General features: G+C 45.3%; 7 protein-coding genes across 11 annotated transcripts in view; 4 read left to right on the top strand and 3 right to left on the bottom strand.

Moving 5' to 3' along the window:
• IL22RA1 (interleukin 22 receptor subunit alpha 1) overlaps nucleotides 1-13,795 on the bottom strand; it is a 16,680-nt gene extending 2,885 nt beyond the window's left edge. Inside the window, exons 1-6 of the mRNA XM_035120142.2 lie at nucleotides 13,468-13,795; nucleotides 9,916-10,048; nucleotides 4,480-4,658; nucleotides 3,104-3,291; nucleotides 1,399-1,534; nucleotides 1-97 (exon numbers count right to left, since the gene is read on the bottom strand). The exon at nucleotides 1-97 is cut by the window's left edge and continues 37 nt beyond it. Of these exons, the coding sequence (XP_034976033.2) occupies nucleotides 1-97; nucleotides 1,399-1,534; nucleotides 3,104-3,291; nucleotides 4,480-4,658; nucleotides 9,916-10,048; nucleotides 13,468-13,510 (776 nt within the window). The 5' untranslated portion in view covers nucleotides 13,511-13,795. The remainder of the gene's footprint in view (nucleotides 98-1,398; nucleotides 1,535-3,103; nucleotides 3,292-4,479; nucleotides 4,659-9,915; nucleotides 10,049-13,467) is intronic.
• A 2,713-nt stretch (nucleotides 13,796-16,508) lies between these two features.
• Nucleotides 16,509-33,840, bottom strand: IFNLR1 (interferon lambda receptor 1). Of its 2 annotated transcripts, XM_035120724.2 has the most exons (7): nucleotides 33,715-33,840; nucleotides 29,964-30,087; nucleotides 28,308-28,501; nucleotides 26,798-26,946; nucleotides 23,909-24,056; nucleotides 23,348-23,463; nucleotides 16,509-20,542 (listed from the first exon to the last, which is right to left on the bottom strand). In XM_035120724.2, the coding sequence occupies exons 1-7, from the start codon at nucleotides 33,773-33,775 to the stop codon at nucleotides 19,673-19,675; spliced, it is 1,662 nt and encodes a 553-aa protein (XP_034976615.1). In that variant the 5' UTR covers nucleotides 33,776-33,840; the 3' UTR covers nucleotides 16,509-19,672. The 2 variants fall into 2 exon arrangements, with proteins under 2 accessions (XP_034976615.1, XP_060131791.1); XM_060275808.1 differs by lacking the exons at nucleotides 28,308-28,501; nucleotides 29,964-30,087; nucleotides 33,715-33,840 and having other exon boundaries at nucleotides 26,798-28,274.
• Nucleotides 33,841-123,864: 90,024 nt separating this feature from the next.
• On the top strand, nucleotides 123,865-185,529 carry GRHL3 (grainyhead like transcription factor 3). Its single transcript, XM_035120306.2, has 16 exons — nucleotides 123,865-124,053; nucleotides 142,093-142,279; nucleotides 143,633-143,694; nucleotides 144,912-145,248; nucleotides 146,693-146,772; nucleotides 153,262-153,415; nucleotides 154,033-154,144; nucleotides 154,702-154,796; nucleotides 156,834-156,992; nucleotides 160,756-160,834; nucleotides 169,164-169,297; nucleotides 171,311-171,348; nucleotides 172,182-172,270; nucleotides 173,283-173,368; nucleotides 174,743-174,807; nucleotides 184,398-185,529. The coding sequence occupies exons 1-16, from the start codon at nucleotides 124,037-124,039 to the stop codon at nucleotides 184,510-184,512; spliced, it is 1,809 nt and encodes a 602-aa protein (XP_034976197.2). The 5' UTR covers nucleotides 123,865-124,036; the 3' UTR covers nucleotides 184,513-185,529.
• Nucleotides 185,530-188,026: 2,497 nt separating this feature from the next.
• Nucleotides 188,027-214,509, bottom strand: STPG1 (sperm tail PG-rich repeat containing 1). Of its 2 annotated transcripts, XM_060275806.1 has the most exons (10): nucleotides 214,440-214,509; nucleotides 213,431-213,565; nucleotides 212,415-212,518; nucleotides 206,925-207,026; nucleotides 205,278-205,367; nucleotides 204,109-204,282; nucleotides 202,383-202,494; nucleotides 199,415-199,586; nucleotides 195,653-195,843; nucleotides 188,027-188,414 (listed from the first exon to the last, which is right to left on the bottom strand). In XM_060275806.1, exons 2-10 carry the CDS (start codon nucleotides 213,504-213,506, stop codon nucleotides 188,338-188,340), a joined length of 1,098 nt encoding a protein of 365 aa, XP_060131789.1. In that variant the 5' UTR covers nucleotides 213,507-213,565; nucleotides 214,440-214,509; the 3' UTR covers nucleotides 188,027-188,337. The 2 variants fall into 2 exon arrangements, with proteins under 2 accessions (XP_060131789.1, XP_034976196.1); XM_035120305.2 differs by lacking the exon at nucleotides 205,278-205,367 and having other exon boundaries at nucleotides 214,440-214,506.
• Nucleotides 214,510-215,985: 1,476 nt separating this feature from the next.
• Nucleotides 215,986-242,168, top strand: NIPAL3 (NIPA like domain containing 3). 2 transcript variants are annotated; one of them, XM_035119587.2, is made up of 12 exons: nucleotides 215,986-216,105; nucleotides 218,534-218,801; nucleotides 226,133-226,201; nucleotides 226,301-226,472; nucleotides 227,368-227,427; nucleotides 229,269-229,390; nucleotides 230,730-230,826; nucleotides 232,426-232,561; nucleotides 236,582-236,670; nucleotides 237,597-237,660; nucleotides 238,715-238,809; nucleotides 240,216-242,168. In XM_035119587.2, the coding sequence occupies exons 2-12, from the start codon at nucleotides 218,709-218,711 to the stop codon at nucleotides 240,413-240,415; spliced, it is 1,197 nt and encodes a 398-aa protein (XP_034975478.2). In that variant the 5' UTR covers nucleotides 215,986-216,105; nucleotides 218,534-218,708; the 3' UTR covers nucleotides 240,416-242,168. The 2 variants fall into 2 exon arrangements, with proteins under 2 accessions (XP_034975478.2, XP_034975477.2); XM_035119586.2 differs by having other exon boundaries at nucleotides 229,245-229,390.
• Nucleotides 242,169-251,462: 9,294 nt separating this feature from the next.
• RCAN3 (RCAN family member 3) lies at nucleotides 251,463-275,729 on the top strand. 2 transcript variants are annotated; one of them, XM_035120343.2, is made up of 5 exons: nucleotides 251,463-251,646; nucleotides 258,341-258,588; nucleotides 268,005-268,178; nucleotides 270,720-270,891; nucleotides 271,513-275,729. In XM_035120343.2, exons 2-5 carry the CDS (start codon nucleotides 258,394-258,396, stop codon nucleotides 271,719-271,721), a joined length of 750 nt encoding a protein of 249 aa, XP_034976234.1. In that variant the 5' UTR covers nucleotides 251,463-251,646; nucleotides 258,341-258,393; the 3' UTR covers nucleotides 271,722-275,729. The 2 variants fall into 2 exon arrangements, with proteins under 2 accessions (XP_034976234.1, XP_034976233.1); XM_035120342.2 differs by having other exon boundaries at nucleotides 258,337-258,588.
• Nucleotides 275,730-286,313: 10,584 nt separating this feature from the next.
• The window catches only part of NCMAP (non-compact myelin associated protein), a 20,722-nt gene continuing 18,677 nt past the window's right edge, over nucleotides 286,314-288,358 (top strand). Inside the window, exon 1 of the mRNA XM_035120525.2 lies at nucleotides 286,314-286,516. The gene's annotated coding sequence lies outside the window, so the exon portion shown is untranslated. The remainder of the gene's footprint in view (nucleotides 286,517-288,358) is intronic.

Here is a 288,358-nt window from a genome sequence, read left to right as displayed (position 1 = left end):
TACTTGTAAATGAAGTAATATATTGTTCCAAATATCAATACTGCCGCAATTAGAGCTACTGCGAACAAATAGAACAAGTATGCAAACCAGGTGGTGTCTGGAGAGAGAAAACAAACCGTTAAAGATAGCAAGACCAGGAGAGTTGAGAGGGCAGGAACAGATGGCATACATTGTCTAGTCAAAACAAAATTAAAAAAATCCTTCCAGTAGCACCTTAGAGACCAACAAAGTTTGTCATAGGTATGAGCTTTCGTGTGCATGCACACTTCTTGTGCATGCACACGGAAGCTCATACCTATGACAAACTTAGTTGGTCTCTAAGGTGCTACTGGAAGGATTTTTTAAATTTTGTTTTGACTGCGTCAGACCAACACGGCTACCTACCAGTAACATCGTCTAGTCATTCTGGCTCAAGAGTTCATAGGACTGGTCTGAGCTTTTATAAAGGATCATCATCTTTCCAGCCGAAGTAAAGGGAAGTGATGAATGTCCATAGGGACAAAGGAAGCTGCCTTAGTAAGAACATTGGCCCATCTATCTTAGATTTGTCTACAGTGGCTGGTAGCGCCTCTCCAGAGCTTCGGACTGGGGTCTTTCACAGCCTTACTAGGAGATGCTGGGGGTGAAACATGAGACCTTCTGCATTCAAAGAAGGTGCTCTACCACCGAGCTATGTGGCCCTTTACTTTTTGAACTAGCAAAATGCCCTTATTGTGGAGAGCAGAAAGAAAGGCCATGAATGGCAAAGGTACCCAGAGGGAGGGCACTGTGCCTCTGTGCACACTCAAAGAACCTGGAGCACCAGGGGCAGGAATGGAGGGGGAGCAGTTTTATAGTCGTGTCCACAAGGGTAACACTTTCCCACAGGAATGAAGGATAACTCTTTATTTATATGAGGGCAGGTAACAGGTCTCAACATTTGTGAGACGGAACCTGCTCCCTGCTCCTGGTGTCCCCAGTATGTTGTGGTGGAACAAGGGTTGTCTCCTGCAGGATTTCAGCCCGGTGTAATTTAATCACCCTGCTGTGAAGGGTGCCTCTTGGTTAATGCCTCTTGGTTAGCCCTTGCGACATCCCCAACCCATTCCAAATCCCTCAAACAGTGTTTCATTGTTTGCAAAATATTTGTGGCTTTCTTGTTGTTATGATAAGGGCTTGACTCACACCCATGGAAAGGTATATGTACCTGTGTAAAATAAATAAATACACTGAGATGGGGGGGAAAGACAAAGAGCCCCATAGACTCATTTGTGGCAGGCAAGACTGGGGATTGGTACATTCATTTGTGAGGGAAGTTGTACCACTAGGTTCACAATGGGAAAATTGCCTGTGGTGACTGCTTCGTCTCTAATGTTTTAAGTATTTAAGATCTGGCAGCATTTCATAACAATGTCTCACCTGATAATGTTTTTGCCCAAAAAACATAAGGCTTGCTGGTTTTGTCTGAATATCTTATGTGTATTGTTCCATTGTATTCGGTGTTGGGATACAAGTCAGAGATTTCAAATTCATTGTTGTTGTTAACTTTGACCCACTAGAGAGAGAGAGAGATTTTATTTTAAGGAGGGAAAGTGGTACTTTATGTTATCTACTTTCAAAGCTCGACCAAGAGCCAAACTGTATGTTATGCTTAATGTGCAGTATATAGTTGCGTCTTCTGTTTTCCCATAATTAACGAGAGTTGCAGTGGGCCCTGATTGGTACCCAACTATGACATACCAGATCAGAACCCTACATGGCTACAATCCCCTGATTTCCACTCCTGGTGGCAGCTGGGGATAAACCTGCCCTCTCCAGACCATCAGGGATCCTTGCACCTCTGATTCACTTGGGAAAAACAGAAGATGTAGCTGCATGCTGTGAACTAGCATAACATGAAACTTAGTCCTGACACTTCATAAAACAAGGGTGTTTCCACGTGAATATGTATAGCAACACACACACACAGAGAGCTAAAGACTGAAGCTGAAACTTTTGATTACACTCAGTTTCTCATTTCTCCAATCTGAAGTTCAGTTCTCCATGTTTCCACATAAGTTTGCAATTCTTAAAAAAATGCCCTTGTGAAAATTCATGAATGTTTTAGTACAAATTACTCCTAATCCACACATTTTTATGCGTTTTGCCTAATCCACACATTTTGGCAAAACAATTTCCCCTTTCAACGGTTGTTCCCCCTCCATTTAGAACGCTGTCTAGCTCCGCCTCCCAGGGAACACCTGCCTATCATGGGAGTGAATCATCATCAGGCACTATTCCGCCACAGAGGGAACCCTACACAAATCCAGAGTGGAGTCCCTAAGACAGTCGGATGGTGCCTTGTACACCTCCTTCCAGCAACTCCTGCAGACGAGCTGGTGCCAGACATATTGCTCTGCTTTCCTTTGGACCACATCAGTAATGCAGAGAGAGGGGTCTTGTCATCTGGGCACACTGTCCAGGCTTGTACCTTGGAGAGGTCACTTCAGTGTTGCTAATGCAGCAGATTGACTTCACCCCCAGAAGTGCATTCCATTGTCTCTTGAGACTGACAACAATGGTCAAAAAGAAATAAGAATTGGGTTCCTTCCCCCAAGTGATGCGGGTGGTGCTGTGGGTTAAACCACAGAGCCTAGGCCTTGCCGATCAGAAGGTCGGCAGATCAAATCCCTGCGACGGGGTTCGGTGGTTCGAATCCTCGCAATGGGGTGAGCTCCCGTTGCTCAGTCCCAGCTCCTGCCAACCTAGTGTTGGGGGGCGTGCATTACATCATCATGTGGAGTCTCTCCCCCCCCCCCCGAATTAATTCAATTCAACTTTTCTCTATTGCTGCGTGGTGAAGTTTCCTTCAGCCTGGGAGTCCCATTCTGGGCTGCTACATTAGCAGTTCGAAAGCATGTCAAAGCGGGAAGGTAAACGGCGTTTCCGTGTGCTGCTCTGGTTTGCCAGAAGTGGCTTTGTCATGCTGGCCACATGACCTGGAAGCTGTACGCCGGGTCCCTCGGCCAATAACACGAGATGAGCGCTGCAACCCCAGAGCCGGTCACGACTGGACCTAGTGGTCAGAGGTCCTTTCTCCAAAGTTACCATTTTCTCTCATACACCTGTTCCCCCCCCCACTTACCTCCTTCTTTGTCTTTTGGCAATGTATCGTTAATTCGTATTCAACTGTCATTCCAATTTGACTGAAAATGTCTACGACAGTGAGGGTCTGATTATCCTTGTCTCTCAGAGGGGTAGCAGGAGGTTGTACATAGAACTTTATCGAATTAACACTGGGTGTGTATTTCACATCAGGACTCCCAATAATGGCTTGGAGAGAGCGAGAGAGCAAGAGAGCAAGAGTGAGAAAACAAAAGGGATTTGTTTTAAGTTTAGTGATAGTAGTTTTGAGAACTGGATAACTGAGGCATTTTTAAAAAAATGGCTCAGTTTCTTTAATACTGACTTCTCATGGTTAGCACCCTTGGCCCTCTCATGATGTCTACACCATGTATTTAAAACATTCATACGTATATACATAATTTTATTTGTATCCCACCTTTCCACAGTTCAAACCATGATCAAGGCGGCTCACAACATGAAAAAATACATAATTACAGCACAACAAAAGCAGCCATAAAGAAAACATCAAAAAATACACAACCAAATTGAAAAAAATGCACACAAATCATAGTAAGATCTAAAATAAAGTTAAGATAAAATAAATTAAAAATTAATATCAAGAACAGCAACAACACCCCCCCCAAACAATTCCCCAACCCAAGAGTACCATTTAAATACTCATGGCTTCTCCCCAAGAATCCTGGGGTGTGCAGTTTGCTAAAGGTGTTGGGAATTGGCCCAGCACCATTAACAAACTATAGTTCTCAGATTCTTTGGGGAAAGCAATGAGTGTCAGAACAGTGTGAAGAGGACCAAAACACAGGAGTGGATAACCTTTGGCCCTCCAGTTGTTGCTGAACTACAATTCCCATCAGCCCCGGCAAGCACGGCCAATGGCCACAGGTGATGAGAACTGTAGTTCAGCAACATCCACACAACCTGCAATAGCTGCACCTGCTGAATGAGGCAGCTTTCTTAAAGAAGCATGAGGCCTGTCTTTGGGGAACATGTTTACCTTACTCCTGCAGCTTTCCACTACTGTATGGAAGGGAGAATTTCAACAAACGCATCTTACCCCATCATAGTGGCATAGTGGTGAGACATCCTACAACTGTTGGAGTTTATTTTCTTGTTTACTTTTTAACAATGTGTCCCACTTTCCCACTAAAGTAGAACTCAAGGCAACTCAAGAAGAGGGTGTGTGGCTTGGAAAGAATTTTGAGGGACAGGTGCTTTGGTAGCATAGCTGCCAAGTTTTCCCTTTTCTCGCGAGGAAGCCTATTCAGCATAAGGGAATTTCCCTTAAAAAAGGGAGAACTTGGCAGCTATGTTTGGTAGACATTTGACTGCTGGACCAGAAGTTCCCCACCCTGGTTTACAATATTAGCCACTTACTGTTTTCCCGGGGATAGAATCTTGAAGACTCGACCCATTTGGAGACGCAACAGTTCGGGACAGTGGCTCTCACTCTGGCATAGTAGCACTCGGTGAAGTTTTCCGTTTCAAGCGTGAGATTGCAGGAGCGCCGTGTGATGTTTTGGCACTCACTCTTGTTCTGCCATGCATCCCCGTACCTATGAACAAAGGTAGCTGAGTCAGTCCAAAAGCCCATTTAGCTCAGTATTATCCAAGCTGACTGGCAATAGCTCTCCAAGATTTCAGGCTAGTGTTTTTCCCAGCCTCACCTGGAGATGCCACCCGGAGATTGAACCTGGGACCTTCTGCATGCAAAGCAGATGCTCTATCTCTGAGTTACACCGCTTCCCCCACAATCACTGCTTTAGGCAATGTGTGGGTGGAGAACAGCAGGCAGCGGCAAAGACAGCACACGTCACTGTTAAACCACAGGGAAGGTAATTGAGGTCTGAGATAGACATCAGTGAAAAAGAGACACGTGCCTGGATCTGCCTTGGAGCAGTGTGTTGCAAGCTGCGATGCTACCAGACACTTGGCTGGCTGTGCTATTGTTGCCAGGATTCCAGCTTAAACAAATAAGATGAGAAGGTTTTGGAGCAGTTGGGCCTATTTGGAAGTGAGCTCTCTGCATTCAGCCCAGCATTCACTCCAGGGTTGAGTTCAGGAACCTATTTGGTTCGGCAAGCAGCAGAACTGAGCACTGCACAGCACCAATTGGCCAGCGCCTTTAACATCACCAAGGCAGCTCCCACCTCCAATCTCTAGGACAATTTTGCTTTTTAAAAAGCTTCCTTTTTAAACAATGCTAAGGTGGCATGTGACAGATACTTTAGGGGTCAAACAAGTTGCCACCTGGGACACAGTGGAGTTAGTGCAGATCACATCACACAATGTGGGTTACTAAGGTCAGAAGGCAGGTTTCACCCTCAGCCCAATGGTGTCCTTAAGAAAACTCAAAGAGCAGAGGGTGTCATGTTACACTGAATCAGACCTTGGGTCCATCTAGTTCAGTATCGTCTACACTCACTGGCATCAGCTCTCCTGGATTTCAGACCGAGGTCTCTCTAGGCGCAGTCTGGAGATGTCAGGGATTGTACCTGTTTCTGCATACATTGAGCCACTGCCTTACTTTCAGACGGCTGGTTGCCATCCATTGCTGCCCTGGGCTCCTTTGGGAGGAAGCGTTGGCTATAAACTGAATAAAGGTAAAGGGACCCCTGACCATTAGGTCCAGTCGTGACCGACTCTGGGGTTGCGCGCTCATCTCACATTATTGGCCGAGGGAGCCGGCGTATAGCTTCCAGGTCATGTGGCCAGCATGACAAAGCCGCTTCTGGCAAACCAGAGCAGCACATGGAAACGCCGCTTACCTTCCCGCTGTAGCGGTTCCTATTTATCTACTTGCATTTTGACGTGCTTTCGAACTGCTAGGTTGGCAGGAGCTGGGACCGAGCAACGGGAGCTCACCCGTCACAGGGATTCGAACCGCCGACCTTCTGATCAGCAAGCCCTAGGCTCAGTGGTTTAACCACAGCGCCACCTGGGTCCCATAAACTGAATAAATAATGACAATAACATGAGGAAGAAGAGCATACTTCCCCACCACTCTGGTAGCTGGTGGCCTTTGTCAATAGGAATCTCATGGATGGGGTGCAATGCAAGATGTTTGTTTCATCATCCTTGGCACAGGAGGAGTGGCTCCTCTCATATGCCTCCCTTGAATGAGGCATGCAAAATATGTAGAACGGGGGAGGCTCTCTCTTGGGGTGCCAGCTTGTCACCATTTTAGTTATGCTGCTATCTAATTTCCGAGCTGCAGAGTCCCAGGCTGGGTTGCAGCAGCACAAAAACAAAACAAAACCCAATGACATTAAAACCGGTTAAAAGAATTTACATTGAAGATAATGCCAGAAAAGTATAGGGGGGAAATAGAAAGGGAAATTGAGTAGGTCCTAAAATATATAGGTCAGAAGGCTAGGATAGAGTGGTTTGTCTTCAGTGCACAGTGAAAACAATGCTGTGATGGCACCAGATGCATTTCTTTACCGTCGCAGCAAGCACAAGGCCTGGGCAAAGGGGTGGGTGTTTCACTAAGGCAGAGGTAGCCAACAGGTTCTTTGGATTACAACTCCCATTACACCTGGCTATTAGGCATGCTGGCTGCAACATCTGGAGGGCACCATATTGGCTACACTGACACTAAGTTGCCATGTATTAGACCTTGCCCGCCATATTTGACCTGATGGTAGGGATGGATGGATGGAACTCAGTTTCTAATTTTCCCAGTCTTTGATTCAGTTCTCTGCATCGCTTCAGCGATTTACAATTTTTCACCATGAAAAGTTGTCAGGATTTTAGTGCAAATTTCTCCCAATGAACACGTTTGTGTGCGGTTTTGATTAATGGACCCATTTCTGTGAGCAATTCCCCCCAATATAACACACATTTATATGTTCTTTTCATGAATATATGTGTTTTTATGCACACTTTCCCCTAACATAATGCATTTTTGCGAAACATTGTTGCAAATTTGGGAGAAATGCGGATTTCAGTGGATGGGTTTTGGTTCTCATATTGTTTTTTGAAAGTGAAAATTGGGTAGTTTCCCTTTAAAATGAGAAGTGAATCGAATTCCTCCTCCTCCCAACTTTCTAAAAGCCCCTGAGAGCAAAACAAAGCTGCAGTTAAGAGGAGACCAGGTGTCCTTATAGGTCGGAGATTGACCGTAACCTCCTCCCAACTTTCCAAAAGCCTTTGTGAGCAAACAAGGTTTCAGGTGAGGAGTTTTTTTTAAAAAGTCACCACCTTACAGTGCAATCTTAATCATGTCTGCTTACAATTGAGTCCTACTGGGTTCAGTGTTTACTTCCGTGTAATTAGGATTTGGATTGCAGCTTTAGCAAAGCAGCAACAGCAGGATTAGAGGAATAACCCTCCTCCTCCTCCAGACTTTCTGGCGGCAATCTCATAGGTTTACAGAACAGAAAGATGACAAGACTTAACTGTCTGCTACCAACTTTGCGAAAGGGTTTGTGGGTAAATATGCTTGTGGAAGAGGAGGGCAAGTTTTTAAAGAGATGGTGTCACTTACTGCGAAAGCCATAAATATGTTTTCATCATTGCCAAACTCTTCATCAGTCCTGCATTCATTATGTTTTGGTGGGTGCTCCCTGAAAGGGTGTGTGTGTGTGTGTGTGTGTGTGTGTGTGTGTAGCTCTCAAGCTATCTGGTGCCCTTCAAATCAAATCCAGGTATCTCTTTTCCTCCCTCTTTTGCATCTTGAAAGCAGGCAGTGGTGTAATTTATCTGCATGTCCCACCCAGCTTAATTGCTGCAATGAATATTCAATTTAGATATTAAGGTTTAATGAGAATTTCATAGCCCATCCTTGGCTTGCATCCAAAGGGTTATGTTTACTGGAAAGATCAAAGGAAAAAAGTTTCCGGGTGCCATGTTCTTCAGCTTGTGCAACAGAGGGAGATCTAAAGTACGGTGCACTTCAGGGGAGACATCAGCTATCTCAGCAATGTGATGGAAGCAAACTGGGTGAAAGCTGTCATCAAGAGGATTTGTTTACACGCCACCCCTACCCCAGTCATCTGAGTTAGACATGTCTTTGCTCATTTTACATTTCTTGGAAAACATTCAGGTTGTGCAACAGCATGAAGTCCACTGTAACATGGGCCTGCATGATGAAAAGAGGGCTCTTTTTTATCTGTTCTGCCAGAATAGGAATAATTCCTGCATATTTTATGCATTATTATAATATGTGTTTTATGCACATATATGTATACCCCAAGTTTCCTAAAGTTACCAGCAGATAAACAGATACCTACAGCAATGTGCATAAAAGGGTACTTTGCATTAATACTTACACAGTTATGTTGCAGAAATATAGTACGGAATATATATATTGCAGAAATATAGTGTAGAATTAGTTGGGTTTTAACAAACCAACAAAACGGATAATGCCCAAGTGCTCTATGCAAGAGCACTTGACTGGGGCTGAATCTACACACAGGGGGAAATGCTATAAATAAGCCATGAATTCAATCGTTATAACGAAAGAAAAAAACTCTATGTAAAATCGCATAGACAAAGTTTTTTGCTCTACAGCACCATCTGGTGTTGCATGTTTATAACACATTTAAAACACTGTTTGTTTGTTCTCTAATGTAGCTGAGTCCTTTGTAAGAACCCTCAAATACTTTGCATAAATCCACAGAAAACAGATGGGTGAATGTGTTTGTTTACACGCATGCATGCTGAGCAAGGAGAAACAAGCAAGCCTTGAAAGCGGCATCAGTTCCTCCCACAGCTACAGTGGCATTGCAGCTCCTCAAGGCTGCCTTTCATTTGCCAGTTGCATTCCAAATGGTAAAACTATTTCTGCACCCTGCCACGTAGGCGTGACCTGAATTCCTTGCACTGGGAGTATTCACATTGCGATACTGGTACAAGGCAAGCAGTGTGGTGCAGTGGTTGGAGTGCTGGAGACAGGGGTCCAAACCCATACTCAGTTATCAAGCTTTCTGTGTGATCTTGGGCAAATTACAGCCTTTCAGCCTAACGTGCCTATTTTGCAGATAAAATGGATAGGAGGATCAATTTATACCACATTGAGCTCCTTATAAATGTAATAATTGGGACTGTCAGCGCCCATTAGTGAGAACCTAAAGCTACACAACAGCCTCAAAATATGGCCATATCCGGAGCCGCCTCAACCATTAGGCAGGATAAGTTTATAATAATAATAATAATTTATTATTTGTACCCTGCCCATCTGGCTGAGTCTCCCCAGCCACTCTGGGTGGCTCCCAATTGAATATTAAAACAATACAGCATTAAATATTAAAAACTTCCCTAAAAAGGACTGCCTTCAGATGTCTTTTAAAAATAGGATGGTGTTCCACAGGGTGGTGCCACTACCAAGAAGGCCCTCTGTCTGGTTCTCTGTAACCTCACCTCTCGCAATGAAGAAACCGTCAGAAGGCCCTCGGCGCTGGATCTCAGTGCCTGGGCTGAACGATGGGGGTGGAGACGCTTATCATTTCAGATGGTAGATACTGGGGGCGGGCCAACAATGGCAGTCCCCTTCTAAGCCCGCCCCCCAACTGTCCCCTTCTCTTACAGGACAGAGCTGTGTTTGTCCATATGTACTTGCTGCCATCAAATGTGGCATAGGACACTGTCCCATTGACAGTACTGAAAAGTCCAATTGGCTTCTGTTTCTAGAATGGGAAGGACACATCATCTTGCCCATTGCCTCAGGCAGCAAAATGTCTGTTTCTTCCCTGGACCTGACACATGCTGTTCCCACAGCAAAGTATTTTTCTCCCTATCTGAGATATCTGGGGGTTCAAAGAATAACAGTCACCAGTCACACCAAATAAGGAGAAGGAATAGTCCTCTTACTTCTTATACTGCACATCGTACACAGTGCCTGGAAGTGGCTCCCCCCAGCTCTTCCAAGTGAAGATATTTTCAAAGTTTGTGGACGAAAAGATTGGTTGTTGAATGAGTGGTGGTCTCTCTGCTAGCAAATTCCCTACAATGAAGAAAAAAATGATTATTAGAGGTTAACAGAAAGTGCAGTCTCTGTACTTGGGCTGTGTATATCTTACCAACTTAAAAGGAAGCTAGGGCCATCCTTTTTCTCAATTCGGACTAAAGGTGGTTGCTGGTGGCGGGGGGGACAATGGCACATTGAAACAAGGGATGGACGGATCCATCCATTTTGGCTCTCTCAGTTTCTCATTTCTCAAAATTTAAATACAGTTCACTACATTTTTTCAACAACTGGTGGATTTTTTTGGGGGGTCAAAAATCCGCATGAAAATTCTCCAGCCTGTTTGTGTGTAATTCTGCAAATAAATATATTTTTGCATGCAGTTTTGACTAACGGACACATTTCTGCAAGCAATTCCTCACAATATAATGCATCTAGTATATTATTTTAACTAATATATTGATTTTTTGGGCAAAGTTTCCCTTAATATATGCATTTTTATAAACCATCTGTGGTTGGAGAACTGTATTGCAAAATTCTGATATTTGCGAATTTCCATGAACTACCCTGTTTTAGTTCTCATATTGTTTTAGGGAAATGCGAAATTGATAGAATCAGCTCTTAATGTGAACTGAATCAAATTTATCCCCCATCTCTATTTTCCCCCCATACAGTATTTCATAAGAAATGACAGGGTAGATATGGATAATGATAACATTTATTACCCACCTTAATGTTTGTGGCTAATGTCATGTGTGCACCGCTTCCCAAACCAGCAGTGGGAGCACAGAACGAATGCAGAGTGTGAACCCAAACGAAATTCCCCTCATACCAAAGTTTGAGAACCCCTGTTTTAGAGAATTTTATTTGCTGCTTTTTGTTGCAATGTTGCTCTACATTACTCTGGGATTCTGTAGGTGGAAGGGTGGTGTAGAAATGCAATAAAACTCAGGCTGGTGGGGACTCCATACCTCTTTACCTGGCCCTAAGGTGGGCCACCCACCCTCCCAGGCCCCCACTTTGCCCCCTCCTTGAGGGTTTTTGCCTCACTGGAAAGTTTCCTTGGACTCTGATAATGTTTCTTGCCTGTGTAGGTGGAGGATAGAGAGAGAGATGTGCATAGAAACTAGCTTGCTGTACAAAGGTAACATTTACACTCATTGCTTTGCTCACTTTTTGCCTCTAGCCCCACCCACCACTTGCACATTGCCCTTCAAAAGGCTGCCTTGGGCTGAAATGGGCTCTCCGCCCCACAAACAAACAAACAACAGTTTCAGGTGGAGAGTCAGCTATTGCCTTAAACCTGTCAAGCATTCTCAGCTGAGCGGTGTTTTGGCAACAGTGATCAGGAAATACAGCATTGTTTAAAAGTTTTACAGTTGCTTTTTAGAATTGTAGAAGTAAAAAACATGCAGCTGGGATTTCCCCCACCTCACTACCCTCGCCTCATGGCAGCGATGCAAACTGCCATGTTGGGTGTTGACTATAGGAGGAGGGGAGTAGCAAGGGGTGCGTTGGGGGCGGTCTGCCCCAGGTGCCACCCTGGAGGGGGGTGACACTCAGCACCCCCCCGCGACTCCCAAGCTGAGCCCCGCCACCCAGTAAAAAGCCTTGCTTGGCATGGCAGTGGCTGGCTTGCTCACTCACCTGCTTGGCCGGCATGCGCTTTGCTTCTTCCTTCCTGCTGGGCGGTCCATACGGTGTGCCGCTTGCGCGGCAGCCTATACAGCCGTGCGCGAGCAGTAGTTATAAGGACGGTGCACGCCAGCGGCACCCCGTGCAGAGTGCACACTCACGGATACCGCACATGCATAGTCTGTACGGGGTGGCGCTTGTGCGGCAGCCTATACAGCCGCCATGCGCGAGCAGCAGCCCGTAAGGCCACCGTGTGTGAGTGGCAGCCTGTAAGGTGCAGTCCGTACAGGGTGCTGCTCGCGTGGCAGCCTATACGTCCCCCATGCACGAGCGGCAGCCCGTAAGGCCGCCGCACGCCAGCAGTGGCCCATACTGACTGCACACGTGTGGCACCCCATACAGAGTGCGCACGCGCGGGATGCCACACATGCGCAGTCCTTATGGGGTGCTACACAGGCGCCGCACTGGGTACCATCTGGACTTGCTATGCCACTGTGTAGGAGTCAACTCCTAGGGGTCTGGGGACCCCAAAGTTGATGGGCATTGCCATTCTAATGCTGTGTGTGTACCGTGTCTTGTGATCGATTATGTGGGGCAGGGCTTACCCCCAATATTTTGTTCAAGTTGGCATCCCTGATGTTGGCTCCAGGTTTCGCAGTTCCCATGGGCAAAAGGACCTCCTCGGAGCCCACTCTCTCAATGAGTCCAGCTTCTATTCCCGGGATTCTTGGTTGTGTGTGTGCTTTAAAAGTGTGTTGTGTACACTGTCAGAGTCTCACAAGCAGCAAATTGCATTAAGGATGAGAATTAGAGTCTAGCCCACATCCCTCCCTATTCAAAGGGCAAAACCACCCATGGAGGGTAAAGGAAAAACAACTATTCGCAACTCCCAGCTTGGACTCTCCTGCTTTGACCTAAGAAATACTTTGATTTCATTTCAGCTTTCTGTTTTGCTCTCCACCCACCCCAGCCCCAGATAGGTTGGAGACCACTTATCTATTGAGAGGAAGACTGAAATCCTAGGCTTAGTACATACCATACCTTCAGACCCTTATACAGTTAAGATTAGTCAGATTTTCTTTATTTTTAAAATTTCCATAATACGATAAAATTAGGACTAGAAAAGAAGAGAAAAGGACAATAGAAATAAAGGAGAGAGAGAGAGAGAGAGAGAGAGAAATAAGATAAACAAGACAAAACAAAAACATTAGCAAAAGCAAACCCCTATACATTTAAAGCACATTTCCCCCCCTTAAAGAATTATGGGCATTGTAGTTTGTAAAGGGTTGCTGTGAATGGCAGCTCTATTAAGGATTTATAGGAATTTATAGGAAATGTAACTCTGTGAAGGTGTAAACTACAGTACCAGGGTTGTTGGGGGGAAAGAATGTGTTTTGAAGGTTTAGACATGTGTGGGCAGCCCTAGCCAGAGGCAGATAGAGGGGAGTGTGACTTGCTTGGTCGCAGAGCCTCGAGAGCGCAGCAGGGGATGCTGCAACTATGCTGTAGAATGGAAGGCAAGAGGTAGGGGGTGCTTAATTTTGGCACCACACAAGGCATTGCTGGATTTTGAGACCCCCGGTCTGCCACTGGCCCCAGTTGCCATAGATGAATGCTGTTGCTACCTGCTTGACCGTTGGAACAACCAAAGCTATGGGAACAATGCCACTCCAGGGCGTAAGCTCGTAACAAAGCTAATGGGAGCAAGAACCAACCATGGAGATCACATTTGCCCGCTTGGTAAAATCTCGCTACAGCTTAAAGAGATTCAGAGATCATGAAGAGAGGCTTTAATAAAGAGGAGTCAAAGGTTGGTTACTCACCCACTAGGGAGCACAGAGCCCAGAAGACGAGAAGTTCCTTCATTAATAGCACGGCACAAATAGTCGTGGTATGGGGCTAGCTGTCCTCAACACTGGCTGAATAAATTTGGGAAGGCTCCAAATTCTGGGAGCTGGGCTGGTGAAGAGGCTGAAGAGATAATGCAGTAACTCTGCCCCCACTGCAACACATCAAGCGATCTTCATTGGAGACTTCTTCCTTGCTCACGTGCCAGAGAGGCATCCAACATTCTGAAGCCAAGCCAAGCATATTTCTTGATAAGCGACTTCCTGCTGACATTCCTCGCGAGAATTCAGGAACTGGTTTTTCTGGTCTAGTGGCCTTTTCCTTTTCCACTTACTATTACCTCAACCGGCAGAAACAGGGCTCCGCACCTCAGCCTGTGGCTACGGAACTTCTGCAATTCTTGTCGCGCAAGCTGCTGTCGCACTGGTGAAAATAAAAAAAAACCCTTTTGAAAAGCCAGCACAAGGGAAGACAGTGTCAGGATGGCATTTTGAAACAGCCTTTTACTTTGGTTTGCTTTTTTAAAAAGCAACAATCATGCATTCCTAAGCCTGAGGTGAGCTGAGTTATAAAGTAAAATAAATAATAATCTCTATATATAAAAATGTAAAGGGTCCAGGTTTGTGTTTTATGACCTTTCTCCAAAACCACTTGACCGATTTACTTCGAATTTGGACACAACGTTCCACTCCAATACCCGAGTGTCTCCATAAACTTAAAACACACAAAGGTGGCACCTGTCACAGGTAAAAACATGAATTTGTGGGGAAGAAATGGCTCCCTCCAGTGGACGCCAAAGGAACAGACGCCATTTGTGTACTGGCGCCTCACACACCCCTCCCCCTCCTCCTACCTCACCAGGCCGGTCCAGAGCCAGGCCGGGCCCACCACCACTCCCGCCCCCCCCCACTTGCAGAGCCAGGCCTGGCCCCGATCCAAACCCCTTCTCAACAAGAGCGAAACTACAGACTGACCTGAGTGGAGGTGGGGGCTCCCCTGGGTGGGTGGTGGGTGGGGGGAGGAAAGGGTCGGGACGGGTCATGGGTCAGGACAGGGTGGGGTGGGGGGAGTCACAGGGATTAGCCACAGCAACACGTGGCTGGGTACAGCTAGTATTAAATAAAATGTGAGTTCTTGTTTGAAAGCTACATCCTCTGAATACTTAACATTATCTTAAAACAACTTGCATCTGGTCCACACCATACATTTGAAGCACTTCCAAGACACACTTAGAGCACATGACTTCCCAGAGAATCCTGGGAACTGTAGTTTGCTCCTCGCAGAGCTACAATTCCCAAGGATATTTTTTTTGGGGGGGGGGAGTCATGCACTTTATATGTGCATTGGATATTATTTAAAAGGTGGGGTGTGTCTCTAGACTTTGTTCCCTCCAGATATTGTTGGGCTACAATGGGGTGGAGAAGTGAATGCAGGCAACAGGCTGAATCTTGGCCTCTCCAATGACCATGGGCCATATTGGCAGGTGGGTGGGGCCACCCCGTCAATTAACTGATGCCACCGTATCAGGTGAAGCATTTTCCTTTGCCTTTATCATTTGAATTCAGGCAAAGGAATAGAGCTTTGCTTATCAGCAGTGCCTGCAAACCCTTCTTTGGGCAGGGAGCGGTGGCTGTACCTGCCTTGCACCTGATAACATCAGGTGTAGGGCAGGTGGACATGACTCTGGGAAAACAGCCTCAAATTAGGTCTGTGGGGGTCAGAGGTTCCTCACCACTGGGCTACAACTCCCACCATCCCTGATCATTGATGCTGATGCTTGTGGAGGCTGATGGGAGTCTAGCAATATCTGTAGGGCCACACGTTCCCCATCCCAGTTCTGGAGGGCGCCTTGCCTTCTGCATGGCAAAGAAGAGCAAATGGAAAAGGGCTCAGTTTGGTTTGGATGCAAAAAAGGTTGTTAAGTGGTTTGCAGGGAGAGGGGAGGTTGCTTAGAGGGACAGAACTGACATTGCCGTGAATCTGTCACAAAGTGGGATTTAGATGGGCTCACAGTGATGGAAGTGCAAGTGAGAACCCCTGTTTTATGGCAAATGGGATTTCAAGGAAGGGCCATAGCCCAGTGGTAGAGCATCTGCTTTGCACAGTGAAGGTGTGATTCAGCTGACCCTAGTCTTCTCCACTATTTCTGCTTATAGTAATTGTTTCTGATTTGCATCTATGCATATAAATTACCATGTACAATTTTCGTGCAAATCTGTGTCCTCTTTTGCCTTTGTTTCCTCGGTGCATTTTCTTGTTTTTGCCCCCAAACAGACCCTGCACCAGGGGTAGGGAACCTCCAGTCTGAAGGTCTGATCAGGCCCACCAAACTTCCAGATCTGGCCATCTTATCCACACCACACCCACTTGCCCGACAACTGATGACATATCTGACTTCTGGTGTGATGCAGGTAAAGACCTGGTTCAGCCAAAAGGGGATTGCAGGCACTACTGATCAGCTGATTGGTGGTGCCAACAAAGACCCGAGTAAAGCACTCCAGAAGACCCCACTAAGTGCCGATTGTCAGGTCAAGTGGAGCACTTTCCAACAGGCTTCACAAGACTGGAGAGTCAGCTGACAGTTATGTCTTGCAAAACCCCTTGCACAGAGCTCTGCAAGACCCGAGAGTCAGCTAGCACTGGGGTTGATGGGAATTGTAGTTCCAAACATCTAGAGGTTACTAGCTTGCTGAAGGCAACTCTACAGACATTACAGTGGTGAGTAACCTGCTTGTCTGTGTGTGATATACGTATAGAATCATAGAATCATAGAATCATAGAGTTGGAAGAGACCACAAGGGCCATCCAGTCCAACCCCCTGCCAAACAGGAAACACCATCAAAGCATTCCTGACAGATGGCTGTCAAGCCTCTGCTTAAAGACCTCCAAAGAAGGAGACTCCACCACACTCCTTGGCAGCAAATTCCATATATAGCAAATTGGCAGCAAATTCCATATATTCCATATATAGAGAGGTTATCACTCATTTGTACTTCCTAGAGCAAAGAGCAGCCACATCCACCTCCTTGACAAATGAAGCTACCCAACAGGTCTGTTACTTAATATATACAGCTGCTCATCATCAATGGCCTCTTTTTGGACTTGTCATTAGAAGGCAGTCACTGTGTCAACAGCTGTCTGTCTCTGTTCAAAGGTGTACCTGCCCTTCAACTCACTTGGAATAATTTTGCCAGCACTTAGAAAATTTCAGAGGGCACGGTCAGTTCACAAACCCTTTCCGCTTTCAGGTTCTACACGCGTGAGAATGTGGTGGAAACTCATTTTACACTTCTGCTTTGTCTGAACACTATCATTATGCGGCTTATGGGCTCATTTCCCCTTTCTTGCACTTTGGCCCGGCAAACAGCTAACCTTTTTCTAAGGCCCAGAGAATAAGGAACTATGGCAGCCACAGAATTGGATAGCAATTCTCCTTTTCTGTCTGATTTCAGATGATTTCAGATGGGAATATTGAGAAAGTGGTGTGGCCAAAATGGCTGCCTGGCCGGTGGGGAGGGAGAGGACATGGCCCAGCACTGCAGAGCTAAAGCGAAAAATGTATTTGTTTCCTCCATCCCCTAGACAGACTCGTAGAAAGGCAGCCATCAAGTTTTTGTTGCAGTTGCACAAGTAAGAGCATAATAAGAGCCATACTGCTGGATCAATGGCCCAACTAGTCCAGCACCCTGTTCACATAGTGGCCTAGCACAGACATTGTTGCAAACCAGTGTTCCCTGATCTAATGCATATTTGTATGTTAATGGATTTTTATGCACTCATTACCTATTACAACTTGTGCAACTGGAAAATATAAGGAAGCTCCAATATGCAAATCAGATTCCTTTTCTCACAGGGATGCATCTTAAGTCCTCTTGGAATGCTGATTCAATACCAGTCTTCACTATTAGGTTGCGGCAGATTACATTTGTCTGAAACAGTGGTTCCCAAAGTGGACGTTACTGCCCCCTGGGGGATGGTGGGATTACCAAGAGGGCACTAAGAGGCAAGAGGGTGGCAGGGGATGCTGGAGGGGCACACCAGCCTCTGAAAAGCATGCGCCAGAGGTTCAAGTTCATCAGTTTTGTTGAATCAATTGAACTAAATGGTTTTAACTGGGTTTTGAATAAATGTGCAATTAATTGTTACTGTTCTGGATTTTATTGTGTTATTTATCTTCCTTAGGGGGTTGTCACTCCTGCATTCCACAGAAACATGTTCGAGTACCTCCCCTTTTGACCGATTGAAAAACACACAAAAAGTTTTGATTTTTTTCCCCTGTAAAAGTTTATTTGTAGCCCATTTATGGCTATAAAAACATACATTATTTAGCAATGTAAATAACAATACAATTCAACATTATACACATACAGTGACACACTTCCCATTTTACTGATAAGGTTGCCGTTGTTATTATTATTTATTGAATACGGCCCTATACCTGGAGGTCTCAGTTTCCAGCCTGGTGGTTCCTCAACCGTATTTTTCATTCGAAGGAGAAATACCACCAGTCAATATGCATGGAAAGGAACCACTTCTCCCACCCGAAGAAATCAAGCGAGAAGAGCATGCAAGGTTACACTTCAAATGTGTGCATGTGTCAAACTCTGTCACAGTAAAACTTCCTTTAGAAAATACTGTTTGAATTACCCAAAGTGTTACCAAGGGTGGGTGCGGATGATGGTTTCTAGCAAGGATAAAAGGGAAGGTGGGAAGCAGCTTTGGGCGAGGTAGGTATGTTTTCTCTGGAGGAATCATAGAATCATTGCAAAGAACTAGCTGATGTCCTTGAACATGTCTCGAAAAGTGGGAGGCACAACACAGTTATGGAAACGTCTCTGGCTTAACGGATCTTAATCTGGGGCTCAAGGAGAACGGTGACACTCGTTTTTCCTAACCCTTATCTGAGCACGTGAGCCCCAACACTGTATAAACATGTCAAAACAACTGCACATCAGAAGCGAAAAGGCTGTAACAAGGCACGAGGAAAGGAAGGAACAGGGAAGGCAGCAGAAGGCTGTATTGCTTTTATTATAATACTGTGAAAACCCAAATAAAACTTTCTATCTGTCCAAAGTGGGATGAACACCAGGAAGACTCCAGATCAAACCTGCCCATTTGAGGGCTGCTATCTTAACCTTCATTTGCCAACCTCCTGTCTCCCTCTGCCTCCTTTTAAAGAGCTGGGGCTTCAGGGAGAAAGACACAAGGTAAACGAGCCTTCCCTCCAGGTACCGTGCCTGCCACACATTATCCTCATCCCAATAGCTAACCTGCTTCAGGTAATGTGGAAGAGGATAGGAGACGAGGTTGTCAGAGAGAACAATGGCTGGATTTGTTGGTTTGGACAGTCATACCTTCAGAGCAAAGCTTCTTGGCAAAGCTAGCTGCCTGTCTCAAGGCAAGGTTCACAAGATTCAGCAGCCTGTAGGGCTGGCTGTCATCACCAGAGTGAGACAGTGCATGGTAAACGCTGCACAAGAGTCTTTGCCAACCTGTTGCCTTGCAAATGTTTTGGTTCACAACTGCCAGTGGCCCCGCTAACACAACCCTGCCTGGGGCTGATGGGAATAGTAGCCTAAATGGGAACTGTCCAAAATATCTGGGGCACCGGATTGATAAATATATGAGGTATGTACGTATATCTAACAATATATTAACAATATAAATTAACAAACGCATTTAGAACACTTACAACAGCTTGGGACTTCAGAAGGCCTCTTGTGCTCAGCAGAGAGGATTTTTTTAGTTCCAACAATGGAAGTTAGATGTAGATCTATTTATTGAATTGCCACCCTGTGCCACCCTGTGCCCATGACATACTTCTGCTTCCAAGTGAGCATACATAGGATTGCACTGTAAATTGAGATATTTCTTCTCCTGGCTTTCTTTGTGACTGCTGAACTGGCCCCTGGAGCCAATGTAGAAGTTTTTGCTACAGAATGGGGCTAAAACTCTGAAGCGGGAGGCACCTTTCTCTTCCCACATCTTGTTCATTAGGGGATGGGGACGAGGATTAAAGAAAACAGCATGAGCTTGGACTGAATTGGATTCTGTATAATGGTTAACTTCCCTATTGTAGAATTCAGATCTTTCAGTGCAAAGTTCACCACCCTGGTACTGGTGAAATGGCTATGATCCTAAGATTCTATGGCTAGGGAAATCCATTTCAGGGCATCCAAATCAGGTTCTTGCAATATAATGTGTGTGCCTCGGCCGATACCCATGGAATTTGGGTTCTGGGATACGGCCTGATTCCAAGTCTCTGTTTTCTCCAAGCAGCCCAGGTTCTAAGGCTCCCCTACAAGGCACCCCCAGAAGAGGTATTTCATCCACAAGACTTCCACAACCACTGCAGTCCTTTTCAGAACCTCTTTTATCTACAAACTGCTCCTCAAAATGGAGCCCACAGGAGTCCTGGTTGCCTAGCATCCCAAAGAGAGGTATCTTCAAGTCCTCCAGGCTTGTACAGTTTTCTTCAGAATGACTTCTCACAGGCATGAATTGCTTCCCAGTGGGAAGGTTAATGCCACGACCTTCTATCAATACTGACGAGAAGTCTATATCCTCATCCCATTCCTTTCCTCTAGCAGTTGGAAAGCCAACTGGAAACTCAAGGGATTCCTCCACAGAGGAACTCTCAGAACTTGAGGTCCCCTCGTTCTCTTGGAACCCAGAAGAAGACTCCCCTGTCACCCACTCTGTTGAAACAGGGACCCCTGGCACCATTAAATCTGGCAAACCTGACTGAGAACTTCCATAGCCGGAAGATGGCAGAGGTGCTTCCAGGCACATGCTGGCCATTTGGCAGTTCACGCTTTTCTTCTGGAATCGAAGCACTTCCATGTAGGCTATGGGGCTTCCGCTATCGTCATCCTCATCTTCCTCATTTTCTTCTGACAGGACAGAAGGACTCAGTGTTGAGTGTATCTGGGGGCCAGTCCTATTCCTCCTTCCTGATTCCACAAGTGCTCCTGTACACGTGAAGGAATCCAACTTGATTGATTCCCTTTCGCCAATCAACAGCAACTTTGTTGGGCCTTTGGAAAAATCCTAATTAGGGAGATAGAATGTGGTTGACCATTTTAGAGGCATATGGCTAGATATTTTAAATTCTGGCTATAACATTTATTTATTTCCTTAGTTAATTATACACTCCTTGACTGCAAAAAAAACCCCTCTAGCAGTTAACAGGAAGAATTTAAATTATCAGTAAAAACAGTTAAACAGAATTAAAAACCTTTAAAAAATAATTAAAATGAACAGCAAAATAGATTAAAATATGTCAGCATTTCATCTCGAAGTCACCATGACATAGTTTTAAACTAGGACTGATTATGCGAATGGTCAATAGTTAAGGAGGTTTTCGGGATGGGGGAGAAATTAGGTTCTGTTCACATTTTAATGCAAACCTACCTGGTTTGCACTTCCTAAAACAATATGCAAATAAAATTTAAATTCATACTTCTCTGCATTTTGAAATGCCATTCTCCGACCCAAAAAAGTAATGTGTTGGGGGGGAGTGTGAGTAAAATGGCAATTATTAGTGAAAGTAACAAACAAAACTTCTTTATACAATATGGAAAATTGCTGTCAAAAATGTGTGTGTTAAGGCAGCATTGCATTGAAAAAGGCATATGCTAGAAGAAATGCACACTAAAATGCAGAAGAATTTTCATAACGCCTTTCCCCCCCCATAATGCCTATTAATGATTTCTTGGTTTACAAAAGTATGTGCAATGTCCCCTTTTTCAAGTTGCGTTTTCTATAGATCAGTTTCATTTGTTGTGAGACATTAGTGTTACACTAGGAAGAAAAGGGGGGAAGAGGTGGACGGGGGGAGTGGTGAGTGGGGTGGGGTCGGGTGGCAATGCTTCTGTTCTACTTAGTGTATGTGTGGGGTCATAACACCTCTTTTTTTTAATGCAAACTGATGTAGAAATGTGGCAAGCTGAACTTAAGGTTGAAAAAACGAGAACCGGAGAGAAAGTAAAATCGACAGATTCACCCATCCCTAAGAAACGGTGCGATCAATTGCAAAGCAGAGCAGAAATTCGTGCTTGCAAATATTTAAAATGCAGCAAAATTTCCAGCTCTACTATCCTTGCATCCCTTCCTGTCTACTGAGCACCATAGGCAGTAGCAACACTGTGTCACATAGAGCAAAAGTGTGTCTGGCTTAGTACAGCGGTACCTTGGTTCTCAAACTTAATCCGTTCCGGAAGTCCGTTCCAAAACCAAAGCGTTCCAAAACCAAGGCTCGCTTTCCCATAGAAAATAATGCAAAATGGATCAATCTGTTCCAGACTTTTAAAAACAACCCCTAAAGCAGCAATTCAACATGAATTTTACTATCTAACGAGACCATTGGTCCGTAAAATGAAAGCAATAAACAATGTACAGTACTGCAGTCACACAATCAGTCAGTCAGTCAGTCAGTCACAAAAACAAACAAAAAAGCCGCAAAAACAAAAACGCAAAATAAATAGCAAAAATGGACATACCTCAGCGTAACACTCAAAATGGAAGTGTGGCACTCAAATCGGAAATGCAACACTCAAAACGGAGCACGTTAGGCTTCCGAAAAAAGTTTGCAAACCAGAACACTTAATTCTGGGTTTGCAGCGTTTGGGTTCCAAGTTGTTCAAGTACCAAGGCATTTGATAACCAAGGTACCACTGTATAAAGCAGCATTATCTGTTCCGTATACAAGGTGTTTCAGACCTTTGTTTCAAATGCAGAAGTTCAGTCAGGTTCAAGTCTCTGACAAGGGGAAAGTACCTTGTCATTTGACAAAAACCACAGAACAGGGAAGTAATCTACCTTCCTCCTCCTCCTCCTCCCGTTCTTCAACATCTACACAAAACCCCCAACTGAGGTCATCCAAGATTTTGGAGTGTGGTGTGAGCAAAATGTGGGTGGTACACAGCTCTGCTTCTCTTTTACATCTGCGGGTGTGGCAGTGGATGTGCAAGATTGATGTGTTGTCTTGCTAAATGTTTGGATGAGAGCCAATCAATGGAAGCTTAATCCTGACAAGGCCGAGGCACTGTTGGTGTGGGGGGCCCTAGATCAAATGGATGGGATGCAGCCTGCTTTGAGTGGAGTTATGTAGCTTGGGGGTACTTCTGGATCCATTACAGTTGCTTGAGACTCAATTGGCCTTGGTGACATGTAGCACCTTCCATCAGCTTCAACTGATGGCCTAGTTGCACCCCTATCTGGACGGGGGCAGCCTAGCTTCTGTTGTCTACAATCTGGTCATCTCTAGGTTGGGTTACTTCAATGCGTTATTTGTAGGGCTGCCTCCACAGATGGGAAACTGCAGCTGGTGCAGAATTCAGAGTCCAGATAGTGAATCAATTCTGGTATGTCTGCAGTCACTACCACTTAAGTCTCTAAGCTCAATTCAAAGTGCTAGATTTGACCTATAAAGCCTTATGCCGCTCAGGACCCCAATATCTCAAGGACTGCCCTCTCCCCACGTGAACCAATCCAGAACCTGACAGTCATCATCAATGGTAGGTCCAGAGGGTAGCAGTACAGGAATGGGCCTTTTCCATGGTGGCTCCCCACTTCTGGAATGCTTGGTGCCATCTTTATCCATTTTTAAGCGCCAGGCAAAAACGTCCCAATTCCCCGTGGCTTTTGAAGGGTTTCAGGTATTTGTGCCCTTTTAGTGGGGTGGGATCTGGAAGACTTTTTTTTAAAAAAATAATTATATAGCTCTGCTTTTAGATTTTTATCAGCAGTTTGTTATACTTGGGTTTAGTGTTTCGTTTTTGTAATTTGCTTTGCATCAATTTTGTGGGGAAAGTCATCATCATCATCATCATCATCATCATCATCTTCCCATACCAAAGCTTGAGGCATCTTGATTTGATTATTCATGTTTCTGTACCAGCAGAAGACAACAAAGGCACCAGCAGGGAGCATGAGTAGCAATGGAACAGCAACAAAGGCCCAGTTTTCTGCTGCAGAAGAAAGCAAACAAACGAAGCAGTTAATACTGTATTTGGGGTATGTTGTTCCCCTTTCTCCACTTCAATCTGTTTTATTGTTCCGTTCTTCCTGGTCTCTTAATTTAAAGTGGTGTGTTGTTGTTTTTTAGCACAGACAGAATGAAATTTTCACTGTGATAAAAAAAGAAGAAGCTTACTTGGCACATAGTGTCTCTGGATATATTCCTGGAATGTGGGGCTCATTAATATGAGGCCACAGGGATCTGTTCCCATCTACATAGAGGCAAAGCTATCTACAGTACTTTAGCTGTGTGATCACAATGCAGCTTCAAACATCCATTTGCACCCATCTAAACTGCATGTGCGCAAGCCTGTCCTGCACATGCTGGATCAGGGCACGTATACAAAACGGACAGTAAAGTCTTTGTACAGGCGCCCGTTTCCTCCTTCCTTGTACCTTTTTCATGCAAGAGAGTGCAAACTGGTTTCGAGTAGTTGCTCCATTTTTCACTCACGAAGGCACGGGCACGGAAGCAATATCTGCCACTGCTCCAGTGTGTCGTGTCGAAGCCCAGAACATTCTTCTTCGTCTCAGTGAAGTTCCTCTGGCAGATAAGAAAAGCAAAGGGGGTTGAAATCGACAGTGTCAGGGACCGTGCTGAGGAAGGCTGCACTGAGGAGGAATGGTGGGAGCCTTCCCCTCCCCCTGCTCCTGATCAGGATCCTGAATCTTCCCAGGAGCATGAGGACAGCATCGATTCGGAACAGTAGTTTGCAGAGGAGCATAGCTCAGAAGGCAGAAGCTAGGAAGTACTGGAAGGCGAACAGCTAGGGCACGGGTGTCAAACTCAAGGCCCGCAGGCCAATTCCGGCCCGCCAGACCTCGTCATGTGGCCCGCTAGACCTCGTCATGTGGCCTAGAGTGCCAGAATGCAGGGGGCGCTGAGCAGCCCGCCTGCTGCCGGCCGGCCGCTGCCGCCACTGCCACCGCCGCTGCCCTGTGCTGCCTGGGGCCGCCTCCCGCGTCTGCAGGGGGGCTTAGTTGGCCCCCTGCACCAGCCCCTTCCCGCTGCCGCATCATACCCTCTGCCAGCCAATAGGGCTCAGGGGGGCGGAGTCCAGCTGCAGCGGGAGAATTTCTCTTTGCTGGGCTTCCGGCGAGGCATCATGGCGCGCGCCACAGAGCTCCTGAGGGCAGCCAGCATGTTTGCGCTGCCCGAAGGGCTCCTGAGCCACTGAGACCGCTGCCGCGTGAGTGCCGGGGGTGCCTGCTGGACCCCCCCCCCTCAGCTGAACAGAGAGAGAGAGAGAGAGATCGACCCTACTGCGCAAGCGCCATTCATTTCCATGGGAGTTCGCCCTGCAAAGCCCCCTGAAATGAATGGCGGCGGCAAGAGTCCTGCCTGGTGGATCGTTTCCTGAGCCACTGAGCAAGGTTAGTGGCCGCTGGAGACGCAGGGAGGGAGGGAGGGAGGGAGGCTCTCAGAAGCAGCCGGAGCCCACCCGGGCAGATTAACCCTTGGACTGCTGGGTACCACCAGCTCATTCACCCGCTGCCTTTCTTCCGCTGCTTTCGAGAGAAGTCCGGCTAGGCGGCAAGGCTGGAGTTGCAGGCTGATGCAAAGGAAGGGGCTTGAGGAGCTGGGGACGGGGAAAGAGATCTCTTAGAGATCTCTGCTGGCACCAGAGAGGGATGGCTGGTCGAGCAGGCAGCCTCCCCAGCTTTCTGGGGTTAGCTCCTCCCCGCAGTTTCAGCTCACGGAGGATTGTTTTCTGTTTGAGAAGCGGGGAGGCTATTGACAGGGAAGCGAGCGCTCACTTTCCCTCTGGAGAGCTCAACAGCTGCTCTCGGGCTGGCAGCGCCTTGAAATCAATTTTCTCTCTTACCAAAAATCATTTTTCAATAAATTGTACAATAATTGTACATTTGAATATCTACTTGCCATTATTCTGACTATGTTTTTGCTTTCAGAGCTAGTTATTACTTACATTATTACAAAAAACAGCAATAATTGAATGCAGTGACAATAATTTATGATAATAAAGAGTGGACACGTAGTCCTACAGATACAACCGGCCCTTTGAGGGTGACCAAACTGCTGATGCGAGCCCCGATGAATTTCAGTTTGACACCCCTGAGCTAGGGGGAGAAGCACTGGGAAAGAAAGAGTTAACAGACTCACGTGCTGGAAATCCTTTCACTGCTCAGCCCAAGGTCAAGAAGAGCAGATAAGGTGGCAGCACAGAAAGCACAATGGTTGCGAACTCAGGTTGTAAGACGCAGTAGTGACTGGCTGACTAGGGAGGTAGTGGGTGGAACCCTTAATTGGGAGCACCTTCATTCCGAGGTATGTATTCTTTGTTCTCTCACAGTGATCATTAAAGTTTCTAACTGGTAAAAGACTCCTTTGTCTTTGTTCTGCTTATCTACTGCCAAAGGGGGGAAGGAAGCTGATTCCCTGAACAAACAGGGATATCAGCAAACATAAACTTTGGCTGAGACTAGGGTTGGAGAGGGGAGATGCTCAATTTTTATTTTACATTTTAGAAACGTGCATTTCATTGGGAAACCGGGGACAAATTCACACTTTTTATACATATTTAAAAAAACCTGAAACACAGTGAGCGTTTGAAAATTTGAGCTTTCCAAATTTCACCATGCACTTCTCCAGCCAAATGATGTGTACAAAAATGCATACATTGTGGAAGTTGAAAATAACAAACAAAAATGCATTATAAGAGGGGAAATGGGGTTGCAAAAATGTGTAAAATAGCCAAAGCGGCATGCAAAATGTGGTTAACATGAGAAATGTGCACTAAAATACTGACAAATTCTCACAAGAATTTAAAAACAATGGGGGGGGGGGATAAATTGCTTCAGAAATGCAGAGAACTGAACTTAAGGTTGGGAAAATGAGCAACTGAGTGAAACCGAAATGGACAGACTTGCCCGTTTCTTGTCCACCAAGAGGCATTATTACCACGTGCTTCAAGAACGATTTCAAGCCAGGGTCAAAAAACAGCTGGGGTGCAAGGCAGGGCCAGTGAGGGTGTGTGGCCAAGGGCCAGACAGAGAGGCTTGGAGGGCCACATTCAGCCCCGAGGCCTGAGGATCCCCGCCCCTAGTTTAAAGTATACACCAGCACTCCCTGCTGCAGCTGCACTTTGAACTGTACCACACTGTACCACACACAGGAGGCTTTTCAATGGAAGGAAGGGTGGGATACAAGTTTAATAAGCACTCCCTAAGCAAGCCCTGAAATGAGGAAGAATTGTCAAATGGCAATGACTTTCAAGAAGGAAGTCTGCAGATGATTTTGAAGTTGCATATTCACTGCCTACTTACTGGTTTCCCTGCTCCATCGATGCCATACTCCAAGTCATAGGTCAGGTCTTGAAATGTGGCCTTTGCACAGGATGGGTAGGAGAAAGCAATGCTCACATCAAGAGCATTTTCAGTCTTTTTCAGTTGCAGAATTGGGGGAGCAAGTTCCACTGGAAATGATGGGACAGGTGTTAGGGCAATATTGAGAGAGACAGAGAGGAGTAAATACCCCCTACCCCCAAATGCTTGGTTTTTGCCAATTTTCCCCCAAACTGGAATTAAGATTGCCGGGAGAAATATCAACAACCTCAGATAGGCAGGTGACACAACCTTGATGGCAGAAAGTGAGGAGGAATTAAAGAACCTTTTAATGAGGGTGAAAGAGGAGAGCGCAAAATATGGTCTGAAGCTCAACATCAAAAAAACCAAGATCATGGCCACTGGTCCCATCACCTCCTGGCAAATAGAAGGGGAAGAAATGGAGGCAGTGAGAGATTTTACTTTCTTGGGTTCCATTATCACTGCAGATGGTGACAGCTGAAGAATTGATGCTTTTGAATTATGTTGGGAGGAGACTCCCATGGACTGCAAGAAGTTCAAACCTAAACATTCTGAATGAAATCAGCCCTGAGTGTGCACTGGAAGGACAGATCCTGAAGCTGAGGCTCCAATACTTAGGCCACATCATGAGAAGAGAAGACTCCCTGGAAAAGACGCTGATGCTTGGAAAAATTGAGGGCACAAGGAGAAGGGGACGACAAGGTTGGACAGTGTTCTTGAAGCTACTAACATGAGTTTGACCAAACTGTGGGAGGCAGTGGAAGACAGGAGTGCCTGGCGTGCTATGGTCCATGGGGTCACAAAGAGTCGGGCACGACTAAACGACTAAACAACAACAACAACAACAACAGAACTCTTGAGCTACAGAGTAACAAAACTCTGGGACCCAGAACATTTGTGGTATAAAAAGTTACAGGATTTCAGCAGGAAGCTACAGGGCATGTGCTGACTGGAAATGAAGGCAATATGCTTGCTCTGAAATTTGCAGGTACAAGCAGTATTTGGAAGAGAGATTGCATATGGACACCTCAATGCCATCCTGAGCACAAATCATCATGAGTGCACAATTTTAATAATATGTCTGGAAGTGCCCTAAATTCCTGCTCATTTATGGGCCTGTCAGGTAAGCTACCTGGGCCTTTCTAAACCACAGCATTTGCTCAATCTTAACTTCCCTAACCTGTTGCCCTCCAGATATTTCGGGCACAGTTCTGTCTTTCTGCTTCACTGCCAATGAGTGCCAGGTTGGGGAAGGTGAATCCCATCAGGTATTAGTGTTTTATCCCTATCTGCCAGGCTGTCTGGAGAGAAAGGAACCTCTGGCCTTGTAAGAAGTTCCCCTCCTCTCTTTCACTTGTTAGGTCTTCTGGGACAGAATTGTGAGCAGAACCTCCCATTTCACAAATTAACAATTGGCAGCATTAGTACAACTGCCCTCTGCACCTTGATCACAGGGCCCTGCCAGCCATACCATTAACAGTGTAGTCAATATTATTCAATTCCACCCATTTGGAAGATGCCATCCCAGTGCTATTCTTCATCTGAGCTTTCACTTGGACTGAGTATCTGTTGTCCAGTTCTGGAGACATGCAAGTTACATTGCAGACTGTTTCAGAGACGTCCCTACAGTGCAAGACGTCGTGCCATTGAAGTCCATAAGGCTCCCTGCATGAGGAAGCCACAAAGGTGGAAGGTGGTTAGTATTCAGATTCACATGAGGATGTGACGGTTTCAATTCTGAAGAACGGTCAGCAGCCAATTGCAGCCAGGGGTGGGGATTAGATGGGGCTTTGCCAACACTCAGTCCCTAAAGGATCTTCTTTGTTTTTAAATGACAGGCTCAGACTTAGAAACAAAATATCCAAGAAAGTGTACCATTCTTTACAGAGGTATGGTTTAGAAGAGCTGTCATGAAACAAAAAAAACCTTGCCTGCATAGGATTTTTTTTTACAGAATATAAATATGGTTTATATGGAATATAAACATACATAAACACACACATATAGGCCACATTCACACTATACATTTAAAGGGCTATGTTGTCGTTTTAAACAAAGAATTCTGGGAAGTGCAGTTTGTGGAGGTGCTGAGAGTTGTTAGGAGACCTCTGTTTCCCCTCACAGAACTACAGTTCCCAGAGTTCCCTGTGAAGAGGGATTGATTGTACCGAGAACTGTAGCTCTGTGAGGGGAATAGGGGCCCCCTAACCACTCTCAATACTATTAACCAACTACAGCTCCCATAATTCATTGAGAGAAGCCATGACCATTTAAAGTGGTACAACAGTGCTTTAGATGTATGGTGTGAATGTGGCCGTACTTGTTTCCTGTTTTGTTTAATGTGTGCATGTAACTATGCCCTTCACCCCAGAAATATATTGTCAAAAGATAAAAATTGAACGCCCAACCCAATAGCACTGTCAGTTTCCCAACCAGTCTGAGCCTGACCTATGGACTAGACTGTTCTGACCAGCGACTGATGTTACACAACGTATTCAGTCAAAGGCCACTTCAGGCCACAGCTATTTTTGAAGGTGGGATTCAATTGCAAACCAGCAAATACAAGTCATGCAATTAATGAGGATTCGGCATTCTTGGACAGCACACACACACACACACACACTTACTTCAGTAAGGAAAGTGATGAGGAAATGCTCTGGAAAGTGTGGGGTGACAATTACTTCATGTGACATTGGATAAGCCCCCTGCAATGAATGCTCAATAAATGGTGGACATCACAGCACCTCCCTGTAAACTTTGTGCAAACAAATCAGGTGTGAATGCTCAATAAACAGGGCATCTGGGAGACTGTCCTCCCCACATTTCCTTTGAGAAGTGTGTGAACCTAGCTCATCCTGCATGAGAAAACTAGAAGAGGATTTTTAATTGGGAGACACAAACACACCCACTGCCTCCAATTTCTGATGGGCTAGTAATATCCCAGAAAAATCCAGTGGAAATTATAGTCCAACCTTTCCCAATCTGGTGTCCCCCAGATGTTTTGAACTACAACTCCCAGCAGCCACAGCAGCCAGAAAGTTAGTGGGAATTGTAATCCAAAACATCTGGAGGGCTACCAAGCTGGGGGAAGGCTGTTTTAGGCATTGCTCTTTTCTTTGATGCTCACATCCATTGAACAGTGTAGGTTACTCCAGGAAGGTCACCGGAAGCTGGCAGCCATGTCAAGAACAGCTGGAAATCATGCGACACGAGCATCAGATTTCGAGGAGGTGATAGTAGGAATTCTTGGCCTGTTGGAAAGGAAGACTTCCTTAAGTGCCCTAGGGTTCATTTCATCTTCACAAGGCTAGCCCAAGACTTTTTGGTGGCTCAGGCAGAAGATTCAAAGGACAACCACCCTACTATTAATTCAGATAAGGCAAAGCCCACAGGAAACATCTGTGAGGAAACCTTGTAATCTGGATGAGAATCCCACCCGTTGGGCCTCATTTATTCATTACCTGAGTTGGTACTATTCTTATTACCGTAATATGAATTAGTTGCATTCTTGCACTCAAGTGCCTCAAAGCAAATCACACGGTTAAAAAAAGACAACATAACAAAAACATTAAAATCAGTTTTAAAACAGCAATGAACAAAAATTAAAACACTCCCCCAATAACCTATTTAAAAGGACCTTTCCTACCACCTCCCTTAAATGCATTTCAAGCTCGGACAAAGGCTGGAACTGTGGAGTCTCTTTAGTACATCTGATATGGGCCTGCCTAATGGTTACCCCTCTCTGGTCCGAGGTCCTCACACATGTTAATCTAATTCTAGAGAAATATTTGACATTAGTGGATGTTGAACTGTATCTCGGTGTAACAGGACCTCACTGAGGGGCAGTGAAACTGGATTATGTGGGCGCTGATGCTGCAGTACAGTGGTACCTCTGGTTACAAATGCCTCTGGTTAAGAATGCCTCTTGCCCCCAATTGTACAGCCGTCAAACGTTCTATTATCATTGGCAGAGTACAAGCGGGCAGCTTTTCACAGGCGGCGGCAGGATAATAACTTCTCTGACACTTGGCCTGTGTATAAAGGCTTATTTGCCTGAACTGGAGTTGAGCAACGGGCTACTTCATCTAAGGTGGTTTGTTGAATTTGGGGGCTAGAGCAATAACCCTTGGCTTTCTCTGCGTATGCGTGTGGATAAATGGATGGTACACACGAGTGCCTGTCTTTTGATACTGAGGCAGTGACTCTCCTTCTCTGTTCCATAAATGTGTCGTTTTGGTACCGAATAAAAACTATAAGCAATAATTATTTTTATAGTGCTGCAGGGGAGAGAGAAAGGATGGTCGCGACAAAGACAACCGACCTGTGTAAACCTGTGTCTGCTCAGCACAGTGAAGGTTGTTTCTGGCTGAGGCAATAAATCTATACTGTACAGTATTTGGGCTAAACCGCGTCAGACTGCAGGGTGGCAGAGAGGAGTCGAGTGTCCTGTGACTGAATACTCCTCCATAAAAATACAGTAAAAATAAAATCACTTGGAGAAAGGTTGTAGCCCAGTGGCAGATCATCTACTTTCCAATCAGATGGTCCCTGGTTCATTTCCTGGCATCTCCAGGTAGAGTTGGTAGACAGACTCCCAGTCTGAAACCCTGGAGAGCGGCTGCCTGTCAGTGTGGACGATATGGAGCTAGGATTCAGGATAAGGCAACTTCCCCCATTCTCTGAGCCCTTTCACACAAATATGCCCTTTCACACAATTTGTCCTCACAACAACTCTGTGAGGGAGAGGGATTGGCCCAAGGGCCGCTAACCACTATCTATTTTAAGGCTTTTCCTAAGGATGCCCAGGGAATGTGTCATGGTTACATATGCATACATAGCGATAATAATAATAATAATAATAATAATAATAATAATAATAATAATAATATATTATTTATACCCTGCCCATCTGGCTGGGTTTCCCCAGCCACTCTGGGCAGCTTCCAACAGAAGAATAAAATAATCGATTAAAGATTAAAAGCCTCTCTAAACAGGGCTGCCTTCAGATGTCTTCTAAAAATCTGGTAGCTGTTTTTCTCTTTGACATCTGATGGGAGGGTATTCATAGAATCATAGAGTTGAAAGAGACCACAAGGGCCATCCAGTCCAACCCGCTGCCGTTCCACAGGGCGGGTGCCACTACCGAGAAGGCCCTCTGCCTGGTTCCCTGTAACTTGGCTTCTTGCAACAAGGGAACCGCCAGAAGGCCGTCGGCACTGGACCTCAGTGTCCGGGCAGAACGATGGGGGTGGAGACGCTCCTTCAGGTATACTGGACCGAGGCCATTTAGGGCTTTAAAGGTCAGCACCTTAGATAATGATCCCAAGCTATGAACTCCTGCAATACAACAATTTTGCCTTTTAAAAGGGGAAATGTGATTGCAGCTGCAATTATCACAAACGGCAGCACTATTGACTCCCATTATGCAACTGCAAATAAAACGTTTTTAAATGTGCTTTAAGTGCAATGTACAATGTGACAGTAGACAGTGATGGTGAGCCCTATGGAAAATTCAAAGTATGCTTTAAAACACTTTTTTTTCTATAAAAGCATTTTCAGAACGGTTTTTATATGTGTGTAGATTCCACCTATTGTACTACGTCAATATCCATCTTTGGTCAGGTGTTTGTCTGCTCCACATTGATGCTGCTGAGCAATTTGGATAAGGAAGTGGGGGAGAATACAAACTTATTCGCAAAACAATATTTTACTAAACTTCCCTATAGGGCAAATATATGTAATTGGAAAACGCCCAAACCACCCAGCAGGAAATGATAGTCTAGTATTAAAAAAAGGGAAGTGAAGATTATGCAAAAATGATCAGATCAAAAGAGAAGCGGTGAAGGTTAGAACCAATCTTGCACAGCTGCCTGGCATTATCCCATTTCATACGTTGAAACACCCAGTTGATAAGTCAGGTTATAACTTTAGGGTCATATCTGGAATTCTGTGACTGAAACACTACAAGGCTTCTTTTGGAACGAGTGCCTCTTTACCTGTTAGGGAAAGTCCATAGGTGCCTGTAAGTTTCCCCTAACGGGGTGTATAGCAGCCAAAGTTAGTACTGTATGTCCCGTTTCAGTGCACCACACCCACCAAAGCATCCCTTCCCTAGGTTACGTAGTGACACAAAGCAGCAACGGTGACAGCAGGTACCGACAAGATCTTGCAATCACCAAATGCTGTGGCATTTGTTAAAGGAGCTGAGAGTTGTTGGGTGACCCCTATTTTCTTCAGAGAGCTACAATTCCTACAGTTCCCCGGGAAGAAGGATTGGTTGTTAGCCACCCTGGAAGTTGTCTGAATAGGCCAATGTGGTGAATAGGGGCAGCCAATGTGTTGCCCTCCATTTGTTGCTTGGAATACAACTCCCATCACCCCAGGTCACAGGCCATGCTGGCAGGGGCTGATGGGAGTTGGAGTCCAACAACATTTAGAGGTCACCCCATTTGAATAGGCCCCTGAGGAGGGTTTCTTCCACTGTGCAGAAGCTCAAAACGTTCAACACTGCACATGGCAGCCTTGACAACCCTCCTGCCCTCCTGATGCTTTTGACTGAAACTTCCACCAGCCCTAGCCAGCGTGTGAGAAAAAGGAAATCGTTTTACATCCCATTTTCAGCCAGACATTCATTCCCACATCTCCTTTCGCCCTGCTGCCTTTTCCCATCTGAGGGTTCTCCTTCCACACTGATAGACCGACAACCTTGCTCCTTGCCCTAAATCGTCGCTCCCCGTCAAATCTGGCCAGCAGCAGAGAGACTTGGACAAAGGAAACCCAACAGCAGGCTCTCCTTTTTTAGACTTTGCACCCTTTGCAGGATAACCCAGCAAAACGTATGAGTAGAAACGAAAAAGCCAGAGGGAATTTGGGCTTACCGACTGTCCCTGAAACCTGTCCGAAGGACACCAGAAGACAAAAGACTCTCGGAAGAGACATCCTGGAAAGCTGCACAGCAGCTCATGTCTGGGCCAGGAACGTCTGTTTCTTACTTTCACTTTGAGGTTTCCTGGCATGAAACAGCACCTGTGGCACACATGCCAAAGCACAGCAGCCCCCTAGAGGACAGGAAGCACATTTACCTGCTGAATTTCCTGGATGCACATAAAAAGGCACCTTTGGCTGTTGTACTTAAGAGCCGCCTCCTGCACTATCCGTCCTTGAAGTGTCTCTGTATCCCAAGCCCTGCAGGCTTATTCGCTTGCTGCTGTTAGTATTGTTGCTCATGACATTTATATCCTGCCCTTCCTCCAAAGGATCCCAGGGCAGCAAACACATCACGACTAAAACTGCAACTCAGACTTCTAAAAACAGTTTAGAACTCCTAAAAGCAATCAGGATCCCCAAGGATGTGCTGTACGCAGCGCCGTATTTACGTATAAGCTAAATAAGCTATATTTAGCTCTCTTGGGGGGCCCAAAAAAATTAAAGGAAAAAAAACCTGGGTGTACATTCCCAAAATATGGTAAAAATAAAAATAAAACCTATATACAGCAACAGTGTTTTGTGTTGTGTAGGCTCCTATGATGTAAGTAATGGGCCCCGCCCGCTGGCCTGCTCCCTAAAATATCACTGGTTTGCTCATTTCTATATCAATTACTTTGATAAAATACATATTTTGTGATGTGCAAATGGTTTTAGATACCTATTAGGTCCATAAAATTGTGGACGCGGGTGGCACTGTGGGTTAAACCACAGAGCCTAGGGCTTGCCGAAGGTCGGCGGTTCGAATCCCCGCGACGGGGTGAGCTCCCGTTGTTCGGTCCCAGCTCTTGCCAATCTAGCAGTTCGAAAGCACGTCAAAGTGCAAGTAGATAAATAGGTACCGCTCCAGCGGGAAGGTAAACCGTGTTTCCATGTTTCTGCTCTGGTTTGCCAGAAGCGGCTTTGTCATGCTGGCCACATGACCTGGAAGCTGTACGCCAGCTCCCTCAGCCAATAAAGCAAGATGAGTGCCGCAACCCCAGAGTCGTCCACGACTAGACCTAATGGTCAGGGGTCCCTTTACCTTTACCCTTAGGTCCATAAATTACCATATAGCGCAGGCATCCCCAAACTGCGGCCCTCCAGATGTTTTGGCCTACAACTCCCATGATCCCTAGCTAACACGTCCAGTGGTCGGGAAGATGGGAATTGTAGTCCAAAACATCTGGAGGGCCGAAGTTTGGGGATGCCTGATATAGCATATATTCAACACAAAAAAACAGTGACAATTTGTTGTTGACAAAGGTCAGCTGGACATATAAAGGGCCCCATTACCTTTAGTAGCTTAAGGCGTCATCAAACCTAAATCCAGCCCTGGCTGTACGGGGAGCTGGCTTCCGGCACCAGACCAACTCTGTGTTACAAAGATGTCTGCAAACGTGATATGAAGGCTGGCCACATCAACCCTGCCATGTGGGAATCTCTTGCAGACAACTGCAGTGCCTGGATACAGGCAGTTGAGTCGTGTATCCATAACGGTGGTCAGAGGATAAATGACCACTGGGGAGGAGCACAGAGAGAAGAAATGCCATGGTGCATCTGCAGCAGCGCAGACGCCTTCATCTGCCCCAGCTGCAACAAAGCATGTCTCTCCTGCATTGGTCTCTACAGCCACAGCAGGTGCTGCAACTGTCCAACAGCTTGACCCAAAGGCACACTCCTCCATTGCATCCCGAGACAGGTGGATGCCAACAACTCTCAAAACTAGTAATTCAAGGTGGCCAGAGATAGATCTTTCTGCCATCAAATGCCTGGGTAAATTTCTTTCACAATCTCATCAATATCTTGAAGACTGTACACCCCCAAACTCGGCCCTCCAGATGTTTTGGGACTACAACACCCACCATCCCTATCTAACAGGACCAGTGATCAGGGATGGTGGGAATTGTAGTCCCAAAACTTCTGGAGGGTCGAGTTTGGGGATGCCTGCTGTACACTGTATCTCAACAATTGCTCTCTTTAGTGCTCTGCCTCCTTGTGGTGGAATGTGTGAATTTCCTCAAACATTCCCTTTGGCTGCTAGCCAGAGACAGCTGCAAAGGACACAACCCACATAAAGCACTCTTATACCACTTTAGCAGTTATGGGCCCTAGAGGTGGGGGAGAAATTCTGTGCAGTTCTCATTTTAAAGGAGGATCCATCCAATCTGCACTGTAGTTTTCCAAAACAATATGTGAACCGAAACGCTGCCATCCTTCCAAATTCACACTTATCCAAATTTTGTGATGCTGTTCTCTACCCAATGTTTACAAAAATGCATATATTAGGGCAGGCATGTCCAACAGGTAGATTGTGATCTACCGGTAGATCACTGGACGTCTGCGGTAGATCACTGGTAGATCATTAGCTCCCCCCAAAGAAGCTGAACAACTGTGGCTCCCCTAAAAAAAAAGCACAACATATTACCTCCTCCCTAAAAAAGCTCAACAACTTTGACCTGAACCCCCAAAAAGGGGGTAGATCACTGCCATTTTTTAACTGTGAGTAGATTGCAGTCTCTTGGGAGTTGGCCACCCCTGTATTAGGGGATAGGGTACAGTGGTACCTCGACTTACGAAGACAATCCGTTCTGCGGCACTCTTCGTAAGTCGAGGTTTCCGGATGTCAAAGCGCCCGTTCTGCGCATGCGCGAAGCGCGATTTTGTACTTCTGCGCAGGCACAGAACACGCACGCAACGAAAAGACTTCCGGGGTTGTCGGCTTCGTAAGTCGAAACCTTCGGAAGCAGAAGCACTCATATGTTGAGGTACCACTGTATATACAAATGAGTATTTTTTTTAATAAAAATGTGTTATTTAACAAACTTTATATGCCGCTTGACTGTAACAAATCCTTTAAGCAGTTTTCAATAAATATTTAAACCCATGTGTCAGAGGGCCTGGTATGGCTACTCTAGAGTAACGACTCCATCATGGTCTTTTAAGGCTTTTATTAAGTGCTGATTATTTACAGTGTTCAGAGCAGTAAAAATGCATCCTTAAGGTGAGGTGTCAGAACTCCCGAATGGCGATTGGCGTGTTTTCTTCCAGCACCACAGCTTTGGCAGACCCAACCTCTTCCCCCTACGTTTGCGTCGCAATTCGGGAGTTGGGGGGATTGGCCTCCCCCCCCCGTGCGTCCAACTTCCTGTCCCACCTGCTGCCTGGGCTCCACAACCTTGCCTGAGCCTCGGACACCACTTCCTGACTCTCCGCTGGAGGCAGAGCTCTCCTTACTCTCTCCAGCGCTTGGGGATGGGCTGGAACTTAAGATGGGAGGGACTTCCCTGTATCCCTTGTCCCTCACATCCACCCCCCTCCCAGGCTCCTCTCCCCCCCTCCCTAGTGGCTCTTTGCTTGCTGGGGACGAGTGAAACCCCAAGAAGTCTGTGGCATCCGAGCCTGTGGGTGTAAAAATTTCCCCCCAATCCTGCGATCTTTCTCCTTCCCCCTGAGAAGACTGGAATCCCAAGAAGTCAGTGGCGTCAGAGCTGGTGGGAGTAAAAATGTTCTGCCAGTCCTCTCCTGCCTCTGACGTCGTCGACCTCGGTGAAACCCACACCTCTTCTTCCGTGTCCTCAAATTCCGCTTCCCATCTCCATGGAGAGCTGCTGCCTGCTATCCCTTCCTCCTGCCCCTCCCCCTCTCCCTCCCTTTCCATGTGCCAGGGCTTGGGCCTGTGGGGGAACAGGGCGTGGAACTCTTCCACTAAATATTCCTCAGGTACTTCCGTGGCCGGTATCCACTCATTGTGGGACGGCGGAGTGTCCTCCCATGCTATCAGGTACTCCAGCCCTCTCACCCCTCTCCTTGAGTCTAAAATCTCAGTTGCCTCATTGAGCTGTCGGGCGTCTCCTGTCTCCCCCCCTCCCTCTGGAGGCTGATCGCTGTCCCTGAACCTGGTACTTTCCCTGTACGGCGACAGCAGTGATCTATGAAACACTGGGTGCACTCTCATGTCCTCCGGCAGTGCTAGCCTGAAGGCTACCGGGTTGACCTGTTGCGTGACCGTGAAGGGGCCCAGCCTTCTGGGTGCTAACTTTTTGCATCGCCCCCTGGTGGGAAGACCTTCCGAGGATAACCAAACCTTGTCCCCCACCCTGATGACCTCTCCCGGTCGCCTGTGGCGATCTGCCCCCTTCTTGTACGCTTCCTTGGCCCTCTCCAAGTGTTCTCTGAGCTGCTGGTGCACCGTCTCCAGGTCCTCTGCCCAATCCTCTGCCTGTGGGCCCTCTTCCTCCTCCTCCCCCTCCCTCTCCGGGAAAGATCTGAGGTCGCGCCCGTAGTTGGCCTTAAAGGGCGACACCCCTGTGGAGACGTGCACCGCATTGTTGTAGGCAAATTCTGCCAGTGGCAGGCGATCCACCCAGTCCGTTTGCCTCTGGCTGACGTAACATCTCAGGTACTGCTGCAGAATGGCGTTGACCCGCTCCGCCTGTCCATTGGTCTGCGGGTGCCGAGCCGTAGACAAACTGACCTCCACCTGCAGGAGGTTCATTAGCCGCCGCCAGAAACTGGAAACAAATTGGCGGCCACGATCCGAAATAACTCTTAAAGGCAATCCATGCAGTCTGAATACGTGGTCAACAAACAGTTTGGCCGTCTCTTCTGCCGAGACCGCCCTGGCACATGGTATAAAGTGGCACATTTTGGACATGAGGTCCACCACCACCAACACTGCGGTCTTGCCCCTGGACGACGGCAGGTCTGTGATGAAGTCCATGGACACTACTTCCCACGGCCTGTGCGGTGTGGCTAATGGCTCCAGCAAACCTGCTGGTGGCGCTCTGACCACCTTTGCTCGCTGGCAGGTGTCACATCCCCTTACATAATCCCGAACATCCTCCCACACCCCTGGCCACCAGAAGTGTCTCATGACTAGGTGAGTGGTCTTGTCCCTTCCGAAATGACCCGCCGTTGGGTTGTCGTGCATCTGCTTGAGGGCCTTACCTCTCAGCTGTTTGGTTGGCAGGTACAGGGCTCCCCTGTAAAAAAGCAAACCCCTCCTTTCCTCAAAGTCTTTAGCCTGCTCCCTCCCCCCTCTCAGTTCTCTGAAGATGCGGGTGGCAAATTCATCAGCTGCTGTCAGTGCTGTGAGTTCTGCCTCACTCACCACTGCTGCTCCGCATGACCATGCTGATGGGGGGAAAATGTGCCTGGGTGCTGGTGGCAACTCCTCCTCCATGTACTCTGGCTTGCGGGAGAGGGCATCCGCCCTGACATTCTGCTCCCCCGGGATGTAGTGGATGGAGAAGTTGAAGTTTGAGAAGAACTCTGCCCACCGTATCTGCGGCTGGTTGAGCACCCTGGCAGTTCTCCAGAACTCCAGGTTCTTGTGGTCTGTGCACACCTGGATGGGGTGCTTGGCGCCCATCAGGAAGTGTCGCCAGTGCTGGAACGCAGCGTGGATCGCGAGAAGTTCCCTATCAAACACTGTGTAGTTGCGTTCTGGCTGGGTCAGCTTCCTGGAGAAGAAGGCACAGGGTCTCCACTCTCTGTTGGCGTCCAGTTGCAACAGAATCGCTCCCAGAGCCTTGTCTGAAGCATCTGTCTCCAGGCGTAGGGGCGCATCCTGCACCACGTGGAACAGGTGCTGGTCTGAAGCGAATACCCTCTTGAGGCTTTCGAACGCTGCTTGCGCCTCTGGTGTCCACTGGAACTTCTGCTTGCCTCTCAGGCAGTCGGTGATAGGAGCCGTGACACGAGAGAAGTTCTTGATGAACTTCCTGTAGAAGTTAGCGAAGCCTAGTAGGCGTTGGGCATCTTTGCGCGTCCTGGGGCTGTGCCAGTCCAGGATGGCCTGCACCTTGTCCTTGTCCATCGCCAGCCCCTTGTCTGACAGCTTGTAGCCCAGGAAGTCCACCTCTTTGGTGTGAAACTTGCACCTCTCCAGCTTCACATACAGGTGGTTGTCCTTCAGGCGCTGCAACACCTCCCTGACATCCTTCACATGCTGCACTGGGTCATTGGAATAGATAAGGATGTCATCTAGGAAGACCAAGCAGTTCTTGAAGAGGAGGGACCCCAGGACGTGGTGCATGAAGGCCTGGAAGCATGCTGAGCCCCCTTGCAACCCGAAGGGCATCACCAGATATTCAAAAGAGCCCAGAGGCGTGAACATCGTGGTTTTCCATTCATCGCCTTCCCGGATCCTGATCAAGTTGTACGCCCCTCTTAGGTCTAGCTTGGTGAAAATCTTGCCCCTGCGTGCCGCTGTCAGGAGATCATCCACTCTGGGCATGGGGAAAGCCACTGGCTCTGTCACTGAATTCAGTCGTCTAAAATCCACCACAAGACGGCGCTGTTGCGTGTCTTTCTTGTCCACCCAGAAGACCGGGCTGCCCCCTGCTGCCTTGCTTTCTCTGATGAACCCCCGCTTGAGGTTCTTGTCGATGAAAGCGCGCAGATCCTCCAGTTCCTGATCTGACATGGCGTACAGCTTGGCTGGGGGTATCGTTGCCCCTGGCACCAGGTTGATCTGGCAGTCAAAAGGCCTGTGTGGGGGTAGGTGGTCGGACTCCGCTTCGCTGAAGACCTCCTGCAGGTCCCAGTACGGCTTGGGTATCGCCTCACCCCCTTTGACATGCATGGTGGCCACCATGGCTATCGGAGGCCCCTCCCCTGGTTGGTGCTGCATGCAATGTTCCAGACAAAAGTCCGACCCAAACGTGATGCATCTCTGGTGCCAACTTATGGAGGGGTCGTGGCGCGCCAGCCAGCTCATTCCCAAAACGATGGGGGGGTCTGAGATGGTTGTGACGTTGAAAGCCAGTGTCTCTGAGTGCCTTCCCACCGTCATTCTCATGGGGGGGGGGGTTTGATGAGTGATGGCCCCTCCCAGCAACTCTCTGCCGTCAATGGTGGCTACGTGCAGGGGAAAATCCAGCTGCAGAAGTTGGATCTGGTGCTCTTCTGCAAAGTTTCTCGAGAAGAAGTTGGCTGAGGCACCACTGTCAATTAAGGCGAGGACTGTCAGGGGATAGCCATTTGGGAGCGTTAGCGTGACTTCTAGAACCACTCCTGCTCTGGGAGGGGTGGGCTGGCTCTGCTCCTCTCTGTGCGGGTGGGCGGGCTGGGGCTGTTGTCTGCTGACTGTGCCTGGCTGCTGCCCCTTGTCTCCTGCAGCCAGGCTGTCTCGTTTCCCTGCTGTGGTGCTGCGTCAGTGGGGGAAGGTACAACCGTTCCCGCCTTTCCTTGCCACTCTCTGCGATGAGGGCAGTCTCTGACGCGATGCCGAGGGGAGTTGCAGAGAAAGCAATTCCCGCCTCTTCCCTCCTTGCGTCTTGGCGCCGCCGGGGTTTGAAAAGCCCGCGCGCGCGCTCCCCCGATCTCCATCGGTTCCGGCTCTGGGCTTGGTCTGGGCGGGTCTGGGGGCGGGCCCTGGGGTGGGGTTTGGTGATGTGGTCTGTCCTGGGAGCGTGGGAACCAAGGTTTTGCTGCGCGCGTCGCTTGTTTGTCATACCATCTGGATTCCTGTCTCACCCCCACCGCTAGCGCCGCTTTGCTTAACTGATCCATAGTCTGCGGTCTAGGACCTCTTGCCAGCTCATCCTTAACGTCTGCGTGCAAACCCAGGTAGAAGGCTGATTTCACTGGCTCACTTTGCAGATCCCACCCCAGTTTGTGCACCAGCATGGTGAATCTCGCCCAGTAGTCCCTAACTGTCGATTTTCCTTGTGTTAAGTTATGAAGCTCCTGTTTAGTGGCCTCCATTTCACTGTCGCTAGCGTACATTATTTTTAAGGCTTCTAGAAATAATTTTGCGTTCTTCATGCAAGGATTTTTTTGCGCGATGAGCGGTCTTACCCATTCCCGGGCGGCCCCCGTCAAATGCTCTATGATAAAGGAGACTCTGTGCGCGTCATCTGGGAATTCTGCTGCATGCAATTCCAGCGCATAATTTATTTCTGTCTCGAATCCTAGGTACTCCCTAGGGTCGCCGCTGAACTTGGTGACTAGGCTCTGTCCCCTTCTCACTTGGACTAGCTGCGGCTGGGGCGCCCCCCCACCTCTAGCGGCTTTCTCCTCTTCCAACTTTTTCTGCAGGTCCAATACCATCACCCTTAGCTGTTTCTCAGTCTCCTCTTTTGTCCTCACCTGGTCCACCAGCTTGTTCAGCTCCTCCTGCGCCCCTCGCGCTTCCTCCCGAGCGGCATGCAATTGCTGCTGTGCCTGCGCTGTGAGGTTCTGCAGCTCCTGCTTCGCTGCTTCGGCCTCCAGCCTCCAATGCTCAGCCTCTTGAGCGCTCATCGCTGCACTCCAAAGTAGCCAAAAAATGATTCGGGAGTTGCTGTCAGAGGGCCTGGTATGGCTACTCTAGAGTAACGACTCCAGCATGGTCTTTTAAGGCTTTTATTAAGTGCTGATTATTTACAGTGTTCAGAGCAGTAAAAATGCATCCTTAAGGTGAGGTGTCAGAACTCCCGAATGGCGATTGGCGCGTTTTCTTCCAGCACCACAGCTTTGGCAGACCCAACCTCTTCCCCCTACGTTTGCGTCGCAATTCGGGAGTTGGGGGGATTGGCCTCCCCCCCGTGCGTCCAACTTCCTGTCCCACCTGCTGCCTGGGCTCCACAACCTTGCCTGAGCCTCGGACACCACTTCCTGACTCTCCGCTGGAGGCAGAGCTCTCCTTACTCTCTCCAGCGCTTGGGGATGGGCTGGAACTTAAGATGGGAGGGACTTCCCTGTATCCCTTGTCCCTCACACCATGTGTGTTAAATTGCGATTGAAATGTATGATGCAGATGTGACCAAGAGAGAAATTCCCCCCACAAACGCGCACACAATTTGTTTCAACTTGGATATGAACATATTATTTATTTACTGTACAAAAGTATTTGTCTACAGCGCTGTCATTTTTTTTAAAAAAAATCAAAGCGGTTTGCAGCAATAAAAACTTAAAACCACAAAATGGAGAGGAAAAAAAGGGTGAGTTAAAAACCTATAGCAATGTGTTGCCCGCCCCCTTCTCAAATACTAGAAACCTCCCCAGGGTTATATGTTCAAGCTGGGAGTGGCAGCCTTGAATCCCTGCCAGGTTTCATCCACCGTTGCTTGAACATCTGGAATGAAGGTGCCACCAGAGTCCCCCCTCTGCACAAACAGTAGCAAGTGAAAATGAAACGAGGCCGCTTGGTTTGTCGACTTTGCACATTCCTTTATCAAACCAGACTGCAACACCCCCCAGGCTAGGAGGGCAGAGCCCGAATGACGTGGGGATTTGGGTGCCGCCTGCTTCGCTGAACAAGCACAGAGAAATGGGTGGCTGGGCCAAAGCAGTGGACTTTTAACCTTTCCTACTATTGAATGTGTACAAGTATATTTCGATCACACCTTGTGGAAAACAGACCAGATCAGGGTAGTCAGCGCAGTTGACACCAAGCACCACAGGGTTCATGGGACTAGGCAGGGGGTGATTAAAAACCTAGGGGTTGAAAGGGGGTTGAAAAGGGCCTAAGGGTGGAAAAGAAGATTGCGTGGCATCGTGTGAAAAAATTAATTAGGTACTCTGAGCCTTAGAAATAAGGGACAGGGGCATGTACAGAGTACACCTCCCTTGCCAGTGAGGAGCTTCTGTGTGGTATTATTATTTTCACTTGATTTACATCCTTACTTTTTACATGTTATTATTTCTAGTAATAGGGATTGATGATGAATAAATGTCAATTATATATGTTGCTCTTTCTTGACTATTTTATTTACATTCCTGAGAATTCGGGTTGGGATCAATGACGACTTTGTAAGCCAGGGGCGGCCCGTCCTGTTTTTGCCACCTGAGGTGAAATGGGAATATGCCACCCCATGCCTCCGCTGTGCTGTGCCCACCTACTTCCTCTGCTTCCAGAACTGCCCCCCCCCCCACCAAAATCAATGAGAGCCAGGGAATTCCCTAAGACGTTCCCACTTGCAAGAGCACAGCCCTTTTGCTGGCAAGAGGGTGGCAGGAAAGATGGCGCGAGCTGGATGCCACCTCTTGCAGTTCTGCTACCTGCCTCATGGGTGGGCCAGCTCTGTTTTAAGCTGAGAAATCGGGGAATCCCTGAACTAGATGTGAATGAGATGCCTGTAGCTTTGTTCCTTTGTAATGCCACTGAGCTAAAACCTAGAAATTTAGTGCTGGAGTCCCTAAACATTTGGAGAAGGCTTTACCTTGCTGCTGTGTTTCAGATATCAAGTGCCATTTCCACAGAAACACCAGCTGGCTAGACAGGCACCTGGGCAGCTACAGACTCTTGTGGTGTGAGCCTGGTTTTCTCCTACCTGCCTCCTACTGAGCCAGACCGCTGGCTCGTCCTGCTCCATATTGTCTACACTGACTGGCAGCAGCTCTCCAGGGATTCAGACAGGGGTCGTTCCCAGCCTTACCTGGGTGTCCCACTGGGAACTGAATCGGGGACCTTCTGCATGCAAAACTACAGACCCATCTCCATGCCCTCGTGTCATTTGGGCTCTGGCCTGGGATGGGTAATTTGGCAGCTCATCTTTCAACCTGTTAAAACAAACAAACAAATTCGGATAAGTTTTGGAAAGAGCTGCAGCAGCTGTAGGGAGAGAAAGGTGTCTTAGCAACCTCAGAGGCAGCAGCCAATCATCATTGTACACAGCTAGTTTCTGTTGTTGCAAACCGCACCCAGCTTTTGACCCTGGAGAGAAATGCATGCTTGTCCCCATTGCAGGGAAGACACTTTCAAAGCAGGCTGCACACACACCATACATTTAATGCACGTTTAATGAAGCCTGTCAACGCCCCCCAGAGGATCCTGGGAATGTGGTTTCCCCCTCACAGAGCTGCAATTCGCAGAACACTACAGTGCTCAGAATATGTGTGTGTCTGCAGCCTCAGTCTGGTGGGAAAGAGTCATAGCTCGGTGGAAGAGCATCTTCTTTGCATGCTGAGGGTCCCAGGTTCAATCCCCAACATCTCCAATTAGAGCTGGGGGAGGGAATTTTGTGTGAAACCCTGGAGATCTGCTGCTAGGTAGACGAATGCTCCTATTGTTCTCCAATGACGTGGGGACCTTAATCATGTGTTTTGTTGGACAGCTCTCAAGGTCGAACCACTCAGCGACTCATTCAGAATGATAAACCGGGCCTATTTATTATGTGGGTGTGCCAGAGTCACAAATCCCTCAGTTCTAAAAACCAAACAAACCAGCCAAGACCTAAATTCAACCCGTCCAATATTTTTAAAGTCATTATTCAGTTGTTTGAACAATGCTTCATTCATTTGTTAGTTTTTAATTTATTGAATAATTTGAATCAGACAACCTTTAATCAGAATGCAATTAAGGGCGCTTCCGGGCCGTTGCTATTGTCGGATGAGATTCAGATTCAGCCACATCCCGTCAGATCCAGGTTGTGCAATCAAACTAATTTGGAGCTGTTCTGCAAATAAACCCACTTCCCTCAAAAGCAGACTTTTGTGGTTGTAATGAAAGTTACGGTATGGGGAAACACACTAGAAAGTGTAAGCTAGCAATTGCTTTGAGGCAATGCTGTCTAGTTTCCCCACGAGCAAATCAGAGTGAAGACTTACTAAATAGCCAACATCATCTCATCTCCCTAAAAAGAAATCCAGGTAAATGCTCAATAAACAGGCCAACCAGAAGCACTTTAAGAATAAGCATCAAAGATCTTGAATGGATTCACTAGTCACTGGGTAGCTGGATGGAACAGAATAGCACCTGGGTTTTTTTTTCACTATATACCTCCATTGGTTAAATAAGGGATTTCCTTCCTTCCTTTCTCTTTGTTTAAAAAGTAAGTTTAAAAAACCAACAGAAGGATTCTGGAGTGTTACTGAAAGATGCAGAAATGGTTGATCTGTGTAGATGCTCCTTTAGTTTAATTGGAATAGGTCAGAGATTATGAAGCACAATTAAAGGATGTTAAAATGGTGTGTGTGAGAAAGAGAAAGAGAATTAATTTTTATCCACACTTTGGTACACACCTCCGAATTTGTTTGAAGGGCTGTTACCAAATATTTTAAATATTTGTTATACAGTATATTATACAGGGTGATTCTTTTAAAAGAGGCCCCGTGGAACATGTGTACTCTGTATCCACGGGGCCTCTTTTAAAGGACTCACCTTGTATATAAAATAAAAAAATTCATTCAGTAGCACCTTAAAGACCAACTAAGTTTTTATTTTGGTATGAGCTTTCGTGTGCATGCACACTTCTTCAGATACCTTAAAGACACCTGTCTTTAAGGTGCTACTGAAGGAATTTTTTTATTTTACTTCGACCCAGACCAACACGGCTACCTACCTGTCACCTTGTATATGTTATATACCGGTAGTACAGTATATGTTATATTCATTCATTCTCTCTCTCTAATTTGGCATTGCAGTGGAAAGCAATTTCCACTAGATGTCACTGCTTGCCACCCCAAATGCCATTTGGGAGCAAGACAAGAAAGTGAAAACTACTTCAGCCTTGAAACATCTTTTAGAAACTTGGAATGTGTGTAACCTTATTCTCTCCCAGGTCAGTCTCATAAGCAGTTTGGGTTTACATGTTATGGTACTCTTCACTGTTAATTCTCCCTATTTTATTTATTTATGTTGCCATATGGATTCTTGAAAAGCACCAAACATACCAGTTTTAGAGTTCTCATAGCATTCCAATACACTGTCTAAAGCAGGCATCCCCAAACTGCGGCCCTCCAGATGTTTTGGCCTACAGTTCCCATGATCCCTAGCTAACAGGACCAGTGGTTGGGGAAGATGGGAATTGTAGTCCAAAACATCTGGAGGGCCGAAGTTTGGGGATGCCTGGTCTAAAGGTATGTTCACAATAGTGGTTTAAAATGCACCAAAGTCATCCCCACTCACCCCGCTGCATTTCAAGCCACATTTCCATGGTCTTGTTCACATCAGTGAAGAGGCCAGAGATTATCTTTCCCTGTCCCTGAAACCGCCACCCCACAGGAATTCCTATTCATCTGTCCTCTACACATGTGTCCTGATTTGCACATGCACAAACAGCTGTCACAAATGAAATCTTGGAATTTTCTATATCGCAAATGTCATGGGCTTGTGGGGTTCTTTTTGTCCTGCTTTTGTTGCACCATAGCCTCTCCGGATGACTGTGGTAGCAGCGCAGAACATCGCAGAACCAACTGAAGGAGACTAAAGCCACCACTAATACAATATTGGAGCATGTTGCTGAATACCCACAAAATAAAACATGTCTGGGGTAGTGGGGGGGGGTCCCTCTCTTTATAAGTGCTTTTAATTTCCAAAGTGCTTTAAAATTGTATGGCTCTCATCCTCACAAAATCCCTGCAGCGTAGGTCATTATAATTCCCTTGTATCAATGGAGAAATGAAGCCAAGGCAGGCTGATGTGAACACAGTCCTCCTCTTTGGGTGAGGCATTTTCTTTTCTTTTTTCATGATGCAAAAGTGACCACCCGATTCCTAAACGTTTTAGCCAAAGGGTAGCCAACATCTCCTTCCAGATGTTGCTAACCTCCAAGAGAAAAAAAAAACTTTCTTGAAGGTTTTCCCCACCCGCTTCTGGTTTCTGTCTTTAGGGAATGATGAGGCCCACCCATTCCTTGTCTCTCCAGAACCCTGAAACAGAGAGGCTTAAAATTCCTCGGCATTCTGCAACTCCCATCAACCAACATGGCCAGTGGTCAAGATGGAAGGGAACTGTAGTTTAGAAACATCTGGAATGCACCAGGTAAGCAACTCTCCCTTGCTGATGCGTGAACGTCAACTCTTGGGTTGTATTCTTATTCAGGCTTGCAGCAGAGTTTCTTTTTACAGAGAATCTTTATTATTTACCTCAAAAAATTACACTGGTCAAATAAAACAACATAATTCCTTCTCCTCTAGCCATCCGCCTCTGAGACTCAATTGCTGACTCATTTACAACTCTGTTCATTAACACACTGACTGACCTTTATTGACCTACATGCCCTGTTGCTGGGGTGATTTTACTGTTGCCTAGCAACCTGTTCAAGACCAATTCTCAAGTTCTTTCTAGAATATTCCAACATCCCGACCCTAGCCTTTCTTTAGGGAAGTTACTGCAATGCCCAATACATTTGGGATGTCCATTTTAGTGCCTTTTTCCAGCTCTGCAATATTCTTTTTAAAAAAATAACAACAGAAAATAGTGTTCTCTGTCCCAAATTTGGGTTTCCTTGTCTCAAAACCTGGATTTCAGCAGTGCGGAAAATCAACTCTGTTGCATGTATAATTTTAGCAGAAAGGTTTACTTCAAAACAAAAACAAAAATAGAAGTTATGTCTCTACACCACCAGCATCACCCATTTGTGTTCACAGTAAGGCAGCGAGTGACAGACAGGACACATTGAAATAGAAACCCTGGCAAAAAAAAAACACCCAACAGCAATAGAAAAACCCCATTCAAACCCATTTTCTGATTTAATGGAGGCATTTTTGCTTATGAAAAATGTGTGGGATTATAGTCTGGTCTTGAAGAACCAAGGATGACATTCCTTCCAGAGCTGCCTCTCAAAGGTGCTTTAAATGCTAATTACCTGGAAACAAAAGCCAGGTCAAGCAGCCTAACATGGGAAGAGTCCACAGGCCATGCCAAATAATTAAAAAATAAAATCTCTTAGTGCTACGCCCACAGTAGCCGGGAAGCAATTTGAATGTGTTGTTTGATTTTATTTTATTTTAAAAAAAGAGAAGTATCTTTTTTATCAATTTCCATTCACAAAACAATTTCAAGCAATAAGAAAAAACAAAGTAACAAAATTTAAATGCACCCCTTAGAACACTTTAATCTGAAGACTGATTGACATTAATGCAAATTAACTTGGGGGGATATTCCAATGCTTTTGTTTTCTATTTTGTTTTGGTGGGTGGTTTTTTAAACTTTTTTTATTTCAGGCGTTATATAAACTGGGTGGGCTAGAGCAGGAAGGGAGGGTCAGGTTCGTGGTTTTCCTGTTTTTATATATATTTTAAAGAGCAGAGCACAACTATCAACTAGATCCCTTCCTTCTTGTTTAATTAAGCACTTCATTTGGTTTTGAAGTTTGCAGTGTTGTTTAAATGCTTTGGGTTTGATCCAGTGAAAGATACTAGCTCCTAACAAGCTCTTAGGGATAGTTGCTCAAATTCAGTTTACCTCAACCTGATTTAAGGATACTGTATGGTGCAAGAGTTTGTGATGAAACAGATTAAACATTTTAAGTGCAGTGCGATGTTCCTGCCGCTGCAATCCAAGGTCACTTGAAAATGACCTTGAGCATTCCGCCTGAATTCTTTGCAGAGAGGTTAGATTACATCGTCTTGAGCCAATGTTATCCCACACTTTCCAATGCATTTTCCTTCTCACAAAAAAAAGTTTGATTTTTTTGTGGGGGGAGGGGATGTGGGTTTGTTGCGCAAAAGCTCCAAATCAACTTTAATTGTGCAACCTGAATTTGCAGATAGGTGACTGAATCCCATATGAAAATAGCAGGGTGTAAGCATCCATATATATATACTGTGTTTCTCCGGAAATAAGACACCATCTTATATTTATTTTTCCTCAAAAAAAACCCCCAAAAAACCCCACTGTGGCTTATTTTCAGGGGATGTCTTATTTTTTTCCCTCCTCCTCCTCCTCCTTCTCCTGCCGCAGCCGGCATTGCTGCTGCGCCTATCACTATATCTCATTATCGGGGTATGGCTTATATTCCTTGAATGCTTAAAAATCCTGCTAAGGCTTATTTTATGGCTACATCTTATTTTCGGAGAAACAGGGTAATACACATTATGCTGCAAACTTGGGGAAAGGCAGTTTATAAGTTTTCAGTGAGGCTCAGTTTGGAGTGGGAGCAAGCCAGCTATAGTTGATGTCGAGTGTGTGGGCTAGCACCCATTACCTCACCGACACACCTCGTCTCCCTTTCTTCTCCAAACAGGGGTGCCAACTTGCCCCCCTCATTGAGTGGGTGTGGTCACATGACACGTCATGTGACACCGCCTGGCATGCAAAGGGTGATCTTTGCTGGGCTGCAGCTGGGACGAGTGAAGCAAAGGTTGTCTGTGTTTGGTCCTGGCTCCCGGGCCGAGGCTGGGGCACATGAAGGGTGCCCAGCGGCAGCATGGGGTGCTGACCCTCTCAATATTGGGGGGCGCTGCCCCCTGCCCAAAAAAATTCAGGGAGTTGAAGCCCCCTCTGCCCTATATACCTGGCTCCGCTGGCTCCAAATATCAAGTTGCAATTTGCAACTTTAGAATATAAGTACATTTTATTTGTTGGAACACTGAAGGACGATTCCAAGTACACACAGAAATGCAGACGCATCACTGCATTACCCCATCTGCATTATAAAGCAGTACCATATTACTTTTATCAGTTGTGACTCCTTCGCCCAAATAATTATAGAAACCTAGTTTGCTGGTTTCCGATAGGGCTTGCCGATCAGAAGGTCGGCGGTTCGAATCCCCGCAATGGGGTGAGCTCCTGTTGCTTGGTCCCTGCTCCTGCCCACCTAGCAGTTCGAAAGCATGTCAAAATGCAAGTAGATAAATAGGTACTGCTCTGGCAGGAAGGTAAGCGGCATTTCTGTGCACTGCTCTGGTTTGCCAGAAGCGGCTTAGTCATGCTGGCCACATGACCCGGAAGCTGTACGCCTGCTCCCTCGGCCAGTAAAGCGAGATGAGCACCGCAACCCCAGAGTCGTTCGCGGCTGGACCTAACAGTCAGGGGTCCCTTTACCTTTTAGTTTGCAATGGGTGCTGAGTGGCCCTTATTCCCTTCACGGAGCTACAATTCCCAGAATGGTTTGAACAGTTGACTGCTCTTCGCAGAGAATTCTGGGAATTGTAGAACTGAGAGGGGAACAAGTCCCCCTTAACAGCTCTCAACACCTTTAACACACAACACTTTCCAGGATGCTTTGGGGAGAGGGAAGCCATGACAGTCCAAAGTCGTAGGATACTGTTTTAAATGTTTAATGCAGATGGAGCTTAAAAGAGGGACAGCCTACTTGATGTCCAGCAAGCGAAGGAATACTGAGAACCAGCTCTTCTTCCTATGAGAAGCAATTTACAAAGTCAGTGTTCCCCCACCCCAGAATGCATGTCTCTCAAACAAATGGCAAAGGTGAGTTCGCATCATGTGTGAGGAATGTGCTGTGGCTGCTCTAAGCAGACAGTACATCGTCACCTACCTTCTTATATAGGGTGCTTTCGACACTAGGTGCCGATTGAATGTAGAATTACCACCCTTTGTTTACTCACTTTTTATGGAGCATCTACATGGCACTGGCATCAAATTGCTGTTCTCCTGTGTTTTCCCTCTGCTTCTTACAACTTCCTTCAAGCCTTGTGACAATTTGAAGAGCACCATTCCTGCCGGCGTAGATTTCTTTCTCGGAAGAGATTGCTCTTCCTTTTGAAAAGGAGACAAATTTTTAACGTGTGTGCACCAATGTGTCAGGCAGGTGAGCCAATTGTCATACTTTATTTGCTTTATTTGTTTGTTTGACAAGGGTTTACATCCCATCATCAGCACAGATACCAAGGCAGGGCAGAGCATAAAACAGAATAAACAATCAACATATCTAGACAAACAATAAAAGGATGGAAGAAACTAGAAGAGAAAAAAAGCAGAGACAGCTAAAACAACACATCAGGGGAAAACAATCACCCTGTTAAGAACACTTAAAATTCCTACGCAAACAGGCAAGTTTTTAACTTGATGCTGAAACCATCACACACAGCTATGTCATAGGAACACAGGAAACTGCTTGTGGTGTGAGACAGGCCCTGCTTCTAGCTAACTCAGGGTATGTCTACACTGAGAATAGGGAACCTTTTTGGCCCAATGGACTAGATCTTTATCTCTCTCACCTCTGTGGGCTATATTTGGTAGGCGGACAAGACCACCCACCTGTCCATCATCTGATATCATAAAAATGCCAGGTAGTTGACACCTGTCAATGTTTGGACCATGGGGGTAGAAGAAGATAGTTTTCTGCAACATTCCCCAAAGGCTTGGCAAGCAGCAGGTTGTTGGGTTTTGCAAAAGTGTTGTGCGTAGGCTTTGCAAAACAGGTTGCTCAGTGCTTCAGTGATATCAGGGGTGATATTCAGGGGTATCTGAAGAAGTGTCCATGCACATGAAAGCTCATACCAATGACAAACTTAGTTGGTCTCTAAGGTGCTACTGGAAGGATTTTTTTTGTTTGTTTCGCCTGCGTCAGACCAACACGGCTACCTGCCTGTAAGGGATAAGGCAAGTGGATGTTCCTTCCTCAAAATGGCCTCATGGGCCAAATGGGGAGGACTTGTGGGCTAATTTTGGCCTCTGGACTGGAGGGTCTCCACCCTTGGTCTACACAGATGGGAAGTGGCTCTCTGCTGTTTTCAAGAAGGGGTCTCTCCCAGCCCTGCCAGGGATTGATCCGGGGACCAACACTGAGCTACATCCCAATAGTGTGGGCAGAACATATAGAGACAGCCTCCACATGTTGTTGGACTACAACTCTCATCACCCCATACCATTGGCCACGCTCACTGGGACTGATAGGAGTTGGAGTCCAAACCATCTGAAGGGCACCAGGTTGGGGAAGAATGGTCTAGGTAGCTCTGGGCCAGGTGGATGGGGGACAGTAGCCACGGCTGAACAAACCCTTCCAGCTTAGTCAGCAGAAGATGACTACCTGCACTGGAAAAGGAAAAGGAAAAGCGATGAAATCTGTTCACAATTTTGCTTCCATGAAACAGGAAATCCACTACGGTGCATAGCTGGACCTATAGGTCTATAAAGCTCTCAACAGCTTGTGACCACTTGACTTGGTCTCCTTACCCCATAAAGTGCCCATTTTGTCACTTCAGTCTGAGGACCTGGCACTGCTGCATGTGCCACATAACATTTGCTCTGCATTGGTAGCAAATCCTTTTCATTGTGGGAACAACTATTACCTGGAGCACCCCCCCCCCGCCAACCTAATAATATGAGGGAGGCGCCTTTGAGGTGTTATTTTTGATGTGTTTAAAAGATATTTTTATTTATCTAGGCAGCAAGCCTTCCCAGCATGTTATTTTAAAATGTCTTGATTTTAAAAGTCTGTTGATTTTATCAGTATTGCCTTGTGAATATTTTATGTAAAACACTTACAGGTTGTCAGGTGGTTGTTGGGTTTCAAGTAAGTGGGTGTAACTTCAGCTTGTTGAATGAATGAATGAATAAAACTACAACCAGCATTGTGTTTGTTTTTTGTGGGGGGGGGGGAACCTAGTAGGTTGTATCCAACCATGTTTTCCCCACTGAAATGAATGGACTTAACTTAGTCATGGTCATTCATCTCAATGGGACTGTTCTGAGCAGGGCTACTAGCATTGCTTTGCTGGTTCTCAGTTGGTTCTCTGGGTTTTAATTCTCTCAGTTTTGTCCAAGGCCTTGATCCCCTCAGGTCTGGATTCAGGTTCCCGGCTCCTAGCCTCAGCTCAGCAACACTGCTCCTTGCAAGAAAGCACCAGGAATATGGGGCGAGGGTATGGTGGCCTGCCACATAACAGCATCAAATAGGGACAAGGGTAGAAATTTTGGTTGGTTCATATCGTTAAGGTGAACCAAAACTCAGCTATCCTTCAAAATGTACACTTCTCTGCATTTTGCGATATAGTTTTCACTAGGAAGAAAAAGGTGTACAAAAGGTGCGTCTCAAAATACATTAGAAAAAAATCGCTTGCAAATACACACACACACACACACACACACAAACGGCAAAATTGCAGTGAAGATGCTTAGATTTGGAGAAATTCACAATAATATGCTGAAACATTTTGTGAAATTTTTTTTTTAATTGCAAACAGATGTGGAAATGTGGCGAAGGGACTTAAGACTGGAGGAGGGAACAAGAAACTGAGTGAAGTGGACTTTATCAGATTCACCAATCCATAGCATCAATCCACAAGTTCAGTATACGTATTTTGTGAGTACCTCTAACACCTACATATTATAGACAGCCCTGGGATGATTTGGCTTGCAGGGGTGCAGTTTGCGACATCTCCTCATGGCAACCCTAAAGCGTGTTCCTTCTGCTCATAAAACTGAACATCTTTAGCAAGCATAATTCCTCTTGTTCTACTGACGCTGGAATGACATCATGCTTTAGGGCATCACGGAAGTTCTGGTGGCAGTCGTTGGGTAGAGCTGCTGTTGACAAGCACATTTCAGAGGGAAAGTGCTCCAGAAAAAACCCCTATGTCCTTTTACACAATGTTAAGTGAATGATTAACTTTGGTTATTCAAATCTGAAAAGCTTTTAAAAGCACCATTAGTCTTTTAACATGTGTACAGTATGTATTTTGTATGCTTGGAGGCAAGTTGGTAGTGGTGCTGTCGGAGCAGGACTCTGGGGCAGAGGTCCACGGTCCCATTCAGCAGGAGGGCCCTAAACACCGCAGGGCTGGCTTCCCACTAAAGCTGCCTTGGTCCAACCACTGGTCAGATCATTGGTCTAACTAGCTCAGTATTGTCAGCACGGACTAGCAGCAGCTGCCCAGGATTCCAAGCAGGGGATCTCTCCCACCCCACCTGGAGAAGCCAGGGATTGAACCTCAGCCCTTCTGCATGCACAGCACCTGTTCTAGCATGGAGCTACAAGCCTATTGGACATACTTTACAAATGAAAGACACCTCCCCTTTCTTATGTCCAGAGTCTAAAGTTACAGAACTGTACCACTGCAGGCTGATGTTGGCCGTGTGCCCATCAACATTTCCAGAGCTCCACTTTAAAATCAAGGGCAACATGAACATAACCTCCAACATTTCTTAGATGAAAATAGGGATGTGCTATTCCATCATCATCAGGTTATTATTTATCCCTCCCCATCTGACTGGGTTGCCTCAGACACTCTGGGCAGCTTCCAGCAAAAACACAATACAATATTAAAGATTAAAAAACTTCCCTATACAGAACTGCATTCAGATGTATTCCAAAGGTTGTATAGTTACTTATCTCATTGGCTCAGGTGGTTGCATAACCCCATACCCTCCAACATTTCTCCAATGAAAATAGGGACGTCCTAAGGAAAAGTGGGACATTCCGGGATCAAATCAGAAACAGGGACGGCTTCTCTAAATCCAGGACTGTCCCTGGAAAATAGGGACACTTGGAGGGTCTGCATGGAATCTGCTCGTTATTTTATTTTAAAAATATTATAAACTAATTTTATTTTCACCACAACTATCTAGGTCTGCCTTTCTCTCTCACCATTCATTCCCTTGCTGGACCAGACCAAAGGGACATTAAAGTCCAGCTGCACCATCCCTAGAATAACAGCAAGTTGCCTTATAGTGAGTCAGACCATTAGTCAGGGCCGTGCTGTCTGGGGCTGATGGGAGTTGTAGTCCCAAACAGCTGGAACTGGAAGGCACCAGGAATGGCCAGCTTTTCATAATGCAAAGAGAGGGGGAAAGAGTGGAATTTCTTCTCAAAAGCTGACTCTGGTCTGGTCTGCTTTGTATTGGTCTCTGGGCAAGGGGACCCTGTAGCAACAGAAAATTATAGACCAGGCATCCCCAAGCTGCAGCTCTCCAGATGTTTTGGCCTACAACTCCCATGATCCCTAGCTAACAGGACCAGTGGTCGGGGAAGATGGGAAATGTAGTCCAATAATAATAATAATTTATAATTTATACCCCGCCCATCTGGCCGGGTTCCCCCAGCCACTCTGGGCGGCTTCCAACAAAATATTAAAATACAGAAATCCATCAAACATTAAAAGCTTCCCTAAACAGGGCTGCCCTGAGATGCCTTCTAAATGTCTGGTAACTGTTGTTCTCTTTGACCTCTGGTGGGAGGGCATTCCACAGGGTAGGTGCCACTACCGAGAAGGCCCTCTGCCTGGTTCCCTGTAACTTGGCTTCTCGTAGTGAGGGAACCGCCAGAAGGCCCTCGGAGCTGGACCTCAGTGTCCGGGCAGAATGATGGGGGAGGAGACGCACCTTCAGGTATACTGGACCGAGGCCATTTAGGGCTTTAAAGGTCAGCACCAACACTTTGAATTGTGCTCAGAAACGTACTGGGAACCAATGTAGGTCTTTCAGGACCGGTGTTATGTGGTCTCGGTGGCCGCTCCCAGTCACCAGTCTAGCTGCTGCATTCTGGGTTAGTTTCCGGGTCACCTTCAAAGGTAGCCCCACATAGAGCATATTGCAGTAGTCCAGGCGAGAGATAACTAGAGCATGCACCACTCTGGCGAGACAGTCCTCAGGCAGGTAGGGTCTCAGCCTGCGTACCAGATGGAGCTGATAAACAGCTGCCCTGGACACAGAATTGACCTGCGCCTCCATGGACAGCTGTGAGTCCAAAATGACTCCCAGGCTGCGCACCTGGTCCTTCAGGGACACACTCACCCCATTCAGGACCAGGGAATCCTCCACACCTGCCCGCCTCCTGTCCCCCACAAACAGTACTTCTGTTTTGTCGGGATTCAATCTCAATCTGTTAGCCGCCATCCATCCTCCAACCGCCTCCAGGCACTCACATAGGACCTTCACCGCCTTCACTGGTTCTGATTTGAAAGAGAGGTAGAGCTGGGTATCATCCGCATACTGATGAACACCAAGCCCAACCCCCCTGATGATCTCTCCCAGCGGCTGCATGTAGATGTTAAAAAGCATGGGGGAGAGGACAGAACCCTGAGGCACCCCACAGGGGTCTGAACACTCACCCCCCCCACCACTTTCTGAACACGGCCCAGGAGGAAGGAGCGGAACCACTGTATGACAGTGCCCCCAGCTCCCAACCCCTCTAGACGGTCCAGAAGGATGTTATGGTCGATGGTGTCAAAAGCCGCTGAGAGATCCAGCAGAACTAGGAAACAGCTCTCACCTTTGTCCCTCGCCCGCCAGAGATCATCGACCAGTGCGACCAAGGCAGTTTCAGTCCCATGATGAGGCCTGAATCCCGACTGGAAGGGATCCAAATGGTCCGCTTCTTCCAGGCGTGCCACCACTCGCTCAATCACCTTGCCCAGGAATGGAAGATTTGAGACTGGGCGATAGTTGGCCATGTTGGCCGCATCTAAATATGTTTTTTAAGAAGCGGTCCAAGACACCTGGAGGGCTGAAGTTTGGAGATGCTTGTTATAGACAGTACTGGTATGAAGCATGTATTTTTATTTTCCTAGCAGCAAATTTTAGAAATGCAGAAAGTAGGCAAGGTCTCTCTGAATCAGCCCATGAGCAAGCACTCTCCTCCTCCGACAGCTCATCACCACTTTGTCATCCTCTCCCAGAGACAGTTTCGCAGGGCAAAGGCTTGTGTCAGGAATATGCCCCGACTGGCCCTATTCACCAGGGACAGTCCCTCTTTTCTGACACTTTCCTGACAAATGGTGCTATAAGGTCACATTCGTGGCATACATTTAGGGCACATGGCTTCCTCCCAAAGAATCTTGGGAACTGTCGCTTTCCCCTCACTGAGCTACAATTCCCGGCACCCACAACAAACTACAGCTCCCAGGATTCGTTAGGAAAAGCTATGTGCTTTCAATGTACTAAAACAGGTCAGCAAACTTTTTCAGCAGGGGGCCGGTCCACTGTCCCTCAGATATTGTGGGGGGCCGGACTATATGGGGGGGGAGACGGACAAATTCCTTTTGCCCCACAAATAACCCAGAGATGCATATTAAATAAAAAGGCACATTCTACTCATGTAAAAACACGCTGATTATCAGACCGTCTGCGGGCCAGATTTAGAAGGCGATTGGGCCAGATCTGGCCCCTGGGCCTTAGTTTGCCTACCCATGTACTAAAAGGTAGGGATGCCATATTTCGATCAGGAAAGTTTTTGAGCTATTTTTTAGAAAAATCGGCCAAAACGACACTGCCGACATGGGCTGCCCTACCAGATTTTCCCAGACATTTGAGCGATTTCCACCCGGACACTACTTCCAACTGCAGTATTCCGGACATATGGCAATCCTATAGGTCTCCTGCCTGGATTAGAGGTGCGTTGGTACATCCAGCCTTTCTGAAGAAAGTAATGCTCCTGGAAGTGTCTACTTTAAAAAATAAAGAAAATGAAAAAGTAGAGAGAATCTTTCCATTGTGCCTATTAAGATCTTTGTATTCCCTCTAGAATGGCAAAAGCAGGAAGATGGGGCCTAGCAAGCACCATAGCTGCCAAGTTATCCCTTTTTTACAGGGATTTTCCCTTATGCTGAATAGGCTTCCTCGTGAGAAAAGGGAAAACTTGGCAGCTATGGCAAGCACTCAGTGCTCTGTGGTAGTCTTATAGATGGCTGTTTGGAGGAGTGTCTTGTGACTCGGTGCCTCTGCAAAAGAGATATAGTACTGGCTGGCTGAACGTCTGTGTCCTCTTCATCTCCGAATCTGCAGACGCTGGCCATATCTGCACCTTGCACTTATAGTGCTATTATATCTCTATAGCAATTATAGCTTCCCTCCCAGTAATCCTGGGTCCTGTAGTGTGATAACAAAGGAGTGGTTTAACAAAGGAATTCCCTAAACTGCTCCATGAACTTCAAATCGTACCACATTAGAATTGCTACAACAAACGGGGGGGAGGGGGGGGTAAATTGTCTGCCAAGACCGTCAGCGATTTGCAGCTGGTCTTTGATTTGCAGCATTCCCAATGAATGCTGGAAATTTTGGTTCTAATAGTTCTCAGAACCTGTAACAAACTACAGTTCCCAGGATGCTTTGGGGGAAGCCATGGCTGTTAAAAGTAGGATCAGAGTGCTTTGAATGTAAGGTGCAGGTGTCACCTTTGCAAATTTCAAAATAAGCAGATAGAGGTGAATTTGTTTATTGATCTAAAAGCTCACACCTTCAACCTGCAGCCCTTGGAAGGCTGCATAGAGAGGAATGCAGCCCTCAGCCTGAAAAATATTCTGCACCCCTTATCTGGATAATTATCCTATATCATATACAGTGGTACCTCGGTTTAAGTACACAATTGGTTCCGGAAGTCTGTACTTAACCTAAAGCGTACTTAACCTGAAGCGAACTTTCCCATTGAAAGTAATGTAAAGTAGATTAATCCGTTCCAGACGGGTCCGCGGAGTACTTAAACCGAAAGTACTCAAACCGAAGCGTACTTAAACCGAGGTATGACTGTATAATGGAGAGAACCTCTTGCCGATACCATGGACATGGGAAAATCGGGAGAGGTAAAACTTCCTGCAATAGACAAATTCACTGGGTGGTCACTCCCTTAGGCCTAAGGGCCTAAGCTATATGGATGTGTTGGAGAAACCCCTCCTTCCACCACAGCTGCAGGTCTTTGAAGTCAAACCTCAAGCCTTATTTATTGCCAAGGAAAGAGAAGCAGATAAATCTTCCTCCCGCTCTGCCCTCCCTGTTTACAGTAAAGCACGACTATTCAGGCTTGATGGGTGTTTGCAAAACACATCTTGAATTGGGCTTGTTCACACTTGTGGTTTATTGACGCCTAATCCCACTAATTTGCACACTTTAATGAGGTGTGAATTAACCCTTGCTGCTACTCCCTCCCTTGAATTCCTCAGAGATCTTGACATCAGTGTTTCACTTCCACGCCTTCTCTGCATCATCAGAGCTGGCAGCTTAGAAAGGAGAGGCGGGTCAGGATGTAAAAACTGGGAACGGTCTCACTTACATGCAGGGGCGTAGCAAGGGGGCAATGGGGACGGGCCACCGCGTGCCACCTTGGAGGGGGGTGACACGCGGCGTGCCCCTCCCTGGCCCACTCCTCACCTCCGCGTGCACCAAGCAGGTGAGCGAGCAAGCTGCGGAGCAGGGCCGCCTCAAGCAGGTCGGGCGCCCTGGCGCTGAGGCGCGGAGATCGCTCCAGCGCCCCCGCCCTCACAGCGCGCAGCATGGCTTCCGCATGGCTTTGCCGCGCAGCGCCCCCCTGCCGGCCCGGCGCCCTGGCGCCCCACACCACCGGGACTGCACCTAGAGCCATGCTTGCTGCGGAGCAAGGCTTTTTACCGGGTGGCCGGGGAACGGCGTCTCCCAAGCCACCTGGTAAAAAACCTTGCTCTGCGGCTTGCTTCCGATTTGCCAGCAGCGCAGCTCCAGCAGAGGATCATGGCGCTGGAGCACCGCCGCCGGCAAACCTGCGAGAAAGCGTGCATGCGCAGCGTCACACATAGTGCACATGTGCAGTGTCGCTATGTAGCGCACATGCACAGCATTGCTACATAGCGACGCTGCGCATGCGTGGTTGCTTGCGGGTTGCCGTTCCGGGTGCTGGAGCAGCTTCCGACACCACTGCTTATATGGTACAGCACCATGGGGTGCCCTCCATAGGTTTGCTAAACTACAACTTCCATCAGCCCCTGCCAGCATGGCCAATGGCCAAGGTTGAGGGGAACTGAAGTCCGACAATATCTGGAGGTCACCACATTGGCTACCCCTGTGCTAGACAGCCATTAAAGGGACACGGGTGGCACTGTGGTCTAAACCACTGAGCCACTTGGGCTTGTCGATCAGAAGATCGGCAGTGCAAATTCCTGCGACAGGGTGAGCTCCTGTTTCTCTGTCCCAGCTCCTGCCAACCTAGCAGTTCAAAAGCACACCAGTGCAAGTAGATAAATAGGTACCGCTGCGGCGGGAAGGTAAATGTCTCGTTTCCGTGCGCTCTGGTTTCCGTCACGGTGTTCCGTTGTGCCAGAAACAGTTTAGTCATGCTGGCCACATGACCTGGAAAGCTGTCTATGGAGAAATGCTGGCTCCCTCGACCTGAAAAGCAAGATGAGTGCCGCAACCCCATAGTAGCCTTTGACTGAACTTAACATCTTCCCTATTCCTCTGTAAAACACCTCACATCCACATTCCACATTCCACACTGCTTCACACATTAAACACTCGCTTCTGTCTGAGACTCAGGAAACACTGGGAAAGGAAATGAGGCCGCCATCGGGGGTAGCAACAGAACTGACAATTCACCATGCTACAGAAGAAACTAAAAAATTTTTTTAGTTTCTTCTCCTGTTAGAGTCACAAAATGTTTAGGGGTATGCGTACCCCTGTGTCCCCCCAGAAGAAGCACTGGATACCAGCGTGAGCCAGAAGGTCATGAAACAGCCCAAGGTCAATATCACACAGCACAACACAGCAAGGAGCCTCAGGCAGCTGAACAACTTGAGCCAACATTGTCCACAGACCAGGATCCTCCTTGCCCTGGTAATCAGGTGGTCCTGGAGAACCAGTCCTATTCTACCGCCTGCTATAAAGTGCTGAGGCCTGCTGCACTCTCAGTCTGGGCAACTTTTTAAGGGAAGTCATCCTCACCTTCTGTGTTGCCTTGCTAGCTAGCTAGCTTGCTTCCATCCATGATGCAATCCATCTGGCTGCCTCAGTGGGAAGAGATGAGAAGCAGGGCTCCTTCCATCATGGCCAGCTCTATCAGGCACTTCCTACCTTTGAACTATTTCTATGCCAGATGATGATTATAAGAACTACTATTGTCACTGGAGGCTAGGAGTCTGGTTCACTGGCAACAGCCATTCCTGGACAGGGATAGCCTGACTACTGTACTCCATGCATTGAGAACCTTGAGGCTGGACTACTGCAATGTCCTCTGTGCTTGGACTTGGTTCAGAAGCTGCCATGGGTGCAGAATGGGGCAGCCAGAGTGCATCAGGCCAACAACAGGTACTTGAATTAATTTACAAAGCCCTGAACAACTTAAGTCCAGGGTATCTAAAGCACAGAATGAACTCAGGCTCGCCAGAGAGGTTAAAAGCAACAAAAAGGGCTTTTATGGGTATGTCCGTAGCAAAAGGAAAAACAAGGAAACAGTGGGGTCACTCAGAGGAGAAGATGGTGAAATGCAAACAGGGGACAGAGAAAGGGCAGAACTCCTCAATGCCTTCTTTGCCTCAGTCTTCTCCAAGAAAGAAAACAACGCCCGACCTGAAGAATATGGAGCAGATGATTCAGCAGGGGAAACACAGCCCAGAATAAGTAAGGAGGTAGTACAAGAATACTTGGCTAGTTTAGATGTATTCAAGTCTCCAGGGCCAGATGAACTACATCCAAGAGTATTAAAAGAACTGGCAGAGGTGATTTCAGAACCACTGGCAATAATCTTTGAAAATTCCTGGAGAACAGGCGAAGTTCCAGCAGACTGGAGGAGGGCAAATGTTGTCCCTATTTTCAAAAAGGGGAAAAGAGAGGACCCAAACAATTACCGCCCAGTCAGCCTGACATCAATACCAGGAAAGATTCTAGAGCAGATCATTAAGCAAACAGTCTGTGAGCACCTAGAAAGAAACTCTGTGATCACTAAAAGTCAGCATGGGTTCCTGAAAAATAAGTCATGTCAGACTAATCTGATCTCATTTTTTGACAGAATTACAAGCCTGGTAGATGAAGGGAACGCTGTGGATGTAGCCTATCTTGATTTCAGCAAGGCCTTTGACAAGGTGCCCCATGATATTCTTGTAAAGAAGCTGGTAAAATGTGGGCTAGACAATGCTACCATTCAGTGGATTTGTAGCTGGATTACTGACCGAACCCAAAGGGTGCTCATCAATGGCTCCTCCTCATCCTGGAGAGTAGTGACTAGTGGGGTGCCACAGGGTTCTGTCTTGGGCCCAGTCTTGTTCAACATCTTTATCAATGACTTGGATGATGGGCTTGAGGGAATCCTGAGCAAGTTTGCAGATGACACCAAGTTGGGAGGGGTGGCTAACACCCCAGAGGACAGGATCACACTTCAGAATGACCTTAACAGATTAGACAACTGGGCCAAAGCAAACAAGATGAATTTTAACAAGGAGAAATGTAAAGTACTACACTTGGGCAAAAAAAATGAAAGGCACAAATACAGGATGGGAGACACCTGGCTTGAGAGCAGTACATGTGAAAAGGATCTAGGAGTTTTGGTTGACCACAAACTTGACATGAGTCAGCAGTGTGATGCAGCAGCTAAAAAAGCCAATGCAATTCTGGGCTGCATCAATAGGAGTATAGCATCTAGATCAAGGGAAGTAATAGTACCACTGTATTCTGCTCTGGTCAGACCTCACCTGGAGTATTGTGTCCAGTTCTGGGCACCACAGTTCAAGAAGGATACTGATAAGCTGGAACGTGTCCAGAAGAGGGCAACCAAAATGGTCAAAGGCCTGGAAACGATGCCTTATGAGGAACGGCTTAGGGAGCTGGGTATGTTTAGCCTGGAGAAGAGAAGGTTAAGGGGTGATATGATAACCATGTTCAAATATATAAAAGGATGTCATATAAAGGAGGGAGAAAGGTTGTTTTCTGCTGCTCCAGAGAAGCGGACACGGAGCAACGGATTCAAACTACAAGAAAGAAAATTCCACCTAAACATTAGGAAGAACTTCCTGACAGTAAGAGCTGTTCGGCAGTGGAATTTGCTGCCAAGGAGTGTGGTGGAGTCTCCTTCTTTGGAGGTCTTTAAGCAGAGGCTTGACAGCCATCTGTCAGGAATGCTTTGATGGTGTTTCCTGCTTGGCAGGGGGTTGGACTGGATGGCCCTTGTGGTCTCTTCCAACTCTATGATTCTATGATTCTATCTCATGGACTTCCAGCTTGATCACTGAGGTCATCTGCAGGTGAGAGAAAATACACAACGAATTAAAGAGGATTTTCAAATATACCTTTAAGAAAAGACCTGAACCCTTTTTGTTGGGTAGCTGAGGATGTAAAGAAGAACGATTTTAAAAAATGTATTTACGCCACCACAGGTGCAAGATTGTTATTAGCATGGATAATATGGAAGCAACCCCATGTACCTTCAGTAGAAGATTGGCGGCAAAAGGTTATGGAATACGCGGGAATAGCTAAACTAACAGGGAAAATTAGACAACAAGATGACAAAATATTTGACAAGGAATGGGAACAATTTTTGAGTTACATAGAGAAAACAGTTTGAACCTCTAAAAGGATGGACCAGTAGAGTGGAAACAAGTATTCAATGTTGGTAAATGATAAGTACTAAAAATGTATTGAGTCAAGTAGGGGAAAATGTAAATATGACAATAACCATGTACCGTATATGCTGGCGTATAAGGCGACTGGGCGTATAAGATGACCCCTTACTTTTCAAGTTAAAATATAGAATTTGGGATGTACTCCAGCCCTTTTTTGGCGGGGAGGGGAGGGGAGGGGAGGCTGTCTTCTCCAGCACTCAAGTCTGCAGCCGGGGAAGTTGTGGTTTGTTTGTTTGTTTGTTTGCTTAGTTATTGAGAGGGGAAAAGAAGCCAGAGAGAGGAGAGATAGAGAGGCAGAGACGTCGAGCAAAAGGGGGAAAGAAACCATAGAGAGAAGAGAGATAGAGAGGCAGAGACATCGAGCAAAAGGGGGAAAGAAACCATAGAGAGGAGAGAGATAGAGAGGCAGAGACATCGGAGGCTCACACAGCCAGCGAAAGACGCTGAGCAGAGCAGTGAAAGAGAGAGCGGAGAGAGAGAGAGACGGAGAGATCCCTTTGCTTTGCACTGACAAAAAGAGAAGAGGCAGCAGCTTGACACCAATGAAATACACAAAACTGTACAGTATCTCTGCGCTGATTCGGGTCGCAAAGCCATGAGGGAGCCATTCTCCCTGGCGGGGAGCAGCCCCCTCCCGAGCGCACTTCTTTGCGTTCATATGGTCACTGCATACAGTGGGGATGCGGCCGCGACCGTTTTTGAGCTCCCCCCACCGTATGCGGTGACCGCAGATTCTTGTACCCGGCGTATAAGACGGCCCCCCAACTTTTGAAAAGATTTTCCTGGGTTCAAAACCCGTCTTATACGCCAGAATATACGGTACATATACTCTGTGGAATAATTTCTTACAAATCAATATTAGGTTAAGCAATGGTTACAGGTAGGTAGCCGTGTTGGTCTGGGTCGAAGTAAAATAAAAAAATTCCTTCAGTAGCACCTTAAAGACCAACTAAGTTTTTATTTTGGTATGAGCTTTCGTGCATGCACACGAAAGCTCATACCAAAATAAAAAGTTAGTTGGTCTTTAAGGTGCTACTGAAGGAATTTTTTTAGGTTAAGCAATGCACAAAGTAATTTGGAATATAAGAAGACAGTAAGGAAGAAGGGAAGTCAATCAAACAAAAATGTATGGAAATACAAATGTTAATTTTGACAAATGGTGAATGTAAATGTGAGTTCAAATATGTATAAAACAGGTGTTGGTGTATATTTTAATTTGTAAAGGGTAAGGGGGAAACAGCAGAAAATCAATAAAAATGATATTAAAAAAAAGAAGAGATCAACTGCAGGAGCATCACTGGCCATTTTCCAACAATGAGAAACCAAGCTTTTTGTGTCATCAGCCCAGTCTTGTGGAATACTCTGCCTTCTCTTGGAATTTTTAAGTAAACTTTTGTTTGTTCGTTTACCCCGTCAGGCTATACAGGCAATTAAGAACACATCTTTCCATAATAGCTGATTTCTGGTTGGGGCTTTTTTATTTGGTTTTTATTGTATGGTTTTGTGTACAATTGTTGTAAACCACTCTGATTTTTTAAATTTCTTTTTCACAAGTAACAAAAATAAAATGGGGTCTGAGTTTGCTTTTCCCCTCTCTCCTCTCCCCCCCTTTCACCTTGTGTTCCACTTTCCTTCGCTTGTAAGCCTGTTTGAATTGATTGTGCCTAACCTGGTCTGGGAGCCTTTGGGGCTGATGGGGAAATAAATAAAATGCTCCCCTGCAACTGGGTGGGGTGCAGTGGGCTGGATCTCAGTAGTAGCTCTTGGATATCAGTGCCCCACATATTCTAACTGCAGGATCTGGGTGTGTCTGCCTGACCTCAGATGTATCTAGTGGAGGAATCCATCTGGGCTTTGCCTCAGACAGCCCTCTGCGTGGCACAGCCAACCCTTTCCCTCCAGGCAGAGCCATGTTTTCTGGTGCACACCGGAGGTGTAATTTTTGGGGGCGAAATTCCTTGTCGCTACAGCAAAAGCAGGAGAATTGCCAAACGCTTCTCTGATGGAGCCTGGAGAGATAGGTGCAAACAGCATCTCCTAATTAATTCTCCTTCTTCGTTAGGCAGAAAGGGAGGTCACCGGCGTTTTCTGCAAGTGTAGGTGTGTAGGATGGGTGAGGAATATAATCTCTGTTTCAAGAATGATAAACCGATTTGCTAGTGTTGACTGTTTGTTGCACTAACTCTGTGTGTGCTCAGGCAAACAGACCCACCCAGGGGCTGGGAGGAGGAGGGGGGGTATGGTTTTGATTGCATTTTTTTAATCGCATTGGGCGAAACTTGCTTCATCTGCATAAAGCCAGCGTTACTGGAGGCTTTTCCAGGGCTGGGAAGGGAGGAGTGTAAAATCCAACATCCAGGCATTTCTGTTTGCTGCAGCCTCTTTACTGGAGAAAATCCACACGCTGCACCTCCTCCCTAACCAAAGCCAGGCTGGATTTTTTTTTTCTGATGGGAAGCAAACTCTTCTTTTCACCACTTCTTCCTTCCTCTGGGGAGCATGGGCAGCACCAGAGTGGGGCAGCGGATCAAGTGTACCCCAAAGAAGGAGCTCACCCCCACTTGCTGGACTCTCTTTCTCCCTTGGGAGAGATTGCACTTTTCAGACTACATATATGAAGAAAGACAGTAGGTTATACAAAATTGTCACCCTCCTGAATTGGTCCAGGTTAGCTCTCCTCCCTCCAACATGGTCACTGCATTTCTCAACCCCCCCTCAGCAAAGCAGCGAGGACTCTTTTAGCTTAGTTCTTAGTGGGAGATAAGAAGAGCTTGCTGGATCAGGCCAATGGCCCATTAAGTCCAGCATCCTCTTTGCACAAATGGCCAGCATAGCTGCCAAGTCTCCTGTTTTTCCCAGGAAACCCCCGTTTTTACTTACCTTTTCCCGGTGGTCCGCCATATCACTTCGTCTCCCGTTTTTCTCCGTTATTTTCTCCTGCTGGCGGCCATTTTTTTTCCTGATTTGCCCTTCTATGGGCACAAAAAATGGCCGCCGGCGGCTTCAAAAGTAGCATCTACGCATGACCGGAAGTGCGTAGATGAGAATTCCGGTGTCGGCGGCGGCCATTTTGGTGTCCATAGATGGGCGGGGCGATACCGGAAGTTGCGTCGACGCACTTCCGGTCACACGTAGAAGCTACTTTTGAAGCCGCCGGTGGCCATTTTTGGTGCCCATAGAAGGGCAAAGCGACACCGGAAGTTATGTTGATGCAACTTCCAGTGTGACACGGCTGCCAGTCCCGGATTCTGCAGTCCGGGACTTGGAAGGTAAGATGGCCAGCCAGACACCCATTGACAGCTGGATTCCCAGCATTTGACATTCAGAAGCAGAACACAGCTACAGTACTGAGCATAGCTGCCAAGTCTCCTGTTTTTCGCGGGAACCCCCCGGATTTTAATCTGTTTCCCACTGTTATCCCGAATAGAAAAAAATCCCGGAAATCCCTCGGATTTCCTACTTGCAGGGAGGCTCCATTTCGGGTGCCGCTCTGCCCATGTCTGGGCACTGGAAATTGGGCAGTGCCGGCACCGGAAGTTGCTTCTACGCATGTCCAGACATGCATAGAAGCGACTTCCGGTGCTGCGCCGCTGCTGATCCTGCATTTTTCAGCAGGAGACTTGGCAGCTATGGTACTGAGGGCGGTATCCATTGATAGCCTCCCCTCTATGAATTTGCCCAACCCTTTTGTAAAGTCATCCAAGTTAGTGGCCATTACTACCTCTTACAGGAGCAAATTCTGCAGTTCAGCTATGCGCTGTGTGAAGAATGTACACACGGCTTGTACATTGGTGGCGTGTGGCTTTGGGAAACTGAAAATGCTGAGTGCTCACACCTTGCGGAAGGAGTGGGTGAGGAACACCCATACGACAAGGCTGGGAAGCATGAATGTTACCAGAATGTTACCTTTGATGCTGATAGTACTTGGATGTGTGTCAGGAGCCCTGAGTGATGGTTGTTTTTTCCAACTGCAGCTCTACCCTTTTAAGTAGAGAACATTGCATTCTGAAGTCATACGCGCTGTACCAATGCGGAAGGAGATCAGATGTTTAACTAGCCTGCGGGCTTCAGAGGCCCAGCGTTGTGAAACAGCATTCTTAGCATGCAATGCCGGCATTAAGCAATGATGCCAAGCTAAGACAGGTGCTGCTGAGATCTTTATATATAGAGCAGAGAGGGTGTCCTAACCTATGGGGAGCAGTTATTGTAATTACAGTGTGCTAATAATTACTAGCAACACAGCTAACTGTGCTCTTCAATCCACCCCGGCCTCTTCAAAGGCCTGCTCAATTAATAACGCCTTCCGTTGTTTTGCAAATTTAAATTGTGTGCTGCTTAGGCAGGGCGAATGAATGGGAAGCACTGTTGAGAGGGGTGGCATGCGCCACAGAAACTGTACCATTGTCATGACAAGCCAGCTGGCAAGGCTGTGGATGGTGTGGTGGCAGGAGGATGTTTTGGCAGGTGGTTTTTGTCCTCATTTGAGGGTGACAAAAGCACACATGACTTTCATGGGTGCTGGCTTCTGGGGAAATGTATGTACAAGCACTGGGTGAAATTTCTCACAACATAATCGACATTCTTGGCTAATTTGTGAAAGGATCTTGGGATTTTTCATGCCGTGACTCACTGTACTCAGGAAAGGTTCCCCATGCCCCTTCCCCACAGCACATGAGCTTGGGTTCCCCCCTTGCTTCCAGTGTCTACGGCAGGCAGATCCAAGGCACAGCTTTGACTCCAGCTTGCAACAGTGAACCACATAGCTTTTTATGGGGTATGCTCCTCTTTTTCTCCCTCCCCCATTCTCCCTCCACCCATCATCTTTCTACTTCTCTTTTTAAAAAGTGCTGACCAAAAAACAACGTGATACAGCTGTTGCAACCCATTTTAGTTTGGAGTGGAAACCACTTGTGGGTCTCAGACAACCAAGCTTAGTGGTAAAGCACCTGCTGTCAAGCATCAGAAGGCCCAGGTTCCATCTTCAGTGTCTCCAGGTAAGGCCATGACAGACTCCTGTCTGAAATCCTGGAAAGCCACTGCCAGTCGAGGTACAGAGTCCTGACCTAGGAGGGCCAGAATTTACACCTGATATGAGATACAGTACTGTGTTCCTGTGATGAATGCATTGCATGCACCAGTAGCCAGGAAAGGTCGGGCATTTGCTGGAGCCAGTGAGATGTGATCCTGCTAAGCCAAGGAGGTTTCTCGAGTAGGTTGCCCAAGGATGCAGGCACACCATACCTTCAAAGCACATTCTGCTCCCGGTGGCGGAGCTTCATGCTCCAGCACCAGGGGCGGAGAGCAGGTGGGGGTGTGGCTGGCGCGCATCCCGGAGGCGTGGCGTGTGTCCTGGGGGCGTGGTGCCCAGCACGGGGGGGGGGGGGAGAGCCACGATGGCACCCCACCAGAATCGTGGTGCCGGGGGCAGTGCGCTCCCCCTGCCCCCTTCTTCCTCCACCAGTGTCTGCACCCACTCCCAGGAAAGAATCCTGGGAGGTGTAGTAGCTTCTCAAAGGTGCTGGGAATGGTAGCTCTATAGTTCCTGGGATTATTGTGTGAATGTGTCCTTGAAATGTAACTCATTGCACCACTGGTTCTGTTAGGTTACCAGCATTAGGGTTGGAAAGTCATAAAGCCAAGTTTCTATCCTACCTCTGCTCCTTAATTTATGAGATTCTGACCTGGCTTTACCTGTCCTAGTTCTGCCTCCAGACACCTCCCCAGCCTTCCAGAAGACATTATTTTTTAACTCAAAAGTTGAAATGTCTGCTAGGCTGACATTTAGCACCTGGCTCATCATTCCTGCTATATTTTTGTATTTTTAAAAGTTACGGATAACCTGTATTTCTTTTTAGCACTGCGAACCTGTGAGGCATAGCAGGCAAGTGCCAGACTCAGGGTCAGTTTCCAACTAAGTTACGGAACTCAGTGGGTGACTTTAGGCCATCCCCTCCTAGCCTAACCTACATCGCAAGATATTTGTGAAGATAAAATGAGAGAGACAGGTAAGAACATACAAAAACGTAAGAAAAGCTATGCGGGGTCAGGCCAAAGCCAGGGGTCTTGTCCAGCATCCTGGTCTCACAGTGGTCAACCAGATGCCTATGAGAAGCGCCCAAGCACAACAGCAGCTACCGGTATTCCCCCTTGCAGTTCCCAGCACCTAGAATTCAGAGGCCTGCTGCCTTCAACAGTGGAGGTGGAACAGAGCCATTGTGGCTAGAAGCCATAAAACATATGCTGCCCTGATCTCCTTGGTGAGCTATAAATGCTATTAGTTGTCCATATTCCCTGAGAGAAAATTAGAAACCAACACTCATTCAGCTATTTGGGCAAAAAGAAAGATTTCCCAAACAAAACTGCATGTGGATTTTTGCTCCGGTTTGGGTGAAGTTAAGTGGGGAAAACAAAACACCTGCAACATGCAGATATTAAATTCCCTCTTCGGACCACCAGAGCCTAACCCAAGCCTGTCCCTCCTACTTCTCCTTCCCTGCCTCTCTGATGCATTACGGTTGACAGCAGTAATTTTTAATGACAGATACAGAATTCACCTAAGGCTAAAGACAACAGTAATGGAAGTTTCCTGTGGGAAAAAAGGCTTTTTAAAATCGCTTAGAGTTTTTTTTCCACCCCCATCTGGTTTCTGTCTTTAGGGCCTGATTTCATGAGGCCCAACCACCCCTCGACTCTCAGAAACCCTGAAACTGAGGCTGAAAATTCTTCAGCATTCTATGGGATGAGGGCCCCCAATCCAGAAGTGAATAAAATTTGCAAATTATATGCAAATGGGTGCCCTCCTTTGGGGTACTTGCCTAAGCAGCCACGCTAGTGAAGAATCTGCAGCTCTCCAGATATTGCTGGAGTCCAGCTCCCATCAGCCCCCGCCAGCATGGCCTGAGGTTGGGGTGATGGGAACTGTAGCTCAACAACATCTGGAGAGCCACAAGTTCCCCACCCTTGGAATACATATTCCATCAGACTTGGTTGTTTTAATTAATACAGTGGTACCTTGCTAGACGAATGCCTCACAAGACGAATTTTTCGCAAGACGAATGTGTTTTGCGATTCCAATGGAGACTCGCAAGAGGAAGTTTCCTATGGCGTGCTTCACAAGAGGAATTTTTTTCGTCCCATAGGGTGCCTCGCAAGACAAAAAATTTTTATTCGTCTTGCAAGGCACCCTATGGGAAACCGCACTTCAATGCGTTCCTATGGGAGCCGCTTCGCAAAACGAATTTTTCGCTATACAAAGCGACTCACGGGATGAATTAAATTCGTTTTGCGAGGCACCACTGTATTTTGTTTTTTGGAAAATACATAGAACATATTAACCAAAACAGAAGAAGAAAGAGGCACCACCACACATGTAGGATTGTTCCTGTAGTTATAACGGCCCCATATTATTCAACAATAGCATAATATTCACTATGGTAATACCGTAGTTTTAAAGCTCATGCCATTGTGTCTTGCCATCAAAGTCCATGCATTGATTGTTGTTGTTGTTTAGTCGTTTAGTCATGTCCAACTCTTCGTAACCCCATGGACCATAGCACGCCAGGCACTCCTGTCTTCCACTGCCTCCCGACTAAAGTGTGGCAGCTCCTTATCAGAGATATGTTGATTGCAGATACCACAGCCTTGATAGCGCACTTCAAGGAAGCTCTACAGAGACTCATCAACTGTTTTGACCAAGCCTGCAGGGAGTTCGGCCTCAGATTCAGACCAATATCTTGGGTCTGGACTTCGCCAACACTCCACGCATCAGCTTTGGTGACCACATGCTTGAGGTGGTAGACAATTTTGTCTGTCTGGGTTCTAGCATAACCAGCAGCAGGGTTCAATTTAGGTTTGACGAAGCCCTAAGCTACTGAAGGTAATGGGACCCTTTATATGTCCAGCTGTCCTTTGTCAACAACAAATTGTCGCTGTTTTTTGTGTTGAATATGTGCTATATGGTAATTTATAGACCTAATAGGTATCTAAAGCCATTTGCACATAACAAAATATGTATTTTATCGAAGTAATTGTTGAACTGAAATCCAATTAAGAAGAAGTATATTAACAGTGAAATACAACCCTATACTGTATATAGAAATGAGCAAACCAGTGATATTTTAGGGAGCAGGCTAGCAGGCAAGGCCCATTATTTACATCATAGGAGCCTACACAACACAAAACACTGTTGCTGTATGTAGGTTTTATTTTATTTGTTTTTATCTTATATTTTGGAAATGTACATCCAGGTTTTTTTCCTTTCATTTTTTTTTTGGGGGGGGGGCCCAGGAGAGTGGGACAGGGATGCGTGTGGCACTGTGGTCTAAACCACTGAGCCTAGGGCTTGCTGATCGGAAGGTTGGCGGTTCGAATCCCCACGACGGGGTGAGCTCCCGTTGCTCAGTCCCCAGCTCCTGCCCACCTAGCAGTTTGAAAGCACGTCAAAGTGCAAGTAGAAAAATAGGTACCGCTCTGGTGGGAAGGTAAACGGCATTTCCGTGCACTGCTTTGGTTCACCAGAAGCGGCTTTGTCATGCTGGCCACATGACCTGGAAGTTGTCTGCGGACAAATGCCGGCTCCCTCAGCCTATAGAGCTAGATGAGCACCGCAACCCCAGAGTCGTCCGCGACTGAACCTAACGGTCAGGGGTACCTTTCCCTTTAAGAGAGTGGGGCCCTAAGCTATAGCTTGTATAACATATACGTAAATCTGGCACTGACTGGCAGCCTCTCCATCAATGCAGAGCAGGACAAGTGTATTGGCAAGGCAGCTACAGCAATGGCTTGCCTCTCCAAAAGGGTATGAGAGAATTGGATGCTAATGTCCAATACCAAGATGAATGTCTACCAGGCTTGTGCGTTGAGTATGCTGCTTTATGAGAGTGAGTCATGGGCAACTTACAACCTTCAGGAGCAGCGCCTCAACGCCTTCCACAAGCAGTGCATCAGGATATTTTTGGACATGGCAGGACAGAGTTTCAAACAAAGATGTGCTCTCCCAGGCCCAAGTTCCCAGCATGTTCAGATTGTTCCAATTGCAGCCAATTGAAAGAGGACGGTTTGTCTGCAGCAGCTATGGGGGAGAAATCCAATTCGCCTCACATTTAAAGGCAAAGCTACCTAATTCATACTTTACAAAACAATACACAAACTGAAACACCGCAATCCTTCAAAATTCACATTTCTTCAAATTTTGCAATGCAGTTCTCCAGCCGAGTAATATGTACAAAAATGCATGTGCTGCAGTAAAGTTTGCAAAAAATAAATAAATGCATATATTGGTGAAAATAACATGCAAATGCATTATATAACGTGAAACTGCTTTGCAAAAGTGTGTGTATTAGGGAAAATCACATACAGAAATGTACATTAGGAGAAATTTGCACTACAATGCTGACAAGCTTTCATGGTTCCTTTTTTTTAAGCAGGGGAGAATTGCAAACTGATGTTGGAATGGGAAGAACTGAAGAATGGAAAAATGAGAAACGGAGAGACATCAAAACAGACATTCACCCTGGTCCGCGGAATAATGGATTGAATCACAGGAACCTAGGAAGCTGCCTTGTACCGAGTCAGGCTATTGGTCCATCTAGCTCAGTACAATCTGCATTTATTTGCAGCAGCTCAGTATTTCAGATTGGGGTCCTCTCTGAGCCCTGCCTGGAGGTGCCATGGATTGAACCTGGGACCTTCTGCGTGCAGAGGACTGTTATCTCCACGGCCGCACCTTGATATGAAACATCATCTTTTGCACAGTGGCTGAAATTGTGAGCTAAAACTGGAGTTGAGCAACCTGCCACCTCTAATCGTGAATGGGAAGATAACTTGTGAGTCACAGCCAAATTGCTCGTATCTTGATTGGCAGAGGGCTGTTTTGGCAATCATGAGTCTGTGTGGAGTGGGAGGGGGATTGATATCAGAGCTTATTTGCATGCATGCAATAACTGTGAGCCAGATGCTTACTCACTCAGATCTTCATTTGGGTTGCGGTGTTGAGTAAGGAGGACATAACATACTGGGGACAAACAAGGAGCATATGAGCTTTACACATCATCATTTCCCTATATTCCAATTCCAGTTCCATTCTCTGACAGCCCCTCCAGACTGTTGGGGATGTTTTCATGCCAGTGTGATTCTGCAACACGCCATCGACACAATCATAGTGCATCCATGGTGCAGGCCCGGCCCTACGTGCAGGCTGGGTGGCGCAGGGCACCATGGCGCCGGCCCGCCAGGAGGGCGCTGCGAGCTGCGCCCACCCGCTGGCTGACCGGTCCGCCGCGCAGCTGCGCCTGCCCGCCCGGCTTCCGCGCAGCAGCGCCTGTTGCACCCGCGCTGCGCGCGGCACCCACCCACCCACCGCGCTGGGAAACGGGGTGGGAGGGCGCCGGAACAGGGCGGGAGGGCCCCGAAGGGATCCGGCGGGCGCCGGAGGATCCGGCACACCACGGCGCCGGGAGCGCTTAAGACGGCGCTGCCATGGTGGGTTTATTCTGGGCCACCTGCACGTCATTTCCCTTTATCACTTGCTCTGCAGTGCTTCCCCAATGTTCCTGCATTGTTGACCAGGGTGTATGGGGAGGCTCTCTTGCAACACAGTGCAACAAAAGTAGGACCTGGAGCTGTTCCTGCTCTCAACCTATAAAGCAAGCGTGGTAAATCTGAGGTCCTCCAGATGTTGTTGGATGGACTCCGACTCCCATTAGCCCCAATCAGCATGGCCATGGGTCAAGAATGATGGGAGTTGTAGTCTAGCAACATCTGGAGGACTAGACTTCAGTCACCCTTGCTTTATGGGTTGGGAGAAGTGGGTGCAGGGCCAGCTCCATGGGCACCCTCCATGCCCTCAACTACTAATTGAGCCTACCTCCTCACTGCCATGATTGCCAGCTCCCCCTCCTCCTCCTCTGTCCCATCATTGCATCCACCTGCTTGCTGGCCAGGAAGAGAACCAATGAACAAGCAGGCAGCAGCATCTCCTGGTCCTCCTCCTCACCTGCACTGCCATCTGGACCAGAGTGGAGGGACATGTTGTGAACAAGCAAGCAGATTGCAGTGGTGAAGAAGAGGAGCAGGAGCAGGGGGCTCTTGTCAATGAGATCCTTGCAGAGATGTGGGTCCCTGGCACATGCCCGACCAGGCTGACTTTTGACGCCTGCCTGGGTGCATGATCATAGTAAATATATGTTTTGCTATTCTTTCTCTAAATCTCTGCCAGAGTTCCTACTGGGTGTTTTCATCTGACCAAAATGGCTGCACAGCCAGCAAATATTGAAGTTTTTGCTGTTGCTGCTAAATTAAAGCCGTGAGATAAGGACCATTATCTGTATTGAGTGCTGCAAAGATTGTAAATTGTGAATAACAAACTAATAGACTCAAAAAGTGGGTGGGCGGTTTTAATGTGTGCTTCAGGTGGCCTGTTCTTACGAATTTGTTTCAATAACTTCAGTAGATTTAATGAAGTAATGGGCAGATCAACCTGTCCTCTAATACGCTCTGTGTCAAGGAATGGAAATATCTCACATCTACATTCACTGCCATATCCCAGGAGGGCAGGGCTGGATTTAGATGAAGAGAGGCTACTCCACTTGTGAGGCCCCTCCACATCCGCCACCCTCACAACTAAAAGAAAATGGAAGAGTGTTATAAACAAAATTGAGTGAAGCCAAGGATGATGACGAGTATTTAAAATTATGCAATTCACAATTTCTCCTCTAACGGGCATAAGATATTGTTAAATACCATGGTGATTTTTTAAAAAATGCATAAAATTAACACCGAAAAACTTTTGCAATAACTGAACTTTGTAAACATTTTGGGCGGGCCTGCAGGCCTGGGCCTGGGTGGGGTGGGTCTTCCTGTTATATACCTGCTTGGATTGACAAGGCATCTGACCCTCACCTGAATCTCATAGCTCTCCTAACAAGTGCTTTGGTCTGACCACCAGATACCAGGCACTCTACTATTCAAATTAGGTCCCAGAGTTTTTATTACAATCCCCTTCTCAATTAAGTACCATATTTTTCAGTGTATAAGACGAGCTTTTTTGACCCAAAAATGAGGTTCAAATTTTAGGCTTGTCTTATACACGGGTAGTGCTGAGGGGGGCATCTCCCCCCCTAACAATCAAGCAGCCATTTGCCACATAAAAACTCAGGCTCGCGTCTCGTTCTGGTGGGTGAGCAATTTTCAGCATTGGCCACTTGTTTTTTTTGGGGGGGGGTCCCCAAAAATCACTCACCCGCCAGAACATAGCACAAAGTCGCTTGCGCTGCAGCTGCCTGATCCCCACCATTAATCACACTGGGGGCGATCAGGGAGCTGATAGGTGGTTTTTGTGAGGCAAGTGGAACCAAAAGGTTGTTGTGGGGAGAGATTGATTGACTGGTTTCCCGCGTCCCTCAAAAGAGACCCCCGGTAATTTGCAAGCGCCCCCACACCAGGGCAATCTAGATAGATTTTATTTATATCTGTAAGATTTTGCAGACTTTGGCTGTGAACTGGGGCCCTACAAAAAAAAAAATTCAAGTTGCACCCCACTGCTTGAAATTGGGCCCCACTGGCTAGCCCTGAGTCTCATAGTATCTGGGCCTGAATTGCCCTGCACTTGCATGAAGTCTTGGGTTTACAATTTTGGGAGAGGGGAGACTGCGGCACTGGGGAGAGGGCAGGCTGTGAGGCCCCCTAGATTTAGAGGCCCTGGGCTTCAGCCTACCTAGCCTATACATAAATCCGGCACTGCATGAGGGCCCCCAGACTGAGTTCTCTACCCTGCAACAGGTCATTGATGCAATAAGTGGTGAATTTATACTGGACCACCCACATACCATTCCTCTTTATTAGTTCTCTGTGATGCTTTCCCAATGTTATTGCATTATCCAATGTTATTGCATTATTGCCCTCTGGAGGGGAACTCTTGCAATAAAACAAGCAGGACAACAAGAAGAAAGAAAACCGGGATATTTGTGGTATAAAAAGTTACAGGATTTCAGCAGGAAGCAATGAGAGATGCACAGATTGGAAAGGAAGCAATATCTCTCCCCCCCCCCCCCCGCACCCAGCACTTTTGCAGATGCAAACAGTATTGAAAACAGGACTGTGTATGACCACCCTGACACCATCACGGGCACAAATCATCATAAATGCAAAATATAAAGGACATCTAGAGAGCCCCTATATGTACACAACCCAGCAGAAGAAACATGCAACTCTAATAAAGCCCTAAAGGTAAAGGTAAAGGGACCCCTGACCATTAGGTCCAGTCGTGACCGACTCTGGGGTTGCGCGCTCATCTCGCATTATTGGCCGAAGGAGCCGGCGTATAGCTTCCAGGTCATGTGGCCAGCATGACAAAGCCACTTCTGGCAAACCAGAGCAGCACATGGAAACGCCGTTTACCTTCCCGCTGTAGCGGTTCCTATTTATCTACTTGCATTTTGACGTGCTTTCGAACTGCTAGGTTGGCAGGAGCTGGGACCAAGCAACGGGAGCTCACCCCGTCACAGGGATTCGAACCGCCGACCTTCTGATCAGCAAGCTCTAGGCTCAGTGGTTTAACCACAGCGCCACCTGGATAGTGTAAAAGGGGCAGGAATGACCGCAGTACCCTTTAAAATGCCACTAGAAGTCCCCCAGTCATAGCCAGTGTGGATCAGCTGACATGATGACGTTGGGGAGACTTGTAAGACATTGTGGGAATGATGCAAATATGCCCTGTGTCAGGTTGACTTGGGAAGAGCCAAACCATTCCACGCCTGCGGACAGGGAGGTGCCCTTGTTAGGTCCTCCGACTCCCGCTCCCCACCACCCCACCCCTCTGCTGCACACACAACACATAACCTGCTCAGATGTAATTAGGCAACAGAGCAGCCCCATGTGTGAGTCACTTTGGCACAAGCAGGAAGGTGCCGGCAACTAAGCCTCGGGCATCTTTGTGCAGAGAAGTCCAGTTCCCTTTATACCACCTACTGCAGGCATCAGCAAACTTCGGCCCTCCATATGTTTTGGCCTACAACTCCCATGATCCCTAGCTAACAGGACCAGTGGTCGGTGAAGATGGGAACTGTAGTCCAAAACATCTGGAGGGCCAGATTTGGGAACGCCTGACCTACTGTGTTTATGATCACAGCAGCAACCAGCTTCAAGAGCCAGTCATATAGGCTGGAGGTCTCCACACTGGTTCATAGTCAGGCCTTGTAGATCTCTCATGCCACTTGCGAGGAACAAACGTTTTCTTATGTTTCATGGAAACAGCTTAGAGCTTCTTTTAATTAAGTGATATATAAATATTGTTAAATAAATAAATAAAAATAAAAGGTGAGAAGCAGCTCCTATTAGGGAAGAAGCGGTTATCAGCGGTTAAACCCATTCAAACGCTGCCTGTATCAGACTTTCCTCTTACACTAAGTGGCCACTTATGTCCTAGCTACTCATGGAATGTCAGGTTGCTGTTTCTCTTTCTGAGAAAAAGAAAATTATGCAAAATTATACAGGAGGGGGAAATTGCATATGTTACATATAAAAGAGCCGCCCCATGTGTTAATATAGTTCTGCAGTGTAATTTTATAATACGTAAGTATTTTAAGAGTTAGATGTTGTATGGATCTGTTCATATGTGCATTCCTTTAGGAAACTTGGTGTCTATATGTGCATAATAGGATACATATCCTTTTTAGCAGAACCAGCAAAACCTCATGGACATCAAGGAGTAAGACAGGAATTAGGGAAAAGAGCCATGTGGATATTTTCAGAAAATGCCACCCTCAGGCCCAGTTTAGCCAGTCATGAACCAATAATGGACTTCTCAATGGGGGAAACTTCTCATTTGGTTCATCCTCCCACAAGAGTCTCTGCTTCCCCATTCTCAGTGGCCCTTTTCAACACCCTTTCCTTGTGGGAAAATAATTCATTGGAAAATATAATTCCTCGGCAATCTTTTCTCCCTCCTTCTCTGGCTCTTTTTTTTCTTTCTCCCCACAGCAAGTTAGTGTAGCTCTTAATTCCAGCAATGACAATTTAATCCTTTTTATCTGATGTAATCCACTCCCATCCCATCTCTAGGGCCTCCTTTCAACATTAAGGTAGGAGAACAACAACAATAAAATCTCAACCAGCCACCCAAAATCCCACCCCTAGTAAAAGCAGAGAGAGAGAATGAACTAGACCAACGAGAAGAGTGACTGTCACAGGAAGAGCCCTGGGAGGAGAAATTAGTAAGCAATGCTGCTAAAATATAAAACAAATCTACTGATCCCCTAAGGTGTGCCCTGACCAGAATTATGCTGGCATTAATTAATTAATTCAGGCATGAGAGCAGCGCAGAGTGAGGACTCGAGAGTCGTTGGGGCTTGGAAACTGCTGTAGCTGCAGAAGAACCTCCAACTAATTATCTTAAAACTACAAAAGTCTGCAGCAGCATAAGATATCATCACACTGTGATATTGTCCTGTGAGCCCAAGGCACAAGGAGATGCCATTTTCCAACTATATGCCACTGAAAAAGACTTTGCAAACTGAAATGCATCTGACATGTTTTCTGAAAGACATCTCTTATAAACAGCCTTCATTTTCAGGATTTCAAAGTTTGGGGCAAACGTATCTTTGCAATTCAAAGTGTTGGTGTTGACTTTAAAGCCCTAAACAGCCTCGGCCCAGTATACCTGAAGGAGCGTCTCCACCCCCATCGTTCAGCCCGGACACTGAGGTCCAGTGCCGAGGGCCTTCTGGCAGTTCCCTCACTGCAAGAAGCCAAGCTACAGGGAACTAGGCCTTCTCGGTAGTGGCACCCACCCTGTGAAATGCCCTCCCACCAGATGTCAAAGAGAAAAACAACTACCAGACTTCTAGAAGACATCTGAAGGCAGCCCTGTTTGGGGAAGCTTTTAATGTTTGAAGACTATATTTTAATATTTTGTTGGAAAACGCCCAGGGTGGCTGGGGAAAACCAGCCAGATGGGCAGTGTATAAATAACAAATTGTTGTTGTTGTTATTTCATCACTATGACGCAGTCACCATTATATGTATATGTATATATATATATATATATATATATATATATATATATATATATATGTGTGTGTGTGTGTGTGTGTGTGTGTGTGTGTGTGTGTGTGTGTGTGTGTGTTTTAGAAATACATTACATTTATTTCTTACCTGGACTTTATTAGCTGTTTCACAAGAATTAATCTCCTCCTCACCTCATCTTTGCATAATTCCATTATAGGTGCTTCCCAATCCCTGGCCTGCAGTTTTGCACCTTACTTCCCCCCTCTTACACTGCTCCACTTCTTCCTAGTTCCAGATCCCGTCTTCTGGTGCGTATCCCTGTATCCCCAACACCACTTTGCCTCTTGGAAATTTAGGAAGTTGCCTTTTAAGGGGGGCAGTTTCGGTTGCCCCCCCCCCCCCCGCCACCAGAGGTTTGGTGAGCACAGTCCCTCCAAGTGTCCCTATTTTCCAGGGACATCCATGATTTAGAGAAGCTGTCCCTATTTTCATTGGAGGAATGTTGGAGGGTGTGGAGTTATCCAAACCCTGAGCCATCTGAAGGCAATCCCGTATAGGGAAGTTGTTTTTTAAATGTTTAATGCTTTGTTATTATATATGTTGGAAGCTGTCCAGAGTGGCTGGGGCAACCCATTAAAATGTGTGGGGTATAAAAAGTAAAATTATCATTATGGAATGGGACGTCCCTATTTCCATCGGATAAATGTTGGAGGGTATGTGAGCAGCTTCTGGCCCTGTCCACTTTCCCTTCTTCCTGCTCCCGAGCTGCTAGGAAGCGCTCTGCTCCCACGCGGTGCAATTTCCCACTGTACGTCTACAGGCACACGGTCTAATTTAGGTTGATTGTTTTATTTCTTTAATCAATCCACGCCGCCTCAAGCGCAATGGGGAATTGGAATGCAAAGGGTTTTTTTTTAATAAATGGATTACAATTATGCTGTGTTTGCTTCATAATTGGCCTCTTTTCTTTCCTTTTTAAAAATAAATTTGCAACAGCCTCTAAGAGCACCCGGGAAGGTATGGGTGTTGTCCTTGATGATGCCCCACAGCCAATATCCTGCAGTCACCTCCAAGACAGGGTAATAATCCCAGTGCAATGTACATAATATACTGTCATGCCAAACTGCCGCAGCAGCAGCAACAACAACAGTATTAACATTTTATGCAATGAAACTCCTGCTTCCTCCTCTATGCAGATTACTTTTGAAAAAAAGAAAGAAAGGTGGCTGCAAAGACAAACAACTTGTCCTCGTTTTAATTACTAGATTGGTTTTAATTAAGTTGTTTGTTAATCTCTGTACTTTCCTTGGGCTCCATCGAGTGGCCTGATTGGGCAGCAACTGGATAGCCTCAGGTCTGCCTTGGTCCTATTTACTGATTATTACTACCTAATAACAGGTTGGGAGCAGAGTTTGTCCCACTCTCCTTTGACCTCATTTACAGGCCTTCCATTGAATGCTAAAGAACGGCTGCTCTCTTGGTCGCCGCTGGTGGGACTGGCAGGGCACTGGGCTTGGTCTTGCAGGAAGCAGAGCGGCGTATAGCTAAAATACGGACTTGGCTTCCAGAAGATGTGGTGGCAGCCAAAAACTTGAATGGCTTCGAAAGAGGATTTGGCAGATTCATGGAGGATAAGGTTGCCATCGGATACTACACTGCTGGCTGGAGGGAGCTCATAGTGTGCAGGGTCTTCAATGAAGAACACCTTCCTTACCCATACAGTCATTTCCTTAAGGGACCCTCCCCCTTTTTTTACACACACCCTGCAGTGTCCAGAGTCACAGGAGCTAAAAGGGGGCTTGTCCAAAGCCCACTTAAATGGAAGGGTGATAGTGATCTATCTGGGTGAACTGTGGCCTCTTCTCCTGGGCTGCTACTGCTGAGCAAATGTGACTCATGATTGGAGGACTCAGGTAGCATTAGGATCGGTATCATACAAATTGGGTAGGAGTGTAAGGAGGCAACAACTTCTGTCCTACCCTGGATTCAGCCCTCTTTCATTTTTTTTCTAAATAATTTTGTTGTTTATTTTGAAGAAAAGGCAGTATCAAAAACATTTTGATTTACATGCGGAAATATAGCATCTTTGGGGGGAAATATTCAAAAATAAGGTTTAAAAAGGAAATAAATAAACCATATGTTTATTAGAAATAGATAAACTAACAGATACCAATGGATAGCCTATTTGCACAATAAAATATGTAGCGTTTTTATACAGTGGGCGGAAGATAGTGGTATACAGTAGCTGAAAGGAGAAGGGAGAAGGGAGGGGAAGACACAGCATCATTAAGTTTATCTTATGGAAATAACCAAATTCTGTTAAACGCTGAATGCGGGATTAAGTTGTATGAATTGTCACTAATCAGCACTGTTTCTGTTCCACTACAGTTCGGGTTCTACCTCACTATCCACTATGGAAAAAACTAATGAATTATGGAGTTAAATAGACTGTATTCTGAGACCCTTATTCTAACCCCTGGATCCAGCAAGTATTAAAATATCAGCCTGGTGAGGTGGTTGCTTGGTGGTTGGGCCATTAAGGGGGAAACGGCTCTGTGTGAGATGGCAAATGGGGGAGATGGCTCCCCCAAGATTTGGAGTCGGACTCCCTCAACTAGCGAATGGTTAGAAGGACAAAGCGAGAGTTGAGAGCAGAGTTGGCAGTGATGTGGGCCAAAGGAAAAGCAGCAAGCTGGTGGAAGACAGAGAGACAAAGCAATGCTTGACTCCTGTTTGAATCCAAGGCTGAAGTTCTAGGGTGTGAATGTTGTGAAATCCTCATTCATAGGCTCAGACTGTACATATGTGTAAATAAACCATATATCCCAAAGACGTCATGTTCTCCACTGTGCCTCATTCCGAAGAAAACACAAAGCCTGGGTAAATGCCCGGAGCCCTTGAAATCTTGTACTGCTTGGAGATTGGGGTGGGGTGTAACACCATGATTGGATCCCCAAATTAACACCTCTCATGCCCCTGAAGAGAGGCCCTTGGTGGATTCCTTGCTACCCAACGTTTGGGTTGCAACATCAGCCAAAGCAACACCAGAGATGTTAGTGAAGAAGCTTAAATCCCATCAGGATCAAGTGAGGCAGTTGAGTAATGGCCGGGCACGAGTGAAGCATTCCTTCTTTGTGCCTGTAGGCTGCCAGCACATGCCCCATGGCAGCAGCTTAGGTTGCCTCCTTCAGCTCTTAACCTCGCCTTTGATCTCTCTTATACACTGGTTGTTTTGCGGTTGTAAAAAACTTTCCAGCCCAGTTTTGTAAAACTTGAGACATGTTTGTTGCTTCTCACGGCGGCGTGATCCTCCTGCGGCTGCGGATTCCACAGGGTGTCACGGACGAACTCCACGTGTGCCCGTAATTTCACCCCTTCCACTGTGACCCCCCCTCCCCTTTGGCTGGGTCCCTTTCGGGCACTATTGTGCAAAAAAGCCAAGAGTCCCTCCAGTGCCTCAGTGACGCAGGTGGAAGATAATGGGTACTTCTACTCCTTGCAAAACAAAGGACATTTGCTAGGGGAAAGGACAGCCCTAAGAAAACTGTGGCTTGTCGCACTTCTCCAGTACAGAGAGTTTAGACCAACTAGGAACCAAGGTTGTGGTTTGTTCACCATATGGGTGCCTTCCCCGCCTCAAAAATATTGACACCCCACCTGTGCTCATCCAGGGCAAGCAGAGTTTATCATTGCACCAAAGTCTCATGACCTGCTCTAGCAGAGCTCTTATGTTATGTAAGATGGGGTGGCACATGACAGGTCCTGGAGGGAGAAGCTAGAGCAGGCATGTCAAACCTGCAGCCCTCCAGATATCTTGGACTACAATTCCCATCTTCCCCAACCACTGGTCCTGCTAGCTAGGGATCATGGGATTTGTAGGCCAAAACATCTGGAGGGCTGCAGGTTTGACATGCCTGAGCTAGAGGTACAGGAGGAGGGGTCCAAGGCATGGTAGCAGGCAGTGCCAGGCCACAGGCACCGAAAATACTTACAGGGTTGAAAGCTTTTTATTTTAGTCATTTATAGCATCCAAGCTGCCATCCTGTACACACTTGCCTGGCAGTAGTCTCATTGATCTCAGTGGGACTTACTTTTGAGAAGGCATACATAGGATTGCTGTGTTACACCTGGCCTTTTGCTACAAATGACCTCAAGGCAGCTTAAGACAATTAAAAGCAATAAAGCACAATAAAACTTAGCCAACATAATCACAGAAATAAAAAGCAGCAGAACCAGAAGATTATGTGATCATATTTAACTGACTGCCATGGAAAGCGTCACTTGCTCATTTCTGCAGATTGCGAGCAGATCCGCACCATATTTTTAAAGCATATGCAATGTACAAACATGACCCCCTTCCCCCCAATCTCGGGAGCTGCAGTTTCCCCCTCATGTAGGTGTCATTCCCAGCATTCTTAACAAACTACAGTTCCCATGATTCTTTGATGGAAATCATGTTTGTGCTTTAAATGAGCATTGGATGTGCATTAAATCTATGGCAACATCCACGATAATGGATGTATACATTGTCACACACACAAACACACACACCATACATTTAAAGCACATAGCTTCCCCCAAGGAACCCTGGGAACTGCAGTTTGTTAAGCATGCTAAGAATTGTAGCTGTGTGCGTGGGTAAACTATAGTTCCCAGGATTCTTTGGGAGAGGAAGCCATGAGCTTCAAATGTACAGTATACTACTAGTGACGGAATGTATACTACTCTTTCCTTTTATCTTTCTTTCCCTGGCCCCTCTCAGCCTTATTGGTCTCGGTTTTGACATGCTGTGATGACGTTCAGGCAGCTCTAAAAGGAGAGGTGGAAGGAGCCCCACCCAGGACAACAAGCTCCAGCCTGCCTGGCTACCTGAGGAAGTCCACCTGTCATCAGTTGATAGCAGGCCCTGTGATGTGTCATGTTTGGGCCAATGTTTCAGGATTGGTCACAGATCGGGAGGCCTGGGCGAGGGAGGTTATTTAAAGCAATCTAATTTCAAATGGAACCAAATCCATTAAGACACACCTCTTCTGCTTCTTTCATAGGAGGAGATCCTCCTTGTCTTCTGTTTGACAACAGCTCTTAGAAACACAGGGAAACAAATCCTCCCTTTTTTTCTAAAGAGAAGAACCAACCTGCCCCCCACTCCAGAGTGCCAGAAGGGTCGTAGCTCAGTGGTAGAGCATCTGCTTTGCATGCAGAAGGTCCCAGGTTCAATCCCCAGCATCTCCAAGTAGGCTTGGGAATGTCCCCCTTCCGAAATCCTAATGTGTTGCTGCCAGTCAAATACTGAGCTTGATGGACCAATGGACTGAGGTTATTGCATCTCTAGGATATTCTTTGAACTTCCAACTTTCACTAATATGTAATTTGTACAAAGGAGGGGGGTGCTGGAATAGGCCTGGAAACCTTGATCCCAAATCTGTGGAGAATGTTGGGGTTACTCATTATTGAATGAAATACACTCTGCATATTCTCAGGGGTGCTTTATTTGATATTATTTCAAATGTCTCTGGAATTTGGGACTGGGTCCCAGCTCAGTTAACCAGTGGCAACAACTTCTCCAAAAAAACGGAGGAAATGTGGGAATGTTTTTTGAATGTTCAAGGGGGATGTATTAATATAACACTGAATTCATGGGCCATGGCAACCAGTATGCTTCCTTGTACAATCGCATGCTTATTGATTACATTTTAAGCCGACCTGTCTTCCAATGTATCCAGGACTGTGTACAAGGGGACCCCTCCATTCTGTCCTCACAACAACCCTGTGAGGTGGCACATTAGGCTGGCAGTTAGTGACTGACTGAAGCTCACCCAGGGCGCTTCCAGACAGTTGCCTTTTTTCTTTTTTGCTGAGATCAAAATTGCATACAGGCAAATTCAGCTTGCACAGCTTGCGCAAAAGACCCACTTCCCCAAAAGATCAGACTTTTCGCAATGAGGGAAGTGATGGGAAAACGCACTGGCAAGTGTGGAATAGCACTGGCTTGGATGCAACATCATCTAACCTCCCTGCAAACAAATCAGAATGGATGCCCATTAAATAGATGCCATCTGATCTCTTTGCAAACAGTTCATATGGAAGCCAGCGAGTTCCATGGCTGAGCAGGGATTTGAATCCCGTGGAAGATTTCCCTGGTGCAAATCCAACACGCTATCATGTTCTGTGGCTCTAAATATGTGAATGCCATGTTCTGAGATTTCACCCATTTGTGTTCCCCCACACTTTAGCTGCTTGAATTACAGTCATACCTCGGTGTAAGTACGCCTCGGTTTGAGTACTTTCAGTTTAAGTACTCCGCGGTCCCGTCTGGAATGGATTAATCCACTTTCCATTACTTTCAATGGGAAAGTTCACTTCAGGTTAAGTACGCTTCAGGTTAAGTACAGACTTCCTGAACCAATTGTGTACTTAAACCGAGGTATCACTGTATTATCAAATTGCAAATTATTGTAGAGCAAGGCCACGCACACATTAGCAGCTTTGAATGCAGTGAGGTCATTCCTTTTTTTATTTGTTTCAAAGCGCATTTGCATGCCATTGTACATGTTATCGTGGTTTTGATGTGCATCTGAGTCGCTGCTGTATGTGTCCACAGCAGTGGGTGGAGATGGGGCAGGGATGTCTTCACCCACGAGCTTTGCCTGGCTGGTTTCTCCACCCTTCCAACCACCAGATGTCATCTTCATCCAGGTGTCCTCTGCAGATGCACAGCCAATTGTTTACCTGTGCATGCCCACCTGTATGTATATTTTTATGTGTCCACACTGCAAGTGGGACACTCATCTACAGTGCATGCCTATGCTGATGACATCCTTGTAGAACCACCCACTGCAGGAAAGGTGTATTTCAAAGCAGTATATACGTGGGTTGAAGCACCAAGTTTTCAGGTCGGATCAAAGCTGGTTTGGGGAGGAAATGTAGTATTGCATAAGAAAGAGGAGGATAGAGGTGGATTGTGGCAAATGTTGTATGTACCCCACTTCCCAAACGGGCAGTGGGAGCACACTGGTTACACAGTAAACAGGAGTGTGTACACACAGCCCAAACATGATGTAGTAGAATTGGTGTGGAAGAATTGATGCTTTTGAATTGTGGTGCTGGAGGAGACTCTTGAGAGTCCCATTGGCTGCAAGAAGATCAAACCTATCCATTCTTAAGGAAATAAGCCCTGAGTGCTCCCTGGAAGGACAGATCGTGAAGCTGAGGCTCCAATACTTTGGCCACCTCATGAGAAGAGAAGAATCCTTGGAAAAGACCCTGATGTTGGGAAAGATTGAGGGCACTAGGAGAAGGGGACGTCAGAGGACAAGATGGTTGGACAGTGTTCTCGAGGCTACGAACATGAGTTTGACCAAACTGCGGGAGGCAGTGCAAGACAGGAGTGCCTGGCGTGCTATGGTCCATGGGGTCACGAAGAGTCGGACACGACTAAACGACTAAACAACAACAACTGGTTAGAGTGCTGGACTAGGACTGCTGAGACTCAGGTTCAAATGACCACACAGTTCATTGGGGTGACCTTGGTCTGGAGACCATCTCTTTCAACCTACCCTACTCCATTGGGAGGATAAAAACGTGGCAGGTGCTACCTTCAGCTCGTTGGAGGAAAGGCAGGATATAAATGCAACAAGCAAATAAATAATAAAAAGGTGGGGTGTACCGGTACATTGTTTGGAAGAAATTATTATATAAGTACCTACATACATGCCATTACAGTGGTCCCTCGACTTACGAATTTAATCCGTTCCAAATGCACATTTGTAGGTCGAAAAGTTTGTAAGGTGGTGGTGTAACAAGATATTGCTTCTGCTGATTGCCCATGATGTAAATGGTTTGTGGTGGTGGTTAAGCTCTCTGGATCATTCAAGGGGAAAAAAATATTGCATAGTACATAGTCAAAAATGGCAAAAGAGATGGAAAGCGGAAGCAGAAAGAATGCCACCCCCCTCTCTCTGTGTGTGTGGCTTTGAGAAAAAAATGACAAAACTATATGCATCCCATGCATATAAATCCTTCCTGTCTCGCCTTGGAGGTTTGTAATGTTCCCAACCCTTATTTCCATGATGAGATTGGGGCAGAGGAGGACGTTTAGCAGCGGAGAAGAAGAAGGGTGTCGCCAGGTGCCCTACATACAGTCTCCATGATCAACAGATTCATGCAGGTGCCTGAGGCAATACAGGCATATTTTCATCTCAGAAAAGCTACAAGGATGTGGTTTAGCGATAAATAAGGGTTGTTGTTTATTGCCCCTTCTTACTCCATCCTCCTGGGAACTGTAGATGACGGGGAAAGATGTTCAAAAGATACACAAGATGCTTTAGGCACCTGCCTACAAGCCAAGCGAGAGGGGATTGCATTCAGAAACTGATCTCTCATTTTTTGTGTCTTTTAAAAAATTTCCCTTTCTGGTATAGGTTTATCATATGATTCTATGTCCCTTGGGGTCTTAGCTCCATCCAGGCCTTTAAAAATGTGCTACGTATGTACATGTGAAGGAATTACCCTGTTAATATTTTTTTTCCCTTATTGGCAGTAAAACTGTTTACAGAACTATCTGCTTTGGCTTTGGGGGGGAACTACAGTGGTACCTCTACTTACGAATGTTTCTACTTATGAATGGAGCTCCGTCCGCCATCTTGGATGCGGTTTAGATAGGATTTTTTCTACTTACGAATTTTTTCTCCCAATGCATTCCTATGGGATTCGACTTACAAATTTTTTCGACTTACAAATGTGTGTTCGGAACACATTGAATTCGTAAGCTCAAAAGAATATCCACAAATATTTGAAATGTTCCACAATTTCCTGTTTTACCACTCACGTTCTCATTGTGAAATAATACCTCAGAATGTGAGTGAATGTTGTTTTATTTTACCTGAGCATTCACGCTTGCACACAAACCAGGTTGATTATTTTAAAAATGATCCAGCTACGGTTTCATTTCCAGCTACGGTTTGGAGCACATGACATATGAGGAAATGCTGGTGGGCACATGTCACATGCAGAGAAGATTGGTTCCCCGGGGGGCTGGTGGGGAGAAGGTGACAGCAGTTGAAATATATCTTAAGAGGCGAAGAACTGCTGTTTACCAGAACCATGCAGGGAAGGACAATAGGGTAATTGGGTTCAAGTTGCAACAGTTTGGTTGACAGTCAGGAAATGCTTTGTCACACTCCAAGGATGGTTGGAATGGAGTCGTGATGGGGGAAATAGTTGTCCACGGGGGGGGGGGGGCTGTAGGACAACATCCTCTGAGTTTTCCTGGGGGCCTGTTCACATGAGACAGTTCAGGGCCTGTTGGTAGGACAGAACAACAAGTGTAGCTTCCCTGGGGCACAGCTCTCTAGCTATGCCTCTGATTAAGAAGCAGAATTATAACATTGAAGAAGGTCTAGTAGGCCATATATCCTTGTTGGCATCTGTCTGTCTCGAAGGACAATGGAAGAGTGTGCCATCGGGGTAAAGTCAATCCATTGAAGAGTTACAGAGCCTGCCCTGTTGTGGCTGTAGAGACCAATGCAGGAGATGAAGGCGTCAGGTTTCCCAGTTACAGGTGCATCATGGCGGTTCTTTTCTCTGCGCTCTACCCTAGAGGAAGGTAGGTGGTTATTCCAGGGCCTCAAGACCTCTATTGATACTCCTGCCATGCAGGAGAGAGTAAATAATGGCTGCAAAATCACTAGAGGGAACCCTCCCAGCTCTGTGGAACAGCAACCTGTCTTTGGCACGATGCCTCCCGCCCTAACTACAGCTTCACATTGTGGTTTGTTGTCAGAAAGTGAACCATGGTTAGTCTGCAGCTCTGGTTTGGGACATTCAAAGCCCGTGACTTTAAGTAAAGTGCCTTCAGTCACATACTGGAGCATAGGAATTTACATTTACATACCCACCAAGTGTCCTGGGAAAAACCCAGGACATCCCGGTTTTTTGTGAGAGATCGCGGCAGACATTTTGGGTGCCATAATTGTGCGTTGCGCTCTCACCCCCCCCAAAAAAACCCCTTTTGGGGGGGGAGCGACATCATGGCACTGGTCATGTGACTTGCCCAGGAGTTTGTCCCAGAAGCCGCGCATCCTGGTTTTTGACCTTAAAAAGTTGGATGTTATGCATTTGGAATCATCGCCATCATGTTTATTTATTTGCTACTTTTCTACAATATTGGTCAAAGTGGCTCACAACATACCAAATGAACAATAATAAATACAACAATTTTGTAAAAACGTATGAGGAGCAATTAGAAATAATCATAACGTGTTCAAGGGTTGCATAAAATAAACTGAGCACGGAGCAGCTCCTTCTTATGCTTGCCTTTGTGCTGAGTCTTTTGGAAGCAGAACAATCCCGTAGTTAGTACATGATGCACGTTAAGACCGCCAAAAGCAGCGTCAGGACTTTCTGTTGCTATAGATTTTTGTATTCCTAAGGACATCCATGTAAAACTTGGTGGGTTTTAAGGAGCTGAAGATTTAGTACACAGATTTCAGCGCCTGTAATTTACATCAAAAGACACGGTTGTGCTGAGAGGTGGCCACACCTCAGTTTGGAGGTATTATACTTTGCCCCATCCTGCTTTGAGGTTCTTCCTTCAACGCTATGATAATTGATTTGTGTGGGTTTTTTTAAGCACATGAGAATAGTTCCTTCTTCTGAGGTCCCACCCCCCCACCCCCCGATGTGTTTTGACCCTTCAACTCATTGTATTTCACATGCCTATGCAGCCACCTTTCTTTTAGGAACCAAAGCATCACAAGACATTTCAAATGTTCAAAACACCTTGTCATGTGTTACCTAATTTGTTCTCGACAAATTACGTGAGCTAGCATAGAGGAGATCTATAGATCCACTGGCCCAGTTTACATAATGCAGTAAACTAGGGACATCCAGGGATATCCCTTCAGATGTTGCTGGACTACAACTCCCATCATCTCTGGCCATTGGCCATACTGGATAGGGATGATAGGAGTTGTAGTCCCAAAACATCCTAGGGGCTATTGGCTATTCATGCAATGGTTTACCATGAATGCACCTATCTTGCCCACTTTGCTCCTAGTGGCTAGCACATGGGAGGAAATAAATCAGTGGTCAACTAGGATTGGGAAGGCCTAGAAGTTCACTAAGTTAAAATAGGTCAATCGCACACTCTCTCAACCTAAGCTATCTCACGGGTTTGTTGTACAGATAAAATGGGAATCACGCAAACCTGAATTTTTTGAAGCAAAAGTAGGATTTATTTTTTTAAAAAATGAAATGATAAATAAATATATTTAGAATGTTTGTGGCAGGATTACAGAGAGGCCCAAGGTGGATCTAAAGTGGACTTTGGACTGAGGACACTTCCGGACTGTTGATTTTTTTTATATACCAGCAAGCTCAGGTTTCACAATTAGAGCTGATTTGGATCTCTTCTGCAGCTAGCAGCTTCCCCAAAAGATTGGACTTCTTGTGATAAGGAAAATTATGGTGAAATGCCCCGGAAAGTGTGGGATCAGATTTACATTGATGCAACATCATCTAATCTCCCTGCAAACATATCAGGATGGATGCTCAAGAAACAAGTTGTCTGGAAGCACCCTTGGTTCAAAAACTTAAAACTCACAAAGGGATACTGAGCTACTATGTCTCAGTCTAGCCTGACATCCCTCATTGGGTTGTTGTGGAGGGACCTCAAAGCTGGCTTGGAGGAAGGATGGAATACAAAAGTCATAAATCCATGAGTATTTTGGTGATGGGGACGTTGTAAGTCTTTCCAAACCAGGAAAAACCTAAACATACACTGATATGCTTGAAGTCATTCATGCATTAAATACTTTTGATTTTAATAAAATAATACTACATTTTGCTACATTTAAAAATGCCAAGTGTTCTTCATTCAACCCGGTTTCTTTGCATTCCTTTGCCTGAATGAGAAATGGACACATCAGTTTGGTTCCAGCTCATGGCAGTTTCACCTGCGTTCATTCAAAGTCCCTTCCATCCCATTTCTCCATTATTCTGCTAATTGTTTTTAAACCACATGAAAATTTGCATTTTGTTCACATAATACAGTATGTATTTATATATATATTTGCACAGAATCATACACATTTTGGTACACTTCTTGAGCCATGAACTGTCTCGTAAAATTTGGAGAAATGTGAAAACTAAAGGATAACTGCATTCCGAATCTGCACACTCATCCCCAAAAGTGAAAATCCATTTTCACAGAATAATAATAATAATAATAATAATTTATTATTTATACCCCGCCCATCTGGCTGGGATTCCCCAGCCACTCTGGGCTTGTAAAGTGTCTGCATATGTATATTTCTTTTATATAGATGAATATTGATGGGCTTCCCATGCCCATGGGGTGACCGGACTCAGTCCTGTAGGCTTCAACAAGTGCTGATTAGATGGTGGCAGCATGTGCCTTCAAACCATAGCCTTGAAATTAGTCAAGACTGGTCCAGTGGGGCAAACCGGGCACTGCCCGCCATCTTCAGTCTTGATTCATCCAAGCTTGCCTGTCTTCTTACTTAACAACCAGTCCAAAGGAAGGACCTGGTTGTCTGCTTCCTCCTAAGACCCAGCTTTGCCCTTGTTTGCAAGCAGAAAGATGGAGACAGAAGCAGGATTAGTGGACTGTGCTTGTCACTGGCTCTGATTTCATCTGCTGTTGGTCTCCCTGCCTCCACCCCACCTGTCCTGCAGGGTACCTGCCACCGCTGTTGAAGCACCTGTCCTCCAGAGTCACCTGCTGACCCCTCCCCTCCATTCAAAGGACACAGCTACACTTCCTATGCATGTTTACTATGGACTTATCCTCCCCAACCCCCTCAAGAAAATACTCTTTAGCACTCAATCAGAACAAAGAGCAATTTAGAGTTTCCCCGGATTGCCATTTGTTCCAATCAATCTCTAAAGAGCAGGTTTTCCCTTGGAAAGTAATGGGGCACGGTTATAACTGCTTGGACCCAGGCGTAAAAAGTGCAGAAAACAACTAGGTCCTGTGCTTTTTCGGGACGCCACAAGCAAACGTGTGGGTGAGCCCTTAGGAAGAGTTCAGTAAAAATTTATTCCGAAGTGTCTATAGGAGTGCTGCAGCCTTAAGATGATTTAAAGGTCATTTCTTTACCCTCAAAGGGCCCTGGGAATTGTAGTCTTGAGAGGAGGGAGAAGAGAGAGGTAGCTGAACGGAACATTTTCGGCATCCTCACCAAATTATAATGTGTCAGACATTGGACTCTCAAATTTCAGCAGCCCCCTGTGAGATGCTAAAATTAGTCGTGCCCCCGCCTCTCGCTCTGTTCTACAGCATTGTTCTCATGCAGTGTGGCGCCCAGTGCCATTGCGCTGGTTGCGCCAATCTTAAAACCGCCTCTGCTACAATTCCCAGGAATAAGCCTTGTGAAACTGATAGAAACTCAGTAAACCTTTTGTAGTATAAAGAGGGCTTTTGAGTCCCAATGTTAATCACCAGTCTCAGAAGAACGTGGAAAATGCGCTATGGGAGGCATGCTAAGAAAACTTGGATTTCCCAACAAGAGAGTTTAAAAGGCAGCATCGCTTTTGGGCTATTTCCCATTGCAAGCCCACACATGGATTGTCGCCTTTGGACAAGCACTGCTTTAGGTTTGCGCTGATACAGTAGAGCAAGTTCCACTCAGAGTGCTGGGAGCTTCTCTGGTGGCGATGTTGAATCATTGTCAGCCCTTCCAGAGAGGAAATTCTGCTTAATGTACGGTAACTCAGTGGAGGCAATTTGTAGGTCTTGCCAAAAAAAGACGCCTTAATTGCGCTGGTGAGTTCAGAGCAACCCTGTGATGCAGTATGCCGGATGTTCACACACCCTTTTACCATTAGCAATTTCAAAATAGCCCAAGAGGTTTACTCGCTGTGGTCAATAACATGTTTATGTTTTCCCCTCTAAAACAAACAAACAAACAAACAAACCCCTTCCTCTTGCTGCAAGCCAAGCAAGAGAGAGATAAAGGTATGTAAGGAAACAGAAGTTGCCCTGTATTTAATTCTCCTCTATATCTATTTAGCACCACCGCTTTCCTGGGAGTGAGGCTGAAACTCTTTCTTTAAAAATGGATATGAAGTGCTAGCACACAGTAGATACTTCTGAGCATGTGCAGAGTGTGCCAAGCTATTGCATCCTGCCTTGCACACTGAGGTGTAGGAAGAGCATAGCTGCCAAGTTATCCCTTTTTTAAAGGGATTTTCCCTTATGCTGAATAGGCTTCCTCGCGAGAAAAGGGAAAACTTGGCAGCTATGAGGAAGAGCAGGGCTTCTCCCTATTTATTTCTCTATAATTGCTTGAACTTATATCCCATCCAGTGCTGGGTTAACCAACAAGCACGCTTACTTTAGGCAGCAGCAAAGCAAGGGGTGCACAAAAAAATGAGAAATTGTTTTTGGAAAGTATTCGGCATTTCATACTTCAAAAAACACAAGCCTCAGAGTAGTTGTCTGGGGAAAAAGCAGAACTTTGTTAGACTTTGTTACACTCCACTCCATATGAATATAGTTTTAGTATAGTTTTTATTTTAAATTACATTGGGGGGGGGGAAGCACCATCATATTTTCAGTGTTTAGGGCCTATAAAGGTCCTAATCTGGCCCTGATCTCACCTCTCCACATTAGCACCTGTGTTGGTTTGCAAGAAGTTTTACAAGAAAAGTGTAATAACATTAAAATCAAAGAAATTTGTAAAATAAAAGAGCACAGAAAATCACTCCAGTCCAGAGCAACAGCCAGTTAAGCCTGGGTTACTAAGGCAAGTTGCAAGGCTCCACCCAGAGCTGAGCTCTGGCACCTCTTTTGATTTTATTTAGCACATTTCTATCATGCCTTCTACCAAGGAGCTCAAGTTGGGACACCTGCTTCTTCACTCCTTGCATTTTACCCTCACAACAGGTTGTGTATCCGCAGCAGTGACCAGAGGAGGAATGACTATTGGGAGGAGCACAGAGAGAAGAAACGCCATGGCGCATCTGCAGCAGCACAACCAGGTGCCTTCTTCTGCTCCAGCTGCAACAAAACATGTCTCTCCTGTATCAGTCTCTACACCCACAGCAAGCAATGCAACTCTCTAATGGTTTGACTTCACCGCCCAAAGGAGCACTCCTCCATTTTCTCCCAAGACAGCTGGATGCCAACAACAACAACAACAACAACAACAATTCTGGATGCCTCCTAGTGACCTGTTTACTGAGCATTCATTCTTTGGCTTTGTACGCATTACTGTAGCAGCTTCAGACACAGTGAGGTCATCCCTCCAGCCTCTGGCTGTACCTCAACTCACTTTTGAATGTTGCTGTTTGGACCACTTGAAGATTGCTGAGGGTCTTGGACGTACTACTTAAAGATTTTCCAGCTTGTTGTAGCAATTGCCGTGCGCTGTGCTAGATGCTGTGCAGTTTCTTAATTGCTTCTTTTATTTCTTATATGCCATCCTTATAGAAATCAAATTGCAATAAAATGCAATTTAAGAAATAAACAGAGCAATAAGAATACAGTTAAAGACCCAAAGGGAAACTTGTTGCGGTGGGTCTGTTGTCTCTCGCCTTCAACCACAAGTCCACAGACACAACCGAATGAAGCTCTCAGGCCACATTTTGGTAACCCCTCGACCTAGACTTTCTGACTCTAGCTGTCTCCTTTCCCCACTGCTGTAGGCCGCTACAATTGTGTGGCCTCTGGAGCAGGGAGTTTTCAGGTGCTAGATTGGAATATCCTGTAGTTTTTAAAAGCACTTTGTCCCTTAGTCTGCATTTCCAGTGATGCTTGCTCTCTCTATCTCTCAACTTCCAGGCTGCCTTTCAGCAAAAAACTGCAAGGCAAGTGTATACATCTGATAGCAAAATTGCAATGAAATGAGTGGTAAATTGTGATAATCATACTGAAACTCGGGAAGATAAACACTGCAATGAGCAGTAGGTGGCCTTGCACCTGTTTTGAAGAATCATCATCTCAGCAGGTGAAAAAAGGTTTCCACAGCTGCTTTAAGTAGCTACATTTTTTTTTACTCCCATGACAATAGTTTACTTTTGTCCACGTTGAACACCCACCCAAAAATAACAACTGTCCAACAGGCCCATCTTTGGGTTTGGCCTAGCTGCTCATTGCTTCTGTTCTGATTATTTCCCTCCCCGGACCTCCAAAAGACCTCCCATCAGGGTTAAATTAAGTGACCTCACATTAGTGCTAATTTAGGGGGCTAACCTTTCTATTCTGTATGTAACAAAAGCAGCCAGAGACACGACCACACGCAACCTCAGCGCAGGAACATTCCGGACATCTGCAAACCTTTCTTTAGTTCCTTTCACACATCTTTTTCCAAAAGAGGTGGGGGGGGGGGAGGTTGACCGTAGACTTTAATTGCTGTGATTTGAGTTAGGAGGGGGTGACGTTTAATCTACGAAATTTTGGGTTGTATTTGTGGCTTACCTCCCTCGATCACTATAAAACTTAAGTGAAGCCTATAATTGTATTGCCATTCTCTTAGCCTTTGCCCTAAGGATGCCAACTGGCCAGAATAGAAATATGACCTAGATTTCTCCTCTGCCCCTTGCTTTGCACTGAAGCATCCAATGAAGTGAAAGCAAACCGCTCCATTAGCATAAAGGTTTCTGCTTGTGGAATGGAACTTCCCCCCTTCTCCCCTGCACACCCGCTAAATTTGTTTTGGGGTTTTCCCCAAACCTCTGGAGCAGATTTGAGGGTATCATTGGGAAGAGAGGGGAAATGGATCCTGGCCATTGCATTTAGGCTCACCCACCTTGTTTTATTGACAATTTAGCAAATGGAATGGGTGGCAGACACAGATTGAACAGGTGAGAAAGCTTTACCTGTCATGCAGATGGATTGCTACGAGCTGCACCTGCTGAACATCTGCCTGCTATGCTACATGGAAAAACATGGGAGTCCTGCCAGGGGGGAAAAAACGTTGGCAATCTCATTAGAATATAAGGGATATCCTTCACCCTATCTTTTCCCCCCTTCTGTCTCATACATTGAGCATTTTTATAACACACTGCAGATATCTGCAGTCTGATTCATTTTCCTTCAAGCCAATCCTGTATTATAACTAGGGTTGGGTGATAGGGGCTTGTGCCTCAGGCGCAGCCTGGAAAAGGGCACAGAACTGGCCACAAACGTCATGCAATACTCTTCGTGTGTCTGGCATTCATTTTAACAGTGCTGTGATGCTTTTGTTTTTAGCTTGATGTTGTTTCAAAGTAGCAGATAAAAAGGCAGACTGTCTCGCCAGAGTGGTGCATGCTCTAGTTAGCTCTCGCTTGGACTACTGCAATGCGCTCTACGTGGGGCTACCTTTGAAGGTGACCCGGAAACTACAACTAATCCAGAATGCAGCAGCTAGACTGGTGACTGGGAGCAGCCGCCGAGACCACATAACACCGGTCTTGAAAGACCTGTATTGGCTCCCAGTACGTTTCCGAGCACAATTCAAAGTGTTGGTGCTGACCTTTAAAGCCCTAAATGGCCTCGGTCCAGTATACCTGAAGGAGCGTCTCCACCTCCATCGGTCTGCCCAGACACTGAGGTCCAGTGCCGAGGGCCTTCTGGCAGTTCGCTCGTTGCGAGAAGCCAAGTAGCAGGGAACCAGGCAGAGGACCTTCTCAGTAGTGGCGCCCGCCCTGTGGAACGCCCTCCCATCAGATGTCAAAGAGAAAAACAGCTACCAGATTTTTAGAAGGCATCTGAAGGCAGCCCTGTTTAGGGAGACTTTTAATCTTTAATTGATTATTTTATTCTTCTGTTGGAAGCCGCCCAGAGTGGCTGGGGAAACTCAGCCAGATGGGCGGGGTATAAATAATAAATTATTATTATTATTATTATTATTATTATTATTATTATTATTATTATTATATAAGGTAGATTATTGGGGGTCATCAACAGCACAGCATTTTCTCACCGGCTCTGTCCCCACAGTCAAGCACATTTGACCACTGAAGGAGACACCTGCCAGAAATATTGCTGAGGGGATGCTGTCTAGCGAAAATGTAGGGTTTCCACAGGAATGTCGCTTAAATGTCTGCAGACATTCTGAACTCACCCTGACTTATTCTTCAGTTGCTCTCACAGTCCAAGGGGTAACAAGCAGTATCTCATTACAAGGTCTGCTTTGTTTGGTCCGGTGGTACCGTATAACCTTTGGAACTCCCGCCTGTTAGAAGTGCTTTCTCTCTTGTCTTTGTAGAGGTAAAAGTAAAGGGACCCCTGACTGTTATGTCCAGTCGCGAACGACTCTGGGGTTGTGGCGCTCATCTCGCTTTAGTGCCCAAGGGAGTCGGCGAACAGCTTCCAGGTCATGTGGCCAGCATGACAAAGCTGCTTCTGGCGAACCAGAGCAGCACACGGAAACGCCGCTTACCTTCCCACCGGAGCGGTACCTATTTATCTACTTGCACTTTGACGTGCTTTCGAACTGCTAGGTTGGCAGGAGCAGGGACCGAGCAACGGGAGCTCACCCTGTTGCAGGGATTCAAACCGCCGACCTTCTGATCGGCAAGCCCTAGTCTCTGTGGTTTAGACCACAGCGCCACCCGCGTCTTTGTAATGGATGTCTTTGTAGCATCCATTAAAGACCTCCCTTTCCCAACAAGTCATTTAAGTGGAGACCCTTGTCCCAGCCCATATCTGAAGTGGAATTGAAATAGTTTTTTTTTATATGTTTCCATTCTTGGTGTTTTTATACAGTTTTTATTGCTAATTGCTTCAGGATGCTGCTGGGAAACAAAGCATAAATGAAATTAATGCAAGAGATAAAATGATGTTGAGGAGCAGGAGCGAGTCTAGGGGGCTCTTGTCATTAGGGCCTCTGATGTCGGGTGGGGTTTTGCCAGATGCCTGATCATGCCAGCCCTCAGTGCTCTATGCCCCGCATAAAGTATGGCAAGCTCACAGTGCTTTTACACATGTAAAAAAAGGAGTTTTAACAAACTGAAGGACATCGTCTTCTTTCTATGCTCCTCCCAATGGAAACATGCAGATGGGGACAGAAATACCCCTGCTTTAAGTTGTTTACATACCGTCTTCTCTTGTATATTATTTACTACAAAGCTCAATGACTAAGCTCTTTAGCGATGAAACGTTGGATTACCAGAACGACATTCGAGCACTGAACCACTGGTATATCACAAGTGGACTCTTTATTACAGTGTCTGCAATTGTTCAAGATAAAATCTATTTTGGAAAGAGAAGAAATGAGCACTGAATCACTGGTATATTACAGGTGGACTCTTTATTTACTGTGCTTGCTATTGTTTAAGATGAAACCTATTTGGGAAAGAAACTACTTTTGCCATTTTTATGGACATTTATTGTTTGCTTACAGATAGTTGCCTTGGTGATATTATTTTGTGTTGACTGCATAAAGTATGGCAAGCAGTGCTTTTACGCATGTGCATCTCTCTGCTTTGAAACGACCTCATCGTACTGCCAAATACAGAGGCAGTATATAGAATCACAGAATTGTAGGGCGGCAGGGGATCCCGAGGGTCATCTATTCCAACCCCCTGCAATGCAGGAATCTCAACTACCTCTGCTTAGATGGTACTTCAGAATACCAGGTGCTGTGGACAAATCACACCTCCTGTTGCAGCACCAGATGGTGTGCTGGGGCACCTGGCTACTGAGTCACTGCTGCTTATCGGGGTGGGGTGGGGGTGACAGCAGCAGGGAGGTCACCTTGGTGCAAACACATCAACTGAATGGTAGAAGTGGCAGATTGGTTCCGCCAGTGCATTTGCACTGCACCAGCCTCCCGGCCACCCCTCCCCTCTCCCTCCCAGTATGCAACAGCAACTACTGTCAGGAGGTCAGGTAAGCACCATCTCCCTGCCATACAATCCACTACAGCTCGCTTGTGAACGTCTAGCAGACTGGCTGCATTTGAAAGTAGGATTCCACACTCAGTGGAGTCCTTTGTGTAGCCTAGCAGAGTAATATGTAGCTTTGCCTAGTTTCTGAGCTTTCACACAAAATGACCCATACCACTCCCAAACTGCTACAGAGGAAGCCGCCTTATGCCCACTCAGACCAAAGTCTGTATTGTCTATCCCAGTTGCTGGCAGCTTTCCAGGGTTTTCAGAGAGGAGTCTTTTTAATAGAATCATAGTTGGAAGAGACCACAAGGGCCATCCAGTCCAACCCCCTGCCAAGCAGGAAACACCATCAAAGCATTCTTGACATATGGCTGTCAAGCCTCTGCTTAAAGACCTCCAAAGAAGGAGACTCCACCACTGTCAGGAAGTTCTTCCTAATGTTTAGGTGGAATCTGCTTTCTTGTAGCTTGAATCCATTGCTCCGTGTCCGCTTCTCTGGAGCAGCAGAAAACAATCTTTCCCCCTCCTCCATATGACATCCTTTCATATATTTGAACATGGCTATCATATCACCCCTTAACCTTCTCTTCTCCAGGCTAAACATACCCAGCTCCCTAAGCCGTTCCTCATAAGGCATCGTTTCCAGGCCTTTGACCATTTTCGTTGCCCTCTTCTGGACACGTTCCAGCTTGTCAGTATCCTTCTTGAACTGTGGTGCCCAGAACTGGACACAGTACTCCAGGTGAGGTCTGACCAGAGCAGAATACAGTGGTACTATTACTTCCCTAGATCTAGATGCTATACTCCTATTGATGCAGCCCAGAATTGCATTGGCTTTTTTAGCTGCTGCATCACACTGCTGACTCATGTCAAGTTTGTGGTCTACCAAGACTCCTAGGTCCTTTTCACATGTACTGCTCTCAAGCCAGATATCTGTAACATGATATCTTCCTCAGTGGTCAGGTGCTACAGTACACAGTTAACTCTTTGGTTACTTGTTACTCCTCACAGTGTCACCCATCCTGTATTTGTGCCTTTCATTTTTTTTCCCCCAAGTGTAGTACCTTACATTTCTCCTTGTTAAAATTCATCTTGTTTGCTTTGGCCCAGTTGTCTAAACAAATCCTACCTGGAAGTGCAGAGGATTGCGCCCGTGACCCATCGCTTGCAAAGCATGCACTGAATTACTGCCCTTCCCCAAGGTGTTCTCTGACACCATTAAAGCTAGATAATTGCTTGTGTGACATTGAAAAATGGGAACTCCATGCAGGGTGTAGGTGGGGAAGCAGACAAAAATAGCCGCTATGCTGCATTAATTAGCCCGTCTGAAGGCACTCTGCCGAAGACCGAAACTTTCAGCTTTCAGTTGTTGATAAGCATCAACAGATGTGATGGAACTTAGCAACTTCCTTGCGATAGTACAGCTGTGTCGCCCAAACACTTGTTTATACTGAGCCATCCTCTTAAACACTGTCGCAGCCTGAACTTGCTTATTACATCACCTGTTCACCTCCTAAGTTAAGGAGAGGCAGGCTGGGATGGGGTAAGAAGGAATGAAGTGCGATGGGGAAGGCGTGATAAAATGGTTTCACATTTTTAGCATCATGCGATAGCTGCAGGGCATCGAGCAAAGGACTATAAGCTTCATTCCTTCATCATAATCGTGTCGTTTCACGTTTAGCTTCCTTCAGTGTTGTGATTTTGCCATCCTGTCTGCTTTAAGAATCCATGAATGAAATTATTCGCATGTGGTGGGAATGTGTCAAGAGTAAGGCACTTCTGGTTTGGGCATCTCTAGTATAACTAGCCAGATTCTGGTTCCAGACCCTGGGATGATGGCCTTTGTCTTGGCTGAAAATGAACAGAACACCTTGGTGTGCCATAAAGAGCAAGTGTCCCTATTGTCAGCTACACGGAGGGAGGGGGCTGCGTGGAATTCAAGTGGGGCCAAACTGTGAGAAGGGGGTCCCTTGGGACACTGGCTGATCATCACAGTAGAATAGGAAGAGGTGTAAACATGAGGCAGCTTAAAATAAAAGTTTTTTTATTAATGTAAAATCGAAAGTGTGAAAAATACATAATCAAAATTGCAAATGGGAAGATCTCTTCATGCTACCACAGCCAGACCCTTTGTGGTGTTATCGCCTTTATTAACAGAAATAACACCTCATGATGCTGTGGGGGGATATCTCATGGCAAGAAAATTATAGTATTTATTCAAGAATTGTATATTTAGTAATTTTCCTTTGTTGTCTTGATAAGATTGCCCTGTCTGTGAGTTGCCATCAGTCATGGCATGTTTCTATTAATGGCTTTCTCAACATTATGGAAAATTTAACAAAACTTGATTTAAAAACCACAACACATGCATTATGTTGCTGGATCAGTCCTGATTCCATCATTTAGGTGCCCCTCAGAAGTGCCCAAAGGCGATGCATTTATTTATTTATTTATTTACTACACATCTGCACCCCTTGATAACCAAAGTTCTCTGGGCAGTTTTGAGAAAAGGTGAAGAACATTTAGAGCCCAACTAAAATGGAACAAAAAAGCAGCACGATACGAAAACTGTATCATCAGCTGTGATTCCTACATTGCAGGGGGTTGGACTAGATGACTCTTGGGACCCCTTCCAACTCTACAATTTACAATTCGATGGTTCTGTGAATAACAGCAGTTTGCAAAGCTAAGGAACACTGGAGAAACACTCTCAAAAACCTCAAAAACTTCTATCACCATCTAGCCCAAAGTGTACTAAAAACCAACACCCATCAGCAATTCCAAAAAAAAAACCAGTTCAAGAAAAAGCTGGTGAAAACAAATAGGCCTTTAGGGCTGCCATAGAAGCTGGCAGTAATTTCTATATGTATGGGGCCACCACGAAAAGGGCCCTCTCCATCAGAGTTTCCAGACTGACTGCTCTCAGAGGTGGGCCTACGTGGAGGGGCTCTGCTGCCAATCTTATGCGACAGGCTGTTATGGCTGAAGGAGTTCTGTCATTGTAAATCTCAGTTCAGCTGGTACTCTGGACATGCCTTGGAACTGTGTGGCAACTTTGGCTTTGCACTGTGCAATTCCAAGCACAGTCTCTCCTACCTCGGCAGATGTTAAAGATAGTTTGATTTATTTATTCATACAACAAGATTTATTTACTGCTTGATTGTAATTAGAACCTCTGAGCGGTATACACATAAAACAAATATTAAAACTGTCAATAATAACTGATGTTAAAAACAGGCATCCTCATCAACAGTTAGGCTAAAAACTGATAAAAATCCAAGCCAGCTTCTACATTTCCGGATAGATTTGCCTGAACAAAAATGTTTTTAGCTGGCGAAAAGAGTACAGTACAGTACAGTAAAGGCACCTGCCTGATGGAGTTCCAAAGTAAGGATGCATTGAGACATTTCTTTCTTACAGGTGCAGAAGAAGTATTATGTGGCACCCATCATTATTCTCAAATCCTATACGGAAGACCAGATCTAAAGCAAGCCCAGACACATATGTGGGCCAGAAATTGATTGACGCAGTCTCACTTATGGCCATGATATCCTGAGCTGCTCCTGGCAAAGTGACCTCAGTGTGACTTTTAGAGAATATTAAGCTTCTCCAAGATCACCAGACTTGGGGGCCTGAACACCAACATTTGAGACCACTAGGACGTCTGGGGTACCTAAATCCCAGTCTTGTTTTAGGATCCCAGCACCAGGTACACACTTCAAAACTGGCCAGCTACCAGAAATCCTAACTAACCTTTCTCCCGGAATGACTCACATATGCTCCCAATATGTTCTCTGCCACCATGAGAACTAGATACTTGCCTTTTCACTTGAGGGGGTGGGGAATGAAAGTGTAGAACGTGTGCCTGATCATAGATCGAACTGTGCATGTGTGGAACATACATAGCCCTGCCTTTTGCCATATCACTAATAACTTAGCTACAAAGGTTTCCTAGACAGACTTTAATTAAAAATATTATTAACCTGATAGCTAATGCTTTAATGACTTCCGACACTGAATGAACAACACTGATTATTAATCCTGACTCTGAATGAGTAAAGTGAGCTGAAATTTCGGTCTTCCTGGAACCTGGATTGATTCCTTGTTTCACAGTTAAGAAATACCCACCTGCCAGCTACTCAGAAGGGCTGGAACCTCCCTTGCCACTGGAGAAGGATTTCACATCCATACCGAGTCCAGGAGATGAAACTTGTAGTCACCAGGTTAAGTTAATTCTTTGTAATTTCGAATTCCTATCAGGGTTGGATTTCCAAAATGAAAGATGACAAGGAATCACATTCCTTCCTACAGAGCCTCTCCCCTGAGGACACTGCCCCACCGCTTCACTAGGAAGGGGGTGAGCACTTTGCACATCCTCAGAGGTCCTCTTGTCTCACTTATTTTACATGAGGTGGCTAAGCTATTTTTGGCCTGCAGGCTGCTTTGTCCTGTTGCATCTCCTGCGAGGAATGCATTCCGAAATGGCCCCTGAAGTAGGTGTGGACAAAAAGTGGAGGCAGAAATGGACACACCCACCCATGTATCACTAATGTGTGGGAAGGCGAGAGGAGATGCCCCATGTCACGGCAGAGCTGAAGGTGCCACCCTGCAGTCCCTTTCAACATGCTTTAGCCCTTCATGTGAGGCATACACCTTTCCCCATCTTTTTCTTTACCTCTGCTCTCTGCCTTTCAAAGTACTTAACGTGTTCCAATAAGACTTCGTAGCAGATCAAGATGACTGCCTTTTAAATTTGTTTCGAAGGAACAAGCTTTGTCTGTGAAGAACACTTACAGGAACAGCTTTTTTAGGAGGGGGGGAACAGCAACTTTGAAGACTGATAACTTCTTTATTGATTTATTTTCAGTTTTGCTGTACGGATTTATAAATCTCTTCACAGCCAAGGCTATGAAAGATGTGCACAGTAAGATGGAAGTCACTGGCAGAGGAATGGGAGTGCGGAGGGAGCGGACCACCCCTGGCACCACTATTCCAGTAGGGTGCCATTGTGGCGCCCCCCCAGACATGCGCCGAGCACCCTCACACACACATGCCAGATGCCACGCCCCCACTGGTAGCATGCCACGCCCCCAGAACGCACGCCATGCCCCTGTGGGTGGTATGTCATGCCCTCGCGGGCAGCGTACCACACCCCTGGGGTGCGCGCCATGCTCCCGGGGCGCATGTCACACACCCGGAGGGTGCCAGCCATGCCCCCGCCTGCTCTCCGCCCCCAGTAGTGGAGCATGCAGCTTCGTCACTGATTGGAGTGGGGAAAAATTCAAACCATTACTACAACTGTACATTTAACATTCCATAAAATGAGTGTGTCACACTTAAGGGAAAGCCTTCCTGTACAAAAATCTCTTCAGTATGTACACAACTAAACCTCCCTTAACATTGGGAAAGGATATCTAATCTGCACCAACTCCAGACACCAGGTTAAGCCTATCGAATTTAGGCTGGCAACTGATTCCAGAGGGCTGGAGCGGCAATACAGTACTAAAAGCTCAGCTTCTAGTAAAAACTAAGTGCATCTTGGGGGCATGTTGTAGTCTCAGCTCTGCCCTGGGTGGTAGGAGCAGCATCAGGAGGGCCAGAGTTCCCCACTCTTGTCTTCAACTGCAATCAGCCCCAGCCAGCATGGCAAAGCCCCAACCAGCATGATAGGAGTTGTAGTCCAGTAGGGTTGCCATATTTCAAGAGGTGAAAATTAGGACACAAAAGTTGCTGCAACTTCTGGAGAGCACCCTAATGACTAGAGCAGGCATCCCCAAACTTCAGTCCTCCAGATGTTTTGGACTACAATTCCCATCTTCCCTGATCACTGGTCCTATTAGCTAGGAATCATGGGAGTTGTAGGCCAAAACATCTGGAGGGCCGCAGTTTGGGGATGCCTGGACTAGAGGGAAAGGCAGCTGTATCCTTAACAAGGAATTTCAGCAGTGTGCAGGTTTCCAATCCCTGTGATATGATGGCCATATTGTTTTCTATTCTAGGCCGGGACAGAAGGTATATTGGGATCATCTACTAGTAGATCTCAGGGCAATGCAAAGTAGATCAGCAAAAGTTTCTGACTCCAAGTTATTAAACAATGTTTAACTATTATGCCTCTGAAACTAAGAAAGCCCGGGTGGTATATAGAGTAGATTTTTACGTGGAAGGATTGTGAGCTCAGTTCAGCCTTGATACTCAGAACAAACACCCAGGCTAAACATTTTTTAATTCCAAGAGAACTTCAGCACTATTTTGCAGGTGCAATCCAAGCGCATACTGGCCAATTCAGGTTGCTCAGTTGATGTGGATGTGGTGCTCTAGTGCAACAGACCTGTTTTGTTTTGTTTTGAATCAGACTTTTTTTTTGCAGCAGGATAAAACGACAGAAAATGCACTAGAAAGTGTGTGGGGTAAAAGTTGCTTGGCATGAAGTCATCAACATCAACCCTTCCTGCAAGCAAATCAGGATGAAGGTTCAACAATCAGGACTTCTGGAGATGACTGTCTTTTACACTTGGCTCCAGTGGATCTCCAGACCCCCTGTAAAAAACAAAGTGGGTCCCTTCAGCCTAAAGTATGCCCCCCTTCACTGCTCTAATATCTCTTTCTATCCATCAGTTGCATCCTTGACTTTCTGTGACCTTTGGAAGTTCTCTGAGGACCAGGAAGGTTGATTGCTCTGGATTACGGTAATCCTATCTGCATCTGAGTGCAATAGTGGTGTTGTGTCCTTAAGGCACAAAGTGCCCTGTCCCTTTTACCATTGCCCTTTTGCTGAACCAATGCAAGTGAGACATGAATCACAGATAAGGGCAGTAGGGGTGGGTGAGGCAGACTATGTGTGCCTTTTCTGTCTCCTGATGAGAGATCAAACAGTCTGAACACCGTCATCATCACTGGACCCTAATTTGCTGTCTGGGGATTTGCAGTCTGCAAACCTCTGGTGTTGGTTGGTCCTGGGGTCCACCTTATGCCTGGAGGCTGCGAATATCCAAGGGACTTTTCTGTGACTTAAGCATTCTCTCTGTCTAGCCCTTGCAAGCTGGCTGGTACCCCCTTGGCTGTATAGCTGAAATAGTCAACAGAATGAGACAGATGAAGTGCAGTATATAAATTTAAATAATAATAAACAATTCACTCTCTGTTAAGAGAACTGAAAAGATTAAGGTGTTAGGGCTTTGTAGAGGGCTGCCTAAAAAGTAAGATTTAGGTTGCAAAAAGTAACCCACTTACCTGGGAGTAAACCCCAATTGAATTTGGTAGGGCTTACCTCAGAGTAGACATGATTAGAATTGTGCTGTATGTCCTTTATTCCTGGCATTGTGGAGTGGAACTGAAAGGATGTCTCTGATCTAGCTGAATATATTTTTGATTGCAAGCAATGAGACTTTTAGGGACACCCCTGGGTTTTCATTTATTTTAAAACATTCACATACTGTCTTCCTCATCAATCCCAAGGAGTCTTGCCATGTCTTAGAAGACAATCCACCAAACATAAATGGAAACCAATATAGCGAGAATGGTTCTCAAAACCAGGTAATCAGTACCATCACTACCCTGCCAGGAAAAATAAATGCCTGGGTGAATAAATGTGAGTTCGGGTGTGCTGAAAACTCAACCAGGTTTGGTTCCATAAACTGGGTGGAAAAACAGAGAAGGACCTACTTGCCACTAAATGTGTTTCCACAGGCTGCAGAAAAGCCAAGAGCTTTTCTGTAGCTGGGATGGTGTATATGAGCACAGGTGTTCCTTGTGGTTTGAAGGGGCATTGGGTAAGATGGTCTCTACATATCCCCACCTCAGCACCAGCCTGGTGGACTCAGATTCCCCAAAGATTCTTTCCATGCGAATGCTAATAATCCCTGTGTTCCTACACCTGCTGCTGTTCTGAGCTGGCACTCAAGAATAATAAAATAAATGCACAAAGATTATGAGTGTGAGAATGGGCTAGAAGTAATGTATTCTTGGCACTTAATAATCTTTTATTTTGGTTTGTTACCATTTTTAAATTCTGCATCATTGATAATATTTTATAAACATAGGTGGGTTTTTTTAATTAAAAAAACAGTTAAAGCAGGTTAAAGAGTAAGATATTACAAATATCAAGTATCAGATATCAGCTGTGCAGTTCAAGCTTTTACATCAGAGTTGGGGAACCTATGGCACTTCAGAATGTTAAACTGCATCACCCATTAGACCCACCTGACATGGTAAATAGCCATAGACTATGGGATCTGTAGTCCAACATCCTATGGAGAGCTTCACAGTTTGCCATCCCTGCTGTACATGTATCATTGGACATTATGACTAAGGCCCCATCTGCACTACAGTGATACCTCGGTTTAAGTACACAATTGGTTCCGGAAGTCTGTACTTAACCAGAAGTGAACTTTCCCATTGAAAGTAATGGAAAGTGGATTAATCCATTCCAGACGGGTCCGCAGAGTACTTAAACTGAAAGTACTCAAACTGAAGCGTACTTAAACCGAGGTATGACTGTATACATTTAAAGCAGTATCATGCCACTTTAGACAGTTATAGCTTCCCCCCAAAGAATCCTTGGAAATGTAGTTTCTTAACAGTGCTGAGAATTGCTAGGCGACCCTTATTCCCCCTGCAGAGCTACAATTCCCAGAGTTCCCTGTGAAGAGTGGATTGGTTGTTAAACTACTCTGGGAATTGCAACTTTCTGCCCCCTCGGTCTGGATTTTTTTCAGGGTGGAGATGAAAACAGGAAAAGGAAATCTCCACCCTCATAATTCAGCCGGGACACTGAGGTCCAGCTCCGAGGGCCTTCTGGCAGTTCCCTCACTGCGAGAAGTGAAGTTACAGGAACCAGGCAGAGGGCCTTCTCGGCAGTGGCACCCTCCCTGTGGAACGCCCTCCCATCAGATGCCAAGGAGATAAATAACTATGCAACCTTTAGAAGATATCTGAAGGCAGCCCTGTATCAGGAAGTGTCTAATGTTTGATGTTTTAGTATGCTTTTTTAATCTGTTGGAAGCCGCCCAGAGTGGCTGGGGTATATACAGTAAATGATAACAGCAATGGCAACAACAACAACAACTCAAAATATTCCATGATATGAAACAATCTGGACTGAAAGAGAAAGAAACCTTCCACCAGACATTCAATGACTTTCACCCCACCATCAACCTAACAATGAACCAATCTATGCAAGAAATACATTTTTTGGACACTACTATAAAAATACAGGATGGACGTATAGACACCACCTTATACAGAAAACCAACTGACCGACAAACATATCTACATGCTTCTAGCTACCATCCCAAACATACCAAACAATCCATCGTATACAGCCAGGCCTTACGTTACAACCGCATCTGTTCCAACTCTACAGACAGAGAATCTCACCTAAGAGATCTACAGCAAACCTTTTTAGAACTAAAATATCCACCTGATGAAGTTAAACAACAGATCAACAGAGCCAGACAGATACCTAGAGAGAACCTGCTGCAAGACAGACCCAAAAAAGAAAATAACAGAACACCACTAGTCATCACATACAGCTCCCAAGCTAAAACAGTACAACGCATCATCAGAGATCTACAGCCTCTCCTGGACAATGACCGCTCCCTTTCTCAAGCTCTGGGAGGAAGACCTTTCATTGCCTACAGACAGCCACCCAATCTTAAACAACTCCTCACCCACAATAATACAACCACCAGACTTAACATGGACACTGGTACCAGAGCCTGCAATAAACCCAGATGCCAACTTTGCTGCCACATACACCCAGACAACACCATTACTGGCCCCAACAACATCCAACATACCATCTCAGGACTATTTAATTGCTCATCCTCTAACATTGTGTATGCCATCAAATGCCAACAGTGCCCTTCAGCTCTCTATATTGGACAAACAGGCCAAACCCTACGCCAAAGGATAAATGGACATAAATCTGACATCAGGAACCAGAAGACAGAAAAACCAGTAGGAGAACACTTCAATCTCCCAGGACATTCTATACAAGATCTCAAAGTAGCTGTCTTACTACAAAAGAATTTCAGAAATAGACTGGAAAGAGAAGTTGCTGAATTGCAACTTATCACCAAGCTCAAAACCATGGAGGGACCTGGTTTGAACAGAGATATCGGGTTCTTATCTCATTATACATGATAAGCGATCTTCAGCCATCTCAACCCTTGCTTTTTCATGCAAAACCATTTGCAGTCGTTTGCGGTCATCAACAGCTATCAGTCAGTCAATCACCCATTTCCACCACCCTTCTGAGTGATCCCCCCTCCCCATCCCCACCCCTCCTCACCCCTTCTCTACATAAGTGCCTGGAAACTTCCATTTCACTGTATCTGAAGAAGTGTGCATGCACACGAAAGCTCATACCAAAATAAAAACTTAGTTGGTCTTTAAGGTGCTACTGAAGGAATTTTTTTATTTGGACTGAAAGAGGGGAGACTATGAGAAAGCAATGATCTGGAGGGGAAGTCGTATAGAATTAATGGAGGAACATTAAACAACAGTATGGATGAGCCCTGACTGTCATCAGTTGTCCAGGGTTTCAGACTGGGTACATTCCCAGGTCTACCTGGAGATGCTGGGGATTGAACCTAGGACCTTCTGCATGCAGAGCAGATACTCTGCCACTGAGCTACAGCTCTTCCCTGAGTTGTATTAGATATGACACAAGGGGAGGGTAGACTCAAGAAAAGAGGACTGTTGACTTTGGTGACAGCCACATGCTTACGAAAAGTATAGCTTTGGCTTTTAAAAAGGGCGGTTCCGGTGTGGGGGTGGAGACACAACGAAAGAAAGAAAGAAAGAAAGAAAGAAAGAAAGAAAGAAAGAAAGAAAGAAAGAAAGAAAGAAAGGGGCATCGGAAGCATCCCTGCGTTAAGTTCACACCAAAATACCTGTTTGTTCTACAGATTAAAAAAGGAGAAGAAAATAAAGCATTCCTTTTGCAACATTTGGCTGAAGAATAGGGCACTAAAAACATCAGAGATGGCAGTTAGTAAATGTTACTGCTGGCCCCTAAGGGTGTGGGGATTTTCCCTCCTGGTGGAAAATGCCGAATGCCGCCCCACAACAAAACAAATATGCTGCTGCTATAGCATTGAGAAGAAGGCAATGTGTTATTCATGCCACTCCACTCTCCCTCTGCCCCCTGAAAGCATCCCATCCTATTGAGGAGCAACATATTTGGTAGAGATGGGAAAGATTCAGAAAAGGGCAAGCAAAATGATCAAGGGGCCAGAGGGACTTCCCTTTGGTCTGACTCAGTTATAAAGCAGATTCCTGTGTTCCTAGATTCCCTCAACCCCACCCCCAACAGGGTTTCTGCTCCCGTGTCTAACCCACTTTTAAAGGCCACCCAAGCCAGTGGCCACCACTGGATTTGTGGGAGCCCTCTGTCTGTCTGTCTGTCTGTCTGTCTGTCTATCTATATATCTAATCTAGAGCATTTATACCCTGCCCAGGTGGCGCTGTGGTTAAACCACTGAGCCTAGGGCTTGCTGATCAGAAGGTCGGCGGTTTGAATCCCTGTGATGGGGTGAGCTCCCGTTGCTTGGTCCCAGCTCCTGCCCACCTAGCAGTTCGAAAGCACGTCAAAATGCAAGTAGATAAATAGGAACCGCTACAGCGGGAAGGTAAACGACGTTTCCATGTGCTGCTCTGGTTCTCCAGAAACAGCTTTGTCATGCTGGCCACATGACCTGGAAGCTATACGCCGGCTCCCTCGGCCAATAATGCGAGATGAGCGCGCAACCCCAGAGTCGGTCACGACTGGACCTAATGGTCAGGGGCCCCTTTACCTTTACCTTTACCTGCAGCAAAAAAGGCTCCCCGGGTGGCTTGTGTGAAATCAAAACAAGACACTTCATACCTGCAGGCTTACATTCTAAAAAATAAAATTTAACAATAACAACACACAAGGAACAAGGAACTGGGAGGGAAGAGGAAAATATAGCTACAAATTCAGGCACCAGTTGTTCGTAGACAGTTGTTCCTATATTGACCAACTGGGGTAGTTCAATTCCATAGTTTAACTATGTGTTGTACCGGTAGGGGAGGGGGAAATACTTTGTAGGGGAGGGGGAAATACTTTGTAGGGGAGGGGGAAATACTTTTAGACTCCTGCCTAAAACACTGGAGAGCTGCTGCCAGTCAGTGTAGATCATACTGAGCTAGATGGACCAATGGTCTGACTCAGTATGAGGCAGCTTCCTGTGTTCCAGCATTCAAATATTCCCTGGCTTTAGGAGAGAGGAAAGACAAATTCCCCCTCTCTGCTTCCTCCACACCTGCCTACCTTCCTATCATATACCTGTAGATGCCCAGTAAAAACCATTTTATACCCTTGAGCTTTGGGGAAATCAGCCTCCGATCTTTTTGTTGTGGTTTCTTGGCTGCCTCTCTTGCTACTGATGGTTCTTTCCCAGTCTTGTATTGTTGTTGTTTCTTAATTCACGCAGATTTTATTTTACAGTGTTTTACCTTGATGCGTTTTCCACTTTGAAGAACCCGTGGGCTAAAAATGTGGGTTGCACATGTTTGAAATAAATAAAAAGAGAAAAAAATCATTGAGGTAGATTGGCGCCCGTGAATTTGGTCCAAGACGACCAGCCAAAAATCAGACAAACTAATCTAGCCTGAAATGAGCCTTGAATAGATTTCCTAGCGGATGAAAGCAGCCACCTGGGCTATCCTGACGCAAACTATTTGAAATGGGAAATCAGGAGGAACGCTTTTAAGGTCAGACAGCCCATTTTGTGTTCAAAGGCGAAGAAAGACCCAGACACATACAGTATGTCAGAGAGTAATCCTCCCTCCCTTTTGAGAGGTGTATGGTTAGGGGGGGGGGAAACAAAGGGAGACGAAACAAAAGGTGTGGAAGAGCAAGCTGTTCAGATTTGCATCTTGAGAACGATTTTGAAAGAGGCTTCTTCTCAGGGGGTTTTCAGCAGCCTGCTTTGTATATCCTGATCAATCCAAATTGGTCCATGCAGCTGATAAGTATCGCTGAGTCACCGGGAATCTTTTCCAGGGTTTCCCCAATTGCCTTTTCCATCCGAGAGAGGCGGAACGAGATGAATCAGGGCCAGTAAACAAGAGAATTCTGAGCGTGACTAGAAGCAGTCTTTCTTTCCCTCCCTCCTTTCTTTTTTCCTAATCGAATTGTACTGTGCAGGTGACTAAGTGCCAATCACTGGAGTTTTTATTATTACGAACGGGACCTGCAAGGAAATGTTGCAGCGCGCAGATCTCTGGTTCAAGATTCCAACCTGCCTCGCCCCTTTCCCGAGTACTCCATTCCGTTTCCCCCTCTCCCCCCTCCTTTGTTTTCCCTCTGGAGGGCACCAGCTTGGGGCAGGCGACACCAACCTGGTGTCTGCCATTCTGGGGTCAGAGAGGCGATGGCCGTCGGGTGAACCGTCCAGTGCGCTCTGAGAATGTGATACAATCATATCCTGTGTGAATCAAGAACAGGACGGGCTGTGTAACTTACTCCTGATGACAACGGCCAGGTACTCTCCTTTTTATGACCAGCTCCTCCATGCACTCCTTGGGCAACACCCCAGTATGGCTGGCCTCCTTCCCACAATCTGAATGACAGCCCTTAAAAAGTGAAAGAGGGAAGCTCTGTGGAAAGGGCGTTTTCATGGCATGGGTCACTAAGTGCTTGGCAGCTGTTTGCACACAACTCCTCGTCAGAGTCCCCCTGCCCTAGAAAAGTCAGCCTCTCTGCTTGCATGCATTTAGTGCTTTCATGGTCCTTTGCAGAACAACATAAGTGAAAACACCGGGGGGGGGGGTATTCAACTATGGCTGCATGCACACAGCATACAGTTCAAGTGCATCTAAAGCACCCCCTCCAAAGAACCCTGGGAATTGTAGTATGTTCAGGGTGCTGGGAATTATAGTTTCCAGTATTCTTGGGGGGTGAGGGAGAAATATGCTTCAGATGGGGTGGAATTCACCATGGTGTTACGCGGAATATGGCCATGGGGAACAAGGTCCACTCATGCAGTGGGACTTTCTCCCCCCCCCCCATCCTAAACTTGTCCTGGGGGTTCCTCCAGCCTTCAAGTAAATTTAACAGGTGTGGTGCAGCCCATGGCGGGGAGAGGGAGGGAAATCCCATTGCCTGAGTAGACCTCATCTCTCACACAACAGCTTAGTTGAATCCCATCCACGGTGTGTATGCAGGCCTAAGTATTACTTAAAGTAGACCCACTGAAATTGGTAGACTTAAGTGAACCATGTTCATTCGTTCAAATGGGTCTACTTTGAGTAGGACTAGCTTTGGCTACAACTGGCAGGTAGCTTACGAAATGGGATATACCATAGTTTGGAAGGGATGTCTCACTGTAAGAACATAAGAACTCTGAAAGACAGCCTTTATTGATGATGTTGTAGGCTCTATCTAGCCAATACTGTAGATGCTATTTAATATTTGCATAACCATATTCCACACAGCTTACGGCTGCAGTACACGTGCCGTCTTGTTTTCTGCTTCTGTTTTCCTTCTGCACAACCAAGGCTACTAGCATATCTAAGTACCCACCCAATAAAAAAAAAACCAAACATAAGCCTGGATAAATAAGAATGTTTTTGCCTGTTGCCTAAAAACAGACAGTGATGGTGCCAGGCATGCTTCCCTGGGGAAAGCATTCCATAAACAGGGAGCCACTACAGAAAAGGCCCGTTCTTGTGTTGCCACGCTCTGAACCTCCTGTGGAATGGGTACACAAAGAAGCACCCCAGTGATAAACTCGGGTTCTGGGGTGGTTCATGTCAGGAGAGGCAGACCTTGAGCTATTGGCGTCCTGAGCCTCGTAAAGCTTTAAAGGACAAAACCAGTGATATAATCAGTTGTGATAGCTCAACAACCTGTTTGCAAAAGTACGGTTCCAGCTGCATTCTTATTTATTTATACGTATAGAAAGATTTACGAACAGCTTAATCAAAGAGCTTTCTGCGCATAACAGAATTGAAAACAACCCACAGCTGAAATCCACAAAGCTATTACAAGCAAGTGTACATTAGAGAATTATCATTAAAGCACAGATAACATCAGTGCTTTTAAAATGTATATAAGTGACGAAATTATATGTCTGGGCAGGCTTGCTGAAGTAAAAGCAGTTTTCAGCAGGCGTCTCAAACCATGCAGCGAGGGCGTCTGCCTAATGTCAAATGCTTCTTCTGGAATAAATGGCTGCAATCTTGTGCATAGGCCCCAAACGGCCTTCTTCGTTTCTCCCTTTTCCTCTGTGTTCTCTGGGGCACTCCAGATGTTTTGAACTACAACTCCCATCAGCCCTCAACCATGTGGAGCGCACCAGGCTGGTGAAGCCTGATCCATGCAGTGGCTACCCTGCCTGTTAACCATGTCAAACCTCTGATTCTCCAAAAAGTCAAACCTCTGATTCTCCAAAAAGTGACACCTAAACTAGGTGAAGGGTGCCTCTGAAAGTAACCTTAAACTGAAATGTGCCCTGTGTGGGGCATGTTATTTGTTGACATATTTAAACTGAAAGCAGTTGCCTCTAAGACACTTACACTGTTTACAATCTAAACTCTTTTTTTTTCTATAAGAAAACTGGTAGAACGAGATGGAAAGGAAAGGGAAGAAAACACTAGGAATTTTCCTACCACCTATCTTTTGCAGAGGATGGCAACATCCCCTTTGAGCAGGGGAAAGAGAATGCGGATGGGGAGGGGCCACCTTGTTTTTTCCATCTCCTGGCTTCTTGTCGTCATCAACGCCGTCACTTATTTACCAGTATATGCCCACTTTCCATAGAAAACTATGCTCACAAGGCAGTTTACTTGGAGAGAAATACACAATTCACCAAGTTACAAAATATAATGGGCAGGAATTATGGGAGTTGGAGTCCAGCGACATCTGAAAGGCACTACATTGACTACCCCTCAGTTTAGAGCCAGTACCCTGTACCTGGTGTCCATTGACATCCACAGGCAAATGTCAACAACTCCAAGCCAGTGTTGAGCCAGTGTTTTTATCCTCGTGATTTTGCTCACTGTTTGAGACGGTATTCTATTGTCTTCCCTGTTCTTGGCAAGCTCTCGTCGTGAAAAACGGGGTGGCTTGCTTGCCTGAATGGGTATCACAGATATTAACACCACAGACTGCATGCTCGTGTACAAAACAAAACACTTTGCTAGCTCCAGTCCTGTTTAGCTCACTGTATGCAATGTATTTGCATGCATGCATGCGTGCCTGAGCTTTTACCTGCTCCTGCAACTAGAGTTACCCTCTGATGAGTCCAGCACCACCAATTGCCAGTGAAATTGTCACTTATTACAACCATTGGATGGTTCTAAAATGATTAGCTGCTCCACCTGTCACCAGTCACTGCTGCCACCCTTTGAAGCGGAAGATTTATCACAACCCAGCCACCCTCACTGCCTGATCTTTGCAGTTACTCTGGGTGATATCTATTAAGCATCCACTGCCGCTCGCCGCCCCGGCTTACTCAGAGGTTCTAGCTGGTCATTACTGAGCATTCATTCTTATTTGTTTGCGGGGCAGTTATATGACAGTAAACATTCATCCTGGTTTGCTTGCAGGGTGTCTACATCTCTCCCTGTTAACCATCAGTTCATTCTGTACTTTCCAATACATTTCCCCATCACTTTCCTAACAGCAAAGAGTCTGTTTCTTTTTTGAAGCAGATTTGTTGTGCTATGGTGACAAGTGACTTTAATCCACTTTTACTGCGCAAACCTAAACTTCCCAGTGTGCACTTGCATCCCTCCCCAAAAATACTGACAGTCCAAAGGTGACCCCAAAAGTATGTGGTACCCAGCTCATGCTTGCTCACCCTCACATCTGAAAAGCATCTCAGTAGGTCCTGATCAGCTTGCCACAATTATATACACTGTTATAAATGTTATGTTCAGATTTGTTTCAAAAAGTACTGCAGTGCTTTCATGTCTTTTTAAGATTTCCCTTGAAATACCAGCTCGGTCCTGGTGCCGTTCATCTTAACTGCCTGTCTCGCTTTTATTTTTAGAATATCATAAAGGGCTTTTGTTCCAAGGTATATTTAGCAGGGGAGTGGAAAGGGAGTGGGTCACCCGTGTGCATGGGAGAATGTCTAGTTCTTCCCACCCATTCCCCCAAACATTCTGAGAAAGCGGAGTATCAGTTGTTGTTTTTGAAAAAAAGACAGAAGATACACATTCAAAATACCAAAATCAGAGGGAGGAAAGGAAGGAGAGAGGGGGAGGGGGAGGGTCTAATATCTAGGTGCCCAAGCCTGGAGGCATCTTGGCAGCTTGTAACAGAAATTATTTCAACATGCTCCCAGTCATGTCTAGGGCACAACAAGGGTGGTCTCTTATACATCTCTCTGTGTTACGGAGATATTTACTTGGCTAGTAATGACTGCACCAATGCAATCCCACTGCTGGGCTTCCACGCCCCCCTCCTCCTTCAGGGTGGGGTGAAACTGAAGAGGCATGGCCATCTTCCCACCCACCCACCCACCTATCCCACCATATATGTGTGTCAGGCGGCAGTTTCTCCTGTCCAATTTCTGCCTGGCATGCATAAGGGCATAATAATTTTCTTAATTGTCAGTGCATAGTGCACATGCAGTCATTAATTCAGTTTATTAATTAATCATGGCCCATCTGATCAGAACCCGCCACTGCTTCTGAGAACAAATCCCTAGGCTCAAAATGTGCTCAGAGGTGCCCTGTTCTTTAACTCTTTGCTGGCCGGCATCAGACCTAAAAGATCATCTCACCTCTTGTATACTTCATTGATCACTGCGAGAGAGCCTCCTGCAGATACAATCTCTGTTCTGTTTAGTGTGGTGGCACCCACCGTAACTCCTGTTTTACATATCAGACAGGCACCATCTCTGTTGCCTTTCTAGGGTCTGCTTAAGATTTTCCTCTTTCAAAGAGCCTTTTAAGTGGAGATTTTTATCCAACAATTTATAGCTGCTTTTATATGCAGAGTTCTTCTTAACTGTGCTGTTTCTATATATGGGATCTGTTTTGTTTTAAACAGTTTTATGTATGTGGTTTCCCCATGGCTCAGATGTCTACCAGGAGCAGTGCATTCAAGTACATATTGTGGACCCAACTTTATGGAGCTGTCTTCCAGTTAAGGCCAACCCTCCCTGTTGAACTACCAGAACCTACTGAAGATTTTTTTTGTGTTCCAGCAGACATTTCAACTGAAGTCAGCTTTTATAATTTTAACTCAAGGTTTTTTTATTTTCACTGTATTGAGGTTCTGCACACCTCTTAGAGATGACCGTGATCGGTATACATAAGTTGTTGACATAAATAGCTAATAAATAGGTATGCGGAACAGCTTTTAATGATTTTTGCACTATTCTTGCTTTATGGTTGGTAAAAAAAACAAATATGGTTTACTTGTTTTATACATGTGTGTTTGCTGTTGTAAAGGGTGGGTAGGAAATCTGAAAAAGAAGTATATGAATGAATCACTGGGCTCCAGCTGTCGCTTCTGTGCTCTGCTGAACAGCAGGAAGCGTGGATTTCCTGCAGCAAGTTCTGGCTCCCTCTCATGAGTGTCCTTTGATGACATCCAGTGCCGGGTTTACGTATAAGCTAAACAAGCTATAGTTTAGGGCCCCACTCTCTTGGGGGGCCCCAAAAAAAAATTTAAAGGGGAAAAAACCTGGATGTACTTTGATAAAATACGTATTTTGTTATGTGAAAATGGCTTTAGATACCTATTAGGTCCATAAATTACCATATAGCATATAGTCAACACAAAAAAACAGTGACAATTTGTTGTTGACAAAGGACAGCTGGACATATAAAGGGCCCCATTACCTTCAGTAGCTTAGGGCAGCGTTTCTCAACCGCTGTTCCGCTGCACACTAGTGTGCCGCGAGACGCTGGCTGGAGTGCCGCGACGTGCGGTGACGAGAAGGGCGATTTGCATTGTCACGTGCCTGGCGGCCGCCAATAAACGACACTGACCCGCCGGAAAGCAATATTTCTCCTCCTCTTTCCCAAAGCTCAGTGCAAACGAGCCTGGCGGCCGCCAATACACAGCACTAACCCACCGGAAAGCAATATTTGGCAAGTCATAATTATAATATAGGGCGGCACAGAGTTAATTTTTTTAACCTTTTTAATGGTGGTGTGCCTCGTGATTTTTTTCACGGAACAAGTGTGCCGTGGCCCCAAAAAGGTTGAGAAACACTGGCTTAGGGCCTCGTCAAACCTAAACCCGGTCCTGATGACATCACATGCTTATTTATTTATTTTGCTCTGTTTCGTTTCGCTTCCCGTGAAACAATTAACAATTTAAACAATCCACAGAGCACAATATAAACAATCCTTAGAGTGCACCAAAAACACAGTCAAGATGGCACCTGTCTGATATGTAACAGGAGGGAGTTATATCACACCAAAAGCCCGGTTCCTATGTTGTACAGAAGAATGGACCTCTTGATGAGATGGTGTGTACATACGGCCCTCTCCTGCAATTACATTTGTCTCATTCACACATTACATTCTGGGATATAAATTTGCACCCCCTCCAAAAAAAAATACCCTCAAAGAGACATGCACGCAAAAAAAGGGTTCACAGGTTACCTGGTTGTGGGGTGACGCAGCTACCAAAGTTTGCCCTGCAGCAACATCCCAATTTTTCTCTGCTCCCCCAAAGGTTACTCAGTCACCACACCCTCCAACATTTCTCCAATGAAAATAGGGACGTCCCATTCCATAATGATAACTTTACTACAGGGTTACAGACGCTTCAGGTTACAGACACTTCAGGTTACAGACTCCGCTAACCCAGAAATAGTACCTCGGGTTAAGAACTTTGCTTCAGGATGAGAACAGAAATCGCGGGGTGGCGCAGCAGCAGCGGGAGGCCCCATTAGCTAAAGTGGTACCTAAGACCAATTGCAGTCGTTAACAGTCACCAACAGGTTTACCACTCCTATCAGCCCATCACCCATTCCCATCACCCCCACACACCCTCTGACTATACATAAGGGTTTGGTGACTTCTGTTTCAGTGTATCTGAAGAAGTGTGCATGCACACGAAAGCTCATACCTATGACAAACTTAGTTGGTCTCTAAGGTGCTACTGGAAGGATTTTTTATTTTTATTTTGACTGCGTCAGACCAACACGGCTACCTACCTGTAACCTCAGGTTAAGAACAGTTTCAGGTTAAGAACGGATCTCCAGAACGAATTAAGTTCTTAACCCGAGGTACCACTCTATATGCGGCTTCCAGCATATATAGAAACATAACAAAACATTAAACATTTTTTTAAAAAAGAAACCTTCCCTATACAGGATTGCCTCCAGACAGCTCGGGGATCAGGTAACTCTATACCCTCCAACACTTCTCCAATGAAAATAGGGACTTCCCAAGGAAAAGTGGGACATTCCGGGATAAAATCAGAAACCGGGGTGGCTTCTCTAAATCAGGGACGTCCCTGGAAAATGGGGACACTTGGAGGGTCAGAGTAACATCCAGTGGGGGTGTGGCTTTGTATTTTCATAAGCTTTTTAAAAGCTGAGGCCCCATGCAAGATAAAGTTTAAGAGGTCCAAAACATTACAAGAAAAAGTATACAGGCTGCATCCAGTGCAAGGCCCACTAATTCCAGCTGGATACCTGTACAACCCTATTATTTCATTATTTTTCAGCCAATTATGTAATCCTTGAAAATTACTATACTTTTGTATGTGCGTGTGTTGAGGACCCTCATAATCTGAGGGCCGAAACTGTAGTTTACTTAGCTTGTGCGTAAATCTGACACTGTTTAAGAAGATGGAAAAACTTTTGTTGATAACAGAGAGAAAGAGAGAGGGAGAGAGAGGGTATGCTGAACTTTTTTCTTCCTTCAAATCGGCTTGTTCCGACATGTCCCTTGGAATCCTCCACTGAATTGCCTTCCATCCCCAACTGAAGTGAGTCAGACGCCAAGCCCATCCACTTCCCTACTCTCGCAAACGTGGGTGACAGAAACTCTCCAGGAGGATGGGAAGTGCTTGAATACTCAATTAGTTTTGTTTCTGTTGCATAAATCTTAACTTCTCGACAATAGCCGAGTTTGCTGCGAAGCTGTGGCTGTGTTGATGACCAGAGGGAGCCCAAAAGACAAACATCTGGGCACTGGAGGAGTACAATTTATGCAGCCAAATAAGCCAACGAGGTGTTTAATTGATTAATTCATGGGTTAGAGACATTGCACATATTTTTGTAAATCAAGAAAATCTTTAATAAAAAAAATGTGAATCAATTTGCACATTTAAAAAACAATAGTTTGAGGAGGGGAAACATACAGTGAACTTTTTAGATTGCACATTTCTGCATACATGGCACCTCCTGCTTAATATGTGTGAATGAAAGGAGGAAATGCCTCTTCTAAGATGATGCTTTTCTAAGATAATAATAATAATAATAATAATAATAATAATAATAATAATAATAATAAAATTTTATTTATACCCCGCCCTCCCCAGTCAAAACCGGGCTCAGGGCGGCTAACACCAATAAAATCACAATAAGACATTAAAAAAGAAAACAATTAATTAAAATACATATTAAAATACAATATTAAAATTTAAAATGCAGCCTCATTTAAGCATTTAAGAAGTAGCTAGGTAAAAACAATTAGCATTTTTGCAAAAAAAGAGATTGTTTAATTCAGCAGCAATTATGAGCCCTCAGGTGGCGCAATGGGTCAGTGAGTATGGCTGTTAACCAGAAGGTTGGTGGTTTGAGCCCACCCAGGGATGAGTGTGGGCAGGATTCCTGCATTGCAGGGGTTTGGACTAGATGACCCTCGGGATCCCTTCCAACTCTACAATTCAGTTGTGTGTCTTAAATCTGAGGTTCCCCGCCCTTAATCCACCTGATTAAGGCTGCAAATCTTAGCTTACTTACTGAATTTATTGGGACTTACTGCTGAATAAGTATGTGCATCATAGAGGACTGCACTGCACAGAGAACAGCTCTATTTATATTTTGTTTTGTTAAAAACTTTTGTTGTACCCAACCTTATCTCCACCAAGCCTTCAAGGCAGCTAACAAGGCTGAAACAGCCACAAACAATGAAATGACAGAAGCAGCCACAACAACCTTAAAAAACTAATCCAAACATACATTTGAATGTCAAGAAACAATATGTAATCAGATACCGGTAGCTGTAAGGGAAATAATAATAATAATAATCTGCTAAATGCTCAGGGAAATAAAACAGTTTTGACTTCTTGCCCCAAAGATGGAAGATTAGTCACAAAATAAATGTTCCACGATTTCTGTGCCACAATCCCTGGTCACCACCCGCCTAATTTCTGCAAGCAAGGAGACCTAGAGGAGGACACCCTACAATGATATTAAGGAACAGGGAGGTTTGTACAAGAAAAGGCAGTCCTTCAAATACCCTGGATTCCAGACTATTTTGAATTGTATATAACAGAAGTGCATAGACCAGGCATCCCTAAACTGCGGCCCTCCAGACGTTTTGCCCTACAACTCCCATGATCCCTAGCTAACAGGACCAATGGTCAGGGATGATGGGGATTGTAGTCCAAAACATCTGGAGGGCCGAAGTTTGGGGATGCCGGGCATAGACTTTCCCACTAAAAAGCATGGCAGATCCATTTCCATTGGGTGTTCCAGGAAACAAGATAAAAGCACAGGAACGATGTCCAGAAGGAAATCCTCTTAAACATTTCCTTTGAACTGGTGACACCAATAACCACATGTGAGTTCAATAACTGGAAAGTGCTGTTACTTAAGAGCAGTGATGTCAAGTCTCTTTTTATTAAGGGGTGTTCAGGTTGCCCCACTGAATCCTATCACTACCTTGCGCTGATTTGTGGGCCTGAAATGGAAGTGGCGTTAGCCTCTTTGGCTAGATTGTCCGAAACGCCACAGCTTGGAGCAGCAGGCTGCTCCTGGGAAACGGATGGCTGACCTCTGGGAAAGAAAGCCATCAAAATATAGACTCGATTTACATACGATGGCAACTCGGACCATGATAACTTGTCTTGTGTCCCGAAAGGTGGGATCTAAAGAATCGTGATAAATGAATGATAGGGCGTTGTACATGCGCGCAGAGTCTCTTTTTAACAGATCCTGCCAAGGCTAATAAATGATAATGTACGCTCAGGTCAAACAAGCTGGTTTGAAGAAAGCCATTAAAATATCACAGACTAAAAACTTCCCTAAACAGGGCTGCCTTTAGGTATTTTCTAAATGTCAGGTAGTTGTTTATCTCTCTGACCTCTGATGGGAGGGTATTCCACAGGGCAGGTGCCAATACCGAGAAGGCCCTCTGCCTGGTTCCCTGTAGCTTTGCTTCTCGCAGTGAGGGAACCGCCAGAAGGCCCTCGGCGCTGGATCTGAACGATGGGGGTGGAGACGCTCCTTCAGGTATACAGGACCGAGGCCGTATACCTCACTTTGTAAGGCAGCCTTCCCCAACCTGGTGCCTCTCCATGTTTTGGACCATGGCTTCCCTCAGCCCCATCCAGCTGCAAGCTGAGCTTGCATACACAAGAGAGAATTTCATTCTGTGCAGCTTCTCTGAACGAAGTACTTTTAAGGGTGGGAAAACTTGACTTTAGTAAATGATAAAGGCAACAGACTTTGACTCCTTTGGCATCACCTTTATTTGAAAAATGTATGTATTTGTTTATATATTGCATGTCAGTTTGAAAAGCAACCAACAAGTTTATTAATAATAATAACAACAGTAACAATAATAACAATAACCATAATATGTCCACCAGTACAGATTAGTTGATGATGTGCATGAGAAATGGACCAGGATTTATTTATTTTTAGCCATTAACTTTTTAAAATAAGTTATCAAGAAGTGTTACAGATTGACAGATGCAAAGCATTTCACTGGATCACTATAAGAAGACAACAAGACAACATCACATATATTGTCCTACATATACATGAATTTTTGTTCCTCGCAGACAAAAGACCCCCCCACTCCCCTCTCTTCCAAGAGTAACAGGTGAATAGCTTCATCCTTGCACAGTCTAAAAATCCAAAATTCCTGACAATGAACACAAACCCAAAAGATTTCATAAGAGAATCCACGTCACTTTTGTTTGTCTTCCATCTTTTTGCCCTCCAGGAATTTTCCTTATTCTTTTGCCTCCTCACTCATTCCCGCCGCCCCCCCCCCGCATTAAAATGGTAGCTCCTTGTCTCAGCAACTGGCTGCTCGGTTTGCAAAGGGTTAACTCTTGCACCTGCTGAGGTGTACCTGTCTTCTGGCACCTGTCTCCTCCGGCCAATCAGAAGCAAGCCTCGAGAGACCTTACCTGTCAGCAGAATGCCTGCACCACACATAAACCTCTAACTTGAATCAAACTCTTCACTTTTCAGGTGATGTCTCTGTTTAGAAGACGGTATTAGCAGAGGTTAAAAGAGGTGGGAAAATATCTGAAGATCTTACTGTTGGCGAGGGAGTGGAAAACGTTGGGGGAACATGTCTAATGAGATCGAGTAAGTTAATTGCTTTTTATTACTTTGAGCGATCGCGGATTTCAGCGGAGACAGATTTTAAGGCTTCCCACTTGTGCTATGATTTAAGGTAGCCACTTCTCTAATGAAAGTTCTTTCAGAAAGAGCTGGGAAATTCAGTCTTTTCGCCTTCTTGCCTAGCATTCTTTGATGTCCTCCTTAATAACAGCAAACTTTTAGGGTGTGAGATGCTTTAATGCGCTGTTTATTTTATTTCTAAAAAGAAGGAAAGCCGGCGTTTTCTGGGTAAAATCCAGCCGAAATTGAACCCTTTTAAAGAAAATCGTGCAGTGGTGGGTGGCAGCCAAGGGAGTGTGCTTGACTTTCGCGCTGAAATAAATTGAAAGTATTTAACTTTGGCTGGATCGTGTCCTAGCATTCTAAATTCTGGGGGAGAAATCGCAACGGAAGGAAGCGTCGCCAGTTTCCTTCGTCTCCCTCCTTCCTCGGGATGTTTAGCGTGCGGTTATTTTCCCAAGGAGGATTCTTATTGGTGTGTGTCCGCTCTAGGATATGGTTTCCCATTACTGTACTGTGATCTTTCAAGGAGGTTTTCCCCTGGATGTGTGTAATTTTCGAAAGAGTGATTTCATAGACACAGTGGGATATGGAAAGTGGTTCTGAGTTGAGTGTGTCCGCGTGTTCGTGCGCGCGAGGACTGTCTGTAGTTCGTTCCCAAATGTTGGTGAAAACATCCCTTCGGGGAGAATCTTGTGGCCCCTTAAGGGCTAGCACGTCTATTAGGCAAGAGTACTACATCATATGCTTATGGAAAATCGCACTGCCAGAAGTCCAGAATGGAGTCCTAGGAGCATTTTAGGACTCACTCTAGTTGCAATTATGATTTGTTCTTAACGCTATATTTTATATTGATGTAACTCACCTTGTGACCTAGTGAAGGGTGGGTATTTAATATTAATCATAATAATGTCATCTGAAGTCAAAGGGAGATGTCCTAGCAGACTTGAAGCTTGCTTGCAAATGATTCACCCCTAATTACTTCCTTAGCAGAACTGGGTGATGAAAATAAAGACTTTTTAAGTTACAGTCAGACCCAGGAAAGTATTATGTGGGATATTGTCAACATTTTTCATTGGAAAGTTGAAACCTGGAATATCTGCCTCCTGTTGCACATACATTTGGTATCACGTTTAATTCCCAGATCTGAATTTCATGATTTCATCATTAATGGATGGGGGAAGACGTGCTCTAAAAGAGGGGACATCTATTATGTTCAGCAGAATTCAGTATTGTGCTCTTTCAGATGAGGAACATCTGGATATTTTACTTTGCATGGATAGCTGTTAAACCTAAAGAATAAGAAAAGTTTTAGTCTATTGGACTAAAGTTTAGCTGGTGAAGTAATGTGAGAGCTTCCAGGTTGTGCAGTGGCTCTTAGCTGGCTACTTTCCATTCAGCCATATGCAAATCACAATTGATTCCTCTCCCCAAAATGTAATTATTGCTTCAGATAGAGTGTGGCCACCTTCAGTGTTCCGAATGCGCAATGCAAACGCATCTCTTTTCAACCGCAGAATCTCCTGTGGCCACCAGGGGGTGGGGGACTTGGGCACAATCAGGCTATGCCTTCAGATTACTACGCCTGTGTACACATTACTGTTTTGAAGCACAGTAACCCACAATTTACCGGGGGTATGTTCCAGGAATTGCACCTAAAGCCAAAATCGCACCTACCCAAAACACATTGGGTTCAATGGCAGGTGGAATTGCCAAAGTATTTTCCCCCGGACACTGCTCCCCCTCTTTCCGCTCCCTTAAAAAAAAATTCTGGCAAGCATGCAAAGCTGAATGTGCAAAAGTTAAAGGTGTATAAGTTTTGGGCCTACTGTACAGCTAGGTCTTCTCAGTTTAGATCAAAGCTGGGGTTGGGGTGGGGGGAGGGATTAATCAAAATGGAATACTGTGCAGTATTTCACAATAAACCACAGGATAGATACAGATTGTGGCTGATGTGTGTACATTGCCTCCCAAACCAAGAGTTGGAACGTGCTGGATGTGTACACGAAGCCTATATCTTGCAACGTTACAAATTCAGACTCTTGGTTCACTAGTAAAAACATATTGTAGTGCTTTTCCCTCCTCAGTCCGCATATTTTCTTGAGTTAGCTTATTCATTTCTTTTTTGAAAGATGAATGGTGTACCTGATTGCCTGTCTGTCTGTACACACGGTTGCCCTTAGGTTAGGGCTGCTAATTTTCTCTCCTAGAATTGCTCTTGTTTTTTTAATAGCAGCTCATTCTAAACAAGTGGAGTTTTTGCTTCAATTGAGATGAAGTCATGGGAACAGCTTGCTTCATTTAATTTTTGTGAACAGGCTACAATTTATGGCATAGGAACAGGGCCATGGAACAAGCTGGCAACCCCATTTTAAGGCTCCAGTGTGTCTTCTATTTTATGAAACAGGCCTTACTCTCTTTTTTAATGGGAGTGACTTCTTCCCTGCATAACTGTCATTGGAAGTGCATTGTATTTTATGCGGAAGGTCCCAGGTCCAGTTTCTGGCATGTACAGCTAGGATTGGGAGATAGCGGTATATCTAAAATTGTGGACAGCTGCTGCCAGTCAGTGTAGACAGTAGTGTTAGATGGACCAGTGGTTTGGCTCAGGAAAAAATGGCTTCCTATGCTCTATCTGTTTTAATGACTATTTTACACCATTTTATGTGAACCACCTAGATATTTTTTGATAAGTGGTACATAAATAATGTAAATAAATAATGCTATACATTTTTAAATGGCTCTAAGTGTCTTGCATGTGTAATTTCAGCAGCGTTAAAGAAAATCTACAATTTTGCCTTTGTTACTACAATATTGGGCAAAAAGATTCCTACATTGCAGAGGGTTGGACTAGATGACCCTCGTGGTCCCTTCAAACTCTACAATTCTATGATTCTATAACTCTCCCCATCTGTGCATACAAGCTTTCCGCACCTTCTCTCGTCATCTGGTCATGGCATGAAGTAGGTTGCTGCCTGCTTGCATTTCTAATTTGTGCTAGAAATTGAGGCAGCAATTTCTTACACTTCTCCAAATCTGCAGATTTGATCCTGATGCTTTGTTGCTGCTAAGTTCCTATAGCTGGAGGCCTCTGTTGCATCTGCCTCTATGGTTCTAAGCAGTAGCTAGAGGGAAGTTTATAGATCAAAGGAACTTCAGCTTGCCTTAATTATGGCACCCGGACCAAATGCAAGTTGCCGGCTGTAAAATACTAGCTTGTGTGCAAGCTGTAAAATGTGTGCATGTACACTCCAGTGGTATCATAATTGTCATCACTGCTGTTGCAGGATAACCTGTGTACAAGGCACCTTATAAAGCAGGGCTGGGGGCTCTGTGCCCCTCCAGATGTTGCTGGACTACAACTCCCATCATCTCTGAACGACTAGTCATGTTGGCTGGGACTGGGAGGAGGTGGAGTCCAACAGGAATCTGGAGGGCCACAGGTTCTCGATCAATTCCTCTTCTAAAACAACCTAACCAAAAGGGGATCCTGTTCTAAAGGACTGGCCAATCAAGCCCATGTAATGAGCAGGTGTTTTGACACTTTCCCTTGTGAAGTCTTTGAATGGTAAAAGTTTGAGAGCCTTTTCTAAAATGGTGTGTGTGTGTGAGAGAACATAAGAGTGCTGGATCAGGCTAATGGCCCACCTAGTCCAGCATCCTGTTCTCACAGTGGCCAACCATTTAGTTGTGGTCTTGGCTTCTTTATACAGATATACTGAATGGCTGGGATGTGGGTGGTGCTGTGGGTTATGCCACAGAGCCTAGGGCTTGCCGATCAGAAGGTCGGCGGTTCGAATCCCTGCGTAGGGGTGAGCTCCCGTTGATCAGTCCCAGCTCCTGCCAACCTATCAGTTCGAAAGCACGTCAAAGTGCAAGTAGATAAATAGGTACCTCTACAGCAGGTGTTTCTGTGTGTTGGTCTGGTTCACCAGTAGCGGCTTTGTCATGCTGGCCACATGACCTGGAAGCTGTACGCTGGCTCCCTCGGCCAATAACGCAGTTCGAAAGCACGTCAAAGTGCAAGTAGATAAATAGGTACCTCTACAGCAGGTGTTTCTGTGTGCTGGTCTGGTTCTCCAGAAGCGGCTTTGTCATGCTGTCCACATGACCTGGAAGCTGTACGCTGGCTCCCTCGGCCAATAACGCAAGATGAGTGCCGCAACCCCAGAGTCGGTCACGACTGGACCTAATGGTCAGGGGTCCCTTTACCTTTTTATACTGAATGGCAATTCAGACCAAGGAGATTGTGTGAGTCAATGTCCCAGCTGTTTCTGCCTTCCCTCAAAATTAATGGCTTTATTACTCTGATCCTCCCTTCTCTTTCAAAGGAAGATACCTCTTCATTTTGTGATGCTGAATGCTAATGGTTGGGGGGTTTTTTTTGGGGGGGGGTGCTGTTTAAAGTACTTTCTGCTTTCTCTCCTGTCTTGAGAATTGTGGCTTCATTTGCTTTGATGCTTTCAGCTAAATGGATGCAAGTGAGCCTGTCTGCCACTTCTATTGTCTTTGAACTGTGTGGCTTATGCAGGCATGTGATGGGCAAGCTTATTCCAAATGATTGATCAGGAGGATGATCAATGGCTAGACTTTATATGGGTTGGTTTTGACCTGAAGGCGTGGGCAGCAGAATTTTGGGAGAACAGCAGGTGCCTTCAAAGAGCACCTTCTTTGACAAGAGCAGAAGAGACAGTGCCCTCGAGGTCAAAATCATTTGGGGATGGGCTCGGTTCAATAACCATTTCCAGAATAGCCAGGAGGGCTTTGAGGAAGGGATGAGCAAAAGTGAGAAATGAACTTCCTTACCAAAATGGTAGTTTAGCCACAGTGTTCATGTAAATTGCTTGTTCGAAACTTTGGCACCCCCACAGCGACTTGGGCTTCTGGGAGGTACAAGTAAATATCACAGGCCTTGAGGAGGAAAGTGTCAAGAACCTCTGCCTCACACTTTGAAGGGAAGAAATGTCAATTTGTTTTTATTTGTATTTTCTTAGGAATATTTTGTGTTATGTAACCCACTTGCAAGTTGTTGTTCTTTTAAAATTCAGCCGCTTATAAACCTTGTTAAACAACTAAATAAGGGTAGGAGAGGCCCAGAATATGGCTCAGCATGGTAGCCCCTGTGCTCAGGCAATAATTTTCATTGCTGTTACCTTCCCACCCTTCCTCTGAAGCTGGATTGGGGAACCTGTGGCCCTTCAAATATGGTCAGACTACAATTCCTATCAGCTCCCACCAAAAACATATGAGGAGCCACACAGGTTTCTTGTTTCCGCTCTAAAGAAATGTAGGATGCATTCATGCTTTCCCTGTTCCTCACAACATCCTTATGAGGTAGGAGGTTAGGCTGAGATGGTGACTGGCCCAAAAGACACAACACAAAGCTTCCTGGAGATGTTAGCATCTGAACCTGGATGTTCATGCACTTCCTGGTCTAGACACTGCACCATGCAGAAGAAAGAGGAATAGTGTTCAGCATCCTTCTGAGACAAGGGACATAATTTGTGGCTCTTATGCATGAAATACAGAACTGGGGGAAAAACTTGAGGAGAAATGTTTTCTTCCTGGATTTCTTTTCACTAAATGAATAGGTTTTAGCACATGCATATTTAGATGAGCCCATTTTTTGGGGGGGAAACCACCCAATTAAGACACTTTACGTTGACTTGTGTGAAGTGATGGCAGCCTACACCAGAGGGTGGGGGGGCTGTGAATAACCTGTGGCCTTCCAGATGTTTCTGGACTCCCAACTCCCATAACCCCCCGCCAACATAGTGAATAGTCAGGGGCGATCTGGGCATGGAGTAGGAGGAGGTGGGGGCGAGCGGTAGATCTGCCGCCTGAGGCAACCACCTCACCACATGGGCAAGGAGGCCCTGCCTCCCCCATCACTCCCACATGCAGTACTTTTCTATGAAGAAAATTTACACATTCCGCTGTAATCCAGTGTTGGGGAAAAAAAATCCAGTAACGTACATGCATGTGTGAGCCAGCCCATACTTATTAGGAAAACCAGAGCTGGCTCTGGCTGTCTGTTGTGAATAGCGTGCAGAGTCTCAGCGTACATGAGAATCTAGATTGTGGCAGCAATGGCAAAATGTGGCAGGAGATGTCCCAAAGCTCTTTAAAGCTGCATTCCATTCGCTGGAAGCAAAAATAGGTTGGAAAATGGCACCTTTGCACGTAATCCAACATGGGCTGCATTTAAAGTGCAGGACCTCCCACAAAGAATCCTGGGAACTGTAGTTCTGTGAGGGGTAAACTACAGTTCCCGTGATTCTATGGGGGAAAGTCATGTGCATTAACCGTGTGGTGTGCACATAGCCTCAGACAAAGCTTTTAACAAGCAGGGCCTTGTCAGCAAGCCAGAAGTGCGCCGAGGCAGCAGGCAGCCCTGAAAGAGTTAACCAAGAGCTGCTCCCTCCTGTGGTTTTGTGGTCGAAACCATGATTGCCAGGAGCAAATTTTTGTCATGCAACAAGGCGTGCTATTAAAATGTTGAGTTATGTTTTTGGTGAATGAAAAGGTTAAAGCCCTTCATTAAAGCACAGAAGGGCTGGTCCCTGCCGAGAGAAAGGGATCTGTTTTACAGTCACGCTGCTGCTGTTGGGTGTTGTTTCCCCTCTCGTTCCCTTTCTCTCCCTTATTTCAAATTAAAATTATACACAATTCTGCTTGAAGACGGTAGAAAGGCAGGGGCTTACAGCTGGACCTGGTTTTTTAAAAGTAAGTCCAGTTCCTGTTTTTTCTTAGGTGCATACATGGGAGAAGGGTCATGTCTTAGTGCTAGATAATCTACCTTGCAAGCAGCAGGTCCCAGGTTCAATCTCTGGCAACATCTCTAGGCAGAGGCGGGAGAGACTCCTGTCTGAAACCCCGGAGAGCTGTTGCCAGTCAGTGTCCACAGGACTCAGCTAGGTGGACCAGGGAGAGCTTCCTATATTCCTAGGTTCTTCCTACACTGTTACTGTGTACCTAATCCCATGATTTTCCTTGCCAATTTAAGTTGAAGGCAGGATGTCCTCTGAATCAGGGGTGGTCAGTGCATATGGTGCTAGGCCAGTGAACCCACTGGCCAATGTCCAGTTCCCATAGGGTCGCTTGGGCAGCAGCTGGGGTTGGAATTCTTGCAAAGAAGACACCCATCTCGGCAAATGGACTTTGCTTCGATCCAGCGAGACACTTTTTACCTTCTCATAAAATAAGGCATCTTCTGCATAATTTAAGGCAGATTAGCTGGACACTGGCTTGTGTGCTGCACACCATTACATTTCAAAGCACATCATCCTGGGAACTGTAGTTTGCTAAGAGTGCTGGGAATTGTAGCTCTTGGAGGGGGAAAGTGCTGTTCCCAAGATTCTTTGGGGAGGAATAATGTGCTTTAAATGTTTGGTGTGAGCACAGCCAAAGTGTGGAGCAACTACCCCTTGCTTTGTAAAATTAAATCCCACCAGTGAACCATGGGGATTCAAACAAAATAAGAGAGAGAGTGGGTAGGTCGCAGAAGACCGATACCAGCCCACCCCATCTCTAAATAATCAAATTTTTGCACTGGAGTAACTGAGATACTTTGTCCGATACCAGTGTTTGTGCTTGTGAGGCACCTTGTGCCCCTTAAGCTTAATTTTAAGCAAGCCAAGAGCCAAATCTAATAAAAAGCTTTACAATGTTTTACAAGGATCAAGACTTCATCCAAGCCATAGGTGTGGCTTCTGGAAAAAAGCTTCCCCCCAGTACCAGGGTTGGAGCGGCCTTTTTAAATCCTGAGAATGTTCCCATGCTTTTAACATCTGTATTCAGGCTGAATTTCTGAAGGTGTAGCTTTCCTAGTTCAGAGTTCAATGCTTGCAAAAGTTTTACAGGACTGAAATGAACTCTTCCACAACTTCAAAATGTTGGCTACGTTTTTGGATCAAGGACTGACCTTCTCCATTCCAGACATTTTGAAATATACAGAACTGTACTTGTAAATCCCCCCTTCTTTTCTCTGTTTTTGTTTGTTTGTTTTTGTTTTAATCCCTAAATCCATCAGCATCCCATTTTGAAATGGGGGAACTCTTGAAGAATAGGAGGATATTTTTTTAAAAAAAAATTCAACAAATATACGCTAAACGAATTTGTTTCAAGAATCCCCTCCCCCCCATAAAATTAATTTCAGCTCTAACAATGAATTTTGTTCTGTCATGCAGCCTTACCTGTAACTTAGTTCTGGAATATGTGGAAGAGTTGCCTTTGAGTATGCATGGTGGCCCAGAACCCAGACCTAAATATCTGGGATTTGTAATTCAGTTTTTTATCTCTAGGTCTAAAGGTGTGGAGTTCAAAACGGATTGAGATTCTTAAAGGCATTTGTTTAGTCTCTCTCTCTCTCTCTCTCTCTCTCTCTCTCTCTGTGTGTGTGTGTGTGTGTGTGTGTTAATTAGTGTACAATTGTCTAAGTGTTTGCCTTGATGTTCTACCAGTAAACTATAAAACAACCACAAAAGACAATGAGAAGCAAGTACAAGGCTGGCTTTTAATAACGCTTTTATTAAAAAGAAAAATATTTTCCGGAGCTCCATGAAGCGTGATGCTATCATGTCACACAATCTGGTTTTAGAAGTTATTGCATCCTGTGGCACTCACCTAATAAATGTAAACCACCTGCGACTCTCTTGTTGTCACAGTTTGGAAACTGTGCAATCCTATAAAGATTTTCTCAGAAGCGTTCAGTGGGCCTTACTGTCCAGTAAGTGGGTTTGGGACTTTTGCCTAAGAGTTGTCCCGACTTGCAAAGAGTTTGGTGGTAGGGTTCTGGACAGTCTTACTGCAGGCTGCAGGAAGAGGAAGCTCTATTTTTGACTGCCCCACCCTGCATAGACCTTCTTGCATGTGATAAATAAGAGCACCAGGGAGAAGTGGTGCTTCTTTCTGAGTAATGTGCCTAGAACAGGTTAGAAGCTATGGCTCTAAACACTAAAGGAGAATCTGCACCTCCACAGACGTTCCTATATTTGCCATGTATGAAACTGCTGTTGGAGAAATGGATACTGGTTTTGAAGTGTTTTGATCTGGGCCTTAATTTCAGTCTAGACCTGTAAGTCTGTTTCCTCCAAAGAATCATTGTAACTGAAATCTGGAGATTATCAGACCTTGAGGACTAGCAACCCTAGAGTCAACTCAGGAATGGCAGTGAGTGTGTTCATATGCTGTTATCCCCCAGAACTGGGGGGGGGGGGAACCAGAGTGTACACGAACACACACACACACACAGGAAGAGGCGGTCATTCTTCTTCAAATCTTTCCTTCCGTATTTTAGATGTTTGATGTGCATTCAGCTTTAGTGTGCTGCCAGAATCCGGAATCATGACTAAATTTGCTCCTCCTAAATTACAATCTGCAACAACTGACCCTGATTCTGGGTTCAGACAACCCTTGGCTTAGCCATCACACGTCACTGAGCTTAAAAGCTCAGGAAGGAGAAAAGCAAGTGCAAGCTCCTCCATGGGAACCAGCACATTTACACCAAGCCAAAGTTTGGCTTAGCATTAAGTGCAAGCACAAACACTGTCGACTTGGAGTCATCCTCTACCTGTAAGGCTGTCTGGTCTGGATATAGGCTAATGGAAGAATCAAACCAAGGGAGAGGAGCAGGGCTTTGAAGCTGCCCATCCACAGTTAGCCCAAGGGAGCAGAGTAAGGTGGATGGCATGAGTCACCTGGGCACAGTCTTCCTTGCTATGATGAGATGGACTGTATTTTTATATAAATTATACTAATTACTGTATTTATACATTTGCACTGATACAATTAGTAGTACAGTATATGTGAATTTTATTAAAATGCTTCCTTGCTCTTTTTCAAGTTACACGTTTCCTCTTTCTTTCATTTTTGGCAATGTATTATAGTCGCCCGAACACAGGTTCATCACATGACCAGGTGGGGGCAATATGGACACCCCCACCCTCTTCCCTTCTCCTTCCGGTTGCTACCTGAAAAGCCTTTTCCATTTTATTTATATATCCTGCCCTTCTGTTTTACAAAACCTTCAAGGAAGCTTATAATAATTGTGAGGTAATAATAGAAGAATCGTTTTTTAAAAAACAAAGACATGACTAAAAATCTACACTTTTAGGAAAGCTAAGAAGTCTGAGCCAAGTAAAAGATCTTCATATGCTGTCAAAGGGCAGAAGAGTATTAGGCAAGCCTCCTTATTGAGAAGAAGGTCCATAAATGGGGTGCCCATCACTGCAAAGGCCCTTCCCTGGTCACCACCCCCTGCTTGTCTTCTGAAGGGCCTCAGGGGACCATGGCTGTGTCTTGGCTTAATAAAACATGCTGGCATGTGAGCAGAGTGCATACAGGCTGATCACTCCTGGAAGTGAATGGGTGTGAGTGAGTGGGTAAGCAAACCAGGAAGGAAATGGCCTAGTGCTAAAGCCAAATCTCGAACCATGGTTTGTTGCTCCCTCACAGACCATGATCTGTAAGCCAACCACAAACCATGGTTTCAGACTACCTGGTGCTCATGAATCATCATGGTGAAACGAACCGTAACCTTGGTCCTTGAGTTTAGTAGACATGATGCTAGCTGAGCGATCCTCTTCTTAGTGTGTCAGCAAACACAGTATGCCTTATTAATCCAATTTACTGTTCTGTGTGAATGCAGCCATTCCTAACCATGCATGTTTGAGTAGGAGCTAATGCTCTTTCCCTCATATACATACTTAAAAGGAGGTGGGCTTTGTTTTTAACCGTAACTTGGATGGCACAGCGCTTTCTTCCCAAGCAGGGAGAAAGGGCCACCTTGTCTGTGTTGCAAAACTGTGGGTTTTCCCACCCTGACCCCACCCGCTTCAATCTCCCCCTTTTAGCCTGACAGCTACACAAAAGAGAACAAGCTTGTAAAAGAAAGAAGAAGAAAGTTTGTTTAACCACACAGAATTGCCCAGAGACAGAGAAGTCAAGGATAGCATGACAAATACTGCAAAGTGAGTGGGTGGGGAAGGAGGGTGGGGTGGCTGCTTAGAGAGGATTGGGGGGCATTACCTGGGGCTCATCCTTTAAAAAAGGGTGAGGTGCTATATTGGGGGTCAGGGATGTGGGGAACTTGTTGCAGAGTACCTTCCTAGTTACATCATTCGGCCCCACAGCACACGGACTTGGAGGGTTTTGTTATTCACATTTGGAATTAATGCAGAGAGTTTGCAATTCGGGGCCTCTTGGAATAACTTTTTTTAAGGTGGTGGTGGGGACTCCTGCACATCTTATTCTGTATTAACGTTTTGCTGAAAGGTAGTATATAAATATAAAGCGGGTGGCGCTGTGGTCTAAACCACAGAGACTAGGGCTTGCTGATCAGAAGGTCGGCGGTTCAAATCCGTGAGCTCCCGTTGCTCGGTCCCTGCTCCTGCCAACCTAGCAGTTCGAAAGCATGTCAAAGTGCAAGTAGATAAATAGGTACCACTCCGGCGGGAAGGTAAACGGCGTTTTTGTGTGCTGCTCTGATTCGCCAGAAGTGGCTTAGTCATGCTGGCCCCATGACCTGGAAACTGTATGCCGGCTCCCTCAGCCAGTAAAGCTCCGCAATCACAGAGTTGTCCGCAACTGGACCTAATGGTCAGGGGTCCCTTTACCTAAATATTCTACATAAATATGAATACTGCAAACAGTGAAAGCTGGTACCTCTTGGGATTGTTTGGGTTGGGAGGTGGAGCCAGAGTCCCCCCTGGACTGGTGTTAAGTAAGAGGGTAAGCAGGTGGGGGCTGGCTTAGAACAGACGGGGGCTTGTGGGACAGCACCTCCCTCACCCTAGTGGACCAGCCCAGCCCCTACTGAATGTAACAATCCAGAGTACAGCCTAGCTGTTCAATAAGCCCACATCACCAGTGATGGTGGTGGTGGCCTTTGCAGGGTTGGAAGATGTCAGGAGGAAATAGGGAAAGTGAAGAAAAGAAGCTCTACCCTCTGTAAGACCATTAAGTCCCGAGTCCAAGGCTATGTACAGATTGGCACAGTGAAGTGTTCCTCGCCCCGCTGCCTTTCAAGTTGCTTTCTCACACCATGTCACCACCCAATGCACATTGCTCGATTTATTTCCCTGCGCTGAACTCCTGTTCAATGAAGCTGCCCGCTGGGCCATGGGCATGGGCTGCCTGGAATGTACACACCTCAAGCTGAACCACAGCTGCTGTTCTCAAATTGGATGGAAGCTGGTTTGAGGGAAGGCAGTACAAGTATTCCGCCAATAAGCTACAGGGTATCTATGGATTGTGGCAACACCATGTGTTCTCTGCTTCAAACACCAGTGGCGAGGGCGCACCGGAGCTGGAGTAAAAATGGCAATCCGTACGCAGCTTAAATTGCTGAACCACGTCACTGCGTCTGCAAAGCACTTGCAATCCTACACGTCTCCTCTGATCCTGTGCATGTGTCCTGATCCTGTGTCTACCCTTGTGCACGCCTACCCCACAAAGTTCAGTGGTTCTACGCTCCTGAGAATATGTCGTAGCTGGGAGCAAAGTGCTTATGCACATTAGTTCATGCTGTAGCTGTGGGGAGATGCTGAGCAGGCATGCATTGCTTTGTCAGCTTAAGATACAGCGGCAGACCGCGGGGAGCCTAATTAAAAAAATATAGGAGCAGGGAAGTCCAGGGAAGGCTTGGAGAGAGCCCATCCCTGGGGTGAATAGCCCTGCTGCTGATTCTCTGCCCTCCCCCTTACTCCTTTTCATGTGAATATTTTGGATTCAGTCTGGCTGAAGGTTCTTGTCTGAACAGGATTAAGCAGAGTTGATGGTGGTGAAACCTGAGTCATTCTAGTGTGCTCCTTGGAGACAGTGGGGCGGCACTGAAGGGGAGGGAGGGCTGCGTGAGAAAATTTAAAGACAACGAAACTTCCACTAAAAAAAAAAAGCATGAAAAAAAACCACCTGTTGCTGTTTTTATGCAGTGGGTGAAACTGATGAGCATTAGTGCCATCATGTCCCGTTGGGAGAGGCTGGTGGGGAAGGGGCTCCTTTCTTCTGATAACCATACTTAGGGAAAGGGGAAGCAAAATTCTGGAAAGAATAATAGAAAGGGACCCCAAGGGCCATCTAGTCCAACATTACCTTTTTTTGGTGCCATAGTGAAAGCATAAAAGCAAATAGACTTTTTTCTAACATATTGCTGGTATGCACGCCCACATGCCTGCTGTGGCCCTATAGTCGCCAACTTCTCTTCCTACAGGCCTCTGCTCTTCTGCTTTTAAACAACAGCCTCACTTGCAGATAAAAACTAGTGATCATTGACACCTCCAAGTTGTAAATAGAACTTTTTGCAGGCAGAGCTGCTCTGAAAGGCACAGGATCATCCCAGGCTGCAACTGCTGCTGCTGTTTTTCCCAGGCACTTGACAGTGCTTAGTGGTCCTTGTTGATTAGATGCTCAGAAATAGTTAGATGATGCTGGCTGATAACCATGGAGATGGTTTTCTGTGGCCTGCGATGACTTGGTTGCTTCAGCCACCTGGGTTTCTTTGGCCTGGGGGCCTCCTAGTACTTCCTGTTGTTGTGTACTCTACAGCTGTTTGGTGATTCTAATGGCCTGGCTATATCCATCATGCATAGCGTACGTGGGGCAGGTGGGCTGTTTTCTCACTAGATCTCTGCCCGTGCAGGGATGGCGTTAATGATCTGGCCCTCCACATGTTGCTAGACCAATTCCCATCAGTGGCAGCACACGGAAACGGCGTTTACCTTCCCACTGTAGCGGTTTCTATTTATCTACTTGCACTTTGACGTGCTTTCGAACTGCTAGGTTGGCAGGAGCTGGGACAGAGCAACGGGAGCTCACCCCATCGCAGGGATTCGAACTGCCGACCTTCTGATCAGCAGGCCCTAGGCTCTGTGGTTTAACCCACAGCACCACCTGTGTCTTATACACTTAAAGCAGCATAAAAGCACTTTTAAAAGTCATGGCTTCCCCCAAAGAATCCTGGGAGTTGTCGCTTGTGAAAGGTGCTGAGAGCATACTTGCCAACATTTCTCCGATGAAAAAAGGGATTTTACTATTTATACCCCCCACATCTGACTGGGTTGCCCCAGCCATTCTGGGCAGCTTCCAACATATATAAAACATAATAAAACATTAAACATTTTTTTAAAAAAACCTTTCCCTATATAGGATTGCCTTCAGATGGCTCGGGGGTCAGATAACTCCATACCCTCTAACATTTCTCCAATGAAAATAGGAGACATCCTAAGGACATTCCAGGATCAAATCAGAAACTGGGATGGCTTCTCTAAATCAGGGACATCCCTGGAAAATGGGGACACTTGGAGGGTCTGTGAGAGTTGTTAGGGGATTCCTATTCCCTTTACAGAGCCACAATTTTCAGAGTTCCTTAGAAAGAGGGATTGATTGTTAAGCCACTCTGACTATTGTGGCTCTTTGAGGGGGATACAAGGTTTCCTCACAACCTCAGCCCCCTTAAAAACTACAGTTCCCAGGATTCTTTGGGGGAAGCCTTGACTATTTAAAGTTGCATGGTACTGCTTCAAATATAAAGCGCAAATGGGGTCTTTGGTCATGTCCATTAATTTCAATGGCTCTACTCTAAGTAGGGCTAATACTGGAGACAACTCATAGACAAGAGAAGGAAGGAATTGGATGAGCTCCTTGGAGGGGAAATATGCCTTGAACTAGCGGAAAAATAAATCTCCCCATGTACAGAAGCCCTTTCCTTTGCAGACGTAGCCCAGATCTTAGGGTTTTGCAAGCTCTCACAAAAAGGTGGCTCCTGGGCTGGTGGGTGACTCATCCCAGCTGGTGGCATCAAACTAGACTTGCCTTAAAATGCCCGTCCACTGTTCAAGACTGTTATTAGCCAGTAAGTAATAGTTGCTGTTTGATTCTGGGACGGTGGAGTCAAAAATGATCTGAGAAAAACTTCTGCCCCTGAGGCGATGGTGCCTCTGAAAAGTGCGCTAGTGCCCAAGGGTGGGGCTTAGTAAGGATTTATTTGGCTCTGTCCCCTCTGGCAATGGAGCTCTTTATTTGTTCTGATTGTCCTCTTCCTCATTAGCTCCTCTGTAAAGAAAAGCTCCAAGGAGGAGGTTCCCCTCCCCATGTTTATCAGGGGCAGCGGCAAGAGGTGAGGTAAACATGAGAACCTCAAGATCTATGGCTATGTAGAGGTTTGAATCTGGGTCTCCCAAACCCAACACTCTATTCACTACTAGACCCTTTAAAGCAGTGGCTTTCCCCAAAGAACACAGGGAATTGTAGTTTACTAACTCAGAGTCTAGGGAGTTTGTAGCTCAGAGTTTGTAACTCAGAGTCTAGGGAACCTGCTGGAGGCACCAGTAAAAGTCTTCATGGGCCCCATGGCACCACACACAGGAAGCGAGTTAGCAACCCCTGACTATAATAATAATAATTTATTATTTATACCCCGCCCATCTGGCCGGGTCTCCCCAGCCACTCTGGACTATACATCTAGCTACAACATTATTGGGCAGGTGTGTGTACACCCCATTGCTGGGACTGCTGACGTCTATTTTCAAATGGAAATGCTGCAGAATAATATGGAATGAACATTTATTTTCATAATAAAACTAGTTTGTTAGGGGCAAAAAATATGCAATAGATCTAGATTGTGTGTGGACTATGTGGGGGGAAAACAAGTACTCAAATTTCCATTGATTCCAGAATAAAATGTGTGTTCACAGTTGGTTAGCCCCTCATCAGCTATTCCGCAGGGAACTGAATTTCATTTGTATGTTAAAACATTTCTGTGCAGTCTTTCTGTTTGCAAAGAGACAGCTAGCATATTTCATCTTCTTGGACAGATTTCAAAGTCTAAACATGATTGTTGTTCAGAGATATGTGTTTACTTAATACCTTCTGATTTTGGAGTTGCCTTGGTCCCATCCCATGCCTTTGGGGTGGGATGTAAATCCCAGAAACCGAAATATCAGCAGAACATTTAGGCAACTAAAGTCAAAAGGGTAACAAGCCCAGATGTGTTGGGTTACTCTGTTCTCATGAATCCCGCCCCCTTCCCTGTATTTCATAATATTCCTGAGGAGCTGTTCCAGGGTTTTGTTCATAGTTAATATGATTAATCCTGAAAACGTCATGCTGTGCAATCTATATAATCATAACTCCAATGCAAATGTAGAGGATGCAAATAAGCCTGAGAGGGAGAGAGATTGTCAGAGCTGAGCCATAGGATATTGAGTGGGAACCAGAAACTAGGGGACAGGACCAGAGGACAAGCCAAGATTCAACCAAAACCTACCATTGCCCAAGTAAAATCTCAGCCTGAACAGGAAGCGTTGGAGCAGGCGTGGGATTGGGAAACCTTTCTCAGCCTGAGGACCACATTCCCTTCTGAGCAACCATCCAGGGGGACACATGTCAGTGGTGGGTGGAGCTAGAGGCAAAGTGGGTGGAGCAACGAATGTAAATGTGATCTTGGTACAGAAGGCTGCTGTCTCACATCCACACCATACACTTAAAACACATTATTTCCTTCCAGAAATCCCGGGAACTGAGCTACAGTTCCCAGCACCCTTAACAAACTAGAGTTACCACAATTCTTTATAGGGTGGGGGGAGCCAGGTGCTTTAAATAAGTGGCATAGATGCACAGAGAGACAGATCTTGGATGAAAAGCCAGTGGAACATTGACTTTTATAATTTTCTATTTAAAAAAATCATTATTACACTGTAGCCTCCCACACTGTTTGCTTTTCTTTTTAAAAACACTCTCAATTCACAAAATAATCCTCAACGTTTATAATCTACTGGGACATGTTGCCCTGACTGGCTTCCAAATTGTATCTGGGCACAATTCAAGGTTCTTGTTTTAGCCTATACAACCCTATATAGATTGAATCCAGGATGCCAGAAAGATAGCTTGCTCTCATATGAACTGGTCCACCATTAACCTCTGGGTACCCTAGTCTTCAGGGACGCAGGTGGCGCTGTGAGTTAAACCACAGAGCCTAGGGCTTGCTGATCAGAAGGTCGGCGGTTCGAATCCCTGCGACGGGGTGAGCTCCCGTTGCTCGGTCCCAGCTCCTGCCAACCTAGCAGTTCGAAAGCACGTCAAAGTGCAAGTAGATAAATAGGTACTGCTCCAAGCGGGAAGGTAAACGCCGTTTCCGCGTGCTGCTCTGGTTCACCATGCTGTCATGCTGGCCACATGACCTGGAAGCTGTTTGCCGGATTCCTCGGCCAATAATGTGAGATGAGTGCCGCAACCCCAGAGTTGGTCATGACTGGACCTAATGGTCAGGGGTCCCTTTACCTTTACCTTTACCTTTACCCTAGTCTTTAGCGGTTAAGTGGACAGCAGCTGGAGAAAGGGTGTTACCACCAAGAAGTCCCCAGCTGTGAAATATTCTCTGTAGAGAACCTTCGGCTTCATAACCTTTCATGCTGTCAGATTTCTTCCTTGATTTCACCAGGTTTTTAGTGAATTATATAGTATTGCTGGTCTTGTTGCTGCTACTCCTGTCACAGATGGTTTTATTGTTGGCCTACTCTTGTTTTTAATTATTGTTATTGTTCTGTTTTGTTTCAAATTGCTTACATTTTTTGTTGTTGTGAAAGATAGGGTAGAAACATGATAATTGATTCAGGGCTTGGCTCCAGAGCTAGGGCTGGACTCTATGAAAAATATGAAGTAGGAGTAATCATGGGTTTACCTGTTTATAGAAAAAAACAAAAGAAGAAACCGAACATCCCGCCCTTCCGTCCAATTTAAACTCAATTAGGGCAGCTCAGAATTATACGATAAAACAATGACAACACAACAAATTACCATAATCTTTGGCTGGGAAGAAAGGCAGAAAACAGGGGGTGAGAAGACCAAAGTTTCCTCCTTTCACTGATACCATCAGGTTTTTGTCTCTCACCCCCAGCATGTGCAAATGTTTTGCAAAAAGATAGGAGAAGATGAAATTGCACCATTTTTATAGCTTCCCAGGAAACATGCTAGAAATAAACCTTCTACTCTGTGCTTCCCACCCAGTTTTAGGTCTGTGCGCTTTCTGAAGAATGACGGGATGGGCTTCCAGAAATACCCCTATGCGAATGAAGACGAGGCTTGGAAGAGCTACCTGGAGAACCCTCTGACAGCAGCCACCAAGGCTATGATGAGGGTGAATGGCGATGACGACAGCGTGGCTGCCCTGAGTCTTCTCTATGACTATTACATGGTATGAAAAGCGGTCAGTGTGACTCAGGGCCCCAAAAATGACATTTCCTGCCGTCTTCCCCCACCCACACCTAACCATGTGTTGGCTGGGGCTGGTATAGAATCATAGAATTGTAGAACTAGAAGGGAACCCTGAATACCATCTAGTCCAACCCCCTACAATGCAGAAATATGCCACTTTCCCATATGGGGATCGAACCTGCAACACTGCCGTTATCAGAAACACTCTCTAACCAACTGAGCTATCCTCATTAGCAGTTGTAATATGAAACATCTGGAAGGCACCAGCTCGGAGGAAGGCTGGTTTATTGTGCCCCTTTAAGTTCTTCACAGGGAAAAAGCCTGGAAACATGAGCAGGTTACTTTAGGTTGAGTATTATTGGCCTGTGATAACTTTGTGGTCCTTACCACCCCACCAAGCAGTAACAAGAACTTCACCACAGATCAGGTGACGATGGTAGTTGTCTATAATCACTCTGTTTGGGTCACAGCCAAACTATACCTGTAAAGCACATGACTTCGAATCATAGAATTTTAGAGTTGGAAGGGACCCGAGGGTCATCTAGTCCAATGCAGGCATCTCAGCTAAAGCATCCACGACAGATGGCTGTCCCACTTCTTCTTAAAAACCTCCAAGGAAGGAGAGTCCACCATCTCTCGTGGGAGTCTGTTCCACTGACGAACAGTTCTTACTGTCAAAGTTTTTCCGAATGTTTGTAAAAATCTTGGAACTGCAATGTGTTTAGGGTGCCGGGAGTTTTAATTCTGTGGGGGGTGAATTTTTTCCTTGCAGAACTACGGGACTACTTCTGTGGCGAAAAGCCCCAGGACAACAGGAAAAGCACATAGGAGGACCACACTTGTGATGAAAAGCAGTGCAAAAGTTGCATAAATAAATGCAAAATTGCAATTCCCAGGGTTCCCTGAGAAGAGGGAATGACTGTTAAAACAGTGTTGATATGCTCTCTCAGATGCCTGAGTCTCACAGAAGAAAGGAATCCCATTCCACACTTCTGTGTCCACACAGAATAAGCTGGCATCTTGTCGGATCAAACAGATTTGTTGTTCATCGAGAAAGGATGCTTTTCCTGGCATGGCATGGATGTGAGAGGCAGGAGATTATTATTTTAATTAATTAATTAATTGCTTCATTTAAGAACTGCTTTCTATGAAGCATCTCAGAGCAATTTCACAATATAAAGATATATAAAACAGTCGCCCTGGACCATACTGACACTAAGGAAATGGGGAAATTAAAGCATAGCCAACCTATATTGACAGTAGCTAACCCAGAAGCGCCTCTCTCCCTACCTGTTATACACGGAACATTTCTGTTTTTTTGTTAACTTGACAGGTTCCAAAGGAGAAGAGGATCCTTCCATCTGGAACAACGGGGCGCAATGAACTTGGGAAGAGGTGAGAGAGAATCCTGCCCTGGGAGACCTCCAGAGTTTGCAAGTGCAGGGAGTCAGCTTGGCTCGTGACTAACTGGCTTTCAGATATTGGCCCAGAAAAGGGTTTAAAATGTTTAAAGTGGGGGGGAGGGGCAAGAGATCCAGAGCCCAAGCTACTGTACCTTTAAAGCACACCCCCTCATTGCAAGAATCCTGGGAACTGTAGTTTGCACTCACTGAGCTATAATTCCCAGCAATCTTAACATATATATATTTCCCAGAATTCTTTGGGGTGCTTTAAAATGTATGGTTGCATGCACGAGACCAAAGACTCAGCCTCTGCATTCCTCTGCTACCCACCCAAAGTCACTCTGAATGTTTTTGAAATGGTATACTGCTTCTGGAAGACATCAAGGCCTTGACTTTGGCATGTCTTAAGGGGGGAGTGAATTCCATAGCTGGGGGACAGGAACTAAGAATGCCTCTCTGGACAGCCTTCAAAGATCTGATCTTGGTGCATAGATGTTGTGATTCAAGAGACTGTTCCAGGTTGATCTTACAGGTCAGCGTTGAAGGTGGCCGTGGGTATTCTGGACCTAGGTGGCCAGCAGCACCTTTAAACAGAGCTGGCGCAGCAGACCCTGGAGCACTGTTTCAAGAAGCGTGGGGCTCCAGAATATGGTTCAGTAGGACCCCCTCCCTCTACTCAAATCCCCTTTATTCTAGCCTGAGGGGGGATTGAACTTCACCCATGTCCGCCATGGCAGAGGTAGCAAAGGACAGCGAGAACTAGGAGAGAGAGGCTCGCTGTGGCCTTTTTCTGCACTGAACGTGAAGGTGATAAGCCTGCTTTTGTTTCAACTGCTTCCAAATCGAGCAATGTACTTCCTTTCATCCTCCTTGGCTTCCGTGCTTTTCAGATAACCCTCGCCGAAATAAGTTAACAGTTGGTTGGCATCTTTCAGTTTAGTCCCTCAATTCCTGGACTCTGTGTACCCCTTAGCTATGTGTTTTTACATGCCTATTTCTGAACCGTTGCAGCGGGGTCATCGTGAAGCGTGGGCTCTGCCCAGTCCCACAAGGGCTGGGTGGGGAGCGGTTAGATTTAACTCTTTTCCTTGCTTGGGAATGATGAAATTCCCTTCCCCAAATAGTTGCTTGTGCCTCAGGTGCAGATGTGTGACCAAATGGTCTTGCATTGCTAAGTATTCTTTTGTCTGTCTCCTCCTTTGCCTCTAGGCACTGCCACGGGATGGAGTACGAACCCGAGATTTCCTCCTTTGAAAACTCCACTCACATCATGAAGCTCCTGGCCGAAAATGTTTCCATGAACCAAGAGTATCTCGACGTGCCCAAGAAGAATGGCTTAGGGATGGAGGGCATGCCCTCTCCTCACAAGCCCCCTGCCCTGCCCCCAGGCCCCAGCAAGCTGGAAGCTAGTCCCGAGAACTATATGCTAACCTCGGGGGATGTGTATGACAACAGCTCACTCAGTTCCCTCTTTGACGCGATCCACGTGGCTCCGCCGCAGCAGAGGTGGCAACCGGACAGCACATTCAAAGAAGACCCTCAGGAGGTCAGCACTGTGCCCAGACGTCTGGGCCTGCCTAAACGTTTCTAGAACAAAACTCTGTGGTTCTGCCCATCTCTGGGCAGGATGTGACATGTATGGTATAAATGGGAGCAGCACAAATTGCACTAATTAAGCGAGCAGAGGGAGTGTCCCTTATGTGCCAAGTTAGCCGTCATTGAGATTCAACAGGATGAAGTGGCTTGTTTTGTTGGAAGGGCTTCTTAACATTCCCTCCATCAGCCCTTCTGCTTCCTGGACCTGAAACAATCTTCTCTGCCTGTACACAGGCTAGCCATGTTGTCAGTCTTCTGTAGCTTATTGCCAAATTTCCACCTCCCTCCCTGCTGCTACACCAGGGCTGGCCAATTCACTGGACATATGCAAAGCAAATGGTGGATGAAAGGAGAAGAGGAAGACTGTCTTAAGCCATGTCCATCTCCAACAAGCACTGTCTCTCCCATTGTCTCCAGCTGCCACTAATGAACACTACAGTCACAACTACACCATACATTTAATGCAATATTTTACGACTTCAATAGTCATGGCTCCCCGCCTCAAAGAATCCTGGGAGCTATAGTTTGTCAAAGGGTGCTGAGAGTTGTGAGGAGACTCCTTGCATAACTATAATTCCCAGCATCCCTAAGCTTCAGTTTCCAGATTCTTCATGGAAGCCATAATTCCTAAAGTGGTAAAAGAGTGCTTTATATGTACCGCAAATATATTGACAAAATTGTTGAAAAGTTGGCTAAGGGTGGGTGAAAAGGGGTCTGCCATTCAAAGTTGTAGAGTAGACAGAGTATCTTTCAAGGGTGCTGGGCTTCTGGGGAGGTGTGTGTGTGTGTGTGTGTGTGTGTGTGTGTGTGTGTGTGTGTGTGAAGCCACTTGCTATGCTCCCTTTCACACATGTCAGCTCCTATGGCTATGTTTTGCTTCACATCGAAAGTAGGAAGAGGAAGTGCATTGTAGCTTCCTGTTAATGCCTTTCCTGATCAGGAAGTGTTTGGGATGTGGTTCATAATGCGTTCATTTGGCAAAGCATCAGCCTTCCCCGAGGTGGGAAATGAGGGATCCGAGAAGGCCATGGGTCATTGTAGGTACAGTACCTCTAACCCCTGACTATTGGCTCTGCTGGCTGGGACTGATGGGAGCTGTAGTCCAAAATACCTGGAAGGCACCAGGCTGGGGAAGGCTCTGCTTTATATAATGATCCTTCTCCACTTCCATCAAACCCCTAGAATTTCCTTGCAAGGCTAGTTGAAAAAAATACCACTGAAGAGCTGGATTCTTAAAATGTTGGCGAGGCATACGCCAATTTTCAAAAAATTCAGAACGAATGTTTTGCCTTGGTTCCAAATGGATGGGCTTTGGGGGTGTTTTTATTTCCTTGGGTGAACTGGAATACAAAAGAATTCATATACAGCTGTCCTGATTCTGTCTCTCCTTGCAGTCGTTGATCTTCAATGATATCCTGAAGTCCCAGACAGATGCACCGTGCTCAGAGAGTTATTCTGCCAATGATGCCAAGAGGTAACAGCAAAGGCTTTCTCAAATAATATGATCGAAATGTGTTTCGCTGAAGAAATGTTCCTAGTAAATCAAGGTGGAAGTTTAATGAGAGGGTTGTTCTGTCTCATACACACACCTGTTGGGCACTGTCGTTGGTGAGAAGGGAGAATGACTTTGCTTGCTTAATCCGTGTGTTCCTGTGAGGGACAGGGGATATCGCGAAGTCCCTCCCCTCCTGAGTTCAAGCCCGTCCCCGAGCAAAGGGGAAAGCAGGGAGAGTTCCGATTCCAGTGGGGAAGCAGGAAGTCGTGTCCGAGGCTCAGGCAAGGTAGAGGAGACAGGGTCCCAGGTGGGACAGGAAGGGGCAAGCAAGGGGGGAAGACCCATCCCTCCAACTCCAGAATTACGCAGGAAGAGGAGGGGCAAGAGGATGGGTCTGCCAAAGCTTTTGTGTTGGAGAAAGACGCGCCAAAAGCCATTAGGAGGTTCTGAAACCGACTGACAACATCGCTCCGTGTAAATAGCAATGACTTGAGCACTGTAAATACGCAGCACCAATAAAAGAATAAAATGCAGAGCTGCGTAGCGTCGTTACTCTGAAGTAGTCCACTCCGGCCACTGTGACAGCAACCTCCTAATCATTTTTGGGCTACTTCGGAGTTGCCGGGATGAGCGTGTCCGAGGCGGAGAAGTGGCGGCAGATCGCTGAGCAAGCCCAGCTAGAACTGCAACAGCTGTCGCTGCAGGCGCAGGGAGAATTGAAGGCAGCTAAAGAGGAGACTAAGAAGGTCCAGGACGACCGGCTACAACTTGCGGAACAGGTGAGAGAGCTCCAGGAAAAAGAGCAGCATTTAAGGGCGGTGGCGGTAGACCTCCAAAACAAGCTGGATGCAGAGAAAAACAAGGCGGGAGGGGCTCCCCAAGTCCAAGTGCTGCCAGGAAGGAGAGCAGGGACCCTTGTAAGCAAGTTCAATGGAGACCCGAAGGAGTTTCAGGGCTTTGAGACTGAGATCGTGTATGCTCTTGAGCTGCACCAGAATGAGTTCCCCGATGATGAGCACAGAGTAGCGTTTATTGTGGAACATCTCACCGGAGCAGCCAGGGAGTGGCTAAGACCATTAATCGCAACCAAGAATCCTTGCATGAAAAATGTCCAACAATTTCTAGAAGGTTTGAGGACGATGTATTCGTCCGATAGTCATTTGGACCAGACTAAGGAGGAACTGCATAATTTACGCCAAGGAAATATGACAGTTCGCGCATATTGGGCGAAATTCACCATGCTGGTGCACAGACTGGGGTGGGTTTTGGATTCGCCTCCCATGCAAGCTGCGTTTTACTTGGGTTTGAGCGAGGAGGTGAAGGATGAACTCTCGAGAGGTCCAAAGCCCAGTACTATGGATCAGCTGAGCAAAGCAGCTCTGGCGGTGGGGGTGAGGCAGGAATCCCGGTGGAACGACAAGCAAGCGACGCGCGCAAAGCGGGCTTGGTTCCCACGGTCGCAGGAGAAGCCACTCCCTCAACAACCCTTTCAGGCCACGCCTGGAGCCAGCCAGGACCAGGAGCCCATGCAGATTGATAGCGCGCGCGCGCGGGCTTTTCAAACCCCAGCGGCGCCAAGACGCAAGGAGGGAAGGGGCGGGAATTGCTTTCTCTGCAACTCACCCCAGCATCTCGTCAGAGACTGCCCACATCGCAGGGAGTGGCAAGGAAAGGCGGGAACGGTGGTGCCCTCCCCCACTGACGCAGCACCACAGCAGGGAAACGGGAAAGCCTGGCTGCAGGAGACAAGGGGCAGCAGCCAGGCACAGTCAGCAGACAACAGCCCCAGCCCGCCCACCCGCACAGAGAGGTGCAGAGCCAGCCCACCCCTCCCAGAGCAGGAGTGGTTCTAGAAGTGACGCTAACGCTCCCAAATGGCTATCCCCTGACGGTCCTCGCCTTAATTGACAGTGGGGCGTCCGCCAACTTCTTCTCGAGAAGCTTTGCAGAAGAGCACCAAATCCAGCTTTTGCAGTTGGATTTTCCTCTGCACGTAGCAACCATTGACGGCAGGGAGCTGCTGGGAGGGGCCATCACACATCAAACCCCCCCCATGAGAATGACGGTGGGAAGGCACTCAGAGACACTGGCGTTCAACGTCACCACCATCTCAGACCCCCCCATCGTCTTGGGCATGAGCTGGCTGGCGCGCCACGACCCCTCCATCAGTTGGCACCAGAGGTGCATCACGTTTGGGTCGGACTTTTGTCTGGAACATTGCATGCAGCACCAACCAGGGGAGGGGCCTCCGATAGCCACGGTGGCCACCATGCATATCAAAGGGGGTGAGGCAATACCCAAGCAGTACTGGGACCTGCAGGAGGTCTTCAGCGAAGCGGAGTCCGACCACCTACCCCCGCACAGGCCTTTTGACTGCCAGATCAACCTGGTGCCAGGGGCGACGATACCCCCAGCCAAGCTGTACGCCATGTCAGACCAGGAGCTGGAGGATCTGCGCGCTTTCATCGACAAGAACCTCAAGCGGGGGTTCATAAGGGAAAGCAAGGCAGCAGGGGGCAGCCCGGTCTTCTGGGTGGACAAGAAAGACACGCAACAGCGCCGTCTTGTGGTGGACTTTAGACGGCTGAATTCGGTGACAGAGCCAGTGGCTTTCCCCATGCCCAGAGTGGATGATCTCCTGACAGCGGCACGCAGGGGCAAGATTTTCACCAAGCTGGACCTAAGGGGGGCGTACAACTTGATCAGGATCCGGGAGGGAGATGAATGGAAAACCACGATGTTCACGCCTCTGGGCTCTTTTGAATATCTGGTAATGCCCTTCGGTTTGCAAGGGGGCTCAGCATGCTTCCAGGCCTTCATGCACCACGTCCTGGGGTCCCTCCTCTTCAGGAAATGCTTGGTCTTCCTAGATGACATCCTTATCTACTCGAATGACCCGGTGCAGCATGTGAAAGATGTCAGAGAGGTGTTACAACGCCTGAAGGAGAACCACCTGTATGTGAAGCTGGAGAAGTGCAAGTTTCACACCAAAGAGGTGGACTTCCTGGGCTACAAGCTGTCAGACAAGGGGCTGGCGATGGACAAGGACAAGGTGCAGGCCATCCTGGACTGGCACAGCCCCAGGACGCGCAAAGATGCCCAACGCCTACTAGGCTTCGCTAACTTCTACAGGAAGTTCATCAAGAACTTCTCTCGCGTTACGGCTCCCATCACGGACTGCCTGAGAGGCAAGCAGAAGTTCAAGTGGACACCAGAGGCGCAAGCAGCGTTCGAAAGCCTCAAGAGAGTGTTCGCCTCAGACCAAAACCTGTTCCATGTGGTGCAGGACGCGCCCCTACGCATTGAGACAGATGCTTCTGAAAAAGCTGTGGGCGCAATTTTGTTGCAACTGGACGCCAACAGGGAGTGGAGACCCTGTGCCTTCTTCTCCAGGAAGCTGACACAGCCTGAACGCAACTACACAGTGTTTGATAGGGAACTTCTTGCGATCTACGCTGCGTTCCAGCACTGGCGACACTTCCTGGTGGGCGCAAAGCACCCCATCCAGGTGTGCACAGACCACAAGAACCTGGAGTTCTGGAGAACTGCCAGGGTGCTCAACCAGCGGCAGATACGGTGGGCAGAGTTCTTCTCGAACTTCAACTTCTCCATCCACTACATCCCGGGGGAGCAGAATGTCAGGGCGGATGCCCTCTCCCGCAAGCCAGAGTACATGGAGGAGGAGGCGCCACCAGCCCCAAGGCACATTTTCCCCCCGTCGGCATGGTCCTGCGGAGCAGCTGTGGTGAGCGAGGCAGAACTCACAGCACTGACGGCAGCGGATGAATTTGCCAACCGCATCTTCAGAGAACTGAGAGGGGGGAGGGAGCAGGCAAAAGACTTTGCAGAACGCAGAGGGCTGCTTTTCTACAAGGGTGCGCTGTACCTGCCCACCACCCAGCTTCGACGTACGGTCCTCAAGCAGATGCACGACAACCCTACAGCGGGGCATTTTGGAAGGGACAAAACCGCTCACCTAGTCTTGAGACACTTCTGGTGGCCAGGGGTGCGGGAAGATGTTCGAGACTATGTAAGGGGCTGTACCACCTGCCAGCGGGCGAAGGTGGTCAGAGCAGCGCCACCAGGGTTGCTGGAGCCCTTAGCCACACCACACAGGCCGTGGGAAGTGGTGTCCATGGACTTCATCACAGATCTGCCTTCGTCCAGGGGTAAGACTGCAGTGTTGGTGGTGGTGGACCTTATGTCCAAAATGTGTCACTTTATACCGTGTGCCAGGGCAGTCTCGGCAGAAGAGACAGCCAAACTGTTTGTTGATCACATTTTCAGACTGCATGGATTACCTTTAAGGGTTATTTCGGATCGTGGCCGCCAATTTGTTTCCAGGTTCTGGCGGCGGCTCATGAACCTCCTGCAGGTGGAGGTCAGCTTGTCGACGGCTAGACACCCGCAGACCAACGGACAAGCGGAGAGGGTCAACGCCATTCTGCAGCAGTACCTGAGATGCTACGTCAGCCAGCGGCAAACGGACTGGGTGGATCGCTTGCCACTAGCAGAATTTGCCTACAACAATGCAGTGCACGTCTCCACAGGGGTGTCGCCCTTTAAGGCCAATTACGGGCGCGACCTCAGATCTTTCCCAGAGAGGGAGAGGGAGGAGGAGGAGGAGGAGGGCCCACAGGCTGAGGATTGGGCAGAGGAACTGGAGACGGTGCACCAGCAGCTCAGAGAACACTTGGAGAGGGCCAAGGAAGCGTACAAAAAGGGGGCAGATCGCCACAGGCGACAAGGGGAGGTCATCAGGGTGGGGGACAAGGTGTGGTTGTCCTCGGAGGGCCTTCCCACCAGAGGGAGGTGCAAAAAGCTGGCACCCAAAAGGCTGGGCCCCTTCACGGTCACGCAACAGGTAAACCCGGTGGCATACAGGCTGGCACTGCCAGAGGACATGAGGGTGCATCCAGTGTTTCATAGATCGCTGCTGTCGCCGTACAGGGAAAGCAGCAGGCTCCGAGACAGCGAACAAACCCCCGAGGGAGGGGGGGAGAGGGAAGGCAGGGAGCAACTCAATGAGGCCACGGCCATCCTGGATTCAAGGTGGGGGGTGGGGGGACTGGAGTACCTCATGGCATGGGAGGACGCTCCACCGTCCCAGAATGAATGGGTCCCAGCCACTCAGATACAGGAGGAATTCTTGGTGGAAGAATTTCACGCCCTCTTTCCCCACAGACCCAAGCCCTGGCACATGGAAAGGGAGGGGGAGGAGGAGGAGGCACGGGAGAGCAGCTCACCATGGCGCTGGGAAGCGGAGTTTGAGGAACCAGAGGATGAGGTATGGGTGTCACCGAGATCCACCCAGTCAGAGGAAGGAGCAGATTGGCAGAACGTTTTTACCCCCACCAGCTCTGACGCCACGGACTTTTTGGGATTCCCGTCCGCCCAGTCGGAAGGGGGGGGCTCGCAGGACTGGGGGGAGGTATTCACACCAACGGGCTCGGAGAGCACTGAGTTCTTAGGCTTCCAGTCGTCACCGACACATGGGGGGGGCCTGGGGAGGGGTGAAGGAGAGCTTGGGAGGGGGGTGGATGTGAGGGACAGGGGATATCGCGAAGTCCCTCCCCTCCTGAGTTCAAGCCCGTCCCCGAGCAAAGGGGAAAGCAGGGAGAGTTCCGATTCCAGTGGGGAAGCAGGAAGTCGTGTCCGAGGCTCAGGCAAGGTAGAGGAGACAGGGTCCCAGGTGGGACAGGAAGGGGCAAGCAAGGGGGGAAGACCCATCCCTCCAACTCCAGAATTACGCAGGAAGAGGAGGGGCAAGAGGATGGGTCTGCCAAAGCTTTTGTGTTGGAGAAAGACGCGCCAAAAGCCATTAGGAGGTTCTGAAACCGACTGACAACATCGCTCCGTGTAAATAGCAATGACTTGAGCACTGTAAATACGCAGCACCAATAAAAGAATAAAATGCAGAGCTGCGTAGCGTCGTTACTCTGAAGTAGTCCACTCCGGCCACTGTGACAGTTCCATTTTTATTTTATTTTATTTTAAAAACGGACTCCCTCCAGTCATCTGCTTTATATATAACAGGACAAACACATGAATAAATACAAATGACTATCCTGCCAGACACCTAGTTTGGCCTTCAGATACTTCTGTCAATTCACCATTCAGGTGAATAAGGCACTCTCCCACCTGCCTACCTTTTTACTTACACCCATTCCAGGGAGTCATAGAATCATAGAGTTGTAGAGTTGGAAGGGACTCCTGAGGGTTATCTAGTCCACCCCCTGTGTCTTCCTCCTCCTCATTCTCACTGTTGCCCTTGCAGTGAGTTGGCTCACCCTTCCATTGGCTCTGGCTCCACTTCCTGTTGGCCTCTCTGCCTTTTGCCCTTACCAGTTCCAATAGTCCCCAGCTGCCTCTTGGCTTCTTTGTCTGTGTTTTGGTGTGTCTTGCAGAGTAAAATAGTATAAGTGGTTTATTTAATCTCTGCCTTCTTCCTCCCCCCTCTTTTTTAAGTGACTTTGAATATATGTTGGGATCCCCTAAAGCTATTCACATCAAATCGGGTGACTCACCCATGGCCTACCTCAACAAAGGACAGTTCTACCCAGTCACGCTGCGGACAGCTGCAGAAGCAAAATGTTTACACCTGTCCTCTAATAAAGTGAAGGTAAGTGTTGTGCCAAGGAAAGTTCCCAGCAATATATTATGTTGAACAGCTGAAACAATTTTCTGAAGCGAGAGATATTACAGCCAATTGCTATGGAGGTTTCAGAAATATGCTTTAAAGCAGGGGTCAGGGAAGTGCAGGGGGCTGCATTACCCAAGTGGAACTCACTAAACCCAACACAAGAATGTGAATAATATCGATGCGTAGACAAATTGCAAGCCTTTCTTGACAGTTATTCAAAACCTCAAACATCAAAACGCAGTTGCATCCTGAAAATTGCAGTCATGCAGTTGCAAAATGCATGGGTGCCTTTCCCATATTTTCAGGGAACACTGAGCTTTCTCTTTGCTTGGACATTTTTCTTTGGTTTTCCTGCTGTAGGTCCTGAAAAGGAAAGGAGTGGCAGTTGCACACGTTACGCAACAGCAAAGCCCTTTCCCCTTTCAGCTGCTCCCCACTGGGTGGAAGGGGATGCATACCCGCCCATGGGCTGGAACTCCTGTACTAAAGTGTTTCCCCAAGCTGGATTTGATTTTGCAAATGTATACATAAGTTAATAATAGATATAATATTATATATTGAACTGTGATCCAATTGGCTTCCCCCCTTTCTCCCAGAGTGTCGTGATGGTGGTTTTTGACAATGAAAAAATTCCAATGGAGCAGCTCAAGTTCTGGAAGCACTGGCATTCACGTCAACCTACAGCTAAACAGAGAGTCATCGATGTCGGTATGGAATAGAGATGCTTTCGGACTTCTTGTCTAGGAGGGAAAGGAAACAGATACAGTGGAACCCCCCCCCCTTATTTCCATTATTAGCACTTAGGGTATTAAATTGAACTGGTCACTGCTATGATTAATAATAATAATAATAATAATAATAATAATAATAATTTATTTATACCCCACCCAGTGTTTACAGGGTTTTCATCATAAAGATTCCTAGGATAGAGAGATGGCCTTGTGTGCGTGCATAGAAAATCATGAAGAATAGCTTTCAGCTACCCAGTTTTCATAGCAGACTTCTGCATCCCTTGAAAGCTCTGGAATGTTGCATGAGATGCAGGGGTCTGCCACCAGAAGGAAAAACCAGCAATTATCTTCCTGGCCCCGGCCCTCGCCTATAGATCTGGATCTTCACCTTAGAACCCAGAAGGAGTTTAGGAGTGGTTTCCGGGAGCCTTGAAGGGTGGGGCATATCGCACCTCTTTAAGAGTATGCTTGTTACTTAATTCAAAAGTTATAATTGGGCAATTGAAGAGTAACTGCATGTTTCATGCCTTCCAGCTGACTGTAAAGAGAATTTCAATACTGTGCAGCATATTGAGGAGGTGGCTTACAACGCCTTGTCCTTCGTCTGGAACATTGCTGAAGAAGCAAAGGTATGATCAGGCCCATGCAAAACATGTGGTTCCCCCCTGTACCGCAAACCTACCTCCATTTTATACCTGTAGTTCAGCCACATCTGGAGGGCCACATGTTCCCCATTCCTGCTTTGGCATTCCAACATTAAACCGTGCTTCGAACTCACGGTCACTTTTCATCAGCACCCTTTCAGCTACGTTTGCTAACTCCTCTGCACACATGGAGATTTCAGTGTGCACCCTTGTGTGTTTTATGGTTTGTTCTGCTATCAACTCCAGTCAAACAGGCATTGCAGGGTTTGAAGTGTTGCGGAAACCTGTGAACAGACACTGCGTTGAGACAGGTCTGCACACAATAAGCAGGGGTGCCTCTGTTGTGCTACCTTCAGCTCTCTTTTGCGGGGGGACGATGACACCCTATTTGTCTTGAAAGGTGAAACTGGGGGCCCCTCCAGACTAGTGTTTTATTGCTGGTATCTTCTGCAGCGTGTTCTGCCTTGACACAACAATATTGCATCAGTAGTGGATTTATCCTGCTTCAATTTGTTATGTGTTGCTTCCCCAAGAGGCTGTAACACTACAAAAGTGGGACAAAAATGAACCAGAACGTTCGTGGGTATGAAAAGTTGCAGGATTTCAGCGAGAAGCTACAGGACGTGCACTGATCAGAAACAAAGCAGTATGTCCGCCCCAAATCTTTGGCACGTGCAAATAATATTGAAAGCCGGATTGGGTATAACCACCGCAATATCAACATGAGCACAAACCATTATGAAGCCACAATAAAAAGGATGTCTGGAGGGGGTTTGGCTTGTCTAAAGCTTTCATAAGAGTTCCTGCCTGAACTGAGAGTTAAATTAGTCACATGTCCTGCTGTGTTCGTAGCTCTTTTAAGCACTACACCAGCAGCTGACTCCAAACTGTTAGCTGGGCTATAGGGGGAAAGTTTCCTGCCACAACCCTAAGACAATCAACTGCCATTTATTAGCCTGCAGATTAATAAGGCTCTGCAAGTTGTACTCTCCCATACACCCAGACCAGACAATCAAGGTAGCTTTATGTTGCAATAGGAAATAAGGCCTCAACATACCCCCAACAGACATGAACCATGGTCTGTTGGTGCAAAGCAATATTGGGTTTGCAATCCCAGGAAAACAGCAAAATCAGGAGGTGGGCTCTGTTTAGCTTGGTAGGTTACAGGTAGTGCTGGCTTGCAACAGAGTTATGTTGCACAGGACAGATTGTGCAAGAGGTGTAAATAAAAAACGCTAGATGAATTTGCAGTGTGTACTCTACTCCAGAGTAAGTTCCACTGAGTTGAATGTGGCTTACTCCCAAGTAAGTGGGCACAGAATTGCAGCCACAGGATATCCTGAATTTAATAGGGCTTCTGAGTAGACATGCATAGTAATCCTGCTGTTTAGTAACTCTGAAACCTGATCAGTTGGTAGGATTTTTTGCGCTGAAATTTCATTGGGTCACATTTCTTTTTAGCCTAAAGGTAGCTATGGTCTTAAAACAAAACAAAACAAAACAAAAAAACCTAAAAACTGAGAGGTTATAAGCCATCTTCAGAGCAACTTCTTTCTCTTCACTCTCCCTCCATGGAAATATTCCAAGCATGTGATAGTCCTCTGGGGCACTTAGGTTAGATGTAACTTACCAGAAACCTTGTTCCCCTTTCCGCCCAGGGGGCTGTTGAAGGCTGAGGCTTCAGAGACATAAAATACCTGGGAGTTGCTGTCGAAGGCCTTTTCCTGCATCTTCCACCTGTCTCTGAATCTACCAGCCTCTAAATAATGGAGCCAGGCTCATTATTTTCTATTTGCAAGGTTTAGCTGTGCTTAACTTTGGACCAGAAGGTTGTCAGCAGCAGCACCCCAGGGTTGCAGCCTCCCTCCCCTACTTGGAGATGGGCAGAGGTTGAACCAGGTGCCTTCTGCATGCAAAGCAGATGTCCGACCACTGAGCTACAAGCTTCTTGGAATTCGCTGTATCTTTCAGAGCAGGGCTTTGACTTCCACTGCATCCTGACTCTGTCCATTCTTCTTGCAGGTGTTTATCGGCGTGAACTGCTTGAGCACAGATTTCTCCTCCCAGAAAGGTGTGAAGGGAGTCCCTTTGAACCTCCAGATAGACACTTATGACTACAGTACTGGGACGAACCGGCTTATTCATCGAGCTGTCTGCCAGATCAAAATATTCTGTGATAAGGTAGAGTGAAGCCTTTGGGAAAGAAGTTTTGATGTGAAGGACTTCCAGAAGACATGTGTCTGAGGGATGAGAATAAGGGGCCAGAGAGTCAATGTGGTGTGGTGGTAAGAGTATTAAACTAGGGCAGGCATCCCCAAACTCAGCCCTCAGGGTGTTTTGGGACTACAATTCCCATCACCCCTGACCACTGGTCCTGTTAGCTAGGGATGATGGGAGTTGTAGTCCCAAAAACATCTGGAGGGCCGAGTTTGGGGATGCCTGAACTAGGGCTTGGGAGACCCAGGTTCAAATCCCCTCACACTGGATGGCCTTGGGCCAGTCACTTTCTCTCACAGAGCTTTTGTGAGGCTCAAACAGGAAGGCGATAGCCTTGTATGCCATCTTGAACTCCCTGTAGTTAAGGCAGGATATAAATGTAAGCAGTGCTTTTTTCTGGGGGTACGCAGGGGTACATATACCCTAAACATTTTGTGAATCTAAGTTTGACCTCATTTAGGGGCAGTATTTCAATACGAGTAGGAAAATGAGATACCCCTAAACATTTTTTTTTTGAAAAAAAGCACTGAATGTAAGAAATAAATAAGCTTCTTAAACAAAGACATGACCTTTTAAGAGCAGCTTTGCGAGAGCTGAACTGCTAGCTGAAGAACTTGGCTCTGATGAAAGCTTTTAAACGCAAATAACCTAAACTGTGCAAGAGTTCACCTGTAAATCAGTCAAGACTGGAATTCACTGGTGAGCCTCCAGTTTTTAAATGCTAGGAGGCAACATATAATAAAAATGTTCTAGGAGCTTAATCTGATTCAGTATTAGCCCAGAGGTGACATTCCACGTTCTGGATCCTTTCACTGAGGGCCAAACTAGATGAGATGTTACTTGTGTGGTTGCACTTGGCACAAAGGCTTAAAAAAGAAGTTAATATCGCCTGCAGGGAGGCCAAGCAGCAGGACTGCAGAAGGTGGGGAGACTCTCGACACTTACCGTGCTGCTCTGATTCTGCCAATAATAACTCTTCTGAAGCTGCTACATCACAAGGGAAGCCTCCATTCTGCGAACATTTTTAAAAATGTGCATGTTAATTGCATGCACACGCATATGTGCCACACATGTTCATACCATTAACATCACATCTAGACTGGCCCTCAGGCCAGTTCAGCTAGATTGTTTCCTCATTAGTCAAACTTTCCAGAATTTGAGGTGAGAAATATGTGCAGGTGTGCATTTTGCATTTTTGGCCCCAGCTATAGGCTGGGACCCAAACAACTCCTTTGGGTTTCTCATGGGCTTGGGCATTGCCCAACAGGATTTTTTGCCCCACCCACCCACTTTTATTTTTTTGAACAGCAATTTGACATACACAACCCCGACCTCTTCCAAAAGTCCTTTCATTTAAAAAATGGCTTGCCACGTGGGATGAAGGGACTGCTGCTTGAGAACTGCGACCCGGAAGACTCCCTGGGCACACATATCTGCTTGTGGAATTACAGCATCTCCTATAATTTTACCTTCCCCTGTTTGAAACGGCTTCATGGATTACGATCTTCTTTATCTTTGGAGATGATGGTTCGTGGTGTCTCTCTCCAAACTCCAAAATGCCTGTTAATTGCCGTCACAAAATTAACGCCGCATCTAGTTTGCCCCTAAGATAAATGCTTGCATTTAAATGGCAAGCTTATATTTTAAATGGAAAGAGTGCTCTGCCTCTGCTCTTGCTTATGCAGGCTGCCATGCACATATTCCAGCATTGCTCCCCCCCCCCCTCACAGCTCAGGGTAACTGAGAAATGGAACCAAGAACTGAGATGCCCAGAGAAGGGGCTTCTTTGGTTCTCTGAAAGCATCCTGTTGGGTTCTGCGGCACACAGTCAATGGGCTACAATTTGGAACACAATGTTTGGAGCAGGGGTGGGGAAGGTGGAGAAACCCAGCTTCTCTCCCTAGCCATAAATCACTAGGGGCAGGCAGGTATAATCTAGGGAGGACAGATACAAAAGAGGGCAGGGCTCCTGCACCTTTAATACCTACATCTGCTGAAATCACCTGGATTTTTAAATAGTTGCTTTAAGCTGTCCTCTTTTTGCATCTGGCTATCCTAGGCAGGGTGGATTTGATTTAAATCAAATTGATTTAAATCAAATTGATTTAAATCACTATTTAAATCACTATTTTTAATAGAAAGACTCATTCTTGCTGGTATAATCTTCATATTCACAACCAGAAGAAGGTTTCATTTTTTGGAATAATAAATTTTCAGCGTAGTTTTTACAGTTATATCAAAAATCACTGATTTGGTTATACCAGGCATCCCCAAACTTCGGCCCTCCAGATGTTTTGGCCTACAACTCCCATGTTCCCTAGCTAACAGGACCAGTGGTCGGGGAAGATGGGAATTGTAGTCGAAAACATCTGGAGGGCCGAAGTTTGGGGATGCCTGGATTAGAAATGCATAGAAAGATAATTATGAACTTATTGTGAGGTTTAATAAGTTAATTGTTTATATTTGGACAACTTTTCTGCCGTACTTTAATGGAAGGAGAAAAATAATAATTTCCTTAATAACAATTTAAACAATTTATTTAGCTAAAACAATAACATTATAGCATATGTTTCCATGTTTGTTAACTGGTGTGGTTAAACCATTAAAAAAAACAACTTTAGACGGAGTTTTAGCACACATGAAAAACTTAAAACAAATCCTTCTTTCCTGATGAATAGCCTTTGGACTATAATGTAACTTAAATAGAAAACTTTATTCAGAAAGATTTTTCCTCCAAAAGCATTTTATTTTAAAAATCTGATTTAAATAAAAAAGATCTGATTTAAATTTTTAAAAATCTGGAATTTTTTTTATTAAAAAAAAACACATTGATTTTTATCCACCCTGATCCTGGGTAAATCTCTGAGACAAAGGTCTTCCTTTATGAGTGTCCCTATTTACCCACAGTAGGGCAGAAGATAGGGAGCAGGTAGAGCCAGAGCCAGCTAGTTCTGGTTTTGTCCCTGTGCTTTTCCTGAGACTAAGGAGGAAGAAGCAGTACTACCACTTAGATTAGTTGCAAGAAGGTGGGCAGGTGCCGGCAGACTGCATTTGGTGGGGCAATGCTTTGGTTCCCCTAACGGAGCCGCCTCAGCTGCCATTTTCACTGGAAGCAACACTTGCCTCTCCCCCTGAAACTAGGCAGCGTTGCCTTTGCAAACAAGGATCTCACCTGGTGCACAGGCTCCTGAGCAGAGCCATAGCTAGGTGATCTTGCGCCCATGGCAGAACCGTCCAGATTGTGCCCCCTAGCCACAGACAAATTAGCTCTTCTTTTCCGCCTCTCCTCCAGCCAGTTTTGCCCCCCCCCCACCTTGCCTGCGCCCCTGGCGGGGGCCCACCTCACCACCCCCTCGCTATGGCCCTGCTCCTGAGATGGCATAATCTCCTCCCAAGTGACAGTGGGCCGTTTATTAATAATACCGTGAATGCTCAGGAGGCATGTGCTTCGTAGCAACATACAGGCAGCCATCGTTTTAGACACATCCAATACGTGCGCAACCATGCGTGTGTGTGTGTGTGTGTGTGTGTGTTGCGCCAAACCCAGAAGTGACCTGAAAACATCACAAAAGTGTCACCCAAAGGGGAGTTTGCAGACTTTCTCGAGGTGTTTCAAATAGATTTCACTTAAATGTGTGGCGCCTTGGAACGTAAGCCCCGCGGTAAATTGGGAGTTGCCTGTACTGGTAAGTTTTCGGCTTCTCATCTCTTTCAACTTCCCTTGCAGGGAGCAGAAAGGAAAATGCGGGACGATGAACGCAAGCAGTTCAGGAGGAAGGGAAAATGCCTGGACGCCAATAACAATGGTCAGTGAGTGGAAGGGGGTGAGGAAGCTGGTGTGGGCCCTGTATATATAAACGCTGCCTTCAGGGAAGGGTGTGTGAGGTCATGTGCTGCCGGCAGAGTGCGCTTCGAATGCATGATGCGCAGGTTGGCCTGGGGAGTGAGATGCCTGATGATAAGGACCCTCAGCTGCAGATAACCTGCTTCCCTCTGCTTGCCAGAGAGGCCTCTGCCGCAACAGTCCCTTGCCTTGGGGGGTTGCAAAGAGGAAGAAGGCAAGGGCAATCTAGCCTTAGTCCTTGATCAGAGAAGGATCAAGGGCTGCAGGGAAATTGCTCTGTCTTCATCCCAGCAAAGAGGAGCTGGTGGGGTCAGCTCAGCCTGGCCCTAACTGGATTTCAAGGGTTGTTTTTACAAACGCACCTCTTTCGTTTTTATTTATTTGTTTACTCATGGGATCTATATGCCCTGACACCTGCCCCCTGGGAAGCTTACAAAACAGTTCCACGTTCAAAACAGAATTAACAGCATGTCAAATAAAAACAGCAATAAAAACTACAGAAAGGTGGAAGAAGAGCAAACGAGTGTGGCAAGATAAAAATAGCAGCTAAAACCAGTGATTGAGATCCTTAAAATACTACTCAAAGCTCCCGGCGGACTTTGCCTGGCGCCTAAAAATTAGCAACGAACGTGCCTGCTGAACATGCCTCAAGTTGAGAGTTTTGCAATTTGGGCACCACTGGAGAGAAGCTGTGGCTCAGTCGGAGAGCATCTGCATTGCATGTAAAAGGACACAGATTTGATCCCTGCCATCCCAAAGTAGATTTGGGGAAGACCCCTCCCTTGAAACCTGGATAGCCACTGGCAGTAGGTGTCAATAGTATGCAGCCTAGGACTGGCTCAACTACTTCAGTACTGATGAGCCATTGGTCTGACACAGTCAGAGGCTGCATCCATACATTTAATGTGCATTTTAAGTACTTGGCTCCCCCTCCAGAGAATCTTGGGAGCTGTAGTTTACTGCTCACAGAGCTACACTTCTAGCACCCTTCACAAACTACAATTCCCATGATTTTTTTTTGGGGGGTGTATTTTGAATGTTATTCAAATGTGCGGTGTGTATGAAGCCAAAGATAGCTTCCAAAAGTGGGGGGGCCAATGAGAAGAAGATCTCAGTTCAATGACAGGTTCATACGGGAAGGGGTGGTTCTTTCAGATATCTCTTCATTTTGGCACTGTCAAGCTGATTCCTATCCTCTGGCTTCCACTCTCCCCCTCCACTCCCTTTCTCTTGTAAGTCTAGTATCTAAGATTGTAAGCTTGAAGGCAGGGCAGGTGTCTTCATTTTGATTTGTGTGTGGCACCTAATTACTGTAGGCGCTCTGGAGGTTATTATTATTAATAATAAGGTGAGACAGAAACTATTATGCTGTATTCTGGACTCTTTTTTTTGTTCTTCAGACACAGCTAATCATTCTTGTCTGAAAATTAGATCGTGAAAATTACAGAAACTTGCTTTCCAGAAAGTGTCCAGGCCATATCTCAGTTAAATAGTGCCCCAAAGGCTTTTTTTAAAAAATTATTTCAGAAAGCTCAGTGTGTGTGTGCGTGCTGATTGATCAGATTGTGTTAGTGTTGCATGAAGCCTGAGACTTCTACTTTGGGTCTTTGTTTCGGCTTTGTTTTTCGTCTGTTTCTATTGATGGGATTTTGTCTTTTCCATTTGAATTCCCTCCCCCCTCCAACCTCATTGGTTTGTTTTTTTTTAAAAAAAAAACAAAACTCAGCCACCTTGTGGGATGTTTTTTGGGCAGAGAGTAAGGGCTGGTCAATGAGTCGTTTTGGGTTTCTTTCAGCTTCTCATTTTTCTAACCTTAACTCCAGTTCTCTACCTTTCCACATCATTTTTTTCAAGCCTCCTCATGAAAATTCACTGGCAAATTTCTCTGAATATGCAGATTTTTTGCAAAGCACTATTCCCTACTGTGAGGGACAGGGGATATCGCGAAGTCCCTCCCCTCCTGAGTTCAAGCCCGTCCCCGAGCAAAGGGGAAAGCAGGGAGAGTTCCGATTCCAGTGGGGAAGCAGGAAGTCGTGTCCGAGGCTCAGGCAAGGTAGAGGAGCCAGGGTCCCAGGTGGGACAGGAAGGGGCAAGCAAGGGGGGAAGACCCATCCCTCCAACTCCAGAATTACGCAGGAAGAGGAGGGGCAAGAGGATGGGTCTGCCAAAGCTTTTGTGTTGGAGAAAGACGCGCCAAAAGCCATTAGGAGGTTCTGAAACCGACTGACAACATCGCTCCGTGTAAATAGCAATGACTTGAGCACTGTAAATACGCAGCACCAATAAAAGAATAAAATGCAGAGCTGCGTAGCGTCGTTACTCTGAAGTAGTCCACTCCGGCCACTGTGACAGCAACCTCCTAATCATTTTTGGGCTACTTCGGAGTTGCCGGGATGAGCGTGTCCGAGGCGGAGAAGTGGCGGCAGATCGCTGAGCAAGCCCAGCTAGAACTGCAACAGCTGTCGCTGCAGGCGCAGGGAGAATTGAAGGCAGCTAAAGAGGAGACTAAGAAGGTCCAGGACGACCGGCTACAACTTGCGGAACAGGTGAGAGAGCTCCAGGAAAAAGAGCAGCATTTAAGGGCGGTGGCGGTAGACCTCCAAAACAAGCTGGATGCAGAGAAAAACAAGGCGGGAGGGGCTCCCCAAGTCCAAGTGCTGCCAGGAAGGAGAGCAGGGACCCTTGTAAGCAAGTTCAATGGAGACCCGAAGGAGTTTCAGGGCTTTGAGACTGAGATCGTGTATGCTCTTGAGCTGCACCAGAATGAGTTCCCCGATGATGAGCACAGAGTAGCGTTTATTGTGGAACATCTCACCGGAGCAGCCAGGGAGTGGCTAAGACCATTAATCGCAACCAAGAATCCTTGCATGAAAAATGTCCAACAATTTCTAGAAGGTTTGAGGACGATGTATTCGTCCGATAGTCATTTGGACCAGACTAAGGAGGAACTGCATAATTTACGCCAAGGAAATATGACAGTTCGCGCATATTGGGCGAAATTCACCATGCTGGTGCACAGACTGGGGTGGGTTTTGGATTCGCCTCCCATGCAAGCTGCGTTTTACTTGGGTTTGAGCGAGGAGGTGAAGGATGAACTCTCGAGAGGTCCAAAGCCCAGTACTATGGATCAGCTGAGCAAAGCAGCTCTGGCGGTGGGGGTGAGGCAGGAATCCCGGTGGAACGACAAGCAAGCGACGCGCGCAAAGCGGGCTTGGTTCCCACGGTCGCAGGAGAAGCCACTCCCTCAACAACCCTTTCAGGCCACGCCTGGAGCCAGCCAGGACCAGGAGCCCATGCAGATTGATAGCGCGCGCGCGCGGGCTTTTCAAAACCCAGCGGCGCCAAGACGCAAGGAGGGAAGGGGCGGGAATTGCTTTCTCTGCAACTCACCCCAGCATCTCGTCAGAGACTGCCCACATCGCAGGGAGTGGCAAGGAAAGGCGGGAACGGTGGTGCCCTCCCCCACTGACGCAGCACCACAGAAGGGAAACGGGAAAGCCTGGCTGCAGGAGACAAGGGGCAGCAGCCAGGCACAGTCAGCAGACAACAGCCCCAGCCCGCCCACCCGCACAGAGAGGTGCAGAGCCAGCCCACCCCTCCCAGAGCAGGAGTGGTTCTAGAAGTGACGCTAACGCTCCCAAATGGCTATCCCCTGACGGTCCTCGCCTTAATTGACAGTGGGGCGTCCGCCAACTTCTTCTCGAGAAGCTTTGCAGAAGAGCACCAAATCCAGCTTTTGCAGTTGGATTTTCCTCTGCACGTAGCAACCATTGACGGCAGGGAGCTGCTGGGCGGGGCCATCACACATCAAACCCCCCCCATGAGAATGACGGTGGGAAGGCACTCAGAGACACTGGCGTTCAACGTCACCACCATCTCAGACCCCCCCATCGTCTTGGGCATGAGCTGGCTGGCGCGCCACGACCCCTCCATCAGTTGGCACCAGAGGTGCATCACGTTTGGGTCAGACTTTTGTCTGGAACATTGCATGCAGCACCAACCAGGGGAGGGGCCTCCGATAGCCACGGTGGCCACCATGCATATCAAAGGGGGTGAGGCAATACCCAAGCAGTACTGGGACCTGCAGGAGGTCTTCAGCGAAGCGGAGTCCGACCACCTACCCCCGCACAGGCCTTTTGACTGCCAGATCAACCTGGTGCCAGGGGCGACGATACCCCCAGCCAAGCTGTACGCCATGTCAGACCAGGAGCTCGAGGATCTGCGCGCTTTCATCGACAAGAACCTCAAGCGGGGGTTCATAAGGGAAAGCAAGGCAGCAGGGGGCAGCCCGGTCTTCTGGGTGGACAAGAAAGACACGCAACAGCGCCGTCTTGTGGTGGACTTTAGACGGCTGAATTCGGTGACAGAGCCCGTGGCTTTCCCCATGCCCAGAGTGGATGATCTCCTGACAGCGGCACGCAGGGGCAAGATTTTCACCAAGCTGGACCTAAGGGGGGCGTACAACTTGATCAGGATCCGGGAAGGAGATGAATGGAAAACCACGATGTTCACGCCTCTGGGCTCTTTTGAATATCTGGTGATGCCCTTCGGTTTGCAAGGGGGCTCAGCATGCTTCCAGGCCTTCATGCACCACGTCCTGGGGTCCCTCCTCTTCAGGAAATGCTTGGTCTTCCTAGATGACATCCTTATCTACTCGAATGACCCAGTGCAGCATGTGAAAGATGTCAGAGAGGTGTTGCAACGCCTGAAGGAGAACCACCTGTATGTGAAGCTGGAGAAGTGCAAGTTTCACACCAAAGAGGTGGACTTCCTGGGCTACAAGCTGTCAGACAAGGGGCTGGCGATGGACAAGGACAAGGTGCAGGCCATCCTGGACTGGCACAGCCCCAGGACGCGCAAAGATGCCCAACGCCTACTAGGCTTCGCTAACTTCTACAGGAAGTTCATCAAGAACTTCTCTCGCGTTACGGCTCCCATCACGGACTGCCTGAGAGGCAAGCAGAAGTTCAAGTGGACACCAGAGGCGCAAGCAGCGTTCGAAAGCCTCAAGAGAGTGTTCGCCTCAGACCAAAACCTGTTCCATGTGGTGCAGGACGCGCCCCTACGCATTGAGACAGATGCTTCTGAAAAAGCTGTGGGCGCAATTTTGTTGCAACTGGACGCCAACAGGGAGTGGAGACCCTGTGCCTTCTTCTCCAGGAAGCTGACACAGCCTGAACGCAACTACACAGTGTTTGATAGGGAACTTCTTGCGATCTACGCTGCGTTCCAGCACTGGCGACACTTCCTGGTGGGCGCGAAGCACCCCATCCAGGTGTGCACAGACCACAAGAACCTGGAGTTCTGGAGAACTGCCAGGGTGCTCAACCAGCGGCAGATACGGTGGGCAGAGTTCTTCTCGAACTTCAACTTCTCCATCCACTACATCCCGGGGGAGCAGAATGTCAGGGCGGATGCCCTCTCCCGCAAGCCAGAGTACATGGAGGAGGAGGCGCCACCAGCCCCAAGGCACATTTTCCCCCCGTCGGCATGGTCCTGCGGAGCAGCTGTGGTGAGCGAGGCAGAACTCACAGCACTGACGGCAGCGGATGAATTTGCCAACCGCATCTTCAGAGAACTGAGAGGGGGGAGGGAGCAGGCAAAAGACTTTGCAGAACGCAGAGGGCTGCTTTTCTATAAGGGTGCGCTGTACCTACCCACCACCCAGCTTCGACGTACGGTCCTCAAGCAGATGCACGACAACCCTACAGCGGGGCATTTTGGAAGGGACAAAACCGCTCACCTAGTCATGAGGCACTTCTGGTGGCCAGGGGTGCGGGAAGATGTTCGAGACTATGTAAGGGGCTGTACCACCTGCCAGCGGGCGAAGGTGGTCAGAGCAGCGCCACCAGGGTTGCTGGAGCCCTTAGCCACACCACACAGGCCGTGGGAAGTGGTGTCCATGGACTTCATCACAGATCTGCCTTCGTCCAGGGGTAAGACTGCAGTGTTGGTGGTGGTGGACCTTATGTCCAAAATGTGTCACTTTATACCGTGCGCCAGGGCAGTCTCGGCAGAAGAGACAGCCAAACTGTTTGTTGATCACATTTTCAGACTGCATGGATTACCTTTAAGGGTTATTTCGGATCGTGGCCGCCAATTTGTTTCCAGGTTCTGGCGGCGGCTCATGAACCTCCTGCAGGTGGAGGTCAGCTTGTCGACGGCTAGACACCCGCAGACCAACGGACAAGCGGAGAGGGTCAACGCCATTCTGCAGCAGTACCTGAGATGCTACGTCAGCCAGCGGCAAACGGACTGGGTGGATCGCTTGCCACTAGCAGAATTTGCCTACAACAATGCAGTGCACGTCTCCACAGGGGTGTCGCCCTTTAAGGCCAATTACGGGCGCGACCTCAGATCTTTCCCAGAGAGGGAGAGGGAGGAGGAGGAGGAGGAGGGCCCACAGGCTGAGGATTGGGCAGAGGAACTGGAGACGGTGCACCAGCAGCTCAGAGAACACTTGGAGAGGGCCAAGGAAGCGTACAAAAAGGGGGCAGATCGCCACAGGCGACAAGGGGAGGTCATCAGGGTGGGGGACAAGGTGTGGTTGTCCTCGGAGGGCCTTCCCACCAGAGGGAGGTGCAAAAAGCTGGCACCCAAAAGGCTGGGCCCCTTCACGGTCACGCAACAGGTAAACCCGGTGGCATACAGGCTGGCACTGCCAGAGGACATGAGGGTGCATCCAGTGTTTCATAGATCGCTGCTGTCGCCGTACAGGGAAAGCAGCAGGCTCCGAGACAGCGAACAAACCCCCGAGGGAGGGGGGGAGAGGGAAGGCAGGGAGCAACTCAATGAGGCCACGGCCATCCTGGATTCAAGGTGGGGGGTGGGGGGACTGGAGTACCTCATGGCATGGGAGGATGCTCCACCGTCCCAGAATGAATGGGTCCCAGCCACTCAGATACAGGAGGAATTCTTGGTGGAAGAATTTCACGCCCTCTTTCCCCACAGACCCAAGCCCTGGCACATGGAAAGGGAGGGGGAGGAGGAGGAGGCACGGGAGAGCAGCTCACCATGGCGCTGGGAAGCGGAGTTTGAGGAACCAGAGGATGAGGTATGGGTGTCACCGAGATCCACCCAGTCAGAGGAAGGAGCAGATTGGCAGAACGTTTTTACCCCCACCAGCTCTGACGCCACGGACTTTTTGGGATTCCCGTCCGCCCAGGCGGAAGGGGGGGGCTCGCAGGACTGGGGGGAGGTATTCACACCAACGGGCTCGGAGAGCACTGAGTTCTTAGGCTTCCAGTCGTCACCGACACATGGGGGGGGCCTGGGGAGGGGTGAAGGAGAGCTTGGGAGGGGGGTGGATGTGAGGGACAGGGGATATCGCGAAGTCCCTCCCCTCCTGAGTTCAAGCCCGTCCCCGAGCAAAGGGGAAAGCAGGGAGAGTTCCGATTCCAGTGGGGAAGCAGGAAGTCGTGTCCGAGGCTCAGGCAAGGTAGAGGAGCCAGGGTCCCAGGTGGGACAGGAAGGGGCAAGCAAGGGGGGAAGACCCATCCCTCCAACTCCAGAATTACGCAGGAAGAGGAGGGGCAAGAGGATGGGTCTGCCAAAGCTTTTGTGTTGGAGAAAGACGCGCCAAAAGCCATTAGGAGGTTCTGAAACCGACTGACAACATCGCTCCGTGTAAATAGCAATGACTTGAGCACTGTAAATACGCAGCACCAATAAAAGAATAAAATGCAGAGCTGCGTAGCGTCGTTACTCTGAAGTAGTCCACTCCGGCCACTGTGACACCTACCATAATTCTTTCTTGTACGTTGTATTCACTAATATTACACATTTTTATACAAACTTCACCCCAGTTATATGCATTTCTGTGCACATTAGTTGACTATAGAGAACTGCATTGCAAAATTCTGATACGTGCAGATTTTGAAGGATGAGGATGCTGCAGTTTGAGTATTTCCATCACTGCTTAGCCGCTTTTAACTAAAGGGAAAGACATTGGGAGGATGCTCATAGGTCCCCTCTGTCTTGTCCAGCCTTCCTCAACCATGTGCCTTCCAGACATTTTGGGCAGGGCTGATGAGTGTGTGGTCCAAAATATCTGGAAGGCAACAGATTGGGGAAGGCTGGTCTTGTCCTAATCTTGCAAACTGAGGCATGCATTACGGTACTTAGAATCATAGAACTGTAGAGTTGGAAGGGACCCTGAGGGTCATCAAGTCATGAATGCAGGAATCTCAGCTAAAGCATCCTTGGCTTGGATGAATCTCCACCACTCCCCTCCTTGATAAGTCTATAGCAACAAGCATGGTGGAAAACTAAGTTTCTCTTCTTCCTTCCAGGTCTGAAAAGCTGTTTGGTTTCAGGCTTCCGAGGCAACGAAATCACGTATCTCAAGCCACAGGCTGACTTGGAAACCCAGCCCGTCCTGTTTATTCCAAACGTCCACTTTTCAAACCTCCAGAGATGTGGAACGGTAAGTCCCCCCCTTACCATGGCCAGCCCTTCCATGAGACACCAAGGAGAAGTGGCTGTGGCAACTTCTGGGTTCTGGAGAAATCTTATGAGAGCCATGTGAGGCCTCCACGCGATCTCATGGGGCTCTCACGTGATCTTGAGCTGTTATCGCACAATCATGCTGGAACCAGGAAGTCGCAGCCATGTGACCCTGGTAAGCAGGACCAGCGACACACAGCATGTGGGCAGGGAACCTCACCTCGGGCAGCAAAATGCAACAGGAACTCCCTCTGCATGTTGCCTTCAAATACCTATTAAGGCAGTGAAGCATCCTGCTGCTACAGGAAGGGAGGGAAGCCACCATTAATGATGCCATTATCTTCATTTAATTTAGGCACCGAGACTAAATTTCGGTTTATTCAAAGGAATGTTTCAACTGCAAGAGTAGGGATTCTGGGAGAAGAGGCAAGCTGTTTTAATTGGGGACAGGGAACCTGCGACCCTTCAAACGTTGTTGGATTCCAGCTCCGATCATCCCTGGCCATTGGCCAATGTTGGCTGGGGCTGATGGGAGTTGGAGTCCCACAACATCTGGAAGGCCACAGATTCCCAGCCTTGGTTTAAAAGCTGCACTGCAAATTTTGTGTGAAGCAAAAAAGAGATACAGCAGTGCAAGGCATAGCATCAAGAAAGTGACTGATTGAGGGCAGTTCTACACCCCCCCCCCGTGGACTTCTGTTCTGTTCTTTAAAAAGAAGAAGAGAGAATTTGTATTTCCCCTCTCCCTGGAAAGCCTGGGAACTTAACTGTGTAATAGAGATCCGTGACAGAACTTGTCATGCCCTGAAAATGCAATTCCCAGGATTCTGTGGGGGAAGCCATGAATGATAAACTAGTTTAAAACTAAACCTAAGTTTGGAGTGTAGACATCTGCTCACTGTCTCTTCTAGGATACCTAGCGAGGAAAGTGCAGGCTTTGAGGAGGAATTTAAAAGCCAAAATGGATTCATATAAAGATGTGAGGAGATTAGAGAGCAGGAGCGGAGAGTGTCTGGCCACAGAAGCACAATTTAAGCAGGGGAGGGAGAGGGTTGAAAGGTCTACTCTCAGATAGGTTGATGATTAAATTGCAAAAGCAGGGTGCTCTAAGATGATTTGCTGTGGGGCTGTTCTATTTTCTGGATGTTGTTTTTAAACCTCACTGTAACCATAACATTATAATACAAAGTCAGTTACCCCCCCCCTTTTTAAAAAACAACAACGAAGGAATCAGTACCTTGGGCATGCATATCTAATATGTGCACCCCATTTATCTGTTTATTATATCTGTAGTCATTCAGGGTGTAGAACTAGAGATACAGACAGACAGACAGACAGACAGAGACTTGCTTAATTATCACATAGGCTGGTTTTCAATGCTAGTCCTATTCAGAGTAGACCCACTAAAGTTAATAGATGGGACTAACTTAGATTCATTACTTTCAGGGGATCTATTCTGAGTAGGACTTGGGTGAATACAACCCACAGAGTCTGAAGCTGATGTCCTTCTGAGAGGCCACAATACTTTTTGCCCCAAAAATCCCCTCCCCCATTTCCCCTTTCTTTTTCCCATTTGTATGAGGCTGCGTTTTTAATTTTTAATTCTTAATTTTAATGTATTTAGTCTTGTTGAGTTGTATTTTAACTACCATAGTTGTTTTATATTTGGTGTTAGCCGCTCTTAGCCTGGCCTTGGCTGGGGAGGGTGGGGTATAAATAAATTACTATTATTATTATTATTATTATTATTATTATTTATACCCCGCCCATCTGGCTGGGTTTCCCCAGCCACTCTGGGTGGCTTCCAACAGAAATATTAGAATACACTAATTTCTGAAAGATTAAAAGCTTCCCTAAACAGGGCTGCCTTTATTATTATTATTATTATTATTATTATTATTATTATTATTATTATTATATTTACTATTATTATTATTAAAAGAAGTATGGGGCATTTTAAATCTCTAATCTTTTAATCTTTCCCCCCCAACAGGCATTACCCACCGCTGGTGTTCCACATGACTCTAGCAGGTACAATATATGCGTTCATCTCCCACTTTGGCGCACCTGTCCAAGATATTCTTGCATAATTAGACAACCCATTGGCCCTAGTCCCACTTCCCATTTTGATTTTATTTTTATCCCATCTTTCTCTGGGAGTCTTGTCAAGGCTACATAAATCTGATCCAGGCACTGACCAAACCCAGACCCAATTAACTGCAGGATGTTTGCTATATCAGGTGCCTTCAGCCCTGCGAATCTGATGTCTACCAGATCTTGAGGTCCCTAATGGAATAAATGCAGGATATATAAAAGTGGTGAAATATAATGTTGGTAGGACATTCTCTGGAGTGAGAATCCCATTGAAACCGAACGAACAGGAGCTATGCTGAAGTGCTGTGAGACTGAGGGCAAGGATATATATGCTGAGTTGTGTCCAACTAAGTTCTACTCAGAGCAGACCCATTGAAATGGATGAACCTAAGTTAGTAATGTTACTTAACTCCAGTAGGTCTACTCTGAGCAGGACTTGTACCATGAACTCTGCCACAACCTAGCCTTCCAGAAGGAAATGGTTGGAGATGCTCAGCATCATTGGTTTCCTTACCTGTTGGACAATGTGAGGAATTGGATTTGGGGTGGCCAGAGAAGGAGACCAGAGGGACCCTCTCCATGGGGCACAATCCACTAGGACATTTTCTGCACCAGCCCTGTGGAAATGAATGAAAACTGTGTTTTTGTTTTTGTTCTTTAACAATGCATCAGTACAGTACTGGCATTTGAATCACTTAGGAGCAGCCATTTTGTTTCTGAATGCTGGTGCCCACCCTGGGATCTTCTGAACTTTCATTTTCCTCACTCAGGTTGCCTTTAAAGAGGAGCTGCCCTTCATTTCCTGATGAATTTGACCCTTTAGCTTCAAAGCAAGCCAAAGAGGAAGACCCTCAACGAGGTAATATTGCTATCAGAGATTACGCACACACATACCCCCACCCCAAGCTATAGACAAAGAAACAACAACCTCAGGTGGAACAGATGAGGAAAGAGCCTTGTGGGCTTACAAAATGTGAGGGAATAAACAGCAAGTGCCCATGAAAAATGGCGCTGAAGGCAACCCCTATTTTGGGGGACTCCAAATTAAGGAAATGAGAGTTGTTGAGCTTTTGGGGGGGGATTGCCCACAGTTGTTGAGCTTTGGGGGGGATTTCCGAAAAATGCTTGCCGAAGCCACCAATCATCCACCAGCAGCCGCCAATCGCCCGCCCAATTGCCACAGAAGCAGCCAATCGCCAGCAGGCATTGCCTCACCCACCAATCACCCACCTAATCGCTGCTGACAACCCCCTGCTCGTGGCTGCAACCAATCGCCCGTCCCCCATCTGCACTATCCGTGTATAAAGAAAACATTGTCTTATAGATGGAAAAATATGGTACTGTGGCTCCAAGTGTGCTCCCAACACTGGTGTTTGCAGCCGGGTACACATGACATTACCCACAATCTATATCTATCCCGTAGTTTCTTGAGAAATACTGCTGCTTGATGCGATTTCCATCAAACCAGTTTCTATCCCATTTGAAAGCCTAAGCCACATTAACTGAGGTGTGTACATTTGAGACAGCTTTTGTACCTGTGCAGATGACAACACTTGCACAGATGACAGCTTCACAGAATAGGAGCTTGGGCTGGGGAGCTGCAAGTGAGTGTGGGGGAACCAATCGGAGGGGGAGACAACCTCACTGCGTTTTAAGCCAGTAACGCATACATAGCCCTAATTTCATAAGAAACGAGGGTATAGATATAAATTGTGGCTAACACTGTGTGTACATCGCATCCAAAAACAGTGGCAAGAGTGCACGGGATGCAGAGTAAACAAGAGCATATATGTAGCCTCTGTGTGGTTAGAAATGACCAAATCTTGAAGGCTGAGCCCGCACGTGACAGCTGTCTGTTTCATACATTTCAGTCTTGCTCTATGTACGAAGAGAATCGGAGGAGGTTTTTGATGCTCTCATGCTGAAGACGCCAGACCTCAAAGGCCTGAGGAATGCTGTAAGTTTCCCCCCATCTCCCCCCCCCCCGGCCCGGTCATCTCTGCTACATAAAATTTACTAGGCTACCTAATGAATTAATAGGAAATACTTGGGGGGGGGAGTTGTTGTATTTATACCCCGCTTTTCCTGCAAAGAGCTCAAGGTGGCATAAATGGTTCTCCCCCTTCCCCATTTTATCGCCTCAAAAATATTAGGCTGAGAGACAGTGACTGGTCCAAGGTCACCCAGTGAGTTTCATGGCTGAGTGGGGATTTTGAACCTTAGTCTCCCAGACTCCCAGACACTACATGACATACAGTCTCCCAGACACTACATGACATACAGGGCCTCCTTCTGCAGAATCTCCATTGGAAGAGCTAAGAGCTACTTTAAGGCCCCAGCAGGCCCAATGAGGCTTGTGCAGAAGATTTTGTGTTGCTTAAGGGCGTAATGAGGCTTTTCTGCTTTGGTCAGTCAAAGGTCGTGGGCCAGCACTGATGCCAGTAGTGTAGTGCAAGCACTTTTGGGGTGTTATATTTGAATGCATATTGCATATTGGATTACAATATGCTTGTTCTGACCTTGGCCAGTATGGGGCGGCTCTTTTACACAATGCAGAAAGTCTCAGCCAACTACAGCCCCCTGCCAAGTGCATCTTTTTGTTGATGTCGTTTTAATGATGATGACTTTCATATTTTGCTCTGTTAAACGCCCCTTCTCCAATCAGTTTCCCAGGTGGAGAAAGTTTTTCTGGTCAAGCTTTTCTCCTCTGCATCTCACTTCTTTTCCCTTGGGCTGGCTGGAAACTCTCTCTCTCTCCCACCTCTCCCCCCACCCTTCTCAATGTTTGCAGAGCACACAATGCGAAGCATATTTCTGTGATGTCTATCAGCACCAATCCTGATAACCCCAGCTCTTCTTTGCTGAGGTGGGGAATAAAGCAAACAATTGTCTGAAATTATCTGATAGCCGCTTTTTATGGCTGTGCTTTTGTGTGTGTGTGTGTTGGTTTTGCACACTTTTACATTGGGAAAAAACAAACAGCATTTTGGGGGGAAATGTCAATTCACAGAACCGCCTTCTCTCTGCCCAGGTGGCGGCAGAAGCATTCCTTTGGGAAAGCATCAGAAAAGAGATTTCAGGAGAAAGGCTTGGGCTGCTCCCAAATAATTATTTTTATTTTAATCTTATCCTCAGATTTATATACTGCTTTGCTACCAAAACTATTGAAATGGTGTACATTAAAATAAAAATACAAAAGATTACAAGCTCAGTAGGCCAGGGATCTTAGCATTGCTTGCAGCGCTTTCCTTTATTGCTAGAACATTATCCATTGGGGGTTGCCTCTGGTAGGGCGCAACAATATTGACAGAATATTATTTTTCTCTTCCAGATTTCAGAAAAATACGGTCTGCCTGAAGAAAGCATCTATAAAGTCTATAAAAAATGCAAGCGCGGGTAAGTGATGGCCCATCCATGTTTACTCTGTGTGGTTTGCTCCACTCTGTAACTTTCTGCACTGTAACATATAGACAGTAGGTGCTGTACTAGAAAACAGGCAAGACCATTTCAGCATGGGAGTAGTCCTTGAGTATGCAGGCTTTAGAAACCAACAGAACTCCTTACCAGCCTTCAGCGCTGTTGTGCTACTGGTTCTGAGGAAGAGTTCTGTGCACCTCCATGAAGAACGTTAAGTCCAGCAGTGCTGGATCAGACTAATGACCTATCTAAATCCAGGACCCAGATTCCCACAGTGGCTAACTCATGCAGGTAAATGCTGTCTCCTGCTGCTGTTCCATGGTAACCAGCATTCATCCTCTGGGTATCAAAGAGCCATCATGATGACTATAGCTGTAACTATAGTACAGCAGGCTTTTGTACCCAGAGAAATATTATCCAATAAAGGTCAGGGCTGTTTCGAACGTGGTGGCAGGTGGTGCTTTTGTCCATGAGCAAAACCTGATAGATCATCACTGGCCGTTTTAAAGTTTGGGGAGGATGTGCAAGACCCGTCTTTTATCTGTATAGTTGTGTTCTTAGAATTTCATTGGTTATATCCACCTGTCAGGGATGCTTCCATTGTGATTCCTGCATTGCAATGGGTTGGATTGGATGATCCTTGGGGTCCCTTCCAACTCTACAATTCTATGATTTCTGCATTTGTTTTAATTGATTTTAACAAAAGTCGCTTTGGGTCACTTTTGTGAGGAGAGTGACTAAGAATATCATCATTCTTATCTAGGGAGGGAAGTAATTTTGGCTCAGATCAGATTGCCTAAAGGAAGGTTGGGGATACATCATCATCATCATCATCATTATTAAAATCCTGTCTTTCCCAAAAAAAAACACCCTGGGACTCAGGGTGGCTTACAAAAACTAAAACAAACACAGATAAAACACAGAAACCTAAAAAACATATAAAAGATAATAGTTTAAATGTAATTAACTATAATAGAATTAAAACAATGTAAAACAAACCTATAAAATCTAGTAAACAAAGCGAGTAAAAACAACACAACACCATGTGAATGAAAGCCCTTTCCTTAAAAGTGATTGCTTCCCAATGCCCTGCAGGAATAACAGTGGAAGAACAATAAGGGGAGAGCCTGTCTAGCTTCTCTAGGAAGAGAGTTTCGAAGTATGGGAGTGGCCACCAAGAAAGGTCCTCTTCCGCATCCCCACCATGTTGCCACCCAGGCCCCTCTCTGGCGTTCAGTCCTCTTCCCCAGGCCTACCCCTCAGAAGTCCTGCCCAACACCTTCCTAGAGTGCTTTTGCCTGGCTGAGAAGTATCATGGAACTGGGATATACTGCCTCTTGCTTGCCTGGATGGAGAAATGGGTGGTGGTGGGTAGAAACTACTGGCTTTTGCATAGCTGGTATGTAGCCTAGGGCTGCCCCACCCACTTTGACTCTTGCCCTACCCACTTTTTGTTCTGCCCGTGGTTGGCCAACAAAGGAATGCAGCCCTCAGGCTGAGATAGGTTCCTGATCCTTGGGAGCCCTTGGAAAAAGCCAGATGCAGGAGGTCTGCCCATGTCTGTGGGGCGTACAAGGCCTAACAATCCTGTTGGCTTCTCAGTAGTATGGCCAGATTATCCTATGGAAAAGGAATTACCAAGAAGTGTGTGTATATGTACACAAGTGGAATAACCTGGCTAATTTGTTGGCTTTTTTGTTATCTCCCAAGGTAGTTGCCTGAGGTCTCAACAGGTTTAGCTTATCTCAATCACTAGGGCACCAGTGTTTGTTTCTCAAAGCTAGCAGGGTCAGAGTAACCCTCTGACTCCTAGTGGCAGACAGCACTGGAAAAATGCAGTCTTGGATGGAAAGTGTGTGTTTGTGTGTGATCCCACCAGGGTGACTAATTTTGGTACAGATACAGCACTTAGTTGTTTTAGATGCTATCAACCAAGCCGGAGCATCTGAAGCTCACATTCAATGGGCGTTGCCTGCAGGGACATTAAACTCTGTGAGATCTAATACTGTGACTTTTTGGCTAAAACAGAAAACCATGAGCCAAATATAGGAGCAAAACGAGGCTCATCTTCACCTGGGTCAAAGATCCAGTTTCAACCCCCAACACGCAATTGCACACACACACACACACAGAGAGAGAGAGAGAGAGAGAGAGAGAGAGAGAGAGAGAGAGAGAGAGAGAGAGAGAGAGAGAGAAGCTGGCAGCCCTAATGGCTCCTCTCTAGAGGCTTCACCCGAGGCAAAAAACCTGGCTGGCCCCACATAGCTGGCCTATACATTGTTACACTCATCACTAGGATCAATGCCTCCACAATGAGTTTACATAGAATTTGAGCACCTCTTGCCTCTCAATTTGGGGACGCTGGATACCCCGCTCCACCTCAACGTAGCTACCAGCAGAGATAGAACAATTAGCTTTAATCAATGTGACCTTGGGGGAGGTGCGAGGAGTGTCTTGCCTTGCGCCCCAGCTTGCCCCATCAGAGGATTTTGGGCACTGTAGTTTACCCCTCACAAAGTTACCATTCCCAGCAAGCCTTAACAAACAAGTGTCAGCTTAATTGAACAATGTTGGATTTCCAGATGTTAACTATGAACCCTGGTTTCAGGGCCGTCTTAAGCGCCCCTGCCGCCGTGGAGCGATGGATCCCTCCGGTGCCCCCCCCGTTTCCCAGTGCGGTGGGCGGGTGGGCGCAGCGCGGCTGCCACAGGCGCTGTTGTGCGGCGCCGCGGCGGGCGGGCAGGCACAGCGCGGTTGTCGAACCAGCGGACCGGGCGGGCGCAGCTCGCGGCGCCCTCCTGGCGGGCCGCCGCCATGGTGCCCTGCGCCACCGGGGGTCTACCTAGAGCTGGCCCTGCCTGGTTTTGATGTTTTAATTACTCGGTTGGGGGGGGGGAGCTACAAAATGCAGGCTTACCCCTACAAAGCCCTACAAAAAGACTGCACAACCTTACAGATGGTTTGGAGGGGATCCCAGATTTTGGGGGGTTCATAGTTAATGAAGCCAACAGTGTTGATAACTTATATGATGGGGTGGTGGAGGAATATGCTTTGAATGTGCCTTAAAGGTATCGCTGTGTATGCAGTCTCAGGTAACCGATTTCTGTTTGGGACCTAGCAATCTCTACCTAGCTCTTCCTCCCCAGGCTGAACAATAGAGCAGCTTCCCTGCTGGGCTTAAGGATCTTTTGCATTCCACCTTGCCATTTGAGTCTGGGAGAAGACAAAAGAAAAAGATCAGGGGGAGGGGGCTAGACTGTTGCTAATCTTTTTTTGCTCTGGCCCACCTGCCCCATGTTGTAAGGCAAGGAGCAAGTTTAGCATGTTTGTCATGGGGCGGCTGACCCTTCCTTCCCCTTTCTCCTAATCTTGTTGTGTCTGGAAAACTGCAGCTCTTTCTAGCCCCATGGTATAAGGACAGGAGAGTTCTGTTGCTGTTGCCTCCTGGGGTTTTGTAAGGAAAATAGTGTTCTGTTAGTTTTGCATGGTGCTGCACTGAATGATTCCTCATGGCACCAGACCCTGGTTTCCAGAGAAGTAGATTCTATATTCCTCGGTTGCAGCAAAAGCAACACAGTTTTAAAGTCTAATTTTTTATATTATTATTATTGTATAAACTTTGATGGGCAATATGTGTAAATCTTTGTGTACTGGAGTCCACTTCATCAGATGCATGGAGTATTGGAAGGTATACATAGTTACACACACACACACACACACACACAGAGAGAGAGAGAGGGAGGGAGAGAGAGAGAGAGGGAGAGAGAGAGAGAGAGAGAGAGAGAGAGAAAGTTAGTTGTGAAGTCAGGGGGGAAATGTAAGCAATTCAGAGTGCTCACTGTGTTAAAACTTACATGTATATAAAATTATTACAGAGACCATTCACAGTGCTGTGCATAGCTGCCAAGTCTCCCGCTGAAAAATGCGGGATCAGCAGCGGTGCGGCACCGGAAGTCACTTCTATGCATGTCCGGACATGCGTAGAAGCAAGTTCCGGTGCCACTCTACCTGATTTCCGGTGCCCAGGCATGGGCGGAGCAGCACCGGAAGTCGCTTCTATGCATGTCCAGACATGCGTAGAAGCGACTTCCGGTGCCGTGCTACCCATGTCTGGGCACCGGAATTCAGGCGGCACCAGGACCCAAAGTGGAGCCTCCCTGGCAGGTAGGAAATCTGGGGGATTTCCGGGATTTTTTTCAATCGGGGCTGCCAGCGGGAAACGGCTTTAAAAACGGGGGTTTCCCGCGAAAAACGGGAGACTTGGCAGCTATGGTGCTGTGTTGATGATGGTATGTACCGTGTTTCTCATATTATAAGACATGTCTTATATTTATTTTTTCCTCAAAAAAACACACTATGGCTTATTTTCAAGGGATGTCTTTTTTTTTTTCCTCCTCCTCCTGCCGCGGCCGACATTGCTGCTGCGCCTATCACTATGTCTTATTTTCGGGGTATGGCTTATATTCCTTGAATGCTTAAAAATCCTGCTATGGCTTATTTTATGGGTATGTCTTAAAATATGAGAAACAGGGTACACACCATACCATTTAAAGCACATACACACAAATCCTGGGAACTGCAGTTTACTCTTTACAGAGCTGTAGTTCCTCATACCTTTAACAAACCACAGCTCCAATGATTCTTTGAGGAGAGGATGTTACTTGATGTAAATGTTTTAATTGTTATAATGCTTGTGAGATTGCTGGACAGGGCACCTTTGGAAGGAAGGACAGGATATAAAATAAATAAATAAATGTGAACATTTAGTGAACATTCATCCTGGTTAGATGATGTTTCATCCAGCAAGTGTAATCCCACACTTTCCTGTGCATTTTCAGGAAATGGTTTGGTTATACAAAAAAATCCAATTCATTTAATCCTGAAAATAGTGACCGCCGTCTGAAACCACCCTCTGCGTGACATCAACTCTCCCAAATCTCAAGCAGGGGTTTTATTGGCCCTGTGGTCTGATACCCTTCTGAGTGGAGATGCCAGGGATTGAACCTGGAACATTGTACCATCTGAAATGGTACAATCCAAGAAGGACTGTACCATGCATCATTTTTGCCTGTTTGGGTTGTCTTGGATGAGTCCTATACCTCATGGGGAAATAACAGAGTTCCTAGCTTTATGTTTGCCTCCTAATACTTAATGCAGATGTTTCTGCGTGCAAGTACCCTTACTTTGGATTCTTGAAGACAGAACAGTCTTTCCTCACCTGCTGATTATCCTTTCTTGGCTGGTCCCTCCACATCAGTTAATGGGCAAACGTGTGTTTGTGAAAGCACATGTTTGTTGGAATTACTGTACTGTAGGTGAATTTCCAAGCGTAGAGCCCAAAGAGAGGTTTGAGTTTTCCTCTTAGCAATTCTGTGCTCTGAATAGAAATGAGCAAGCTCAGCAAACACAACAGAGACTGGTGTTAAAGGTCTTTCACTTACAGACAAGCTCATTATCCAAATTGCTGTGCAATTAACTGAATGCAAAGTCACAAGCTTATAAATAAAACCACCAAACCCTGACCTGGTCAGCAGCAAACTGAAATGGAAAAAGACCAGCACTCTTGCATGAGATCCCTGGACAACCAACTGCAGCTTTGTGACGGCAGGAAGGTTCAGTACTTCCAACTTGCCCTTGAAAAATCTGCTGCCCCCACTATCATGTCTTCATTAAATGACTCCTCCCTCGGTCTAATAATCCCAATCAAGGAAGAGCTAATATGGCTTAATAGCTGGGAATGAGTTGGCAAGTCCTTGATCCAAGTGGCTAGAACCTGGGAAGTTACTGATGACAAGAGACTCAGGTTGCAAAAACAGCACACATGCAAAGCACATTGGCCTGGCTCACAGATAATGCTAAGCCATTTTTAGTTTAGGCAAAGTTTGATGTGTTTCAGCATCTGGAAGCTAGCTCAGCAGACTAACCATGGTTTATTCCCTGGCAACAACAAACCATGATGTGAAGCCATAGTTCGCTGATGACACATGGCTTGTTTTAACTATGGTTTGGTATTCTGTCTGAAGCCAGCAGCCTTGTTTAACCATGGTGTGTTTGGCCGCCCCTTTACCAAGCTACAGAGGCATCTTGAAAGCAACTCAAGCTTTGTAGAAATGAGCCATGGATTGTTTGCTCACCTGTGAGATGGCTCGTGGTTTGTTGAACAAACCTTGGCTAAACCAAACCAAGACTTAGCACTATGTTAGAAAGGGCACTTTTTAATATTGTATCGTTCCTTCCCAGTTAAGCTTCAGTTGATTATAATCACTGTCTTTGATCACTTTGGCATATTGTATCCTTCCACTAATGAGCTTGGATGGTGAGCTTATCCTCCTTATCCTCCCAGCAACCCTGTGAGGTAGGTTAGGCAAGCACAGTTGACCCAAAGTCATTCAAAGAGTTTCATGGCTGAGGAAGGATTAGAACTTGGGCCTCCAACACCCTTTCCCTTGCTTCAGATTGGCTCCCAACCAGTGGAAGTTTGCTGCCCTGGTTCCCACATTGCATCAAGCTTGGGCCCAGATTGATGGTGGCGCTAGAAGGGAAGCTACTGTACCCCCTTTTTAAAAAGCACCTGTATGAGGTGGGCGAGGGAAGCCTTTCATCCTGTCAAAGGAGGGTTATCTGACTGACGTGGGTCGGCTTCATCTGCGGAACAGGCAAAGAGGCCCTTCAGTTTTGGAGGGGCAGGTTTTAATTCCATGGGAATGAGCTAGCTGAGGTTTTCCAGAGCGGCTTCTGAAAGAAGCAGCTGTGTCTCTGAACCGCCCCAGGTCCTCCGCAAACCGCAACCCTTCTCCCCTTGCCTGACAGGCGAGGAACGTCTCCTCCATTGCCAAACTTTTTCTCCTCTGTTTCCTTGAAGGCCTCCTTGTGAGTGAGATACAATCGAGTATCCCAGGTTCTCCCCCGCACCTCCCAATCAATGCTTGGCAGATGAGCTCATTGCTTTCGTTGGATCCAGTCCAGGGCTTGGGCTGAAAAGAGAGGCAAGAGCACTAGAGGGTGTGCCTGATGCATCCCACAGCTGAGAAGGGCTTTGGAGAAGGGAAAGGAGGCCCTCAGTAGGTTGTGGGTGGTGGTGAGAGCATCAGGCTAGAGCAGGCATCCCCAAACTGCGGCCATCCAGATGTTTTGGCCTGCAACTCCCATGATCCCTAGCTAACAAGACCAGTGGTCGGGGAAGATGGGAATTGTAGTCCAAAACATCTGGAGGGCCGAAGTTTGGGGATGCCTGGGCTAGGCAGGTGGCGCTGACTAATTCTTGTGTCCCCCCCCCCAACTTCTGTGTTGAGTTCTTGTGGTCAGTGTAGCCTTTATAGGAGGAAGAAGCCAGCAACCAATGCAACCCCAGGGACTGGTTATACCTAAGGAGGTAGACAAGTGAGGGCTGGCCAAGGGCATGCTGAGCTTGGTGGGGCAGTAGCACATCAACCCTAATAGATCAGCCTCCACTGGGCCTGGAAAACTGCATCAGACCTAATGGGTAGTAAGCTGTACAAGTCTGGGATGAACACCAGTTCAGGGAGTATCTTAAAGTGCTCTCCAGTGTGATGCTTTGGTGTGGCTGGCTAGATGCTACTCTTTGCTGTGCCAGACAAGGCACACAGACACCAGGTGGCTTATGGGAGCTAGGCATGAGCGCAGAGCACACCTGACTCTCAGACCATTCCACCTGGAAGCTCCCTCTTTTGTAGCACGTAACCCAGACATCTTTCCTCAGGGGAGCAATTTTGTGCTTTGGAAACAGCAAGAGCAGTAAAATTTATTAGGGGTCGTTATATATAACTGCTTTTAATGTTGAATGAAGAGAGTCTCTGGGGTTTGTTTTTTTCTATTAAAAAAACCCAACAACCCCAAAACCACCAGGTACAACATGAGAAAACCCTCTAATTCTTCCGCAGTTACGTGTCCATATAAAATGCCTCTCTCTGTGCACTATAAGGAGAGAGAACTGGTTGCAGTTGAGAAATGTAAAATATGACAATAATCTATCCAGTTCCGACTTTATGGGCCTGGGATTTCCCCCCTTGTATCTGAGGCTGGCTGACATTCCTTGAATTGTAGCTTGAAGGGTGTGTGTGCTCTACGATTAGTGACTTGTTCCTGGTAGGTAAGGGCTAAACCTATACATGGGAGATCTGTGATCAATTTCCCAGATTTATGTTTACTCAAATAGAGTTGCGCGGGGCTGCCAATTTGATTAGAGGAAAGGTCCTGGGGCTGTGTGTATATGTGCATAGCCCTCTCCCCTCCTATACTATATATGCAGGGGGACTTTACTGTCACAGCACTGCACAGAGTAGCTGGAATGGGTATGGGTTTAATTGGAGAAAAGAGCACAAGGGGAAAGGTTAAGCACTCCACCTCCAAGCACTGGTGCTAGCTACAATCAGGTTCAAAGCCCACCACGGACTCTTCCCATTTCAATAAAAATAAATAAAGCCAAGAGATCAATTATCAGATCTCCTTTATAATGCTGGTTTGGCAGTAAATGGGTTTTAAGCCCCAAAGTCCATAAATCAAACTTTCATTCATGAAATTATCATTGGTCTTAAGCATGACACTCGTGTACTTAGAAAACATTGTACAACTGGCTTTTATTTTGTGCTTTATTATTATATGATCAAGTGATTTGATGTACTGTACTTGTCGTGGACATACCAATGAGAAAGCTCAACAAGAACTTTATATAGTCACACACACACACACCAAGAAACCTGGGAACTGTAGTTTACCTGTCACACAGCTGCAATCCCTGGCACCCTCAAAAGACTACAGTTCCCAGGCTTCTTTGGGCAAAGAACTATGCTTTAAATGTGCAGTGTGGATATGATTACTGGCCTCTCCAACTAGAACAAAACAGAGCAGAAAGTGGAAGCAAGTCACTCCACTATTCATATTGTAGTTAAAGAGCATTCATCATTTGATTGGATACAAGCAAGTGTACATATGCTATTGGAGAGGCCATCCTCTTCACCCCCTGCCCTCAACAGATGCTTAGTTAAGCTTGCCCTAGAGCAGGGGTAGGCAACCTAAGGCCCGTGGTCCGGATGCGGCACAATTGCCTTCTCAATTTGGCCCACAGATGGTCCGGGAATCAGCATGTTTTTACATGAGTAGAACGTGTGCTTTTATTTAAAATGCATTTGTGGGTTATTTGTGGGGCCTGCCTGGTGTTTTTACATGAGTAGAATGTGTGCTTTTATTTAAAATGCATATCTGTGTTATTTGTGGGGCATAGGAATTCGTTCATTTCCCCCCAAAAAATATAGTCCGGCCCACCACATGGTCTGAGGGACACTGGGCCGGCCCACGGCTGAAAAAGGTTGCTGACCCCTGCCCTAGAGGGTGGGGTGGGAATTCATTTCTCCTTTCAAAATAGCAGTCATCCCCCTAAGAGAGAGGTACTATGGCTCTCCAGCAAAGAACATTGTTTTGATCTTATAGTCATAGTGCAATTCTCCACCTCAGAAAATTGCAGGGTTTCCCCATCTCTGAGGGACTTCCGATGGGGAGCTATTGAAGGATTGGTTGTTGAGCTGAGCCTCTCTGTTCTGCTTCTTTTCCAGAATCCTGGTGAATATGGACAACAACATAATTCAACACTACAGCAACCACATGGCCTTTTTACTTGACGTAGTTGAAGCAGAGGACAAGTTCCAGGTGACCCTCAAGGAGCTCTAAGGACTCAAAAAGGCTACACTTCTGCTGGGAGGCCGCTTGCGAAGCTGAGTTCGATCCACCAGCAAACCACCCCATAGTCAAAACCATCGGCTCAAAGCATTTAACTTGAACGCCATCCCTTTTGGAGGGAGGGAGCAAGAGAGAGACAGAACCAAGGCTCCACATGTGAAGACTGCTTTGAAGATCCATTCTCAGTGTGAATGTGGAACTTCTGCCCATTGAGGAGTTGCTGTTGTTGTTTTATACTTTATTTTTATTATGATCCTCTGCCAGGCAATCAATACTGACCTTTTTTACTTTTCCGCACATAGGGAAGCACCAACTTCTGTCAGGCAGGGGAACAACCCGGTGCCTGTCTTGGCGCCTCTGAACTGCCAAACTAGCAAACAAGAGACTGTCACAATTGCATATGGATGTTACCAAACACACAAGCACACACATAACCTTACATTTTCTCACTGCCTTACTACTTGCCTCTAGAACCCTGGATGTAAATACCTGCAATAGAAGTGCCTGGCCAGAGTGACCGTTTTATACATTTCTGATTCCATTTGTTATTTTATAAATATATATATAATAATTATAATTATAATAATATCTATCTCTCTTTCTGTGTGTGTATATGTATAAATAGTATCTTGTTTTATATTGAACTTGACAATGGAGGAAGGTAGAGCATTTCAAAACCAGGCTGCTTCATAATTCCCCAGGGTTGTTGTTTTTGTTTGTTTTGTTTTTTTCTGTTCATTTTTGTAAAAAAAAAAGTATGTTATTATTATGGTAATAAAGATTCAAAGACTGAAAGCAAACTTGGGACAGTGTTAAGTATTGAATAGGGATGGGTTTTTAATTTCTTCAGGAGCATTTTGGAAGCGGGGCAACAAGGAGACCTTGGCTGCTGAGTCTTGCTTCCAGCAAAAATGCAGCTTTGATAACATTCCATAGCCTGACAATGTGCCTAAGCCAGGCCTCTTTTAGGAAGCAGCTTCTGGTCCTTTGCAGAAACAAGCTGGATGTGATAGGAGGAGAGCTTCTCAAGGGAGAAGGCTGGTAAAGGTGGTAGATTCATCTGGGCCTGTAGTTCACCAGAGTGGCTGGGGAATTAATAATTAATTACAAATGGATTGGGCCTTCAAAGCCCCCTCGTATGCACCCAGCATCATTAAGTGATAGGGGCTTAGCTGATATTGGGGTATTTTGTGAACATGGTTGACCCCTGTAAATCATTCCCCCGTTGGGTTAATGAAGGGCTTTAACCAGATACTTTGTTCATTGACTTGAATTGACTTTGGGACAGTCCTGCAGCCAAATCTGATTGGCTGCTTTGTGTTATGTCACTGCATTTATTATGTCGCCCCTGATTGGTTGGAATCACTCAGGAAAGGATGGCAGTGGGGTGTGGGTGGGTGTGCCTAAGCTGCTAAAGAGAAGAGACAACAATGGCGGGAATTGCAAAGGAACAAAACCCTTACAATCCCACTCTCACTCCAGTTTTGATGGGAAATATACTCAAGCATACAAAGTGTGTGCACATATATTTCCCTTGAGCAGGCAAAACAGTAATGTGATTTTTACAATACTGGGTGAAATGGTTGTAAGCATAGAAAACAGCCTTCTGCTGATTTTGTACCATTGCTCCATCTAGCTCTCTGTTGTCTAAATAGCTTGGCGGCAGCTCTTTGGAATTTCAAAGAGGGAATCTTTCTGTTCCATCCCTGGAGATGCCAGGGATTAATATGGGGCCATTTTGCATGCATGACATGTTCATCCTCAAACATTTCTAAGGGTGTGGCTACTTTTCCTCCCATTGCAAGACCCCATCTGGAAATCAACCGCTTGCACCCAGAACAAGCATCATGCACTAAATAAACAAGTAGGACACACACAACTCCTCGCAGTGCTGCTGTCTGGTCCAAATCAGGGCCGTACTGCTGCTATTTGCTAAAATTTAGAGGCATGAAATCTGATTGTGGATCTGCGTTGTCCTATCTACAGTAATTATTTATTTAAAAGTAGGTGGTGTAGGTCACCCACTCATGGCAATCTTTTGTTTCTTGGGAATTACTTGTCAACTGGAAAATCCAGTCCACCATTGGGTGGGTAAGGGGAAATGAGAGAGCAGGAAACATTATTTGTTGTTGTGGAGGTGGAAACCTTAGGCCTATCCTTCACTATGCAAAAGGAAAAATGGTGCAGGATGCCCGTGGCTTTTGCTGGAGGAGTAAAGATTCCTATTTGTCTTTGAGTTCTGCTATATCACCAGGATGTTGGCCAATCAAGGGTTCGAACCGAGGGGCAAATCACACAACCCTTTCACCACGTCTCAAGCAGGGCACAGAGCTATTCAACCCATGTTGTCAAATGATCCTAAACCCCACACTTGGTTCTAGAGAGTGTCACCCATCAGAGGTCAATGCAGAGAGGGGATAGCTTAACTCCCCCGGCTCAGTTCACTCAGCTTAGCAGCGGGGCTGAGAGTGGGCTTGAGGGACAGTTCGGGAGAGTGGCAAATTGCTTTCAAGCAGATCATGTGTGTCCGATGCATATTCCGAAGCATGGGCCTACATTCTTCACTCCTCACCCAGAACCCATTGACACTTTTCTGGAGATTGAAGCATAAACTCCTGAAATGTCAGGGGTGGCAGTGAGTCCTACGGGTGCCCAAGGTTATGTCAAACAGCTTGTGATTCCAGTGGAAACCGCAGCAGGCGGAGACAGCTGGTTTGGCACGACCTTAGAGCTGTTTCTCAGCCGCTGCCCCTGCAACACGTGACCAACTGGGCATTCATGGTAAACTTTACCCACATTTCCTTCAAACAGAACGGAGTTAAATGTGTGGGAAAGCTGCTCACGAGCTGAGAAAGACTGAGCACACAAACTGTGCTGTCCCTAGTGCAGGATCAGCACAGAGCTCAGGGCACATTGGATGGCTTCTACCAAGAGGCAGCGGTGTGTGTGACTGCTGCAGAGTAATTGGTTATGGGAAGGGTACCTGTGTTGTTTAGATCATTTGGGGCTACGCTACTGGTTTAAAGAGACTGGGAGAGTAGGAGGGAGTGACTGCCAGGCAGGAGACTTGGAAGCCAGCAGACGGCCATTGGCAGGGGAAGCCCTAGATGACAAGTCAATGGGTAGTGGCAAGAAGAGAGAGAAAGAGATCACCCATTGCAAGTGAACAACCCTACAGGGTTGGCAATGCTACAGGGTGTCCCCGTTCAGCACACTCCTCCTCCTTGGATTTGTCTAATCTCTCTTTAAAGCCAATAAAGCCCGCAGCCATCATGTGCTCATGAATTCCATTTCTGAAGCACTAAGAAGCAGTTTGTTTCACCTGTCCTGAATCTACAGCTAATAAACCTCACTAGGTGAGCCCAAGCTCTGTTACTTCTCTGTTCACCTTCACTGCACCATGCATATCATTTTAAATAAAAACCCTCTATCACCTCCTCTCAACAGCCCCCATCTCCAATATTTTATTCCCAATGAGATAGTGAGAAAGTAGGAGCCAGGCAGGTCAGGCTTCTTAATTTTTATAAATAAATATTGGCATGAACAATCCACTCTCCAACTAAAACTAACAATAAACAAAACCCATTCTCTATATCCAAAACTCATCTTCTGTCATGTGTGCAAAACAGGAGCAACTCAGGGCCCACTCCCACCCACCAAGGAAATACAGGATTTCAAACAGGTGGGTATCATGTCTTGTTCACATGCAAGTGAATGCAATATTCGTTTGTTCTTTTTGAAAAACAACAACAACAAAGAAATGCAGCACTTGCAAATAAGAGCGCTTGCCAAACCGATGCTGCAGGATCCTCAGCTTTACAATACTGGCACCCATTTATTGGTGGTGTTGTAGATGAAGGATTGCTTTTGTGGTACGGGGATGTTGTATGCCCCTAGAAGGAGAAACAGACATAAAAGATGTCAGGTTGACTCTCAGGACTCAGAAGGTGGGTTTTGCAGCTTTTACGGTTTTGCATGAAGTGCACTCTTGTACTCTCACACATACCCTGCTAGGTGAGCCTTGTTCCTACCTTTCCTTGCAAATCCAAACAGATATTTTGCTATGTTGAGCAGATGCCAGGGAGGCCGAGGTTCCTGGGCCTCCTTCAACAGGCAGCTCAGAAGAAGAAATACTGTATAGCTAGGTGTTGGGTTGCCAACTTTTTTTTCCTGGTGGGACTCTTGTGCCATTGCCCAGATGCCTGTGCATGTCAGGATGAGCTTTGTCTGCTGAATTCCTGCCTTCTGTGCTGTTCAAGGGACCCAGGTGGCGCTGTGGGTTAAACCACAGAGTCTAGGGCTTGCTGATCAGAAGGTTGGCGGTTCAAATCCCTGCAACGGGGTGAGCTCCCGTTGCTCGGTCCCAGCTCCTGCCCACCTAGCAGTTCGAAAGCACATCAAAGTGCAAGTAGATAAATAGGGACCGCTCCGGTGGGAAGGTAAACGCCGTTTCCGTGCGCTGCTCTGGTTCGCCAGAAGCAGCTTTGTCATGCTGGCCACATGACCCAGAAGCTGTCTGCGGACAAACGCCGGCTCCCTTGGCCTATAGAGCGAGATGAGCGCCGCAACCCCAGAGTCGGACACGACTGGACTTGATGGTCAGGGGCCCCTTTACCTTTATGCTGTTCAAAGCACAGGAGCCCCGCCAGAGCTAGCAGCCCCCACTGCAAGCGCAAATGAGGATTAGAATTGTCTGCTTTGCTAACTAACCCAGCTCCTATCCTTTTAATAGCAGCCTGGCTCACAGACACTTAGCAGATTAATCTTTGCCAGCTTGTTCATCTCTATATCAGGGATATGCCCATGGTGCATTGTGTGGGCGCAGTCGTGGTATACAGTTGTACCTTGGTTCACAAACGCCTTGCAAGTCAAATGTTTTGGCTCCCGAACGCCGCAAGTGAGTGTTCCGGTTTGCGAACATTCTTTGGAACCCGAACGTCTGACATAGCTTCCGTGGCTTCCGAACGTTTTAGAAGTGGAACGGACTTCCAGAACGGATTCCATTCGACTTCCGAGGTACCACTGTACTTGAGGATACACACAGCCCTGTCTCTGTCCCTGCCCCACTGCCCCTTTTGTCAGGGTGGGACCAGGGTGGTTACCATTTCCCCCCTTGAAAAGTACATAGACCTGAAGGAGAAACTTAGAAGAATGACTCCTTCCCACTTTTAGCTCTATGTGATTTTCAACATTGGCACCTGAGCAGCTGAATAGAAAGTGGGATGGCTGAGAGAGTAGCAAAAAAAAGGGAGAGAGAAAATTAGTGACTGGGGGGAATAGTAAAACAGGTCCTCCTGAAACGGCATAATTTTTCATATATTCCCACCACCAAACCAGAATCAAATCGCAGATCACAACTCCTTCTATTGACTGAAATGTGAAAAAAACATTGATCCAGCATTTTCCACTGCTGCCAAGGTGCAAAAACACTAATCTGAGACAGTTCTGGGGGAAAGGCGGGATAGAAATAAATAGTAGTAGTAGTAGTAATCTGTCCCCTTCTCTTTTTGGCTAAGTGAATGTAGCCACCCTAATGGCAAATCAAGTAATGGGCTGGGAGCCTAGGTATGCTTCACAATGTATAACTCTGACTTTTGGCGTGGAGCACTGCTGCCAGCCAGAGTAGACAGTACTGGGCTAGAGGGAGATAAGTCTCATTAAATGCAATGCCAATTTAAAGTTTCTTCTTTTCTCCCTGTTTTACTGCTTCCTGTTCAGTGTGACTGGGAGAGTAGTGGTTAATTAGGTTCAAATTACATTGGGAAGTGACTTTAATTACTGGTTTCTCTTAATTGTTTTCTGTCTTTTATAGTGAAATGGCAATATTTCACAATAAAAGAAAGAAAAGTAGGAAAATAATGAAAGGAAATAGCTATTAAAACCCTTTGCACTGCAGAAAGGTGCTGGCTAATTAAAGGGGTCATGTGGCCAGCATGACAAAGCTGCTTCTGGCGAACCAGAGCAGCACACGGAAACGCCGTTTACCTTCCCGTCAGAGCGGTCCCTATTTATCTACTTGCACTTTGATGTGCTTTCAAACTGCTAGGTGGGCAGGAGCTGGGACCAATCAATGGGAGCCTACCCCATTGCAGGGATTCGAACCGCTGACCTTCTGATCAGCAAGCCCTAGACTCTGTGGTTTAACCCACAGCGCCACCTGGTTCCCATCAGAAACCACTAGGAGGAAGCTTTTAATTAAAAGCACAATTGACCTTAAAAGCCTCAATAGCACTTTGCCAGTTCACACAGGTTGGTATGGCACTGCATTTTTTTAAATTGCTATATACCTGTACAAATCAAGTATGGGGAAAGCCAGGGGGTCAACACAGAAAACAATGGCATGCAACTATTTTACAATGTTGTCTGGATTCTCTGCACAAAGTGATTCAACAAAAGATGGTGTTTCCAGAGCAAAGGACTAGCATGGAAGCAACCCAGATTGGAAGAACAGGAGTTTTATCCTTTGCATCTTGTCACCTATGAAAGAACTCGTGAGCTGCAGTTCTGATAACACATGGGAATGCTTTTTCTGCTTTGACAATTCAACTACTCAGTAGAGGTACAAATCCTACCAATGAATCATTATTACTTACTGTAAATAATGGGTAAAACTGCTATTGTCTACGTTTCAAGCTCTACATTAATCTGTCAGAGGGGCTTAGGTTCATATTTCTTGTATTGCTTACTTACTCCAATAAGCCCCAGTCACTGACGGAAAGATAATGTTACAACTCATGGGCTGTAACTGTCATGGACTGCAGTGAGGTTTCTGTCACTCTCTATTGTGATGAGCATTTAGCCCCATGAGATGGTCTGCTCACACATTCAGAATTCTTTGGAGGTTTTTTAATGGAAAAGAGGTTGGCTTTTAAGAGATTCTTCACACTAGCACCTGCTAACAATGCAAAGCAGAAAGCTGATTTACAGCTCTTCGTTAAACACTTTAATAAAGCACAACAATCCCACTGAAATGTATTTAATTTTGATTTGATTTTACATTTATATCCTATATATCCTGCAAGGAGCTCAAGATAGCATATATGGTTCTTGTGGGAGATTGCAGTCAAACATACAGTATCTATGTATGACTGCTAGTTCCTATATGAAGGAGTTAAAGACTACAGAGTTGCATTGCTAGACAGACTCAGTTAGGTCTAGCCTTTCTCTCTGCATATAACCAATGAAACAGGATGTGTGTAAGCTTGCTCCTGAGCTTACAGCAGGCTTCCTCAAGCTCGGCCCTCCAGATGTTTTTGGCCTACAACTCCCATGATCCCTAGCTGGCAGGACCATTGGTCAGAGATGATGGCAATTGTAGTCTCAAAACATCTGGAGGGACGAGTTTGAGGAAGCCTGGCTTACAGCATGTGTTTAGAATTAAATTCTGTGTTTTCCATCCAACAGTATGTTCCCTTTATTATCCTTGCTGCTGCATGGAACAATGCATGACTGACACCTTGAATCTGTAAGTAAAGCATTTTAAACTTACTTCACAGTATGCAGGTGAACAGGGTAAAGAGGGTTTAACAACCTATATGCTATATTGGTGCTTAATTTTGTGATCGTAATACTCTGCTACTGGGGCTCTCTGTGTGCAAGCCCCACATTTTGAATCCAGGCACCCAGCTATTTCTTTTTGTTGTTCACCCACACACGTCAGTTCACAGGGGTTCACATATTTCATTTTCTTCACATATAATTCTCTCCCTCCCACACCACCACAACAACCACACAACAACTATGTGAGGTAGGTTAGGCTGACTGGCCCAAAGTCACCCACTGAGTTTCATGGCTAGTCTGACACCCTAACTACCACACTACACTGCTAACACGATGCTCACACATAAAGCAAAACAGAAAAAGGGTAAGCGGAGAAGCCAGCTGTTGAAAAGGAAGGAAATTAATTTCCAGTTAATGCTGTTGCTTTCTATTTTCACAGATAAACTTTAGTGCACAAATGAAAAAAGAAAATCATGTTTTTTCTAATATATAACTACCTTCCTACCTTTCTAAGCCTGCCCATATTTTCGGGACACCCCTTCCCAAATTAAATTTACAGCACATACTGTACTAGGTTTTATTGTTGACTTTTTTATTGCAGTTTGTTGCAATCACCTCAACGCAGGAAGCTAGCCTGGGTTATACAGTACTGTATTTTAACACTTGCTGGATCCAGGGGTTAGAAGGAAATAACCTATGTCCTCCCTGCCTCCCAAACTCTTAAGAGTGTGTGTGTGTGTGTGTGTGTTTCTTTGTGTATTGGGGGACTATTGGTTAGTATTTTATTCTTAAAAAGGCTGTCGCCTGCCTTGAACTTCTGTTGTCAGGGCGGGTTAGAAATCTCAAAGAATTTTTTTTTAAGAAAAGCCCTAAAACAAATAAATATTAATATAGCTTTGGGACAGATGACAAGATGCAAAGCTAGCTATTAAAGTCACTTCCCAGCTGGGCAAGTCAACCATTACAGGGCTTAAGAATCAGCACTTGTCATCCTCCTTTCCTTTCTGACGCTCTGTCCGCCCTTTCTATCTCATCACAGGAATTTTTAAAAGATGCCATTAATTTAAGAACAACCAAGTAAACCCTTTGGTGGCAAGACAAGGAGCTGAATGATGGTTTCCCTAAGATGATTCCTTACGCAACTCCTGGAACCTGGTGGTTTTGTTTTGTTTTGTTTTGTTTTTTTGTTCCATCATAGGCTATTACATTTGGTGACGTACATATGGCAATTACTAAGGAAACTTTCTTATTAAGGTGGGGGTGGGGGTGGGCACTGGACTGAACCTCCTGCAAGCTGGAGTCAAAATAGCATAGTCTCAGGCTGCATAATATGCACTATCTATTTTAAGCTTGTGACTACCCTCTAAAGAATTGTGGAAATAGTAGTTTGTTATGGGTGCTGGGAATTGTAGCTCTGTGTGGGAACTACAGTTCCTAGGATTATTTTGGGCGGAAGGGGAACCATGTGATTTAAATATAGTCTCATTCCCGAGAGAGAATGACAGAGAGACAGAGACAGAGTAGTTCTTTCAGACAAAGATTCTCACAAGAAATCTCTTTGAAGGAAAGGAACATAAGATCCCAGTGCCCCTGAGGAAGATTTTAATTGAAACAGGCTGGGCTTTTCATTATTTTCATTCAGCAAGCATAATCCTCCCAGTTCACTACCGTTGGATTCTTGTGGTTTCCATTTTCTTAGGCTACCCAACCCCCTTTATTTCTCACTTGTTCCCAGCTCTGGCCAGCGCACTTAGCTTTTCATAGCAAGAACTTCCCCTCATTCCAAACGGAAGATTGCCTCCCCCCCCACACTTTTTAAAGGATGAAGATACACACACACACACACACACACACACACACACACACACACACACACACAGTTTCTTGGTACCTCGGGTTAAGTACTTAATTTGTTCCGGAAGTCCGTACTTAACCTGAAGTGTACTTAACCTGAAGCGAACTTTCCCATTGAAAGTAATGGAAAGTGGATTAATCCGTTCCAGATGGGTCCGCGGAGTACTTAAACTGAAAGTACTCAAACTGGAGCATACTTAAACCGAGGTATGACTGTAGAAAGGATCCAATCGTTGAATGACACCATATGCAGTGAAGCTGTAAAGGATTCGTGGCTTTGCTTCGGAATGCTTGAAGCATTTTGGCGCTGAGGTGCAAAATCCAAACAGCACCCCCTGAGACTCACATGAACACTGGAGTGCTATCTACCTTGGACGCTGGAGGGAGGATGCAGCTGTCAGTGGCTATTCGGCTACAATGGCTTTGTTCTAACTGCTGGAGGGTGTAAGCCCCTGAATTCCAGTTGCTGGGAATCACACAAAGGGAGAGTGTTGTTGCTCTCAGGCATCTGACTGAGCACTGTGAGAACAGGATGCTGGACTAGATGGATCTTTGGGCTGATCCAGCAGCCAGTCTCTTCTTATGCTCTTAACCTGCACAAGCCCCACTGAAATGAACAGACAAGGGCAAGAGTCTGGTGGATTGTGCCTCTGTAGTCTGATCCGTCTATCTGTCATGCAACCCCATGAGTCAGGGGACACCCCCAAATTGGCCACCTGAGGTAGCTCCCTATGCATCGCAAGGAAGTCAGCCTCTGGGTTGTATCCAACATTAGTCCATCTCAGACTAGGCCCATTGAAATTATGACTAGAACACGCCCATTACGGTACTTTCAGTGTTGTACACTGGATACAACCATCTGTTTTGCAAAATGTCCATTGCTGAGGACAAAACAAGTCATTAGTAATCTATGGTCGCTTCCGGATTACATCTATTATTATTTTTTTACTATTCATCCTGGGTTGTGTTTTTTGCACAAAGCTTGTGAGAAGGTTACACAGTGTCAGCTATTTATCAAGCATTAATTCTGAATCGTTTGAGAAGTTAGACAATGTTGTGCCAAGCGACTTTCTGGTGCATTTTCCTGTCATAAAGGAAAGGGTTTTGTTGTGCAAGAGAGACAATTAAACTTTAACTGTGCACCCTGAATTTGCCAGTATGTGACTGAATCCCACCTGAAAATAGCAACAGCCTGGAATCTCCCTTCCTGCCTGCATTTGACATAACACCCCACCAAGTTTCGATATTGGAAACACAAGGGGTGGGGCTTAGAAGCTTCTGTTTCTGGATTGTGCCGCACCACAGTTTGCTGTTTTATCACAGCCCATTGAAGCATCTGAATGTATGCTGTATGCTAAGCTTGGACCAATGAAGCACCAGTATAAAAACATGCTTGCTCAGTACGAAACCCCAGGGTGCCCAGTAATAGTTACTCTTTCGAGCAAGTAAGGTGAGGACAGCAGTCTTATTAAAGCATTAGCAGCCTCATCCCTGCTGTTGCTCAGGAATTCTAAAGAACTTGCAAATCAGTGCAGTTTTGAAATCAGTGGTTAAAATCAGTCTGTCATCTTGATTTAAAATGGCATCAAAAATAGAAAGAAACCTGCTCCTTGTTCTCAAGAACAATTACGCAAAATTGGGTTATGATAAAAGGTGTCCAAATGCACAGCAAACCGACACAAAAACAACTTTCCAAAATATAGTTATACATTATAATTATTGTTGTTAAATGAAGAAACACAACACCTTTTTGCAACAACAACAACCACATGCTTACCTGGGCCAGGCATGTCTTCGTGGGATTTATCAGCTGCCCAACGGCCTGTGTTTGAGACGAAGACGGCACTGGAGATATAATGCTTGGTAGGACTCTCATAGTCTACTATTTCATACTGGCCAGGCCCAGGTGCAGGGGGCGTTTTGGGGCGAGGGGCAGCTGGGGCTGAGAAGTTCAAGCCATACTTTCGCCTGTAAGAAAGAACCATAGGTGCTGTCCAAACTGATTTTGGCTTTGAATTCAGCTAGGCCTTCCCATTCAGCCTGCAAGGCCAGTTTGGCCAAGGCACACCCCGCCCCGCCCCAAATTCATATATGACATCAGGTGCAGGGTAGGTAAAAATGCATCTGGGCCAAAAGGGGGTTTGCAAACCCTGATGATCAGCTGATTGGCGGTACACACCACTTGTAAAAGCACCGACAACCAGCTGATTGTCAGGGTTTGTAGAGTGTTGTGCTGAGCACGGACAAAAGCAGAACACCTGGCATTGTTGTGACATCATCTGATTGACAGATGGACGGCTCGACTCACCTATCAAACTTGGCCTGCTGGTGGGGGGGGGAGCAGTTAGGGGAGATAAGGATCAGTGCCCCACTCTTGCTCTCAATTGAGGAACCTCTAAATTGAGGAAATTTGGGTTTCTCCAGTGTACTGTATAGTTTTCCATATTCCGCCTCCGGGGAATCTTTCCCACCTTTGTTATGACTTGCTACAACTGTAGCAGAGTTGTTTATAAGTACTATACAGATCAGTCATTCCTTATTTCCTTTCTTTTGTTTAATAAGGAGTTTGACATGTGTGTGCCTGGTACATGGGCTCATTTCACCATTCATGTCAAGAGCCATTCAGTGTGAACTGGCCAAAGAGTGAAGGGCTTCTGACTGTGGCTGAAGCAAGAAGGAAGAAGGAAGTGGGAGGGTTAGGCCAGACTCTCCAGCCCTCTCCAGGCTTTCTTAAGTGGTTTCTACAGACAGAATGTGCGGCCATTCACACTGCGCCCTCCACTTCCCACACTGAGCAGAAAGATGTGAAGCAGGGGAGGCTGGACCATAAGGGCAAATGGGTCACTGTCCCACTCTGCCCTCAGCCAGCCCCCTATGTGCCTACTTATAACTGTTTGTCAGCTTCCCCTTATGTCTCCCTATTGCCCCTTATAGCCCTCAGCAGGGAAGATGATGAGTTGGCTCCATCCGCCATTGGCTCTGGCTCCCCCTACTGTTGGGCTCCTTGCCTCCCACCCTAGCAGTGCCAGTGGCCAGCCGTCATCCCTGGCGTGAGTTGTAAGCGCCTTCAGCTGAATGCTGTACTCCTGTGAATCAGAAAACACCGTGCAATTCAGGGTTTCCAGTCATAGGGAGGACTGCCGGCACATTCTAATCAATGTTCTTACAGCCCCCCATTATACAGCCCCCTCTGCAGACGTTCCAGCTTGAGGAGGAGGAGGACTGGAGAGGCTGGAGCAACTAGCCCTGCATCCCTCCGCAGGTAAGAGTTTAAACACCTGAAGAAGGGTAATGGGCTCGTTTTGATCAATGGCTCCTGATAAATAATTGCATGTGATCCCAAACATGGTGGTGTGGTGGTGTTCTACCTTGTCGCCTTCCCTAAAGGATGCCCCAGCTTTTCATATTCTGTGTGCCATTGAACCTCTGTACCTTAAAGGGTTTGGCGGCTGCGGCTGAGAATATGCTGGGGAAAGCTCATTAAAATCTAAGGGTGCTCATCTGGAACAAACTGGTGCTGTAGTCAGTGGCTCTGCACCAGCTGTAGCCCTGGCCTTGGACACATTAATCACCTTGACATAAATGGGAGTTGGATTGGCCTCTAAATGCTGATAGTTCTGGTATTTTCTGCCAGCGTAGATGGATGTTCTTTGCCCGTCAGGTTTGATTTACTTCTTCCCTAGTCACGGAGGTTTATTGCACACTACCCAGTGCCAGCTCCCCCTCCCTCTTCCTCCACAAAGCCTGCATTAAAACGGCATGAGATGTAGTAAAGATACCCCCTGACCGTGTGCAGAGAGCTCCAGGCTTGCACGGGGATGGGGGAAGGGGAAGATATGAGCAGTAATGGGCAAGAATTTAAGGGGTAGATCTTAATCTTATCTCCAGCAAACCGACTTTGCTGTTTACAGGATGGTCACCATAAAATGGACTTAGTTGAGTAACTGACTGATAGTTACTGGACCTTGGGGCAGGTATGGGGGAGGAAGGACTGTGTATGCAGGGGGGAAAGTGGGGGGCTTCCTACATATTATTAAACAGAAGGCTGAAATGAATTGCTGAACTTAATTGGTAAATGCAAAATTCAGGCTAGGGCTTCCAAAAGCTGTCTCTATAATCCTTTTGCTCCTTTGGTCCAGAAACACTTGCAGCAGTAATAGAGAAGGTGCTTCTGCAAGTGTGCAGAATGCCCTTCCAGGAAGAACCACCACCAGGCCAACACCTCTGGGTTTAGGGATTCCTGGGTGATGCCCGGTCCAAAGGGGCCCAGCCCCAATTTCACCTGTTCCAGTTATTAAATTGAACTGGTGCAACTCCAACAACTGCTGTTTACCATAGAGATGAGGTATAGAGCAGGCTTCCTCAAACTCGGCCCTCCAGATGTTTTTGGCCTACAACTCCCATGATCCCTAGCTAGCAGGACCAGTGGTCAGGGATGATGGGAATTGTAGTCTCAAATCATCTGGAGGGCCGAGTTTCAGGAAGCCTTGTATAGAGCAACACTCTTCTTATCTGCTCCACTGAGCGCAACAGCCAATCACAGCTTTCAGTTTAATACCACTCAGGCTATGTGTGGCTGTAGTCTCTCTGGGTCATGCAAGCTCTCTTTAGCTTTGTTTGTTTGTTTGTTTGTTTGTTTGTTCAATTAATATTCTGCCCTTTTGCCTTAAGGAGTCCAGGTGGCAAACAAACAAACAAACAAACACACACACACACACCACAGAACAATCTAAACACCCAGAAACAATGTACATGCAGACTGGGGAAGATCTCTGCTTTGCAAAGGCTTGTTGAAAAAGGAAGGTCTTGAGAAGGCGCCAAAAGGACAACAGAGCTGGCACCTTTCAAATATTCAAGGGGAGGGAACTCCAAAGGAATGGTGTCATAACACTAAAAGCCCGATTGACACATCTCCCTTATTTGAGAATTAAGCAGTGATGATGAGACTGACGACTGGCTCATAAATGGGCTGATGTGAGGATAAAAGAAGCAGGGAAGAACCTTTAGATGTGCTGGCTGCCCTGAGAACAGGTGGGCTAAAGCAGCTTAAACAGGTGGACTAAAAGGTGGGCTAAAGTAGCTTAAACAAACAAATTAACAACAGAAAAGGCAGGTCCCGATGCTACGGTACCTAGCCTTGCATGAGCCACCTGGCTGGCAGTGGTTCTAGGTTTCAGACAAAGGCATTTCTCAGCTGCAGATGCCAGAGATTGAACTCTGGAACATCTGCATGCAAAGCATGGGCTCTACCGCTGAGCAACAGCCCTTCCTCATCCTAAATCACATATGAAGGCTTGCAAGCTGCATTGCTTATTAAGGCATGCAACAACCCAAATGACTTTCCCCTGCTCCACCATATAGTCTGATGAAGAAAGCCCCTGCTTCTTAAGCAAGTTGGGGCTTGGAATTGTCTGTTGGTATTTCTTCTTCTTTTCCTTCTTTATCATTTCTGATCACAAGCACATCTTCCCTACTTAAAAAAGGGAGTTGGGTGACTCAAAACAAATTCCTTTTAAAAGTGCAGTTGCTCAGAACTCACAGGCCAGGGAACTTCCTGGATGGCGTGACTGGGATGCCAGCTGGCTGCTGATAGGCTGCTGGCCCCGGGCTCAGCGTCTCTGTCTTGGTTTCACGGCTTGTTTTGGATCTGAAGCAGGACACCAGCACTGTAGGCGCCTGCCGTATGAAGGAATCCTTTACTCGGTAATGACCTAGATTTTAAAAAGAAAGGGAGGAATTTGAAAAGGCCGATACCCAAACTAAGGCTGCGCATGCAACATACATTTAAACCACATTAAAAATGCATCCCTAATCAGGAAATCTCGGAACTATAGTTCGTTAAAGGAGATGGGAATTGCAGCTCCGTGGGCCAAACTTTAGTTCCCAGAATTCTTTTGGGGAGGGGGAAAATGCACGTTAAATTAATGTTATGTACACAGCCAAGTCTTATATTTTAGCTGCAGTGGAATGAAATCGGTGCACGAGAGTCTGTTACTTGGAACAAGAGAGGAATGAAATGAATGAAAGGAGAGGAGGAATTAGTTCCTCCCTCCCCTTTGGAATAGAAAATACTGCCAATACTGCCCTTCAGAAGCAAAGGAGCATACCTGTCTTTTTCAGAGTACAGTACTATTTCAGTTCTTAAGAGCCTGGTGGATCAGGCCTATGGCCTATCTTATCAAGCATCCTGTTCTCGCAGTGACCACCCAGATACCTGTGGGAAACTGACAAGCAGGACCTGAGCCCATAAGCACACCCCACACCCCATGGCTTACAGCAACTGGTAATCGAAAGCTTTGCTGCCTCCAGCTGTGTCCGATTCACTTTTAAAGTTGGTGGCTATCACTGCCTCCTTTGGAAGCAAGTTCCATAGTTTAACTATGCTCTGTGTAAAGAATTACTTCCCTTTATCTGTCCTGAATCTCCCAACATTCAGCTTCATTAGAAAGCCACAAATTCTAGACTTTTCTCCATCCACTTTCTTCATGCCATGCATAATTCTATATACTCCTATCACATCGCCTCTTGTTTTCTAAACTGAAATGCCAATAAATGAACTAAAACAGCATTTTTTCCTTATGTAGGGCTTCCCTCGCACTTGATCCGGAAGCTGCAGTTAGTGCAGACTGCTGCAGCACAATTGCTGGCAGGACTGAGGCCTTGTCAGCATGGTACCCCTCTGCTCAGAGATCTGCACTGGGTGCTGATTTGCAACTGAGCCAAGTTCAAGGCATTACTATTGGTATATAAGGCCCATATATGAGACTAAAGGTAAAGGTAAAGGGACCCCTGACCATTAGGTCCAGTCGTGACCGACTCTGGGGTTGCGCGCTCATCTCGCATTATTGGCCAAGGGAGCCGGCGTATAGCTTCCAGGTCATGTGGCCAGCATGACAAAGCCGCTTCTGGCAAACCAGAGCAGCACATGGAAACGCCGTTTACCTTCCTGCTGTAGCGGTTCCTATTTATCTACTTGCATTTTGACGTGCTTTCGAACTGCTAGGTTGGCAGGAGCTGGGACCAAGCAACGGGAGCTCACCCCGTCACAGGGATTCGAACCGCCGACCTTCTGATCAGCAAGCCCTAGGCTCAGTGGTTTAACCACAGCGCCACCTGGGTCCCTCATATATGAGACTATTTTACCTAAAAGACCACCTTACCCCACATGTGCCCACTCGGCTGCTTCAATTGGTGGAATTGGCACTGCTACAGGTGCCACATAATACCTGTTCCTCATTTGTAAATAGTCATTTGGGCAGCAGCTACGCTTTGAAACTCCCTGCCTATTGTTATCAAGCAGGGGCCTTCGATGTATTCTTTTCGGCGCCTGCTAAAAACATTCTTGTTCAGACAAGCCTACCCAGATGCTTAGAAAGCTGGTGTGAATTTCAACCTGTTTTAGTATTTTAACTATTGCAAACTTTTCCCGATAATTTTATTGTTATCTTTTTGCAAGCCGCTTTGAGGGGTTGTTTTATAATCAAGCGGTGTATATATTTTACAAAACAAATAATAAAATAAATAAATAAATAAATAAATAAATAGGGGAGTTTCTCCAACCCCTTGATCATTTTGATTGCCCTTTCCTGAAGTTCAGGTTTGTAAATAGACTGCACAGTAAAAATTACCTCCAGGCTTTCTAGTAGGAAAACATTTGCAAAGTGGAAGAAAGTCGTTTCTTCCCACCCATCCCTTTTAAGGTCATTGATATGTCACAAATGATGTGTGAACAGGTGAGCAAGAAATATCTTTTTGTATAATCTGGGTATACCTGGAAAGCTGGTAATGGGAACAACTTTGCTTCTTCCTATCACTAAGCATTTGATTCTGATGATGATGATGATGATATATTTGTTTATTACTTATACCCCACCCATCTGGCCGGGCCTCCCCTGCCACTCTGGGCGGCTCCCAACATAATATTAAAAACATGATAAAACATAAAACATTAAAACTTCCCTTCAGGATGTCTTCAGATAGTTGTTTATTTCTTTGACATCTGATGGGTGTTTCACAGGGCGGGCGCCACCACCGAGAAGGCCCTCTGCCTTTTGGTGCTATAATTTTTTTTAAGTTCTTTTGAAAGGACAAAATGCCATGACTGCATGCATTGTAAGGGGGAGAGGTCTGAATTACTGGCTGTGAGCATTGAGGATCATAAATTGAGAAGCAGTGTGGCAAGGCATGATTGCCAGACAGAGAGGCTTTTATTCACAAGAGGTGAGGTGAAAAGGAGAAGAAAGCTGGACACTCAGAGGGGATTGTAGATTGTTTTAATTTGTTTCACTGGAGGGCATTGTTTTTCTTTAATTTTCTTTAATTTTTTTCTTTAATTTTCTTTAATTTTTCTTTTAATTTACTGCACTGGGTGGCACCTTACTTTATCTTACTTTATCTTGGGCCCTGCCCACATTTGGCCCCGCCCACTCCCACATTTGGAGCGGTGGCCCTTGGAAGGTTGATCATATTTTAATTTGGGTCAAAAGAGGCTCCCCAGCCCAGCTTACAGGGAGAAGGCACATGCTCCTTGCTACCGAGTGCCAGCGCTCGTTTAGTTTTAGATGAAAACACTGACTTGGCACCAGTGTTGCGGCCTTTGTTGCTGAGGTCCACCGAGACCTGTGGATGAAAGAAAGGGTTTTGCAATGAATTCACTTTCCAGCAGTCACTTTAGTTAAAAAACAAACCAACACCCAAATAAACACTGGTGTTTAAGTCTGCATACTTTCAACACAAGGACATTTGCGATGCAGTCACCAAGCCTGAACTCTTCCAGTGCATGGGTCAAATGTGGCTTGTGAATGGTGCATGAATGATGCTACTCTAAAGTACATTTCAGAAGCCACCTGGCCTAGCAAGTGATTACCCACCCATGATGACATACTTATCTCTTTAGCACATGCTGATAGACATGGCTCCAGTAAATACAACTTGTTGTAAAATCAGTTGTTTTACAGTATTCTGGAACAGAATCAAGCATATAACAGTAGCAGCAGCAGCACGCAACAGATATTATTTTTATTGTTTTTAGAGTTTTGTAGAAATTATTTTCTTGCTTTAAAAAATTGGGTTTAGTGTTTGATCCCATTTTAATCTTGTATACTATTTCAGCATCCTCTGACCATGAAGCAGTTTATAAACCTGCTAATATAAATGAAAAGATGAATAAATATTTGTGAAATTAGCCTGCTGTGCAGACAGTAAACTTGGACCCTTGGTTTCTTCCCATCAGCCTCCCTTCCCCATGGCCATAAATTATTCAGCCTGTCTTCCCTGTGAATGGATCATTTCCTGTTTGGCTTCTCCAAACACTGTGCATTATCTCATGGGTTAGTGTAAATCATGATTAACTCAGGTTCTTCTCAGGAGAAGTCCTATTTAAACTGTATTAAATACAACCTCATGTTCTTATTTGGGTGTGGATGACAGACTGTAATAATGATCTGCAAAGTAGGGAACAATTTTGGGGCAAAAGGAAAATGTGCTTGGTGTTAACTCCCTGTACACAGACAAAGTAATGGTACGTACTACTAGTCAGATAGTTGCCTAAGAGTTTCACAGGGCACATAAAGGCCAACCAAGCATTTGCTTCTCTTTTTATTTGTGACATTTATATCCCACCTTTCCACCAAGGTGATGTCCATAGTTCTTCCTTCTCCTCTCCATTTTATCCTCACAATAACACTGTGAAGCTGAAAGACAGTGACTGGCTCAAGGTCACCTGGTGAGCTTCATGGCTAAGTGGGGATGAGATCTCTGGTCTCCCAGGTCCTAGTCCAAGTTGTTCTAAAACAACTGCTGCTCTTTATTTTTTATTTTGTGGCTACTGATGCAAATCCGACAGCAAGTCTTATCTGGGTATTCTTGGGTCCATGCAATTATTTCTTGTGAAAGGTCACTGGTCAGAACAAATGAATGGATTTTGAAGGAAACGTGTGAATGCTCAGTGGGAGAAAAGCGTCAGAGGAAAACAAGAAATACTCTTCAATATCTTTTCCTTTTTTTGCCAAGTGGAATATATGAAATGGTTGCATTCTAAGTTAGACTATTGGTACATTCAGCTTGCTATTACCTGTACTGACTGGCAGCTTTACCTGTCGATGCCAGGGATCAAACCTGGGGCCTTCCATAATTGAACCATGACCCCTCCCCATTAGCTGCAGCCCTACTCATTAAAGAATTTATTAATCTGTACTGCTGACCTCGCCTTTTCCAATCTCTAGATCACCTTACATTATATTGGTTGGGGGCTGGAGTGGATCTTTTTGAAATCTTCCTGGCAATTGGTCGCTGAAACATACTGGAATACCCCAGGCTAAAGTCTCGCTTGGAAATCAGGGTAGGTGGGAGGTTGTAGGCATTTGCAGCAGGAAAATTGTGGATTCTCTGGCGAGCGATACGTGTATCCTGGAAAGGAAAGAAATGGAATTTGGTTTACACTGTTGGTAATCCTATCGTGGGGAGGCTTCTTCATGTCTATATCTCATTTATCTACGTGGTCATAAGTGTTCATCTGTGAGGTGGGATGACTTGGGAATGTAGAGACAATAACAGCCACATCACTTTTCAGATTTTTCAGGAATTAGGTGCTGTTCGGTTTGCAACCTGCTCTGAAAATATTGTTGACATGCATAAAGCTCTTTGAGAAGAAGCTGTTGGAAATGGTATATAAATATCAGAAAGAAATGAATACACACAGAAATAAACACTAGAAAGCCAACCATTCTAGGAGCCAGCTGCCATCTTGGAAATGTTGTGGTCGTGGAAGACCATCTGCTATGGTAGCAACATCGTAGATAAGTGGTTCTTCAAGGTGACATCTTCTTGCCTGAAAAGGTGTCATGGCCTCCACTACATTGCCAAACCTGTCTGTATCTTATATGAAGTTCACTCCAAATGAAATCAACATTTGATAAATTAAATTTGTAAAAGCGTCTCTTAACTATCCTTCAGGAAAAGCTGTAGCGCTCAGTTCTGTCCAATATGGCCAATGAATGCCATTGATTCTCAGCCTGGAATCTCCACCACCCAATCTTTCACTGCTGCCACCATTTTCTCCCATGTCTTCTCCTTCCCATTTCAATCATAAAGCAGGGGGAGAGAGGAAGGGAAGGATCCAAAAGAGAGTCTTGGTATTAATCTGTCTCTTTCTTGAATTGCCCAAGATACACCCTTGAAGTGCTTGGGGGTTTTCTGCGGCTCCCCAGTCACAGATTGGCTATCCTTGGCCTACACCCATTAATCACCAGATCAGCATCTTAACAAGAAATTCCTACCCAGTTAGAGCCAACTCCTATGCTTCTATCTGATGCAGTAAAATAACCAGAGCCTGATTTCTCCCATCATTTTCACGTAGTCACTTTTTCTTAGGAGTATATAAGTAGTATATAGCTTATATTTACCACATCTGTGTCAAAGATTGAACATATCATCTCTGTGGTGAGGTAAATTTGAGTTGTCATCACATTCATAAGACTATTGACCATGTTAAACTGTGTAAACAAAATGACATACTAAATGGGTTTAAAGCATTAGGTACAAGCTGGGGATGTCACTGGTTTAAATCATACCGCAGCCCCTCACGTACAGTATGGGGATGATAATACAGGCCTTCTTCAGAGGCTTGTTGAGATAATAAAAATGCACAACAGCACTCTCCCCACCTGGGATTCCCAGCAACTGGTATTCAGTTTCATAATGCCTCTGACAATGTGCCTATCTGTTCCCCACAATGAGTAACGGGGAAGTAAGTTCACAATATATAATTTTATTCAAGAACTTGAAAACCAACTCTGAGAGTCATCAGTTTTAACGTGAGGAACAGCAATTAAAAAAAACCCACATGCAAAAATATACATTTTATAAATAAAATAAAGCAAGAAAATACTGTACAGCAACCCATAAAATACACAAAACCAGAAAGTGTAGGGTTTTGTGGTACATTTAAATGAGCCAGAGTCAACACTAGGGTTGAGAAGGTCTGTTGTGAATTGGCCACCATCCGAAAAGATAATGGATTTGCAAAGTATTTCCAGTGCTGGATCTTAGAGATTGGGGAAAGACATATATGGAAGAAGACCTCAGGCATCCCAGGCATAAGCCATAAAAGACTTTAAAGGTAAACATAAGCAACTTGAATTTAGCTTGTAAGCAAACATACAACGAATGAAGATCATACAAGATTGGTGTTATATTTTCCCTGCTGGGCTAATATCAGAAACCAATCTGGTTGCTGTATTCTGAACCAACTGCCGTTTCTGAACAGCCTTCAGGGGCAGCAACAGTAGTGCTTTTCATTAATTGCTGTTGCCACAACAGAAGTAAACCAAACCGAGAATAAAATAAGAACTTATCATAAAACCGAACACCGCCTTTAAAAGCCTGCTGGATTATTATTATTTTTTAAAGTATTTGCCATGCACCTGTAGTCCAGCAAGGAGGGTGCCTGTCTAATCTCAATTGGGAGGGAGTTCCACAGGCTTTGGGCCACAACACTGAATGTACAGCTTCCAGTAGTTCTGAGCCATGCACCTGAGCCATGTGGGAGCCACCTACATAGCCTTGATGGGATTTTGACCTTAGTGAATACACATGCCCCCCCCCCGATCAATCCTGCCTATGGCCAAAGTGTTCGGGTTTTGAGAATGAGTGCTGTCTGTGCAAATAAGTGCACATATTTGATCTCTCAAAGGCAGTTATCCAACAGAGGAGGAACAAACACCTACCTAAACACACTTTGCTGAATGAATTATGCCCCATTAATTTCTAAAGAATTTGCTTCCAAGGGTAAACTGGAGGATGGAATCCAGGTTTAATTACAGCAATCTCTGGGTGGATGACTTAATGTTTATCAGGCTATCGCAGGTCTATTCCCGACAACAGTAAACTCGTCATTATTACTATAGCTCATAAACAGCAGAAAAGGAAAACTAAGGTGTGTGAGCATTTTAAAATCTTCACTGGCGGTAAGACTGACAATGGCTTCAAAGAACTTCTCAACGCTGGCCTTTTTTTCCTTCCCGTCGTTCATAAATATGTATAAACCTTACCAAGGAAGGGAAAAAACAGGTTCCTTTCCGGGACTGGGAGACATTGTTGAGAAGTGTTGATTGATCGATTACATCATAGAATCCTGGACCTGGATTTTCATTCTGGGAAGGAGGAACACAGTGCATAATCAGGACAGGGCAGATTCTGCTGCAACAGGGTTTATTTTTTGCCAGTGCTCAGGAAATTGTTTATTTGTTTGGAAAAAAATATTAACTGCTTAATCAAAAAAAGTATTGCATATAAAATAATGTAAAACAATGATCAATAGTATACCACAGAGCTTTTCAACCTTGTTGAGTACATGCCTCCCTTGACCAACTACATTCTTTCTGTGGCACCCCTGTGGGACTCAAGAGCCCAGTTATGTCACCTGTTGCCTGCAGAGCGGGCAGCCTCTCACCTTTTTGTGAACACTCTTCCTAGTGGGGAGTTTCCTCAGCCTCTCTCCTCTCCTTAGGAGTCCTCTGGGCTGCCGCCCCTGGTCTCTGAGCTGAGAGGTGCCTCCTCACACTGCCCCCCAGGGGCCTGGGACATGTCTGTCCAGTCAAGGGCTAGTGGACTGGCTGGCTGGGCTCCCTCATCTGCTTGCTTGCTTACTCTGAGTGAGACTGCCTCAGCTCCTGGCAACCAGCACCCCCTGCCCAGCCCCAGAGGGACCATTTGCCTGCGGAGCTAGTAGCCAGGGCTGCTGCAACAAACAGCTGTGCAAGCCTTTGGGAGGCAGAAACGTGAGAGGGCATCAGAGGAGAAAGGGATGAGGGGCAGAGGCCAGTGTTGCCCGTGGCACCCTTTACAAGGCACCCCAGGGTGCCACGGCACACTGGTTGAAAAACCACTGGTATATAGATAAAACCAGCAAATGCTTAAAACAAATATGTTTTAAGCCTTGGTGATTGATGAAATGAGGGCAGAAGTACCACTAGAGCAATTCCCAAGATGGGCAAGTCTAGTGGACCTTCAGCTTTGCAGGGTTCTGTAGGCATTCTGAAAAGCTCTAGAATATGGCGTCTGATATTTTTTTAAGCATCTGTGTTCACACATTACATTCACCGAGTGTATACTCTATGTACCTGTGACCACAAATAGTTGGGCTGAAGGGTAGGCAGTAGCAGCAGCCTGTCTGAGGTTGTTTTTTTTACAGTCAAGCAGTATATAAATTTTATGGTGTAATAAATAAATAAATAAATAAATAAATAAATAAATAAATAAATAAATAAATAACAAATAGACGTTTATTCTAAGCCCCCAGATTTCCCTTCTCTGTTGCCATGTGGCCCCTTCTGGGCCCCCTTATCTGGCTTGCTGCCTCAGGGGTGGTGGAGGATCACCAGTGTTAAAAGTAAGGTTTGGCTGCCCATCTAGTTGGCTTCTGGCAGTGGAACTGAGACAGGAGGCCACCATGTCCTTTGCCTCAAGCAGCATGTTTTGGGTCTGCCGTGAAGGAGATGTCTTCTCCAAGATGGTGCCTGCTTTCACACATAAGAGGTAAAAGAGAGATGACAGGCACCGCCTATCTGGACTTTCCAGAAAACAGCTGAGGACATTTTTTTTCTTCTGACAAGGTTTCCCAGGTCTCTTTTGTTTTACATGTATGAGCTGTTTCTTTGTGTTTACGTGTTATTGTTTATTATACATTATTGTACATTGCCTTGAAACAGTGGTATAGAAGGCGATAAATAAATCAGTAATAAGAATAATCAGGACATAATTTGAAGACAAATGCGGCTTTTAACCATAGGTCAACGCGCCAAATATATGCAGGTTTAACCCACTGCTTTAAGTCAGTTAATTGGTGGATATTTCTTGAATCAGGCCCTACTTAGGAATCTGACATGCACTTAAAGTGTCCAAGTGAGGGCATGCAGCGGAGGGAATATGTGCGACGTGTGTCACCTCGTGGGTGGAGAAGCACACAATGGCATTATAATGTGGATTCAACACTTACCCTCCCATACGCTAAGCCTCTGAAATGTTTTGCTGGCTTTTGTCAATTGTGACTGTACACTAAGAAGCCTCTTCTTTGCTTGTTTCAAAATCAAAATAATCTCATTTTAATGGAGAGTCTCAAGTTGCATGGCAAGACGGGTCGAAAATGGAGGATTAAGTTTCCCTGGTGTCTGCTCAGCAACATACAGAGAGACCTGGGGAGCTCAAATCCATTGCATGTCTAATCCCACCTGTACATCTGATTTGGCCTGAATTATTTCAACGTGTGGGCAGAGTGTATTATTTCAAAGTGCCGCACCCCTCCCTGACTCAACTCTCCTTCCAGAACGACTTTTCTTTCATTCCAGAAGTGAGTACTGGGTGGTTTTTTTCTATTTATAGAATGAAATAAAGCAAAAATGAGCCCGCTGTCTTAAGACACCACTTTCAATCTGCAATGGATGACAAACAGGGCTTTGTTAGAAGGTGAGTTTATCCCCTGATAGGCCAGAGCTGGTGGTTTGGGGTCAAGCAAGACAGTGAAGTTGTCAAGCAGAGTCTTAAAGTGGAGTGGGAATTTTTTTCTGCGGGACAGATTCTGAGCTCCCGCGCTGGGCCACTTTAGCATGCCATCCGTCAATCACCTGACATCACCATGACATCAGGTAATCCCTTTTGCTTTGCAGAGAACCCTGAGTTCAATCTGTACTGCAGAGGAAGATCCCAACCAATTAAAGTAGACCTTGAAGTTGGCTCCAACCAGCTGGTAAGTCCAACCCCCACTTGAATCAGCTACAATCTAGGCATTTAAAGGCTCCTTGCTATTCCTTTGCAGCCATATAATTATTTGCCCCACACCTCTGGGGCAGGTGAGCGTTGTTCAAGGTGAATGGCCTTGCAGGCTAAATTAGGCCCCCTACTGGGACTAATATTAGTTTGGAACAATTAAGTAAGGACTTGAAATGAACATACTTAGACTCTTGGATCCTCATCTTACGCCCTTCTCTGGGGCCCTTCTTTGAGGGCAGGTTGGAGGCTGATGACAAGGGAGAGGGCCTTTTTGGTTGTGGCTCACCATCTGTGGAACACTCTCCACAGTGAGGCTCCTTCTCTGCCTGGCTCCTTCACTGACGTCTTTTTGGCGCCAGTAAAAGTGTACCTTTCCCCCAGGTTTTTAATGAACCGGGATTATGAAGGTTTTTTTTTTAAGTTAGAGTGCTTCCCAAGCTCCCTGTTGCTATGGAGTGGGATGTTTGTATGATTATGATGATGTAAGTAAGTGAAGGTAGGTATCAGCATGGCAAGAGGCTTAGCAAGGGCAGCAGGTCAGGCAGAGAGATGCTGTGGCATCTTCTCATCAGCTTTGGATCTATAGCCTAACACAGTGAAGTGCTTCCAGCTGCTGTTGCTTAGCTCTGTGGGACTGCTCTGGGTCACAGCCACCATGGGATGGAGATGCCTGGCCCCTTCAAGGGCACTCTTCTCCAGGAGCTCAGCTGGTTACACAGCCTCGGGAAGCCTTAGGGTGCATCCAGAGCATTCTTCCTGGTTTGCTTGCACAATGTTTACTCAGAGGTTATAATGCTGTGTCCACTCTTTATTGAGCGTTCATTCTGATTTGTATGTTGGGAGGTTATATGACAATGAGCATTCATCCTGATTTGCTTGTGGGATGCTTATAAGTCTACCCGTTAATCTTTGTTCATCCCACACTTTCCAGTTCATTTATAGTTCACTTTCCAAACCACAAATAGTCCTGGGTTTGTTTGCTTTTTAGTAGATTTGCTGTACTACAATGCCAGAGTGCTTTAATCCACATTAAGTGCACAAACCCAAATTTACATTATATGTTTGAATCCCTCCTGGAAAATGGTGACAGTCTGGAGGCACCCATAGTTTGTCTTACTGTCATGCAAGCCAACCCACTGACTTATTACCGGTCTCTTCCCTTACTCACCCAATCCCCCTGCCCCGCAGCAAAAGGTCTACTCTCATGCTTTCCAGCAGCTACTGACTTTTCTACACAACTTTGGCTTTCTTGCAAAAGGGTGGGATGCATGCAACACTCCCCCTTACATGTGAAGAAGCAAATGTTCTCTAGGGATAATCAAGAGTATGCCAAACCCTTTGTATTCCTTGTGGCTTGGCTCATTGCCTGCTGGAGGAGAAAATTCTCAGGAAGAGAAAGGAGCCTACTGTGAAGACGGTTCAAGCATTGCCCCTTCTGGCTTCTACTCTGAGAACTACTCTGAGAAGCAACAGGTTGGCTTGCCGGTGGCGTGGAAGATAAATTTGTACAGATGAGATGCTTGTTATGTTTTGGCCATTGGAAGGGAGGTCTGAGAGCGAGGTAGCATAGCTCTCGATGGGGAAGGGAGAAAAGGGAAAAACTGAGAGCAGTTTGGGTCCCTGGCAGTAGCTGGAGGAAGATTGTGCAGGACCCAGGAGGAAAGGGAGAGGATCTGTTGCTAACACCAGCAGTTGACCAAAGGCACAACAGGCTCCATGTTGCACATTGTGGATACTGGAGCTCCCAGTCAGGGGATTAATATTGCAAACAAGCTATTCAGATATTGCAAAAAGGTTCTTGGAAACGTTTCTTTCCCAAACCTTTTCAGATTTTCCACAGAAAGGATAAATCTAGATTAAATTGTGGGCAGGGAGAGGGAGATATAAAACCTAACATTTTGATGCTGATGTTGTGTGGACACTGCCAAAAAATTCATGCATGACATTAGTAGTACCGATCCTACAATAAAACCTGCCTGGAAGCATGCTTAGCCCCAAGATGGGCCAATAAGAACCGTGATGGCATGAGATGTGACTCTCTGTTTTTTTAAAAAAGTAAATCTCTATGGGAGCAGTGGTGAAAATGGGCATTTCCAAAAAGCAAACGGGCTAAAAGGTGACATTTGCACACTTACTCCATACAGTACTGTATATTGTTTTTCCTTGAACCAAAGTGCCCCTGGAGGATTTAGCATTCCCCATCTATGAAGTTCTGCTTCCTCCTACTGGTCAAAGTGGGTCATAACAGAGAGACGCAAATTTCCCTTTTCAGTGTTGCCCCCAAGGCCTTTACATAGGATCATTTCATCTCCCAGGACCCTGTATGTTGTGATTTTCTATATCACAGATGTTCCAGGTTTATTTTTTGTCCTGCTTTTGTTGCACTCAGCCATTAAGCTCACTATGTGGCCTTCGATCAGTCACTGTCTCTCATCCTTACCTACTTCGCAGGGTTAGTGTGAGGATAAACTAAGGAGAGGGAGAACCATGAGTTCTTTGGAGGAAATGTAGAATATAGATGGAACAATAAATAGATGGTATAGTAGGGTTGCCATATTTCAAAAAGTTGTTTCCGACAGCCGATTCCCGGCTCTGTCTGTCCAGGAAATTCCAGATGTAGGGCAACCCTATAGTATAGGTAGGCCTATAGACACCATGTGGCTTACATGGGATGGATTCACTAATTTGGTGCATTTGAACCCAGATGAACTCCCTGGTTCTGCCCTACTAAGAAAAAAGCAGATGAACAGACTTAGGAAAATATGGTTTCTCACCTCAATATACGGAAATCTCTTGGTCTGAGAGTTAAAGCCCTTCCGTTCGGAATTGGAGATCACTGTGGTTTGGAATTTGAAAGGAATGGAACAACAGCTCAGGCCTAGAAAAAGAAGTCAATAAAAAAATCATGCAACACAAATGCAGAGAGAAATAGTGACTAGAGACAGTTGATAGTAATAGGGAAAAAATGCCTTTACAAGCGTGGCATACTTTCTTGGAGATTCCTGCTCCTGTCTGGTCCTTTGGCCCCAACAGCTGAGGCCCCAGTGGCTTTGAAATAAAAGAAGTGGCAACTCTAAACACCAAGAGCAGGTAAAGCACAAAGACTCTTGTGTCATGTTGCATCCCTATGCCCAGTCACCACCATGCCTGGTCCTCCATTCACTAAAGGATGGTGGATGGAAGCCACTCATTTTGATGAAATCAAGCAAGGATGGAGAGCCCGTTTCAGCCTCAGGGCCACATGCTACTGGTGGGCACTGCCAGCAGCAAAAGCAGACAGAGCAATGGATATAAATATTACCTTTGTACAGACACTCACACACCCCTCTGTCCCCCAGTCAGGCAAGCAAGAGGCATCATGAGTTCAAGGACACATTCCAGCCAGGCTGGAGCACCCAGAGCATGAAGCAGGGCCACTGAGGGGTGTGGCCTGTGAAGTAGGGGTGTGGCATGTGGGTGTGGCCTATAGAGTAGGGGTGTGGCCGATGGAGAGTTCTGAGGGCCAGGTAGAGAGGACTGGAGGGCCACATCTGATCACCAGGCCTGAGATTTTCTACCTCTGACAAAGAATGTCTTCCAAGATTGCAACTCCCCTCCCTGATTCCTACCATCAGACCTTTAGAAGATATCTGAGGTCAGCCCTGTATAGGGAAGCTTTTTAATGTGTAATGCTTTATTATGTTTTTCTCTATGTTGGAAGCTACCCAGAATAGCTGGGGCAACCCAGTCAGATGGGTGGGGTACAAATAAAATCATCATCATCATTCATGGTTCAGACTCCATCCAATACCTTTAGGCTCAAGTACAGGGGAGATAGCCCTTTTCTTTTTGCTAGTCAGTTGATACGTATCAAGGATTTTGTCCATGTCACACCACTACTGCAAGCTAGGTGATTTCCCTTCTCATCAGCTTTGCCATCTTGTTTCTGAAACATTAACATATACATTTGAATCAAGAAGATTTTTCTAGGCGTTTAAAGCTAAATAATATGACATAACCAAAAGAGAATTTGTGGTACTTATGGATAGAGTTGCAACACTGGTTACTTGACTGATCAATTATTGTTAATTAAGAAAAATATTGGTACTATTGATAGCCTCATCCTCCTTTTAAAGCTATCGAGGATGGTGGCTATCACTTTTCACTCTCGAGCGAATTCCATGCTTTATAACTACACACTGTTACTTTGTGAAGAAGATCTTTCATTTGCCTGTCCTGAATCCATGGGCATATCAAGGTGGCATATGTGGTTCTGCCCCTCCTCATTGGATCCTCACAACAGCCTTTGAAGCTGAGAGACAGTGACTGGCCCAAGATCACCTAGTGAACTCCATGGCAAGTGTTGATTTGAATCCCTGGCCTCCCAGGTCCTAGTCTGACGCTCTAACCACTATGCCACACTGGTTTTCAACAGACAAAAACCACTTAAGGAAGTGCAAAGCAAGGCCAGCAAGGGATGTGACTGAGGAGGGGTGTGGCCTGGGCAAGAGGCCTGAGGACCAGGTAGAAAGGCTTGGAGGGCCCCATTGGGCCCCCAGGCCTGGGTTTCCCTGGCTCTGGGCTGGTGAATTGTGCAGTACCCTAACACATCTAGCCCACAATACTTCCAGGCCAGAGCAACAAGGAGGTTACTGTTTTGTGTGACACCCAACCAGATCCAACCGCCTGGAATGTAACTTGTCATGCGGTGGCACAATAAATACATTTTTTGCTTTTTAAAAAGCCCCAGTGCATCATCTGCACAGACTGGCTCATTCCTAAAGGCAAAGCACTGAAGGCTGGGACCTGTTACTCCTTACCTGGCTGGCTCTCAGGGGAGAATCCTGGGGAAGTTTACAATTTGTTGCCTAGGCAACTGGAGAGCCCAGTCTGTTTTTCTTCTCCAGTCGTTTTGCCTGTCACTTTTGGTGGCTTAAAAGTAAGCCGATCACAGATAGGTTCTCTGAAGCTGCTTTTTCTTCCAGAAGCTGAATGGAAACCAAGCGTGAACCAATGGCGCACGAGCACTTTGACTGCACCCGCCTTTGCTTAAGGTGGTCAAGGAATCTTGGCAGCATCTTTTAAAAATATGTCTTTCCAAGTGCAAAACACTGAGTTTAAATGCTTAGAGCTCTGCCTGACTGCAGTTTTAAATTGAACTCTTCTTGCTTCTGACTGGTGCTGTCATGTTTCTTGCCTCAGTTTGTTGTTAACCTAGTTGTGGGGGGAGTTTACCCCAACTTCTGCCCCAGAACTAAGTCATTGCCTAGTTGGAACAGAATTGGTAGGAGTAAAATCAACTTAGGTCCTGGCATGGCTGAGCTTTCCTCTTGCCTCCCAACAGGGTGATCTAGCACCAGCTGCCCTGTGGGAAGGATCCTGATGTGCAATTATTATTATCACATTGTTTTTCAAGGTTTTTAAGTGATTGAATATTATTTGTTACATTTATCACAGTGTGTAATAAAACTCATTTTACTTATTTAATTTCATAAGATGTATGTACGCCTTGTTTTTTATTAAAAAAATCCACACACTCAAATAAGTTTAACATTTCTGTTCACTGCAGTATCGTGCTACTGATGATGCTACTTGAACAAAGGAATTTCAAAGGGAGACTCAGATGTGAATGTGCTTGATGTTCACCTAGAAGTTCAGTTCCATTAATTTGGGTCTGAATAGAGGCATTGGTTTCCTCTCCCACTGTAGATGAATGAACCCAGCATTACCAATCCTAACTGAATATAGCTGTCAACTGCGAACACATCATCTCATGTCATGCCATAATGCATATTTTATTTTATTTCACCTGAAGCTTATGCCGCACAACACAATACTCATTTATTGTGCTTTGCTGCAGAAGACTAAACACGCATATACCATTCTATGGAAATTGTGACAAGTTTCTTAGTTGAGTTTTGCCTCATCAGGCTGGTTCCTCAAAAGTAATAATAGGAATAGGAATAATTTATTGGCCAAATATTGCATTTATGAATCACTTTCCACAAAAAAAGTCTCAAAGCTATTTACAAATATATAAAATACCAAATAGCTTGTCAGTGGTTTAAAACCAAACACGGTACATAAAATTAAAAAATAGAACAAAAGAATGTTTTGAGAAGTGATGTCTCCGAGTGGGGAGGCAAACGACATAAGGGTTGTTGTTGTTGTTCCCAACGGTGGCCACTAGGGGCCTCCTCACAAACAAGAACGTACAGTATTGCACACTTCAAGCAAGCTTAACCGGTCGCTTTAAGAATGCCGTATTACACAAGCCAATGGCTTGCCTGATCGGGATTTCCGGTGAGTATGAGTGGCAGTGTCCAGATCAAATAGGATGCTTGTCTTTTGAGGAGCGAAGCCCCGCCCTGCCTTCCAAGCGCTCCATCAGCTGCGGGGAAAGAAACATTCCGAGGGCTTTTGGTGCTCTGCTTTCTGGCTGCGAAGGCTAGATAACACATACACCCACCTCGGGACGAAGACAAGGTGAGTGTTTCGGGGTGCTTTTGTAAAGGGAAATGGGGTTTTGGCATGAATTTAGAAATGAATGCACTTGAAATAATTTGTTTTTCCTGGATGTTTGCAGTCTTACTTAATAATTCAGTTGTGCTTTCACTGTTAAATGCTACTATAAAAAACAAACAAACGAATGAATTTATAGATAATCAAAGTGCTCTTTCGTTTGTTTATTAGTAGCCTTCAAGCTTTTGATAAACGGAGAAGTTAAAATGTGACTTTTCATTAACCAGGAAGTAAGGGGGAGGAAAACTTGCTTTTAATTCCACCTGCTTATTCTCCCTCTTTTATTCCCTTTTATTCGGTCCTCTCTTTTTTCCTTTTTTTTTTAAATAGAAGTTTACATATCCTGAATGTTCACATAAAGGCCAATTCCACTGGGACAAACGATGTTAAGTCTATCACGGTGGAAAGCCATTCAGAGTGTCTTGTGGTGCCTTTTGAAAGACGAACTGATTGATTGTGGCTTTCATGAGCTGGAGGCCCAGCACGCTCACTTCATGCAGTGCATTAAGTGGTCAGTCCAGTAAGTGCGCAGGTATACATAATATATCTGCCATTAAATACAGGGCAGGGGGCAGGAGAAGGAAAATGTTGTATTTTTATGTAGACTGGGGCTAAAACGCCCAGCAGTGTAAAAGAGAACTGTGTGAGTTGCCATACTGCACAAAAATAAATACAGTACCAGACCCAGTCACAGGTAGGTTTATGAATAAATATAGAGCGCTATTAGTTAATCCCTGTGTTTCAAAAGTTTGGCACCAACTAGAATTGCATGCACACCATACATGTAAAGCCACTCCCCCCCCCCCCAAATCAAAATCCTGAGGACTGTAATTTGTTACAGGTGTTGGGAGTTGTAACTCTGTGAGCAGAAAACTATAGTTCCCAAGATTCTTGGGGTAGTAGGGGGTGGGATGTGCTTTAAAAAGCATACACAGCCCAGTTGGGCATTTAGTGTTGCTGATCCCATAAGTGTGGAACACTCTTCCAGCGAGCATCCTTAAGACGTTACTTGAATACTTTTTTACGCTGACAGGCCTGTTGGGTTGTTTAAACTTTTTAAAGATGTGCCTTTCACTTTCATGATTCTTCTGTATTTTTATGGTATTTTGTGCTTTTTGCACTTGTAAATTTTGTTGTACAATGCCCCTGATACTTTATATGAGGAGCAGCCCATAACTACCGTATGTTTAATAAATAAACAACACAGAATTGTTCTGAAAAGAGTTTGTGATACAGATCACTGTGATTAGCTTTCCCTGCACCCAATAACAGAAGAGTTGCTGTGAAAGTGGGGGCAGGAGAGAGGATTATATTTGGTATATTACTTAGTGTGTTATAGCTATCTGGATGTGAACTTGGATCAATGCCTAAATCAGTTATTTGCTCTACAGAGATTAGTGGACTTTACAATTCAGAACTGGGGATAGACTGTAGGCAAGGAATTCTGCCACGTTGGTGTTTCAAGTAGGGGAATCATATTGAGAAACCGGCTGCCAATTGCAAATAATAGACCAGTTGTAAGTCACCTTGGAACATTCCCTGTTTGCTGAATACAAGTACAGTAAAATAAACATGCTAAGTTAGATCACTCCCTAGGGCTTGTGGGAGGGATTTGTGGTTCTTCAGATATTGTTGGTACTCAAACTCCCATCACCCATTGTCATTGGCAATGTTGGCTGAGGCTGATGGGAGTTGGAGTACTAACAATATCTGAAGAACCACAGGTCTCCCCCCCCACCCCAGCCGGGCAGTAGGAATTTTTTTCTCTTCCTTCCACTATCTGCTCCACAAGGTATGGGGAACCCCGAACAAATTCGGAAGTGTGCGAAGGGGATGAAGAGGGAGGGAAATTTCCATTGCACGAGCAGAATGTCCTTACATGAACTGGACAGTGTTGTTGGGTGAAACCCATAGGAAGCTGCCTTATACCGAGTTGGACTATTATTGGAATTGGCTTGCCTTTAGATTTTTACCTGGGAATAAGCGTCACTGAAATCATCAGTGTTTGCTTCTGAAGATCATAAGAAACTGCCTTATTCTGAGTCTGACTGATGGTCTGTCTAGTTCAGTATGGTCCACACTGAGCAGCAACCGCTCTCCAGGGTTTTCAGACAGTGAATATTCCCAGTGCTGCCTTGAAGATGTTGGGGATTCAACCTGGGACCTTCTCCATCTATGCCGTTTCCTCAGGTGTGATATGTGCTGCTTCCACATACAGCTTCCAGCAGAGTCTCAAGGGGAGCCCTGTACAAAGTGCAGCATGGTTGTGGCTTCTATGCTCTCTTACCAGTGACCAGGAAACAGAAGCTTTTCAGAAACATCTGGTCATCAGTGTGTCTCTTTCTGGAGTAAACTTTGCCCTCCCCCCACTTATGTATTTTTTTATGTGTAGGAAGCAGAGCAACCAACGGACAGGATACCTGGTCCCACCCCATCATGGCTCCTCTGTAGTGGCAAAATGCTGAGGAGAAAGATGGATCCAGTTGTTCCCTGGTTGATTTAAAGCACTGCTGTAGTTATAACTAAGCAAGAAGCAAACTGGAAAAGGAATGCATAAGTAAACCAAAATGGAGAGAGCAAATGGCCCTGGTCTACAGCTCCAGCCGCTTGCAACATTGTCTGTACCACGGCTAGCTCATGAGGATTCCTTCTCTTACAAGGTAAAGTTATTTTCCATCCTAGATTATTATCAAGGTTGCTGCAGGACAAAGATGCAAGTAAAGAGACTTGTTTAGTTTAGTTTTGTCTTGTTTTGAAAGAAGTAATGGGTGCGAGTTGCTGGACATTTACAATGAAAGCCTTCTTACCCAGCCTCCAGTTTTCTCAAGGTTTTTGAGAAAGATCATAATAGTTATTAAAATATCTACCAAATAGTTTATTTATTCAATAACCCAAAGGTTTTCAGACTGGCAAACACACAAAAAAGTTTAACACCCTCACAGCTATTAATTTCAATTTCTATTCATTTAGTAAATGGATGTTTAATATTTAAAAGAGAGGAGGCTGAAAGGAAAGTCAGTGTGGAGGAAGCGAAAAAGATTCAGGTATCTTTTTTGGAGATGCCACCAATGGTATATGAGGCGTTCTGATAGAGTAATGCTCCAATTGTTATTAACCCAATTTGGTCCCCCTTTTTTTCTCTTTTATTGAAGGATGTCTTAATGCCATCATCATCGCAGAAGGTGTTTGTGGAGGCGATATATTAATTGAAAATGCCTAGTAAACCAGATTGGTAGCTGGGTTGCTGTTGAGGGTATATGGCGAGCCAACATGACAGTGATGACAGGATTGGAGTGATCATTCTGTGGTATTATGGCAGTGGACAAAGCTGTGTTTAACTTTTGAATAAATGTGTTGTTATAATAATAATGATACTGATAATAATTAATAACAAAAACAAGTAGGTAGCTGTGTTGGTCTGCCATCGAAACAAAATAAAAATAAAATAGAAAAATTCCTTCCAGTAGCACCTTAGAGACTAACTAAGTTTGTCATTGGTATGAGCTTTCGTGTGCATGTGTATCTGAAGAAGTGTGCATGCACACGAAAGCTCATACCAATGACACACCTAGTTGATCTCTAAGGTGCTACTGGAAGGATTTTTTTCTATTTTATTTTTATTTAATAATAAATAGTCAAACATGCAGGGGAAAAATACTTTGATTTATTACATATTTTCCCCATTGGAAGTGGTTAGAGTAATGTTTTCAGGACAGATAGACAAAAGAAAGTGCTTCTTCACATAGTGCATAGTTAAACCATGGAATTCATTTCCCTAAGAGGTAGAGATAGTCACCAACCTGGATGGCTTTAAAAGAGGATTAGCCTTCATGGAGGCAAAGGCGATCGGTAGCTACTAACCCTCTTGGCTATGTTCTGCTTCCACGATTGTAGGCAATATGCCTTTGTTTACCAGTTGCTGGAAACAGCAGGAGGGGAGAGTGTAGTTGTGCTCAGGTCTGCTTCTGGGCTTCCCATAGGCATCCTGTTGGCCACTGTGAGAACAGGACAAGCCTGCTGAGAGGTTTAGAAAGTTTGTAGTCATTTTACCGGTAATTGGTTTTAGTCTGTTTTGCTGCCGTTTTAACCATTTGTAAGGATTCTAGATAGGTTGGTCCTTTGACTTGACCGTCAGAGCTCTTAATTATGTTCCTCCTCTAAGTAGCTCAGAGTGACAAACAAACTTGTCTGCCGTTTTATAGGTTCCTCTTGTCCTCCAAGGGCAATCCAGGGAACTTCAAGGCCAAATGGGGATTTGAACCTGGGTCTCCCTCGACTTAGCTCAGCACTCTAAACCACTATACCACTTCAGTTCTTTCTGTGAAGGAGGTTCCTAAATTGGTCTCAGTTAAGCTGTGCTTTAAAAAATTTAATTTAGTGCTTTTAAAATGGTGTGGTGAATCCCTGCTTGGGGTTCGTTTCTGCTTTGGCACTGCTGCCTTGCATTCAAGAGCTGCCTGGAATTGAGCAGAAGGATCAGTGCTGGGAGGCAAGACGTTTCCTCTGCATTGACCTGCAAAATCAAGCTGGCTAAGAAACCAGCAGAATCTGCTATACTTATATTTATAGAAGCCAGAGTAAGTTGCTGCTTGGGCTGCTGCTGTTGTCATTCCATTCTTGGGTCTTAGGGGGAGGCCTTCAGGCCTGTTCATCAGCTCAGTTGATTAGTGTGGTTCTGATAATGCCAAGGTTTCAGGTTCAGTTCCCGTATGGGACAGCTGCATATTCCTCCATTGCAAGGTTTTGGACTAGATGATCCTCAGGGCCCCTTCCAAATCTATGATTCTATGTTCTATGCTGCGTCACAGTTTTGATGTGCAGTGCATAAAAATGGTGATGATGAATTCTTCATATTATGTTTTAATATCCCGCCTTTCTTCGAAGTTGGCAACTTCAAACACTTAAAAACATCATTATAAAAAGTTTCAGTACAGTATTTAAAAACTGAGATTTTGTGAAGAAAGCTCAACAACTTTGCCCAAAATAGCTCAACAACCTATGTAAATTTGGTCTGAGTACACACCATACATTTAAAACACACACACAAAAACCAGAGCTGTCCCCATAAGAAAGAAAGAAACCTGAGGGCCGTGACTTGTTAAGGGTGCTGCAATTTGTAGCTCTGTTGGGGTTAGTTCCCAGGATTTGGGGCGGGGAAAATCATGCATTTTTAAATGTGTGGTGTATACACAGCCTTAGATTCAATTTTTAAGGTCCTAAATGTAATAGTGTCTGATTTAGCATGTAACGTCTGAGTTGCTTTTTATCTTTTAGTTACACGCATAGCCCAAATAAATATACATAGGTTTTGTGTTTACACACATGGTGATATGCTTCCTAGGGATAGTCACATTTTTTTTAAAAAAAACCCGTAATCACATCTTTGAAAGAGCACACCTTGATGGGTATTGTATCCCTTCATTGTGTTACTAATTAACTTTTCTGAAACAATGCACAGGATTTTTCCCCCGTGGAGAAAAAAAACATCACAGAGAAATTTCTACCCGACATGACTGTTGGAGGGGTGGCTGTGACTTGGGGTGACATGAGAAGGGGGGGCATCTGAGCTTTCTGCCTGCTCCACAGTGTCCTAAGCCAGACAAAAGCACATGACAGTGTATGGATATTACCTTAATGTACTGTTGTTGTTTAGTCGTTTAGTCGTGTCCGACTCTTCGTGACCCCATGGACCATAGCACGCCAGGCACTCCTGTCTTGCACTGCCTCCCGTAGTTTGGTCAAACTCATGTTCGTAGCTTCGAGAACACTGTCCAACCATCTTGTCCTCTGTCGTCCCCTTCTCCTAGTGCCCTCAATCTTTCCCAACATCAGGGTCTTTTCGAAGGATTCTTCTCTTCTCATGAGGTGGCCAAAGTATTGGAGCCTCAGCTTCACGACCTGTCCTTCCAGGGAGCACTCAGGGCTGATTTCCTTAAGAATGGATAGGTTTGATCTTCTAGCAGTCCATGGGACTCTCAAGAGTCTCCTCCAGCACCATAATTCAAAAGCATCAATTCTTCGGCGATCAGCCTTCTTTATGGTCCAGCTCTCACTTCCATACATCACTACTGGGAAAACCATAGCTTTAACTATACGGACCTTTGTCGGCAAGGTGATGTCTCTGCTTTTTAAGATGCTGTCTAGGTTTGTCATTGCTTTTCTCCCAAGAAGCAGGCGTCTTTTAATTTCGTGACTGCTGTCACCATCTGCAGTGATCAAGGAGCCCAAGAAAGTAAAATCTCTCACTGCCTCCATTTCTTCCCCTTCTATTTGCCAGGAGGTGATGGGACCAGTGGCCATGATCTTGGTTTTTTTGATGTTGAGCTTCAGACCATATTTTGCGCTCTCCTCTTTCACCCTCATTAAAAGGTTCTTTAATTCCTCCTCACTTTCTGCCATCAAGGTTGTGTCATCTGCATATCTGAGGTTGTTGATATTTCTTCCGGAAATCTTAATTCCTGCTTGGGATTCATCTAGTCCAGCCTTTCGCATGATGAATTCTGCATATAAGTTAAATAAGCAGGGAGACAATATACAACCTTGTCGTACTCCTTTCCCAATTTTGAACCACTCAGTTGTTCCATATCCAGTCCTAACTGTAGCTTCTTGTCCCACATAGATATTTCTCAGGAGACAGATGAGGTGATCAGGCACTCCCATTTCTTTAAGAACTTGCCATAGTTTGCTGTGGTCGACACAGTCAAAGGCTTTTGCATAGTCAATGAAGCAGAAGTAGACGTTTTTCTGGAACTCTCTAGCTTTCTCCATAATCCAGCGCATGTTTGCTATTTGGTCTCTGGTTCCTCTGCCCTTTCGAAATCCAGCTTGCACTTCTGGGAGTTCTCGGTCCACATACTGCCTAAGCCTGCCTTGTAGAATTTTAAGCATAACCTTGCTAGCGTGTGAAATGAGCGCAATTGTGCGGTAGTTGGAGCATTCTTTGGCACTGCCCTTCTTTGGAATTGGGATGTAGACTGATCTTCTCCAATCCTCTGGCCATTGCTGAGTTTTCCAAACTTGCTGGCATATTGGGTGTAGCACCTTAACAGCATCATCTTTTAAAATTTTAAATAGTTCAGCTGGAATATCATCACTTCCACTGGCTTTGTTATTAGCAGTGCTTTCTAAGGCCCATTTGACTTCACTCTCCAAGATGTCTGGCTCAAGGTCAGCAACCACACTACCTGGGGTGTACGAGACCTCCATATCTTTCTGGTATAATTCCTCTGTGTATTCTTGCCACCTCTTCTTGATGTCTTCTGCTTCTGTTAGGTCCTTACCACTTTTGTCCTTGATTATGGTAATCTTTGTACGAAATGTTCCTTTCATATCTCCAATTTTCTTGAACAGATCTCTGGTTTTCCCCATTCTATTGTTTTCCTCTATTTCTTTGCATTGCTCATTTAAGAAGACCCTCTTATCTCTCCTTGCTGTTTTTTGGAAATCTGCATTCAGTTTCCTGTATCTTTCCCTATCTCCCTTGCATTTTGCTTGCCTCCTCTCCTCCGCTATTCGTAAGGCCTCGTTGGACAGCCATTTTGCCTTCTTGCATTTCCTTTTCCTTGGGATGGTTTTCGTTGCTGCCTCCTGTATAATGTTACGAGCCTCCATCCATAGTTCTTCAGGCACTCTGTCCACCAAATCTAAATCCTTAAACCTGTTCCTCACTTCCACTGTGTATTCATAAGGGATTTGATTCAGATTGTATCTTACTGGCCCAGTGGTTTTTCCTACTTTCTTCAGTTTAAGCTGGAATTTTGCTATAAGAAGCTGATGATCTGAGTTACAGTCAGCTCCAGGTCTTGTTTTTGCTGACTGTATAGAGCTTCTCCATCTTTGGCTGCAGAGAATATAATCAATCTGATTTCGATGCTGCCCATTTGGTGATATCCATGTGTAGAGTCGTCTCTTGTGTTGTTGGAAGAGAGTGTTTGTGATGACCAGCTTGTTCTCTTGACAGAACTCTATTAGCCTTTGCCCTGCTTCATTTTGAACTCCAAGGCCAAACTTGCCAGTTGTTCCTTTTATCTCTTGATTCCCTACTTTAGCATTCCAATCCCCTGTAATGAGAAGAACATCCTTCTTTGGTGTCATTTCTAGAAGGTGTTGTAGGTCTTCATAGAATTGGTCAATTTCACTTTCTTCAGCACCGGTAGTTGGTGCATAAACTTGGATTACTGTGATGTTAAAAGGTCTGCCTTGGATTCGTATCGAGATCATTCTGTCATTTTTGAGATTGCATCCCATTACAGCTTTTGCCACTCTTTTGTTGACTATACTACTGGCGGACAATACGAAGTAATTTAGCATTCCAGTGTTGCTTGCTCCTGTTCCCTGCAGTGCTGTCCAGTCTCTGGCTTAAGCCCCCCTTGTAAGAACATAAGAAGAGCCTGCTGGATCAGGCCAGTGGCCCTCCTAGTCCAGCATCCTGTTCTTAAAGTGGCCAGCTGAGTGCCTTTGGACTCTCCCCTCTGTTGTTTCTAGCAATTGGTAAGCAGAGGCTTGCTGCTGACAACAGTGGAGGTAGACCATATCCATCAGGGTTAGTAGCCCTTGATATCTTTCTCCATGATTATGTCTAATCCTTTTTGAAAGCCATCCAAGTTGGTGGCTACCTCTTGTGGGAATGAATTCCATAATGATACACTTTGTGAAGAAGCTGTACATTTCTTTTGTCCATCCTGAATCTTCCAATATGCAGCTTCATTTGATGTGTCCACGAGTTCTAGTATTAAAGGTATTAAAGGTACCCCTGACTGTTAGGTCCAGTCGCGGACGACTCTGGGGTTGCGCGCTCATCTTGCTCTATAGGCTGAGGGAGCCGGCGTTTGTCCTCACACAGCTTCCGGGTCGTGGCCAGCATGACTAAGCCGCTTCTGGCGAACCAGAGCAGCGCACGGAAACGCCGTTTACCTTCCCGCTGGAGCAGTACCTATTTATCTACTTGCACTTTACATGCTTTTGAACTGCTAGGTGCGCAAGAGCTGGGACCGAACAATGGGAGCTCACCCCCATCATGGGGATTCGAACTGCCAACCTTCCGATCAGCAAGCCCTAGGCTCTGTGGTTTATTAGACCACAGCTTTCACCATGCCACACCTAATTTTATACAGCTCTGTCATGTCTCCTCTTATTCGCCTTTCGTCCAAGCTACAAAGCCCCAAATGCTGCAACCTTTCTTACAGGGAAGTCGCTCCATCCCCTTAATCATTTTGGTTGCCCTGCTCTGAACCTTTTCCGACTATACAATATATCATTTTTGAGGCACCCGCTATGGAATACACTTGGTGTACACTGTTGAATTGTTTAACTGACTGAATTGTCAGGTCTTCAAAATAATTTCAAGTTAAAGGTTTGTATTAGTTTGAATAGAACATTTAAGCCATACTAAGGCTGCTGTCTGCTTAAAACAGCCTAATCCTGTGTATGTCTACTCAGAGGTAACTCCTATGGAGTCCAGTGGGGCTTACTCCCAGGTAAGGTGTATAGAACTTCAGCCTAACTGTGCAATCCTAAGATTGGCCCACAGGAAAACTGAAGGCAGTTCATTTGCCGTGTCCACCACCTTGCTGGACTCTGGCCCACATGATGGAAATGAGGAGTGCTCTTGTGCTTCTTTCCCTTTAGCCAATGAGAGGGAAATAAAAAGGTTTGAGCTAAATAAAAAGAAGGGAAAGGGATTGGGCTAAATGGCTCCAGGACTAGTGTAATTTATTGTCAGCTCAGGGGGAAAGGGATTGTGGGAAGGACTAGTAGGTAGGAGAGAACCTGTTGCTGTGATTGGTGGCTGAATTTGCTGCCCTTTGGCACAGTGTTGCGATGATGTTGTAAGCCACCTTAGCAGAATTTGAATTTGTTTGACTATTTGCATTGAAACTGCCCTGATGCTGCAGACTGATATCTACTTACATCACGGACATGGTCATGTCGACTCTGTATGTACAGGTGGGGTAGAAAGCTTAAGATCTGCATATTTCCTTTTCCCTTGCAGGAAAACCTGATTGGTGCCCTGCTGGCTATTTTTGGACACCTCGTTATCAGCATAGCACTCAACCTCCAGGTGAGCAGTGGGGGGAACAAAAGCAAAAGCAAAACCTCAGCAGCCAAAAAAAAAAATGCCACTGTGACTTCTTGCTGCCTTTCCCCCTTCTCTCTTTAGAAATACAGCCATATCCGGCTGGTGGGTTGCAAGGACCACCGGGCCTACTTCAAGACCAAGACATGGTGGTGTGGCCTGTTCCTGCTGTTCCTGGGGGAGCTGGGGGTCTTCTCTGCCTATGCCTTTGCGCCCCTTTCCCTGATTGTGCCCCTTGGTGCCGTGTCTGTTATAGGTAAACGTATCTTCACACAAATTTGTCTTATTTAAGAAGCTTATAGGGGAAGAGGAAGTGGGACACGGAAGGCAGAGTGTGGCTTTCTTCTTAAATATGTATACATACATATGTGTGTGACATTTCACAAGCCTCCAGCTTCACTTAATGTTTAATCCTTGCCATTTTTCTAGGTGCTCCAACTTATGGGTCTGTTTTTAGAACATTTTATTATATCAGAGGTAGGGAATCTTTTTGGCCTGGTGGGCCAGGGCGCAGCCCAATTTTGTCAGGTGGGTGGGGCACCCCACCTATCAATCTCCTGACATCATAATGATGTCAGGTGATTGCTTGCTTACTTGCTTGAAGGTGGTTTGTCTTGCCCACCTGCTGAAAATCCCCTGCGTGGTGTTTTCCAAGTGCTTGACAGCCAACTTGTTGCCAGGCATTTGGAAAGTGCAGTGCAAGGGGATTTGCCAGCCCAATACTCAAGCCTAGGGCAGACAAAGCTGCTTTCTGCAGGGACTGACTGTGGGGAAACTTGTTCGTGCAACCAATCCAACTGTGTCTCTGCCACATATGATGTCACATATGATGTCAGCTGTGGGATAGGTGGCCATCGTTTGGGGAGCACTGCGTTATGGGCCAAATTAGGATCCAAGTCATGCCAAATTTGTGTTATGGTTACTTTATCTATTTATATTATATTTGTTGTGTTTCTATTTTGTAGTTATATTTGTTTTATAGCTATCTATATATAGATAGAGTTCATATTTGTACTTATATGTATTCAGTTTGTTGGTGGTTTTGCAAGCTCCCTTTGGAAGGGTTTGCACCCTAAAAGGGAAGCTATATAAGTACTTTACTCTCCCTCGTGTTAGTAACATCCTTCACCTGTCATTATTTTCTCACTTAGCAAGTGCAATCATTGGAATCATATTCATTAAGGAAAAATGGAAGCCGAAAGATTTCTTGAGTAAGTTCTGGATTTTAAAATACCTTTTTAGCTCCACCGTAAAATGTGGCTTTCTGTTGCTGCTTTTCCTTTACTGCCTCCTCATTCTCTTCTGCATGTGTGTACAAGTTGATGAGAATTGGTTCCTGGCACTCAGTCCTGGAAGCTCCTGTTGTTCTTGCAAATTGCTTTTTTCTTCTTTCTTGCCTGCTAATTTGTTAGAAATGACCTTGTGAGGGCAGGGTAGCTTTTCATTGTTTCGGAGATGCAGAGCTTAAATTTGTGAGTGTTGCTAGCCCAGCTGCCTGCATATAGTAGTTCTGTGGCACATTGAGACCCTGAATAAGAGGAAAGGGGGGAGTTTGCAGGCACTTCTTTGCCTGGAGGTTTGTCTCCCTTCTGATCAGGGGCTGTGCACAATCTGGTGGAAGGGAGCCTGACTGGAGCCAGCTGCAGTAGCTAGGGTGGCACAACCTGGACAAGATGGGCATTGAAGATCATGTGGCCATTAAATAAAATAGCAATAAGTTACATTAAGGTGTCCCCTCCCCCTTTCCCCTTTTCAATTCTAATTAAACTGGGTGTATGTTTAAGGTGCATGATGAAAAGCTAGGTCTCTGTGTAGGCAGAGGCTTAGAGGAGGCAGAAGGGCAGGCAAGGGGGCACTTAGAGCATCTAGTGGGTTCTGTGCCAGCCCAAAGCAGTAAAGCAAATTCAGTCAATGAATACTGCTGGCCAGCCTTACAGGAGGAGGAAGAGACAGGAATATATAAAACTGGACATAAGCATTTTTTGCATAACAGGTTCTGAGCAGGATCAGATTGAGAAGTGAGAATGTCAGGCACTGCTGGCAGTATTCTTAAATGTTCAGAACCATTCTTATCTAGCTTATTTATATATATCTCTATTCCTCTCTTTCTATCACTCTCTATATGTATGAAATTGCTATTTATGACTCTGCATCTATGACTACTAGAGAGACTTGGCATGAATTTTCTTCAGAGTTTTGCGCACCGCTACAGGAACCAAAACAGTTTAGCTTTATTTTACTCTGGATTTCGCAGAATTTTAGCATTTTTATGCCAAATAGCACCGTACCCGCAAAAGACTGAGTAGTCTATATACCAATAGCAATCAATAGATCTCAAAGTGGTTTGCATTTAATAAAATCCAAGTGCCTAGGTATACAATAAACACTATCTCAACCGTTCTTAAGTAAGAAGAAAATCAAAGTATATAGATTTTTGCTGTTTTGTATTTATCACAATAATCATATCCATATAAAATTCAAGAAATAGAAAAATGTGAGTGCACATATATATAAATGTCAGAATTTCTATGCAAAGCAAACTCTCAATATCCATATATCTTAATTATAATCGTAGTTGTTATAAAATTGTTATAAAATTCTGAAAATGTGTGTGTGTGTGTGCAGTTGTTAAACAAAAATCAAGCTTTCAATAATATTCAACCATCCTCACAATCTCATGCTCACTCCCTTACAAACAGCCATTACACATTTATTTATTTCAACCATTTACTGTATATATCTTGTATTTTTATCTTGTGAACTGCCCTGATGTAGTATATAAATCTACCGTAAATAATAGTAATAATAATAATAATAATAATAATAATAATACCATTTAAAGCCAGATTTTTCTTTCATAAATCCCTTCCACACACCAGCCAGTAATAATCAAGCTCACCAGTCATCAATAACATGGACTAGTCCATGACTCCTCCCATTGTCCTTGTCTTGTGTATGTCATCCAAACAGCCACAGGCCTCTGAACTAACCCACTAACACAGCTTCTCCTCCCCTCCTCCTGCCAAAGGGCGCTATGTTTTGTCCTTCATAGGCTGTGGCTTGGCTGTTGTCGGGACATACCTGCTGATAACCTTCGGGCCTAACAGTCATGAGACCATGACAGGAGAGAACATCACTAAGCACTTGGTCAGCTGGCCATTTCTCTTGTATATGGTAAGGAGGCCAGTCTTGCAGTGATACTACGGTATCTGGGGTGCTTTGCAAGAATCCAAGAATCTGCTTGCCTGGCTTGGGGTTTTAAAGGAAAACGTTGCCCATGGGCTTTTTTTTTTACAGGAAAACCCATGCAGGTTTGGATATAGAAAAGGGTGTATGGGTCTCCTTACAGCTGCCCCCACTTTCTGAAACTGGCATCCTTAATTTTTGGAGAACCAAAGACCCTTTACTGGCTTTACTGGCAATGACTTGAAAGATTTTATTTCCCTAGGTTTTTATCCTACACTAGCAAGCTGTCTCTGAGCTAAGGCCCAAAGGGTGTGTTATCCCAACCCCTTCCATTCCATTTTCACAGCTGGAACATCATAAGACGGTAGGGTGGGATAGCCCATGGGGTTCCCTCCAGATACTGTTGGGCATCAACTTCCACCAGCCCCTACCAACATGGCCACTGGTCAGGAGTTCTGGGAGTTGTAATCTAGCAATATTTGGAAAGCGTTCCACATTGGCGGCTACTTAAGGAATGTGGGTTGAGGTGGGTACAGAGATCCCCTGCAACAGTGTAGAGGAGGGTGGAAAGAATAGTATATTGGGACTGGATGCTGGAGAGAAATGGCGGGTGGCTTTGTTGCTGTCCTAGATGAATGAAGAGCTCCATCATGCCCGGCTTGTGAGCTTCTCATTGTTGCTTGAAACAGGATGCCAGGCCAGATGAAACTTGGCTCTGGTCCATCAGGGCTCCCTTTACATTCATAAAGACTGAAAATGGCAGAGCTTGTGCCTGGGGAAGAGGCAAATCCCAAGGAGGGCATAGTCACATTGCATAAGGCTACCACCACCTTACTAAAGAGAAGCAGGTCTGAGGTCTGGTTGGATGGGTGACCAACTGGGAAGCACATGTAAATGGAAAGGAAACGCATACCTTTGTGCTATGTAAAACACTGTAACTTTTTATGTGCATGCACACTTCAGATACCAACCCCTTTGGTATCTGAAGAAGCGTGCGTGCACACGAAAGCTTATACCAAGAGCAAACTTAGTTGGTCTCTAAGGTGTTACTGGACAATTTAATTATATATATATATACAGTAGACTGCGTCAGACCAACACAGCCACCTACCTGTTTCTATGTGCCATCAGGGTAGGATGGAAATTGCAGGGGGAAAACAAAATTCCCAGGTTGCTGCGAAATGAAGCAGCTGTTGCCCATTCTTTTTCCACTTCCCAAATGGAGTCGCCTCTCCCAATTCTTACAAAACTAAAGTGTGTGTTGACTTGTTTGTTTTTAAAGCCCGTGTTTATTTCGGCATGGTCTTTTTCTTCTTCTTTCTCTTAGCTGGTAGAGATCATCATTTTCTGCCTGCTGTTGTATTTCTACAAAGAGAGGAAAGCTAACTATATTGTGGTGATTCTGCTGTTGGCAGCACTCCTGGGTAAGCTTCACACATGCACTATGTTCACACAACATTTGAAGTTTCAAGCACTTGGCTTAATTTTCCAACCACTGTGTATGTTGAGTCAGAGTAGGGCTGTGGTTAGTTGGCTGCCTAGCTTGTTTGTCAAAACTTTTATACCACCCTTCTTCCTAATGGGTCCCAGGGTAAGGTATACATATTACCAAAAACAAAACAATGCCTGCTGCCCACATCAGAATTGAAATTCATGAATTATGAAAGCAGCATAGTTCTGTGTATTTTTATTCCAGTATCTCTGCTGTTGTAAAGCAAACAAACAAAAAACAGCCTTTGTTTGTTTGTTTGATTGATTGATTGATTGATTGATTGGAGACCCTTATTCCCCCCCCCCAATAGCTACAATTGTCAGAGCTGCTTTCACAGTGTTCTTTTTGGTGAACTCTGGGAATTGTAGTTCTGTGAGGGAAATAATGTAGAGGTCTCTTAAACAACTCTCAGCACCCTTAACAAACTACACTTCCCAGAATTCTCTGGGGGAAGTCATGCCAGTTTAAAGTGGTGTGGTACTACTTTAAATGCATAGTGCAGATGGGACTGTAGTCAAATGATGTAATTTGCTCTCACAAGAGATAGGGATAGCCACCAACTTTAATAGCTTTAAAAGAGGACTAGACTCATTCACAGAGGACAAGGACTATGTTTGACCTCTACTGCCAGAGGCCTTATGCCTCTGAATACCAGTTGCTGGGAATGGCAAGTGGGGAGAGTGCAGTTGTGCTCAGGTCCTGCTTGCAGGCTTCCCAAGAGGGTAAAAGGACCCCTGGAGGGTTAAGTCCAGTCAAAGGCAACTGTGGAGTTGCGGCGCTCATCTCGCTTTCAGGCCGAGGGAGCCGGTGTTTGTCCACAGACAGCTTTCCAGGTCATGTGGCCAGCATAACTAATCCGCTTCTGGCGCAACAGAACACTGTGACAGAAGCCAAAGTGTTTACCTTCCCATCACAGTGGTACCTATTTATCTGCTTGCACTGGTGTGCTTTCAAACTGCTAGGTTGGCAGGAGCTGGGACAGAGCAACAGGAGCTCACTCTGTCGTGCTGCCAACCTTCTGATCAGCAAGTTCAAGAGCAGGGGTCGGCAACCTAAGGCCCATGGGCCACAAGCGGCCCACAGGGGTTGTTTAACCAGCCCATGAGCCACCCCCGAACTGAGCCACCCGCTCAGTGAGTCCCCACGTGCTGCACTAAACCAGCATGGCACGGTGACTCGCTTCCACAGTGCCAGAAATCACGTCTGCGCAGATGCAGATGCCGGAAATCGTGGGCTCTAGCAATCCAGCCCACGGAGGGATCTCCGCTGGAGTGAACCGGCCCAGGCAAGGTAAACCTTGCCGACCCCTGCTCAAGAGGCTCTGTGGTTTAGACCACCCACATCCCTCTGGCTGGCCACTGTAAGAACAGGATGCTGGCCTAGATAGGCCACTGGCCTCATCCAGCAGGGCTCTAATGTTCCCATTGGTGGGACTTGTGGAACTCCTTACCGTTGGACTTTTTGCTTCCTGTGACTGTCATTTTCCTTGTTCTCTAGTGATGGGAGGGTTGTTGTCTTAAATATGTTTTAGGTTCAATGACAGTCATCACGGTGAAGGCAGTGGCAGGCATGGTGGTGGTTTCAATACGAGGGAACCTCCAGCTGGGCTACCCCATTTTCTACATCATGGTGGTTTGCATGGTGGCAACAGCATCCTTTCAGGCAACGTAAGTGGCTCAGAGCTTCCTTCCTCTCCCTTTTTCTAAGAGCAACCTTATTTTCCAGCTGTAGTGTACAACTGAATGTCAGCATAATTGAAATTTAATTAAAATGAATAATACATTAAAGAGCAGCCCCGGGGGGGAAAGCTAGGTAATTGTATTGTTCATTGTTATTACTGGCAGTGGGCCTTTTAGTAGATGTTAGCTGTTTTTCCTCTTCTGCAAAGTACCTTGTGACATTTTAAGAATACATTTGAGTAACGCCTTCCCGTTGCTTACAGTCAATGTGCTGCAGTGCAGAAAAATTGCCCTTTTGGGTCAGGCCAAACAACCATCCATTCTGACACTCTGGCTGCCGAGAGTGACCAACTAGACAGCCAACCTGTGTCATCGTTTCTTAGCATCTGGTGATCGTAAGATATTCTGCCCCAGGTCGTGGAGGTTTTGTTCTTAGCTACCAAGGCATAGATAGCTAATTTTTAGCTTACCAAGCCTGATCTCTCTCTGTCTGTTAAGAAAAGAAAAAGCATTTGAGGATGGGTTAGTGCAGATTGAAGGGGAAAGCAATCAAGGGGGAAAACTATAGAGCAGCGTTGGGGAGTCTTTAGCCCTCCAGGTGTTGGACTCCAACTCCCATCAGCCCCAGCCAGCATTGTCAGTGTTCAGGGATGATGGGAGCTGTAGTCTAGCAACATCTGAAGAGCCACGCATTCCTCAAACCCTGATATAGAAGGAAAACTTTATAGGCTAGTAAGCTGGAGGTAAAGTGTGCCAGAGAAAGAGGAAGAGGAAGAGGAAGAGGAAGAGGAAGAAGAAGAAGAAGAAGAAGAAGAAGAAGAAGAAGAAGAAATTTTAATTTTTGTTATTATTACCCACCCTTCATTCTGTAGCTGATGTGGAATAGTTCATAAAGTTTTCATATGTATACAGTGTCTGCTTTAATGGAGAATAAAAGGAATCAATGACTGTTATGATTAGGTCAGTCTCTTGAGATGTACGTAAAAGTAAAATATTATGCTGGACACCTAACCATAGAAACCTGGATTCAAATCCCCACTCGGCTGTACAACAACAACAACAACAACACCGTTTATTGTGAGGACCATGCCTGTACACAAATATCAACACAACAATAATTAAAAATGTTAAAATTCATTACATACTATCCCAACAAAACCTTCATCCCACAAAACAGAAAGAGAAGGAAAACAGGCGACGAGTTAAACAGACGATGAAGGGGTCTTTACTTTATCATCCATAAATCTTTCCCTGGCTTTCATGGCCTTCATCACAAAGACCGTTACCACATGGGTAATTCGTGGGTTAGCATCAACTAACAAAAATTTTACTCTATCTTCAAGATTGATTATAGAGTTGGGTATAGTTTGCAGCAAGCATCGCGTCTCTAAAGCCCGAGTAAATGGGGCAATAGAGGAGGTAATGTATAAGATCCTCTTTAATTTTCATGAAGCAAGAGCATAAACGGTGTTCTGCTGGGATTTTTGTAAATCTACCGGTCAGGAATGCAGTTGGCAATGTTTGAAACTGGGCCATTGTGAAAGCTCTCCGAAGGGTGGGATCAGTGATATCCACCAGGTAGTTGGCACAGATTTTGACTGCCTTTACTCGGGGGAACCAGTAGGAAAACCCATAATTTTTTATCTTTGTGGTGTCTAAAAAGGCGTCTTTTTCAAAGATCCATTCCCGAACTTTATCAGGGCTCCACAATTTGAGAGTATTAAACTCGGGTAGATTGTATCTGGATACAATATCTAATAGGTTTTGACGCCAAGTAGTATTATGTTGTAAAGATACAAAGGCTTGTTTAGCCAATAAGGTGTTTGAGGCATCTGCGAGGTTGATGAAAAAACGCAGAAATCTTAAGTGGGCCCTAGCAGACACAGAAGGTAATCCTACTTCCACTCTTAAGAAGGCTGCCGGAGTACCCTGAGGGAGGCCTAGAATTCTTCTGAGATAAAGATTTTGGAAGATTTCAAGCCGTTCTAGCAGCTTCTGATTCCATCCCCAGAGTTCTACCCCATCTGGGGAATCACTTTTCCAACAAAAGCTTTTAGTGCCAGGATCACCAGTTGCCCTCCCCTCGTATAAAAAAAGCTGAGCAGAGCACCGATTGTCCTACGTGTTAGAAGGGTTACAGCCTTGAAGTGGGCAAGCCAGCTAGATGTAGCTTGGAAAGTGATACCAAGATATTTTAAAAAAGGACACTGTTCAATTATGTGTTCATCTAAAGACCATCTAAATGTGTGGCGAGCTCTAGTAAACACCACAAATTTTGTTTTGTCATAGTTTATCTTTAGAGAGTTTTGGGAACAATAAGTTGTGAGCCCCTCCAGCATGCTGTGTAGACCCCTTCGAGTAAGTGCCATGACAGCCATGTCATCAGCATATAGCAATATATTCAGGTGTTTGCCTTCCAGGGCAGGAGCTGATGACTTGTACTTCGCCATATGTCGAACAATGTCATTTATATAAAAATTAAAGAGGAACGGCGCTAACAAGCAACCCTGTTTAACCCCTTTCCCCAGTGGCATTGGGTCAGAATAGTTGCCTGACATCCCAGTTCTGATTTTAACTGTGGTGTCTGTATGCAACTCTCTTAAGTATTTTGAGAAGCCGTCTATCAATATCTGTTTCATATAGTTTTTGCCATAATTTGTCCCTACAGATTGAATCAAAAGCAGATGTAAGATCTACAAAAGCCACAAAACGTTTGCTCTTATGTACCTTTGTATACTTATCTATCATTGTCTGTAATACCATACAATGACCTGTTGTGCTATGGCCCTTTCTGAACCCTGCCTGTTCCGGATTAAACAAGTTAGAGTGGTCAGCCCAGTCAACCAATTTATTTAGCAGGTAACGAGTATAAAGTTTATACGCGATGTCCAGGAGACTTATGGGGCGATAGTTTGACGGGTCTTGGGGGGTCTCCCTTCCTATAGATGGGGGCTACCAGACTCAGTTTCCAGTTTTCTGGGATTTTGCATGTATCATTTATTACCGTAAAAAGGTGGGCCAAAATAGCGGCCCACCACTGGGCATTTAGTTTAAACACCTCCGGAGGAATCATATCGTCACCGGGAGCTTTGCCATTCTTGAGTGTTTTAATTAGCTGTAAACATTCTGATTTGGTAACAGGATCCCAGCCCATTAATAGATTGTTTTTAAGAGGAGGAAACTGGCTCGGTTTAACAATGTTTGGAGCTGTAAAATGCCCTGGGTGATTATCTGAACCTAATGTAAATTACAGGATATTGGGGGGAGGGGTTAAGCACATGTCTTCCACTCTGAGCTCCTTGGCGGGTGGTGGTGCAAACATGCAATAACAAATGGAGACGTGGTGATGACCACTGGTTTAGATAGTTTTTTAAAAAGAAATTGGATAGAAGAATGCAATATAATGCAATATAAAATTATATTGATGGCTGTTTTAGCCGTGGCTGATAAATGGAACCTCCAACTTCAGAGGCAGTATACCTCTGTATACTAGTTGCTAGGGGATATGTGGCAGAAGAGGACCCAGGTGGCGCTGTGGTTAAACCACTGAGCCTAGGGCTTGCTGATCAGAAGGTCGGCAGTTCGAATCCCTGTGACAGGGTGAGCTCCCGTTGCTTGGTCCCAGCTCCTGCCAACCTAGCAGTTTGAAAGCACGTCAAAATGCAAGTAGATAAATAGGTACCACTCCAAGCGGGAAGGTAAACAGCGTTTCCATGTGCTGCTCTGGTTCGCCAGAAGTGGCTTTGTCATGCTGGCCACATGACCTGGAAGCTATACGCCGGCTCCCTCGGCCAATAATGCGAGATGAGCGCGCAACCCCAGAGTCGGTCACGACTGGACCTAATGGTCAGGGGTCCCTTTACCTTTATGTGGCAGAAGAGGGCTCTTACCTATCAGTCTGACCCCCTGTTTTTGTTATATTTAAATACTTAATGTTTTTAGCAACACACTCCTTAAATTGATAGATTGCATGACTGTTTAATTCTTAATTCTACTTCTTGATCGTAGGTTTTTAACACAAGCAACACAGCTGTACGATGCATCACAGATTGCCAGCATAGGATACATCTTGTCCACTGCAACAGCAATTACTGCAGGTAAAAGAAATAAGGAAAAATAACCTAAAATGGTGACTGGAGCAGGTCAACAAATTTCTGTGCCCTGAGATGGGCTCCTAAGAAAATAATGGCTGATGGGAGTTGCCGTTCAAAACATCTGGAGGGCACCAGATTGGCAAAGGCTGGATTACAGCATAGCATAGTTTCACTGGGAAGGGCCATAGCTCAATGTGTAGAGCATGCAGAAGGTCCAAATTCAATCCCCAGCATCTACAGGTAGGGCTGAGAGAGACCCCGTTGAAGCCCTGGAGATCTGCTGCCAGTGAGTGCAAACAGTACTGAGCCAGATGGATCCACATGTCTGACTCTATATAAAAAAATTCCTTCAGTAGCACCTTAAAGACCAACTAAGTTTATATTTTGGTATGAGCTTTCGTGTGCATGCACACTTCTGGTGTATCTGAAGAAGTGTGCATGCACACGAAAGCTCATACCAAAATATAAACTTAGTTGGTCTTTAAGGTGCTACTGAAGGAATTTTTTTATTCTGTATATAAGGCAGCTTCCTATGTTCCATTTAGATTCATGCCCAGAGTGTAGTTTGCATTCAGAAGCTCATTCTTGGAAAGAGATCATGTTTTATGTGACACATTCAGTATACTTTCTGAAAACAAGCCGAGGATCTCCATCTCAAAGAACGTATTCTAAAGTTTGCCAGTAGTGAAGGAAAGGGATAAACAAGGGTAATAAGGGATGACTGTACCAGATGGCAGGAGTGAAGGTTTAACTCTGCTTTTGGCCAACTCTTGCCCTCCAGGTCTTTTGAACTACAACTCCCAGCTGCTTCCCATGCGTAATATAAAATGAAATAACAGATGATTAGCTTTTTTCTAGCAATTGGCAACAAATTTGTGTTTGAAGATGCTGTATGTCATGTTTCCATTTCCCCCTGCCTCCTGGGTCAGGTGCAACCTTCTACATGGACTTCATTGGAGAAGACATACTTCATATATGCATGTTTGCCTTGGGGTAAGTTTACAGTATTGATTTAGGGGTAGTGCAGTGTGCTATTATTTTGGGAACTTTTGCTTCATCATTGCATTTTACATAATCTGGGCGGGGCAGATGGGAATTCCCAATTCTTAGCACCCCAAAGCCTTAGTAGCTGCCTTAGTCCAGACTTTGCTGTCCTGGTGCCCTCCAGATGTTTTGGACTACAACTCCCATGAGCCCCAGCTATCACACATGTTATGTGGCATTATTAAAGACCAGCAGGTTGCCAGTTCTCACGATCCAGAGAGAGTTTTCTTTATGAGCAGTCTCTCTCACCCTCTCAAGGCAGAAGGGACTTCCCTTTCTCTCTATTACCTCCTGACCCAAACCGTTCTGTCCCATCTTGGCAGATGTTATAAGCCAAGAAAGGCAGGCAAGCAGGTGTCAAGCCACATTTCTCCTTGCACTTTGTCTCCATCCTGGGCAGGCCTTGGCATTTAAGCTAATCATAAAAGAAAACCTGAGTATATGGTGCTCTGGGCTCCTTTCACTAGTTTTGCCGTAGACAAAGTGGTGTCCAAGTTGCTGTGTATACAAGCAATTTTATGGTGGTGGTGGTTAAGATTTTTATTTTTATTTTTACCCCACCCATTCTCCCAAAGTTGCCCAGGGCCGCAAACAATAAAGTAGTAATACAATTTAAAATAAAGTGAAAACATTTTAATATATCAAGATCGAAAAACGTTTAAAAACAGTAACATAAAGCCAATTATTGCAAGGTTTCATCCTCAAAGCAGGCTGCAGAATTACGATCTCGTTGCAGGGACTCATTTTATTTTAGTGCAGTCTACAAATAGCGCTTGCATAGCACAATGTTACACCAGTGAGCTCTTTTCTAGAACTGTTTACAGTATTGCTTTGCCTCATGAACTGCATTGGTCAGTAGGAAAACAGCTTTTTCAGCCTTTTTAAGAAATAACCGGCTAACATGAGATCAAGTTGTTGTTTAAATTCCTTTGCTGTCAGCTTCTTTGCTCCTTCTGTTATTTCACAAAGCAATTGTATTCTCTTATTCCCCCCACCCACCCAGGTGCCTCATTGCATTTTTAGGCGTCTTCTTGATCACTAGAAACAAGAGGAAATCAATCTTTTTCGAACCGTACATCTCCATGGATGCTATGCCAAGTAAGGCAAAAAAAAAAATCCTTTCTTTTCATGAGCAAGTTAATAGTGACACGTTTTTTAAAATGTCATCTGCCTGTCTGGCCCCATATTTAAAGCAGTATTCTATCACTTTCAACAGCCATGGCTTCCCTTCAAAAATCCCCAGAACTGGTTTTATTGGGTCTGTTTTTTGGACAATTATCAATCAATCATTTTACTTGTATGCCGCCTTTCCAAAGTTAAAGTTATGCTTGAGTCGGCTTACAACATATTTAAAAATTGCGTAACTACAAACATAACAAAAGTAGTCAAACAATATGCAAAACATCAAAAAGAACACAACCAGATTGAACAATTTCCACATAAATCATACGATCAAAAATAAAGATGCAAAAAAATAACAGCAGCAACAGCAACGGCCCCCAAACAATACCCTCTCCCCCAAATAATACCCCAGTCCAATATTCTATTCAGCAGCCTCAGCTTTTGTAGCTGGAGTCAGCCAGCCAGCCAGCCAGCAGAGCCTTGTGCCCTCTCTCTCCTAGTGGTGTCCCTCTTGGTGGTGGCTAAGCCATCCAATTTGCCTTGAATAGGTCTGAGTAACCTGTGGTTCTCCATTTGCTGTGGACTCTAACTCCCATCAGCCCCACCAGCATGGCCAGGGATGATGGGAGTTGGAGTCCAACATCATCTTGGCTGGCCGAAGCTCAGCCACCCCTGGCCTAGGAAGAGAGTTTTCAGTTGTTTGTGGTCTTGACATTTAGCATTACTTATTAAGTAACAACTTACAATAAACATTGCTTAAGGAGAGAAATATCTGCTTATTTTAATTCTTTCACAATTCTTTACAAGTCCTTTGCCAACTGCCTCTGACACTTCTATGTGTTTTGAATCAAAGTTTCCTCCTTAACCTCTCTGGTGTGCCTTGACATAAGTAACAGCCATAGAATGATTATGGAGACACTTATAGGGAGTTGCCTCGTGTAAATCAGGGGTTGAGAAGCTTTGGCCCTTCAGATGTTACCAAACTCCATCTCCCATCATCCCCAGCCACTATGGCCAAAAATCAATGGATGGTTGGGAATTCTAGCCCAACAATATCTGGAGGGTCACAGGTTCCCCAACCCTTCCATAAATGAAGCCCTTTATTTATTATTTAGTGTCTTATTATGCAAAAGATCCCAAGTTCAATTCCTGTCAGTTGCCAAGTGAAAAGGACCTTGGGTGGTAAGGCTGGGAAAGATGGCGGCCTGAGGCCCTGGACAACCGCTGCTGGTCAGAGGATGTAGCACTAGGCTTGACAGATCAGTGTTCTGATTTAATATAAACCAGCTTTGTATGATTAAGTACATAAGTGGGAAAGAAAGCAGTTTATAGTCCCTCACCCCCCCAAATGATGTATTTTTCCCTCCCCTTCTTGTCTGTAGGCATGCAGAATTTGCATGACAACGGAACGGCAGTTCAGCCTGAGCTCAAAACGTCATTTTCCTATGGTGCCCTGGAGAACAACGACGCCATCTCTGAGATCTACGCACCTGCTACGTTGCCGATAGTGCAGGAGGAACATGGTTCGAGGGGGTCATCTGTGCCTCCCTACCGGGTCATGGAGCATAACAAAGGGGAGTGAAAGCCCTTGTAAGGGACTGGCATAATGCCTCCAAGTGTGGTCCTCTTATTTATTCATCCCTTCTTCTTTTTAAGCACCGCTAAGTCAGAAAAAAAGTCGGTTTATTTATGGATTAAGTGTGTATGGAATGACAACTTTAAAGACTGAACTGTGTTAAGAGTCCCCTACCCATGTAATATGAAAGCTAAGTTGATTGTTGCAGGACACAAGCAGCTGTATCGGCCTCACTAAGCTAAACTGTGACAGGATGTATAGCTATGTCAAAAGGAACTCAGAGGATATTCTGATGGCTGTAATATTGCTGGTCAAACAGCAGGAACTAAAGGGTGAGTTTAGACTCTGTTTTCCTGATAAAATTCCCTTTATGATGACATAACACGACTCAGTATGTGGGTTGTACGGGTCTCAAGCAGAGCTTTGGGTTCATGTGCCTCTTCCCCACCGCATATGGATGGTTGTATCCAACTTAAGTTTTACTCGGCATGGACTCCCTGAACTTAATAGACCAAAGTTTTCCATTTATTTCAGTTCCTCTGCTTTGAGTATCACTAGCATTGGATACAACCCAGGATATTTTTAATATGAATCAAAGCTTACACATGTCAATTTTTGTTTTAATTAGACCTGCTCATGTTACCTTCCTGCTGCCTTGTACCTTAAGGAGAAAACTAGCCAAACATTTGTAGATGTCAGATAAGATCGAGAGCCCCAACGACAACAGCCCACAGACACACAGCGTGCAACTGGCTTTCTGCCATTTATCTTGCAAGACAGCAATTTAGACCTTCCCTACAAATGTGTCATTTCAGTTGTGTCGATTCATATTGTGGGTCAGAGATTGCTCCCCTTGTGGGGGGGGGGGCTCATTCCTGCCAACAAAAAAGTTAGCTCAGCGGGGAGTGGGCTGGGATGGAAACTTGCTCATTGTGTTGCTATTGTGTACTGTACGTGGTTTGTTTGCTTTTTTATTATTTGCAGAAAGTATTTACATGGGGCTTTATTCCAAAAAGGCAGAAATAAAATCTAAGTAACTCCCCTCCTTCCCCCCCTCCCGGTCCAAGTTACAGGTTGCTGTTGCTTTCTGGACCCTTCATACATCAGAGTTCCATGGCCCTGATCCAGAAAATGAATGGGTTAAGTTAATCGCCACCTTAAAGTGTTATGAAAGTGGATTTGTGTGTGAGTGCGTGTATGAATCACTTTGAATAAATTTGCAGAAACTCCAGGACACCACACTAACTTGGCAGCAGTTAATTCTAGATCCAGGAATGGAGTACCTGTGGTCCTCCAGATGTTGATAGACTTGAACATCAGCCTCAACCAGTGTGACCAGAGATGAGGTGAGTTTTAGTCCAGCAACATCTGGAGGGCCACAGGTTCTTGACTGCTGTTCTAATTCAAGATGGGGCCTTATTAGTGATCCTTTTTGTTCTCTCCATCTTTGGCTGCAGGCTTATTCATGATAACTCCCCACCCCATTGTTCATCACCTGAGCTGGGATATAGCATACAACTTCCACTGATTTTAGCCTTGGAAGAGATGTATGCTGTGAATCACTGACTTTCTGGTTGACTGTTTCCGTTGCTTATACCATAATGCTGCCTTTTAGGTTTTTGTCTGTCAACTCTGGGTCTTTTTGTGATAGGAATGCATCCCCCCGGTGCCGGAGCATGAAGCTCCGCCACTGCAGAGGAGTAAAGCAGAATGACTTAGATCAGTGGTTCCCAACAGGTGGTCCGGGGACCCCCAGGGGTCCACGAGCTATGCCAGAGGGGTCCGCAAGATGCTATTAGAATAAAAAATATATTAAATATATTTCGTATTGTCAGAGGGCCTGATGTGGCTACTCTAGAGTAACGACTCCAGCATAGTCTTTTTAGGCTTTTATTAAGTGCTGATTATTTACAGTGGTCAGAACGATCTATATACATGCTTAAGGTGAGGTGTCAGAACCTCCGAATGGCGATTGGCGCGTTTTCTTCCAGCAAATAAGCTTTGGTAGACCCAACCTCTTCCCCCTAAGTTTGCGTCGCAAATCCGGAGTTGGGGGGATTGGCCTTCCCCCCCCCCGTGCTCCCATCTTCCTGTCCCACCTGGGGCATGGGCTCCGCAACCTTGCCTGAGCCTCGGACCCCACTTCCTGACTCTCCGCTGGAGGCAGAGCTCTCCCTACTCTCTCCAGCGCTTGGGGATGGGCTGGAACTTAAGATGGGAGGGACTTCCCTGTATCCCTTGTCCCTCACACGTATGCAGGGTGGATAAAAATCAATGATTTTTTTAAAAAAATCGGATTTTTTTGATTTAAATCGGATTTTTTTGATTTAAATCGATTTTTTTGATTTAAATTGGATTTTTTTAAATTAAATGCTTTTTGAGGAAAACATATTACCATCCAAAGGTTAGTCCATCATGAAATAAAGATTAGTTTTTTAATTTTGTAGTATAAGGTTGTATATGTTTAATTTTGGGGGTAAATAAATTCCATTAATCCATTCACAATGTTATGCTCTTCCAGAGGTTTTTGTAAGATTATTGGGCAGTTTCTCTGCCTACAAGATATTATCACAGGTGCTTGGTTTACTTTTGCAGTTCTCAAAACTGAATTTGACTAAACAGAGATCACATGCCTCTTCTTCACAGCAAAAATGTTATAACATGAACAGAGTTGAGAAAAAGACCTTAATCCTATTGTTCTACAAACCTATGAATACAGAAGCAACCCCTTCAGTGCTAAGTTTCAAGAAGTTCAGTGAATAGAATAGAAACAATATTTTTCTGATTGTTTGGAGTGGACAGTATTTAAGTTTTTCATGTGTAGGCTGGGCTGACAGTCTTAAGTTTCTTAAAATATATATATTTTGTTTTTGTTTAGCCAAATTAGTTAACAAACATGGATGTTTGTTTAAGCAAATAACATTTGCTGAAATGTTATTGTTTCAGTTGAATAAATCTATTTAAATTGTTATTATTAAGGTAATGATTATTTTTCTCCTTCCTAAGTACAACAGTAAAGTTGTCCAAATATGAATGATTAACCTATTAAACTGGGGATAAAAAAACTAATATGAAAAGTTGTTATTCTAAAAATCTACATCTACTTGCATATTAAAGTTATACCAGCAAGAATTAGTCTTTATGATTTAAATCAACTATGATTTAAATCAAGCCTTACTGACTAGTGATTTAAATCGTGATTTAAATCGTGATTTAAATCAGTTTGATTTAAATCAAATCCACCCTGCACGTATGATAACAGATTTTTTGTTTTGGCCGCTTCCTGCATGAGCAGAGTCTAGCGCAAAACTAGAATTAGATAGAGGCAGTAGTTCTGCTGTATGCCGTTAGGTGGCGCTTTACAAACACTACTGTTTTGCAAAGAGGCAGCGCGCACATTCTACTAACGCTCACCTCCCCAAGATGCTTTGCGCGTGTCGGCTTCATTTGTGCGCTACTGCGCAGGTACCCTGTCTTCTCCATTCCCCTCCCTCCTCCCTGGCGCGCGCTGCCTCTTTGCAAAACAGTAGTGTTTGTAAACAAAGCGTTGTTTTTCGCGGAAGCTACAGTTCGCGTAGTTAAAAATGGACCGTTGGTTAAAAAGTGGTTCATCTCATTAAGAACTGAAAATTAAAACTAAATGTATACTGATGGAGTACTCTGTTGTAACTGTAAAAAACGTATAAATATAAAATATAAAAAGACTCTTAATTTGGCTCTCACTTTTTAATTTTAGGATTAGGAATTAATGGGGGTCCTTGTCACAATAGCGGCTCGATGAGGGGTCCTTGAGAAAATTTTGTTGGGAACCCCTGACTTAGATGTAGGCCTGGAACCAGAAACCAGTTGGGCACTTGTTTCAGCATTCAAGCAACTTCAGGAATGCTGGTTGTTTTCACCTCTCTCTGGCTTTTAGGCTGCTTTAATATATTCCCTTTTAAAAATATGTGATCTGCATGAAAACAAACCTGTCACGTAAAATGTGGTTGAGGCTAACCATGGGGTGTTTAATCTTTGCACATTTCCTTTAAACTTTTCAGTTAAGTCTGGGGGTGGGGAACCAGCTTTTTATCTGCAGCATGCTTTGCATTTTCCATGATGCACTATACACTTCAGGCGGAATGGCATTATTATTAGACTAATAATTCAGGGATGTAGGTGAATGCTGACCTGGCACCACCATCTTGGGGGAACCCCCATAAGGTCTGCTTCATTCATTTTTCTACTATGCAAAATGTTTTGCTCATTAAAAGAGCTACGTAGCAGAGGAGGCGAGGTAGTGTAGGGGACAAATGGGCCTTTTAATTTCCTTATTGCCTTTCCATTATAAATGAAAGAGGTTGTTTTCCAATTGTACAAGCATGCTGGAGACCTCTGTGTGATTTAACCACAAAATGACATCTGTGTTCTCAAAACTGCCTGGTCCAACCACCTCTGTTATTTATTGTTTGGGTTCAAGCCCCAAGCAGAAGAATATGACCCTCTCGGTTGGTTGGTTACACTTGATGCTTTTTTAATGGTTTCTTAAGTGTTAATTTATTGAATAGGAACTATTTACTTTTTTTTTAGCTCTGGGAAGAGAGAGTGCCTTTTTAGAACAGGAAAACCTCTAAGCCAAAAATAGACATCACACACACACACACACACACACACACACACACACCCCCTGACACACATGTACTTAAAAGCAACTGTGGGGGCCTTCACTTTTATTTAAAGCAGTGGCCAATCAAGGATAAAAGTGTGTTTAACCATTTTAATCCTGCACCATTGCCTGCATCTCCCCCCCTCCCCAAGCAGCCACTAATAGGAACTAGAGGATGGGATTTTGAATAAAGACAACACTGCAGGGTGAAAAGGTTAATGCACCTCTCTCCCTCAGTGCTGCTGTTCTGATCAAAAGGGGTTGTTGTTTTTATATTGTTGTGGAAAAATAGCCACATGTTGTATTTGAATCAGGACACAGCCTGGGGCTCCTTTATTTCAAGCATGCAAGGAGAAGCAGCCTGACACCAGAGTGTTACAAGCTACTCTGCCCCAAGAATCCCAAGCTTATATATATAAAAAAACAGACTAGCATGCTTCTTTATCTCATAGTACAATGTGTTTTCAAAACAAGCCGAAAACATATTCATCAACATAAGCAATGCCCTTGTGGTTACAGAACAGCCTGCATGTTCTCAGAACCTCCTCGTTTTCTTCGCAACCCCTCTCATCCTGTCACATAAACAGGTGTCTTGACCAAAGTTTAGGCCTGGCCATCACACACACACCCATCACTATGTTGATGTCTGCTTCTGGGCCTGTTTTTGGAAAGGAGCAGCATCTCACTAGACCAGGTATAGGGAACCTGGACCTCCAGATCTTGCTGAACTACAGCTCCCATCAGCCCCAGCCTGCATGGCCAATGGGCAGGGGTGATTATGCACTAGACCATAATTCTTTTTCATTTCCAAGTTAGGACAGTTCCTTGAAACAAAAGTTCCTTTCAAACACATCACTGGCAGCAGGATGAAATGGTCATCTTAGAGACTTGGGTCTTGGCAGGTTGACTTCACCTGCACTTTCTTCTGGTTAGTAAATGTTGCTTTCCACAGTACAAAGAGATACCTCTTGTCTTTTGCTGTGGAGGCTTTTCAACCTGGGTGTGGCTTTTTCAGTGCACATGGAGAAGCGTCATATAGTTCAATGGCAGAGCATCTGCCACTACGAGAGACTTCTGTCTGAAATCCTGTCAGTCAGTGTTGGCAATACTGAGCTAGATGGGCCAATGGTCTAACTCAGTCTAAGGTGGCTTCCTATATGCCAATGTAGGATGCTTCATTGCTATAATGCTGAAAATACTAAGACATCTTGTGTAGTGTCACTGGAAATCAACAGGAAAGTATGGGTAGAATATCCACGGTCAGCAGAACACTGTATCTGTAAAAGAAGATGGATAACAAAAAATTAAAAAAATCCTTCCAGTAGCACCTTAGAGACCAACTAAGTTTGTCATAGCTTCAGCTTCCTAAGGCAAGAGGGTGACATTATTTGAAGGGCCTCTTTTGGTGCTTTGGATTTCTCCGTGGTTTGAAGTTCTCAAACACAGGAGTCAGGTAGTATTTAAACCCCTATCTATGCTGGGCAGCATTTTGGTCTGGTCAGCATTAGAGGTCCAGATGGTTTCCCTTGTATGCTGTCCGCCATGCCCCTGCTCCATTTGTCTAAATGAGTAGAAGGAAGAGAAGCCCATCACACATAGTCAGACCTCTCCTTGGGCACAGCTCCAATATCCCCAGTAGTGAACAGTGGCTGACTGTCAAATCCATCAATGGTGTCTACTCCGGATTAGGCAAGGAGCTTCTATTAGCTTGGATTGTTTAGGAATATCTAAGCTAGGCTTGCTGGCTGGGTCTGACAGGAGTTACAATCTAAAACATCTGGAGGTCACCAGATTGGGTAAGGTTTTATTTTCAGGATTGTGGCTTCACTGTATAGCTCTTTTATCATTCTAATTCTACGCCATCAAATCTGATGTTGGCTGGATGTACTGTCAATGTTTTCACAATAGTGCTGTGTAAATAAACTGAGCTTTATGGTACACCGAAAGTACGACAACAGCATATTGCCTTTTTTGTGTTATTAACTATTTTTAATTATTTTATGTGTAAATCACCTTGTGACAGTGGTTTAGAATGTAGTTAATAAATCAACTATAACAGCAGCAATGTACTGCTGATGGGGGGCGGGACCTCTGGAGATATCTGAATGAGGGAATTGTTAGGCATCCCCTTCTCTCACCACTGGCTCCTTTTGCAATTACTGCCCTTTTCATTCACAGTGTCTTGGCAACCACAGGTTTGGTAACTTGCATTTGCTAAGATAATATGTTGTTCAGTCCTTCTAGGATGAAATTAAAATGTAATTTTAGGTTGGCGGGGGGAATGCAAGCTGAGTTGCAGCCCACGTGTGTTAATAAGAAAAGGTTAATGACCTCACAAGAGGCTTGGCCTTTTAAAGGAAAGCCTGCATAATGTCCACCTTCCTGGTCTTTGAAATAATAAAAATTTGAAGCCTTCCAACTAATAAATTTATGTAATCAGGTTGATCGTTGGCTCAGCGTGCTGCCAGTGAAGCACTTGCCAACATAATTAACACTGGCCATATGGATTTTATTCAAGGGAAGTAAACAGAAACTAGACCTGAGAACATTTTTTCATTCATTGTATCTGGGCACTGAATTACCAGTCATAGGGGTGGGGGAGGGGAGCAACGGAAGCCATTTGTCCCCTAAATAGGAGGACACTTGGTTAATGATGGTAGAAAGCTGGATGTATATGGAAAAGAAAGAAGAAATTGTTGCTGTTTGAAATAGTTCACATCTAGGCAAACATGCCATTTGAATGAATAAGAGCATGTCATTCAGAGGAATCGAAGGATGCGGCTGAGGTGCTAGATGGGTTTGGGGGCAATGATGGGCTGGATGTAAACCAGCAAATTGAAGCTGAATCCTGAAGACAGGTGTTATGTGTTTCAAGTTATCAAGTCCACAAGGTGGGAGGACAGCCTGTTCTATTTGGGGTTGTAGTCCCTTGTAGGTGGCAGTTCATTGCTTGGGGGTACCCCTAGATCCAATGCTGTTATTTGTGGTCCAGGTGGCTAGGAGTGCCTATATGCTGCCTCTTTTGGACTTGGCCCATACTCTGCAACACCCAAATTAGGATGCTCCTTTTTTTTTGTTCTGAGCTCTTGTGCATGCACAAGAGTGTGAGACTAAAAAAGAAGCAGCTTGCGCTCTGGTGCAAGCCAGCTGACTCTTGATAGTTCTTCCACCCTCAGAAGTTCAGGTTGGCGCTGGCCTAATGATCTCCCCACGTAGGTGTGCCTAGTACTTTTGCTATAGAGCTTTTGGCAAATGCTGAAAGCACACTTCTTTACCCTGGCACTTAAGATGTTTGTTTTCAGAGTCTGCCCTATTCCTGTGACTGTAATCTGTTTTTACCTGTTTTTCATTCTGAATTGTTATAACCTGCCCTGGGACCTGCTGGTGGCATTATTATTTATTAATTTTAAAAACTCTGAATGTCTTGGGGACCAAATGCTACGAATATTTGCCAACCTTCTCACAGGGAACATCTGAAAATGAAATAAGTGAATAGTCTCTAACGTTTTTATTTTCTGCCAGAATTGAAGCAATTTGCAGATATGGGTACCCTATCTGAGGGGATGCAGACTGCCAAATTTCAGGATGAGAAGTGCAGTGATTCTCCTGCATGAACAGGCATTACCATTTTGGAGTGGGTAAAATAGAAATCTCTTAACCTCCTCTTGTAGGCAATCAGTCTGAAAATTGGTGCCCCTGGGAAAGTAACAATAGGCTGGCAATGCACAACATAACTGAAAGCTTTATATAAGGGACAAACAGGCCATGTTGACTGGAGGAAAGAACCAGGCTTGGAGGAGGAGGAGGGAAATAAGATCAGCAGGGGATACCCTTCTCAAGGCCCCACAAAGGAGTGTAGTGACCCAGGAAAGTGCCTTCTCTGTGGTAGCACCTAGGTTGTGGAACTCTCCTCTCCTGGAGATGCGTCAGTCATCTTTGGTACTAACCTTTCATCTCCAACATAAGATTCAGCCAAGCTTCTGGGAAACTTGTCTAAAGATGCTACATTTAGCAATTTTGCAGGCATGCTGGTTTTGCCAGTTTGGGTTGCTTGGAAATGTGGGTGTTGGGCAGGATTAGGTAGTGCAGCCTGCACTACTCCACCCAAGCCACTTCCTCAACACAACAGTGTGCTTGTGTGCACAGCTATGTCACAGGGTTACTGTGAGAAGAATGAACAAGGATAATATTCTATATGTCTGAAGAGGTGTTACTAGCTCGTCTCATAGTAGCAACAGCTAAAGAAGCTTGTTTGCTGCAGCAAAAATAAAGCATCCTGTGGCATCTCACTCAGCATTTATTGTTGTGTCAGTTTTTATAGGCACGTGACTAGAACTAGTTCTAAGGGTGGCCAACCAGTTGCCTCTTGGAAGCCTGCAAACAGGACTCGAGTTCAAGAGCACTCTCCCCTCCTGCAGTTTCCTGCATTGGGTATTCAGAAGGATTCTGCCTCCCACAGTGGAGGCAGAGCATAGCCATCATGGCTAGTAGCCACTGGTAGCCTTCTCTTGCATGAATTTGTCCAATCCTCTTTTAAAGCCATCAAAATTGGAGGCCTTCACTGTGGCAAGGGTGTTACTGCCATGTTGAACTCCCGCTAAGGGTGGCCAAACCAAAGGGCACTACATGCGCTATCTGGGCTAGAACACATTCTTCTGATGAAACACTTGTCTTATCATTTTCTATCCGTTGTTGTTATTTATTAAATTTCTATACAGCCCTTCATCCAAGGATCACAGGGCAGCTCACAATATAAAAACACCAAAATATGTAACTTGGTAACAAACCAATAGCCCTGCTCCCGCAAGCACATTTAAAAGGCCATAGAACAGGGGTCCCCAGACTTACCGGCGTTTGGGCCGGTTCCCACCGCGCCGATCGGGAAAAGCGCCGAAAATCCGTTGTGCGCATGCGCGTGGGCCTCCCCCGACCCGGAAGTGCACCAGAAATGACTTCTTCCGGGTCGGGAGAGGCCCATACGCATGCGCACAAAGGATTTTCGGCGCTTTTTTCCCAACCCGGAAGAGCGCTGCCGCGCTGCGCACCGTAAGAGCGGGCGGCAGCGGCGGGCGGCGGGGGTCGTCGCGGGCCGGATTGGCAGGCTAATTGGGCCGCATCTGGCCCCCGGGCCGTAGTCTGGGGACCCCTGCCATAGAATGTCAATTTGGCAGCCAGGTTGCTCCCTGGGGCAAGACCATTTGAATATATTACACCGATCTTGGCTCAGCTGCACTGGCTGCCGATGTTTCTGGGCTCAATTCAAAGTGCTGGTTTTGACCTGTAAATACCGTATAAAGCATGGGTAGGCAAACTAAGGCCCGGGGGCCGAATCCGGCCCAATCGCCTTCTAAATCCGGCCCATGGACGGTCTGGGAATCAGCATGTTTTTACATGAGTAGAATGTGTCCTTTTATTTAAAATGCATCTCTGGGTTATTTGTGGGGCCTGTCTGGTGTTTTTGCATGAGCCTCCCACAAGGTCTGAGGGACAGTGGACCGGCCCCTACTGAAAAAGTTTGCTGACCCCTGATATAAAGCCTTAAATGGCTCAGGACTGAAATACCTCAAGGACTGTCTGTCTCCATATGAACCTATCCAGACACAGGATCATGGTCTGAGGCCCTTCTTCTTGTACTTCCCCCACAAGAAGTCTGGAGGGTGGCAACAGGAGAGTGGGTCTTTTCTCTTGGCAGAAAACCTCCCTCTTCAACCAGGTCTTGGGTTGATTAACATGCAATACCCTTTTAGATGTGTTGTGTGGTGGTAGTGGAGGGGTTACTGGTTTGTGTTTTTTGCAGAAGTTAGGCTGCAGCAAGGAGCAGGGATACTGCATCATCCTTATTCCACTCCCTGCAACCAGAAAAGAGGGTTGTGCCTTGTTAGTTTTCATTGAGTGGCGATGCTAAGGTAACACCGTGTATGTCCTTCTGGCTGTGAATTGCCATTTCGAGATAATGCGCCTTATTAGCGCCATTAAGTATAAGTGAAAAATGAACGTGTGAAAGTGGGTCTCATGTTGTGCATTGGGAGTCGGAGGCAGGTCTCTACTCTGGACCAGTTGAACCCCGCTGAGGTATACCCTCCTCCACTCTACCTCCATCGCTGAGGGGAAGCAAGAAAGGGTTGCTGAAGGGGAAATAAAATACCGCCTTTTTCTGCTCCACCCCGAGACCTAGGCTACCAACCACAGACAGGGGGTTTCCCTCATAAGGAGGGGGGGGTGAACGTGCGTCTCCCACCCGTACCTCCCCCCCCCCCGCCCTCAACTTCTCCTCTATCCGGGTCACTCACTCAAGTAAATGGGGAGAGAGACGCGCATGCCCGAGAAGAAAACTGGTAAGCGCGGCCTCGAGAGCTGCGCACGGGCGCGGCGGCGCGCTCTCTGTCGGAGGAAGAGCAGCAGCAGCAGCAGCACAGCCTCGAAGTGGGAGGGGCTCTCTGGGATCTTTCCGAGGCGCTGCCGATCCGCAGGCTGGTCGTGCCTGGCTGGCCCTGAGCTCGCCTTCCTCTTTCGCGGGGCGGGGCGGAGGGGAGCCTGAGAGGAGCAGGGAGGCGCCGGTGGCCGCGGCTCTGATCCCGACGTGGAGGAGACGGTGAGTGAGGACGGAGGGAACCCGGGAGCCCATTCTGCCCTCGCTTTTTCCTCTCCCCCCCACCACACCCCGGGTCCTTTTGCCCTTTCCCCCTTGCCATAACCTCCCCCCCCCCAGGCCGGGTGTGGCTTCCTTGTCCTTCGCTGCCCTCGCCACACTTGGTCTGAGGGGAGTCGTTGTCCTCCTCTCGCCTGCTTCCCCTGCATCTAACCCTGTTTTCCTTTCTTACCCTCTATTGCCCATGAATGCCTCCCCCAATTATTGCAAGCTAGCCCCCCTCCGGTGTCCCATTTCTGTGGACCCTCTTCCTCCCCCCCCCACCTGTGAGGGGTCAGGACCGGTCCTGTGAGCGGTTCGTTGTTTACATCGTTTCTTCTTCCTCCTCTTGTATTTTTAATTTAATGTGCGCACCGTCATGCAGTTGGAACCTCCACGGACAGAGGCAGTGTATCTTTCACTACTACATGGTGGGGGCAGACGACAGGGAGGAGGAGGAGGAGGCTGCTATCGCCTGCTTTCATGCCCTGCTTGTGGGTTTCCCCGAAGGCAGTTTTGGTCACTGATGGAAATAGGAAGCTGGAAGAGGTGGACATCTGGTGTGGTCCATCTTAGCAAGGGAGTCTTCTTATTACCATCACCTGCTCAAGAGACTGTTGTGTCTGTCCTCCTCCTCTGCTTCCTGCTCAACCTTGGAAGGGCATTGTGTCCTAAGCCCATTCTTTTTGTCAATTCTTAGTTCCTCTTCCTAGTGCTGCTGCTGGCTCCCTTTTCTGCCCCCTTCATATAAAACCCCTTGAATCCTCTACTATTCCATTCCAGATGAGATGGCCTGCCCCTGACTGCCCCCACCCCCACCTATGTGGGCAGCTGTGTCCTTCTGCCACCCCCCAACTCAGGAATCTATTGTCACCACCCCTTTTTTTCCTTTTGCTGTCTGCAAGGGGGTGATGCCTTCACCTATTCTCTACTGTTGCCTCTCAACAGCACCTGCCTCTGTCCGCTCCCCCGTATTGCCTCCTACAAATACGTTACCGATGCTCCCCTTCGCCAGCTCCAGAACCGATTATTTTTCTTCCTCATTTTTCTCCTCTGCGTTGGCCTTGGTCCTTTTTAATGTGCGTTTTCTGGCCTTACTTCTGCCAGGCATTTCTTATCCTGCTTATTTTCCCCGCTTCTAAAGCAACTTGTTGCCTTGCCTGTTTGCACATATCTATTATTCTTGTGCCCCCATCTCTTCCCACCAACCTTTCTATCCCCTTTCTGTTACATGTGCATCATTGCTGCTCTTTATTGCTTCTTTCTGCCCTTCTCCATTGCTAAGCCAGTCATCCCTTTCTTCCAGTTGTCCACCTTCCTTTTCATTATTATTTTTTGTGCTCTTTACACCATTTAGACCTGCCTTATTGATACATTTACCACTGGTCACTCACCTTTGTTTCTTGTTGACTTAGCCCTTATTTCTTGTACTTTCTCCCCTGTTCCATAAAGGCACTATGTGTGCCAGCTGTGTGATGGGAAACTGGTTTCTCCACCACATGAATGAGCCATGACAAGTATTGGGCTTACCCACTCCCCTCTCCTATGTGCTAGAAAATGAGATCAGAAGCATCTGTGGCCAGTTTTAAACTAGCTCTGGTGCCCTGTGATGTCCAATCTCAGGGCTCATCCACACTAATTTTCCTCCATACTTTCTAGGCACAGGTCCACGCTTTTACAGTCTGTGTCCGAGCACATTTTTTTTGCCACACCACTTCCCCTGCAAAAACCTGCTCTTTAATGTTCTCTGCAATCCATGGAAAACCCTAATTGCTGTTTGTTCCAATTCAGCATTAAAGAGCGGGTTTTCCTGGAGAGAGTGGTGGGGCAAAATAAAAAACAAAAAAGCCCAAACCACCACACTCAGACACAGACCAGTAAAGGACAGGGCAGAGGGTAGGTGTGGATGAGCCCTCAGAGTTGTGGCTTGTTTAGTGACATCAAGCCAGGATCATATTGTGGTTCCAGATTGTTGCTTGTTTTGAAATCATAGTTAAAGCAAACCACATTTTTAAACTGGCAGCAGATATTTCTAATTTCTTTCTGGCATTCTCACTGCCGCTTGTTCATAGAGTGAGAAACCAAGGTTCCTCATTACTTCTGATAGAATGATAATTCACTCTCCTCATCCAAAGAGGAGGAGGAAGAGGTGGTGGTGGTAATGGATGGGGTGGGGAGGGTAATATTTCCATTTGGGAAGAGGTGGAGTTCCTGACTTGCTTCAATTAGAATGCATAATTTCCTCATTGATTGGTGTGGATGGGTTTGTCAGCACAACCAAGTATGTCATAGACACAGGCACACAGGTTAAAGGAACCCATGGGTTCATTCTCTTTATCCTCCATGAGGATCCAAAAGGCAAATGTTTGCCTTAAATTGGAATTGGAAAATAATCTTTAACATCAAGCTACTTGAATTCATATGCCAACGCATCTGTCCTTTGAAGTTTGGGTAAGCTTGCATTTTGTAGCATAGGAATTAACTTTGGAAATATTTTTCTATTTTTCTGCTTCATCAGTTTACAGATTTTGCCTTCCCAAGTCATGAACATCAGAGTTTAAGCGGTGGTAGATTAAAAGCAGAATTCTCTGCAATGTGATTTGGAAATGTGCCCTACTGTGTTCCTATGTGTTAGGATTGCAGCCTAAGTTTCAAACTGCTTCAGTTAGTAAGTCTTTGCCTTCATTCCCACCATTACTTTTTATAAAATCCTCTTTTTGCTTTAATTCTAGCAATGCAAATAAAAGATGCACAGTAAAAATGTTTGACAATTTATTTTCTTACCCTAAAAATACTTTTTCCTTTTCTTTTCTGTCAGCATCTTCTGTAGTACAACAGATTCAGTTTTACAAATTTCCTTATATAAAACATGCGTTCTTAAGAGAAAAGGTACACTGTAGTGTTACAGAAGGAAATAAGTATAATTTTACCACATTACATCATACATTATGAAAACTCACTTGCTCATGCATTATTTGGGTAACAAAGCTTTTGCCTTTTCTAGAAGACCGTTTTAGCTTAAATTTAAATGTGGACATGTGCACTGTTTTCTCAGTCAAAGATTTAAATTGTTTTTCTATGAAATTTTAAAATAAATAATAGAATGAATATCTTTCCATATAAGCCTAAGAACAGCTCCTTAAAGCTCGTCTTTCTTTGCAAACCATGATGTTGTTGATATTATTTTTTGTTGTTTTCCCCAAGAAGTGTCCCAAAGCAACTTGCAAATTGATACAGCATGAAAACCAAGTATAAAAACCAGAATAAAATATAAAATACCCACACAGGCAGGTATAACTCAACCCGCTCCACCAATAGATGGGTAAGAAAGTAGCCACAAACCATGTTATAATGATAGTTGTAGGCTGCTAAATAATAAGGGATATTAAATACCACAGCAATGCTATATGTTTGCTTTCAGTGCTATATGTTTGCTTTCACACACAGGTTCTGTGTGCCTTTTTACTTTTTAAAACTCTACTGAGAAATAGTAAATCAGGTCATTAAGCAAAACTTTTGTATTTCATACATGGTTTTGATTTTTAAAACTGAAGAGGTACAGTACAATGAACCATTTAATTTCAAAACTCCTTTGTGTATACAGTATTATTACTTTTTCTGTTGATGCAGTTTCACACAGTTTTCACATCCAGTCCTCAACTCAAAGCAGTTCCATCAGTTTTTACTTCTTCATTGCAAAAAGATTACGGGGAATCTTTAAATACATAAAATTCCAACCTCTTGATTCAATCTATTAGTCATTTTGTTATATTATAAGAACAAAAAGTTCATGAGCCAATTTGTACCCAGTCATGGGTTGTGGTTCTCTTTAAGAACCTTGCAATTGTCAGTCTATTGTTATCTGTTTGTAAATGGAAAAACTGAAACAGAGGTCATTTAAGGTTACTTATGTCATCTCAGTTCAGCAGCCCATAAAGCTTGAAGCTAGTGTTCTGTTCTGTACTGTAGCTGTAACCTCCTTTTCATCAGCTAACGCAATGTATTTTGCTGCATTGTAGATTTCTTCGTAGATCAGCATTTCTTTCTGTTGAAGGTCTTTTTACTAAAAATGTCACTTTGCAATCCTTGTTGTAAAGACAGAGTGTTACAGAAAGCAGAAAATGCTGCTCTTTAATCATAGCCTGATCCTTTAAGCAAATTATTTCAGTTTGTGTTCCCTTCTTCATCAGTGCCCCTCCCCTCTCAGTTTAAAGAATATGCAATGCTGAATCGAGTTTCTAGAATTCTGTACTAAATTTCTCAGTTAACAGTTGGACCACCCCCACCCAAACATTATGTGCTTAACTAAAACTAATATGCAGTAAATATTTTGGCTGAGGAGTCCTGCTTCTTGAGCACTAAATGTTCATGCAAAGTTAGCCTCTAAGCAGAAAGAACCCCAAGATTAAAATAAAAAAACCTACTGTAGTTAAATGGTTTAAATATAATGGTTTAAAGAAAGTTGCTAATTGCTCTGCTTTCCTACTCATCTTCCAAACTGAAATGTTTGGGACTTGACTTCTGAAGTCACCCTGTCTCTACGGAATGATGATACTGCTACTTATTTCTGCTCTCTCTTACAAACAATGTACTGTAGTGTCCTGTATTTTTCCTGAAACATTTATTGACTGACTAAAGTAATGGCCATCTCATATTTTTAACATAAGGCCGTTTCCAACCATTATAATATACAGTGGTACCTCGGTTTACAAACTTAATCCGTTCCTAAAATCCATTCTTAAACCGAAACAGTTCTTAAACTGAGGCGCCCTTTCTCTAATGAGACCTCCTGCCACCAGTGCCCTTCCACCATTCGGTTTCCGTCTGTAGATTGAGGTAAAGTTCACAAACCGGAATACTACTTCCGGTTTTGCAGAGTTCGTAAACCAAATCGTTCAGAAACAGGACTTTTCTTAAACCAATGTGCCACTGTACTTTTATGTATATAACCGAATATTTCTGATACTTTTCTCCTCCTGCCCCACCCTGCTCTGTCTTAGATATTTGGCACATTTTGGGCTTATTGCTGCTATACCAAAAGCTCCTGGGTTCTTAGATATACTGTATAGTCATTTTGATTGACTTTTTTCTTTTTCCCTAATATATGTATTCTTGCATTGTGGGTGAACTACTTCATATAGTTATTTCCCCCTGTGCACAAACCAAGCCCCCACAATCCCTGCTGGAAGCCATGCATAGCAACAGGGCTGAGTGAGGGATAAAATTGCACGCCATACCTTGTTCTCATTTCAGTCTGATTTATATCGTGTAGACGTGCCCCAACTACAGTGTAGCTAACTTACTGTTGTGATCCAGGGAAGGCCACAGGAGTTTGAAATATATTTTCTTTTCTTTGCCGTGTCCTGTGTTCTTTTTGCTTCAGGACCAGTTATTGGAGTACTGATTAAAAAAATTCCTTCAGTAGCACCTTAAAGACCAATGTGGTGAGCCACCTTGAGAATGTGACAAGGCCTAGGGAGCAGAGAAGTCCCTAGTTTTTAAGTGTTTTCTAGCTTAAGTGTGGAACTCCACCGAACTAATGATTTGTATATGTATGTTTTATGAAGCATATATCTTCATTTTGTAATTCTAGAGAATATCTAGCTGGCTGATAAAATTTGGGCAATAGTTTAAATGTACATTGTTGACTATTAATGCACACCAGCAGAAATATCGATTAAGTCAATATATTTCTAAATATTTATTTATTTTCCTAAACATTGTTTCCTTGGAAATTGAAACCAGCAGAATATTACTGAAAGCTATTTGCACGGCTTCTACAAACACCATTTATTAAGCTGATAGTACCAAATACATTTAAAATAACTTTAATTGTTAAACACACCAATAGTAAGTACTTCTGTAAAGTTTTTTACAGTTTGTAATGTTCAGAGAGGTCCACAATTTTGGCCTGGCCTGGGCCTTGCTAGCCAAGACTCTGGGACCAGATTTGCCCCTACACATCAGTGCCCTGCCAGCCTTTCCTGCAGGCTTACTGATTTCACAGTTCCAAATGAGATAAGCCATGTGCCTCATTAACAAAGCAACTAAACAACTTCCAACCTCTCCAGTTCTCTCCTCTGATTGTTTGTAAGAAGTAAATACTTCTTTGTTCAGTAGCACTTATTTCCAAATCAGCGTACTAATAAGTGATATTGTTTAGCATCCTAGGTTTCTTCACTGACTAGTATATGTGATCAAGATCTATGAGGCTCAGCTCTGGTTGCAAACTTTAGAGGGACCAAGGTACATGGTGTTCACAGTGGTAGCTGTGAAAAACTTGTCATTTCTCATCCTTGATGTCCTTTTAGAGACAGAACAAATAAATGTCATTCAGCTGCTTGTGAGTGCTATTTTGGCCACTCTAGTGATAAAATATAGTTTTGTATGAAGCTTTATCAGTCATCTGAATAGATAGAAACACAATTGTAGAGTTGGAAAGGGATCCTAAGGGTCATCCTAGTCCAACCCACTGCAATTCAGAAATCTCAAATAAATGACAAGTTCTCACACTTGAGAGAATGGCCTCAGTTTTTGTTTTGTTTCTTAAAACCCTACGTATCTTCCCATAGATCATTTTTCTGCACATGATGACTAAACATTAAAACTTCAAGTAAAACAGTACCGTGCAATTCTCTTTTGTTTTCTCTTTAGGCAGACTCCTGCTTCACGTCTGGAATACAAATTAAGGAAGGTTGCTTTGAGTGGACAATGATTAGAGATACAATGAAGGCGTGGAGTGACAGTCAGTCAGATCTTTACAGCAGTGACCTAGAAGAAGAGGAAGAAATGATTTTTGGAGAAAATGAAGAAGACTTGGAAGAGATGATGGATTTAAGTGACCTGCCTACCTCACTCTTCGCCTGTAGTGTTCATGAAGCAGTGTTTGAAGTTCAAGAGCAAAAGGTAAGACATGGACAAAACTAGTGTTGATCTATTAAAATGCCTGTAAAAAAGTGTGCCCTTATATCTTACATAGGTAACATCTGATACAGTACAGGCAACTTTAAGTTCACATGACGCAAATACACATATGATATTGCTTTGTTTTTTATGAGGGGCCAGATAAGAATAGATTATGCAGAAAGGGAAGTGAATGGGAAATGTTCAATATTGTACTGAACTTTTCTTTAGTTCCAAACAGTGGTCTGGAAGCATCTTCTACAGCTTGGATGTTCAACTGGTGGGTCTGAATTGGTCTAAACCACAGAGCCTAGGGCTTGTCGATCAGAAGGTCGGCGGTTCGAATCCTTGCGACGGGGTAAGCTCCTGTTGCTTGGTCCCCGCTCCTGCCCACCTAGCAGTTTGAAAGCACGTCAAAGTGCAAGTAGATAAATAGGTAGCACTCCAGCGGGAAGGTAAACAGCGTTTCCGTGCGCTGCTCTGGTTCGTGAGAAGCGGCTTAGTCATGCTCGCCACATGACCCGGAAGCTATACGCCGGCTCCCTCAGCCAGTAAAGCAAGATGAGCACCGCAACCCCAGAGTCGTCCACGACTGGACCTAACGGTCAGGGGTCCCTTTACCTTTACTGAGTTGCAACAGTAACACTACCACCCAAAAAATAATATGGAAAAAAATTAGAAGTAGATTCTCAAATGCATGATATTTTGAGTACTACTTATTAAATCAGCCATGTGCATAAGAGTGGGTTGGACTGTCATATCTTGTTTTATGGACACACATACAGTCCCTTTGCTCCTCCCTAAGATATGATAAACATTTCCCAGGTTAAACAGACAGAGAAGCTCCTTCTTATATTAAGTGCATCTTGTATGAATGCACATGTAGAATTTCCCTCTTCATTTCAGTGTACCAGGTATGGATACTTGTAAATAAACCCACTCTTGCAGAAGCTCCATGTGCTTTTTAGATTACCTCAACATTTTCATCTAACTTGCTCATAATTTTGTATTAGCTACTTGTTTAGAAAGCAAAGATTGTGATTGCTATGTAAATCAAGAAACAGAGTTGGGATTGCTTACAGTAATGAGCAGCAGTTGTCTGGTTTATGCATTGCAATCCTATGCAATCCTTGCTGCGGTTGTTGAGATTTGGGCCAGTGTAAACATTCATAGGATTGCAACCTTAAACACGGGAAGGGCAGTTTGTTTTTTATGAGGTATCCAACATTTCAAGCCTCATAAATATCCCCACAGAATTTTAATAGCTTGCTGAGGGCTGGCAGAGCCTATTTCATTGCCGTGCTGGGCACAAAGGGAGGATGGAGCTCTCCACACAAACACCCTTAGCCAGCTCACTCACTTGCATGAAGTACCTTGTTGCACATTTCTTTCTGAAGAAAACCAAGACAGATAATGAAAATATCAAAACTGCTGAATTAGTCACACACCAGGCTTTAGAATATGCCTTGGAACTTGGATTAGCTTCTATAGCATTTTAGAATGGCTCTCTCTGGGTCACTATAAGTTCCTATAATTAGCAAATAGACCTCTTCCAAGAGTGTGAATGCTGTAATTGAGATCTGATCCTGAAGTTCTCAAAATCATTTAAGTATCGAACTGCTTGCTAAATTCTTCTCCCTCTCTGTCATCTTTCTTTAAAACAAACAGATATTTATTTATGTTGAGGGAGTAAAACACCATTATTACTTTTCATTGTCATGGCACTCATAGAGTAAGGTAGATCATGCATAAGCAGGCATGTTTCCATGACAGCTCTGCAAGGCTGAATGTGTTCCTGGATTAATACAGATTTACATTTTTATAATATGTGTTGCTGACAAAACATGGGTTTTTTCTGCTGGTATCAAGTGTTGTGTGAAATACTGGATTTTAGATAAGCTTTGTGTGCTACAGATCTCTCGTGGATTTTTAAAAAGGGAATAAAGACTTGCCTTTTAGTGTCTTCTTTTTTTCTAGTCTGTGTAAAACGCGAGTCATCACAATTTAAATAGCCTTAATACTGTTCCCTAGAGTTGGATTAATCTTTCATCTATTTCAAACATAATATCTTAAAATTGCAAACATACAATAAAATTGAATGTAACAGTTGTTGGGTAAGTATTTGTAAACGTATAGACTCTGGAATTAAAGTTTTAAAAGCCCAAGCAGCCTGCTTCCTATTCCCTGCCACTTTCTCCCCACAGGCTGTAATTTAGGTTGACCAGAATTCCATCAGCCGGTGGGTGTTGGTTGGGTTCAGACACAATATTTCCATTCCAACAGACTATACTTTTTTTCAAAGGTAGTGAACATGTGGTCCCACTCCCCCCCCCCCCCAACACCTTTTCCTTCTGTTCTCATGTTTGTAAGGAGTGTTTAAACCACAGTTTCTCTGATGGGACATCACAATTTTACTGGGCAAACTGATTAAAAAATCAGGAAGTATCTGCAGCTGGGCACAAAAGAAGGGAGAAGGGAGCTTGTTGTTTGTTCCTGCTCTGAAAAACCATAGTTTATTGGAACTGAAATGTAGCTTCTGCAGCTGGCTGATATTTGTGATGCCCAAAAAAGCTTTTACGCAGAATGGCAAGTCTACAATTTCACTGACTAAAACTGTTCATAATATGGTTCAGATACAAATCAGGCTGAATTAAATTGTTCTGTATTATAGTTTCCAGTCTTATGTTTCAGATTTCTTTTTTGCAGTTGACAGAGGAGCTAACATGACCTTGAATGTTGAATAAACACCAGTTTTTCTTAATTTCTAATATATCAGGTGTTAGTGTTAACATCTAATCAGCATTCAGTTTTGCTGAAATAATGTTAGCTACTAATATTCACATCTGTTTATGGAGATGTTTCCATAACACCATTCAGTCTTATGCACAGTCTTATACTGCAGTCTTGTATTATTCACACTTAGCTGAGACATACTTATGGTTGGACATGCATAAGATTACACTATGAGAAACTTAAACCTGACAGTTTCAGATACCAAATTAAATATGGTGGTATTAAAGAATACAAAAGGAGTAGTTTTGGTCAGTGCTGACACACACACACACACTACGTGCACACGCACACACACATGTTAGAAAGAAAACATAATCTGCTAAGGAGGAGGAGAAATAGTGTAGTCTAGCATGGGAGGTATGGTATTTTTGCTCTGTTTGAGGCTCTTGGAGGCATTAAAAGATTAGGAAAGGAATCCAGTAGGGAAGATATACTATGCATCCTATCTAAATGAAGAGCTCTCTAAGAAAGGTGACATTCAAAACTGTAGTGGGGTGGGGTTTGAATGCTTATAATTTCAGGGTCAGATGTATTAGGATTAGAGATTATTAATTTCATAAAATTGCTTGATTGGAAAACAAACAAACAGCAGTTTATAAAAGGGAGATGTCTCTCAAACCATAGGGCCGTGGGAGCAAGCCTGGGTGGGAGTATCTGTGTTTTTTTCAGTAGCAGACAGCATGGTGGGGTGGTGGAAGTTGCCTCACCTGATAGCTGAGTCATTGCTGCCTCCTGCAGTGCAGCAAGGAGGTTGGTGTGGTGCAAATGCACCAGTGTTCCTGCCAATACATTTAAACCATGCCCTCTTTCCTTCTGTCTTGCCATTCACCTTCCCAGAAAGCAGTCGCAACTCAGCTGCCAGGAGATCAGGTGAGTGCCACACCCCAACCATGTTATTAGCTACTGTTTGAAGAAGGAGAAAAAGAGAAACTGGTCCTATCATCAAACTTAAAAACTAAAAAAATGCACAGAAGGAAAGGGGAATTGAGAGTAGGTCATATGCAGAGATTAACACTTGTCTAATTTTCTTTGTTGTATATACAGCGTTTTAATCCACACAGAGCATCTGGGATTGAGCAGAATAAAAAGCTGGAAATATTTATTGAACCACTATTGCTGAAAATGTGCTGTGCAACTATTGCATGTGTTGTGTAGCAAAACCCACACCACCTTCTGAAAAAAAATTCTTATGTTTGACCTGCTTATTTTGAACATCCTTCGATTTTTTACATTTCAGGGAAATGCATATTTAAGCAGGTTACAGAAGTTCCAACCTGTGGATAGATAGGTCTTGTCAATCCAACTGTTGCATTTTATCAGTTTTTTAAAGCTGGTCATTATCTGAGATTTCTAGTTTGCTAGAAAATCATGGATACTTACAGGTCTGACTCCATCATGGAAATACTTATCTCTTCCTGCCTTGCATTCTGTGTAGAGCTCATCTGCTATGTAGCCAAGCTCTGTGCAGTTGTTGTTTCTGGCTCACTGCATAAAGCAAAGGAGGCAGGGACCCATCCCGGGAATGCTTCACTGCAAAAATAACCTGGTATGATTATTTTGGTCTTGTTTCCTATAATCCTTATTATCTCATCTCAGTAACTGCCTGATATGTTATCCCATAAGCCTGATCTATTCATTTGGCTGCCTCTGCGTGTTCATTTCCCAATGTTCTGAAAAACATGGTGACTTAACAAAATTGTGCCTCCTTTGCACAAGGTCATCTTGGGCAAATGTGACTGGAGATGATGTAGTGCTGTGTGTTACGCTGCATACTTTTATTTTATTGCAAGCACTTCTCTCAGTTTACAATTCACAGCCCCCAAACCCTGACCTTGGGGGGCCCTTCTGTGCCAGAGTACTATGGCTTAAAGGGGGTTTAATAGTGAAATAAGAGATTTATTTTTGGCAGCAAGTAGCCCTAGGCATCCATAAATGAGAACTTCTTTGCCTCAGTGGTTCCAGCAAGGGCATATTCAATAGGTGTGTGTTTAGATTCCTGGGGCCCAAAATACACCAGGGGAAAACTAAAGCATCTCTCCATCATCCCCAGGAAAAGGGGCTGGCAACATGTCATAAATCAGATATGCATATAATTTTAAAAGCAGCTTACTTACCAGCTCTTGGATAGAAGAGAGAATTATGTAATAGCTGATGTAATAACACTCCTATTGCTGCTTGGGTGGGTGATGGTAAATGCAACTAACTAAAAGATGCCTGCTCTCATGAGGGGGTGAGTTATTTTCTTAGTAGACCTTTCCTTTTCAAAGTTTGCACCCAGTGGAAGTGAAATAGTTCAGTATCTTTTAAAAAGGTGCTTATTTCCAGCGTGGTATGTTGAAGAAGATTGTATGTTGCTGGATGGGATTTTTTTTTTTTTTTGCATTCTGATGAGGTTTCTATTACAGTACCTTGTTTAGTTGGTTCTTCTAACAACTTCTTGAATTAAATTTATTATAAAATTAAACATCCTTGCAGAGGTCAGTTTTATTGGCTTAAGGCAGGGGTGGCTAACCTATGATCCTCCAAATGTTGCTGGACATAAAACTGGTCCCTGACTATTGATCATACTGGCTGGGGCTGGTAAGAATTGGTCCAACAACAGCTGGAGAGCCATAGTGTAACCATTCTGACTTAAAGCGTTTTGTATACTGCTATTGCATGCTGCTCTGTTTTAAGCAGAATTCTTGACTTTTTTAAATGTATTGCCACTACAGCCTGTCTTCTCACTAAAATTTCGAAGAGCTGCAGCCTGTTAGTGTAGACCGGGCATTGGGAACATCAGGCCTGTGACTCTCTCCAGCCCATGTCCCTCACTGACCCTGCTCCAAATCCTCCTCAAGTTTTGTTTTTTGCCTGGTTGGAATGTATTATTGAACTGTGATAATTACTTATTCTTGTCTGGATGGAGTGATGGAGGAACAGTATATAGAAACCTCAGATTTCCCTGTGTCTGGAATATAGCCTGCTTTACAAAAGTGAGTCACATCTGTTGCCCTGCCCAACTTTTCTCTCTCTCTCTCTCTCTCTCTCTCTCCCCCCCCCCAGCCAGCATGTGGCCCTCAAGCTGAAAACTCTGGTGCAGTTAGTGTTGAGCAAGATAGACTAATGGTGTGATGAAATACTACTTGTGTTTCCTATCTAATGCTGGCTTCTCCTGTGGAGCAATATTACCAAATCCCTGATAAAAGAATATTTCATCTCCTAGTGAATGTGTATCATGCTTGTCTGGTGCAAGGTGAAACTCGGAAAATTAGAATATCGTCGAAAAGTGCATTTATTTCAGTAACGCAACTTAAAAGGTGAAACCAATATATGAGATAGATGCATGACATGCAAAGCAAGATATGTCAAGCCTTTGTTTGTTGTAATTGTAACTATTTGTCGTTAGGCGGGTCAGTTATAAATGGAATGGAATTAATGAAATGTAATAGCGATGTTTATTTTTGTATTATTGTAACTATTTTTTTATTACTGTGAAATTTCCAAAAGAAAGCATTTGTAAAAATAAAAAGAAAAATAAAAAGTAGTAAGTTGCATTACTGAAATAATGCATGTGGGATGCCTGGTCTCTACGTTTCATACATCTGGATCCACCAGCAATTCCATTTTTCCAAAATAAGCAGCCACAGATGATGGAGTGGAAATGCACAGCTTCAACTCTGTTGCCTTCTCTGATTCATTAGCCCTCCACAGTTTTAAGTGAAATGCAGGCAGGGAAGTTTTTTAAACCCAGGAATGGGAACCTGTGGCCCTCCACAGGTTGGACTCTAACTCACATCAGCCAGCATGACCAAAGGTCAGCGATAATGGGAGGTGTAGTCCAGTAATTTATGGAGGGCCACTGGTTTCCCACCTCTGGATTAACTCTTTACCCCCACACCATTTTTCTGATCATGGGTGTTCGACTATCACTAGCATAACATAAGACCTGTGTGTACAATGCCAGTACAGTGGTGCCTCGCTAGACGAATTTAATTCGTTCCACAGGTCAATTCGTATAACAAAAAAATTCGTCTAGCGAATCCCATAGGAATGCATTGAATTATTATTTTTTTCCCACAGGAACGCATTATTTGAATTTCAGTGCATTCCTATGGGAAACCATGATTCGCTAGATGAATTTTTTGCAAAACGAATTCATCTTGCGAGGCAACCTCCACTAGTAAAATCTCTTCGTTAAGCGAAAAATTCGTCGTACGGGGCATTCGTCTAGCGAGGCACCACTGTAAGTGGTGGGACCATTCTGTTACATCACTATCCATATTAAAACATTCATCTACATATAAAGGGGGCTTTCTTGTTTCACTGCCCTCACAATTTGGGGACTGGCAGCCCAGGAGATGGCATTTTCTGTGGCTGCTGCTAAGTTGTGGAATTCCCTCACCACAGAAGTGCATCTGGTACCTTATGCAATTTCCTTCATGTGCTGAACTTGCACGTATCTACCCTGGCCTTTGGCATCTGACAAATGTTTTTAGGACTCATCCTATTACTCTATTTCTTTTAAATTGGTTTTAGTAGTGTATTTTTAAATTGCTTTAACTTGTAGTGAAGTTTGGGCAAGAAGTTGAATTAATAATGATAGTAATACATGTACAAATTGCCTGCCTGTTAGCAATGTTTTGTAAATATCTACATCTGTTGACACTATTGGATGTATGAATTGTTAATGCTAGATCCCTGCAGCTTTTCCTGCTGCCTCGTGTTTAGTTCTAAACTTCTAGTAAAAAATGAGTCAGATGTAACTACTGTGGCTGCCTGGTGAGTCATCAGTCAGCAGAAATACAAGGTCATCAATGAGATTGAACTCATTCAGAGGGATGGGGGCTTACTTGAGTCCTATGAATAAGCTTGATTTTTAAAATACCAGTTCTTCTACAGCATTTTAAAAACTCAGTTGCCTTCCCATGTAAGTAGTGTGGACACAATACCTATTATTAGCTTTCAATCACATTATTTACTAAAAAGTTATTATCGAGAAAGACATTCTGAGTACTTAAATTCTCCACCCATTTGAAAAAAAAACTCATTTTAGCCTTTTCATCTACAGCAGGGGTGGTCCAACATGCAGGCCGCATGCAGCTCTCAAGGCCTTTTTTGGCGGCCATTTCTAACTACCAAAGGAGTGGTGCCAATGGCAGTGGGAGTACCAACATCCAGGATCCTCCCCCCACTCCATTGACCACCACCAGCAACGAATTGCTGCACTCCAGCGTCCTTGGAAAGTCCTTGGAAAGTTCCCTGCCATGGGTGCTCCAGGTGATGGGAAGGCAGCCAGACTTTTGGTAGCAGGGGTTCCTCCTGATTGCTGTGGCAGAGGTTCTCAAATGGTGTGACGCGCCACACTGGTGTGGCAGGAGAGGATGGCAAGTGTGGCGGGAAGATGCAGGGACAATCCAAGTAGGATTTAAACGTTCCAGTGTGGTATCGTATCGTATCATAAGATTCTTTTTTGGGAATGTACATCCATGTCTTTCTTCAAGAGCATTGGCTATACTTCTACAATTCTGCATGACATATTGTTGCGAACAGGGATTTTCAACTCTGACAAATATGAAAGATCAGAAAAGAGAAAAGCTTATTTGTGTTGATGAGGAGATGATAGTTTGTCTCAAATTAGACAAATTAAATATGATTACCCAGCAAAAGTAAGATCACACACCTCGTTGATTTTGTATACATCCTTAAGGTACATATTTAAGAGGCTTGTTTATAATTATGGAATGATTCATGTTCTTATGTACCTGCATTGTTTTATACTTTCTGGATGTCCCATGATCATATTATAAAGTAGTTGTGTTCTTAGCACTGCTAGGAGTTGTTTCTTTTTGTTTTCCAAAATATTTCTTACCAATAAAAGGAATTGTGTGGCACGAACACATTTTTATTCTGAAAGTGTTGCCCAGCGAAAAAAGTTTGAGAACCACTGGTCTAATCCCTGTTAAAGGAGCGAGGGGAACAGACAAGACAAAAACAACAACAGGAGGCAAAAGAAGAGGCAAAGCCTCAAAATATCACTGAAAGATAAAACTTTATCAGTAGTAATAGGCCCTGTGAAACAATACGATGATCAATATATTTCAGTTGATGACAGCCTTCCTCAGGGGCACTTCACAAGATTAAGGTTCTGTCAAATCAGAATTCAAATCCCTGGCTGAGAATGGATTTGATAACCATAAATCACTATCTCTTGGCTTCAGTGCTTTATTTCATAGGATCCCTGTGTATGCAAATGAGATTATCAAATAGCCACAGATGAAAAGTTGAGTGTGAATGTAAAATCCATAAAAGGAAAACCCTGAAGGTGGAATTCCCCCCCCTGTTTTGAAGTATGAAAAAGCTAGGTAGTTACCTGTAAAACAGTTTGCACCTTTTCATAAAAGACATTGAGATTGGCCACTAGATGGCCCTGCAAGCATTACATTACTGTATATGCAATCTTTTGTTGAATATAACTCATATTTACATAAATATGAGGCAGTTGGTTTTGTTTTTCTACTGATGCTCAATACAGGTATAGGTAGAACTCTACTAAAGAACATTACCAACTTGATTTTGTAGTGCTAACCTGCAGTAGTAAACTTTGAGGAACCTTAACAGCAAAAATGCTCTGTTTCAATCCCTAGGAACGGTTTGAAGCTCTCTTCTCCATCTACGATGATCATGTTACATTCCAGCTATTTAAAAGCTTTAGAAGAGTAAGGATAAATTTTAGCAATCCAGAAGCAGCAGCAAGAGCACGAATAGAACTTCATGAGAAAAACTTCAATGGGAAAAAACTCAAGCTGTATTTTGCCCAGGTATGCTTGCATGCATGTTTGTCAAGATTTGTATCCTGTCTTCCTATCCAAGGTGACATCTCTCTTCCATATTATCCAAGTGTGAAGCACCTTATCTATCTTACCCCTTGTGGATCATTTATTAAGCCTTCCATGTATTTTTTCCAATAGCAATTTAAACACCTGATGGCAAACACTGCCTGTCTGTTGGACCTGTTCTGGTGGGTAGGACCAGAGACAAAAGTGAGCAGGCAACAAATGTAATTTTTACCTTTTGTAGAATAGCCTCATTTCTACATCCTTACAAGCAAGAGACATTATAGATGACCATCAAGATGACCATCCAACCTCTGCTTAGAAATCTCCAGTGAAGGAGAGTCCACTACATTCCAAAGGAGTCCATTTCATTGTCAAACAACTCTCACCATCAGAAAGTTTAGTCAGAATCTCCTTTCTTCTAACTTGAATCCTTTGGTTTAGGTCCTACCCTCCCGAGCAGGAGAAAACAAGCTTTCTCCATCTTTCATGTGACCATCCCTTTAGAAATTTGAAAATGGCTATCATATCTCCTCTTTAGCTTTTTTTGCTGCTGCACCACACTGTTGACTCATGTTAAGCTTGGATCCTTTTCACATGAATTACTGGCAAACCAGTCCGTCCCCCCCCCCCCCCCAATTTAATATTTGTGCAGCTGGTTCTTCCTGCCAAAGTGTGGAACCTTACATTTGTCCCTATTGAAATTCATTTTGTTAGTTTGGGCCCAGTTCTCCAATCTGTTAAGCTCATCTTGAATCCTGATGCTGTCTTCTGTGGTATTAGCTACCCCTCCTAGTTTGGTGTCATCTTCAAATTTGATGAGCATCCCCCCTATCCCTACATCAAGTTATTCATGAAGTTATTGAACAACTGGACCCAGGCCCAAACCCTGGGGCACCACACTTGTCACCTTTTTCTGGATGAAGAGGAACCATTAGTTATCTCATCCAGCCCATATTTTACCAGCTTCCTCGCAAGAATATCATGGGGGACTTTGTCAAAAGCCTTAGTGAAATCAAAATACACTACACCCACAGCATTCCCCTGACCCACCAAACTTGTAACTATGAAAAAAGGAAATTATATTCCTCTGGCATGACTTGTTTTTGAAAAACCTATGTTGGATCTTAATAATCACATCATCTTCTAAGAAGACATCTGCCTGCCTCCAGTCTGCAGGGACCTCACCAAGAATTCTCAAACATTATATATTATTTAGTGCAACCGCATCCAGAACAGTTGGTGGCCATAAGGCTATGTTTTCCTTTCAGAAAGGAATCTACACAAGCCAGTATGTTCCTTGCAGATGTTTTATGAGCTGCTGTACTTCACTATAGAGGGTCAGAGCTCTATGCACTCAATGCTTTTTTTAAAAATGTAAAACTCTACCCTTAGAAAGCATTGTTCCTGTGACCTGCATTTCTCCTACCTCATATAATTATTCATTTTTTGTCTACTGTTTGTGTTAATTTTATTCTAGCTTCCCTCCCACCACCACTGGGCTTCTTGTTTGGCCATAGCCTGGCTTTTTTATTTCATCAGAAATCAATTATACACTTCACAGCCATAAGTGCTAAGTAAATACTGCAGTCACATACCATATTCGTCCCTGCACACAATCGCAGCACATGCACGACCCTAGATGTAGTCATTTCATTAGTTACTAGCTGTACCCGGCCACGCGTTGCTGTGGCTGGTGGCGGTTGTAGGGCCCAGCCTGCCTCTTGTGGCGTCGGCGGCTGTGGATGGTGAGAGGTGAGGAGCAGCGAGGCCCGGCCTGCCTCCCAGGCTACCTGCCACCCTCCCTCTCCCCCCAGCGGCTATGGATCTAGCAAGGTGGGGGGGGCAGGAGTGTGGAAACGTTGTTTTCAAACACGCACACACCCCAAGTTCCCTGAGGCTTCTTTAACATCCAACAGATGGCGCTATTGCTACACAAACGGATATGGTGTCTGTTCCTTTGACATCCATTGCAGGGTGCTATTTGTGTACACAAAATCATGTTTTACCTGTGACAGGTGTGGCTTCTATATAATTTAAGTTTATGCAAACACTTGCATATTGGAATGGAACATTGTGTCAAAATTTCAACGCAATCCGTCAAGCGGTTTCGGAGAAAAGTGGACGCACACAAACATGGACATTTTACATTTTTATATCTATTCCTTGCTTAGCCAGTGATCCAGTGGATAGCTTTGAGCAAGATCCCTGGCTGTAAAATTGCATGGTAGTGGCCTCCCCACCTGGAAGAATGCATGAGCTAAGAACTGAAAACCATTCTGTAGTGCATTTGTAGTGTAGGCATTTGATAAGAGCTTAGTCAATGTATTCTATACAGACGGCATGGTCAATGTTTAACTAAAATAGCTACAGGGAACGAAACTGTGCATTTAGTATCTGGATTCCTTCTCCAGTCAGTGAAAGAGGTTTTTGAATTGTGTGGCTGGGCTAGAAAAACAGTTAAGAACTATCTTTCAAGAGAATGATGTCCTCCTCTTACTGTTTTGACTGCATTTGTTTTCTCAGGTTCAGGTGCCCAATGAAGTGGGAGACAAATCTTACCTCTTGCCACCAGAGCCTGTCAAACAGTTCCTGATATCGCCACCTGCATCCCCACCAGTAGGATGGAAGCCAAGTGAAGATGCCACACCCATGATAAACTATGACTTGCTCTGTGCTGTTTCAAAATTGGGCCCTGGTAGGAATGCTTTCTTTCTGCCTTGCTTTCTCCACTTCTATATTAGAAAAAATCATAACAGCAGGCTTGTAAAAAAAACAAAACACTTTGCTTTGTTTTGGGACCACAAATGACTAATATGAGTGAGGAGTGAAGGGGCTACCATAAATATCTGTCGTCTAATAACTTTTGTGAACTTTTCTGTCTGCAATAGACTGCAATAAAGGACTATAGGTAAAAAGAATAATTTTGGTACAAATTGTAAATGGAATTCCACAACCAGAAAACTTACGATGTGAAGTTGGATTGTTTAAAATTTGATTCTGCACAGTTTGAGCAGATTGATTTCCTGCTCCCCAGTGGTGCTGGTTGTTGGCAGAAGTTGGAAGTTGCTTTGTTTGTGAGGCAAACTTACGGAGGCAGTGAGAGATTACACTGGGGGTAAAGGGACTGGGAACAAGTGATGTTGAGTAGGTCATTTCTACTCAAATTGTCCTGTAGTTTTGATATGCTGTTTAGAATTTAAGAGGGGAGATACACACACACACACACACACACACACACACACACACACACACACCTTTTATAGTGTGCTGTCCACCATGCTGATACAATAATGCTGTAATTTGTCCTACCCTCTAGGGGAGAAGTATGAGCTCCATGCAGGAACAGAATCCACTCCCAGTGTCGTTGTCCATGTGTGCGAAAGTGAAACAGAAGAGGAAGAGGAAATTAAAAATCCCAAACAGAAGATAGTGCAGACAAAGCGTCCGGATCCACCACCCACATTAATAAATGAAACAAAAACTCTTGATTGTACGCTAGAGGTAGGGGGTGGGATGCACTACTGAATTTGAGGCTGTCTGATAACAGCAGTGAGTGGTAAATGTTTGCATTGCTGTGTGACGCATAGCGGCAAAAGACTTCTCTTGTAGTCGTCTCGCATCAGAAAGACTATAGATGCCAACGTTTTGAAGAGCACTTTAATTTTAAGGTTAACTCCCAAGATGTAGCAAATCCACTGGGTTTCAAGTCCTAGAATACTAGGAAGGTGCCATTTTTGAAAATGTTACCATTTTATTGGTGTTCAGAAGGCAGAAAGGAACTTGGCTGCTGCCATCTCTATATGGGTTACCACATGGTTTTGTATGTGAGTCTCATGTATATTTTTGTGTGCTGATGTATAACATGATCTGAGTAACATGATGTTCTAAGTAATATATTGATGAAATATAAATGTAATGTACAATGTACATTGTTATCAGTAGAAAAATCTCAAACTGGTTTGGGGTGATAGAACCAAATTTCCAAACAGGTTTGCTTTTGTGATTTTTGTTTTTCCTTAGAAATGCCATAGTTGTGTGTGTTGAATTTCAAGGTACTCTTGTGAATTGACGTGAGGCAAAAGACAAAATTGGAACTGTAATAGGTTGTCTTTCTGCTCATTGCACCTATGAAATGCCAACTAGGAAGCTGCAGATTATGGACTGACTCCCTCTTTGGCCTGTGTCTCTTAATTTTCTTACCCTGTGTCTGTCTCCAGCTGTGGCTGTCCCAAGTGCAGGATTTATTTTCTGTGTTTATCTTGTATCTCTAGCAGCAGAATTCATACAGCCAGGAAGGGTCCTACATCCATATGGCTCTTCACAAAGCTTAGCACCAGAGTGTTGCACGTCTTGTCCAGCCAACTGGATTCCTCAACTGGATTCTCCAGGATGTGGTATGCAAAAGCGCACAGTCACCCCCTACAGCAGTGACAGTGTAGATGTGCCCCTGTGGCAGGTCTGGAAGTATATATCCCATTTTTCATTTCCCCATTCCCTCCTAAAGGCTCAGACTGGTTTGTGACCCTACATAGCAGGGTGGATTTGATTTGATTTAAATCAAATCTATTTAAATCACTATTTAAATGACTAGTCAGTAAGACTTGATTTAAATCACTAGTCAGTAGGACTTGATTTAAATCACTTTTTTACAGGAAGACTCATTCTTGCTGTTATAATCTTAATATTTACAACCAGATGAAGGTTTCATTTTTGGAATAATAAATTTTCAGAGTAGTTTTTACAGTTATAGCAAAAAATTACTGATTTGGTTATACTATTAGAAATACATAAACAGATAATTATGAAATTGTTGTTTATATTTGGACAACTTTTCTGCTGTACTTTATTGGAAGGAGAAAAACAATCATTTCCTGAATAACAATTGAAACAATTTATTTAACTTAAACAATAACATTATAGCATATGTATCCATGTTTGTTAACTGATGTGGTTAAACAATTTAAAAACAAACAAAAACAAAACAGACTGAGTTTTAGCACACATGAAAAACTTAAAACAAATCCTTCTTTCCTGATGAATAGCCTTTGGACTATTAACTTAAATAGAAAACTATCTTTAGAAACATTTATCCTCCAAAAGCATTTTATTTTAAAAATCCAATTTAACTCAAAAAATCCAATCTAAATTTAAAAAAAATCTTTTTTATCCACCCTGCTACATAGACTTCTTTGCTGAGCTATTATAGTCCTCCCACCCTTCAACTGTCCTACTTTTTGACACCCAGGCCCTCTTCAGATCCCGTTTAGTACTCTTTGTCTTGCAGAGAACATTGATTTAGCAGGTATGGTGAGCTTCTGCTTGTATGGCCTGCTTATTGCCTTGAGCTTTCCTTCCTTCCTTCCCTCTCTCCCTTTGCATTGAATCTTCTATCCCTAATACTTCTCAGGGAGGGAGAAGAATGTGCTGCAGGAAAAGTGATGACCACCCAGCTGCCTAGACTTGACAAATAAGGCTAGCCTTGTTTGTTATGCCTTTTCTTAACACTGTGTTTCCCACCTTAGCATTTTTCAGCAAAATAGCACCTTCAGATGCCAGATATTTTCCTTAGCACTACATAGCTGGTACTTTTTATGGTTGAACTAAATGAAAGAATGGAGGGGTGGGTGGGAAGTATATGTTGGATTCTATTTTAATCTATAAAACCATCAGCTCTACCAAATTTGCTAAAACCAAGAGTCTTGTGGCACCTTAAAGGCTGAACAAATGTATCACAGCACAAGCTTTTGTGGACTACATGCAGTCCACTTCATCAGATGCAAATTGGCTGGGAATTGTGTTGGATCCGAATGGGGAAGGACCTCTCTCTTTATGCCCAGTGTCGGAAACCGCTTTTCTTCCCGCTCCACATTATCTGACATACATGGTGGGGAGAGTATCTTCAAGTCCCTCTGCACCAGGCTATGGAAACGTTCAGAAGCAGTTTGAATCGCTTTTGCTTGAGACGCTTTGGAGCCAAATACACGGCAGAAAAATTATACTGGTTTCAGTTCTCTGCATCTGTCAGAAGCCACAGAGAAAGAAGCAGCCACCCATAATGGCTGGCTACTAACACCAGTCCAAATGTGTGACCCCTTATTTATAGTGATTCAATGAAGTCTATACCACTTCAAGCTTAAGCAGGACTTTGTCCTACTAGTGAGTGAAAACTGTCTTTGCTCGGGACCAGGTTTTAGGGGTACAGTGTTGGAGGTGGACCAGTAAGTCCCATTCAAAGCTCATACAGTGCTAAATTTTACTGGTTGGCCTTGGGCCAGTTATACTTTCTTCATGGGCTTGAAAGGATAATTCTGCCCAAAACTCTTGATGCAAATGTAAAGTTGAATATAGTGGAGAATAAAGGCAGTTGCTCCTTTACCAGAATAAATCTTAATTTTTGCCTGTTTATTAAGAACCAAGGCAAAGGTACTTATCATAGAAGTTGTTGGTTCCCCAAAATGTGTTGTAAGGTGTTCTCATCTCTTCTGTTAGCATTTAAAAAAATAAAATAAAAAATCTTGATAACATTTGTTCTAAAGAAAAGTATAATTTGGTTCTTTCCAATAAATGATCCATGGTTACTGCGGTGTGCTCAGAACAGAGTATTAAGTTTGTTTTTGCATGATAAACTTAGGAGGTGAGGAAATCAATTCCTGAATGTGAACCATGATGATATCCAGGTGGTATGGCTTTCTTTGTGGGTCTTTGAAACCCTCCATACCTCAACTAGATTCCCAGTAGCTGACATCCAACTTCTCTTCAGGAGTCCTGATCTCTTCATTAGAGAGTGTGTTCTTTTATAGGTTTGTGTACAATAGTGAGATCACCTATAAATATATACTTAACAAAATTGCCTAGTACCTGTCAATTTTCTAGGCAAGCTGTTTCCTAAGGCAGTAGAAAGGGGATCTGCCCTTGGGGCCAAATCTGCTTTCCTGAAAAATGTTCCCTCATTGCCAAAGCAGAGGTGAGAGAAGTGTAAAGAGACCAATATTGGAAGCGAGGAGGTGTGCTGGCAGGCTGCTTTAGAGAGTGAGGATTGGGGTGTTAGCCTGCCACGCCTTCTCCTTACCAGGGCTGTCCCTATCATTAGGCAGTTGGTAGATGATTGGAGGCAGTGCTGGCAGCCACCCTCCATGTTTCTCTTGACTCCTCCCCTGCCATTCCCTTCTGTGTGCCACATGTCCTGTGCTGCACCTCCTGAACTAGCCTGCTGGCTGCAGGCATGGAGGGCGTTATTCTGTCGCTAGTGTTGAAATAAGATCCAGCTGCCAGCCTAGTTGTCTTGTGCAGATGGGATGGGAGGGGGAAACTCCTCCCTGTCCTTTGCCTCAGGCAGCAAAATGCCTTGGCCCATACATTGTATTTTCTCCGAGTGGCTTCCTGACAGTTGGGGACCAGGGCTATAAAACTTGGAGAATACTGTGCTTTTCAGAATGAAGTGTCAAATCACAAGACGTGTTTAACAGCCTGGTATTGCTATAGATGGTGGTCAACAGTGTTTTTCAAAAAGGACAAATAAAACATTTTGCCATTTATGTGCCTTGCTTTTTCTCTGTGAAACAGGAGGGAAGGGGACAGAGATGACCCATGAAACCACAGTCTATTGTGAATTTCGTCTGCCTGAGCCTTGCTGCAATTTCATTTTCATTAGCTTGTGCAAGAGAACTTCTTGGCGCATTTTGCCCCCGTGTTAATTAACATGGCAGAGATATTCCCTCTTGAGCCTCAATTGTCTTGAGCTGGCCTTCCTGGGAAACATAAGAAGGGCTTCAAAGATGAACAGATGTAGGTGGGTTAGCAGTAGGCCAGGCATTATACTATGTTTCCTGTCCACCACCAGAAAAGGAGAGCACTGCTTGCATACTGGGAATAATCATAGCTGCCAAGTTTTCCCTTTTCTTGCGAGGAAGCCTATTCAGCATAAGGGAATTTCCCTTAAAAAAAGGGAGAACTTGGCAGCTGACATACTTTTTTCCTTCACCGGGAGACAGGTTTATCTAGTGATAGGGGAGTTGTGTTTGTTTAGGTAACTAAATGTTTCGAAAGTTTCAAGGTGGGTGAGGGTAGGAAAGAAAGGGTTCCAAATCTTGTTAATATGAGCAATCAACATAGCAAAAAGTAATTTCCCTATTTACTGCTTCCTGTGTGGGCTTTTATTGCAACTTCAGGGTGTTATTCTGCTACTTTGTCATTCATAATTGAACAGTGGACCTTCTAACTAGGGCTAGGAATGTCTGTGCCAAGCTCAAATCAAGTTAATTCATTTCTAGTAGAATTTTGCTGGCTCATGGACCCTGATCCTTTAAATCGGGGTGGGGAGCCACCTTTGTCGGGGAAACTGGATCAGGAAATGGTGCATCCTCTGCAGGGCTTCCATTCAGTGCTGTTTAAATTCATCCAATGCAAGCCCCGCTGCAAAGGAACAATTGAAAGTACGTGGTGTAGCATTCAAAGAGCCTAACAAATCATTAGAATAAATAATTTTTCCTTCCCCAGTTGGTTGTTTACCATGTGATTAAGTACCCGTTAATAGAAATGTATACGCAACTGCCTCTCTGCAGCCAAGTATGTGGTTTGCATTTCTAAATCACACACTTGCATTTCAGACCACAGAGTTGTCGTTGGAGGATGCAAATATTATACTAGGGCTACTGTACATAATCAGTTTGGCTGCCAATACCACAACATGTTGCTTCTTCATATCCTTCTGTAACAACTCTTTTCTAATCCTCTCCTTGGTTTGATAAACTTCGTTCCCAGTTGCCCAGGGAACCTTACACATTATCATTTGCCCTCTTTTAGTATGGCAATAATGATATGCAACCATCTTAATTAATTATCATTCTACTAATTTTTTTAAATAAAAAGTTAGCTGGTCTGGGCATCTGTGGCCTGAAGATCTAGGTATGAGTGTGCTAAATTAGTATCCATTTTCCTATGAAATATCATCTCCCTCTGATCCTCCTCTGGCTTCATTGTATGTTATATGTCACAGACTACGTCAGCCTTCCCCAAACTGGTGCCCTCCAGATTTTGGGTTCAAAGCTCCCATAATCCCCGCCCAGCATTCCCAGTAGTCAAGAGATTTTATTGAGCTTTTTTTTTTTAGGAAGACCCCAAATTTATTGAGTTGTGATTTTGTTTTTTACAAAAACGCAAAAAAAAAAACCCTCCAACGTGATTTTTTTATTGACTTGCCTAAGATCCAGGACAAAGCACCACTTTTCAGAATTTCCCCCCGGAATTTCCAGACGTGTGGCTGCCCCAGAGTTATAGGAACTGCAGTCTGAAATATCTGGAAGGAACCAGGTTGGAAGGATGTCTAGGTAACCTGTGCCGCATCAAATCAGTTATCTTTGCAACTCCCTTTCTTGCTAATACTTCACTCAGCTTCAGGGATCTATTTTGTATAGGTTAGGGGCAACAGCGTGGTGCAGGAGGAGTTTAAATCTCCCCTGGCATCAAAAAATCGGAGCCTGTCTGCACCTGTTTTGAATTGGGAACATAAAAGAGGATTGTGAGATCTGATCATGAATCTCCAGGGCTGCTGGCACATGTCCACAAGCAGATGGGAGTGCTGGCAAGAAGAGAACTCTGGGCCAATCTACGCATTCAGCAGAACCAAATCAGTATAAAGTTTTTATGGTCTGTGCTACTTCAGGCTGTAGGGAAAGGGGCAAACACGTGTATGAATGCTCTCTGCATTGGGGGGGGGGTGGCCTGGGGTGGAATCAGCACTGTACGTCTGGCAAGCTAAGTTGTTTTCCTGACTTGCTAACTTTGAGTAAGTGAGGCTCACCAGACATGCACCAGACATTTAAAGCGCGTTTCCCAGTATTATTGGGGGGGGGGGGAGTAATGTGCTTTAAATGTATGGTGTTCATGTGACCATTGCGATTCTGTAGGAAGTGTCCCCTCACAAGGGGAGGAGAGGGTTAAAGAGCCTTTGGACATCTCTTTCCCTGTGTGGGAGGGAGTCAGGAGGCAATTAAAGTGAAGGTTACCTGCTCTTCAGCACTTCCTCTTTTCAAAATATGGTGTGGGTTAAAAATTAGTTTTAATTAGGCTGTGGATTTGTTTCTGGTGTTTTGGTTTGTTTTGTTTTAGTTACCATTTTTAAAGAGCAATTCTGGTCTTCTACGCACTGCAAAAGATTCCCAGTTAACAGACCTACATGTTCCTTTCAGTAAAAAGACGGTAAAGGTAAAGGGGCCCCTGACCATCAGGTCCAGTCGTGTCCGACTGGGGTTGCGGCGCTCATCTCACTCTATAGGCCGAAAGAGCCGGCGTTTGTCCGCAGACAGCATCCGGGTCATGTGGCCAGCATGACAAAGCTGCTTCTGGCGAACCAGAGCAGCGCACGGAAACGCCGTTTACCTTCCAGCCGGAGCAGTCCCTATTTATCTACTTGCACTTTGATGTGCTTTTGAACTGCTAGGTGGGCAGGAGCTGGGACCAAGCAACGGGAGCTCACCCCATTGCAGAGATTCGAACCGCCGACCTTCTGATCAGCAAGCCCTAGACTGTGGTTTAACCCACAGCGCCACCTGAAAAAGACAGTATAAATAAATAAATAACCTCTAGCAATCAGGAGTGCATCTTTTGAGCACTGGTGCAGTGTGTTAGCTATTAGAATCATTTCAAGGTGCACACACATAGCGGACCCACACTCCACAGAAAACCAGTCCTTCACCCTTCAAAATTAGGAAACATTCCCTGAAAAACTTTATTTTAGTACACAGAACAATCCCAAGGCCATCTTGGCTCTCTTAATGACCCCAGATATTTCTCTACAGGAGGAAGAGTCTTGGGAAAACCTTTCCCAATAGTTCTTTCCACTTTAAAATCATTCAAATCCTGTCAAAAGAACTAATTTTGTGTATGAATAGGGGGAGGTCTGTGACAATGTTTTTAGAGACTAGGGTATTTAGCATTTCAAAAGAATGGGCCAGACTGGCCAGGATAATGCAATCAGCAAGCATTATCAGGTATCTTAAGAGACAGGAGGAGACAAGCCATACTCTCAAATTTCTATGGTAGGCTTCTTTCTGTGACACTTGTATGATGCTTTTGGGTTGTCTTTGGCTAAGGAGTTGGGCAATTTCTAAAAGTCTTTATAAGTTGTTACACACTTTTGTTCTGGGTCCTCGCCTCTTTGGGGGGCAGGTTGGGGGTGGGACTCTGTTGCAACAGAAAAATAAAGATCTTCCTTGCTTTTCTTCTACTGGTTCCTACTTCCATCCATTCTTCTGTGACTTATCACAGACTTAGGGGACTCTTGAGTCCCTTGGGGAGCTGGGCTCCAATTGGAGAACAGCCTTTACGGACTCACTGTTAAGACCATAAAAAAATTCCTTCAGTAGCACCTTAAAGACCAACTAAGTTTATATTTTGGTATGAGCTTTCGTGTGCATGCACACTTCTTCAGATGCACACGAAAGCTCATACCAAAATATAAACGTAGTTGGTCTTTAAGGTGCTACTGAAGGAATTTTTTTATTTTGCTTCGACTCAGACCAACACGGCTACCTACCTGTTAAGACCATGTTCATGGAAGACACACACTCGGCTATGAGTGATCGCCAAAGAAGAAGGGCTGTAAAAGCCGCCACCCCTTTTTTGTATACTATAAGAGTGCAAGTTCAAATCCCACTGAGATGGCCTTGCACTCACCTCCCCCACTCCTGGTGCTCTCCTTCTTTCAGAGATTCCCAAGTACTTACACAGAAACAGGAGACAGTCCATCCCCGTATTTCCATATGATGATTTCCCATCCTATCAATGGAAGTGAGAATTTGGGTGTGCCCTGTAGTTTTGGGTGTGTCTACCTGTAGTTTTGGGTGACCCAAAAGAATGCTGGAGAGGGACTGCCTTTCATTTACATGTTTTACTGGGGCGAGGTAGTCTCTGCTGGTGCAATCATTCAGCCCACACTGAGAAACATCTACAGTCTGGGAGGTGGTGGCTGGGGGTGTTTCCCTTGCCTTGAGCACCAGCCTGATATTGAACATTACTTATCAGGAACATTACTTATCACGTTTATTATCTTCAAACCTCTTGCCTCATAAACCATTTGGTGGTGACACAGCCAGGTGCTTTGATGTCAGCCTAACACATTCCAATGAGCTGTGCTCAGGTCTGGGAAATGAGGATGGGGTAGGATCAGACATCAGCTCCTCAGCTGTAAAATGGAAATGAGACGTTGTGAGGCCAAACAGAACAACCAGTGTAAAACATTTTTTAAAAGTGGACCCTGTGACTGAAACTGTCGGATCCCACAGTGGTAAGTAACATTCCCCGGGAACACAATTTTCAACTAAAAATAAATGACAACTCGTGGAATAGCATATGGAACGAGATCCTGTTTAAACCTGTCTCTGACAGGGTAAGAAGAAATGCTACAAAAATAATATATTGTTCATACCACACCATCCCCACCATACTCTCCACAGAATAAATAAATTGCTTTCTCGGATGTGCCGGAGGGGTGTAGGGATATGAGTACATTTTTTGGTCACGTGTGGTGGCTGTGTCGAGACGTTGCTATGTTCTGGAGGGATATATTTTAAATCAACAGCATTACCACCCAGTCTTTCAATTTTGATCTAGACCGGGCTTTCTTACACAGATTTAATGGGTAACATACGTTAGTGCTCCAAAATGACCTTGTGACATTCCCCCTTGTTGCTGCACAAATTAGGATTGCCAAGAATTGGACACCAACCTACTTCAATGTTGGCATCATGAGGTATGGAACTTAGCAATGATGGGGAAATTAATGCATAAACTTAAGGCTTGACGAAAATTATTTGGAGCAGATAACTTTTCTGACACATGATATTGTCTTATTACGCGGTGCAAAAAAAGAAGAGAAAGTCTGCAATCATCCAGCCACACACAGCCAACTGTGTCTGATTAATCGAAATACATTTAAAAAAATAAAAATTGTCCAGTAGCATCTTAGAGACCAACTAAGATTATTCTTGGTTTAAGCTTCCGTGTGCATGCACACTTCTTCAGATGCACACGAAAGAGTCATACACAAGAGAGTCATACACAACTGTACTTAACTGTTACACAACATATATATATGGTGTGTGTGTGTGTGTGTGTGTGTGTGTGTGTGTGTGTGTGTGTGTATATATATATATATAATCTCACAATCAACTGCGTCAGACCAACAAGGCTACATACCTGTGGATGAATACTTTGGGTTGGCCCCTGCAATAAAAACAATAACATTTATGAGTACTTTACATGACTTTGAACCTTACCTGTGGAATTGTTTTCTATCCATTGCTATAACGCCCCCCCCCCACTCCGCAAACAGGCAATCAGCATTTCACACAGGGCTGTTTTTCTCACTTGAGGGAGGATTCCCTCCTACACACGCCACCCTTAAAGTAAAATTGTACTTCTTCAAACTTCTGCAGTTCCATAAGCCTGCTGCTACAGCTATAGTGTGCCTTGATTGTACTGTTTTGGCTATATTAACAGTGGCACTCACCAAGTAAAGGGAAGAAGAAGGAGTCTTAGTAAGGGTGTTCAAGTGATGCTAAGGTTTCCAACCTGACAATAATTCTACTTTATTAATGTTGAATAATATGAATTAATTAACATTTAAAAGAAACATGTTACAGTATGTATTGTTTTATTACAGTCAATTGTTGTTGTTGTTGTTTAGTCGTGTCCGACTCTTCGTGACCCCATGGACCATAGCACGCCAGGCACTCCTGTCTTCCACTGCCTCCCGCAGTTTGGTCAAACTCATGTTCGTAGCTTCGAGAACACTGTCCAACCATCTCGTCCTCTGTCGTCCCCTTCTCCTTGTGCCCTCAATCTTTCCCAACATCAGGGTCTTTTCCAGGGAGTCTTCTCTTCTCATGAGGTGACCAAAGTATTGGAGCCTCAGCTTCACGCTCTGTCCTTCCAGTGAGCACTCAGGGCTGATTTCCTTCAGAATGGATAGGTTTGATCTTCTTGCAGTCCATGGGACTCTCAAGAGTCTCCTCCAGCACCATAATTCAATTACAGTCAATACAAAAGGACAATGCATTTCCCAAATGCTGAGAACACTTCACATTTATTTTATTTATTTTTAAAATACTGTCTTTTGCTTTTTCTAAAAGGCTTACTGGATGGCTAACAGTGAGAATATCCAATAATACAAAAAAATAAAAATAAAAGCAGAAGGATAAAAATGATGGAAAAACACAAATAAAACAGCGACACTTATGAATAAACTATTAAGAAACAAGTTATCCCAATCCGTTTGGCAACACCAGCCGTATAAGGTCTAAGAGTGTTGCTTAAGGCTCGCCCAACAAATTAATGGCTAAGGTGAAATTTGAATCTCTGACCTCCCATCCCACAGTAGACTCAGAGGGGCTTGACAAGATAGCAGAGTGGTTTTTTAATCATACATCTGTGACCCCAAAACCAGCAAATGAGGAACAGGATTTCCTTACTATGTGCTTGCTTCCACCTTGCTCTGAGTCTACATAAATTTATGTGTTGCCTTTCCATGAAACTGGTCCTCAAGGAGACATACAAAAACAAACAGAATGATTAAAGATGGGGGACCTTGCTATAGCCAAGGGCAGGGGTCAGCAAACTTTTTCAGCAGGGGGCCAGTCCACTGTCCCTCAGACCTTATGGGGGGGCCGGACTATATTTTGAAAAAAAATATGAATGAATTCCTATGCCCCACAAATAACCCAGAGATGCATTTTAAATAAAAGAACACATTCTACTCATGTAAAAACATGCTGATTCCCGGACCATCCACGGGCCGGATTTAGAAGGCAATTGGGCTGCATCTGGCCCCTGGGCCTTAGTTTGGGGACCCCTGGCCAAGGGCCTTTTGAGTGGCTGTGCTAGCATTGTGAAACCCCAGAGCTATTCGGCTTCCACCCTCTTTTCTTTTCACTGGCCAGGGAAGATCTAGCTATTTAGATCATGCCCATAACATGTACTGTATTGAATGCACACTTACAGCATATGGCTTCCCTTCAAAGAGTTATGGAAACTGTTGCTTGTTAAGGGTGCTGGGAATTGTAGCCCTGTGAGCATAAACCACAAGTTCCAGAATTATTTGAGGGAAGTCATGCTTGTTTAAAAGTACAGTACTATGGTATGGATATGTCTGCTGAATCACTTCTTGCCTATCCCTGAGCTGAGATGGAAGTTCCGTTTTAGCTGAGATTGTGAACTTTTCCAGGGTGTGTTTGTGTTTTATGATTTTATTACTACGTTATGACTTGCTGTTTAATAGTTTTATAGACTGTTGTATTACACATTTGAGTCCTATGGTAGAAATGCATGGGAGAAATAATTTGAACAAATAAAGACACTGGGTCAATATCCAACATTAGTTGTAGAGCTACTTCTTGCAGTGGGTCTACTCTGACAATGACCAATATTGGCTATCACCCATTTAATAAATTAAATTACTGCATGCCTGGGCCAAACTCTGTGATGTGATATTCCAGGGGTTCTAGGCCAGGGTTCAGTTTCTATGGAATGAGGGACAGCAGAGACTGGTGTCTTTGTTATAGGTATATTGCTCATTTACACATACAGTATCTTCTACAACATTAACACCCTAAGAGTTATTGCTTCTCCCATAGTCACTGTTCAGTTGTTTTATTACAGCAAAAGCCAGCAACACAAAGTACCATAGTTCTGAACAAAAAATCAGCCACAACATCACCAGAAGCAGAACAGTTACACAAAAAGGAATTTGCAATGTATTATTCAATAGAATATATTTACGGCCATAGTCAGTGTATTAAATCCTAGCCCAGCTCATGCACCACTTGCCCTGGTCTTTGACCTTCTCACTGCCAGCCAGGTGAGGGAGGGACCCATCCATTTGCCCTCCGGCACAGAGCAACTTCCTCTCTTATACTAACCACACATACTTAGGGGCCATTATGGCCTTGCCCAGCTAATTCAACAATGGGGTCCTCCATTGATTTTAACCCTTGCTGGATCCAGGAATTAGAAGGGACTCTGGCATACAGCCTAACTCCCTGCCCCCCCACTCCCATTCACATCAATATTGGAGGGGAGGAGATCAAATGAAGATGCTGGTCTCCCACCCGATCTCCTTTGGGAGGTTGTGGACTCTCCTCCCTCTAAGCAGAGGTTGGATGGCCATCTGTCATGGATACTTTAGTTTAGTTTAGATTCCTGCATTGCAGGGGGTTACACTAGATCAGTGATGGCGAACCTATGATACACGTCTCAGCACTGACACGCATAGCCATTTTCGGTGACACGCGGCCACATGCCGAGACCTCACTTCCAGCCGGTGGCGGAATGCCACATGTGACGCATCTCTGGGGGCCTTGTGGACTTCCGGTGAGGCAAGATGGCAGTCGGCATGGAGCCACGGAGCTCCTGAAAGTGACCAGCGCTGCAGGAGCTGCTGGACGGGCTCCTGAGCCACCGAAACTGCCGCTGCCACCGTCTGGACACTGGAGGGTCACCAGTGCAGCAACCGGGGAGCTGCCGGACCCCGCCCCGCGAACCTGACAGACAGCCTCGAGGCACTCCGGAGACCGGAGGAGGAAAAAGGAAGCCCTGGCCCCACTGCCGCCGCGGAAAGGAGGGAGAAAAGAAGGAAAAACAAGGCAAAGGAGAACGGGTCTGCTTGCTTCGTAGCCATCCCCATTGCCCCCGCCTCAAGGGAGAGGAGGGGGCCCTTGGAGGAGGGAGAAGAACCCCGACTCCTACCTCGCTGCTGCTGCCATCGCCGCCACCTCGCCGCCATCCCAGGAAGAGAGAAGAGACACCCAAGTAAGGTGAAACCCCTTCCCTGTTGCCCCATTGCCACGCAAGCATAGCCGAGTGAGGGGAGAGATGGGCTGAAGAGGGCCACGAGGAGGCACAGGCCCAACCTGAGCCTACCACCCCCCAGCGGCAGACCCGTTGGAGGAAGGCCTGAGCCCAGAGTCCCACTGGGAAAGACCTCTGGGTTTTGCCTTATTTTTTCCCCTTTTTATTTTTTTTAAAAAATTTTTAAAAAAACTTTAATAATTTTTCCCTCCCCTTTTCCCCTTTTTTTAAAAAAGGGGAAACAATTATACATTTTTGTTATTTATAAATATCGCAAAATTATGGTTTATTTCTTGAAGTGACACACCACCCGGGTTATGCTCAGTTTTTTTGGCGAATTTTGACACACCAAGCTCAAAAGGTTGCCCATCGCTGCACTAGATGGACCATAAAGAAGGCTGATCGCCGAAGAATTGATGCTTTTGAATTATGGTGCTGGAGGAAACTCTTGAGAGTCCCATGGACTGCAAGAAGATCAAACCTATCCATTCTGAAGGAAATCAGTCCTGAGTGCTCACTGGAAGGATAGATCGTGAAACTGAGGCTCCAATACTTTGGCCACCTCATGAGAAGAGAAGACTCCCTGGAAAAGACCCTGATGTTGGGAAAGATTGAGGGCACTAGGAGAAGGGGACGACAGAGGATGAGATGGTTGGACAGTGTTCTCGAAGCTACCAACATGAGTTTGACCAAACTGCAGGAGGCAGTGCAAGACAGGGCGTGCTATGGTCCATGGGGTCACGAAGAGTCGGACACGACTAAACGACTAAACAACAACAACAACACAGTAGATGGCCCTTGAGATCCTTTCCAACTCTATGATTCTATGCCTGAGTGCAACCACGCCTGAGGTATGTGTGTATGGAAGGTCGGTGGTCATTGGCCCCAACATAATGCGGAGTCGTCCATTGATTTCCGCGGGTCTACTTTAGATACGACGAAGGTTCGCTACTACCATTCATTTAAGGATTGAAATGCAGATGTGGGGAGGGGCTGAACATGCGTGTAACCACAGTGCCTGTGGTGTAGGGTCTGTAGTCACGTGCAGTCCCGCCGCGATGGCGAGAGAGCAACGCACTCTGCACATGCTCAAGGGAACTCTTATTCGCTCCTCTTCCCCATACGCAGGAGAGGCTTCTGCAAGCGAGATATGGGGCAGAGGCAGAGCACTGGAGAGGCGGCTTCTTCCCTCCCTCGCCTCTCTTTCCCTCTCCCTCTCTCTGCTGTGCCCACGGCTGGGGCGGAGGAGGAAGAGGGCTCGGCACTTGGCCCAGCCCCAGCCGGATCACCTGAAAGAGAGAGAGAGAGAGAGGAGGGCGGCGGGTGGGGCCGGCTGCGCAAATACGCCCGGAGCGGGCGCTGCTACTTCTGCCGCCGCTGCCAAGGGAGCTGAGGATATTTGGCCGAGGAGCCGATGGCAGAGCTCGCCCGGAGACCCTCCCGCGCCGTCTGCTAAAGGCCGGGCTCCCCAAGAGCAGGTGGGTGTGCGCGGAGAATCGGGGCCGCGGGGGCAAAAACGGGAGGGAGGGAGAGAGAGGAGGAGTCCCCAAGCTGGTTTGCGCCCCGGTGCCCGTCGCCTTTCCGGACAACGGCGCGTTGCTTCTTCAGTTTGCGACGCGGACGCCCGTCCCTTGCGGGCCCGCGGCGTCGGGGACTTATTTCGTGCTTTATTGGGGCCGGAGAGAAAGTTCTGAGGGAAACAGGCTCGCGCGCAAAACACGCGGAGGATCCGTCTGGAAGAGAGTTGCCCAGAGGGGATCCAAGCTGAGGCGGATCACCTAGGCAGGTGCTGGTGTGTGTGTGTTAGTGTGTGTGTGTGTGTGTGTGTGTGTGAGAGAGAGAGAGAGAGAGAGAGAGAGAGAGAGAGAGAGAGAGAGAGAGAGAGAGAGAGAGAGAGAGAGGATGCTTTATTTGCTTAATTTCTTTTATGTGTGGCTTTAGGTCTTTAGGTAGACTCTTGAATCTGGACGTTTCCACTTGTATGGTGGGTGATGGAGAGGTGGTGTTGCTGTGACTATTCTGTACTCATAGTACAGAGAAGGGACTTCGAGCTCCCTGCAACGCAGGAATCTTACCGTACTAAAGCATCCCTTAGAGATGGCTATCTTCCATGAAGGAGAGTCCACTACTACTCTACTGTCAAACAGCTCTTACCTTCCAAAAGTTCTTGTCCTTGGTGGGTTTAAAAAAAAATAAAAACATTACTTTATTTATTATTCACTTCCCACTAGGTATCCCAAAGCCATTTTAAATGCAATAAACATGTATAGAACAATTGCATGTATGAATGCCGGAGAAGCATTCTCTCTCTCTCTCTCTCTCTCTCTCTCACACACACACACACAACATTTGCAATAGAACAGTCAAAACAAATAGCAGCACATATCAATTCAAATCCAGTTCAGATACCAACTGCAATTAAAACATCTGCTTGGAAACTTCCTGTAATCCTGTGATTTGTTATACCACAAACGTTCCAGGCTTATTTTTTGTACCGCTCTCATTGGCCTATAGCAGAAATATGCCGCTGCAGACTGCAATAATGTGACAACATTGAGAAAGTATCACAGAATAACTAATAAAGAGGAATGACGTATGGATGGTTCAGTATAAATGCACCACAAATGCACGGTGGTTGTGTCAATGACATGTTGCAGAAGACACCATCAACATCACCATCTGGAAACCCCACTGGTCAGGGGTAGGTGGGGAGTCCAAAGATACAGGATGGTTTTCGAAGAAGAATCTCTAGAGACTATTTGAGCCTAGAATTAAGTGCTTGTTACTGACTTGCGTTCTGGTTTGTAGGTATAGAAGATGACCCTCAAGGTCATCCCTTCTAGCTCTACAATTCTATGATTCTATGATTACCTTGCTAAACCTAAGCGGGTTTTCTAATCAGGCCCTGGATGTGTAACTAACTACCTGCTCAGGAACTACCGTACATGTTTATGCTGCCAACAGGCAGGATATAAATGTAAGAAAATAAATGCACAAATTATTTTTATTCTGGGTGCACACTTGTGCACTGTCTCTGGGGTTGAACAGTTTTCTGGACGCAATAGGGTTTGGACTGAGGAGCAGGGGCAGAAGGAGGCTGGTGCATTGCCGGGGGGTGGACTAGATTACCCTTGGAATCCTTTCCAACTTTTACAGGTGCCACATAATATTATCTCCACAAATTTCAGTGTGACATCAACTACTCTCTGGAACTCTGTACTAGGCAAGGGCTTTCATTATATTGTTTTCAACACCTAAACACTTTTTTTTGTTTAGGTATGAACAGGTGCTGCTTTTCATGGTCCTTGGGGCAATGTGAG

The sequence above is a fragment of the Zootoca vivipara genome, chromosome 6, assembly GCF_963506605.1.
Source record: "Zootoca vivipara chromosome 6, rZooViv1.1, whole genome shotgun sequence".
NCBI classification, from domain to species: Eukaryota; Metazoa; Chordata; class Lepidosauria; order Squamata; family Lacertidae; genus Zootoca; species Zootoca vivipara.
The sequence above is the reverse complement of the archived record's forward strand: the minus strand, read 5'-3'. Positions and strand labels throughout refer to the sequence as shown.

Bases quoted from the DNA above. Each gene is read 5' to 3' on its own strand.
- IFNLR1 (XM_060275808.1), bottom strand. From the start codon at position 27,358: ATGGGAGTCTCCTCCCAACATAATTCAAAAGCATCAATTCTTCAGCTG. The intron at 24,057-26,797 runs GTAAGTAGGCAG...CTTATCTGCCAG, and splicing joins TCGATGGAGCAGGGAAACCA to AGGAACTTCACTGAGACGAA. The intron at 20,543-23,347 runs GTATGGGAAGAT...CTCCCTAATTAG, and splicing joins TCAAGATGCCTCAAGCTTTG to GATTTTTCCAAAGGCCCAAC.
- GRHL3 (XM_035120306.2), top strand. The intron at 154,145-154,701 runs GTATGGAATAGA...CATGCCTTCCAG, and splicing joins ACAGAGAGTCATCGATGTCG to CTGACTGTAAAGAGAATTTC. The intron at 160,835-169,163 runs GTCAGTGAGTGG...TCTTCCTTCCAG, and splicing joins CCTGGACGCCAATAACAATG to GTCTGAAAAGCTGTTTGGTT.
- STPG1 (XM_060275806.1), bottom strand. From the start codon at position 213,506: ATGGACAAAATCCTTGATACGTATCAACTGACTAGCAAAAAGAAAAGG. The intron at 205,368-206,924 runs GTAAGGTTTATA...TTGTTTACACAG, and splicing joins CCTGTTTTTTCCCTTCCTTG to TTTAACATGGTCAATAGTCT. The intron at 195,844-199,414 runs GTGAGTTCTGAG...TCTTTCTTACAG, and splicing joins TCCAGGAAGTTCCCTGGCCT to GCGAAAGTATGGCTTGAACT.
- NIPAL3 (XM_035119586.2), top strand. From the start codon at position 218,709: ATGGAGAGAGCAAATGGCCCTGGTCTACAGCTCCAGCCGCTTGCAACA. The intron at 226,202-226,300 runs GTGAGCAGTGGG...TTCTCTCTTTAG, and splicing joins GCATAGCACTCAACCTCCAG to AAATACAGCCATATCCGGCT. The intron at 229,391-230,729 runs GTAAGGAGGCCA...TCTTTCTCTTAG, and splicing joins GGCCATTTCTCTTGTATATG to CTGGTAGAGATCATCATTTT.
- RCAN3 (XM_035120343.2), top strand. From the start codon at position 258,394: ATGATTAGAGATACAATGAAGGCGTGGAGTGACAGTCAGTCAGATCTT. The intron at 258,589-268,004 runs GTAAGACATGGA...TTCAATCCCTAG, and splicing joins TTGAAGTTCAAGAGCAAAAG to GAACGGTTTGAAGCTCTCTT. The intron at 268,179-270,719 runs GTATGCTTGCAT...TTGTTTTCTCAG, and splicing joins TCAAGCTGTATTTTGCCCAG to GTTCAGGTGCCCAATGAAGT.